Below are 288,358 nucleotides of genomic sequence, written 5' to 3'. Positions count from 1 at the left end.
TTCAATTGATTTTTTGTAGCCTATTAATCTTCAACTCTCTTGAGGAGTGCACCATCTACTCTTTAATTGTTATGTTTGCAAAGCATACTGTTAATGATTGTTGTGTAATGCATATATCCTCAATAAAATATGTTGACCCAAAAACGGAATCTTTATATGTGGTTTATTGACATTAACACTGTGGGCCTCATTCCGAGTACGGCGCTAACCAATGGCGCTATTAACGCCTTGGTTGACGCCGTACCCGGACCGGCAGCGCCTTGGTGGATGGCGGAATCACCGCCCCATTCCAAGGTTGGCGGGGCGGTAATTCCCCATTCACCAAGGCTCTTCCCCATTCCCAAATGAGCCCCCATAGGGCTCAATGGGAATGGGGAAGATGCAAATAACGGTGACGGTTCATTACGGTCACCGTTATTGGCTTGGAGGCCCCTTTGCGCCCTCGACTTTAACACCTGCTCAAAGCAGGCGTTAAGGGCGAGGGCGCAGAGAAAACTCGGAGTATGGCGGTAAGGGAATACCGCCACCGGTCTCGTTACCGGTGGCCGCTATCCCTTACCGCCATACTCGGAATGAGGCCCTGTGTTTGATTTAGTTCGAAAGTGAAGTCTATTGTATGACCCCAAAAACTAAATTTCCCAGAAGCACTCCTGTGAGCAATTAAGACCCTATATTCAAGTACTATAGCATTGTTCGTTATGACTTAAGCGGAGCGAAAACTGCAGCTTTCCAATTGAAAAGGAGTTAGAGAGGGGTGTGTTTTAGCTCCTCCTTTATTTCATCTTTTGCTAATAAAATGTCTAGCATACCAGAATATGCACGTGTTTTAAAGAGTTCTGCTATAGGCATTTAACTATTTGCTGATGATACTATTTAATAGTAGTAGAAAAGTTTATTTGGAAAATGTATATACAACTTACAACATAATAAACACTACCATCCAATAAAAGAATAACATTGATGCACACAAGAACCCTGGAGAGCATTGCCTGTAAAACAGATAAACTACATTTAGGAAGCATCAAAGCAAGACATACAAAAAATTGCCAGACATTTAATTTTAGCCAAAGGGCACACATTTAAGGAGGAGCTCATTTTAGCAAGCTATCTCTAATTCTCACTCAGAGAAGATCTCAGAAAACCCCAGCAATAGCCCCATGATACTATATTGATGTCAATGTATGCACCTCTAAACCAAAAGTAATGGTGTGCCCTGGAAGTATAAAGAAAATAAAAGGCTTACAATTAATTGGTGAATATTGAGAAAGTGTCTTTCTAGTATTATTTAGGTATTTAATACAAAATGTTCTTGTGAACATCAAGTTCCCAACCGAAACCTGACTTTAACTAAGAACACCTTATCAGTTCTAAAACGTGCACGAGAACAGGGCGAGAGGGAAGTGAAACCGACATTGTAAAGTAGATGATGCTAAAGTGAGACAGGCATGCAATTATGCTTCACAAGTATGGGGCTATAGTAAATGTAACTCATTATCCCACATCAAAAACACATTTTTGAAACTAGCTATTGGGACTTCCAAAAATGACTTCAAACTTGGCTGTTCATCTTATGTTGAGCTGGTCACCTATTACATCTTTAGTACATCTGAAGCCTGCTTTGTATTGTATAAAGTTACATGGATCTATGGGAGAGCTGTGATCAATAAACTTAACCAAAACTGATCGAATGGTTGACACACCTGAGGTATACCCCCTAATTTAAGTCTGGAAAAAACCCAAATAATATGGTACCAAGCTTCAATTATTAAAGTGAAAGACTTAACATTGTGTGGGGGTGCAGATCCACAACCTTTGACTCCCCCGATGTTTTAGACTGCAAATCCCATCTGCCTTATTCAGTATAGTCAATGGCAAGGGATCAGTGGAATTGTTGTCAAAAACACATGGCTCACCAGAGCTTGCAGACCCCTTCTATAGGGAAACTGTTCTTCATCATTGTTCGTACACTGACTTGTTTTATCATGATTTGTCTATCAAAAATTATGCTGCATTCGGGACTTATCTGAATTTGGTGCCAACCTGTTACAGTTTGATTTCTTTTCCTGAAACTTTGTTTAAGCATTTTACCCGTTGGCAGTCTTGTTAAGAAGAGGACGCCCATTTACTCTGATTTATGTCCAACTTGTCAGTCGGCCATTGAAAGTGCCCAACATTTTCTGTTGTTGTGCGCAGCATTTATTGGCATACAGAAAAGATACTTTTTTTTTGTTTTTGTATTTTTTGGTTTTATTGTTGATTTAATTAAGAAGCCTCTTGATTTTACAACAAAAAAATACATTTAAAATAAAACTTGACATTTTCTTATTCTGCTAAAATCATCAATATACATACACATTCATATAAAATTTCACTGATACAATTGAAAGGTACCAAAAATATAAAAAATTAGGTACATTCAACAGTAAGATACACATGAATATTAGCCTAAATTAGACCAAACATCATTTGTATTTAAGCTGAGCAACACTATGACAGATCATATATGCGCTGATGAGACTAACATCTGAATTTGCCTTTAAGCCCAGTCGAGAATCCTAAACCATGAAGAAAATTATGGATTGCATATCTGACCTCAATCCTTACTGCATAAAATAATAACTCCCATGCTCTCTGCCGGGGTAAATCATAATAACCCTCGAAGAGGGGTTTAAGATGAATAGATTGTTGAGAGCACAACATGGGACATTCAGTGCACAGATGTTGAAGAGTCTCCATCACCAGGTTAAAAAACCGACATTGCGCATACATTTTTGGAAGGAGTTTACGTATATAAGACAATTCATGTGTAGACCATAAATTAAAACGAAAACGCAGGTACTCATTCATCTGATGTAAACTAGGAAATTTAACAAGATAGCTTTCTGCATAACCATAGCGTTTCAAAGCAAATGGATTATTTTTAAACTTCTGATACATGGAGCATGCTGTCCGTGTCTTGATCCAATCAAGTTCCCACAATCGAGTCTTCGCTTTGTCGTTTTTTCACAAAATAACTTTAGAGAGAATCCTGTGTCCTCAACTATCTTTTGTACCTGGGAATGCGATTTGATGGGAAAAGCATCTGAAGAATTTAGTAAATATTCAGTGAGTATCCCTAAAAGTCCTGAGGTAGATATGGCCATAGTGCATTTGTGATAAAGGCTACACATCTTCCATTTGTATAGAATATACAAGGATAGCAAGATTAATTCATGCCTTATTAGGTAAATGGATTCAGAGGAAGGTAAATTAAGAGCTGCCTTCCAATATCTGCTTTCTAATTTTGTGCAAAATTTGTAAGACTTTTCTATAAGGGCTTCAGAGCCAAAAAGGACTACGGGGACCCATTTTTGAATATAATAGTTAAGTAAAAGCACAACTGAATATTTACAATATCTAGATTTTATAATACGGGCTTGTGAGAGAGCTGTGTCTAATTTGCCTTTGATGTGGATTTCATATTTAGTGGAACCTGTTTGATTTGTTATAAGTGTGCCCAAATAAATGCACGTGGAGACAGAGGTCAAGGACACATTTTGCAAGGGCCAATGGAGCTTAACTGCACATTGTCTTGAATTGCCACATTGAATGATTTTGCTCTTCATTACATTTATTGTGATACAATTTTCTATGGTATATGCATTTAGAGTACTCAAGAGTTCTCGAAGGCCTTTAGGGATCTTTGAAAATAAGACCATATCATCTGCGTAAAGGAGAAATTTTACTTGAATGCTGTTAATTATTGGAGGATCAGCTTTGATTTTCAAAAAATGTTTGCCAACGTCGGAAATGAAGAAATTAAACATGGCTGAGGCTAGCAAGCAGCCCTATTTCAGGCCACAAGCAGTTTGTATCAGATTTGATAACAAACCCTCATTTGATAGCTTGAATTGGATTGAGGTGGCAGAGTGAATGTCAATTATCCACTTTAAGATGTTCCACGAGCAGCCTTTGTCCATTAACTTCTTGAACAGTAATTCTCGGGGCACCGCATCAAACGCCATATGTAAGTCTATGAACGCAAGATAGAGCGGTTGATTGCGTTGTATGGCTTGAGATTGAATACTGCTCACAGTTATAATATTTATGGCCGTGCTAATGCCCGGCAAAAAACCTGTTTGAAAGGGATCACGCAAATCACTTATGTAAAGCCATCGATTGAATTCCTTCAAAATCAGACGTGCAAAAAAAATTCCGGGGCAGTCTAAAAGGGCAATAGGACAGTATGATTTAGGTTTGCTTCTATCACCCTTTTTAAAAATTGGTAGAATGATCGACTTCTTCCATGACTGAGGGATTCATCCCACCATAAAGATATGCTTAAAAATCAAGTGGAGGATTTTGGCCCATTCAAGCGGATTATCCTTTAATGTGCCATTATGCAGACCTTCAGGGCCAATTGCTCTTGATCTGCTTAAAATGGCAATACAGCAAAGAATGTCATCAACCTCTATTGGAAAGGTATACATTGACTCTTGATCAATAACAGTCCATTCTTATTCGAAAGAAAATGAGGAACTATAAAGTTTACCAAAATAACATTGCCACACCTCCTTGGAGATCGCATTGATTTGCATGGCTCCCTGGTAGTTAGAAGTGGCCTTGTTCAGGGAGGCCCAAGTACCACTTGTAGATTTTGATAGAATCTGTTGGATCATGTGCTCATTGTCATGGCGGTACTGAATCACTCGCCGATCTTTTAGCCAGAGTTTATAGGTCAATTTCAACTGTTTGGTCATTGAGATCGTTTCAGCTTCAACACAGTACTTTAAATTACGAAGCATCTGTCTCAATCTGGTTTTATACTGTTGTACTTCCAGGTCAAAAGCATGGCAGTGTTTACTTATAAAGCTTGCATCAGGGAGTTTATATTCCCTGAAAAGCTGCATGAGATGAACATAACAATCAGACCCATCTTCACAGGGAGACACGCAAGTCTGCTCAATGCGATCTCTTAATAGAGACAATTTCCAAGGATTCCACCGTAGGCAAGTGCCTCTATTATTAACAATTAAGTTAGAGAGATGAATATTCTTTTGGGCCTTGTTCGGAGACAATGGAAGTCTATAGCAAACCTGCAACATATTATGGTCACTGAGATCTGTGTCGATCACCCTTAAAGAGACTATCTGGTGCAGAGATTTCACGTTCAAGTAAGATGTAATCAAGGATTGATTGTTGCAAGCCTCTGCCCCATGTAGAACATGGAGGAACATCACCCACTATAGCGCCATTAAGCATTGCAAAACCTCTTTCTTTCATCATGAGGCACCATGTTACTTCAGCATCATCAAATTCTACAGCGTTTAACGCGAGCAAATGTAAATTCAAATCGCCCATAATAAAGGTGTAGGACAATGCTGAATCCAGGAGTAATGTGTTAAGAATGGCAGATAGATGGTCAAAAAACTGTTCCACTATCAGAGAATGCATACTCCAGTATATATTTAGAATGGCAAAAGTCGTTATACCTCTAGAAACTTTCACTACTTGAAAATAAGGGGGAGGGGTGGGACATGATACGCAGACAAGGCCAGACATTTTTTTGATGCCCACGAGCAACCCTCCCATTGGACGACCCAACAGGCGTTTGGTGGCAGGAGTGAAGTAGATAACATGAGTGTCCCACACCGGAGCAGAGTTTAACCAGGTTTCTTGAAATACCAGGATATGCTGCTCCCCCAAGGTATTTTGTAAAGAGTTAATGAAATGAGAGTGACCTCTCATGTTCCACAAGGTCATATGGATAAGATCATCTTGACTCGGTTTATAGTGACTGTTTCGAGAGTCAAAGCTTCGACTGGGGAAAGTTCCAACACAAAAGTGTCGAAAAAAAGTTTTGAATTTTTTTTTATTTAATTTTTTTATGGGGGTCCCCCCAAACCCCTGTTTTTTTTAAACACCTATTTAACTATACCAAATTATAATAAACCCTTTACTATTAACAAAAAAAATGGAAACTTTTGTTTTCGGCACTTTGACCGGACACCTCTTGACTCACCAGCTGTTACGAGTTCTGATCATATGTTTGCATTGATTGGGGGTAGTTTGAAAGTGTTTGGGCATTTGCAAAGACAACATTCGGGTTAAGATTGTAAATGTTAATTGAGGTTTTTATGGTTTGGAGGGCCCCTGATCAGTGGCTTGAGACAAAACAAAACCTACATCAAACATAGCCATTCTGGCTTGCCACAAAATGTTGGCTACAAGGCCAGACTGCACATGTATTCTAGCTTCTGATAAGCTAAGACGACTATTGAATTCCAGTAAATCGATATCTGACGTAGTCAAACTCCGTAATATGGGGATTTGTGCACATATGTTCAGAATACTTGCACAATTAAGAACATATTGGGCCTCATTACAAATCACCCGATATGGAAACAACGGTGGCGGTAAACCTGCCGCCACCGTTGTTTCGATGCCGGGCGATCATAACTCCTGCAGGCGGGAGGTGATGTTCCCGGCAGGTCTGACCTGGCGTGTTTAACACCGCCCGCCTGCAGGCGAACGAGGAAACACCGGCAGCATTACGAGATGCTGCCGGTGTTTCCATGATCCCCATTCCCATTGAGTCCCATAGGATGGGGATTAACACCATTCCGCCTCCGTGATTCCCGGGAAACTGGGGTTGTAATGCCCCGGTAATTCCGGGAATCCCGGAATGGTAATACGAGTCCGGCGGTAACCAGGTGGTTTTACCGTCTCGGTTACCGCCGGACCCGTAATGAGGCCCATTGATTGGCAGGAAGCTCTCGACATTTTATTGTTGAGCAATGAGGCTTTATTTGATTATTTGCATCACCTGATGTTTTTGTAATTTTAGCTTGACTACATTGAGCTGTTGAACTGGATGCGAGTCCCAGGGTATAGGGGTGTGATTGAGCCTTTTGCAGCAACTGATCAGATCTCCTCGCTGCTGTGTGGCCGTGGAGTAGCTTCTCTACATCAGGAAAGGTTATGGGCTGATTCTTGATCACGCTATGCATTCTGTTTTGAGCTTCAGTAAAATAGGCATCCATGGATGATTTTATGATCTCCCTCAAGGCTTGGGAAGTAGGGTGGTCCTCTTCGTCAAGGACTGAAGAAGCCTTAAGGATGCCCATAGCATTTTTATTCGTCATTGTAGATGGATTAGATACTGTGCGATTATACTTTTGCAAAATATTTATTTGTGAGCTTGGATGATAAAATGGTAAAGTCTTGGCCCCTTGTTCTTTTTTGAGTACATTTGATTGTGTATTATGTGATAAATTGTGCTGTATTGGAGGAGGAATTGAGGCAGCCATCAAGTCTCTAGGGGGGAGAGGGAGCGGCCTCTAAAATTCTACTTCAAGAGATTTTTGAGTCACATATGAGTCCATTGAGGCTCGAATGTCATCTCTGAGTAAGTCAATCGTTGGAAGAGCTTGATGGACTGAAGCTTGTTGGAATGATGTTAAGGGAATCGCAGTGAACTGCGAGAAACTTGAAGAGAAACCGGCTATGTTCAATAACCTTGGTTTGGAAACTTTGATAGAGGGTGCACAGCTGTTCACATCTTGCCTCATCTTACCAGAAAGGGCTACTAAATCATCAAGAGGCTGATAACTTGGGGGATTGCAGGGGGGGGGACGCAGCGATCCCAAGGGCAGGGGCCGAAGAGGATACTTCCTCCTGCCTCTCTAGACGACTTATAACCTTCACGATGCGCCGAGTTCGCCCCAAAGTGGGGCTTGTCGGATTTTCTTTGCTGCGCCGAGTTCGCCCCAAAGTGGGGCTTGTCGGATTTTCTTTGCTGGTTTGCGGCAGATTTTTTGCATTATTAACTCGCTTTGTTAAAGAGTCACTTTGACCAGTATTATTACTAGAATTGCTAGATCACTTAAAGGATGGTTTACTGGGGCATCCTCACCTATAAACATAGGGTCTAAAATAGAATGACTAGCTTTGTTAGGGTCCTCACCAGGCCCTAGAGATGGCGGACAAATTGCTATTGCACCTAAGGGCGAGGTTGTATTGAGCTGAGCAGAGACTGATTCACTCAGCGCTGCAAGTGCTGAGGGATAAACAAGGATCTACAGGACACAACGGCCTTGGGCTCAGCTGGGGTAAATAATTAGCATTTATGAGTTTCTCCAAATTGCTGACATTAATAATCAGTTGCTAAATTAAAGGGGTTTGGTGACTCACTTTGCCCTCCATCACTTCATACAATTTAGCTACTGCGAGCATTGTCTTCATTGAATTTAGAGCGTCTTGGAGTCAGAGCAATAAAAGACGGTGATTCATCAACAAAATGTATATGTGTTTTGAAAAGATACTTTGTTCCATGGTTGAGTAAGTTAAGTGGCGTTATGTGGCTCTGCAGTCGACAGGGAGCTGTGTTGCGTGGAATACTGGCGAACAGTGGTAATGAATTGGAGGAAAGCAGAAGCTCTGCCTGTTTTTTTTACCAATCATATCAAAAATGCCTTTGACCACGAATCGGAGCAAAGTGACGATAAGTGGCTCTGCAGTAGGCAGTCAGCAGTTGGGTGGCCGCAGTGGCAACAATTTACAGCTGAAAGCGCAATAGTATACTGAGTTTGTTTGTTAAGAAGCATGAAGAACTCATCACGCGTCCTCAAGCTGCATGTTGCTTCTAATCAAGTATAAACAGTCTCGGCACGCAGATTAAACGGTTCACAGTGCCATACATAGACCTCTTCCTGCATAAGGGCCAAACGTGATTGACAGTTAGAGCCAGACTTTAGAGTGTCAGATTTCAATTCTGGGCGTTTTTGATAGCATGGCAGTGACTGTTGATACATTTGAGCTGCCACGTGCATTGTTTGAACAACAAATAACTATTTAGACGGTTGGTGAACATCAATTTAGGGGTATTGTTGCTTTGGAAGGCAACCCATCTTTGAGCATGCAACTATACGGCGTGGTGGTGACTGTTCGGTTCTTCCCTTGGAACCACCATGCATCGCCCTGTGAACAAGGAAACCATTCCTTAGTATACGTGGAAAAACAAAGACATACCATCTCAGAAGCATGGAACCAACTCCACTAGATAAGGAAGTTGCAACCAACTTAAAACTGACAACATGTTGAGCAAGAAAAAAATTACCAAATGTTTCCAGCAAACCAATACCGAAACTTACAGTTAAGCAGTACAGACTATGCCAGAAGCTGGACCAGGCCCAGTTAACAAAGAAAATCCTGGTGTGACAGTCAATGGCAGATGCAGTGATTTTGGAAGAAATTAGTTGTTCACATGAAGACATTGATGTCTCTGGCCCAGTGCTCTGTGAGGTTGAACGACAAGTGAATAAATCCCTGATGGATGCTTGCCTCAGCCTTGAAGATGAACACACGTTTAAGTATTTCACCATAGCTGTTCGAGTCCCCAGAGCATGCAGAGGAGAAAGCAAGAGAGGTGTGCAATGACACATTCTGTGCCCACACCACAGTAGGAGATCGCCCCTTCTTGATGTTTTCTCCGGAGGACACATTCCATCAAGAGCATTCCCAATTAGGAGGGGGCTCATTGGCTTCATTAAACCTGGTCCTCCAGTCCTTTATCAGACTGTATGACACATTAATCCTGAAGGTGATGTCAAATACCTCAATACTAACTGAAATGAGAGAGCTGATGATCCTGTGCGATGATGGCCATACAAATATGAATTATAACGTTGCCCATGAGGTTATAAACAACATGGCAGATGGTAAGACGGTTGAGGTCTCCGAGTCAAACTCTGATCCACTGAAAGGTCAAAACAGCATCATACGCTCTGATCAGTCTATATCTCATTGTGACATACCTAGTTCAAGGAGTACAAAGTTCACAAAGTCAAAGAATATAAAGGGACGAACCAGCAAATGAAGAGCGACAACCTATGACCACTAACATTAGATGTGTGAATAAAAGAAGGAAAAAGAAGAAGAGAGTAGGGACCCACACACAAGATATGAAAAGCTTGTTTTGCCGAGTGAACGTTAACTGTGACACAGAGGAGGATGGGGAGAGTGCATGCCTGAGAATTGAAAGGACGTATAAAGTTGAGATACAAGGGAGATGTGAGGCTGGCATGATTAATACAAAGGCGATAAATGAGCATTTCAAGGTAATAAGGGTTGGAACAAAACTGTATAGAATTGACAAACTTGACCTAGATTGAAAACAAATAGAATTATCTATAAGTGAGGAGGTTCAAGGGCAGGACATACAGAGAAATCAGGTTCCTGATGTTGACTCATGTGTATTGTCGTTTGAGTCTATGTTTGAGTAACAGTGTGAGGTTCCTCTTAATCGTCCTAGGATTTTGAAGCTGCTATCCCTTGTACCAAAACTATGTGCCATTTCAAGTTCAGACTTAAATTGTGTGTATTTGTTTGACAAGTTATGACTGGGGAAATATGTTGTTCATTTTCATTCTCATCTTATCAAGTGTTTAGTGTTGTCTAGCCAGGAGGACATTTTGATGAGAGGTTTTGAAATGTATGTTCCAAGACCATTCTTGTCTGGCAATAATGATCATCAAGACGCATACAGCTATGCATCTAAAAAGAAAGATAATATAAAATGCACGATTGAAAATGACCTGGCTGGCCTCGCAACTCACAACATCAGTTGGGAACAGGTTGGTATTTGGAAATAGAGGAAAGTAGTGTGTTAAGTTGAATTCACTGGGGCACAACAGCTTCTTGAAAAGTGAGGTTAGAATTGAGTTGATCTGCCATGACATGGTGCTGATTCAGGAAACCTGGTTAGAGGTGGTGCCAGCACTGGATGGATTCACACTGCAGGTAAAAATTACAAAAAGAGGTCATAAGAGAAGGCCCTTTGGTGGCCTTTTAACAGCAGTAAAGAACTGTCAAGACAGATCTTCCCTGACAACCAAAACTGTCTCTGAGGCGTTGCTTGTAACTGGTATTTTTGATCATTGTGGTAATGCAGTATTCAAAACATTAGGGATAGATATATATTGTAATCCTGTTAGAGAGCAGATCGATGATGTGATCAATGAGTTGGAGTCCATATAGATTAAATGGTCTAAGCAAGGCTCTACTGCGATAATAAGAGTAGGAGATTTTAATTGCACATGTCCAAGCATAAAACTATCATTTGAGGAGCTAGATGATGTGAGGAATGGAGTGTGTGAATGAATAAATAAGAATGTGGGAAACATAATGAAAGTCAAATGGATTTGGGCAAGGAATTTGGCTTCATGACAGTTTACGTAGCTTAACACACACTTCAATACTCATTCACGCTCTCAACCAATGTGGTTTTGTATGTCTGCCTCTTCCACAATTTATTAAATTTTCTTAGCCAATGTGGACAAAATCGACATGTGTAAATCTCTAGATTACACACACTAAACCTAGGGATCATGCAATGTTAGCAACTAACACTCTCGATTCTGTACAAAACCTTTCATTGTAAAATATGCATTTACTAATCTCATCATTAACGGTGCCTATAACTGGTTAGTTCAGTTTAGTAAAAACTGGGGCAAAGTGAACAGTGAACTGGTTAAGTGGTGGCAGAACTTAAAACAAAGGAAAGAAACTTTCACTGTTGACCTATGGCGTTTTCTAAAACTCTTAATTTGTTTAGAAAAAGAGTAAAAACAGTACCGAAAGAGAATCAACAAACGTTTGCATAGAACAAAAGGAAACTTTCAATAAAATAGTGAATATAAGGAAACAAGTAATGTGAAGGGACGTTAGGAAGGTTAAAAAGATATCACTATTGAGCTTGAAGTAAATAAGTGAATAATACACTCCTTGAGGCATAATCATAAATGCTGTTTAAAAGAACTACAGAGTTCAGGCATGCATGAAAGGGAACCAGGAAATTCTGGTGGATATAATAAATAAAGATTCTAGAAGCATCTTGTGGAAATTAAACAGAGAGGACCAGATGCAATGTACATCACAGTCTTTCTGTGTCTCAGAAAGAGATTGGTTGGAACATCTCTCAAGGGGTTTCGATACTAGTGCAGTCAACCCTCAAACTGATAAACTACTGCAGTGGTTTACAGAACGTTGGAACTTTAGGTTCGAAAAGGAGGATATCAAGATGATTATTGATAAATCTAAAAGGTCTCTCTCATGTGGCCCTGACGGTATTTCTATCTGTCTGCTTAAAAATAATATAGTTATATGGACGGTGTGAAGAATCCTATGGATTTCTCACTGAAACCCTGCCTATAGTCTCCTCCCAAGTTTCCAGGGAAAGGCAGATGCTTCCTGATCCTGACTTTGGGGGTGGTAAACTGTGATAGGATCACCTGGGAGGAGACAGGACCCAGGGTGATGAGGAGAACCTGTGGGATGAGACACTGTATTTGTCCTCTGAAAGAAAGTGCATTGCTGGATTTACAAAACAGGTAATGACATATTCCCATTATAATGTCCCTGAACCACATATAAGATCTGTAACCCAGGGTACACGTCATGTTAAAACTGAGCACGCCCTATTAACAGAGAAATATTCCAAAGTATCTCAAGACAAACACCCTCCTTACTCCCAAAGGTATGAAGGAAAAAGATATAGAAAAAATGCCTTAAAACGAATGTCTTCTTCTATAACAACTAAGTCTAAAAGTCCATCCTTTAAAAGATTTTAAGGGAAGTAAATCTACACATAAAATCAACTCAGAATTTAACAGAAAAAACTTTACTAATGGGGACTACAAGTCCCATAATCCTATGAGTACTGAGATAAGGAAAAGGGCTGAAGAGGCATGCTATCGCAGTAGTCAGGCAATTAAGGAGAATTGTGAAGCTGTTAAGTTATTTATACTGGAGTTAAGTAAAACAATCTTGGTGAACAACTAAGTCACAATTTTATCTACAAGCCTCAGGAACTTCAATGGGGTCATCAGTAACCCCACCCTATGCCAACTTATTTATGTTTCACCTAGAGAGTACATCAATATTGTCCAACCTAAGATCGCACAATAACATCATTACTTGGAAGAGATACATAGACAACGTTTTTGTTGTTTGGAGGGGCAGTAGAAGAGATCTGAACATCATTTTTGATTTATATTAACTCAGTTCATGAGAGAATTACATTTACAATGGAGGTGGGTATCCCCAAATTACACTTTCTAGACATAGAGCTAGAAATTAAAGGCACTGGAATAACAACAAACATTTATCACAAAAAGACGGATTTGAATAATTCATTGCACTATCCAGAGCCACCACCCACAGCATTTAAAGAACAATTTACCGCATAGCCAATTTCTTCGCTTGAGAAGAGTTATATCATCAGAGGACACACTTAAGGAGGAAAATGAAAAATTGGATATGAAATACACAGAAAGGGGTTACCCGTAGGAAATAATTGAGAACGTCAGAGCCAAGACTCTACATTAAGCAAAAACAGATCTCTTACTAACCAAAACAAAATCGAACGCGATTCCATTTTTATATGCTTTGAGATATTCTGGACAAAGTCATCAGGTGACTAGGCTTATTAAGAAAAACTGTCGCCTTATACAATTAGATCCACAAATTAAGGCAATTATTTCAAAAACCCCCGATCATTGCTTACAAGAGGGGATGGAATTTGAAAGATCAACTAATTAAAGCAGAAAGACCACCAAAGGAAGAACAACTGACCTTGAGTAAGAAAAAAACAGGGACTTATCCCCGTTTAAACTGTTGCAATTGCAATAATGTCATGACGGGAGGATATATCAGACATCCAAAGAAAGGGAACAAAATCAAATTAAAAGATTTTGCAACTTGCAACACTAAATCTGTCATTTATGGACTCAGCTTGCTTTGTAGAACTTTTTATGTGGGCCAAACCATAAGAAAAGCTAAAGAAAGGTGGAACAAACATAAAAGCAGTATAAGGACTAACAATATAAGATCACCAGTCGCCAGGCATCTCAATGGAAGATGACACACTATTGCGCAATTGAAAGTGGTCATTCTAGAGATCGTTAAGAAAGCATATTGAGGAGGTGACCATGCAAGACGCATGGACCAAAGAGAACTGTACTGGATAGAAACATTAAACAGCCTGTCCCTGGATGGTATGAATGAAGAGTTCAATTTGGGTTCCTTCCTGTAAATCTATAGAAAGTTATGAAAGTCTAGATTTACTACCTGTTTGTGAGCAATGAGAATTATATTTGACTTGTATGCATTGATCGATATGAACAGTAACAGGATGGAAGGAACAGCTTATACTGATCAGGGTTATTTAGACAGAATATTATGCAGAAGCAGACATCATGGAGTGTGACTCTTGGTCTGAACGCTGTGATGGATATGAAGATAATTAGGAAGGAGATATAATAGCTGAACAGAAACTGCCTATTAGAAATTGGTTAAAAATCTTCAATTGATAAAAGACACAAGCATATAAGTACAGAGTTATCATGATTATTCGTCACGATTCATGCCCCTGACCCCCTCAAGCATAAGAGCCCCCTGGCAACAGTGGGACTACAGCCCTTAAAAGTGGCCCAAAGGGCCTTTAGACACCGTAATAAGAACACTTGGAGTCAGTCCAAGCCTGGCGCCAGGCTCATTATCAGGAATAGGTCAAGTATTCAGTCATGGGTCTAAACCCAACATGGATGCCTGTAACACAGCTCATTTCCTAGAACTGAACTATGCAGACCAGTGTTTTGGGTGTGGTCGGGCTCTCTGGTGAGGCTGGCTATATAAGCCACGGCCAAGCTGGAACACACACTTTGCGTTATTCTGCACTCCTGCAGCGTAACTCTCACCGTGTCCAGCTCTTGCTTACATACTTATCTCCGGCCCAATCGTGAAGCCATCGACCTGGATGCCATCACCAACCTGGAAGAACAAGAAAAGCATTATTAACAACATTAACAACACTTACCTGGGTAAGCAGCAGATCCAAAACCCATTCCGTGCTTCACTCGCCTGCTACTCCGGATCCTCACCTCAAACTGCAAAGGTGGAAGAAACAAGGACATCATTATTAAACAAGAAACTAGGTCCAGCGGAATGCCCGCACTCACAACGTGCCCCTGCACAGAGAAGCAGGACGGAGAGCTCTACGCATAAAAACCGAAGGTGAGAAATAACCCCAGGGGAAGGGGATTCGGGATGAAAGAGGATTCAATTCAACACTACAGCTAACCCAGCCTAGTCTGGGATACTGAATGGAAACCCTTATTGATATATCTTTATGTCCAGTTCATGAGTTCTGGATGACTACCCCTATATAACACCCCTCTCTTGGAATCCCCCTGACCCCACTGAGCCAAGAAGTAGTTCTGTTTTGCAAGTTTAAAAGGTTTATTTGAGAATTTAAACAATATATATATATATCACACTTTATAATAAATTAATAATTGAATCTCACACTTAATCTGAGCAGTAATCAATAATGGATAGTCTGGCACTAGCACACTTCTTTATAATCAATGATGAGTGGTTATAGGATGGATAAGATAGCAACAATACTTTTATGGTTTCAAATGGATGCAAGGTGGAATGAAAATGCAGTACAGAAAAAAACTTGATAGGATTTCAGCAAAAGACAATGTAATCACTTTCTTGGACAATTTGACCCCCCTCCCCCCTCAATGCAATGTAAGGAGATGAATAGAATGGGACTCAGTTCTTAGGAATGCAATCAAATAGAATTCAGTTCAATTCCCCCCAGCAGCTTATACAACAGATAGGAGTTTTGAAACACAGACCCAAGTGCTTTGAATATGGTGACAATGCAGTGAGAAATATGCTGAAAATGCTTTTAATTCCCTTCAGGAGGTTCAGGGTGAGTGGTATCTAGTTAATATTAGTCCAGACTCACTCTAGCAATGATTCAGGGATGGTTCTTAAGAGGCAAACGAAATTTAGTCAGGAAAGAGATGACTGCTGATGGTTACACGTGGCTGGATTTTTAACCAAATCGCAAATCGCGGTAAAATTCGCGAGTGCGAGAATCGTGATTACGGAGAAGGTATAAGGAGTAGGATGTCGGTTCCAGGTTTGTTGAAAAGCTGAGATTCTAAGCTTTCGTAGGAAAGCTAAACCAAGTTCCTAGCCCAAAGGGTTCCAGAGATACGGACGATTAAATAAAGGTAGTTTTTCGGATTTGAAATTTTAAAAGTTCAAAGCGACAGGTTACAGCTTGCAGATAGAAAATGACAGGTGACAGCTTTGCAAATGACAGGTGACAGTTAGGAGGCAGTTCTGGTTAGATTAAAATAGATTGAATTATATTATTTTAACTAAGAGATTGGTTCTGCACAGTTCTGCTAGGTACTCACAATATATTTAGAAATAGGCCTCGCCACGGATCTGGTCAGGTTTTGGACTGGACTCTGGTCTGGTCTCGGCACTTCACAGTGATCTGGGTCAGCTCTCTGGTTCTGCTAACAGCGGTCCGGGACAGCTCTGCTCTGCTGGTCTAGCCTCTCTGGATTCTGGATACTGCTCTGCTTTCTAGGTACTGCTACAGGTTCTGGAGATTGATGGATTTGAAGTCTGGATCTCTGGATGTGAAGTGTTCGATCAGCATGCTCCGCAGCAAATGGAATTGAATGTCCTCTCTAGCTTCTAGTGGCTCTTTTTATGTCTTTTGAAAGTGGGTGTGTGTGCAGCATCACTAGCCAGCCCCTCTCTCAACTGCCCATTGGTCAAGCTTTCCTTTCTCTCTTGATTGGGGAAAAGAAGTGGAGTGTCAGAGCGATGTCATTATATGGCCTGTAGAAAGGACACTCCCCTGTCAAATTGCACACAAATCTATATTTGATCAAAAAGACATATTTCATAGATACACAGTGGTTTGAAATTACCTGCACCCATCACATATCACATGAGGTATACCCTGTTCAAACTCTGCTCTTCCTGGGGGCTTGCATTCAGAAATGGCAACCTTGTTGCTTTTTAGTGGGTTTTGCAACATCAGATTTTTCTCCAGATTTATACACATGTACACGGCCTGTCCATACATACTCCAGTAAATTACCATGTCTCTAGCTTAAACACAGAGTCTGTAGTATACATAAAGAGCAGGGTTTTGCCCCAGAACATCACACAAATTGGAGTTTGGGCTTGAATCGAAGGTACATTTTTTAAATGAAGGCTCTCAAAGTTATACATTCCTGTCATTTGATTACAAAGAGTTATCAGTGTTTCTGTAAAATATATATTTTGCTTTCAATTCAGTTCTCAGAGTGTTGGAGTCCGCCTCCAAGACTTGGGTGGGTCAGTGATCACATGTGTCTTCTGGCAGGCAGGCCTTTGTTGACAGGAAACAGTCAAAATCAACATATTCTATTCAAGTGCAATAGCCTATTGTGTGGTCTCCAGGAGGTTGAGGTCAGCAGACCAGGGGGTCATTTTGCATTTGGTTATTATGACCATGTGATATCCTGGGCTGTGGTGTGAATCTCTTGAGGTGAGAGGGTTTCCCAGGCTTCTGGCCTCTGGGAACAGCAGGTGGCTAATTTTTAATTTTAATTAAAATGCAGCCTTTGAAGTCAGCTGAGTCAAATCCCTTTGTCAGCAACTGCACTTAGTTCTCCTGTCAGAGTTTAGACCGCTAGGGCCGCCTTGAGGAGATTTTGTTGGTACTGCATCCATTTTTGGGATCTTTCTTGGATTAATGCATTCCAAACAGGAATGGTTCTTACATGGTAGTAAATAATCCTTGCTTAACATTGTTTTGATGGGGCTCCTTACAGTAAAATGGTTATGTGGAACCCCACAAAAGGGTTGAATCTTTAAAGTGGTCCGGTGAGCCACGATTTCAGCAACTTTTTGACATCAGTAACAGTGGATTTTGTTAACAAAGATCTTTCTTTACACTGGTGGGTGGCAAGTGAGGTAACCATTTTGGTGTGCGCACAAACTGCGTGGTTCTCCTGGATTCTGGCGCACTTGTGGGCTTTTTGGCCATCTTGGATTTTCTAAGCCCACAGCACCAAATGTTGCAGCATGATAGCTCAAACGTGGGTCAGGACACCCAACAAATCCCCCCACGTGACTGCCCTTTGAATTTGAGTCGATGGGGAGTCGGATGCACAAGGGTTTTGACCCACGCACTGGTCTGTCCACATAATCTTCTTCTAATTCCGCAAATGGCACAGTTCAGCATCTTTTCCTCCATCCGGTACTGATCGATCGGTTCTCCTCGCCGGTCCTGATGGGAATATTGGGCGGTACCCTGGGCCCCTCGCGTCTCTGCTCCCGGTCTCCGGATTGTCCGCACTGGCCAGTCTCAAGGTTTTCTTTCTCCTAGGACGACAAAGGAAGAGCGGCAATACCTATTCATAGACATTTTTCCACCACCATTGATATAGTGGAGTGGCATATAAATTTATAGTCAAACATATGAACATGCACATTTCTTTTTGCATTCAAAAACGAAAACACCCACATTGAGAAACTCAGAATTTGATAGGCGATATGTAGGATATTTTAAGTTAGAACTGAATTAATCTGAGACAGTACCCTCTAGGATTCCAGAGGATTCCTCCAGTTGTTGCAGAGTGTGCCTGGGATGGCAACACTTTAGCTGATTTATATGTACCCACTTGTCTTCCCCCTCCGCCAAACCGCCTTTGGGGATGCGGATCTTGTAGGCCACAGGGGAGATCTTGTCTATAATCTCAAAGGGTCCCTTTCATGTAGGCAAACATTTTCGCTGTTTGGCCTGGTTCCTTTGGAAATTGTATAGATAGACCCGGTCCCCCACCTGATATTCCTTCCTGGAAGTTTTCAGGTCATAGGGGTCTTCATACTCTCAGCTGATCTTTCTAGATTCCGCTGAGCATAGGCAAAAGCATGTTGAAGGTGTTTCCTTAAATTCTCCACATACTCATGAGTTGTGGAGGCATTTATTAGTGTCTGCTCTTGGGTCCTGTAGAGCAAATGCTGCGGAAGCACCATCTTGCGTCCAGTCATCAACTCAAATGGTGACATTTTGGTTGCAGATGAAGGGGTAGATCTGATGGTCATTAGGACCAGAGGTAATCGGATATCCCAACTTGGCCCAGAATCTGCCACAAACTTTTTTAAGATGCTCACAACTGTCCGGTTGTAGCGTTCTACTGCTCCAGAAGAAGCTGGCCTGTAAGCAATGTGTAGCTTTCTCTTGACCCCCAGTATCTCCCACATCTTTGTCATCACTTCACTGGTGAAGTGACTACCCCTGTCTGACTCAATCCTTTGAGGTAGACCAAAACGGGAAAAGATGTGGTTAATCATCAGGGCAGCTGCTGTGTCTGCCTTGCAGTTTGGGGCTGGGAGACATTCCACCCACTTGGTAAACAAGCATGTAACGGTCAACATGTACTTGTTTCCTCTAGACGAGCGAATCACAGGGCCTACAAAGTCGATTTGCAAATCTGACCATGGCAGTGTCATCCCCCTCTTTTGGAGGGGTGCATGGTGTGTGAGGGATGATGGCTGAAATTGTGCACACACAAGACACCCCTTCAAGTATTGGTCGAGGTCCTGCCCCATGTGTGGCCAGTATGCAACCTCTCTTAAGATTTCCAGTGTTGTGTGAAACCCCCTATGACCGGCGGTGGCCGCATCATGGGCGTGACTTAACATCAGGCTTCGGAATGAGGTAGGAACCACCCACTGATCATGGCCAGCTTTGGATTTCCTTACCAGCAAACCGTCTTGGATTCGGAACATTTTTGGACATTTCATCAACACTCTTAGGTCCTCTTTCCCAATGTAATCGGTATCCGTCAGGGGAAAGTTCTCAGGGTCCTCAATGTGTTGGTAAAACTTACCAATAATTGGATCCCCCTTCTGAGCTGTAATCAAATCAGCATCAGGGGTCTCCTTGCTCCATTGGGCAGTTGAAAGATCATTGTGAGCATTTGTATGGGACCTAGTGATAGCAGTGACCTGGATTTCCCCCAACAGGGACTCAATCTCAATTAGATCCCCTTGGATGGCCCCGGTTTTGGCCAGCTGATCAGCTAAGTCATTTCCAGTTTTGTCTGGTCCCTCTATTTTGGAATGACCCTTGATCTTCTTCCAATAGATGGTCATCCCCTTCGAGGTGACCAGATCATCAATGTTTTGGATCAACTTCCCATGTTTCAAGGGTTTGTTGTTAGCACATAACATGCCTCTGGTTTTCCAATTAACCAGGTGCTCCACGAACCCGTTCCGTACATAATCCGAATCTGTGATTATGACCAGTTCGTGGAGTTGATGCTGGACAGCAGTGAGGATGGCCTGATGCACAGCCATCAATTCTGCCACCTGACTACTTCGGGGACCAATTTTGTATCCAGCGGAGGGTTCTGGGGACTCATTCACCCATGCATTCCCTACGCCGGCCACCAGTTCTTTCTCCCCGTTGTTGTCAACATGGTAAGAGCATCCATCCACATAGACAGTGGGTATTCCCTCACACTTGTCCTCTTCAAAGACTTTGTGTGGGGAATTAAGGTATGCCTCTGTGTTGTCCTTGATTTTTAGACTTTCGTCCTCGAGACAGTTTTCTCTGGCACAGTCATGCAAGTCAGCCAGACCTTGCGCGAGGGGACTCTTCTTGTTTTGGCCATATCTGACCTCCACAGGAAAGCCTTGCATTGACAGAATCCAGGAAGTAATTCGGGCATTACTCACATTTCCGGCCCAGATTCTGTCACTTTGGAGATATTGCAGAGGCTGGTGTGGGGTCTCCACTATGATGTGTTCCCCCTGGATAAACGGGCGGTAATTCTTCAATGCCCACACCGTTGCCAGGAGTGCCTTCTCACAATCGTTGAATTTTTCCTCCACAGAGGATAAAGTTTTGCTCGCATAGGAGATTACTTTATTGACCTTGTCATGCTTTTGGTATAATACTGCCGTCAAGCACCTATTAGAGAACCCTGTCTCCAGGAAGAACTCCTTGTTTCTGGCAGGGTAAGCTAGGCAAGGCGCTTGTGAGAGGCTTCTTTTGAGTTGTCTTACTGCCTCGGATTGTTCTGGACCCCATTCCCACTTGACCCGATCCTTCAGGAGATGAATCAGGGGTCTGGTGATCTCTGCGTAGCCCTCAATGAACTTTCTGCTGTAATTAGTCAGTCCAAGGAGGCTCCTTAGTTCCCGCAGAGTTGTGGGGTCTTTCAGTTTCTGAAGTGCTTCCACTTTCTTTTCCTGGGGACAGAGACCCTGAGGAGTAATCTCATGCCCCAAGAAATTAACACAGGTTCTACACCACTGTGCTTTCTGAAAGGAAAGTTTTGCTCCGGCGGCCCTCAACTGGGTCAGAACATAACGGATCTCCGCTATGTGTTCCTCCACAGATGAACTTTTGATGAGGACATCATCTACATAAGCCAGGTTACCCCTTGCACCATGGTCGGGCATGGCCTTGTGTAGGATAATGTTGAATTAATTGCCGGAGTTCAGGTATCCGAAGGGAGTCCGGGTCCATGTGTACTGCTGGCCCCCAAAGGTAAAAGCCAGCTTGTATTGGTCCTCCCTACAGACAGGCACAGTCCAGTATCCATTGGTCAGGTCTATTGCAGTGAATACCTGTGACCCCTGGATCTGGGCCCAGCCCTTGGTCAATGTAGGGCAGAGGCCATCGGGAAGTATGGACCCGTTTGTTGAGCTCCCTAAGGTCAGCACAGAGTCTCCACTGGACTTTTGGCTTCAATATTCCCAGCACCGGATTATTGAAGGTGCTGTGGACTGGACGGATTATTCCCCGGGACTCAAGGTTCTTAATTATTTCAGTAAGGGACTCCATTGATGCGAGAGGCAAGCAATATTGCTTCACAATCAAAGGAGTCATGCCAGGGTCCGTGGGGATTGTTGTTGTGTGGATGTCAGTGTGACCACAGTCATATGAGTCTACCGCAAAGAGATCTTGGAAATCCAAGAAAACTTGTTTCAACTTTTGCTTTTGTTGCTTTTGTTCCAGAGTCACACAGGCATCAGCTAGGTTGACTCTCTCTTCCACCATCTGCCTGAAGCCTGGAAAGACTTCTGGTTTGGCTATCTCAGCGGCCTCCTCCAGCTGGGTGGAGAAGTCCCTGGTCAGAGTGCTGATTTGGACTGGAGGCCCCAGGTGGGAAAGGCAACCCTCATGGACCTGGAAAATCACCTCATCCCTCCTGAAGTCACAAGTCACATCTTCCTTACCATAAGGGCAGGAAGTGTACAACAGGAAGTTCCCCCCATGCCGGGTAAACATCCTGTCTGGTGTTGTATTGTCATCACTGTCACTGTCAAAACAGTCCTTGGGGATTGGTCCTAACAGTTCATTTCCTAAATCGATGGAAAAATGTCGGTCATCAACCGCCATTCCAATAATGGTGCCTGCGGCTAGAGTAATACTCTTTAAGTCGCTGTTATCCACCTCTATTAGAATGGTGTCATGTTCTATGTTAACTAATGGTGTTGGGTTTACCCCCAACCCTTGCTGTTGGAGAGAAGCGTTTAGATGTATATAAGCATCAGGGTTTTGCAAATATTGTCCTCTTTTAACTTCCACTTCCAGGGAGAAATGTCGGGTCCTTTCTGGGATGGTGACTTCCTCTTTGATCTGAATTTCAACTGCATAAGGTAGCAATTGAGCTGACCTAAATGCTTTTTCTGGATCATCAAAGCCCATGGGATTATCCGCTAATCGGGACCAAGCTTTGAAGTTTATTAGGTCCAAACTAATGGCAAAGCGATTGAGAATGTCACTGCCTAAGTAAAAGGCGGCAGTGACGTCTCGCACGACCCAACAATTATGGACTATGCTCTTGTTGCCAATGGAGATTTTGAGCATACACCTGCTTGGCAGGAGCTGTTTGGAATTAGGTGCTTCCAGGTCCATTTCCCATTTGTCTATCAGTTTGAATGTGGGAATGGCTGGATCTTTTGGGAGTTGGCGGAACATGGCTTCGCTGATGAAGCTCTTACCGTTGTTCACACACACTCGAGCGAGAACAGAGTCCTTCCCATCATTTAACTGAACAGGGATGAACAACTGCTCTCCAATTTGCTGAATATCAGCCAGGCTCTGAGCTGATTTTACCTCTTTCTGGACTATAGGAGTGACAGTTTCTGATTGTGGATTAGTAAAGAATTTCAGGGTGTTTCCTTCCAGTGTGGAATACCACCTTAAACTGGAAGGAAGATTGATTTTCAGAAATAGAGAGGACCCCCCCATCACCAGACTGTTGTCCTACTGCTATTACTGTCACATCTGGAATCTGGTTGTTCTGGAAGTGAAATTCTACTTGGTCAGATTTTTGTTCAACCATGTGGCAGGTGCTGTTTAAACTAACATGGTTGACACTTTGTTTTAATTTTATTGGTCGGCTAGTCTCGGTCCAGAGGACCTTGTTTACACAATCTATTAGGGGTGACAACCTTCTCAGGAGGTCATTCCCTAGTAAACAAGGGGTGCCCTCTGGAGTCACTACTATGACCGGGTGTCTCACCTTGTGTCGCCCAATTTTAATGTCCAAGTCTGCAGTCCCCTCAACGGGAATTTCCTTCCCGTCAAAGTTCTGCAGTTGTCCAGGAAGAGAGGTGAGAGGAATTTGGTAATTCCCTCGCCTTCCTGCATTCAGTTCATCAAAGGCCCTTCTAGACAGAAGGGTAGCTTGAGATCCCGTGTCCACCAGCGCTGAAATTGTACCCTGCTCCTGTACTTGTACCAGGGCATAGTATCTTCCCTCCTTCTCCTCAAGGGGGCACAGATAATGCACATTTTTGGACAACTGGTGGGATAACTTTCTGGTTTTGGACATTGCTAGCGAAGAGATTTGGGCAGAATTCTGTGGGGAACCTTGGGAATCTGAAAGAAAAAGTTGGCAACTGGAAATCAGAGCCATTGTGGGTTCCCCTGGTTCTGGTTCTGGGCCGCCCCACCCTTTTTGGAGGCAGTTATCAGGATGGGTTTGAACCAGGGGATTTTGTATTGTGGGTTCTGGGATGAGATGATGGGCAGCGGTAGCTCAGTCTCCATATCTCCCCAGTCTGAATTGACATCCCTTGGGACCCATTTTTCCTTGGGAGGAGTTCCCCCATCTCTGAAGGAAAAGATCCTTTTCCCAGGATCTTCTGAGGATCCCTCTCCCTCAAATTGGAAGACCTGTACCTCCTCCACAAAGTGGGTCTGTTTGGGTCCTTTATTTCTCCTACCCCCCCTCTGCTCCTTGGGAGGCAGGCTTTCAGGGGCAGGAGATTTTGTTTCCGGTTCCTGGTTTTCCAGGGGCTGTTTACAAGTTGGGAAGGAAGCTTCCTCCAAGGCTTTACACCCCCCTTCCCCTTGTGCCTCCTCCCTGGGAGCAGGTGTGTTATCGGGGTGCTGCCCCCGTCATTGTTCTGGAGTACCAGGTCCAGAGTTTGGGGCATTCTGCGGTGGCACGCTCATCTGAGGGTTCTGTTGAGCCCTCAGTATGTGACCCAGATCCCGTGCCATATTTTGGTCCTGGCGCTCTAACTGGGAAACCCGCTCAGGCTGATACGGGGCTCTATTTTCTCCCCTGGGCTGATCCCGGGAAGGGTAGCTATCCCTTCTCTGGTAGTACCCCTGGTTGAGAAGATTTTGGTACCCCTCCACCCTTGGCCTCCCCTCTCCCGGATTAGGTTGTCTGAGCTCAGGGAATTGGGGAAAGAAGGATGGATGATTTTGGGGCTGGAAATTGGGTGGATACCTGGGGAAAAAGTTCTGCCCAGGATTTGGAGAATTTCTGCCCTCCTGGGGGAAGTTAGGAGGGAAGTTCCCCGGTTCAGGTGCTTGGCTGGATCCCCCCCCTTGGGCTGGAGGAGTCCACACATAACCCAGGATTGGTCGGTTTCCCTTATAGCAGGCACTTACATAGTCAGGGGAGCGGGGGACCCCATTTGTGGGACTACCTCCTCGACTCCCTGTCTGTGACTGGCCCGAGGGATTTCTGGGCTGTGAATTATTAGGTGCAGGTAGGTTTTTAGGCCCCCCCATCTCCAAATCCAAAACGGGGATGACCTTTACCTCTGCCACCTTGGCAGCAGCGGGGGTGCTGTTGGTTTTGGGATTTTTCTGGGTATTGCTTTTATTTTCAATGGGCTTCTGCACCTCATAGATCCGGGTAGCCTGTTCAATGACCCAGTCTAAAGATCTTTTCTCATGAAAATCTCTCACGAGCTGGGTCATTATATATTTGGGCAAGGCATGGAAAAATGTATTGACAAATTCTCTGCTGTCTGTGCGCACCCTTTTGGTGGTCTGCGCAAAGGCACGTTTCAGTTCTTGCAGGAATTCTTGTGGGGCCTGATCCTCCCCACATTGCAAATTGTAGGCTGCCTTGCGAGCCTCTTGAGGATTTCTGTGAACAGAAAAATGTTTCAAGATGGCCGCCTTATAGGTGGACCATCTTAAATAATTTTGGTCCTCCAGCCCCGCAAAGAAACTGGAGTATTCTGGGGAGAATGTCCATTTGACGTACTGGATGCAGCTACGGCTGTCCTTCAAATGGAAAGTCTCCATCATTTACTTGGCGTTCTTATGATAAGGCGGGATAACACTCCTTATTGCCTTTATTTGCTTCAATGGGTCCTTAAGCAAGGCCCTTTTTGCCTTATTGGCCTTTTTGGTTCGGGTAACCCTGGTCCATTCATCCTCTGACTCAGAGGCACTGCTCCCAGAGGTTCCTGTCTGATCTTCCAGGTTTTCCCGGATTCTGCGAGCCTGGGAATGGCTGGCAGAATGTGGGGACCTGGTCTCCTGTGTCCTGCGCCGTTCAGAGGAGTCTTCAGATTCCTCCTTGCTGCCAGGATTTGATGGGTACCCCCCCACTGACCTAACTGGGCAGAGGTTTTCAGGATGCCCTTAATGGGCCTACTCTCCTGGGGTTCCCCACTAAATTGCACTGTGCTTGGGTGCCCATACCCGGATGCCCGCCCATCCATTCCTGGGAGGTACTGGCCTATGAGCCCCATGCTTCTGGCTGGATAGTAATCTGCCATCCCTGTGGCCCGGTGCTCATGTGCGCCAGGGGACAGGGGGGTGGCAGAATCCAGGGACTGAGAGAGATAAAGGCCTCTGGTACTAGGGCTCCTGAGGTTATGCTCTGGAGTTTCCCTTTCCCACCGCACCTGGTCTCTATCCGCCCCTGCTACCTGTTGCAATGCAAGAGCCTGCGCCTTCAGTTCCTCAGTTAAGGCCTTACTAGACTCTATCAGTCTCTCCTGCATCGCTTCCTGTTGTTGGAGCATATCGTTGTGCTGGCAGAGAGCCTCATTCTCTCTATGCGTTTCCTGATTGGTCCTGGAGCACTGGACCAGTCTTTGCTGCAGGAGGGTTACCTCCTGAGCAGTGTCCCTATTGGCCTGCTCCTGTCTTGCCAGAGCCTCCTCCACCCTCCTGGTGTGCTCTAGCAAGTCCTGGTGTTCTTTTTGGAGGTCACCCAGTCCCTGGTGGGCCAGGTGATTTTCTTCCATTTTTCTTCTTAAGTGGCAGACTTCCTGGCCTAAGGTGTCCCTTTCCTGACCAAGAGCTTGAATTTGTGACGCCAGGTCGTCCCTTTGCCTTTGGAAGGCACCAGCTTTCTGGCGCTCCTGATCAAACTCTGCCTGGGTATCCAGGTCTTTCAGGATCAGTTTATTGCTCTCCTCTTTCTCTCAGTCTAGTTGGATTTGCAGGGTGGCTACCTGCTCTGTGCATGCCCTGTTGAAATTGATCTGTTGCTCCAGCTTTTTCTGGCTCTGCAGTAGGGAGTCCAAACTGTCTTGGCGTTCCTTCTGCAAAGCCAGAATTCTGGTATCCTGGTCTGTCTTTTCCTGTTGCAGTATATCCATGTCCTCTTTTATTTTAATGATATACTGTCTACTATCATTTTCTGACTCCTGGCTCCCCTGCAGCCTCTGCTCAGAAGAGACCAGGTCAGATTGGACCTTCTCTAACGCCATCTGTCGCTTATTCGCCAGATCTTGGCTTTCAGTACATTTATCCTGCATGTCTCCCATATATAGGTACAGGTATGCCGTTATCCTAACCATCTTGTCTTGTTCATCCTTAGCTTTAGGAGCCATGTATAGTTCACTCAGGGCCACATGTAAGGGACCCTGACCTCTCCATGTATCTGACCCTGTTTCAGTGACCTGTTGCGTGATGGCCTGCAACCAGACCATGCGGTCCTGGTGAGTCCACTCACCTCTCACAAATAACTTATGTAAGAAGTGCTCTCTGGCTATTTTCATGTCTACTAAGGTCGTCATTCTAGAGATTGGTCTCTGTCCTGACTTACAGAAGTTTGTATTTTATTTTTGCAAAACAGACCTTTTCCTTAGAGCGTTCCTTTGAGGAGTGCTTTACAGCGTAACACAGCGTGGTGATCCGACCGGATATGTGTATCTGATCAGCTGGCATGCTGTATTAATCTGCACAAGTGATAGATCTAACCCAAACGACGGGCTCGAGCCCCCAATTTGTAAGAGGATTCAATTCAACACTACAGCTAAGTCAATGCCTAGTCTGGGATACTGAATGGAAACCCTTATTGATATATCTTTATGTCCAGTTCATGAGTTCTGGTCACTACCCCTATATAACACCCCTCTCTTGGAATCCCCCTGACCCCACTGAGCCAAGAAGCAGTTCTGTTTTAATAATGGATAGTCTGGCACTAGCACACTTCTTTATAATCAATGATGAGTGGTTATAGGATGGATAAGATAGCAACAATACCTTTATGGTTTCAAATGGATGAAAGGTGGAATGAAAATGCAGTACAGAAAAAAAACTTGATAGGATTTCAGCAAAAGACAATGTAATCACTTTCTTGGACAAATCACCCCCCCCTTAATGCAATGTAAGGAGATGAATAGAATGGGACTCAGTTCTTAGGAATGCAATCAAATAGAATTCAGTTCAATTCCCCCACAGCAGCTTATACAACAGATAGGAGTTTTGAAACACAGACCCAAGTGCTTTGAATATGGTGACAATGCAGTGAGAAATATGCTGAAAATGCTTTTAATTCCCTTCAGGAGGTTCAGGGTGAGTGGTATCTAGTTAATATTAGTCCAGACTCACTCTAGCAATGATTCAGGGATGGTTCTTAAGAGGCAAACGAAATTTAGTCAGGAAAGAGATGACTGCTGATGGTTACACGTGGCTGGATTTTTAACCAAATCGCAAATCGCAGTAAAATTCGTGAGTGCGAGAATCGTGATTACGGAGAAAGTATAGGAAGTCGGTTCTAGGCTTGTTGCAAAGCTGAGATTCTAAGCTTTCAGAGGAAAGTTAAACCAAGTTCCTAGCCCAAACGGTTCCATAGATACGGACAATTAAATAAATGTAGTTTTTCAAACTTTAAATTTTGAAAGTTCAAAGAGACAGGTTACAGCTTGCAGATAGAAAATGACAGGTGACAGCTTTGCAAATGTCAGGTGACAGTTAGGAGGCAGTTCTGGTTAGATTAAAATAGATTGAATTATATTATTTTAACTAAGAGATTGGTTCTGCACAGTTCTGCTAGGTACTCACAATATATTTAGAAATAGGCCTCGCCACGGATCTGGTCAGGTTTTGGACTGGACTCCGGTCTGGTCTCGGCACTTCACAGTGATCTGGGTCAGCTCTCTGGTTCTGCTAACAGCGGTCTGGGTCAGCTCTGCTCTGCTGGTCTAGCCTCTCTGGATTCTGGATACTGCTCTGCTTTCTAGGTACTGCTACAGGTTCTGGAGATTGATGGATTTGAAGTCTGGATCTCTGGATGTGAAGTCGGCGATCAGCATGCTCCACAGCAAATGGAATTGAATGTCCTCTCTAGCTTCTAGTGGCTCTTTTTATGTCTTTTGAAAGTGGGTGTGTGTGCAGCATCACTAGCCAGCCCCTCTCTCAACTGCCCATTGGTCAAGCTTTCCTTTCTCTCTTGATTGGGGAAAAGAAGTGGAGTGTCAGAGCGATGTCATTATATGGCCTGTAGAACGGACACTCCCCTGTCAAATTGCACACAAATCTATATTTGATCAAAAAGACATATTTCATAGATACACAGTGGTTTGAAATTACATGCACCCATCACATATCACATGAGGTATACCCTGTTCAAACTCTGCTCTTCCTGGGGGCTTGCATTCAGAAATGGCAACCTTTGGTGCTTTTTAGTGGGTTTTGCAACATCGGATTTTTCTCCAGATTTATACACATGTACACGGCCTGACCATACATACTCCAGTAAATTACCATGTCTCTAGCTTAAACACAGAATCTGTAGTATACATAAATAGCAGGGTTTTGCCCCAGAACATCACACAAATTGGAGTTTGGGCTTGAATCGAAGATACATATTTTAAATGAAGGCTCTCAAAGTTATACATTCCTGTCATTTGATTACAAAGAGTTATCAGTGTTTCTGTAAAATATATATTTTGCTTTCAATTCAGTTCTCAGAGTGTTGGAGTCCGCCTCCAAGACTTGGGTGGGTCAGTGATCACATGTGTCTTCTGGCAGGCAGGCCTTTGTTGACAGGAAACAGTCAAAATCAACATATTCTATTCAAGTGCAATAGCCTATTGTGTGGTCTCCAGGAGGTTGAGGTCAGCAGACCAGGTGGTCACTTTGCATTTGGTTATTATGACCATGTGATATCCTGGGCTGTGGTGTGAATCTCTTGAGGTGAGAGGGAACAGCAGGTGGCTAATTTTTAATTAAAATGCAGCCTTTGAAGTCAGCTGAGTCAAATCCCTTTGTCAGCAACTGCACTTAGTTCTCCTGTCAGAGTTTAGACCGCTGGCGCCGCCTTGAGGATTTTGTTGGTACTGCATCCATTTTTGGGATCTTTCTTGAATTAATGCATTCCAAACAGGAATGGTTCTTACATGGTAGTAAATAATCCTTGCTTAACATTGTTTTGATGGGGTTCCTTACAGTAAAATGGTTATGTGGAACCCCACAAAAGGGTTGAATCTTTAAAGTGGTCCGGTGAGCCACGATTTCAGCAACTTTTTGACATCAGTAACAGTGGATTTTGTTAACAAAGATCTTTCTTTACATTGGTGGGTGGCAAGTGAGGTAACCATTTTGGTGTGCGCACAAACTGCGTGGTTCTCCTGGATTCTGGCGCACTTGTGGGCTTTTTGGCCATCTTGGATTTTCTAAGCCCACAGCACCAAATGTTGCAGCATGATAGCTCAAACGTGGGTCAGGACACCCAACAGGGATCAGAGGGGGGTGGGAGTCTCACCCACCACAGACCCAAACCTAATTACTACATTCTCCTGTCATAGGCGCTACCCCCGCCAGGCACATAACGAGGCAGAGGAAGCCCAAGATAGCGGACAGCCGCCAATCCAGCATCGTGTCTGTGGCGCCCCTGTTGATACCAGGTGAGCGTAACAGTATTTTACAATGTACTATATGAACGAAAAGCTAGAATCCACTATTGGAATGCGGGCACTTAGAATGTGAGCATGTTGGATATAATAAACACATGGATGATGGATCATCTTAACTGATAGCCACAAGTAGTAGAATACATTGACATTGTAGTATAAACCGTAACAGGTTTGTAAAAAATATATGAGGAATGAACATATTACCCCATGCCACACGCAGTTAAGATCTTTAAAGCACACATACGATTTGGACGAACACCTAGGATTGAACTTCAGTGGAGGAATTGAAGTACACTGGTTAACATCTAGATGGTGGACCAAATGAATTCATAATTATTTTAATCAAATGTAGTTATATTGATATAGTGAATTAAAATGTCATGGATTGTGTAAAGAAACAATGGCAACCATCAATAGATTCTGAATCCATAGAATAAACCGAAATACTTGTGTTGAAAACGATGTTGGAGGGAACATATTACTGTATTCCATGATAGGTAAGATGACGCAGTCTCATGAAAAGGTGAGATGATTTTAAATCTGGGGTTTCTGTTGTGCCGGGTATACACCAACCATGACAACATGCATAAAATTACAATATTCTGCAATGGATGAGAACGTTTAAGGAAGAACCGTGGGGTACTCACTAACATAACACTGACAGACAGTCTTTTTATTACACTCAGAGGCTGATTTTGATCTAAGGTATTATGGTTATGAACGGTAAATATGAATAGGAACGATGGGCTGAAGCCGCTAGAGAGCAAGAGAATAGAAAGTAAATAAACATACAACGTAATCACGCTGGTACGTGATTTAGTGGATAAATAAAAAGCAGCCATTTTGGAAATATTTTTGTTGCTGCTGATGCTAACGAAGAACGTGTGTCAGTGTTTTGCCAGATGCGCCTATTATAAGCGACCTTGGGCTTGTTTTTGTCCAAAGTCGCTTATAATATTTGAAGGTCGCTTGTCGCGGGTTTTGTCCGCTTGTTTGAGCAAATGTACGCGTGTAATTGGACTTGTTTGCATGGCAGCCAAACCCATTACATGTCGCAGCTCCACATGGTGTCCTGCACTGGGCTGCTGGGCCAGCAAGCTATTCTGTGTTGCAAAGGGGTCGGCTTGCTTACAGTCACTTGCAACAAACGCCTGTTTCCAGGCACAAAGATTCAAGGAGAGAAAAACACACTGGGCCTCATTACGACTCAGGCGGTAAGGGGTTTACGGCGGCGTAAACAGCGCCGACCCTTACCGCCTGATTCCGAGGTCCCTTAGCGCCATGGAGGTTTTAACACCTGCTTTTAGCAGGTGTTAAAATCCATGGCGCTAAGGGACCTTGATGTTAATTACGCCACCGTAATTTACGGTGGCGTAATTAACGCCTTCCCCACTCCCATTATGCCCTATGGGGCAAAAATGGGAATGGGGAAGGGTAAATGGGGATTGGGGACTTACCGCCCCGCCAACCTCGGAATGGGGCGGTAAGTCCGCCAACCACCATGGCGTAAACGTAGTTTACGCCATGGTGGTAAAGGTACGACCCAGGCGGTAACTTACCGCCTGGGTCGTAATGAGGCCCACTGTGTGCTGGAGAACGCTCCTGCTCTGACCCCTGGGTCATTTTTAGAGTGAGAGAGGAAAGGGTGGGTGAAAATAAACGTTTACAGTATTCTTTCTAAAATCAAGAGCACTAGGAAAGCCACATGTCATCGCTACCTTGCCATGTGGTGAAGCAACATGTTGACAACAAGCTTAAAGGCAAGACAACAAGGTGTTTTATGTAGGTACACAAACAGACAAAGCCCCGAATAGAGTCGAATGTGAAACGGGTTCAGTAATAACCCCCCTGGAACAGCGTATTGTCCTTTATGGCCTGCAATTACACCTTTTTCTTCCTCGAAGGCTGCTCTCTCCTTTAACACATGCTTAGGCATTTGGCACTGATGGGGCATTCACATCTGAAAGGCCTCAGTGCCCCATCAATGCCAAATGCCTGAAAATATGCAGAACAGAAAGCCTCTTATGAAAGGAAGCCATGAAAAAGGATTGTTCTGCATTTTTCACAATAGCAAGCAAGAGGTTTGTGACAACCATTTCTACAGAGTAGTGGAAAAAGAAAATTTCGTTCTGACATGCATTACTCATAGTTCCAGTTTTCCATTAATTCAGCAAAAAATAAAGCTGAACCAAAAATCTTTTGATTGAGCATTTATTTTCTCGGAATTGATATATTACAAGGTTGCTTTAAGCTTTGGTAGATTGCAAATACAATTATCAAAGCGCTCTCTTACCAGCCCATGCGTGAGAGAGCCATCCAGTTCAAGATTCTGCTATTTGACGTTTTTCCCCAACTTGTAATTTAGCAAAACATATTCCCATATAAGTCCCAGAATTCCAATCACAAACAGGACGTGATGGCTTTTTCGCAAATGGTAATGGAAAACTTTAGGGCTCTACTCTGTATGGCAATACTAATTTGGGCCTTGAAATACAAAATTTCATTATTTTTTTTACAAAGTGCAGCATGGCATGTATGTGTTCTAATGTACAGCGGGTTAACATTCCAGCTTCACTGTTTAAACTGTGTGATCCTGGGCAAATAAACCCTTCTAGTAAACAGCACTGGCCTGAGCAGAGGCAACATTAATTTCCTCCCCTTTTTCTGCCAGTCACCAATGAGTTTTGCAGAGTACTGCCGCAGCAGGGAATGGGTCAATCTCTTTGCTATGCCATGTTATGCTATGTCTTCTAGCGCATACAGTCTACCACTGTCACTGTTTCTTGGAATGTCAGGATCTGCAGGAGGCGTGGTATGGTGCTAATTTAGGAGCAGGCAAGATTGCTTTGTAGCACTGTTTTATGACTGCAGATATGAGAAGATGGGGCTCTCTGTGGTGTGTAAATTGTATTCATTTAGTGAGTTGTCTGGAGCAGTAGACAATTTGCGCTCAAGGATGGAGCCATACACACTGCATTAGCGAGGTAAGCCTTGAACTGGAAAGTTTTTTTTTGCAATCATTTTAGGACTCTAGAGGAAATAATCAATCCAATGAACAAACCCTAATGGGGGATTTCGATCATTCCCACCGACCAACATAGCTCCTGAAGACAGTGGACCATATATCATGCGCAAATGACAGGTAACTTTTTTCCATATGAACAGACTTTAAAAGAAAAGGGGAGATACAATGGGTAAGAGCATACCATGGCATTTACTTCAAAATATAGAAGAAATGGTATTTTGGTAGTATAGCTAGTAGATATTTTTCTTCATCCGATCTAACAGAAGAGATCTATAATATATCCAAGAAAGGTGCTCACTGAAGGATTTTAATCCACACATTTCCTTGGTCTATCAAAAAATGGTGCATTCCATGCAATCGTGTACCGGTACACTTAACTCTCACTATGCTGATTACTAATTATAATCAAATGCATTTAGATGCCCCGATTAGCTTGATTTTAAAGGTTTTTTATGATTAGATATAACCTCCTACATTTTTACGTTTTTAGCCAATGGACCTCCCCTAATTAAGGAGATTGTGGATGGTATACAAGATAGCAAAGGAAACTAGGAAAACTACAATATCCAGCTTGAAATTAATCATGAATCAAGAACATCATCCAGGTGGTGCTAACATAAAACCAACAGACAGTTGGTGCACTCATGCATAGCCCTGTTAAAGTTGCGAGAATCATCAACATGTGCATACTACGTAACATTCCACTGCATCCAGATAAGGACTATTTGCCCGTTGTTCTGATGAGGAAAACATTGCAGTTGCCATCTGGCCAACTCAGGGCATATGTTGGGAGGGGAGAGAAGGGCCATAGTCCACCAGGACCTAATGCTCAACTATTTTTGATTCAACACATATGCACCTCTCACAGTACTGTGACCATTCACTGAATGCAAATACATCATTTCAATTAGATCAACACTAGATACATGACTGGACTGAACAGTGATGTATTCCATATGTACACACCCTCATGCCCAACACCATCTCGCTCCCCACACCATCATCCTCAGCACATTCCCCTTCCCCACAGCCTCATCCCGAAACACCATCCCCCTCCCACACCGTCATCCCCAACACCATGCTCCTCCCCACACCATCATCCCCAAAACCATCCCGCTCCCCACACCCGTGGTCTCCCGTCTGTTCTATGAAGGTGTCCACTACCTCCTCCTCTTGACCCCTTTTCTTGTGGGTGCAAGACGTATGCGGTACTGGGAGCACCTTGGTGGCATGCTTACCACTGATCCCTCACTACGGGTGGCCAAAACAGAACTAGCAGGCTCACTACCAGTGTGGTGCTGCATTGTCATGTTGATGGCCTTGGCCTTTGTCTCATGTCAGGCCGAGATTTACTCAGCCAGCTCCCTCACCCTCTGGCTCTTTAGGGTGTTACTGGCACTGGATTCTTTAGCATGCCAGGAGGGACATTCCAGGAAAGTGGCCATCCAGCTAGAGGCACCCAGCCCCACATCACACATCATCTGGGAGTGTCCCAGTTACTCCCCAGCTATCTGATGCATTGCTTCCTGCCGCTGCTCGATCCGGATGCCTGGCCTGCTTGCTCCCCATCATGGGAATCTGTGTCCTCAGGACGGTCATAAGAGAGGGTGTGGCGAGATGACAAAGGGCATAGGGAGAAATGCATGGGTGATATGCTGGGCAGGAAGGAGGAATCAAGGGGCATATGCCCATGGGTGGATTGGTCCTCTGACTCCCCAGCAGTGGCGGGAGGTGGCTCAGTGGTGGGAGGCCCAGCAGCCTCTATCATGGCTGGAGTTGGTGGCACAATTATGGCCATTGTGCCGGCTCCCCCAGAAGTGGCAGAAGCAGTGCCCTTAGATAGGGTTGTTTTGGGTGTCCTGTGGGCACTCACATTTGTGGGTACAGCATGTCCTCTGGCTGTGTTCCCAATTGCTGGGGCAGATATGCTGAGGTACTGGCACCTTCCATGGGGTACTGGGTGTCTTGTGCAAGTTAGGAGACATGAAAGCATGTGTCTATACCTTGATGGGCTTTAGTAACGTGTCCTGTCATATAGTGTTCTCTGTACTATAGTGTCACATGGTGCTAGGGCCCCGTGGGTGCATACTTCATGTGGCAGACAGTATGGAGGTTTACTGCCTTGATGGCTGTGTGTGCAAATGTACAGTCTGGAAGGTAAACTTGGCTTAGACTGTGGTGTCTTGTGCTACACTGTCATACAGGATCACGTATGCCCATTTAGGGCAGGCCCAATGTTGCTTGCAAATCCTGTTGTACTGTCAGCTGTGAGGTGCCCTGAAAGCTATGATGGTGTGAATGTGACATTGAGTGGGACACAATCTTCAAGCAGGCCTTGCACCTAATGGTCTGTGGCACTAGTTGTTAGTTTGAGACACACATCTAGTGGGTTTCATTGATTGACATATGTTGCGTGTATTGCAGGAATCTGGCTGATGTGCCTGCACATGGGTGCTAGGAATGCTGGCAAGGGGTAGTGGTGATGTGACATGCAAATGGATGACTGTCTTTGATACTTGCTGTCCCATGATAATTGTATGTGTTCTACATCCTGGCCTCGTCATCCAACTTGGTGAGTTTTTCAGTGTGTTCACTATTTCCATGCCTCATAATGTACTGACCTGCAATGTCACATTGATGACTTGTGCATTGTCTGGGTTACTCACAGCTGGATCCATGGAAGTGTGTGTATGTCAACATGCTATTGGGGTTGTTGTGCAATGGGCTTATCATTCACTCCTGCACTCACTGGGGTCTACCTGGCTGCTGGTTCTGACCACTGCTGGTTCTGACTCACACTTCTCATTGTTTGTTCCCAGCAGTTTCTTATAGGAGACGGAGTTTACTGTGTGCCTTCCCTCTGTGTGGATTCTCTTAACCTGGTGTTTGCTCCTGGATACCCTGCAGCAACGAGATACACGAACAGTTATCTCTCCATCTTCCTATCTTGAATTACTTATGACTCCCACTGGTAAGTAGAGAGGGTTCAAAACCGAACTTGGAACGAGTTACTTTGTGAATCACATGCCGTGCTATGGGGTTATTTCACTCTTAAGTTCATGCGAGGGGTAAAGAAAGTTACTTCACTATGCGGTCCTGTAAGCAGGCTCGGACTGGCCTATAGGGCAATAGGGTGATTCCCGAATCAAAAACACAAAATGCATGTGTGGGACTGTTTTTTGGGTCAAAGTGGGCCACTTTTTTTGATAAGTCACCATGTGGTGAGTAGTTTTGACCAGTGTTACTGAATATATATTCTTGAAAATGCACAATCTGCATCACATTGTATCAACAACCTCCCCCTTAGGTCCTACTCAGTCTGTCACAAAAGAAATGAATTGGCCACTTTTTCATTGGTGCCTGAGACAATTTTATGCCCCATTTTATACCCTGTGTAGAAGGCTCACACTGGGAAACAGTTAACCTGTATTATTAGCTTGCTTTTAGAATACAGTTTCTAACACTAAATGAGATGTGGTAGTTTATGTAAATTGCACTTCCTAGTCTTGAAAACAGAAGTTTGCATCCGAGGCAAGCTGCTCCTTCTCCTGGTTTTTCTATTCCTTTTCAGATTCGGAGAGTCAGTGCTGAGGATCGCAGCAAGTTGAAGACCGGGAAGCATGCAAAAGACTACCATGAGCAGAAGAAGGCCTGGGGTCTCTTCGATTTGCGTGAACGCCAAGCATGGGTCTCTGAGGATCATATGTCTGGCTTCCAAAATGGCTGCCGAGATTAAGGTGTTCTCGCATGATTTCCAAATCTCATGCAACATCCATTAGAATTAGAATATGGCCAAGGATCACCTGAGAGTTGTCGATTCTTCTTCTATAGCGCACTGCCTTGGTCCAGGAGTATATTTATTTATTTATTTTATATGAATTTTTCTTCATGGCTAGCCCTACCTAGAGTGTCTTGACACATCTTCCAAGGACCAAAAGTTCAAAAGGTGGGTGGTGAAACAGGAGTTACAAAATTCTGTAATGACAGGAAAGGAAGATTAGGTTAGACACGTGAAGGCACGTTTTGAGGCTTTTTCAGAAAGTATTTATGGAGGGTGAACTGCGGATATGAAGCGGGAGGGCATTCCACTCTCTGGGTCCCTGATAGGTAAATTCTTGTTTATTGTGCATGTACGTTTGCAGAGTGGAATGTGTAGAAGGTACTCGCTAGCTTATCTGGTGTTTGAATGGGTGTTCAGTTTGTTTTGAATGTAAAATGGGGTTTAGAGGCGATGGCTTTATGTTCAATGCATAGACTTTGAAGGTGATTCTCTAGGATCTCGGGTGCCAGTAGAGCTGGGCTGATGTGTGAATGTGTGGGTATGTGGAAGGTGAGACTAGCTGCTGCTTTCTGTATGGATTGCATGGTGGCAAGGGTGCTGTTGAGGAATCCAGTAAGTTGTTATTGGGAAGGATGCATTTTATCTTGCAGAGGAGAGGTAGTTGTACGGATTGGTGACAGCAACTATGTGTTGTATGAAGGAAAGGTTGGGTCAATGGTGAGCCTAGGGATTTGACAGGTATGGCGAGGGATATGTGTTTGATATCTGTGGTGAGTTCTTTGATCCAAGGGGAAAGGTTGAGTCTGTGCATGGGTGGTAGATAAGGAGATGTTTGGGGAAGTGGGTGGCAATAAAGAAGGTGATGGTTGAGAGACAGCTTTTGAGGATGTGGAGATGTGAGGGGGATGAGATTTGGAAGCATATTTGTGTTTCATCAGTGTATTGGTCAAAATGGGCATTGTGGTTGCAAAGCATCTGGTCCGCGGGATTCCACAGATAGGTTGGAGAAAGTGGAGGGGGGCATCCTTGCGGGACCTGGTATTTGACTGGGGTGGAGTCAGATCGATAAGGGGCTCAGAAATAAAGTGTATCGTGCCATTGAGCAGAGAGGTGAAACTGTTAAGAAGAGTGCCTAAGAGTTTTATCCTGTGGGATATAATGTTGAGGAGAATGGTGTTGTCTATTGTGTTGTAGACAGCATAGCGGTCGAGAAGTACATGTAAGGCTCTGTGTCCTTTACCAGTAATGTTGTTGAGGTTATCGGGGATGTCAAGTGTTGTGGTACCAGTGCTGTGGCCAGGTCGAAAGCCAGATTGGAATGGATTGAGGAGGTAATTTGTGGTTATTTGTTGAATTTGAGTTGTGACAAAGCGTTCCATGATTCTGCTGAGGTATGGCAGGGCTCTAGTGACGGGGCTGTAGATTTCAGGGAGCGTGGGGTCAAGAGATGCTTTTTTAAGATGGGGATAGTTTTTGTGTTTTGAATGTGGAGGGGAATGTCCCATGTGTGAGACAGGTGTTGGAGATGTTGATCCAGTTTTGAGCCAAGGTGGTGATGCAATTGGATGCAGATTGAGGTTTGAATATATCACCCCTGAAGTGTTCAGGTTTTGTTTTGTTTCTGAGGGTGATGAGGGTGTCTCTGTCCAAGAGATGGAAAGTGTCCTGTGTGTTGGAGGGTTTGGGGGTGGTTTGAGGTAGTAGGAGAGCAAAGGGGAGAAATTGTCTGATATTGTTGATGTTACTGTTGAAGTAGACCATGAGTGCATTGCATATAGAGGTGGAAGGGGACGTGGAAGTTGTGGATGGTGGTTTGGAGAGTGACTTGATGTGTAAATGTTTCTGTTGGTATCTTTGGCGTTGCGTATGGCTGTCTTGTATTTGTGGCAGCAGTATTTGTGGGGTGTCTTGGTGGTGGCTAGGCTCTTTCTAGGTACCTAACTTCCTGTATGATTTAGAGGAAGGAACCGTTGAATCATGTTTGATGGTGGTGGTTGTGTGTTATCTGTGTTTTGTGGGCAGCTGTTCTGTCGAGTGCCTGGGTGATGATGCTGTTTTAATTGTAGAGGAGTGTGGAGGGATGTTTGTGCGGGGATGAATGGGTGGTATGAGTGCTACTACGGCTGTTTTTTTATTGTGTTTAATTTGTCTGGTTGTGGGGCAAATGGGATGTGCAGTGGGAGGAAGGATGTTGTATGGCAGAGTGAGAGTGAATGGGATCACAAAGTGGCCAGACCACGATACTCAGATTCGATTTTCCAGAAAGATGTGTTCTTTGCTAGAAATCCGAAAGTTCATGGTGATGCCAGTTATGTTTGTGGTGTAGGTCATGTGTTGTGCAAAGTCATAGGGGCTGACTGGGATGAGAATTGGTTTTGCTATGGGGTTGTTTTTCTTGGTGGCAACTGCCAGGGTTAACATCTCCATGGTAAATGTCAGTGCAGGGGGAATTGTAGTTGTTAGTTGTGAAGTTAATCTAATAAATGTGGAGTTTGGAGTTGTTTGTTGAGGCTGTAAATGAAGTGGATAAATGGAGGGGTGTGGGTGTTATGGAGAGCATGAGAGAAAAGGGGCTTAACATGAACTGTATGGGGGATGAATGACGTAGCCTATTATGAACATGTCTTTTTAAATGATGGCAATGTCACCACCTGTTTTGTGTGGGCGGTTTCTGTGGTGGATATGATAGGTGGGAGGAGCATGTCAGTAATGATGGTTGCATGCTGTGATGTCATCCATGTTTCTGTGAGAAAGAGCACATCAGGGATGTGTGTGTTAATGAGCTCATTGATTTCGTGTGTGTATGCAGGTGTAGAGTGGCAGTTGAGGAGAATGCATGTCTATGCGAATAGTTGATTCAGCAAAGTGCTGTATTTGAAGTTCATGTGTATGTTTTTGTGTGCTGTGCAAGAAGAAGTTTTGTGGCACCCAGTGGCAGATAGAGGCTAATAGGGGGAAAGGAATGAAAATAGAGAAGTTATTTGTAGAAACCCTCAGCTATATCTGCCCTTTGTACTGGACTCCTGGGCGAATGGACGCCCACTGGAAAGTGCAAACATTCCCAAACTAACCTGGAAGTAGTTCAGCAGGAAACAGATATAAATAGGAAACATGAAGTCAGTCCTCTTTGGATCCTGACAGAAGCAGCAGCAGGATAACAGGATGCATGCAAGGAGCTGGAGGGAGTGTTACAAAGGGAGCTTCAAGCTGCAAGATGGTGACTTCTAAGGAGGTGGAGTTGCATTCTACACCTACCCGTGGAAGAGAGCAGGAAAGAATAAAGTCAAATATATACTACAGGCGTGTGTTTTAAATGGGGTGCTGGTGCATGTACCTTGGGGGGCTTCAAGTTTCAAAATGTTGTCTTCTAAGGAGGGGTGGTTATAATCTACCCATGGCTGTGGAAGAGAAAGAATGAAAATCAGAATGAACGGAACGAAGAGCTTATCCTCCAGGCTGAACATTGATTTTAATTCCTCTGAATGAGTGAGGGTGGTGTTGTGTGGGATGAGTATGTAATTTGCCTCATCCAATCCCAGACCACATATCCCTGGAATGTTGCTCGGAAAGCCTTCCTAATCTAACAATAAGCCCCCTCTCAAAAGAAGCCCCCTTTCCTCGAGGTATGTGAGGGCATTGCTGATGGAATTGTCCTATTAATTTAGGGGCATGGACATTTCTGGCAGGTTGCCATGACCGTTCCCTTTCCAGTCTATCAAATAATACAACTCTCTGATGCTTCTCCTTGAGTCCAGGATTTAACAGACCTCATACTCTACATCTCCCCACTCCTCCTCTGTTGGTGGTGGTGGGGATGCTGCTGGGCATGCTGTACAGGTTTAGAGAGAGGCCTGTGAAAAACTGGATGTATTTTGGAGGTTACTTGGTAAAGATTGCAGAATGCTTCTGATCCAACCTTGGCAAGGATGGCATATGTACCAATATACTTAGGTAGAAACTTGCATTGTCCTTTCAGTTGTAAAGTCTTTGTGACTAACCAAATCTTGTCGCCCAGTTGATAATCGAGGGCACTACAGCAATGTTTGTCGGCATACCAGTTGTACATTTCCTTGGCCTGAGCCAGGACAGCCTTAGCTGCAAGTAATATTTTTTGATTGCGGGTGTGATGATTTTGAGCTGAAGCCATGGTGTCCTAACCTGGACACTTAAAAGCAGAGCAAGATGGGTTGATACCGTATAGCCAGTAGAATCTGATTGAAGAATGCATCACTTTGTTGTATTACAGGGCCTGCGGTAGCGGCACTGTAGTTATGGTTAAGTTGCCGAACTCATAAAAAGCCCATTTTGGGTGGCTTATAACTTTGCCCCCCGCAGCCGAATCCTTACAAAACTTTGCAGAAAAAGTATATGCTCCCCTTGAAATGATTCTACAAAGTTTGGTGCAGTTTTGTCAATAGGAGCCAAAGTTATAGGGGGGTCCCTTGGATCTTAGTACCAAGATTTGGTAGGAGGGAAGGGTAAGTCATTCACTGTGGGGGGTCTCTGGCACACACTGGTGGGGCTGACATCCACGACACTGATAGGGGGACTCTCTCTGTGCATCCACCTTCTTAAGTTATACCCCGTCTAGATACTCTTAGATTTATACTGGTCCTACTCCTTCTCTAATGTGATCCTTGAGTGTGGCATATCACATACTTTCCTTGTTCTTGTGCCGCTCTTCTAATCTAGGAGGGCGACGGGCAGAGGAGAAAATACAGCAGAACCAAACGCTGCAGCACTATTAGATTCGAAGAGTGGCTCAAGAACACGGAAAGTAAGTGAATGAGGAGGAGCCGCAGATGAATATGCTTATGAATATTCTCCCGTGTATTACGTACAAGCAATCACCTTCGGCCATGGTCTCCATTCGCAGTATGCACCACGCTGCTGCTCCTTGCATGCTTGAGGTTTTTACTTCAATTTATACTGGCCCCACGTGTGCCAGATCCAGACGTTGATGGAGCCATTTCTAAATGAGACTTCCAGCCAGTAGGTTTCTTCTGCCTGCATTGCCCTGTTCCATATGATTGGCCCCTTTTTCATTCATTTTTTAGTTTACTTTTTTCAGACTTTTCCATTGATAAACCGCGCTTCGGGGTGCTTCATTCAGGCATTACAAAGAAACGTCCTCTGTTTCCCGCAGAGTCCCCATTGCTATAGTTATTTTCCAGCCCACGTTCATTCCAATGCATGCGCAGCCCTGCGTTGCCATCGCCTCTTGCGTCGCGCAGGCAATATTGCATATCATGGAGCCCAGTTTCCATGATGACGCAGATTCACAATCCACTCGAGGTGGACAGTGTTGTCGCTGTATGCTGTATACGAACAGCTCCCCTCTGAAGGTGAGATATCCTGCCTGTTACAGGAGAAAGCCATGGCAGATGCACAGATATTTATATGCGCACAGCCCCTACTGGTCAGTATTCGGACTATTGTTTTCGACGGCGGTTAGATACGGGATACATCATTTGAGCAATCTCCCAATCTGTCTCCCTGGCTTGCCCTTTCAGCAACTAAAGATATGCCAGATGCAGATGGCCATCCTGGCACACAGCAACCGACCTACTGCTGTTCCCATCTGACTTCCAGTAATTCTCCTATTTTTAATTATGCCGTTTTGTTCTTAGTACGGCAAATAACACGCATGTGATCCTAACACTCAGCCCTTTGTCCTTACTTCCCTACACTTACTTTTAACATGCTGTACATTGAAGCTATTTCTAACCCATATGGAACGTTTTTCTCCCCACTGATGAGACCATCCTCACTTGGGGGTCATTCACACACAGGGGACCTTCTCTCAGGTCAGTGGTGCGAATACAGGCATTGCCTCTTTCTGATCATGCCTTCTCAGCACATGTTTGTCGTTCAAATGAACCGTCTCTTCTGTATAGCCCTCACAAGTCTAGGCGGAGAGCACAGGGCAGATGCTATCTCTCACTGCATGCAAGTATATTAAGGGAGATTCCGGAGACAATGCAAGCATATAACAGATTAAAGGTACATTCAAAGCTGTTAGTTGAAGCTGTAAACAAAGAGACAGGTACCAGCAGATTACTCTTAACAACAGTCATACAGCAACGTCATGATGTAGGCGTGCCGAGAAACTGTTGTACTTAGTGCAAGGGTAAAACTGAAAGACCATATACTGAGGCAGGTATGACTTCAACGGACTAGGTGAAGGCAACAGAGTCTTCCCTTATCTGATCTGATCGGAGACCAACCCAGGGTCACACGGTAAAACGGATTCAAGTGGAGACACCACAGTGGACCAAGATGTATACAAGTAGAAAGCAGCATTGAAAGAAATAACCAGGAACAGGACAGGATAGGATATCAGAAGCTAGAACAGGCAGGTTGCAAGGCAAGGAGCCCAGAGGAACAGGGCAGAAGGCAGAGGAGTGTGGCAAGGTTGCCAGGCAGGGAAGCCCAGAGAAGGGCAGAAGGCAGCGGAGTGCGGCAAAGCTGTCAGACGGGAGCCCAGAGGAGCAGGGCGGAAGGCAGCGGAGTGTAGCAGAGCTGTCAGGCCGGAGCCCAGAGGAGCAGGGCGGAAGGCAGCGGAGTGTAGCAGAGCCGTCAGGTGGGAGCCCGGAGGAGCCGGGCAGAAGGTATAGGTGGGAGCCCAGAGGAGCAGGGAGGAAGGCAGCAGAGTGTGGCAGAGCCACCAGGTGGGAGCCCAGAGGAGCAGGGCGGAAAGCAGCAGAGTGCGGCAGAGCCACCAGGTGGGAGCCCAGAGGAGCAGGGCGGAAGGCAGCGGAGTGTGGCAGAGCCACCAGGTGGGAGCCCAGAGCACCAGGGCGGAAGGCAGCAGAATGTGGCAGAGCCACCAGGTGGGAGACCAGAGGAGCAGGGCGGAAGGCAGCGGAGTACGGCAGAGCCGGCAGGTGGGAGCCCAGAGGAGCAGGGCGTAAGGCAGCGGAGTGTGGCAGAGCTGCCAGGTGGGTGCCCAGAGGAGCAGGGCAGAAGGCAGCAGAGTGTGGCAGAGCTGCCAGGTATGAGCCCAGGGAAGCAGGGCAGAAGGCTGCAGCAGACTGGAGAGGGAGCTGCAAGAATCAACAGCAACAGGAATTAAAGGCCAAAAGAGGATTTCCAGGAAAGGTCAAAAACTGGTAACAGGAGCACCAGCACGAACTCCCAGTGGAAGAAGTTGACTGACAACTGCTTCTGTTCAAAATGAGCTTATAAAGGCCCTCCCAGCCAGCAGGCCAGCAGGGTGGAGCTGATTACAGACTCTGGCAGCTGTGTTCAATTAAGCCCAGCCCTGGCTTCAGTAGCCAGTAGCAGCAGTGGTTTCTGATCAAGATCTCTCCAGCTCTCTGCAGCCTAGCCTGCAGTAGCTTGGAACAGGTGAATGCAATCAGGCCCTCTGCAGCTCTTAGTAGCTTGCTGCAAACAATGTATTTAGTATGTCTCCTCCAGCCCTCTGCCTTTTGGACAGCATACATGTCCCAAAATGCATCTGCTGGTTTAACCCAAACGCCGGAATGGAGCATGCAATTAGATTAGTCGGGGTCACTGGCCACACACACTATAGTAATTATAGGTACTGTAGGGGGAGTATACAGTATTTGTGATATGGTGGAATGTTATAATTGAAGTGTATATGGTGTTTATGATTGTAGTTCAATTGAGTATAGTGTTTATGGAAAATCTATTTGTTTCTTTGTGAAGATAACAAATCGGATAATACTTTGTATGGTTACTTAGATGCATACAGTAAACAAAGCTGGAATCTCTGGTTAATTTGTTGTGAAAAAAAACTGTATAATTTTTTAAGCAAGATAGTTTAAAACCTTTAATTGCGTACCATTTTACATATACATTTACTTTTTTGACCCACATAAATAGTACATTATATGTACTATGTTTGGTGCAACATTAGTGTGTGCTACACTGTTGTTGTATTGACATGAAATAACAATTGAGTCATTGGGAAAAAATCCATAGTGCATTAAAAAAAACCTACTATACATTTGTGAGTGTAAGTGTGATAGTATGTTTGCTTGAAGTGTGTTGTAATTAAGGGAATGTTTAAAGTACTTAGACATTAGAAGACGTTTCGTAGTAAGAATAACTGAGATGGCACATTTGAAGTGTATTACAATAAAGGGTGCTATTAATGTAGTTAGATGCCTGTTTGCATATTGTAACTGTCTTTGATTTTAAAAGAGCTATTATAGTATGTAAGATGTAATTAGATACCAGTTGGCGTACCCTAACTGTTTATTGTACTATACTTTAGTGAGTAAATTTGAGGTGGAGTATTAAATAGGTATTTTTTACATTTGGTGGTAGTGTTGATATACTGTAATTAAATTGGATTTTACAAGAAGTATTGCAATAACAAGAACTGTGATGTCATATTTGAAGTGCATTGCAATGAAGTGTATTTTTGAAGTAGTTAGATACCTATTGGCGTATTCTAACTGTCTTGGGTTTTAAAAGTACTATTGTAGTATTATGGATGTAGTTAGATACCTGTTGGCATATTCTAACTGTTTGTTGTGCTATACTTTAGTGACTAAATTTGGGTACAAGGAATATTAAATAGACATTTGTTAGATTTGCTGGTAACATATGTTTTGGAGTAACCGAAATTGCTGTTACTTTCAAACCAACCACTTCTTTTTTGACATATGCAATATGGTGGTCTGAAGTGGTTGTTGCACCAGTGTGGCAGGTTATGCCTACTGTTGTGAAGGTTTTCTTGCCAAGATATACTTGGTCATGTGTGAAGCTAGTAAGCTTACAATTGTTTTTGGTACCATCTGCATTGTACCTTAGAAGCATTAATATCACACATTGGCCTCGTGAGTTTATTTGTAAGCTGGAACGATTGTCTAAATTACAAAAAGGGCATAGTATGCTGTGATTTACATTCTGCCAGTGCTGGTGAAATGGAATGGATTCAGAATTTGGTATGGATACATACACAAATCATTCATTAGGGATGTGTTCTTGAGAAACATGGTTGCAAAGAGTGCATGTATGTTTCCAAATGTATGAAATCTGGAAGATTTAATTTATAGGGATGTATTTGGTTTGGATCTTCGTGTGTGTTTATGGTGAATTTTACCATTCCTGTACAGTCGTCCAATTCTTGCCTTATACCTGTGACACTATAAGTGCTGTCATGGCATATTTGTGGGATTTCCATGAAGGACAAGCATTTGCAAACACAACTGGTCTGAGCTGTTTTTAGTAAATTCTGTGTACAATAGGAGGCAATTGGAAGAAAAGATTGATTGCTACATTTGCATAGCAATTTACTCCAGTTGTGTTGCTAAGTTTAAATGGACCAGAGAGTTGTGTAGTTGTATCCTTTGATGGGCCTGCAGTTGTTTTTTGAGAAGATACATTTGTTTCCTTGTCTTTTGATGGACGTGCAGTTATTTTTGGTACAGGATACATTTCTAAATGGGGGTGTACAGTGTGTATAGCTTGTTGTATTCTAGGATGCAAGGAATGTCAGCGTTGACTTTGTTTGCATCAACGCTAACTAGGAATAGACCATTGAGTGTACGCAGACGCGAAAGTGCTATGTAACTCGTACCGTCTTTAAAGACTGTGCTGCCAATGTCAATCAATGTATGATCTAGGGTTAGACCATGCGATTTTTGAATAATGACAGCATATGCAAGAGATATAGAGAATTGTTCTCTGTGTACATACATGTCTTTAAAAAGAAGGAAACATGCTATTGTGTGGCTTATTTCTTTAACTTCTTAAAGTTTGTCAAAGTGGATGTTGACAAATCAAATGTTGTTGTCATGTAGATATGTTTGGAAGCCAACAACTCTACCAATTGCATTGACTAAACCTTGTTCTACGTCAAGGTTTCGTTTTAGAATTATCCTTCAGTTTAAACACAGAGCTAATAATTTTTCTAATCCAGCTGTGTTGGAGATACATTTTTCTAAGGTATTTAGTCGTGCTGTTGCTTGTTGACACATAGGGAGTGTCATGCAGTGCACTTCTAGTTTGTCTGTGCAGCTGATATGCAGTATCAGTTGCATTTTATTTTTCAACTTTGTATCGTTGAATTGACTTCAGCATTAAGGGTTGGCATTAAGGACATGCATTTCATATTTTGTTGAGTTAGTTGTACCATCACATCAGGAGCAGATGTGTTTTGCCCATATACTTCATGGATTAGTCTAGTATTTAAGATGGATTTTGTATCTTTAGTAAGCAGACAAGTTCTTATGCTTTTTACAATGTTAGCATAGGTGATATCTGTAGACATAAGCATGTTTTGGGTTAGTTCTCTGTAGTGAAAATGTCGACAGAGATTTACATTTCCAGTGCTGCTGAGTGCGTTACGGCATTGTTTGTGTCCTAATGCTTTGAAAATAGGTTGACCTTTTACCTCGCATGTACATGTAGAGCTCCTTGCTGCCTGGTTGTTTAGAGCTATGTGTCCTGACACACGTATATTCCGTTTATATTGTATCAGTAGTTTTGACATTTATGTTGCTGTGCACATGAAATTAAAAAATGGATCAACTAAAACACAAACAACACTAAATGTAACGCATATCTCATTCCCATTAGTTACACTAGATTCATGCTAAATGAACACATTATGTCAACATTGCTGTCACCCCAGACACCAATATGGTGTTCACAATTCAAACTACTCTTTACCCGTGGGACCCTTATCAACTACCCCAACTCCATGCATCATGTAGTTATCTGAACAGAAAAAATAATCAGTACATACTGATGCCACAGCGATAGGTTTAGTTTTGTAAAATTATGAACTTCAATCATACGGAGGAAGTAAATACATTCAATTATTCTATATGCTGCATCAGTTATTTTTTCCATTCAGATAACTACATGATGCAAGGCCTCTTGAACTATGACTCACGTGTTTAGAATGATTGATGGGGTTGAAGGGTTTTTGCCATCTCTTTATTGAAAACATCCTGAAAATCCTGATACACTTGTGGCAGCACCGCCACCTCCCATAATTTCAGCATGTAAATCAGGGCAGTGGATACTCAGGGCAGTCTGTGATAGAAAGGTTAGTGTTAGTTTGACCGAGCCAAACAATGGGTTGTGTTTAAGCAAGCAGGGAATCCCCAAAATGACCCTAAACTGTGGTGCATCAATAAGGTCATATATGATTTCCACTGTATGCCAACCAGGTCCTTTCAAGGTGAGGGGACTGGTTTGTAGCATAACGGGTGCTGAGGTTAATTCAGATCTGTCCACAGCTCTCACAAATTCAACATGACTCCTTTCTACGTTGGAATATGTCTATCTAATTTCCAGTGGCCCCACAGTTGATGATTGCCTGTGTGGCTATTGACGAGACCCCCTGGGATTGTAAACTGACATCAAATTTGAGGTGAGAGTAAATTCTCCCTGTTTTCTTGGGTGAAGCATATATAGGCAGACGCTCAACAATCCAGCCTCTGGTTCTGTAAAGCATACTAGATTCTGTCTGCGCAGATTCTTCACTAGGGAGAGTTCCTACAACAAATAGGGTCTTTTTGGGTGTCTTAGATCGGGAAGAACATTCACGTGAAAAAAATCCCTGATGTTTCAAAATATAAATATAGCTGATTCAGGCAATGTTATTCTCAGTATGTCTTGCTAATGGCTCCCTATATACACCCACTCTTCATTGGCTATCAGCTTTCCTGTGCTTTCACTGGTGTTTCTTTCTTAGGGCTTATTACTAGGGCTAGTCAGCATCTTTAGGTTTATCTCCTTTTCCCTCCATTAACCTGTAGTCTAATTGTACCACTAACTCAATTAACTAGGCACACGAGACAGGAGGGTTAACCACTTGGGCCATAAAATCCTTCAGTTCTCGCTGGAGATTCAGATAAAACCAAAATGCCCTTTCCTCTTCCGGCCAATTAGTTTCAACCACAAGCTGGTTAAAGGTGGTGATGCATGTAATTAGCTCCTGACTGACATGTCTGAGCATAAGAAGCTTGTTATACAGGGTAGGAGCATGGACCTTTATAGCAAACAACTTTCCTAATTCTACTGTAAATCATTGATTGCCTTGTAATATGGGGTTATTTCTTTCAATCAGGGGAATGGACCAGTTAGCGCAATTCCGCCCAAGATAGGACATTAAAAACACTACTTGAGCACTGTCGTTAAGGAAGGTCTGAGGTCGGGACAAAATTTAAGCTTGCATTGGTTGATAAAAACAGTGTACTTTGTGAGATCACAAAGAATCACTCTAGGGGGTGCCAATAGGACGGACATTTAATGGAGTGACAACCTAGATGGTGTCAGCTAATTAGTTTTTGATACCCCTGCACCTTTTCTCGAAGGGCTGGTAGGACTGGTTATAGGAACTTTGGCCTGAAGCACATTTGCCCTAACAATTATAGCATTACTGGCTTCCTGGGTGGTAGTCAAAGTCTGCTGTAAAGCCTTAGAATGTACTCTGTTTTCCCGAAGTTCCTCTGTTAATTCCCTCAAAACACTGCCTAGGTCCTCCATGTTTCATGAGGTCTGGTGGGCAAATATGCCATGGGCTTGGCGTTATGTGATGCCTTACCTTGTCAGAATCTTGCCTGTGTCTTGGCACGTTCCAGTTGGCGCAGCTGTTTGGTAGAGCACTAGTGATGCCACCCATGGCCCACTTAGTGAAACTGCTGTGACTCACTTCTCACTATGTTTTCTCAGCAGTTCCCCAAAGGAGTGGGGGCCATGTGTATGCCATCCAACTGTGCTGATTCTGTAAGTTGCTCTTCTTAAACTTGTCTGCTTCCCTGGATACCCTGCAACAACAAGATGCATAAAAAGTTAGTGCCCGCTGCTGTTCTGACTCTCGCTTAGTGACTCTGTCTATCCCTTCGGTGATTTGATATTTTTTTAGATGCCCCAAAGGAACAGTAAGTTTAGTGAGGTGCAGGTGGGTTGTCTCTCTCAGAGTGTAAACCCAAGTAAAGATTAACTCCAGGGGAAGGCAGTCATTCCCCCTGGTGGAGTGTGTGTGGAGGAAAACACTAGGAGTAATTTTGTGGCTGTTGAGCCTACAGTATACCCAGAGAAGGGAGAAACTCTCCAGAAAACACCATAGTGAAGCTACAACTATGGGCAATAAGGAATATTGATGTGAACACTGGAACTTTACCCTTTGAGCTGAAATGAGAACTTGAACGTTGTTGACATTGCAACCTGGAACTTTGTTTTGTACCTTAGAAAAGAATTGAGACCTGGGGAAGGGAGTCATTCCCTCAGGTAAATATCCCACCTAACAAACAGAACTGTGATCCGCTGTCCAGAAGAAGGAAGTCATTCTTCTGGACTAAGGTCATCCATTATCTCTTTAGTTTATTAACAAGTGTAATGGACAGAAAGAGGCTTTTTTGACACAGGGTGGTGGACTATTGATTTACACTGACATTCTGACTGAACCCGTAATAGTTTAGTTGAGGTAGGAAACCCCTTCTCAGAGCAATGAAAGTTAGGTTTTTCCTTTTCATTCCATTGATAGTAAAGGTTTATGCCAAACATGCCACCTGTCTCTTCCTTCTGAACACTTACAAATGGTGTCAAGGGTTGGGATCTGACCTAGTTGACGCCAACTCAGGACCCTAAAGTTCATAGGCTAAGTGATTGAGCCCCTATTCCATCTATTGCCTCAAAAAGGTTTGACCTTCCCAATAGCCAGAATATTGCCATCAAGACAGGATTCCACCTAGTTCATAGAACCCTGAGCCCTAGAATGGGAATAATATTCCAGCCATTATCCTCCCAGGCCATTCTTCTGGTGAGAGAAACTGTGGAGGAGAATAGTTATCAACTTTTCTTTCCCCGATAATATATGGTTCCAGGCTGGGACAAGATCATAGTCTCCTTGGGTCTCCATCTAAATCTCTTTATTGATTCTACTATCTATGAGACACCTCCTGGGAAGCCATTCTATAAAAGGAATGTGAAGATACTACCTCTTCTAAGTGCTGGGCAGGAGCTCACATTCATCATCTTGAATTTTTCTACTAGTCCTGTTCAGATTAAAAGGGTCAAGTTGGTTGGGTACCTGATGTATGAAACCCTGTGAGATGCCTCTGCCAGCAAGATCTATAGAAAGACAAGTGAAGATAACCCCAGGAAACAACTTAATGGGAGAAAAACCCCAGAACATCTTTCCAATTACCCTACCTGGGACAGTGAGTCAAACTCTAACTCTGGTCATGATAAAACAGAGTCTAACCTCTGATTGGAGCATATAGGTTTTCCCATTTCTCTAATGCGCAGGGAAGTCACCACTACCATGAAAGCAGAGAACATTAAAACACATGAAATACTTGCTCCGCAAGATAGTAAAACAGGTGGTACGATTCCCATCCAGGAAATTGAGGATGATTGCGAATGTGCGTCCTCCTTGTTGACATTTATTGATTGACCCTTAGATTATGCCAAGAAGAAATGAGAGAAGCCTAATGAGAACTGTTCCTTAGCCCTGACTTTTCCTCCCATTCCTCCGCCAGCCAAAACGTCCATAAGGTACAACAAAATCCAGAGAAAATGGCCCAGCCATCATTGATTCCCACCATAGAGAACAAACCTAGTGGGAGAATGGAGCAAGAAAATTTCATTTGCCCGAAGTGGGAAAAGACGTTAACCAAGAAATCCAATTAAGACTCTCATTAGAAAACAATGAAAGCCCAGTCTCAATATCATTTCCCCAAGACGACAGCCTTTTAGACCTCTGGGAAGCAGAAAAGACCAATGCCTACATTACGGTGTCTGAATCACCCGACCCACTGAAAGAACAGTCCTCACAAAGTCCCCAAAGTAGTGACTCCATTAGTATGGCCCCTCCAGGAGAAAGCGAGGGCGATGACGTCCCTTCGTCTCCATCTGTATCCTTTATGGAGGAACCCAAAAAGTGTATAGGTAACAACTATCCCTTAGAGGTAACTAACCCGCGAATCTCCCATTCTGATCACACCATCAACAAAATACTAAGAGACACTGAGGCGCCTCTCCAACTACCTGACACCAACATCACATTTGAACAAACACCACCTCCAAACTGGCAGGGGAATCCGAGTTATGTGTGTGGTGAATGTGATCACCCAACCAGAAATTGTGCCCTTAATGAGACCTTTTTCTAGTTTACCAGTTAAGCCAAGCCCAAAGGAAGTAGGGAAATTCCCAAACAAAATGTCCTATGCCAATATCTGCTGTACCCAGACTAGTAAAATAATCAGAAAACCTGGGAAGAATATCACTAAGAGAAAGCAAAAGAAAAAGAAAAATACCAGTTCTTTTCTATATGCAGGGAATAATACTACATATCAAATCCTTGTCACCCTTCAAGGAAAGATATGTCCCAAATTAGATAGTGGAAGCAAGCATTCTGTGATAAAACTGGAGATACTTCCATGGGGGTAGAAGAAAGAGTCATCTGTGCCCATGGCCATGTGGAAAGAAACCCACAGACACAAATCCCTGTTACCATCCTGGGAAAACATCTCTGGCTTACAATAACTGTAATTCCCAATTAAACAACTCAATTGGTCATAAGCAGCCCAGTACCACACTTTAATCATTGTGTGTCCCAAATTGCAAAGATAGGGATAAGGACAGAGAGACAGGAGGAGAGTGTTATAACCCTGATCAAACCAGCCTCCATAAAAACACAAGAGACCCTGCCACTCGCTTTAGAAGGCGAAGCTAACATCATACGGGGAAGGTTATATGACGAATCCTGTGATGTAGTCCCTTCTTTCCTAGGAGGAGCCTCTTCTCATAAGCCCATGGAGGTGAGGCCACTACTCGATAGTCCTCCTGGAGGCCTGGGGGGTATTCAGTGGGTAGATCTCATGGGGAGGGTTTCCCCCTGTGGGACTAGGGACGACAATCTGGGGTAACATACCCAGTTCGCCTCAACTAATCCTTCTTTACCCTGTCATCCAATGTACATGTGTCATGTGCATAGTATCAACAGTACTGGGAAGATGAAGAACATAGACAACCATCCAAGGGAGATGGGGTATTCCCACCTCTTTTACACCTTCTTCCTTACCTTGAACTACCTTGTTACCCTCTCCCAGCTATGCTTTTTGCGCTAGTATTAGACCCATTACTATGATGAGGAAGGAAAGGGATGACTTCATGGAATTCCCAGTGAAATATACTGAGGCGAGGAGAAGGCACGAAGCCATGAGGAATCCTTCTCAGAACCTGGAGGAGTGTGCAATATATCACGGCACATGTTGTTTAAAAAGCAAAGAAGGACTGATGAGAAAGACAGACCCTCCCTGAAGGCACTGTGCACAAGGATGACATCCTGATGGTGAAGGGAGCAGATCTGCTGACAGGGACGCAAGTGGAGGAGCTCAGGCATACCTCTCTAGTCTGCCTTGCATATGCTGACCGGAAACTGCGTCAGGAATAGGTCTAGACAAGAGACACCATCGGACCACATAGTCCTTGAGAGACACGCAGCCAGGCCCTGGCGAAATGCTGTGGAGCCACCGTGGACATCGCAAACATGAAAGAAGCAGGGATAAACACCAGCACCGTGAATAGGAGGAGGTCCTCAATTTGCATCATCTTTGTGGCAGTACCTGGTGGGCTGTTGAACCAGTTCTGCCTACACAAACCAAAGAAGAAACCTGGGTCCAGGATCCACAACAAGCAAAGTGTATGAGAAAGGCCAAGAAAAGGGAGGCATTTCGCCGGCTGTCGTGAATTGGAACAAGAAGCCTGAGAAAGGCCAGGGGAAGGAGGACATTCCCCCAACTGTTTTGAACTGCAATACGAAGACTGAGAAAGTGCAGGGGAAGGGAGACATTCCCCCAACTGGCGTGAACTACAGTAAGAAGCCTGAGAGAGGCCATTGGCAGGGAGACATTTCTTCAACTGTTGTGAACTGTAGTAAGAAGCCTGAGGAAGGTCAGGGAAAGGTATACATTCCCCCAACTGGTGTGAACCAGAGACATCTTTATGGGAGGGCAAAAGGGGCACTTGCCCCGGGCCCCCATCTTGGGGGGGGCCCAAGAAGGAGCCTTATTTTTTTTTAAAAAGTCAGTTTCCCCAAGTCAACAAAATTAAGTATCACACATCAGTATTTTCTATGGTGTGCTTCTAAGTCTAAACCTATTTTCTGTCTGTTGTTGACAAGTACATTTTGTTCTGATCTTTTCACCCTGTAATGCTATGTTCACTCTGCTGTATACATAGTTTGCATGGCACAACATCTGTCGCATTTTAACCTTTCTGTGGAGATCATATTGATCAAGTGCAATAGCCAATGTTGAAATACATATTCATACATTCGAGTGTCCCGATGGTTCAGAGGATAGCTCAGTGTGTTAAGCACTCATTGCAGAGATATGCGTTCACATGCAAGATTACAATACCAAATTCCAGCAAGGCCGACTCAGCGTTTCCAATGTATGAAGTTGTTAAGCCTGCATGTATATGTACTTTGTTCTATAGCACTACAGGTGTCATCATCACCAATGTACCTGCAATAGATAGCGGTTGCTATAGAAACTAACATAGCGTCAGTATGGTGATGGTCTAGAAATTGGTTTGTTTAAATGGGGAGTTGTAAAACCTAGACAGGCACCTCCAATGATGACAAAGTGTTAGAGCTGTTTATTTATCCAAATTCAAGACTGTGGAACCAAAGCGTTCATGCTTGGATCCTGGCTTTGCCAGCAGACGATACAGTAATCATGGACAAATCTTATATCACTGAAATCATATTTCTTGACAGTAATGCACTGCCTTCTATGAAAAGGTTTTCTTCTCACATACTGGTGGCATTGTTTGGCCAATTACCTGATCTTTCCTATCATGTAGTCCATTTGAGTGTAAGGAGTTCTAGACAGAAGAGAGCAGACCATATATTGCAGGCTTCTTACCAGCATATTTTAACGTCTGCTTATGTGACAACAAAACGGTTTGCTTTTTTGTACAATTCAAAGATTTTTCTGCAAGTTTTTAAATACCATTGCACAAGCCTGTGTTTGGGGTGTATTTAAAGATTTACAATACAAAAAGGGAAACCTATCTGAAATCTTTTGAGATCACATCCATTAGTATGGTGGTATTTATATACTTTCCGTTATGATGGAGACAATGGGCCTCATTATGACTCCGGCGGGGGATGTGCCTGTATTACTTTTTTTTCCTGGCACCCGCATATGGGCAATTACCAGGTCATTACGGCCCTGCTGGACCCAGTAATTGCCCATTTATGGGCGCCGGGAAAATGATGCTCCCGATTCTCATTCGACCCCATGGGGCTGAATGGGAATGGAGAGGTCGGATGCACCGGCACCGTTTATAATGGTGCCGGTGCATCTGACATGGTGTGCTCCCTGGCGTCTTTCTGCCCGCCTAGGTCTCACCTAGTGCACAGGCGTAACAGGGGCCCCAGCAGACCCCGCCATCACATGTCCTGTGAGGGGGCCCCACTAGAGAAAAAAAAAGAAAAATATTTTTTTTCAAAAAAAACATTTTTTTTTTCATTTGAGTTTACTCTGCATTCATAAAGAAATAATTTCTGTAACAGAAATCATTTCTTTATGAAGGCACAGAAACTGCAAAAAGAAACGTTCTTCTTGAAGTGCGAGGGCTCTGCCCTCCCCATGGCATGGAAGACCCTAGGCTGGAGGCCTCCATGTTACAGGATGAAGGGAGCCCTGTGACTTCAAAAAGAAATAGTTTATTTTTGAAGACCTCTGCCTTCACAAAGAAATTATTTCCGTTATGGTTCGGTCCTTAACAGAAGTAATTTCTTTATGAAGTCAGAGTGACTTAAAAAAGAAACAATGGGCCTCATTACGGGTTTGGCGGTAACCATGCCGGTGCTAACGGCAGGTTGCCGCTGGACCCGTAATGATTTACCGGTGCCCGACTTCCCGGTAACACCTGGGGATTACAACCCTGGCAGTCCGGGAAGTCAGGCGCCAGCAAATGGTAAATCCCTATTTCCCTCGGACTCTATGGGGTCTGGGCGGGACGGGAACCACCCCCAGACCTGTAATATGCCAGTCTGGAAACAACAGTGCCGGTAAGCTTACCGGCACCGTTGTTTCCAGACCGGCATAGTTTTAATTTATTTTTGTAGTATTAGGGCTCCCCTAACCCCATGACATGTGAGTGTATGGTGAAAGGGTGCACACTTAAATGTATAGGTGGCTGCCTGTGTGAGTGTATGGTGAAAGGGTGCTCACTTTAATGTACGGATGGCTGCCTGGGTGTGCCTGAATGATGAAAGGGTGCACACTTAAATGTATGGGTGGCTGCCTGGGTCTGCCTGTATGGTGAAAGAATGCAAACTTAAATGTATGGATGGCGGGCTGTGCGTGTGTGTATATGGTGAATGGTGTGTGTGCTTGCATTCAGGGACGCAACAAAACCTACATTTCGGGAGGCTAACCCTGCAAATGTTGGGAGAGACGCTAACTTTATGGGCGGTGGGGAGGGTCAAACTTTTTTGTTTTCGGGGCATCTAATTTCTTTACGCATTTTAATGAGGCTATGCTGGTGCAGCTTCAATGTTACAAGCAGTTAATTCTTTCCTTTAAGGTTGAAAGCACCCACTTATGGACTTCTGTGAGAATGAGTGGTTTCCTGTTCCCTCTCTACCCTTCCAATCAATCCCCTGGCATGCAAGTATTAAACCCACATCACGATTTCAAATGCCTAAAAAATGTGGCATTTGAATGCAGGTACTAACAGTGAAATGCTTTATGTTAGTAATTGCTGGGGTCTTGTTAACAGCGAAACCCTGGTGCCATTTAACATCTGTGGCCTGTTCTGTCTGGCAACTGCTCTGAAGGTCAGTCAGGTCGAGTCAACATAGCCCAAAATGTCTGAGGGGAGGCGGGGGTGCTGAATCCCAGTCAACTTAATGGTGTAGCACCAATACTTGTGTTTAATGCCTTGATTACTCATTACTCCTAGCCCTATTCTTTCTCGTCCCATTGTGTATGAGACAGTACTTGTGTATAAGGCACTCTGCCTTCTACACAAGTACTGTGATGAGGTAGAGGTACATGGAGGTACTGCCCGACTTAGCTACCTGTAATCTTCATTACTCCTAGTCCCACTATCTATGAGGCAAAGAGCCTCATATGTAAGCTCTGGAACAAGGAAGAGGCACGTGGAGGTAATTCTGGGCCCAGGACCTGATCTTGGAGGTTGGGTTAGGGTTGGGAGGGAGAGGGGATGTGTGGGGGAACGTGGGGGGCAGTATTGTGCAACAAATCATAATGGCTGTCCATGTCCAGGCTAAGCAGGTATGATATGTGGTATTAGAATGGTTAGAGAGGCATTTTGGTGCAGCCAGTCTAGTCATTCCTCAGTTTGATATTACTTTTTTGAACTGAACTGGGCATTTCTGATAAAGCAGTCCTGCTAAGTGAATTACCTGGCTAGATTGCCATTTGGGTGCTGCCAGTCTAGCCATTTATTACTGTGACTTTGTATATTTGTCTGGGCATCTGTGATCAAATTATATGGTATAGGTCATTTATAGCGCGCCTGTACACAAGTATTTCTAGGCGCGACAAGACAAGGGAGGGAAGATAGAGAGAGGACAAGACAAACGATCTTACTAGGCCTTGTGTCATTCAGATTGTGCAAGTGCGAGAAGGAGAAGTGCAAGGGGAAAGGGAGGGGGGAAGTGCAAGGGAGAGGGGAGGGAAAAACAGGGCATCAATGCTCTGAGTATGTGCAGCCAGGGCAGCGTGGCTCTGGGTAGTGCATGGAGAATAAGGGACTGTAGGGTTACAGTTACAGCCCTAAGTGCGTGGTAGGCGAGAAGCAGTGCAAGGGTGACTGATCAAGTCAGGACTCGGGGAGACTTTGAGGGTAGCCAAGCAACCAGTCGGTACAGCAGAGAGGTAGGTCAGGTAGGCCAGCAGGGGTGGGAGAGAGAGAAAGCAGAGGAGAAGAGGAAAGTTTTGAGCTGCTTCCGGAACTTCCGGTGTTCCGGATCAAGTTTGAGAGGGAGAGCGCCTGCAGCGGAGAGAGCAGAGAGATCTCTGCCCGGAGAAGCGTCTAACCCTTAGAGAGTTGTAGGTAGCTGAGTGAAGGGCTCGAGAAGGAAGATATTTTGGAAGAGAGCGTTGGATGTAGTGCGGGCCCCAGGCCCAGAAAGCCTTGTGGACAATGCTAAGGGTCTTGAACTTGGAGAGATTTCAGGGCTGGAGAGGAGATACGATTCCTGGGCTTGAGGCCAAGGATATGTCTCGCAGTCCTGTTCTGGATTAGTTGCAGAGGGTGGAGAGTAGAGGAAGGCAGATTGAGAAAGAGGCTATTGCAGTAGTCCATCTTAGAGAGAATGAGGGCTGTGGAGACAGTGAGCTTCTGGGGGAAAGTGAGAAAGGGACCAGTCCCTTTGAGGAGGAGCAGCTGGTAATGGGACTTCTTGGGAACGTCCGAGATGTGAGGAGAGAAAGAGACAGTGGAGTCAAAGATGACACCAAGGTTGTTTGCCTCACAGGAAGGTGAAGGAAGAGGGCCCAAGGCGGGCGGCCAGAGTGAGAGGGGGAAAGCAGGGGCAGGAGTCCAAATGAGAAAGATCTCCAACTTACTGTCATTAAGGCAGCGATCGTTGGAGGCACACCAATCTTGAATCGCGGCTAGACAGTCAGGAATGAGTGAGATAGGAGAGGAGTTTGAGGAGAGCCTGAAGGAAAGCGGAGTGTCATACGCATAACACTGAAAGTTAGAGAAGAAGGTAGAGATCAGGTGGGCCAAAGGGGCCAGGTAGAGGTTCAAAAACCAGGTTGAGCGGATGGAGCGGAGAGAAAAGGACCAAGTTGGACCTGGGAGGGGCTGTCCAAGAGGACGGAAGTCAGCCACTCAAGGGCCTGATCCGCGATGCCCAGGTTCTCATGGAGTCGATTGATTAGGATTAATCAGGATGGCGTAGTTGACCGTGTCAACAGCAGAGGAATGATCAAGGAGGATTCTGGACAGAAGGAATACTGGAATCAAGGTTAGAGAGCAGATCTTCACAGGTGTTCAGGAGAGCAGTTTCCTTGACTCTGGCAGCTCTGAAGCCAGTCTGAAGGTCATGGAGACAACATTCATACAAAGGAAATAAGGTAGGGAGAGTCCCTTCAAGCAATAAGTGGATTGGGACATTCAGGCAAATATATATATATATATACCAACAGTGTCTGCTATGCTGGAGCAAAATGTATAATGAGTTTAATTAATTTTAACTTGTGTGTATCCAAAAGCAGATATCACAATTATTTAGAGCCTCTGTAGATACTGAAAACAGTCCTTGTTGTTAAAACAAATGTAATAAAACATTTATCATTACAAAACAAATATTTTAATATATTGAGTTGGAAAGGACATTACTAACAGGAAAGGACATTACTAATTGGAGAAAAAAACAAGAAGCAAAAAGGGATGACAAGCAAATGTTGAGTCAAATTACAACAATGAACCAAAAAAACCTGGTTACACTAGTGCAATGTTCTAATCTTGAAATAAACACAAAGGATCAAACAACATTAAGAGATAAGACAAATGGTAAGCAATGAATGCATCTGACTTTGGTCATAATTAATAAAACCAAAAAGAAAAAGAAGGAAAGAAAAAGAAAAAGCTGCAGCCTTTATTAGTATTCCAAGTTCCGCAGTCCCATGAATGCAGGTCTGCCGACATGCTTGTGCTATAAGGAGATCCAAAATCATAAATGAACTCAAACAGGACTCAGTTCAATTAGGACCTTCCTATCCGATGTGGAATTTAAATTACAAGGGGTCCAAATGAACTTGGAAAAGTTTTGGTTTTAGTTGAAATAACATCCATGTCACGTTTCGGCGAGAGTGCCCCCTGCTGGGCAAAATATTTTAATCGAAGCCTTCGTCAGGGCGAAAACAAGGAAAGAGAGAACTTTACCCCTGGTCATTGGCATGGTGGTTATTAACGGTACCGGTGCAACCACCTTACCCATTCCTATTTAGCCCTATGGGGCAGAATGGGGATGGGGAGTCCCTTATTGCCAGCACCCGCGAATGGGCAATTACTGGGTCCGCCGACCTCGGCATGACCCGGTAATTGCCCATTTACGGGTGCCTGTAAAATCACGGGTCCGGCGGCAGCCGTGCCTTTGTTACAGGCACGGCTACTGCCAGACCTGTAATGAGGCCCTATATCCCTATATAGGTGTCCGTGCCCCCGGCCCCCAAAGTGCTTAAGATGGCCCTGATGTGAACTGCAGTAAGAATCCTGAGAAAGGCCTGGGGAAGGGAGACATTTCTCCAACTGTTGTGAATTGTAGTAAGAAGCCTGTACTAAACTGTGGCAGTAACCTAAACACCCCTTAGTCAGGGATCACTGCAGTATGCGAATCATTTAGCCTATCACACGCGCATTGCTTTTGAAAGAGCACTGCCTTATTGTAGTGAATGATGCTGCCTCGTACCAATCCGTGAGCAGCAGTGCCTCGGGGCCAGCCAGGTCCTTTTGCCCAATCAGACGCGTGCCTGTTAGACACACCACTTGCAGGAGCGTTAGCCCTTCTGCAAACCATGACTCAGCGTTTGGAGTGATGGTCTGCTCCGCATCGCCCCTTGGATCACACGTGCAGCGGGGACGCAGCGCACAAGATTTGCAGACTACAATTCTGACACGAGCTACAATGTCAGGTATATGCTCTTTTGCCCATTCCATGGCGTACAACCAGCATAGAAAGAACATTTGCACTAGACTGTTGTGTGCAACACCACTGGTAATTTTCCGAACTCACAGTGAGTTCCCTCTCTTACATTAGGAAACATGGAAGCAGACACGAGTTCTGTTTTTTTAGGAAATTGCGAGGTGGGTCCTCAACACTAGAATGCCCAGCTGCTACAAACTGCACATCTCGCCTTACATATCCACGAGGATTTCAAAAATCAAGGTACCACAGCACTTCAGCGTTTTTTTCACAAAGGTACCCTGAAACATTGTTGGAGTTTCTTTCACAAGAATCTTTTCATAAGGGTTTCTAGAAATAATGTTGGTTAACGTAACAACCGGCCTAATAGTTTTAAAATTGGAACTTTTTCATTGTTTTTTTTTGACACGCCTAATTAGACCAACCTTTGGTTTTGATTAATTAATTTTTTTAGAACCATCACGCATGTTGTGGGATTTGAACCTGTCTACTTTCAAGCCTGTGGTGCACTCCTTGAATCAGTGAGTGACCCCAGCTCTTGCCGAGTGAGCACTTATTCAGCCCTTGCCAACGACCAGGGTAAGGACCTTGTTCTCAATTGCTTTTCTACAATTGCAATCCTAACATTAGATTCATCCTAGCCCATTAGTTTCTGAAAACATTCCTAAAAATCATTTTTTATGTGCCTGCCTCCACACAGGGTAAAGTTGTTCTCCTTTTTTCGCCCTGATGAAGGCTTTGATCAAAATGTCTTGCCCAGCAGGGGGCATTCTCACCGAAACATGACAGGGATGTTATTTCAACAAAAACATTTCACAGTTCCTTTGGACTTTTTGTTGTTTACATTTTACATCGGATAGGGATGTCCTATCCGAACTAAGTCCTTTTGGAGTCCATTTCTGCTCCTGGATTCTTTCATGACACTAGCACACCCATAAATATTTGAGTTTGTTAACACAAACAACAATTTGGCACTGCGGAACTTTGAATATTAATAGAGGCTGCAGCGTTTCCATTCGTTCCCTTTGGTTTTCTAATCTATAATCCAACTCTGATACATTCTGTATCAATTGTTGCTTTGTCATTTGTCATATCTCTTAATGTTGTCTGATTCCTTATTCAGTTCAAGATTTGAACACTGTACTAGTATAACCAAGTTTCTCTCTATTTTGAAATTTGATTCAATACATGCATGTCCATTTTTTTGATCTTGGTTTCCTTTTTAACTAACAATGTTTTTTTCAACTAAAAATGTTAAAAAAATTGTTTTTCAACTAAAAAATGTTCTATTAAATTTGTTCAACAATCAGGACTGTTTTCAACATCTATAGAGGCTTAAAGTATCTGTGATATCTGTTTTTGGATATACTTCAGCTGGAATTGTTTACATTTATTATAAATGTGTTCTAGCATAGTGGATATCATTGGTTACACTTCCTTTCCTGAATGTCCCAATCCACTTTTTGCTTTAGGGACTCTCCCTAATTTACTTTTGGTATGAAGAAGTGTAAGAGGATTCAATTCAACACTACAGCTAAGTCAATGCCTAGTCTGGGATACTGAATGGAAACCCTTATTGATATATCTTTATGTCCAGTTCATGAGTTCTGGATGACTACCCCTATATAACACCCCTCTCTTGGAATCCCCCTGACCCTACTGAGCCAAGAAGTACTTCTGTTTTGCAAGTTTAAAAGGTTTATTTGAAAAATAATTTAACCAGTATATATATATATATCACACTTTTATAATGAATTAATAATTGAATATCACACTTAATCTGAGCAGTAATCAATAATGGATAGTCTGGCACTAGCACACTTCTTTATAATCAATGATGAGTGGGTATAGGATGGATAAGATAGCAACAATACTTTTATGGTTTCAAATAGATGCAATGTGGAATGAAAATGCAGTACAGAAAATAACTTGATAGGATTTCAGCAAAAGACAATGTAATCACTTACTTGGACAATTCACCCCCCCCCTTTATGCAATGTAAGGAGATGAAGATGAGAGCACATAGTTCTTAGGAATGCAATCAAATAGAATTCAGTTCAATTCCCCCCCAGCAGCTTATACAACAGGTAGGAGTTTTGAAACACAGGCAAAATGCTTTGAATATGGTGACAATGCAGTGAGAAATATGCTGAAAATGCTTTTAATTCCCTTTAGGAGGTTCAGGGTGAGTGAGAGATACCAGGGATGAGTGCAGGCTCACTTTAGCAATGATTCAGAGATGGTGATTAAGAGGCAAACGAATTTTAGCAGTTCAGGCAAAAGCAGCTATCTTTTTACAAGTAAAGAAATCGGGCCAAATCGCAAATCGCGGCAAAATTCGTGAATGCGTGAATCGTGATTGCGTAGAAAGTATAAGGAGTGGGAAGTCGGTTCTAGGCTTGTTGCAAAGGTAAGATGCTCGGCTTTCAGAGGAAAGTTAAACCAAGTTCCTAGCCCAAACGGTTACAGAGTTATGAACAATTTTGTGAAGGTTGTTTTTCGGATTTGAAATTTTAAAAGTTCAAAGCGACAGGTTACAGCTTGCAGCTAGAAAATGACAGGTGACAATGGTGCAGCTTTACAAAATAACAAGTGACAACTTCTAGGAGGCAGTTCTGGTTAGATTAAAATAGTTTGGATTAGATTATTTTAACTAAGAGATTGGTTCTGCACAGTTCTGCTAGGTACTCACAATACATTTTTGAAATAGGCCTCGCCACGGATCTGGTCAGGTTTTGGACTGGACTCCGGTTCTGGTCTCGGCACTTCACAGTGATCTGGGTCAGCTCTGCTCTGCTGGTCTAGCCTCTCTGGATTCTGGATGTAACACTGCTTTCTGGGTACTGCTACAGGTTCTGGAGATTGATGGATTTGAAGTCTGGATCTGTGGATGTGAAGTCGTCGGTCAGCATGCTCCGCAGCAAATGGAATTGAATGTCTCTACCTGTCCCAGCAGTCTCTTTTTATGTGTTTTGAAAGTGGGTGTGTGCCTAGGCCTAGCTAAGCCTGCCCCTTTCTACTTGTCATTGGCCCAATTCTCCCCTCTCCCATGATTGGGGGAAGGAAATGTGAGTCAGAGTGATGCTGTAGGTTTTATGGGCCAGAGGATCCTCCCCTGGTCAGTTTGCCCACAAATCTATATTTGATTCAAATACATATTGCACAGATACACAGTTGTTTAAAATTACATGCACCCATCACATATCACATGAGGTATACTCTGTTCAAACTCTGCTCTTCCTGAGGGCTTGCATTCAAAAATGGCAACATATTTTCGATTTTAGTGGGTTATGCAACCTTGGTTCTTCATTAAAAGTTATACACATATACACAGGCTGTCCATACCTACTCCAGTAAATTCCCATATCTCTAACTTAAACACAGAGTATGTGGTGTCAATAAATAGCGGGGTTTTGCCCCAGAACATCACACAAATTGGAGTTTGGGCTTGAATCGAAGGTACATTTTTTAAATTAAGGCTCTCAAAGTTATACATTCCTGTCATTTGATTACAAAGAGTTATCAGTATTTTTATAAACTATATATTTTGCTTTCAATTCATTTCTCAGAGTGTTGGAGTCCGCCTCCACGTCTTGGGTGGGTCAGTGATCACATGTGTCTTCTGCTGGGAGCTCTTTGTGTACAGTCAACAGTCAACATCAGCATATTCTATTCAAGTGCAAGAGCCTATTGTGTGGTCTCCAGGAGGCTGAGGTCAGCAGACCAGGGGGTCACTTTGCATTTAGTTATTATGACCATGTGATATCCTGGGCTGTGGTGTGAATCTCTTGAGGTGAGAGGGTTTCCCAGGCTTCTGGCCTCTGGGAACATCAGGTGGCTAATTTTTGATTAAAATGCAGCCTTTGAAGTCAGCTGAGTCAAATTCCTTTGTCAGCAACTGCACTCAGTTCTCCTGTCAGAGTTTAGACCGCTAGCGCCGCCTTGATGATTTTGTTGGTACTGCATCCATTTTTGGGATCTTTCTTGGATTAATGCATTCCAAACAGGAATGGTTCTTACATGGTAGTAAATAATCCTTGCTTAACATTGTTTTGATGGGGCTCCTTACAGTAAAATTGTTATTTGGAACCGCACAAAAGGGTTGAATCTTTAAAGTGGTCCGATGAGCCACGATTTCAGCAACTTTTTGACATCAGTAACAGTGGATTTTTTTAACAAAGATCTTTCTTTACACTGGTGGGTGGCAAGTTAGGTAACCATTTTGGTGTGCGCACAAACTGTGTGGTTCTCCTGGATTCTGGCGCACATGTGGGCTTTTTGGCCATCTTGGATTTTCTAAGCCCACAGCACCAAATGTTGCAGCATGATAGCTCAAACGTGGGTCAGGACACCCAACAAGGCCCCCCCACCCGACTGCACTTTAAATCTGAGTCGATGGGGAGTCGGGTGCAAAGAGTGTTTTGACCCACGTACTGGTATGTCTGCATAATCTTCTTCCGATCCTGCAAATGGCACAGTTCAACATCTTTTCCTCCATCCGGTACTGATCGATCGGTTCTCCTCGCCGGTCCTCATGGGACTATTGGGCGGTACCCCGGGCCCCTCGGGTCTCTGCTCCCAGTCTCCAGATCGTCCTCCTTGGCCAGTCTCCAGGTTTTCTTTCCCCTAGGACGACAAAGGAAGAGCGGCAATACCTATTCATGGACATTTCTCCCCCACCATTGATATAGTGGGGTGGCATATATATTTTAGAACTCAACAGATATGAACATGCACATGTTTTTAAATTAAGAGACAGGAACACATAAACTTGAGAAACACAGAATTTGATCGGCTATATGTAGGATATTTTTAGGGTTGGAATTGAATTATTCTGGAGCGGTACCCTCTGGGATTACAGAGGACTCCTCCAGTTGCTGCAAAGTGTGCCTGGGATGGCAACACTTCAACTGGTTTATGTGGACCCACTTGTCTTCCCCCTCTGCCAAACTGCCTTTGGGGATGCGGATCTTGTAGGCCACAGGGGAGATCTTGCCTATAATCTCAAAGGGTCCCTTCCATGTAGGCAAGAATTTTCGCTGTTTGGCCTGGTTTCTTTGGAAGTTGTATAAATAGACCCGATCCCCCACCTGATATTCCTTCCTGGAAGTTTTCAGGTCATAGTGGGTCTTCATACTCTCGGCTGATCTTTCTAGATTCCGCTGAGCATAGGCAAACGCATGTTGAAGGTGTTTCCTTAAATTCTCCACATACTCATGAGTTGTGGAGGCATTTATCAACGTTTGCTCTTGGGTTTTGTAGAGCAAATGCTGGGGAAGCACCATCTTGCGCCCAGTCATCAACTCGAATGGTGACATTTTGGTTGCAGATGAAGGGGTAGATCTGATGGCCATTAGGACCAGAGGTAATCGGATATCCCAACTTGGCCCAGAATCTGCCACAAACTTTTTTAAGATGCTCACAATTGTCCGGTTGTAGCGTTCCACTGCCCCAGAAGAAGCTGGCCTGTAAGCAATGTGTAGCTTTCTCTTGACCCCCAGTATCTCCCACATCTTTGTCATTACTTCACTGGTGAAGTGGCTACCCCTGTCTGACTCAATCCTTTGAGGTAGACCAAAACGGGAAAAGATGTGGTTAATCATCAGAGCAGCTGCTGTTTCTGCCTTGCAATTTGGAGCTGGGAGACATTCCACCCACTTGGTAAACAAGCATGTCACAGTCAACATGTACTTATTCCCCCTAGTGAAGCGAATCACGGGGCCTACAAAGTCGATTTGTAAATCTGACCATGGGAGTGTCATTCCCCTCTTTTGGAGGGGGGCACGGTGTGTGAGGGATGATGGCTGAAATCGTGCACACACAAGACACCCCTTCAAGTATTGGTCGGGTCCTGCCCCATGTGTGGCCAGTATGCAACCTCTCTTAAGATTTCTAGTGTTGTGTGAAACCCCTTATGACCGGCGGTGGCCGCATCATGGGCGTGGCTTAACATCAGGCTTCGGAATGAGGTAGGAACCACCCACTGATCGTGGCCAGCTTTGGATTTCCTTACCAGCAAACCGTCTTGGATTCGGAACATTTTTGGACATTTCATCAACACTCTTAGGTCCTCTTTCCCAATGTAATCGGTATCCGTCAGGGGAAAGTTCTCAGGGTCCTCAAGGTGTTGGTAAAACTTACCAATAATTGGATCCCCCTTCTGAGCTGTAATTAAATCAGCATCAGGGGTCTCCTTACTCCATTGTGCAGTTGAAAGATCATTGTGAGCATTTGTCTGGGACCTAGTGATAGCAGTGACCTGGATTTCCCCCAACAGGGACTCTATTTCTATTAGATCCCCTTGGATGGCCCAGGTTTTGGCCAGCTGATCAGCTAAGTCATTTCCAGTTTTGTCTAGTCCCTCTACTTTGGAATGACCCTTGATCTTTTTCCAGTAGATGGTCATCCCATTCGATGTGACCAGATCATCAATGTTTTGGATCAACTTCCCATGTTTCAGGGGTTTGTTATTAGCGCATAACATGCCTCTGGTTTTCCAATTAACCAGGTGCTCCACGAACCCGTTCCGTACATAATCCGAATCTGTGATTATGACCAGTTCGTGGAGTTGATGCTGGACAGCAGTGAGGATGGCCTGATGCACAGCCATCAATTCTGCCACCTGACTACTTCGGGGACCAATTTTGTATCCAGCAGACGGTTCTGGGAACTCCTTCACCCATGCATTCTCTACGCCAGCCACCAGTTCTTTCTCCCCGTCGTTGTCAATATGGTAAGAGCATCCATCCACATAGACAGTGGGCATTCCCTCACACTTGTCTTCTTCAAAGACTTTGTGTGGGGAATTAAGGTATGCCTCCATGTTGTCCTTGATTTTTAGACTTTCGTCCTCGAGACAGTTTTCTCTGGCACAGTCATGCAAGTCAGCCAGACCTTGCGCGAGGGGACTCTTCTTGTTCTGGCCATATCTGACCTCCACAGGAAAAGCCTTGCATTGACAGAATCCAGGAAGTAATTCGGGAATTACTCCCATTTCCGGCCCGGATTGTGTCACTTTGGAGATATTGCAGAGGCTGGTGTGGAGTCTCCACTATGATGTGTTCCCCATGGATAAACGGGCGGTAATTCTTCAATGCCCACACCGTTGCCAGGAGTGCCTTCTCACAATCGTTGAATTTTTCCTCCACAGAGGATAAAGTTTTGCTCGCATAGGAGATTACTTTATTGACCTTGTCATGCTTTTGGTATAATACTGCCGTCAAGCACGTATTAGAGAACCCCCGTCTCCAGGAAGAACTCCTTGTTTCTGACAGGGTAAGCTAGGCAAGGCGCTTGTGAGAGGCTTCTTTTGAGTTGTCTTACCTCCTCGGCTTGTTCTGGACCCCATTCCCACTTGACCCTCCCCTTCAAGAGATGAATCAGGGGTCTAGTGATCTCTGCGTAGCCTTCAATGAACTTTCTGCTGTAATTAGTCAGTCCAAGGAAGCTCCTTAGTTCCCGCAGAGTGGTGCGGTCTTTTAGTTTCTGGAGTGCTTCCACTTTCTTTTCTTTTGACAGAGACCCTGAGGAGTAATCTCATGCCCCAAGAAATTAACACGGGTTCTACACCACTGTGCTTTCTGAAAGGAAAGTTTTGCTCCGGCGGCCCTCAACTGGGTGAGAACATAACGGATCTCTGCTATGTGTTCCTCCACAGATGAACTTTTGATGATGACATCATCTACATAAGCCAGGTTATCCCTTGCACCCAGGTCGGGCATGGCCTTGTGTAGGAAAATGTTGAATTCATTGCCAGAGTTGAGGTATCCGAAGGGAGTCCGGGTCCATGTGTACTGCTGGCCCCCAAAGGTAAAAGCCAGCTTGTATTGGTCCTCCCTACTGACAGACACAGTCCAGTATCCATTGGTCAGGTCTATTGCAGTGAATACCTGTGACCCCTGGATCTGGGCCAGCCCTTGGTCAATGTAGGGCAGAGGCCATCAGGAAGTATGGACCCTTTTGTTGAGCTCCCTGAGGTCGGCGCAGAGTCTCCACTGGCCGTTTGGCTTCAATATTCCCAGCACCGGGTTATTGAAGGTGCTGTGAACTGGACGGATTATTCCCCGGGACTCCAGGTTCTTAATTATTTCAGTAAGGGACTCCATTGATGCGAGAGGTAAGCGATATTGCTTCACAAACACTGGAGTCATTCCAGGGTCCGTGGGGATTGTTGTGTGGATGTCGGTGCGGCCACAGTCATATGAGTCTACCGCAAAGAGATCTTGGAATTCCAAGAAAACTTGTTTCAACTTTTGCTTCTGTTCCAGAGTCACACAGGCATCAGCTAGGTTGACTCTCTCTTCCACCATCTGCCTGAAGCCTGGAAAGACTTCTGGTTTGGCTATCCCAGCGTCCTCCTCCAGCTGGGTGGAGAAGTCCCTGGTCAGAGTGCTGATTTGGACTGGAGGCCTCAGGTGGGAAAGGCAACCCTCATGGACCTGGAAAATAACCTCATCCCTCCTGAAGTCACAAGTCACATCTTCCTTACCATAGGGGCAGGAAGTGTACACCAGGAAGTTCCCCCCATGCCGGGTAAAAATCCTGTCTGGTGTTGTATTGTCATCACTGTCACTGTCAAAACAGTCCTTGGGGATTGGTCCTAACAGTTCATTTCCTAAATCGATGGAAAAATGTCGGTCATCAACCGCCATTCCAATAATGGTGCCTGCGGCTAGAGTAATACTCTTTAAGTCGCTGTTATCCACCTCTATTAGAATGGTGTCATGTTCTATGTTGACTAATGGAGTTGGGTTTACCCCCAACCCTTGCTGTTGGAGAGAAGCGTTTAGATGTATGTAAGCATCAGGGTTTTTCAAATGTTGTCCTCTTTTAACTTTCACTTCCAGGGAGAATTGTCGGGTCCTTTCTGGGATGGTGACTTCCTCTTTGATCTGAATTTCAACTGCATAAGATAGCAATTGAGCTGATCTAAATGCTTTTTCTGGATCATCAAAGCTCATGGGATTATCCGCTAATCGGGACCAAGCTTTGAAGTTTATTAGGTCCAAACTAATGACAAAGCGATTGAGAATGTCACTGCCTAAGTAAAAGGCGGCAGTGACGTCTCGCACAACCCAACAATTATGGACTATGCTCTTGTTGCCAATGGAGATTTTGAGCATACACTTGCTTGGCAGGAGATGTTTAGAATTAGGTGCTTCCAGGTCCATTTCCCATTTGTCTATCAGTTTGAATGTGGGAATGGCTGGATCTTTTGGGAGTTGGCGGAACATGGCTTCGCTGATGAAGCTCTTACCGTTGTTCACACACACTCGAGCGAGAACAGAGTCCTTCCCATCATTTAACTGAACAGGGATGAACAACTGCTCTCCAATTTGCTGAATATCAGCCAGGCTCTGAGCTTATTTCACATCTTTCTGTACTATAAGAGTGGGAGTTTCTGATTGTGGATTAGTGAAGAATTTCAGAGTGTTTCCTTCCAGTGTGGAATACCACCTTAAACTGGAAGGAAGGTTGATTTTCAGAAATAGAGAGGACCCCCCATCACCAGTCTGTTGTCCTACTGCTATTACTGTCACGTCTGGAGTTTGGTTGTTCTGGAAGTGAAATTCTACTTGGTCAGATTTTTGTTCAACCATGTGGCAGGTGCCGTTTAAACTAACATGGTTGACACTCTGTTTTAATTTTATTGGTCGGCTAGTCTGGGTCCAGAGGACCTTGTTTACACAATCTATTAGGGGTGACAACCTTCTCAGGAGGTCATTCCCTAGTAAACAAGGGGTGCCCTCTGGAGTCACTACTATGACCGGGTGTTTCACCTTGTGTCACCCAATTTTAATGTCCAAGTCTGCAGTCCCCTCAACGGGAATTTCCTTCCCGTCAAAGTTCTGCAGTTGTCCAGGAAGAGAGGTGAGAGGAATTTGGTAATTCTCCCCCCTTCCTGCATTTAGTTCCTCAAAGGCCCTTTTGGACAGAAGGGTAGCTTGGGATCCAGTGTCCACCAGTGCCAAAATTGTACCCTGCCCCTGTACTTGTACCGGGGCATAGTATCTTCCCTCCTTCTCCTCAAGGGGGCACAGATAATGCACATTTTTGGACAACTGGTGGGCTAACTTTCTGGTTTTGGACATTGCTAGAGAAGAGATTTGGGCAGAATTCAGTGGAGAGTCTTGGGAATCTGAAAGAAAAAGTTGGCAACTGGAAATCAGATCCATTGTGGGATCCCCTGGTTCCAGTTCTGGGCCACCCCCCCTTTTTGGAGGCAGTCACCAGGATGGGTATGAACCAGGGGATTTTCTTGCTGTTGATTCTGGGATGAGATGTGGGCGGCGGTAGCTCAGTCTCCACATCTCCCCAGTCTGGATTGGCACCCCTAGGGACACAGTTTTCTTTGGGAGGAGTTCCCCCATCTCTGAAGGAGAAGATCCTTTTCCCAGGATCCTCTGAGGATCCCTCTCCCTCAAATTGGAAGATCTGTACCTCCTCCTCAAAGTGGGTCTGTTTGGGTCTTTTGTTTCTCCTACCTCCTCTCTGCTCCTTAGGAGGCAGACCTTCAGGGGCAGGAGATTTTATTTCCGGTTCCTGGTTTTCCATGGGCTGTTTACAAGTTGGGAAGGAAGCTTCCTCCAAGACTTTACACCCCCCTTCCCCTTGTGCCTCCTCCCTGGGAACCGGTGGGTTATCGGGGTGCTGCCCCCGTCATTGTTCTGGAGCACCAGGTCCAGAGTTTGGGGAATTCTGCGGTGGCATGCTCATCTGAGGGTTCTGTTGAGCCCTCACTATGTGACCCAGATCCCCTGCCATATTTTGGACCTGGTGCTCTAACTGGGAAACCCGCTCAGGCTGATACAGGGCTCTATTTTCTCCCCTGGGCTGATCCCGGGAAGGGTAGCTATCCCTTCTCTGGTAGTACCCCTGGTTGGGAAGATTTTGGAACCCCTCCACCCGTGGCCTCCCCTCTCCCAGATTAGGTTGTCTGGGCTCAGGGAATTGGGGAAAGAAGGATGGATGATTTTGGGGCTGGAAATTGGGTGGATACCTGGGGAAAAAGTTCTGCCCAGGGTTTGGAGAATTTCTGCCCCCCTGTGGGAAGTTAGCAGCAAAGTTCCCCGGGTTGGGTGCCTGGTTGGATCCCCCCCTTGGGCTGGAGGAGTCCACACATAACCCAGGATTGGGCTGTTTCCCTTGTAGCGAGGACTTACATAGTCAGGAGAGCGAGGGACCCCATTTGTGGGACTACCTCCTGGACTCCCTGTCTGTGACTGGCCTGAGGGATTTCTGGATTTAGGATTATTAGGTGCAGGTAGGTTTTTAGGCCCCCCCAACTCCAAGTCTAAAACGGGGGCAACCTTTACCTCTGCCATCTTGGCAGCAGCAGGGGTGCTGTTGGTTTTGGGGTTTTTGGGCGCATTATTTTTATTTTCTATGGGCTTCTGCACCTCATAGATCCGAGTAGCCTGTTCAATGACCCAGTCTAAAGATCTTTTCTCGTGAAAATCTCTCACGAGCTGGGTCATGATGTATTTGGGCAAGGCATGGAAAAAAGTATTGATAAATTCTCTGCTGTCTGTGCGCACCCTTCTGGTGGTCTGCGCAAAAGCACGCTTTAATTCTTGCACAAACTCTTGTGGGGCCTGATCCTCCCCACACTGCAAATTGTAGGCTGCCTTGCGAGCCTCTTGGGGATTTCTGTGAATAGAAAAATGTTTTAATATGGCCGCCCTATAGGTGGACCACCTTGAATGATTTTGGTCCTCCAGCCCCGCAAAGAAACTGAGTAATCTGGGGGGAATGTCCACTTTACATATTGGATACAGCTTTGGCTGTCCTTCAAATGAAAAGTCTCCATCATTTGCTCATAGAGCTCCAAGTGTTCCCAAACAGAGTACTTGGCGATCTTATGATAAGGCGTGATGACACTCCTGATTTCCTTAATCTGTTTCAATGGGTCCTTAAGCAAGGCCCTTTTTGCCTTATTGGCCTTTTTGGTTCGGGTAACCCTGGTCCATTCATCCTCTGACTCAGAGGCACTGCTCCCAGAGGTTCCTGTCTTATCTTCCAGGTTTTACCGGATTCTGCGAGCCTGGGAATGGCTGGCAGAATGTGGGGACCTGGTCTCCTGTGTCCTGCGCCGTTCAGAGGAGTCTTCAGATTCCTCCTTGCTGCCAGGATTTGATGGGTACCCCCCCCCCACTGACCTAACTGGGCAGAAGTTTTCAGGATGCCCTTAATGGGCCTATTCTCCTGGGGTTCCCCACTAAATTGCACTGTGCTTGGGTGCCCATATCCGGATGCCCGCCCATCCATTCCTGGGAGGTACTGGCCTATGAGCCCCATGCTTCTGGCTGGATAGTAATCTGCCATCCCTGTGGCCCGGTGCTCATGTGCGCCAGGGGACATGGGGGTGGCAGAGTCCAGGGACTGAGAGAGATAAAGGCCTCTGGTACTAGGGCTCCTGAGGTTATGCTCAGGAGTTTCCCTTTCCCAGCGAACCTGGTCTCTATCCGCCCCTGCTCCCTGTTGCAATGCAAGAGCCTGCGCCTTCAGTTCCTCAGTTAAGGCCTTTCTAGACTCTATCAGTCTCTCCTGCATCGCTACCTTTTGTTGGAGCCTATCGTTGTGCTGGCAGAGAGCCTCATTCTCTCTCTGCGTTTCCTGATTGGTCCTGGAGCACTGGGCCAGTCTTTGCTGCAGGAGGGTTACCTCCTGAGCTGTGTCCCTATTGGCCTTCTCCTGTCTTGCCAGAGCCTCCTCCACCCTCCTGGTGTGCTCTAGCAAGTCCTGGTGTTCTTTTTGGAGGTCACCCAGTCCCTGGTGGGCCAGGTGATTTTCTTCCATTTTTCTTCTTAAGTGGCAGACTTCCTGGCCTAAGGTGTCCCTTTCCTGACCAAGAGCTTGAATTTGTGACGCCAGGTCGTCTCTTCGCCTTTGGAAGGCGCCAGCTTTCTGGCGCTCCTGATCAAACTCTGCCTGGGTATCCAGGTCTTTCAGGATCAGTTTATTGCTCTCCTCTTTCTCTCTGTCTAGTTGGATTTGCAGGGTGGCTACCTGCTCTGTGCATGCCATGTTGAAATTGATCTGTTGCTCCAGCTTTTTCTGGCTCTGCAGTAGGGAGTCCAAACTGTCTTGGGGTTCCTTCTGCAAAGCCAGAATTCTGGTATCCTGGTCTGTCTTTTCCTGTTGCAGTATATCCATGTCCTCTTTTATTTTAATGATATACTGCCTACTATCATTTTCTGACTCCTGGCTCCTCTGCAGCCTCTGCTCAGAAGAGACCAGGTCAGATTGGACCTTCTCTAACGCCATCTGTCGCCTATTTGCCAGATCTTGGCTTTCAGTACATTTATCCTGCATGTCTCCCATATATAGGTACAGGTATGCCGCTATCCTGGCAATCTTACTGTGTCCATCTTTGGCTTTAGGAGCCATATATAGTTCACTCAGGGCCACATGCAATGGACCCTGATCTCTCCATGTATCTGACCCTGTTTCAGTGACCTGTTGCGCGATGGCCTGCAGCCAGACCGTTTGGTCCTGGTGAGTCCACTCACCTCTCACAAATAGCTTATGGAAGAGGTGCTCCCTCACTATTTTTATGTCTGCTAAGGTCGTCATTCTAGAGATTGATCTCTGTCCTGACTTACAGAATTTAGTATTTTATTTTTTTTGCAAAACAGACCTTTTCCTTAGAGTGTCCCTTTTGAGGAGTGCTTTACAGCGTAACACAGCGTGGTGATCCGACCGGATGTATGTATCCCGTCAGTTAGCACACTGTATTAAGCTGCACAAGTGATAGATCTAACCCAGATATCCCGGACGAGACCCCAATTTGTAAGAAGATTCAATTCAACACTACAGCTAAGTCAATGCCTAGTCTGGGATACTGAATGGAAACCCTTATTGATATATCTTTATGTCCAGTTCATGAGTTCTGGATGACTACCCCTATATAACAACCCTCTCTTGGAATCCCCCTGACCCCACTGAGCCAAGAAGTAGTTCTGTTTTGCAAGTTTAAAAGGTTTATTTGAAAAAATGTTTAACCAGTATATATATATATCACACTTTTATAATGAATTAATACTTGAATATCACACTTAATCTGAGCAATAATCAATAATGGATAGTCTGGCACTAGCACACTTCTTTATAATCAATGATGAGTGGGTATAGGATGTATAAGATAGCAACAATACCTTTATGGTTTCAAATAGATGCAATGTGGAATGAAAATGCAGTACAGAAAATAACTTGATAGGATTTCAGCAAAAGACAATGTAATCACTTTCTTGGACAATTCACCCCCCCCCTTTTATGCAATGTAAGGAGATGAAGATGAGAGCACACAGTTCTTAGGAATGCAATCAAATAGAATTCAGTTCACTTCCCCCCCAGCAGCTTATACAACAGATAGGAGTTTTGAAACACAGGCAAAATGCTTTGAATATGGTGACAATGCAGTGAGAAATTTGCTGAAAATGCTTTTAATTCCCTTTAGGAGGTTCAGGGTGAGTGAGAGATACTAGGGATGAGTGCAGGCTCACTTTAGCAATGATTCAGAGATGGTGATTAAGAGGCAAACAAAGTTTAGCAGTTCAGGCAAAAGCAGCTATCTTTTTACAAGTAAAGAAATCGGGCCAAATCGCAAATCGCGGCAAAATTCGCGAATGTGTGAATCGTGATTGCGGAGACAGTATAAGGAGTGGGAAGGCTTGTTGGAAAGGTAAGATTCTAAGCTTTCAGAGGAAAGTTAAACCAAGTTCGTAGCCCAAACGGTTACAGAGTTATGAACGATTTTGTGAAGGTTGTTTTTCGGATTTGAAATTTTAAAAGTTCAAAGCGACAGGTTACAGCTTGCAGCTAGAAAATGACAGTTGACAGTGGTGCAGCTTTACAAAATAACAAGTGACAACTTCTAGGAGGCAGTTCTGGTTAGATTAAAATAGTTTGGATTAGATTATTTTAACTAAGAGATTGGTTCTGCACAGTTCTGCTAGGTACTCACAATATATTTTTGAAATAGGCCTCGCCACGGATCTGGTCAGGTTTTGGACTGGACTCCGGTTCTGGTCTCGGCACTTCACAGTGATCTGGGTCAGCTCTGCTCTGCTGGTCTAGCCTCTCTGGATTCTGGATGTAACACTGCTTTCTGGGTACTGCTACAGGTTCTGGAGATTGATGGATTTGAAGTCTGGATCTCTGGATGTGAAGTCGTCGGTCAGCATGCTCAGCATGCTCCGCAGCAAAAGGAATTGAATGTCTCTACCTGTCCCAGCAGTCTCTTTTTATGTGTTTTGAAAGTGGGTGTGTGCCTGGGCCTAGCTAAGCCTGCCCCTTTCTACTTGCCATTGGCCCAATTCTCCCCTCTCCCATGATTGGGGGAAGGAAATGTGAGTCAGAGTGATGCTGTAGGTTTTATGGGTCAGAGGATCCTCCACTGGTCAGTTTGCCCACAAATCTATATTTGATTCAAATACATATTGCACAGATACACAGTTGTTTAAAATTACATGCACCCATCACATATCACATGAGGTATACTCTGTTCAAACTCTGCTCTTCCTGAGGGCTTGCATTCAAAAATGGCAACTTATTTTCGATTTTAGTGGGTTATGCAACCTTGGTCCTTCATTAAAAGTTATACACATATACACAGACTGTCCATACCTACTCCAGTAAATTCCCATATCTCTAACTTAAACACAGAGTATGTGGTGTCAATAAATAGCGGGGTTTTGCCCCAGAACATCACGCAAATTGGAGTTTGGGCTTGACTCAAAGGTACATTTTTTAAATTAAGGCTCTCAAAGTTATACATTCCTGTGATTTGATTACAAAGAGTTATCAGTATTTTTATAAACTATATATTTTGCTTTCAATTCAGTTCTCAGAGTGTTGGAGTCCGCCTCCAAGACTTGGGTGGGTCAGTGATCACATGTGTCTTCTGCTGGGAGCTCTTTGTGTACAGTCAACAGTCAACATCAGCATATTCTATTCAAGTGCAAGAGCCTATTGTGTGGTCTCCAGGAGGCTGAGTTCAGCAGACCAGGGGGTCACTTTGCATTTGGTTATTATGACTATGTGATATCCTGGGCTGTGGTGTGAATCTCTTGAGGTGAGAGGGTTTCCCAGGCTTCTGGCCTCTGGGAACAGCAGGTGGCTAATTTTTGATTAAAATGCAGCCTTTGAAGTCAGCTGAGTCAAATTCCTTTGTCAGCAACTGCACTCAGTTCTCCTGTCAGAGTGTAGACCGCTAGCGCCGCTTTAAGGATTTTGTTGGTACTGCATCCATTTTTGGGATCTTTCTTGGATTAATGCATTCCAAACAGGAATGGTTCTTACATGGTAGTAAATAATCCTTGCTTAACATTGTTTTGATGGGGCTCCTTACAGTAAAATGGTTATGTGGAACCCCACAAAAGGGTTGAATCTTTAAAGTGGTCCGATGAGCCACGATTTCAGCAACTTTTTGACATCAGTAACAGTGGATTTTTTTTAACAAAGATCTTTCTTTACACTGGTGGGTGGCAAGTTAGGTAACCATTTTGGTGTGCGCACAAACTGCGTGGTTCGCCTGGATTCTGGCACACATGTGGGCTTTTTGGCCATCTTGGATTTTCTAAGCCCACAGCACCAAATGTTGCAGCATGATAGCTCAATTGTGGGTCAGGACACCCAACAGAAGCCTGAGGAAGGTCAGGGGAAGGGAGTCATTCCCCCTGACACTGGGAGAGTATGAAATGAAGTGACGAGAAAGTCCATGGGAAGGGTGTAATTCTCCCTGGAGGTTGTGTGTGTGCAGGAAAACACTAAGAATAGTTTTCTGGTAGTTTAACCTACAGGATACCTCGAGAAGGGAGAAACTCTCCAGAAAACCCCAGCGTGAAGAAACAACGTTGGGTAATAAGGAATATTGATGGGGTTTTTTTAATCTTGGTTTTATTGGCATTTGTAAAGAGAACAAGACATTTTCAATATAACAAACAATGTAAGCGTGACCCGCTTTAGCAATGGCAGTCTAAATCACCCGATCCCCAAGCCTTAGCCCCTCCCCACCCCCTCCGCTACCGCACACCCCAATCCCACCATCCACAACCCCTCGTCTAAATCGACCCTTGTTCAATGGTGAAATTTTCTTCTATCAATGCCTCAGAGGTGAAGGTTTTCATAGTGTCTGAGTAGAGCATTGTCGGCTCCCTTCCGGGTCTTTCCCCCTCATTTCCCCATCCCATTCCATACACCGACTGTGTTAGTCCACCTCCATTCCCCATTTGAGCAGCAAGGCACACCATTCAGCTTGAAATTCTTCCATCCTATCATTCACTACAGCAGTAAGCTTCTACATTATCATCATGTTTTGCACTTTTCCTTCCCATACCACTTTCGTGGGGAGCGTTTCTTTTTTCCAACATTGGGCTATGGCCAATCTCCCCACTCTTAACATAGCTTCCCACACCTATGGAAGCCAATGTTCTTCCCTAGCTTTTTGTGGAAGCCCTAGTAAATACTGTAGTGGGTCTAGGCCCAACCCTATCCCTGTGATCTCTACTATCCAGTTTAACACCTCTTTCCAAAACACTTGTACCTTGGGGCATTGCCACTACATGTGGGCCAGGGTCCCCCAGTGCCCACAACTTTGAGGGCACATAGGAGATGCTCCCGCAAACATTTTGGATGATTTCACGGGGTCTCTGTGCCATCCCATTAGCATTTTAAAATTGTATTCTATCGTGGAAGTATACAATTCTCCCTGGAAGACCACTCTGTAAATTCGTGCCCACTCCTCCTCGGGGATCTCTTCACCCGTCAATTCTACCCAATATCTTTGGAAGGTTTGTCTCCCCTGTAGACAAGTCTGGTTCATAGCTTTGTATGGCTTGGACAGTATGCACTTCCTTGTTACGGATTGGTCCAGGACTTTTTCCACAGCTGTTACTTCTCTAGCTGCACCCTCACCCTACTTTGGGTCTGTTAGGATACATTTAATGCAGAGATATTCGAATATTGAAATTGTGTCCTCTCCCAGTACATCCCGTACCTTCACTCATTCCTGGAAGCCTCCACCCTCAAACAGTTGTCCCACCCTCTCGTGCCTTGCATCGGACCGCCTCTGTGAGCGGGGAAATTCCTGGTTTTCCAACTCAAACAGCGGCCCCCATATTGATGACATAGGGGAGGGCCACGATGTATAACCCTGTGTGTCTCTGGATTCCCGCCAGACTGACCAAAAAACTCCCAGTGTAGGGTGGGTCTGGAGACGTTCCGGTATTGATCTGAGCAGGGACCAAAAATAATCCCTGACCTTCAGAGGATGTGCGACAAGATCTTCCAGGTAGGTCCAATAGGTCCTCAGATTTTCCCTCATATGTTCCAGCATCCCCCTGATTTGTGCCGCCTTAAAGCATACCCGTTCATCCGGGAATCCAAATCCTCCTTTGTCGCTTGGAAGGGTAAGGGTAGCCATTTTCACCCTTCGGGTCTTGTTTCCCCATATAAATCTACAGAGCTCTCCTGTGATTTTAGAGAAAACCTTTCACAGGAGATGTCTCGGTATGGCTGCAAATAGGTATAACAGTCTAGCGAGCACATTCATTTTTATGGAGGTCATCCTGCCATACCATGTCAATATCAATGGGTGTCACCTCTTTAAGTCAGCTGTCAGCTGAGCACGGAAGGGATTATATTTAGTTGCCACCCTCTCATTGAGATTCCTTGTTACCCAAATGCCCATTTATTGAATGGTCCTTTGGTTAACTGTCATGCCTAGATAGCTCTCTTTCGTGCTTAGGAGGGGACTCTGCTCCAGTAACTGCAGGATAGCAGATTTTCCTACATTCATTTTGAGACCCGAGAGGTGCCCATATTCCACAATCTGGGTCATTAGAGCCAGGAGGGAGACCTGAACATCCGAAAGGTAGGCCAGTATATCATCAGCAAACAATGACATTTTGCATTCATTTTCACCCCGCGCTATACCCTTGATTCGGTCCTTCATTCAAATTGCAATTGCCAGTGGGCAATTGCAAACTAGGGTGTACAACATGGGGTGAGGGGGCCTCCGTGCCTATTACCTCTCATGAGTTCAAAGGTCTCCCCCATTTATGCAAACCTTTGCCCTGGGCCTATTATATAGCTCTGCCACCAATTTCAGGAAGTTGGTTCCCAGTCCCATCCTTCCCAGGACCTTCGTCATGAAGGGCCACTTGACGCTATCAAAGGCTTTCTCTGAGTCTGCCACTAGCCATGCATCTAGGCCTTCCATCTGTGCCCCATAAATCATGTTGATAGTCTTCCTGATGTTATATGAACCTTGTCTTCCTTTAATGAATTCCACTTGGTCTCCATGCACTAGAAGTGGCATCCCTCTCTCCAATCTCATTCCCGGGACTTTTGCCAGTATCTTTACAACTCCATTGAGGAGGGAAATGGGCCTGTAAGAGGAGCACCTAGTGGGGTCCTTCCCCTCCTTTGGGATCGCAACAATGATTGCCGCCATCCTTTTGGGGGTGGAGGGGTTCGCCTCCCAGACATGCGCTAAATACCTTTACTAGAAATGGGGCTAACAGGGATTTAAACAGTTTGTAAAATGTTATTATGAAACCGTCTTCCTCCGGGGCAGTCCCTGATTTCTTCCCGGTGATGGCCCGCAGGACTTCCTCCATGGTTATCGGGTTCTCAAGGTTTTCTGCCATCTCTTTGGGAAGATTGTGAGCACAGAGCATAGGCCCCTTCCAGTCGCTCCCCCTCTATGGACCCTCTCAAGTTTGGGTTCATCCATGTTCTCATCGTCGCACAACGTGTTCACCACCTCATGGATGGTTCTCCGTAGGTCCCTTTCCATTTCGCCTTCCTTCTCTGGGATCCCAAAAAATCTCTGATTATTTCTTCTCTCCCCGTTTTCGAAGTCATCCATCTTTAGGGCTACCTCACCCACCCTTCTCTACAGCTCTGCCAACCTCATGTCCATTTGAGTTTACAATGTTTCGAGGGAGGTCTGGTTGTTTTCCACTGTCTCTCATCCATGCTGTCAATTCTGACATTTATTCTGTCTACCTTCCTGCCGATGTCTACCCTCATTCCTCTGATCTCTTCCAGAAGGGGTGCAATATCTCTCTTGGTGGACAAGGCATTGCTCCCTGCCTCCGACATGATGGGGTGGGATGTTTCGCTCCCCAATTCTGCTTTCTGGTATTCAAATAGTCCCAGTTTTGCCCTCCAGTTCAAGTGCAGGCTGGAGCACTGTTTTATTTGGTTGGTTTGTGCCTCGTTCCCAGTTCCCTTGTTGTTGGTCCCGCCTTTTAGTGGGGCCCACTGCACTCACCTCTGGGAGCCCACACTCTGTTGCCGACCCTCACTGCTATTCTTCGCCCTTCAGTTCGGGTCCCTTAGGTGGTTGTGGGGCATGGGGGATCGTAGGATGAGACCATAACCTTCCTTCCCCTGTTTTAGGCGGGCGGCCTACTGCCTGCTCCAGTGCTCCCTGTCTGGGTGCATGGCACCATGTGACGTGGATCTTCCTTAAGGCCACCACATGCCCCAGGTGTGAGTCATGGGATCCCTCACCTCAACGTGATTCACTTGGCCTTACTGGAGCCCCAAGGGGTGGTTGGGGGGGGCAGATTCTGATCTGAATCTCCCCCTCTTGGTGTCTTCTCTTTCTCTCGCTGTCCTGCTAGTGCCCTCAGTTGGAGGGGCCCGTGGGGGAGTCCTCCACATAGCGGGCACACGCCCCAGGTATTGACCTGGGGGCTCACACGTTTGTTGGATCTCCCCAAGTTGAGCTGTTGAGCTGGTCTCTCAGGTCTCCTCCACTTCTTGTCTGGGAACAACTTGGGCCTATCTCCTCTCTGCATACTCCCCTTCCAGGCCTCTCTCCTCTCCCCATGGCCTTCTTCTGCTTCTCCCGATGCAGGGGTATTGGGTACCCCCCCCCGCTCCCACCCCGGGCCTTGACAGGATGATTATTGTGGGTGACTAGCCTGAGTCTAGATAATGGCGAAGGGCGGGACAGCGATGGGCTAGTCTGTACTTGCTCCATGGGCCTGGTCAGGAGCACATGGGGTTCACAGGTTGCTGGGAAGCCGCTATATTTGCTGTCGCCAGCTCTACGCACACCACTTTCTCTGCTATAGAGCCAGAGGACTCCCGTACCCACCCCACCGCGGAGCCAGGCCCTCTCTGTGGGCTCGGGGCCAGATGCTCTACCTTAACTGGCCAGCTCTATCCAGCTGGATCTTCCGGAGGGTGGGGGGTCCCTCCTGTCTGCCACCCGAAGATGGACTTCAACTCCTCAATTTATTAGTGTCCCAGTGGGTTCTGCAGCGTTCTGATCAGGCTTCAAGCTCTGGAGCGTACATATTTAGGGGGGAGGGGCCCCCTGGTAAGAGGCTACGTTCCGAGGGACAGGTCGTCCTCTGTCCCCTCGATGAACTCCAACTCCCTTTAGTGGTCATGTAGGGCATGGGGCTGGCAGAGCAATGTTTGATTTATTCCTCACGGGGAGGGTGCACTGTGCAGGAACAGAGTGGGAGAGAGTGCAGGGCCCGCCTCTCAACTCTGTTACACTATTGCATGGCGGAGGCTGGTCCGTGCCCCCCAGGTACTCCGGTCACTGAGCCGCCCCTCAGACCTCACTCTCCGGAGTAGGGGAAGGCTGTCAGCTCTGCTTGGTCACCGGATGTGTGGCCCAGAGTCCTGGGGGCAAGCTAGTTTCTCCTTGGATGAAGAGTGGCTCGGACGTCAGCTGGCACCTCATGTTCAACAGAAGGCCGTTTCTCCATCGTTTCGGAGGCTCTAGCTCCCATTCTTTGCTTCCTGGGGTGCGTCTGATGGAAGCTCAGCAGGGGAGTCAATGCAGCTCTCTGGGGGCCACTTTGGGGGGCTCAATTCCCTTTTCGGCCTCGGTGGAGAGGAGCAGATGCAGAGGAGCTACCACATCCCTTTGCCACCTGGTGGGCAATCATGAATATTTATGTTTACACTAGAACTTTACCCGTTGAGTTAACTGAGAACCTTAACGTTGTTGACATTGCAACCTGGAACTTTGTTTTCGACCTTAGAAAGGAGTTGAGACCTGGGCAAGGTAGTCATTCCTTCAGGTAAAGATCCCAGCTAACAAGCGGAACTGTGATCTACTGTCCAGAAGAAAGGAGTCATTCTTCTGGACCAATGTCATCTGTTACCTCTTTAGTTTAGTTGCAAGTGTAAGAGACAGAAGTAGGCTTTCTTGACACAGCACAGTGGTTGATTGATTTATATGTGAATTCTGACCAAAACCATAGTATTGTAATTGAGATAGGAAGCCCCTCTTAGAGTTAGGGAAAGTTAGGTTTTTCCTTTCAATTTCATTGATAATAAAGGTTTATGCCAACAAGCATGCCACCTGTGTGTCAGTCTCCTCCTTCCACACCCTTACAGCAGGCTCAGTAAGCCCTGAAACCCTCCCCTCAAAGGATGTCTGAACTAACAACAGTCAACAGCAGTAATAAGAAAGTTTTGATTTTCCTCATCTAAAAAGACAAAGTGAACTGGGAAATCTGTTTTAACTTTGGAAAACGTGTTGGTTCTTTTAACTGTCATCCTTAACTTTAAAAAACGTAAATAATTTTATTTAACTTAAACTCGTAACTTGTAACTCATCTAATTGGTTTAACTGGAACTGGTTTAACTGATTCTACATACTTTAACTTAATTATTACTATTTTGACTGTTTATAATTTTGCTTTTACGTACTTAAATATTTCATTGCTGGGGCATGGTTCATGACATAACACATAATGGGTTACAGAAGTTTGCGTTAGAGAGAGAGGAGTAGGAGGCATACTTACTTGCATAACGAGTGTGAGCCTTATGAGACACAACTGGTTGTGGTGTCAAAGAGATGTCACATCAGGTGAGTTCGAATAAGACATTTTATGCAGCTCCTTTGTGTAACCTACAAGTATGGCTAGCGAATATATATATATATTATATAGCCTACTGATATACTATCTCAAACTGTACTATGCTATATTACCCTAAATTAATGTTAATAACAGTCGATAAGAAAGCTCAGCAGGTTATGTGCACTCTACTGAAATTTGTGTGTAACTGAAGGTTGCAGGTTTGAATCCCAGCAAGGCCAACTCAGGCTTTCATCCTTCTGAGATGACAAATAAGTACCAGCTTTAGTTTGGTGATATTGTATGTAAATATGTTCTCTGTAAAGCGCTTTATGGCACGCTCTATATAAATAACACATCATTATCATTATGCACTAGAGTATTCTATTGTTTCTTTTCCTAATGGAACACAGCAGTACACACGCACACACAATGTTAAGGTGGTGCAGAGAAGGTTAGCCCATTTGCAGGATTCATACCTTAACAGACAGAATTAGGCAGTGCCCCAAGAACAAGAAAGGGTGGAAGAGAACTTATACCTGCCACCCCGTCAGACCTACTGACACCAATGCCACCACCCCTCAAAAGACTACAGTGGTTTTTGGTCATTCATGTGTAAACACATGCAAAAAATCAATGAAAAGTTGTAGGCAATGCAGCTTCAACTGGACCAAGGCCAAGCCATGATCAAGCGGTGTGAGGAGAGAGTGGGCATGGACATCAACAGGGTTGGATTTTTAGATTGCTCTTGCTCCAGTTTTTCGTTTTTAAATGTTACATTTTTTAAGATTATATATTTTTGACTGTTGTGTCATTGGGATTTATACTGCACACTTTTTCATGGTATTATAGTGCTCATGTGGTGTTGAAAGGGAACCCAAACGGGAGGATAGTTAGTGGAGGAAAGGAAAAAGACAAGGCCTCATTCCGAGTTAGGTGGATTGGTAAAAAAGTCATGTTAATATCATTATTCTTCTTTTTATATTATTGCGTTAACAGAGACAAAAGTCAACAGTAACAAAAGCATAAACATAAAACGTGAATCATACACTCCTCCACCCCCGTGGCACAGCAGCCGTGGGCCCCCTTCCGCGCCCGCCCCCCATCCGTGTTCTTAACCATAGATATCCAGTAGTTTCAGTCTTTGTGGGCACCATTGTTCTCTGAAGTCTCCTTTTAAATATTCCAAGGTCTCCCCCCAGTCTGCATAGAATGACTCCAACTTGTTATCCGCGGCATAAGTGGCCCACTCCAGCGAGACAATGTCCCACATTTTCCTTTGCCAATCCTGCTGCGTAGGGATCGAGGGCCCCTTCCACCTTTGCGCAATGAGGGACATAGCCGCCAACGTGAATATCACGGACGCCTTAGTGCGTCCTCACCCTACTCCTTCCTCCCCCAACCCACTCCTCCCCAGCAAGATTTCCCGAGGGTCCGAGGGGCGACCCCCCAGAGCCTGAGCTGTAGCCCGCTTGAGCCCGTCCCAGAAGGGTTGAATGATGGGACAATCCCACCAGATATGTGAGGCCGTGCCCCACTCCCCGCATCCCCTCCAACACTCCCCCGAGGTGGTTGGGTTTATTGCATGAAGGCGGGCGGGAGTATAATGCCACACCACCATGCACTTGTACCAAACCTCCCGAACCTGGATCGCCTTCGTGATTCTGGGGATCTGTGCCCACAATCTCTCCCAGTCTGTCTGCTCCATTCGGACCCCGGAGTGCCGCTCCCAGTCAGCCATGTAAGCCCAACCAATACACAGGCTACATCTCTCTAACTGCTTGTATAAATCCGAGATAAGCCCCCTAGACCCCTCATGGGTTGTTAAAAACCTTTCAAAGTGGGTCAGATTCCTAGTCGCCGCCTGCCTTATGACCGGAGACATCACCCAGTGCCTGATTTTGAAATACTGATGCCTCTCCCTTTCCCCCAAACCAAACTCCTTCTTGCATTCCTCAAATGTTTTCACTCTATCTCCAATAAACATGTCCCTCAGGGTCCTACATCCCCCCTCCTCCCAATCAGAAACGCACCCCTCTCCATTCCCGGAGTGAAGTCCCCATTCTTGAAAATAGGGGTAAACAGCGATGGAAAGGTCGTGGTCCCCCACCTCCCTAGCGCCCTATCCCAGCTGTCAGCTACAATTTTCGTAATATCGCTCAAATAGAGATGTGAAGGTCGCAGCCGTCGTGGAAGCCAAAGAACCTCCCCCAGATGATGCCGAGCCACCGCTCCATCCATCTTCACCCAATGCTTCAGGTAATCTTTCGAAAACCATTCTCTGATTATCCTGAGCTGTGCCGCGTCATGGTAGCGATGAAAGTCGGGGAAAGCCAGACCCCATCTCTCCCTAGAAGCCATTAGTAGCTGCCTAGATAATCGCGATCTCCTCCCCCCCCAGACAAAGCCCTTGGTCAACCTGTCCAGCCTCTTAAAGAAGCTCTCCGGGACCCTCAACGGAATGGCCTGAAAGAGGTAGAGCACCCGGGGGAGTATCACCAACCTGAGGACAGCCCCCTTACCCAGCCATGCGATAGGTAGGGCACGCCACCTCCGTAGATCTTTTTTAATGGCTAAGAGAATCGGTTCGTCATTTGCTCCATACCAGCCGGCTAGCGAGGGGTAATCCTTACTCCCAAGTACCGCAACCCAGAGGGGTTCCACTTGAATGGGGACATCTCCCTTACCTCCCTCGCCTCCCCCTCCCCTAAAGAGAGATTCATCAGCTCTGACTTCTGGAAGTTAATCCGCAGACCCGCTACTTCACCAAAGGTGGTCAATAATGCTGTGCATGCTGGGAGGGACTCCCTCGGGTTGGAAAGTGTAAGCAGCATATCATCGGCGAAAGCCGCCAATTTATGTTCCCCCCTCCGAATGGGATTCCACTGATTTCCACCATCTGGCATATCGCCAACAGGAGAGGTTCTATGTAGATGGCATAGAGTAAAGGGGAGAGGGGGCATCCCTGTTTTGTGCCCCTATGAAGCCTAAAAGGCCGGGACATCTCCCCATTAATCAGGATGCGTGACGTGGGATTTTTATAGTTGGCGGCGACCAGGTTAATGAAACCCTCCCCGAGCCCCATTTTCTCCATCACCAGGAATAAGAATGACCACTCCACCCGGTCGAATGCCTTCTCGGCGTCAAGCGCCAAGAGGATCGCCGGAGTGGCCGTCTTATGGGACTTCTCCACTAGGTGAGCCACCCTCCTAATGTTGTCAGCGGTTTGCCGTCCCACTACAAAACCCGACTGATCTTGGTGGATTAGAGAGGGAAGATGCTTTTCCAGCCGCCTTGCCAAGATCTTTGTGAAGATTTTTGCCTCCGTATTGATAAGGGCGATAGGACGATAAGAGGTACAGTCCTCCGGATCTTTCCCAGCCTTATGAATGAGGGTGATCTTAGCCTCCTCCATCGTCTGGGTAATTCTGCCTTCGGCGCAAAACGAGTTAAATAGCTGTGTCAGATGCGGGACCAGGAGATGGGAAAATGCTTTGTAAAAGGAGGCGGGGTAGCCATCAGGGCCAGGAGCCTTATTCCGGGGAGAGCAACAATAATTGCTCTCACCTCATCCTCCGTAATAGGATGGCCCAGCTCCTCAGCCACTTCCCTGGATACCTGCGGAAGGGGTAAGTTCCTCAAAAACTCCCTCTGCGAGAGAGGGGCCGGTCCCTGAGAGGAGTAAAGGGCCTCATAGAACTCCACTTATCTCTCCTTTATCTCTTCAACTCGGGTTAGTCGTCTACCCCCTTGGTATTTAAGGGCCGTAATTATCCTCTGTTCCCTTTGCCCCCTTAAAAGGCAGGCTAGGAGAGAGCCTGCCTTATTGGCCTTGGCGTAAAAGGTTTGCCTCACCCTAAGCATGGCTTCTTCCGCCTTCTTATTTCTCAAAATCCCCAGTTGGCCCTCAGCCAGCCTATATGCCCTAAAGACCTTCCTCGTGGCGGTTTCCAGCAATTGAGCTCTAGCTGCCTCTACCTCCCGCTCAAGCTGGGTCTCCAAACCCCTCAACCTTGTATTCCTCTCCACCTTCAGGGCGATGAGGTCCCCTCTCAGAGTAGCCTTGAAAGCGTCCCACATAGTACTCAAACTCGTGTCCGTGGCCGGGTGTCATGATCACTGCTTCCAAGGAGCCAGGACCAGCCCAACGTCCTTGGAAGCAGGCCCCTAACCCTAATCCTAAGCACCAGCCGGTCCCCACTGGGACCTTTTGGACCTTGTCCTGGCGCCGGTGGCACCAGGCTCATCAAAACCATTGGTCCCGGCACTGGAAGCGCTGGGCTCCTAATAGGTGTGAAGATGCTTGGGTGGACTTACCTGCAGCAGACCATGCTGCTTACTTACCAGCCACTTAGAAGCCATCTGAGAACAGGAACTATTTTCTTACCTGGGTGGGGCAGCTCCACTCCCTGGATACAGCACTGGAACTCTTCTGGAAACTGGAACTCTTTTCTTACCTAGGCGGGGCTGTGGAAGAAGATGCCTCATCACTCCAAGGCTATTTAAACCACACCCGATAGATGAAGCGTGCTTCGCGTTATTCTGCATCTGCAGCAGAACGCTCACCGAGTCTGCTCCGGCCCTTCTTCTTCCGACCCTGGACCTGCAAGAATCCTACTTACCATTTCGGTATCCAGACATCATCAGCACCTGCAAAGAACAGAAACAACAGGTTAGCAAGGCGAACTTTACACGCAGTGCTTACTTACCTGATCCATCGGCTGCGGCCGTTTCTTCACGCCGCATCTCCACCTGCAAGAACAAAAGCATTGCCATACTTACCGGCACGCTGTGAATTCCGGATTTCTTCGTTCAGCGTCGCCGCCTGTGAAGGCAAAGTATCGTTAACAACTTACTGGCATTCCGCGGACTCCGGCCCTGCAACCCAACATCTGAAAGGCAAAAGAAAAGACATTAAGCAGGTATTTACTTACGTCCATCACTCTCGTCGCAATAAAATGCCTGCAAATACTCCGGCGTCTCTTTAACACGAACTAAGCTGCAAGAAAAGAGACAGTTAGAGCGCTTGCCATACTTACGAACTTCCAGGCGCTTCAATTCATCTTTCATCTCAAGAGCCCTGCAATACATAAGGGAAAGGCATTATACAGAGTCTGCATATAAACGTGCCACGCATGTAAAGACTATAAAGTCAAAAGGTGTCCAGAAACTCACCGCTCGTGCAGATAACGACGGTAACCATCCTCTGAATTCAAGAGGCCTGTGTTTCACCAGTGAAGGAACTGGCAACGGCACCCTGCACCAGACACAGATGGAGAGCCCAGCATTCACCTATATAAGGTGAGCACGTTCACCTGGGGGCTCTACGAAAAAGCTGGGAAGAGAGAGAGAGAGAGAGGGACATTCAACAACCCAGACCATTAACCCCCATATTCTTTCACCTGCAGAAACCTCACTCTTCGAGTCCGACACACAGTGCGAAGAGGTTCGACCCCAGAAGCCAATCGAGTCCTGCACATCACTTTTCGAGTCACAGACAGCTTCTTGCCAAGACCCGCGCCTCCTTGGGAATCAGGTGAGCGTTACACCGGGTTCCTCTCAAAAAAGCCCTGAATCTTTTCGTCTAGCTCCCTACATATCGCGGGGTCCCTCAGAAGCTCCCCCGGGAATTTCCAACCCCACACCCCTGGCTTACGCCTCCCCAGCCTCAGGTCCATTTGTACTACCCTGTGATCGGCAATTCCTAGAGGGCCCACCTCCACTGCCTCTACCTCTCCCATTAGACTGGCGGATATCCAGATATAATCAAATTCGAGATTGAGTCCTATGAACATCGGAAAGGAATGTGAAGCCCTCCTCATTCCCCGCAATGATCGCCACACATCTCGGAGGCCAGCCCCTGCCCATCTCTCCCTCAACTGGGGGGAGGCCACGACGCCCCCCACCCCTCCTCACGTCTTGAGCGGTCTCTGATCCTATCCCAGGCCAGGTTAAAGTCCCCCATCAGAATCACCTGGCCCCTGGCGAAATTCTCGATGGTGCTCAGGGTATCCCGTAGAAACTGGTCTTGGCCCACATTCGGTGCGTATATAGACGCAACAGTATAGCAGGAACCCATTATAGTCCCCCTTACCACGACATACCTCCCATTGTTATCCCTAAGAACCTCCTGAAGCTTAAAGTCAATACACCTTCCAAAAGCGAGGGCCACGCCCCCCCTCTTCGCGGGGCCAGACGCAAACCATATCAGGGGATAGCCCTTCAAACGCAGCCGAGCCTGGTCCTGCCTCCTCAGATGGGTCTCCTGCAGCGCCAGCACGTCTGGCATGTGGGACCTAACAAATTGCTCGAGTTTCGTACGCTTGAGGGGGGAGTTGAGCCCCCTCACATTATGTGTTTGCCACTTAAAGGTATCAAGTGGGCATATTGCGCCAATACTGTCCTACCTTCTGGAAAATCAATAAGGCACCCGGTCAGTATCCCCCCTTTCTGTCTAATACGGGGCCCAAGTGCCTCCCCCACTCCTCCACACTTGCCAGCCCCCCGTTTACCGGCCCCTCAGGGCAACGCTTCCCCATTGTGTGCTGTGACCACCCCCCAAATCTTTCACCCCCTCGCCACCCCCCTCCCCTTTCCCCCACTGATCAACCCCCCCTGCCCATCCCTCCGCCCTCCCAACCCCAACTTGGAGGGCGGACCGAGATCCCCCCCGCTTCACCCCGGACTCCCTTGTCCTTGCATGATCCAAGAAGTGCACCTCCACTCCCTCCCCATTTCCACTAATAGCTGATGCCCCACCACCCCCTTTTAATGCTCCATCCTAATTCGTATCTCCAGGATCATCCCAGGCCAGGCACTCTTCCCTCCTCCCCACCTCGAGCAATCGCCCCTCTCCCCTCCTGGAGGCGCTTCCGGGCCGTTTTCTTCCTTGCTTTGTCCCCTACAGTCGACCATGCCCATGGTTTGACCCTGTCTCCTTGAATCGACTGGGCTCCCCCAGTGTCCCCCCCACACTCGAGGTCTAGGTGGATGATATTGGCCGCCTCCTGCAGAGTGGGGGCCTTCCTTTGAGCACCCTCCCACTCGAACACCAGCCCAAATGGGAAAGTCCACCTATACCTAACATTTTTCCTGCTCTCCTTTTCACTAGAGTACTGTTTGTCAAGTCTTGAAACAGAGTGATCTCCTGACCCTTGTATTGCACCGGTTCATGAAGCCTTGCAGCCCGCAACACTGCCTCCTTCTGGGCGTACCGTGCAAACGCAGCCAGCACATCCCGAGGTCTAGCGTCAGGGCCGAGGGTGAGCCGGCCCACTCTGTGCACCCTGTCCAGCTCAATTGCCTCGGGGGCCTCTACACCCAGCAAGTCCATGAAAATTCTCTGAACTTCTCCCTTCAAGTCCCTGTCTGCTACCGACTCTGGAAGGAGTTTCACTCTAACATTGACCCGTCTCGACCTATTTTCAAGGTCCTCCAGCTGGGTTTCCAGATTACGAATCGCTAGGTCCAGGCGATCAATAGCTTCCCCATTGGCCGTACCGTCCTTTTCCACTTCCTGCAGGCCCCTTTCCAGTATGTCTCTTCGTTCGCCTAACTGGGCCACTTCCTGTTTCAGCTCCCCAGGGCCGTATTTAAATCAGATCGCAGTAATTGGAACTGGTCCTGGAAGGTTTTAGCCAAGGTCTCTCCTAGGGTGTGCATCTCGCCCTTAAGGCCCCCCCTCGTCAGATGCTCCCGGTTCTCGGCTTCACCGTGGGCCGTATGCATGTTGTGGTGCCGTTGTCAACTCCATCAATTTCCCTGTCATCCATTGCTGACCACATGGAGGGGAGGGTGCCTAAGGGGTCCCCCACTCGCTGGCCGGAGCACGGCACCCTGCTCCTGGGTCTGGAGGGCATTAGATCCCTGGCGCTCCTGGGAGGCCAGTGGTTCGGGACAAGGGGGGGTCCACCTGCTCCCAAGTGACTCTCAGAGTGCCCCCAAGTCCTCCACGGCACGCTGTCAGGGACCCCCCTCCCCTGCAGACTCCTTAATCGAGGCAGCGAACACCGCAACCAACGTCGAGGGGGCCCCTCCCCTCTTGCAGCAGCCGCAGCCAGTGGATCCCTGCCCTGGCGCACTCCAGCAAAATCCGCCGTCCCCCTCGGGGGCTCCACAAAGGTCAAGATGGGGAAGGGGCCCGGTAAACAGCTCCCCCGGGGCCTCCCCCCCTCAGTTCCTGCTTCGGGTCAGGGCCTCCGCAACTCGGCTCTCCCTCCTCCTCCAGTTTCCAGAGGGCAGCCATCTGGAGTAGGCTGGGGGGGCACCTCCGATCCTCACCCCCCGCAGGGGCTTGCCCGTTCCTCACCTGCTCAGGGACTCGTCGCCACCTCACAGGCCCGGCAGCTCCTTCCAGTGCCTCGCCTCGCCGCCTCGGAGCCGAATCGCCTGCTAGTCCAGCAGCACCTCCTTTGGTGGGGTGGCCTAGGACCGGGCAGCCTGCCTCCCCCAACGAGGGTTCCCACTTCGCGGTGGCCGCCAGCCGCGGGAGAGCGCTGTGCCTTCCCGCTCGCCAGGAGACGCCTTCCGCCTGCTGTTACCGCTCTCTGCAGCGGACAGCACCTACGGCAACAGACGCCAGCGGGCGGCCCCGCCACTCCGCTCGCGCCACGAGTCCTCTCGCCCGCCAAGGGCTAGCCCGGCTAGCCTCCGGCACTCACTGCTACGGACGGTCACACTCGCCCGCGGCTGCCAAGACACGCCGCCGCTGCTGTATAGAATCAGGGTCCGCGGCACCCGATGCCCCACACTGCGTGGCCTCCCCAACGCAGCACCCCTCCTCCGCCGCTGCCAAGTGCCTCTGGGGGTGGTGGGTCCCAAGCAAAAGGCCTCAAGGTGCGGGAGCCGCCGTCGGCATGTCTAATCGCTTCCGGCGGCCATCTTGAATCCTCATGGCCACTTTTTTTTACGGTAATGGAATTAGTGATGTTTTTACTGCTCCGACAAATCTCAAGTTTGGCGTTTAAGTTGAGGATGCTGGAGGTAAATCCTCCACTTTAACTATATAAAACGGCAGAATTACTGTGGCAGAATTACCTATGGACTCCGAAAATAGGCACATGCACTGTCTTACAACCACTTGTAATCCCGCTGTAAATCCGCAGGATCTGGTGGTGGTAACAGTACCCGATTTTGGTTGTATTTTGGCAGAATTACCGTCGAAATATCTCCACACTCGTAATGAGGCCCAAGTTGTTGTGTTTAAATGTTGGTGCATATTGAAGGAGGAGCAACTGAAGTCTGTGTGTATGAGCTTTTTTTTACATGTAAAATGATTTGTACATTGGACACATTTTCTTTCAAGATTACAGACCTCAATGTCTGACTTGTCAGGATGCTTTGGCCGGTGGGTGAGGTTTGCAAGTTGATTCGGGAGATGTAGACTTGTGAATAGGTTGGAGTTGTTGGTGAGCAAGTGATCGGTGAGGGTGGTTCAACAAGAGGTTGTTAGTGGGTTGTGCTCTGTCTGGAAGCTTAACCAGTGTAACTGAACGTTTTTTTATTGAATTTCAAAGAATCTAATAATCAAAGTTTAACTTTTTTTGTATTTCAATGAACTCTTTATCCTTTTTAAATCATATACTTTGGCAATAGGTTTTAATGCTGAGCGACCAATGTACCAGGATATGGCCTTCAGCCCTGCCTCACGCACATTGACCCTACTTACCAGGTCCACTAGGCAGTCCTCATGCCCAGTGAACAGTGGCCACTGGCATGTCCTCAAGACATGCCAGTGGCCACTGTGCCCGAAAAATGCCCTTTGAAATTCAGCTAGGGCAGGGTGCATGCCCCTTGGCCATAACACGGACATATTGAGCCTACCAGCAGTATGCTGGGCATATCCTTCAGCCATGCCCAGTTGTCCCTATGCCCAGGTTATACCCCAAACACAGTGAACCTGCCTAGAGTACCTGCTGGGCGTGGCTGGAGATTTCACTGTGCCTGGGTGTCTGTGGGGAGCCTCTCTCAGCCATATCTACAAAGTTGCTATGGATGACTAATTTGCATATGCATTTACATACCGTTAATTCACGGAAATTTGTAAATGGAATCAGTAAAAACATTTTATAATGTAATCTCTGTGCCACACATAGCATGTCACAGATGCGCTTTAAGCAGTTGCTGTACTGAGGAGACAGGACTGATCCCCAGCACTAACAGAAAAGAGCCTGTGCCAGTTAAGTTGCTGGGTAATCTGCGCTGGCTTCCACACTCCCTTTTTAATGGAGATGTGCGTGTGTTTTCACCCTTTGGAACCCAGTCCCCTTTGTTCAACAAATTGCCTCAATTGTGCCTCTTTGCAGCTCCCTAATGGGTTCAGCTGACAACAATTAGCATCCCAATAGGCCTTTGGCCCCCTGACCATAGCTTTGTATGACAGGCACATAGCAATACGAAACAGTGGGGGAATGCCAAGGAAAGGCAGCAGCCCACATAAATCTGACTGCCACAGGCCCGGCCTTGAATGGAAGCCTGCAAGATTCATGCCTTCTGCCTGTCTGCAGTGTTTAAAAAACGCCCATTGGCCAGACAAATGGCGACACTGGGATGAGGAGGACCCGTAGTGAAGGAGGTCGCTTACACATGCAGCACACAATATTTTGTACAGGACTTTCACGTTAAAATAAATAAATAAATAAGTAAAGTCGCACCATCGAAAATGCAGTCAATGATATTTTTCAGTCTGCAAGTATAAAAACATATTATTTTCATGATCGAAATCGATTAAATGTATAACTAATAGTTCTTAAGATATACATGAAAGTCTGCAGTGTTACAAACTTCCCAATTCTCCCAATGTTTTAATTGCATTCTTGGATGGAAAAAACGGGATGGCCAATACACCAATAGCTTGTTGTGCCCAGGAAAAAGGCAGCAAATCTGATTTTTTTACATTGTGCCGTTCGTGAACTGGAAAACGGGGTACATATAAGAATTGCTACACTTAGTAAAATACGAAATGCAAAATGTTGGAAATCTCTGGATTTGAGAAAAAAAAGTCCAAATAAAGTTATTGAGAACAAAAGTGCACAACCTCATCTTTGAAGCCTGTTCTGCACCTAGCGTTTTGTGTTATTGGCAATGTCTGAAATATTACAGACTTCTTTGTGCTTGGATGCGGTTTACTATTCCATGGCATGATCCAGGTTTATAAATCATGTATTATTTTGTAGTAGCTGGGACAAGTCACTGTGAGGCATCTTTTATTATAAAAACGTAATACAAATGTAAAGGCAAAAGGGTCGTACAAGTGTGTATGCCACATTTTGTCCGCCACATTTGCACTCCTCAGTGCAAAGTGAGTAAACATTGCCTGGTATGCTGGCAGCATTGACTTCTGTTTGTGAGCGCCGCTTGCCATGCTTGCATGGGAAGAGGCGCTCACAAATTAAATGAAACCTTCTCTGATATGCTGCATGACAGGAAGGGTTTCATTTGAACTTGGGAGCACTGCTTACTATGCGCGCTGGTAAGCAGCGTTTCCAATTGAAATGAAACCCTTCCCGAAACGGGAGTAGGTCAGGGAGGGTTGCATTGTAATAGTAGAAGCTCCCTGCCATGCTGGTGCATGAAACAGGCAGACTTCATAGTGATCTCCAGCCTTTGCACAGGCATACCAGCGCAGATGCTGTTTGGCGGAGAGTAGGGAAGCGGAGGAAACGCGAGCCCCCTATTGCATACAAATGATTGAAAATGGGGGGTAACGTTAATGGAAGGAGTAAGTGCCATGTGCGTTTACGCTTTCCATGAACGTTACACCCCCATGGAACATGAGCCCCTGTGGAGTTCATTTTCAATAAGTGAGTAATTTGATGGTGGAGAGCCGTCATATTTGCACAGAGATGTAAATGGCTCCCTGCTGCCAGATGTTCGTCATTTGCACTGCGGGTTGCAAATGTAAAGGGCAAAAGGCGGCGCAAAAGCGCATACGCCAACCTTTGCCCTTCACATTTGCACTCCTCCGGCCAAAGTAAACAGTGTAATTTTCATATCACAGAATAATGTTAACTATTTCTTTGAAACATGTAATCAGATTATAGTATTTTTAATATTTAGTTGTATAATTGATTTGCTTAATGAAAGTATATATATATATATATATATCTGTGATAAGAAGAAAAAAGAGGAAAACCGCCAGAAAACTGGACAGGCAAACCTGCACTCCAAGTCAAGGGCATGAACAGCAAGGTCCAAAACTTACTGGAAAAAGATGAGCCAGAAACTTGAAGTGATTAGCTCAGAAGTTTATTTAAAGATACACGAAGTGCATCATGTTTGAAAAAAACACCAAAAACCCCACAACAAGGCAGGACACCAAGAGAGCAGTCCTGTATGGACGCGGTTCGCTATATACACAGCGCTTGTTCACCATATATATATGTATAGAGAACCTAGTTTGGTAGATTGGACATTCTTTTATTTTGGAACTGTTGTACCACTTCTGTTTGGGTTGCCACTGTCTAACATTCACACCCCTTCTGAGTGCATAGTCTTCCCTTGGCCCAAGATACCAGGAAAGGTGAAGAGGGTATAACTCTTGCCTGTGCTTGTTTTACCTTTATGATTGGATTCCCTGTTGGTTTGTAGAGGTGTGGGGGCTGAGTAAGCAGTTTAGCCACTGCTCATTCTTCTACTCCTACAGAGAAAAAAACATATTGTCACAGCTAATCAAATGTCACCAACAAGAACGTGGGTCACATTTCTTTTGGTGCCGGTTCTGTTTATTGCTTCAGTCCAATGCTGACTGAGGCCTTTGCAAGACATGTTCTGTGTGATCACAGATGCCACTGCCCATCATAAAGGCGTCAAGTACATGTGGCCAAATGGGGCATTAACCACTCAGTTCTTTAGAAAATGCGTAAGGAACTACACAAGGCGCCATGTTTCGTACTTCATATATGAAATTAAACTCAACAGTGTCGGTGTTGCTGGCCATTCATTCACTTTGAATGCATTTACAGGAACTGCATTGTCCTGGGGAAGAAGATGGAAAGGAAGCTCAGAATGCCGACTGCATTTGCTTAGAACCCATTTGCTTAGGACTACCCATACATTTTTTTTTGCAAACAATGTTTGATGAAAAATATTCTGTGAAATGTACTGATTAGCGATTATCAATGAAACTCATTTTGGGGGTGGGAGTCATTATATCCCTCAATTCAGTCGGCCAGTCCCTCATTTTCTTGTGGGGCGGAAAAGCAATGTCTGCCTCTTTCATGGAGATCAAGGTTTAGTACCAATGCTGAGAGCCAAGCTAGACATGTTCTATGTTAAAGCCACCTGCTCTGCAAGAGGAGCTTGCATGTGACGGCCCATGTTGTACCTATTGCAGGCGAAGGAAGCTTTCCATGCTACGGCCGCCAGTCGCCTGATCTATGTGATGGAAGCTTAAGTGGGAGTGAGGGCGTTCATGTGGCACATGAGTTCCAGGGAATGGCATGGTCTATATTGAGTAATATATTGGCACTAGTGTCACCTTTTGGCTACGAAGCCATAAACCCTTGCACCAGTCCTGTGCCCACCCCTTCTATTGTAAGGTGAAGACCATGCATAAATATCCAAGACAGACCATGTATCATCCAGGCAGTGATATTTACCACCACAAACAAACTACACACAGCCTCGCCCAAACAGCACATGGCGGCTACCAAACCCGAAAAACACTCTTATGCTCAGCGAACAGTGTGAATCGAACTGAAGCTGCCAAGAGCACATCACAGGTCTCTTGCTCTTTTCTCCTGCTCGGTCCTACTAACTTATCCCACCCCCTCTCCCATAGCTTGGCAGATCTGCCAGAGTGCCAAGAAACCACGCAGGGGGCAAGAGTGCGCACTACAAGAACCTTTAACATATCATAACCCACAGACTCATTTCAAGAAACCAGACTGCTCAGGCGGAGGAGTTGACACAGGCATAGCACCGAAGTAATGGAACGAAGTGGGTGGATCTGAGAGCACATAATGTCTGCTTGTACCTACATTAAGGAAATCGCCTTGCCCGGCTACCCTGAAAAGCCTTGAAGAAGAACTAGTCCATGCTCACTGGCATCTCTTTCACTTTTACTCCAAAAGTAGCTTTCAAAAACACTTTTCAGAATGTTCTCTTAGCGTGTATGTCTAACAAATGTGTGTGAGGTTACCTTTGGTTTGGGTTTGTGATGTTGCAATCAAAAATGCATTCCTTGCTTTTGCTTTAAGAGGTGACTGGATATTTCTTTTACATTTCTACTGACTTATAGTGTCAAGATACATCAAACCTTTACTTCTCTTTTGAATTGGAACTTTTAAACCTTGGTTATTATTCCTTAAACCATTTGAACAAAGTGTTACCTGTGGTTTCTCGGCACGTGGAGGTTGGGGGGCACGGGACTTAATGGCCCTTACCACCCTCCACAGAAAATTAGGACATATACAGAGCTTATAGCAAAATGAACCCACTTTTCAAGGACGTACATGGTAGTCCTAATGGTACTCAAAGTGTCTTTTGTATTCTGAATTTCTCTCTTTGCACAGGGCTGTTTAAACCAGGACCAGATTTAGCAGGATATCCTATCTGGCCTTATAATTTATCTCAGGTCAATTCTTCTGCTCACGGAAGGCTGACTTTAAGCCTCGCCACGACCTTGCCTAAAACCTAGTTTTATCGGTTGCCTTTGGAAAGTGGGGCAGTATTAATATTCTTATTCTTCAAGTAGTGAAAGTAGTTTAAAACTACATGCTCAGCATTTGCTGTGATTGGGCATTGCCCATCGTTTATTATCTAGAATATGACAAGCACATTAATAGACATTGGGCATTACTAAATATCATTCCTTTGCAGCATCCTGGGCATGGCACTCGCTGAATGTGCTGGCCACACAGTGCTACTCTGTCATCGTTAATCCACACCATAGCTAAGCTATTGCCATTGCTCCAGATAGCCCCTGCAAGGAAGGTGCAGTCCTTGGATGCACACCTCTAGGCAAATCTTTGCTACCTGTTGATGCATATCTCATGCTAAATGTGTCTGAATCACTATTCAGTTCTATAAGTGCCTAACAAATGCTCAATAAAATAAAAGAAATAAAATAAAAATGTGTCCATATTGCGGGCCCTGTCATTATGGGATACAGCCTCTAGCAGAGAGAAGGGATCCATTTGAAGTATCTGACAGCAAATGAAGCAGAGGCGAAATACCCTTTCCTAGGTAGGTTCTCAGTAGGCATCTTCACATTGCGGTGAAAAGAACAACATGACCTGAGGAGCCAACAAACAACTCAGGATATTTGGCAGATCAGCTTTAGAGCTTGGAAGGAAGAAGGACAAGTTCAAAAAGACGATGGCAACCTTCGGGGGTAACAAAGGATATGGAAGAAGGAGATGATTGATCTAGGTTAACCCCATCTCTCACCTACTACACATCCTGTTGCCAGGGTATCAGGGCAAAGTACTCAACAGACAATTAGGTCCATAGAACATGTGGTAGAGGCAGCTGAATTAAGAAAAGCAGAGTTTGGCTATATAGGTCATAAAGCAAGCTGATTAATTAGCAAATGTTTTAAAAATATTAAACAATGAATACAAGATGGCCAAAGTAATTGGCACCTCGGAAAGACTGTAAAGGGAAATGATGTCTGTGGAAAATTGGAAGATGAATCATTAGAAGGAATTCAAGCAGCTGGGGATATAGTCCAGTGAATTCAACAGCATCTCCTCAAAGATGCAGTGCCACTGACACAGTGAGTGACATGCCAGATTAATTCATGATGAACCATGCATGCAAAAGGAAGTGATAGAGAGCTTTCAGGTTAGATGGGACATAATTGACCTGTTGCCTGAGTCGTACAAGAAGGTTTTTGGACTACAAGTATAAGCCAGGAGGTTGGGTTTCTGGGGCCAGATTGCAGAAAGTTTGCACCGGTGCAAGTGCAAGTCGCATCATATTAGCACTAGGACCAGGTTTCCCATATTTCTAAGAGCACTGGGACATATTAGAAAACTATTCCACCTTGAAAAGTGCAGTTTGGAATGTTACAAGCACTAGAGCAAAAATTGCCGTAGTGCAAAAAATATACATGTTTTATGCATTTGTGCACCAGGTCAAAGGATACCCTAGTGCTAATAGCATTTTGTATTAGTGAAAGGACAAACTTTGCTCTGGTGTAAAAATGCAGTGAAAACATATATTTTTTGCACTAGGGCAATTTTTGCCCTGGTGTTTATAACATGCCAAACTGCACTTGTCATGGTGCAATGGATATCTAATATGTCCCAGTGTATTTAGAAATAGGGCAAACTGTGCCCTAGTGCTAACTCACACCATGCAACTTTGCATTTGCACCGTTGCAAAGTTTCTGTAATCCGGCATGGCCAATTACGCAGTAGGAGCGTATAAGAGTAGGAGTGTGGTAGTTGGGAATGCCCCTTGGTTTTCATGAGGTTTCTAGAATCTAACCATGAAGCTGTGGTGGTTGCTCACTATTCTGGTGGATTGATGAACACTTTATTAGTGAAGCAGTGAGTAGACAAATAACCAACGGCAACAAGAGACTTTGGCAAAAGTGAACGCCCCGCCCTTCTGGGTCCAGGTATCTTATGCCCACATGAATACATGAGTTTCAATCGAAGGGGGGTAGTCTCTGCTTGGCAAGGTCACACCTTACAACTTTATTGCTGACAAACCCTCATTATACATTTCTTCGATGCCAGCTGCACTCAGCAGTGCTTGTTAGTGTTATCAGTAAAAGCAGCATAGTGTAATACAGTTCTTCAAGGTGAAAATACTCCCTAAAGTTTCCTTCCCGCTTCGAGGCAGGCAAGAGTCAGTGTCATATGATGATAATCACGAGCTAAAGTCGCTTTTCAGTAGGGAAGTGGGAACAGAGGAGAGGACACGCCTAGCTATGCCACATAGGATATACGTCAGAAGCATGAACAGTGAATGGCGAGCATTCTTTAGTGGTGGACAAAGCACTTTTCTAGAAGTGACATGCGCAGTGCAGTGTACCATCTTGCTGCATGCAGGCTCGAGACAGTGGTTTAAACATGGCAAGCAGCAAACAGAATTTAATGGTGCACGGTGTTCTTATAACAGGGGGGCACATAAATGTGTATACCTTATTGCTTATTTTTTTCCTCCACAAATCCTTATGGTAGATCTCAACTAATACCCAGATAGACCAGCAGGAAGGTTCTGTAGAGTGGTATTGAATTAGCTGCACTCAGAGACGGCGGGGATTGCCGAACAATGATAGTGGTACATTTAGTTAGCCCACAAAAGATATCAGCTTCAGAAGAATTTAGTTAAGATTAGGCACCAAAGAACTAAGTAGATATGTCACCTAGCCGAATTTCCATTCGAAAATAAAGGGTATTAGACCGGGGTACTAATGGTGTTCTTTTATCGGTAGCAAGACGAGTCGCATTTCACAGCTGAAAAAAAATAATAACAATGGCTTCAGCATACTGGGAAATGAAGTCTGTTATCCCTTTGGTGGTGATCATAGTAAACAAAAAAATGGCCGCCATGGAACGGGAGAAGGGTCTACACATAGTCCCTTGTCCCGTTCCAAGGCGGCCATTAAAAGCCAGGTAGAAAAAAGTAAACAAAAAAATGTCCGTCATGGAAGGGGTGAAGGGTCTACGTGTAGTCCCTTCTCCCTTTCCATGGTGACCACTTGTAAAATGGACGGGGGTGGCATGCGATGTACGCATGAACGTCTGTGGGCTTACCATAGGGTAAGGCTTGGAAGCACACCAATTATTGGTGCACAGCTTCCTAGATTCTAGCGGCGCGCTGGGTACAAATGCTAAGTAGAAGTTAACCGAGCTGCCTTAGTTTAGCTGGGGATCTTGGCCATAAACTTGTTTGAATTTGAGATGGTAGTAGTAATCATGAAGTTCCACACAGCTGCACAACAAAGTGCCACATTTTGGATCCCAGTACTTGAACCTTGCAGCACAAAAGAAGGGATAGAAAGCAGGGGAAGTACACACAGATGAGACCATATCCAATATATTCATAATTGCATTCTAAAAGGGGGGCAGAACCTGACCTCAATTCTTGGCTCCCATTTCAGAGCTGAGTTTGCCAGAGCTAGCTCAGTTACAACCTGAGTAGTCAGAGAAAATGCTGAAAACTATGGTTACTCAAGATTTCTCTCAAGAATAAGGGCCTACATTCAAACCAAAACTACTTGAGCCTGGGGCAACTAGCAGATTTGTATTGCCTCTGTGCCACAAGAGATTTCTGTTGGAGAAGGTCCATGGGGATTCCATTGACTGATCACCATCGGTAAACAAGACAACAATCAAGTTGCACGCAATGCATCATTTGTTGGGGTGCCAGGTGGGCAAAAATATGTAATAATTTTCTGAATCCCTTTCATATGCCAGACTAGTAGAACACCATGTGGAGTAACCAAGTCTTCCAGGAAAACGTTGGCAGGTGTGGTGATATGTTTTGCATGGTTGGAGATGGACATTGTCAGTGCCCCTGAAATTAAGATCATTTTAGGGAACCAGTTAATTTTGGTGGTTGTTGATTGTGCCACTAGGCAACCCAAGGCTGTGCTACTCAGTGGTATTTTGTCGCAGTGTAATCATTGACTCTGATTAGGCATTGTATGCATGAGGGTATTCTGTCAAAGTCATAAATACCTTGTCAACATTCATGGAGGCCATGCGGGCCTAGTGCTGGGTTACAAACTAATTCTGCCCTTCTGCCTACTCTGCAAGCCAAATGGTTATGTTACAATGCCTGTTGTTTGATATAGAAAGAGTTTGGTTGCCATTTAGGTTCTATGTCAGAATACCCATTTGGTCTTTCTTACCTAAATGAGCAAAACTCACCTTTTCATGATTTTTTTTTAAGACAGATCTCCTACAATTTTCTTTTTGCTAATTGGGGGTTCTACCGGTAAACTCTCACCTTTTCCATCACTACCTTCTAACTATAACCTGTTTTACTTTTAACCTCTCTTTTTCCGTCTTTCTTTGCCCCTGATTGTTTCCTCTTTTCCACTGACCTTTCCCTTGCCATTTCTATTGTACGCATCTGAACAGGTCATCAGAAAACCATTAATCAAACATTCGTTGTAATGTGCTCTTCAAAGTGACTTAAAATGGATTAGATGCATTACATACTAGTATTTAATTTGTTCATTAAAGATAACAAAAGGTTTTGGGCACCATACAAGTATATACGAAAGAGGATCATGTAAAAAACTGGACCATGAGAAATCCAAATCAAATTAAAAATGTCTTCCCATTTTTTTTTACTTTTATTTTTTAACTTCTTTTTATTGGCATTTAAGCAACTACAGTGTGTTTATTACAATCATCAGTATCACAGTGTAATATTCCAACTCACTCTACTGTACTTCCATACCCTTTCCGCAAATCCTGTGTGTAAAATCAGCCAACAGGTCAAAGAACCCAAAACCAAGGAACAAAAAACAATGAATTAAACATCCGTCACACAGTGAATTAAAAGTCACTCTAATTTCACCCTTATGTAGAGATGGTTCAGGTGCAGCACTCGAAACCAGTTCACTTCACAGCCGTGGCAGTTACGTTGGCTGAGCTAGGTGGGCAGCTGTAGGTTGTTGCCCACCTGGTTACATAGTTTTCTCGAAACATGACATCAGTGGTACAATGTACAGCTACTTAATTCTCATGGTGGTTTGTCACGTTGACGTCTCCGTGACGTTGTGGGCGGGCGGAGGGAAGAGAAGGGAAGTGACGCATGGGGGGGCGGGATCCGGAAGTTCGGGGAAGAAAGGAAATAAAGAAGACGTTCGTTGCAGAGCTCTGTGTCTGCCTTTTCATTCCTGCGACACCGCAGGCCTGCTGCGCGCCAGGGGTCAATACACTGGCGACAAAGGTGGGATCGGTGGCACGGCAGCACCCAACGAAGCTGCTGTAGCCCGCCCATGGACCCCACAAGCGAGAGCGCGCGCAGCACGAAAAGGCCCAAAGAACGCTGGACCACTACGCGGCTCGGGCCGCGGCGGTGAAAACACGTGGGGAGCGAGAAGACCTCGCAGAACAACCAACGGGTGAGCCCACAGAACACGTGCTTTCCCGGCTGCAGCTACAGGTGCCAGCAGCACGAGCGCACGTGCGCTGAGCACGCAGCTGTGGCATACATCGCCTGCGTGCCTCAGAAGCCCTCATATTCCACTGCAAAGGAACACGGCGAGGGAGGCACTCATTGCACGTGCCCTGCAGGGCCAGGGAACATCACAGTCCAGCAGCCCAGACCAACGGGCCCACCAAGACCCTAACAGCAGGGGGCGTTAGAACCCGGGGAGGGGCAAGACCAACGGATTGTGCTCGTGCCAAATTGGCGGCCATCCCTCACGGACCAGTGAAGAGATTAACCAGAGGAGGAGGCGGGTAACCGCCACCAGAGACCCGCAAGGAAACATTATCAGCACGCAACACCCTCAGCGCCATGTCAGGCCAAGATGGTGGGCAAGGAGGACAGCCGCAGGCAAATGCACAGCCGGTTCCAGGCGTGCCAGCGACGGACCACATACCCTACCAGCTGCCGGACACGCTGGCCGCCCAGATGCCGGGGGCTTTTGACATAACGGACACCAGCAACATGGGTCCGAGATGGACCAAATGGATCAGAGACATTGACCTATACATGGGAGCCACAGGACCTATTGCCGATGCAAGACAGGTATGCCTACTCAAACTAGCTGTAGGATCTGCCACCCGAGACATAATTGATGAAATGCCCCAAGACTCGATCGACTCAATTCAAGACCTTAAAGAGGCGCTTGCTGTGTACTTCGCACCACATACCAATGTGGATTACGAAAGACATCTATTCCATAGCACCAAGCAGGCCAAAGGGGAAACCATGGACGCATATGTGATGCGTCTGCGCACCAAATTGAAACATTGTGATTTTGCGAACTATTCGAATACGGAGGCCTTAAGATCACAAATTATCTCCGGATGTGAATCCAAGGCCTTCCGACGGAAGCTGTTGCAAAAATCGCGCACGCTGGAGGAAATCCTAGCACTGGCCAGAGACGACAGAGCCATAGACTCCCAGGTAGAGAGTTTTGGAAGCACAAATGCCGGGGAAAGTGTAAACAAACTACAACTAGAGAAAAGATCAGAGGAACTCTTCTGCTATAAATGTGGATTTGAATACCCACATGAAGGAACCTGCCCTGCGATAGGACAACGATGCACATCCTGTGGTGAAGAGGGACACTTCAAAGCCGTATGCAGGCTATTCCGTGACCGGGGCAGAGACCGACCCAGGGACAGCACGGCTCGCCCAAAAAGCCGATACGGGGGAACATCCAGCAACAACCCAACCCCCAACACATCAATCACCTCGAACCAGCCCACAGGTGATCAGCGAGAGCGCGACTCGGGAGAAGATCGGCAGAGGAGGAAGGACAGAAGGAGGTTTGTAATGCGTGCAAAACCAGAGCGCAGGTCCCGACGCCATGTACGATACCTGGTGGAGCAATCCCCCACAGACTCTGACCCCAGCTCATCTGGAAGCGACCAAAAAAAGAAGGCCTACGTGTATGCTCTGGGCAACCCCACTGCGACAGCACACAGCCCTACGTTAATAATCAAGCTACAAGAAAGGCCGACGGAATTTCTCATTGACACAGGAGCCATGGTCAACGTGGTGAGCGAAAAAGTCTACACTGACCTAATACAAAAACCGAAGCTGATCCGGGCGACGGTGGACATATATGCATATGGAGCCAAAACACCGCTCAAGTGTCTGGGACAATTCAGTGGCTTGTGCCGCTACAAAGGGCATGAAATGAGGATACCCATTCATGTTCTGGCCACGGAAACGGACAGTGGGTGTGTCCTCAGCTTCAAAGCGGCTGCTGACATGGGACTGATACACATCTTATACAACATCATGGTCCACAAATACATAGATCCAGTGGACATGATAAACAATATGTACCCCAAAATCTTCAGAGGCATCGGAAAACTTCGGAACAGACAAATAAAACTCCACGTGGACAATTCAATCCGGCCAGTAGCCCAGCCATACCGCAGGATCCCGGTAAACATCCAAAAGAAGGTTGAAGATGAGCTTCAAAAATTATTAGAACAAAACATCATCGAGAAGGCCACCGGCCCCACCACGTGGGTGTCCCCGATTGTTCCAGTCCCCAAAAAGGGCTCTGAGGCAATCAGGCTTTGTATTGACATGCGACGCCCGAATCAGGCCATCAGAAGAGAGAGGCACCCTGCACCACGCATAGCCGACATGATACACCTACTAAACGGAGCCAAAGTTTTCTCGAAGCTTGACTTGCAAAAAGGATACCACCAGCTTCATCCTGAAAGCAGAAACATTACGACCTTCGTTACACACGTTGGTCTTTTTCGGTACAAAAGGTTAAGCTTTGGGGTATCCTCGGCAGCGGAGACATTCCAGGCTGAAGTGCATAACATCATAAAGCACATTCCAAACTGCCTCAACTACTCGGACGACATACTGGTGTTCGGGACCGATGTCAACAAGCATGATGAAACCCTGATGAGAGTATGTAAGGCCCTTCATGATGCCAACCTCACCCTGAACAGAGACAAGTGCGATTTTCGAAAATCCACACTGAAATTCTTCGGCCATGTCTTCTCTGAATCTGGCATGACACCGGACCCGGACAAAGTGGCTGCGCTGAATGACACTGCTGCCCCATCCAATGTGTCGGAACTTCGGTCTTTTCTAGGCCTGGCCAGTTACTGTAACCGATACATACGGGACTTTGCGTCAGTCACTGAACCCTTAAGGCGATTGACCCATCAAGATGCAAAATTCGAATGGACTAGTGATTGCCAGAGATCATTTGAAGTGATCAGAGAGCGAGTTGCGAAAGCAGAGAAAGCAGAGAACATGTCATATTAGGACCCCAACAGAAAGACTAAGCTTACTGTGGACGCCAGTCCAGTTGGCCTTGGGGCTATCCTGGCACAACTGGATCCGAAAGATCCATCACAGAAACACATCGTAGCGTACGCCAGTCGCAGTCTATCCACCACGGAACAAGCATACTCGCAGGCAGAAAAGGAAGGGCTTGCGGTCGTATGGGCGTGCGAGCACTTCCACCTATTTCTGTACGGCAAACCATTCCAGGTCGTTACGGACCATCAGGCCCTCTTATTTCTGTACGGCAACGCTCAGGCCAAAATCCCCCCGCGCATTGCAAGATGGGGTCTGAGATTGCAAGATTATGCGCTTCAGATCGCTCACAGGCCAGGAAAGGGTGAAAACCCGGCTGATTTCCTGTCCAGGAGGCCTCGAGAGCAGAGCGTCCTGGAACCGACAGATACTTAAGGTACTTAATCCATCAGTCTGCGCCAGAAGGAATAAACATGGAGGCGCTCGCCACAGAAACAGAGAAAGATGCAGCATGCAGCATCATTCGTGAGGGCCTGGAGTCAGGGCTGTGGCGAAGGGCAAAGGAAAGGGGGAGGGCTGCAGGGGGCACGGTGCGAGAGGACGTGGAAAGACTACTGCAGGTAAAGGAGGAACTCGCAATATCGGATGATCACCTGCTCGTCAAGGACTGCAAGCTCGTCATTCCCCAATCCATGAGAACCAAAGTCATCGAACTAGCACACGAGACGCACCGAGGGATGGTATCAACGAAACGCATGCTGCGCCAAAAGGTGTGGTTCCCTCACATGGACAACATGGTTGAAGCCGCACTGAAGGCGTGCCCCACGTGCTGTGTGATCACACCAAACCGCCATCCCGAGCCACTACTCATGTCGGAACTCCCACAGAGGATATGGGAAGCAGTGGCGGCCGATTTCTTTGGGCCCATCGAAGGGGGGAAATATGTCCTGGCCGTCATGGATGAATACTCATGATACCCCGATATGAGACTAGTATCGTCAACGGCTGCTCACCATGTCATCCCCGCATTAGATCAGATATTCTCAGCTTATGGAGTGCCGAAGGTGTTGAAGACAGATAATGGAGCTCCGTTCTGCGGACATCAATTCGCACAATTTGCTGACTATCTGGGGTTTCATCACAGGAAGGTCACCCCTTTGTGGCCTCAGGCAAATGGAATGATGGAACGATTTATGGCCAACCTAAAGCGAGCCCTACAGATAGCGAGGCTTACCGGCCAGCCTTATGAACAAGTCCTGAACCAACTGATGAGAGATTATAGAGGGACTCCCCATAGCACCACTGGGATGACCCCAGCAGAACTGATTTTCGGTCGAAATACACAAACACGCATCCCCCAGACCAATCTCTCCGCCACCGATGCTGGATCAAGCGGTACGAGAACAAGATGGAGCTGCAAAAGCTCGCATGACGGAATATGCCGACACCCGTCGGCAGGCGCAGCCCTCACGCCTCGAGGTAGGCGACGTCGTGGCAGTACGCCAACCTTCAACACACAAGCACACCTCGGCATTTCGCAATGAACCATTACTAGTCACTCAGAAGTAGGGCTCTATGGTGACGGCTCAAGGGGTCGAGGGATCAATCACAAGAAACTCATCCCATTTCAAAGAGCTTCCACCGACTGGAGCTTGGCGCTTAAGTGGCCGAGTTCAAGCCCCCCTCACATATGAATCGGATGATCCGTATCAGGCTGACCAGTGGGACTCGACTGAGTCGGAACATGAAGGAGGGGATGCAGTGGAAGAGAGTGGGCCATCGCCAGGGCGAAAGCAAGCACGGCCCCAAAGGGCTCAGAACAGACCTAGGAGATGGATAGAGGAAATGGACTAGAAGCCCACCAGGCTGTCGCCTGTTGCGAAGAACCTGGTAACTGTTTAAAAAGGGGGGAGATGTCACGTTGACGTCTCCGTGACGTTGGGGGCGGGCGGAGGGAAGAGAAGGGAAGTGACGCATGGGGGGGGCGGGATCGGGAAGTTCGGGGAAGAAAGGAAATAAAGAAGACGTTCGTTGCAGAGCTCTGTGTCTGCCTTTTCATTCCTGCGACACTGCAGGCCTGCTGCACGCCAGGGGTCACTACATGGTTTATCATCAGAGGGGTGAAACATATCCCAGATCAGTGCCGTCCAGGACCCACACGCTGCGCTGGCCAGCACCCCATTCCCCTTAACTTCTCTACTCCACATTTGATTTCGATCTCCGACCAAAACTCAAATTCCTTAAGCCACCTTTGATATTATGGGTCCCCAGCCGATTTCCATGCTATTGCGATGCATCTTTTGGCCAAGATGCAGGCCATATCCATACATTTTGCAATATGTTTAACCTTACTGTTCCTTGGATATGCGCACAGCAGACATTCTTTCGCAGTTCAGTCATATCTAACAATTCCAGCATTTCTACAGGCCTGTTCTATTCTAGCCCAAAAGCTACGCACCCTTTCACACCTCCAAAACATGTGCATTAAGTTTGCCCCATCAGTACCACACCAAGGGCATAGAGGCTGCAACTTTCTGTTGAACCTGGCAACCCTGCTTGGAGTCATATATGTGCGATAAAGCACAGTCAGCTGTATCAACCTAAAGAGGGGATTCCTGGAGACCTCCCTGGGATAGCCCAGTATGCCCTCCCACACTTTCTCTCCAAGGTCCTCTCCAAGATCTCGCTCCCACCTAGTCCTTAAATCCATGCTCTTAGGGTTGGGCCTTTCTATCAGAGTGTTGTATAGTCTGGACACCGGCTTCCAACCGTCCTCCAGAGCGTGCATAAGGGCCCAGAACGATGTAGCCTTTGGCTCCTCAGGCTACTGCGTCCACTTCGGTTTGGCCACTGCCCATACCCTTGAGTACCATAAGAACTGACCCTTGTGTAATCCCACCTGTACTGTCAGGGACTCCATATCTCTCAAAATGTTATCCTTATACATATCCGCCCTTGTTGAGAGCCCCCACCCCTCCCATAGCCTGGCCACTGCTAGTTCATTTAATTCTTACATACATCAATTGCTATTGGTCCTTCAGGTGAGTATGGGTTATCCATTTTGAGCAGCTTCTGAGTTCTACGCCACACCTGACGTCCCAGGTTAATCAGCGCTGGCACACTACCCAAGCATTCCAGCGGTAACAACAGTATCTCCTTCAAATGAGCAGGTGCCACCAGCCACTTTAGCAGCAGTGTTTTCAATGTGGGGTTGTCCGAGAGCCATTTATCAACGTACCTAAGCTGTGCAGCTAGAAAATCTCTCACCAGGTCTGCCAGCTGCACTCCTCCCACCTTACAGGGCAGGCACAGTGTCGCCAGGGAAAATTTATGTCTTAGCTTTCCCCAAAGGAATTCCCTGAGCATCGATTCCAGCAGGCGGAAAAAAGGGGAAGTTATGTAGTGGTGAACATTTTGGAAAAAGTATAAGAACCTTGGCAGGATAATCATCTTTGCAATGGCAACCCTGCCCATCAGCGACAGCGGTAGTTTTGACCAAAACACTATGGATCTTCTCAGCCCCAGTATCACTGCCTTGGTGTTGTGAATATGCATGCCCTCAGCAGAATGAAATATGTGTACCCCCAAATACCGAAATGATTCCAGGCGCCAGGGGAGCTCTACTACCGGAAGTTGCTCCCTCCCCAAACCCCTCAGGCCCGCTAGTAGGAAAACACAAGATTTCTCCCGACTAAAGCATATTCCTGAGACCCTAGCAAAATTATCTAGCACCTCCATTACCAGCTGCAGGCTGTGTTGTGGATTTTTGAGATAAAGCAGCACATCATCCGCATATTAAGTGACCAACCCCTACAACCCATATGCCTGCCTCCAAAAACCCCCTACAAAAGTAAACAGCCAGCGGTTCAAGCGCAAGCACATACAGCGTGGGTGACAGCGGACACCCCTGTCTAGTGCCCCTTTGCATGTCCCAGGCCTCAGACACCTGCCTGCCTGATTTCAAGGGGGCAACTGGGGACGTGTACAGTATTTTCACCCATCCTATAAATTGTTCACCAAATCCAAAAGCCCTCAATACTCCAAACAACCATTCCCAATACAACGAAACAAAAGCTTTGATTGCGTCAAGCGACACCACCGCACAGGGTTAGTGAGAGCTAGCAGTCTGTGCCACGATGTGTTGTGATCGTCTCAGATTTTGGGCAGTGCTACAGCCCAGGATAAAACCATTTTGATCTTCATGCACTATACCCCAAATAACCTTGAGCAGCCGCCCCGCTAGTATCGTAGTCAGGATTTTCATATCATAATTAAGCATGGCTAGCGGCCTATAGGAATCACAGCTATCGGTGGGCTTCATGGGCTTGGGTATCAGGACCACCAGCGTCTCCCTCATGCTTCCGGGAAGCTCACCTTTTTCGTACGCTTCCATAAATACATTGTGCAACACGGGGGCCAACACTTCTGTGTACATTTTATAGAATTCAGGGGGAAGACCATCAATATCCGGGGTTTTGTTAGCGGCCAGCAAGCTAATAGCCTCATTTACTTCATCCACAGTAATTTCTGTACCTAGTGCCGCCCTCCGTGTCGCACCCAGCCTAGGGAGCCCTATCTCTTCCAGGGTGTCCATTATCTCCTCCTCAGGAACCGGGCTCCCATGTTTGTACAATTCTGAATAGAAGTCGGACAACGCTCTATTGATATCTAACTGCGTTCTGCAAATATTACCATCCCCTCCCCACAGTTTGGTATTTAGATGTGTGGGAGGTTCCCTCTTGCACAGCCATGAGAGGAGTCTCCTGGGCCTATCACCCTCAGCATGCACCATGGTGCTCTTGACTGTATGGTCGAATTTCGCTAGTCTGTACCATGCTTGCTAACAGCGTCCCCTGGTGTCTGCCAGTGTTTCCTCTTCAACTTGCTGCCCAGGACCCCTCACCTCTAGTCACCGGATTTCCTCCTCCAACCTCTCCAGGTCCCCCCTGAGGGTTTTACAGATGCCTCCTTCAAGCTCGACTCGCAGCTCCAACAACCCTTTTTGCACCACGGCTCACTGCTTTCATACTTTGTTTCCACACTTAAGGCACTCCGATTTTCGCCGGGGTTGCGTTCAAGACCAGCAGGACCCGTTCCACACCTGGAGATGTGCTCACTTCATCGATTTTCCAATTTAACAGCTGCGTAGCAGGATCTAATGCAGGATCATGACAGGAGCTCCGGTGAAAGGCTGCCTCACTCCATGGGCACAAGCCATGTCCCCCTATCTCCACTTATAGTACCAGTGTGGAACTGTACGTTCCACACGTTTTCTATTAAGGTAAGAAGAGTGTTTATTTCTCACAGTGTTTCAAAACAAAATGTACCTACTAAACAACGAGGTTTGCTTTTCAGAAAACCTCTGACGCACGTTGCGCACTGCTGCTTTGTCAGGACATTCATATTCATATTCATTCATATGGTTTGCAACTTAGGTGTTTTATTGCCAATTGTATATACCATCCAAGCTTTCTCACCTACTTAGGCTTTGATGACATACATTCCTTGCGTAGCACCCCAATGCTGACTATATATCTTACTAGAACCAGGGCCATCTTAAGCACTTTTGGGGCCCTGGGCATGGACTTTTTGGGGCCCCCCTCCACCAAACCAGAGGAATTAAGTGATCAAGAATATCTGACCCTCCCCTGCCGCAATCACAACCCATAGGTTGATATGCTGCCTCAAAGCATTAAAACGAAGGATGTTTACTCCCTTGAAGTCTATAATCAGACTGATAATGTTGGCCTTCAAATGCTACTTGTTTATCAGTCTACGAAGAGGTTACTTCTGTTCTAGCATAGATACAGGAGACTTTATATTAATAGAATCCAGGAAGGTATGCAGCCTGTAGTATTAATGCAGGACTGTATGTAAAAGGTACATGTAATCTAGAATAGACAGAGATCTCAAATTTGCTGCCTCACAGAATACATACCTGCTCAATCATGGATAGAGCAGACCAATTGGTAGGAAGGAGAAAGCTACACGTACCACACCATGGATAGTGGAAGCAGATTAGATGCTACCAGGAAGGTGTCTGTATCCAGACAGACTGAGATTATAAATGGGATATAGTTTTCAAATACTGTTGCCATTAGAGATCAAAATAATAAAGTGCCTGCAGTGTGCAATATATCAATGCTCACTGTTATAGTGGAAGCAACACTATAGCCAGTCAAACCATGAGTGAGGCTGTTTTGAAGATCATATCCTGAGAAGGAAATCTCTCTGAAGGTTTAGGGACTGGAAATTTCAAGAGGCTAGGGAATACAAGATTACATTAGATGCCCAGCATTACACAGACTGGTTAAGGGGGGAATCTGTGATTTGTGCCAACTCTGCAATTTCTGCATTTGAACACATTTGTTACCAGTTTTTACCATCAACGAAAATAATCTCATTTTATAAAACTGACTTGGAAAATACACACAGAACATTACCAAACATGGCCCTTTTAAAAACAAAATATTATTGAAGGGTGTAACACAGAATGATTCTAGCTTCATTCTCTCCATCATCAAGAGATGTATATACATCAACATCAAGAGACATTTATAAATACCAGCAAACCAAACAGTGTGATTTAACAGATTTGATCTGGGTTGGTATTTTGTATTTTAAAGCTTTACATACTTCCAAAACACTGGCTTGTGAAATTGTCATTCATAAACGTGCAGAAAAACCTTTGGCTTTTACAACAATGCAAAGCGTTTTTGTGTCAAACGAGCAGACTTTAAAATATGCTTGCCCAAGCCCTTCACCATCTGGTCTGCTCCGTTCTGTCTACCACCCCTTCCACTCAAATGGCCTACATAAGAAGAAAGATCAAGTAATGGGCTTAACGATGCCAACAGCATGAGAGGAGGCAAACTTCACAGAAGACAATACAGTAATGTACCAGATATTAGATGATTGACCAGGATCACTGTATTGTCTGCTGGCAAAGCCAGGATACAAGCATGGATGCTTTGGTTCCAAATTCCAATACTTATTAATGTCTTGGACTAACAGTTTATGCTCATCGTTGGAGGCAATTGCCTAGGTGTTACAACACCCCATCTGAGCAATCCATTTTCTAGACCTTCACCATAAGGATGACATGTCTGTTTTTACAGCAACCCATATCTGGTGCAGGTATATTGCTGATAATAGCGCCTGTTGTGCTTCAAGACCAAGTACATATGCAGGCAGGTTTATAAACGTCAGACATACGAAAGGCTCAGCAAGCCTTACAGGAATGTGCTATTCTAATTTTGCATAGAAACAAATACCACTGCAATGAGTGCTTAACACACTGAGCTAACTTCTGAACCATTGTGGCACTCAATTTACCAGTATGCATTTCAAATGTGGCTATTGCACATGAACATAATTCCCACAGGAAGGAAAAATGCTCCAGGAGTTGTGCCGCAAGGAACACACAAACTATATATACCACAGTGAACACAGAAAGCATTACATGATGAATTGATTGAGGTAAAATGTACTTTCCAAAACAGACAGGCAATAGGTTTAGAGCTTCAGTACCATGCAATACAATATTCTGGTGTGTGCTATTTCAGACTGGTGAACAAAGGAATCTTACTTCTTTAGATCAGGCAGCCTTGTGGGGCCCCCTCCAAAGCGGGGGACCTGGGAAAGTGCCCCTTTTGCCCTCCCATAGAAACGTCCCTGACTAGAACCACCAAGCCTACAATTGGTGTGAATGAAAAACGTATTCACATGTGTAAAGAATTCTGCTCTTTGTATGATGAAACGCATGAAAAGAAACACATGTCAGCAGGCAAACTAAACATTGTATGATGCGTATGTACTACATTGGTGTTGTTTGCCTGAAGTGAGATACCATATATAGAGATACCGAATATAGCAGAGCATAGCCATTTTGAACGTTTGTTCAGGGACTCTGCGAGATTTCTCTCCCCTCCCCCTTCCCGATTCTTATGTATCTACTTTTCTATCTAATAGAAATACTCGTTGCTACTGCTTCAGAGAACCTTTGTCGTGTGCGGTTCTAGTGGAAGTAGAACAGGTTAAGACAGATCCTAGTGGAATGATATTTTTTCATTCTACTACAACGAATAATTGTCATTCCTACTGAGAAACTGGGGAGTGTTAAGTTAGGGACCCCTTAGAAGAGGCCCGGATGAAGACAGATAGATATGGCTTTGGCCATTCTCACCTGTAGCAAGCTTGTACATAGAAGGGGTTGCCAATTGCTAGTTGTCAAACGTGGGGTTAGGGAAACCTAGGTTAGGGAGGTCGGAGCCTGTGGGAAGTCGAGGTAGAGAAGGTCTTAAAACCATTTTCATTATTTTTGAAATAAAATCCCTTGAACGTTCTTTTGGAGCCTGGCAGTTAGTGCAGACATCTGTGACAATGGTTGAAGCACAATTTTCTGTAAACTCACTGTTCATTTCCGGACACCAACCCCCACTCATTCATACCAGACTGTCATCAAGGGAACATTGCACTGCAATGCCTTTTGTGCAGAGTGAAAATCAATGCCCTCATGTGGCCCCCTCCTCTAACATGGTGGCTTCTCAAACAGAGAAATTAGGGATTTGCACCAAGGAAGTTCTGCTGACATGATAGTGACCCTTGTGACCCAAACGGGAGGTACAGATTCCAAGTGCTATCATGACAGTGGGTTGAAGTTTGAACAGACCTAACGTGTTATCAGCACCAATCTCTGAATGGAGCCCAAACATCTCAAGAGGGAGAATGTCCCCCTGATGCCAATTTCAAGAGGATAATCAAAGTCCTCTTCATCACCAAGGGAAAATTAATATCCTGTATGGTTATTTTATGTTAAAGGTTCTTATACCATGAACTGTTGCTACCTGTGTGCTCTCTTTGCGCTCTGGTGGATCTGTAAAGCAAGGAGGGAGGCAGGTAAGTTAGTAGGACTGAGCGGGAAGAAAGAACAAGAGAGCTGTGATGTGGTGTTGGCAGCTTCAGTTCGCGGACACCGTTCACTGAGCGCATGTATGTTTTTCCTTTGGTAGCTGCCATGCGTTGTTTGGCGAGGCTATGTGTGGTTTATTTTGTTTTTGCGGTGTGAATCGTTCCTGTCTCTTTCCCTATTCCAATATAAAGCACTATATTTCCATCCCTTTTCCTGATTATGGGCCTTTGAAGAGTTTTATAAGGGGTTAGAGAACAGTGTGTCGTGTTCTTGTGTTATTCCCATCATTTGCAAAGCCCATTACATTAACATGTATGTTTCCTTTCTATAGCACCTCACTGCAATACTTTTCAGAGCAAAGGATCTCGGCATCTGTATGATGTTCCATGTACTGTGCAGCCGAGGTAGCATTGTCACCCTCTAAGAAACAATGTGCAACTTCTAAGAGAGTCTCTCCTATTTATTTACTGTATAAGGACATTTTTGTTTAGCCAGTATATGCAAATAAAACAGAAACGTTGTGTATGTGCGTTATTTCTCAGTTTTGGCTAGGAGTCAAACACGTTGGAAAACAAAAATGTGCAAAGGCACATTTCAATTCTTGTGCAAACTGCATAGACGCCTGATCTGCCGACATTGTAAGTTATAGGCAACTTTGTGTGCCTCTTCGGGGTTTCAGTGGGCCAACATTATTTTCAAAATGACTGCCTTATAGGTGGACCATTTATAATGCTCTTGGTCTTCCAGTCCTGCAAAAGACTAGAATACTCTAGAGAAAACGTCCATTTTACAAATTCCATACAATTGATATGGTTTTTTATTTCAAATGACGACATCATTTGAACAATATTTCCAAATGTTCCCACACCGAATACTTAGCATGCTTGTGTTATAGGGTGGTCATAAAGCGTTTTATGGCTTTTCTTAGCCTGATGGAGACCTTAACACAACCCGTTTTCCTCTTTGTATTTCATCTGCGCCTCTGAACATGAGTCCATTCTCCTTCAGACCCAGTGCTGCTGTTAGAACTCCAGTCCCTGACTTCTAAGCGCTCAAAATCTCTGTGATGTTGGAAATGCATTCCAAAAGCATGGGATCTGGGCTCCTCCTTTTGCCCGTGTCGCTGTGAACTCTCAGGGTCACTTGCCCGGTAGTCACTTTTTTGGTGCAGAATGATACTCAAAAATGACACAGACAAACACAAGTCTAAGTGTTAGATAGTACAGGGAATAGTTTTTCCATTGCACTATTAGACAACACAGACAGCAGGTGTCTTGCATATTACAAGATGCTGTACCCAAAGTTAGCACAAGTGGGTTGTTGTGATTATTTTCTTTTTAAATTTTTAAGTCACATTGATTGCACAATCGTGTGCCAAGGCCTTGATGTAATTTGTTTGTTTTGGTACCTATGTTTTATTGTGAATACTATTTCATTGTCACAGTGTTTTTTCAATTAAAAATAAAACGAAATAATAGTGAAACAACACTTACACTACCTATTGTCATTTACCTACCAATTGTCATAGGGTATATTTATTTTCCCAAGACAATCTATAACATCACTTTTTAGGTGCTCAGTGTGAGAAACCTGAAGGTGTCTCACTGGCTAGTCCCCAGGGATCTGTTATCCATGTGACCAGGACACGGCCATAGCTATTGGAACCAGTTCCTGGGGGTGGACCGGTGCAGGAGGATCAGCTGGATGAGGGGTCTTCAGCGATCGGAAGTGGGACACCCAAAGGCGAGACGTGGTATCTCCTTCACCGTAACGCCCCTTTCCCCAACCTACCAGGTACGATACCTAGAAACTCAACCCTCCATTTTGCAACACAAACACTTTCTCACGCGAATTGCAGCTGACGAACGGTGTAGTCTGTGTCAAAGGTACATGGGACCCTCCCGCACTGATAGCCATGACGGGGAGAATTGCCACTGCAGTACCATTCTTGACTTTAACAGCAAAGCAAAAGCAACACCAATAAGTTTAGCACAGCCGGTAAGTTGGAGAAACTGATAGTAGACCGGACTGTGTTGTGCTCAAGGTTGCAAGGGGCAACATTGTATGAAGAAAGGGAACTTGCATACAATTGACTTTTGTATAACTGAAATAGTTACCAGATACAGAGTGGTCCGGCGCCACGTGGGTGTTCACCGGAAGGTCTCTGTTTGGTGCCCCCCCTGGAACAGGGAGGAATTTGTGAACTGTGAAATCAAAGTGGTCCTGCAGCGGGTTGTGTTTAATCCCATGCACATTCAAAAGTCTTCAATTATCTGTAAACCACAATTGGTCTGAGTCCAGCTGAGGCTCATTGTGGAAAATGGGTCTAAGACTGGAAGAGGGGGATCCAGGGTTAACAACACCTGAGAAGATTGTTGTGGCAAATGAGAACCCGACTGATGGATGCCTGCGAACTAGGGTGAACAGTAACACACCCGAGAAGATTGTGGTGGCAAATGCGGACCTGACTGAGGGATGCTTACAAATTGAATTTGGTCTTAACCCGACTACGGAGGTTAATGGTGAAAGGAGGATCGGAGCCCGGCTGACAGGGATCCAGGGTGAAGAGTAAATCGCCCAACATGAATATTGAGAAAGGAACTTTTCTTTATTGTTTATGAGACATCAGGTCCTCTGTGGCAAGAAACTTTGCAAAATGGAGACTTGGGCACAGAAGGCCCTGATATTGGTGAAAGGATGTGCCCTCATGCAGGAGAAGCCCAGGAGTGTGCTGTGATCAAGTGACCCACCTTGTCCCATGCTAAAAACATGGGGAAGGGGGGACCCAGCCTAAACATCCTGATTTATCATTTTGTGAACACTTCTTTCTTTTTTGTGAACATTATCCCACACTATTTTGTAGCATTGCAGTAAGGATTGGCAATATTTCTTTTTAGTATAGGCCTTTTTTTTATTTCACTAGACTCCATTAGGACTGTATAATTATTATTTGATGGTCGTAGCTTGCTCGCATCGTAGATTTACGGTGAAATAGGCATTTTTCACAGCCCTGATAAAAGTTCAATAAACACCTTTGAATTGTGATCACTTGTGTCTGTCTCACTTTGATACCATGCCTCCCTTACATAAGCCATAGACACAAGGATCTGATATTGGTGTCGTTGCAGAATAATACCCAGTCTCATTGTCAGACCGTTGAACATATTTACTATCCACCCCTCCAGGTGACCAGGGTGAATCCACCATTCCCTTGAATGTGTGTAGGTTTTTTAAATGCCCTTCCTAGGCTCAAGCTTTTGCTTTTCCCTTTCAGCTAGGCGGGCTAGACAATTTCTTTGCAAGACCATTTTCTGTAAATCTAATTCTCTGATCTTCTCATCATATGTATTTTCAGGTTCAGAAGTACTCATAGGACTATTTTTGGCCTCCCGTGACACATTGGTCTGGCCACCTTCCCTTCTGTTTGGTAGAGGTGAATATCCATCAATATACAGTAAGGACCGGCCTTCCTGGTCAGACTTGCTAGGGATAGGCAAATCCACCTGCCTCATGTCCCCCCAGTATCTATACATGGCATCTATGAGGTCAGTCTCTGTCGGTACTTGGGGTGTTGTGGGTGACTGATATGAGGTCCTTGATGGGAGGGGCTGCTCTCTTCCATCATAGGACCCTATCCAATACTTGGTCAGGCGGTCTCAGTGCCAGTTTGTATTCTTTCATTTAATTATCTAATTTCACACACTTGTTCCTCTCTGCCATGAATTCCTGCTCACCTTCAGAGAGTTGCATTTTTAAATCTGACACTGAGCTTGGCTGGCTTCAAGCCACCCATCAGTCCCTTACTTTAAGTACCTCTTCTTGGAGGACTTTGTATTCCCTCAGAGACACTTGAATTATGCTTGCACTTCTACTGCATTTTTCATTTAAAATGACAAGTCGTGTCTCCTGAGCATCTCCACTATGCGCTGCTTCCAGCTGGTCAACCTCTGCTGTTCTCAAATACTCCATAAGATTCATATTTTCCTCCCTGATTCTGGTCAGTTACTGAGAAACTGGCTGACCCCGATCTACATCCATTTTCAACTGTAAAACATAATTTTCTTTGATCAGCTGCAATTCCTGTTGCCTCAGAATATCTAAATCCTGATGTATTTGATCAAAGTCTTTCTGTGAGTCAATCTCTTTTATGGTCAACTGACTGTTTGCTCGTTTTAGCTCATTAATGGACCTTTATCCTTTCATCCACCAACACACTATTGTGAATAGTTTGGTCATTCAACTAATGTTGAATTTGGCTCAAGGTTTCTAGACTCTCTTTATGTGACTCTTGCAGCTCAGAGAACCTAATTTCTCACTCTGCAATGGCCTGTTGTTGGGTGTTTGCCTCATTGTTTAGTTGCTTAATGAGGATTTCATGTTCGATTCAGTCATTTGGCTTTGCTGTAGCCTGTTCTCTAACTGCCTGAGTGATTGCTGGTCTCGTTCAGCCAACTGATGTGCCTGTTTTATGTCCTCAGTCTGCTTCATCATACTGGCCCCTTTATTTTGCAATGCCTCTTTATTACTTGCAAATGGAAATATAACTGAGTGGTGAAATGGGCCCTTTTAATGTGTTCATCACAGACATTTTTTGTCATATAAAATTACTCTAGGGCTTTATTTATGTATATCTTTATGTTTTTTTTTGGTTACAAAAGAATAAAACCTTAAGCACTCTGAGAAGCCTGAAGGTATTTCCCTAACTAGTCCCCGGGGATCTGTCAACCAGGTGGCCAGGACACGGCCATCGATATTGGATCAAGTTCCTGTGGGTGGACCAGTGAGGGAGGATCACTTGGATGGGGGGTCCTCGGGAGTGGAAGTGGGAAACCAATGGGTGAGATGTGGCAGACCCCTTCTTTGAACACCTTTTCCCCACCCGGCCATGTAGGATATTCCAAAATACTGCCCCCACCCCATTTTCCGACACAAACAATTTTGCACACTACGAAATATAGCGGAATAACACCAGAGCCATTTACCTGACATGTCCCAATACAAAGGTCAGGCAAAGTCAGGCAATTGACCAGAATCACACATACCTGTGGTCCCTTTCCCTTCCCCACAGGGATAAAAGGTGGAGCACAAGAGTTTAGTACGAGCAAGGCAGACCGCACAACAAGAAAGCTATCCAAGCACAGCAGTTCAAGAGGAGGATAAAGGCAGTGAGAACCGAAAGGGTGACAAGGAGAGAAGCGACCTTGCCCTTTCCAACCCAAGCTTGCATAGCCTCTGTGGAAGGAACCGTAAGACTGTGAGCAATAGCCAGCGTGTGTTGTATCAGATTTCAATGGTACACGGTCCCTCCTCTAATGATAACCAAGCCAGGGAGAGACGCTTGCCACCGTGTTACCGGCCTTGACTCCTGAGACAAGAAAAGCCAAGCGGTTCATCACAGCCGGTGAGTCGAAGGGAAAGCCGATAAGAAACCGAACTGTGTTGAACAAAAGTAATTGAAGAAAAGTACAAAGAACTGTTAATACACAAGGGGAAAACCAGCAACAGAGGAGTCCGGCACAACGTGGGTGATCACCCAAGAAACACTGGGCGATTATCCTGTTGCTCAAACTAACGTTACCAGAAGGCCTTGGGAACAGGGCAAAAAAGGAGTCAAAGTGGTGATACAGTGGTCGTGCAAAATCCTCTGTCCAGTCGAAAGTCTTGGATCGGCAGAAGTTGTAAAACTAAGGGAAGTGAATCCCGACTCGTAAGAAAGTAGAACAATTTTTGTAATTGCCGAAAGTGAACCTGATGGAGGGATTCTGATGGAAAGGGGGCAAAGCCTAAAGTCCTGATGAACAGTGTGTTGACAAAAATGAACCTAACAGAGGTATGTACACAGTGAACTGTTTAAAAAGACATTAAGACATGTGAACACAAGAAAAGTCACAGTGAACCTTACGGAGGGAGGCTGAAATTCGAGAAGGGTCTACACCCAGAAGAGGGCTCCATGGGGGTGAAGAACCCTCACCCTAAGTGCCATAAGGAAAGGAACTTTTTGTTTGTTTATTTGTTTACATTAGGTCCTCGAAGGCAAGAGACTTTTAGGAGAAAAGAGACTTGACCATTGACGGTCCTAATAAGCTGAGAACGGAGCTGTTGTCTCGTGCTAGGATAGTTTGAGGGTGTGCTGTGCTCAGGAATCACACCTTGTCCCATGCTTAAAACATGGGGAAGGGAGACCCCGGCTACTATATCCTGACTTATCATTTGTGAACACTTCTTTCTTTCTTGTGAACCCTACCCCACACTCTTTTGTATTTAGTTGTAAGGACTGGCAAAAGGTTTTTTTAGAATAGGCCCTTTTAATTGACAAGATGCCACTAGGACTACTTTATTTTTCATTTGATGGTCGTAGCTTGCTCTCATCTTCGATTTCTTTAGATTTAGATTAGGTGTTTTCCCAACCTGCATATCCAGTTTAATGAACATCCTTGAACTGTGATCACTTGTGTCTGTCTTTACTGTTGCCACCATGAGTTTCTTACAGCACGCATATTAAATAAACCAGATACTTCACATTCATTATCAACAGTAAATAGCTCACAACATATCAATAAAACTACCCAATATATTCAGATTTCATTCACAATTCATCATAGCTATAGAATATTTCAATTAATATCCCAAACAAAACCTGTCCACCCCAATTAATCAATCCACAGACCACAACCATGTAATCCTTTCATGCTGTCCTAGTTTTAAAGAAATCAAAAGGTGTTTTAGAGCTTCTTTGCATGTATAGACACCTGCACCTGTTACAGCCAATGATGTTGCGCCATATAAAGTGCTCCAAAACTGGTTTCATTCAATATTACCAATCTCGGTAACAAAAGAGGCATATGCCCTTTCATATTGAGTTTCCAACCATGGGCATTGTGTCAGTATGAGCCTATTAGTTTCAACAGAGTTTTGACACAATCTAAGGCTTCGATCTTCGTACACCTATCCAGCTACCCGTGTATTCATATGTGGAAGAATGTTTAAGCAAAGAAAAATAATGAATTCTCTCATTCTCCCATGGCATGGTTTTACAAATAAGAACAGGGGCCCTCAACAGTGCACCCCTGCTGGGTATATTCCTGGTATTGTCTTTATTTGCTTAGTTTTTGCATCCACTCACCTCTATCCCATACCCAAGTCTTCTGCTTGAGCTGCTTCTCATAGTCAGGGATTTTCGAGATCTTCTCTAGCAGAAAATGTATATCATCACAGTGTTTGCAAGCCTCCCTTTGTAAGTGCTCCAGAAAGGAATTCAAGGGATCCATTTGCAGTGTGGTTGCCACCAGACACATGAGTGTGTTTTCCTCTGCTAAGTCATAGGGAACAGTAGAGCTTACAGCGCTTTAATAACCAATGTGACGAAGAAACCACAGGCCCAATTTGCAGCCTACAGCTTCTACAGGGATCCCTTTAGGAACAGTTAGCATTGACCTAAGGATTTGTCCATCCAACTTGTCCAAGAATTTCACATTTCCGTCCGAAAGTAATTCTATTCTGTGTAATAAAGCAGGTGTAATGGTGCTTTTATATATTTTTTTGGCACCTTCTATGTTGTTACCACCTGCACTGACAATATAGTGTTTTAGTAAATACCATTTCTTTAAGATACGCGGGATAGTATAGTCACTATAGTATGAATTAGTTGGTGCCACACTAATTGGAAGCCCTAAGTATATATATTGATCATTTAGTTCGAGTTTGGTACCATTCAGTTTCCATATAAAGGATCCTGACCTTTTAGCTCTATTGCCAAACACCATCATTTTAGTTTTTCGAAGAATTAATAGACAAGTTATTCCCACTAGCATATCTGGCTAGTGCATAACTACTACCCTGTAGTCCTGGGGGCGTATGATCCATAAGTAGCGTGTCGTCTGCGTACATTAACCAGGGAATTATATCTTTACCAATCCGAGGAGGTAAATTCTTCATATTGACCAGGCACAGATCAAAGTCCGAGGTATACATATTATAAACACATCCCTGCTTTAATCCAACATTGGTCCGAACTTTGGACGTTCATTTCCCCTCTTGCGACATCAGTACGTATACCACTGTGCCGCAATATAAGGGCTTGATGAAGTGCTGTTGCACGGGGTCCAGACCCCACTTCATAAGCTTACTCCAATGTTTATGGCGGGAGCATATCAAATGCTTTCAAAAAGTCCACGTAGCACATTTAAACATTTCTTTTGCAATATTTAGTGTCTGCAATTAGATATTGCAGCGCACAATTATTATGTGTTGTGCTATGCGACTTACCAAAGCCAGTTTGTCACTTTTGCAGATGTCCTGTGTCTTCCACCCATTTGGTACATTTTCTCATTAATAGTGTGGCAAAAATCTCAGCACGTGTGTCCAGCATCGCAGGGAGTCTATAGTTATTAGGCTCAGCTTCTCCCCCTTTTTCGTATACAGGGACTAGAATAGCCTCCCTCCAACTATCTGGGATCTGGCCCTGTGCCAAGATCTTACCAAACCATTGGACCAAAATTGCCGCCCAGCAAGGTGGATTAGATTTGTATACTATATTGGGCAGAGCATCCAGACCAGGTGTCCCAGATGCTTTTAGCCTTTCTTTTGATTACCATTACTATGTCCTTAGCTTCAAAACCTTTTAATATTTCGCATTTCATGGGACTGAACACGGGTGGTATGCACTTCACCAAGGGGTCGTAATATAGAACTCCCAAACATGATTTCTATACTGTCTCTGCTATGGGATTAAACTTCTGTGCTGAATTACCTGCCAGGAAAGACCTAAAGAAAGACCAACACATGTTGGTATCGTTGGTATGCAGAAGACTGAACATAATTTTCCAATTTGCACTGAAAGGGGCACTCCAATGTTGCTTGACAGAATTTATATATCTAGTGATAAATATTTTTGATAGGCTGTGTGCATTTACTTTGTGAGATCGGCTCGCTTCTTAAGCCTTGCTCGATTTTTTCGCAGTTCACTCTTTTTTTGGAATATTTGCATATCAAAGGGGATATGCACTATCCTATTTGCCCCCAGACTCACACCATACAGCTTTAAAGTATCAAAAGACGTGAAAGTGCATTGTTCACATCCCAATCACATTCATTCAAGCTACTCATAAACAAAGTAAAATCTTTTTAAAAATAGGAATTAAGGAATTAGGTTTCTCTATATTGATATCCGTCCAGCAAATACAGTTCCCTGGTTATTGACAACAGCTCCCACACAGTGCTTTCTAGGTACTATCTTTCCCTTCCTCTCTATAGTATAATCCCATGTCAGTGCCAAATGGCTGCTAAGATTAGTCTGTGAGAGAACTATAGGACTACAATGGGACCAGCTCTCCTGGCTAACAAAAACATAGTCAATGCAAGTAGCAGACTTCCCGTTAGTCCATGTATTTCCAATGGTCCATTTAGTTTTCTCTTTTAGATTAAGGCATACCAGGTTATGCATTTCCAGACATCTACCCCACTCCTTGTTTTCCCATTACCTCTCAGCCAGTCTCCCAGATGAAATATACTGATTGATGCCATCTACATGGGGTGGACACCATCCTTTCTAAAGATGTGTTTGTTAAGGTCCCCCACTAGAATCACTCTACCCCGAGAGTAGCGTACATACCAGTGGTCTAACATATCAAGCACCTTGTTATATATTGGTCTATTATGAATTACACCAGGAGGTTTGTATATATTTATAAGTAGGGGAGGTGTCTGCAAATGCATTTTATCATCTAAAACTGCAGGCAATCCATGCAATGAGACCTTGTCAATTTTAAAAATTTCGAAACGTGGTGAAACTTTTGCCACTATGGCTAAGCCCCTCATGGGGCGTCCACGCATATGGCTGTACAGCAAACTTATTAAAACCATCAATAACAAATTAATTAGTTTGCCAAGTCTCTTGTAATAACAACACATCACATGAGGTTAAGACTTGTTGTCCAATTGGGTTTGTCAGAAAAGAATTATAGCCTGTGAATTCCAGGAAACCCCCTTAATTTGGGCTAAGTATTTCATGCTTGGCTACTACCAACATGTTTCGACAGATGCAGTGGCCAGAGTTCATTGTTTCTCTTCACATCAGTAAACCTCAATTTAGATTTGGCAACGGGTAAATTCCAGTCAGGGCAATTCCAATTACTGGCATCAAAAGGGCGTTGTCTAGATGTAATACGTTTTCCTGCACCCGGGTTCTGGTCCATCTCCTGTGGGTTACCACTCTGCTTCCAGCAAACTGAGAGCTGATACCCCATCTTCACTATGTTGTTCTGATGTAGTCTTAGCAAGGTTGCTATGGCAGGTGTAGTAAATTCCACTATTACCCAATTCATGGGACTATATATGTCGGGAAGGGTAAGTCGTAGAATGTCCTTTCTATCTATATTTTTGAGTGCTGGTATACAGTGAAATAAATTCACTATGGAGCTCCTATTCAAAAATGGGTTAGCAGATAAAGGACGGATCTCTTCTAATGTATTCCCCTCCCCAACCTTAGGAACCCATTATCTTGCTGGGCAGCCCTATACTCTACACATTGGTCATCATATTCCCTTTGCATAAACATATTGGAGTACTCAGTAGCACTTTGATCATTTTCGTCCACCATATGGGTGCTTTCCATTTGCTAATTTATCTCGCCACAGTTGACTAGGTTCTCCTTCGAAACAAACATTCCCCATATGTGGCAAGCTTGTTGCAGTAATTTCCAATGAATTATTGGGTTGCCTTGGCTGCAGCCATCTTTGCAGGCGGCCGCCCAGTACTACTTGTCGCTAAGTACCATCCGCCAGTGTGTTGGAAATAACAGTAGGCTCTGTGCCCCTAGATCCTTGCAATGCTACCAAAGAGGCTGTTACCAATTTTTCGCTACTCCCCCCATTCCGTGGTTTAAGTGAGTTGAAATTATCCTTTCTTCCCACTTGCTATTTTTTCTGCATAGTTTTCTAGTTTTCCTTGCCACGTGTAATGGGGGTCAATATTCTTCTTTCTATTTTTCCCCCTTTCTTGGGCTTTGCCTTATGTTGTAAGTTATTTAATGGAGCCTGCGACCTCTTGAATTAAAAATGCCAGGTTCTGCGATTTAACACACATTTGTTCAGGCCCTGACAATGGGCCTCATTACACGGTAGGCGGTGGACCAAGGTGCTATTAGCACCTTGGTCCATGCCGGTAAAATACCGGCACTGCCTTGGAGGAAAAGGGAATTACCGCCCTATTCCAAGGTTGGCAGGACGATAATTCCCCCTTCGCCCATTGCCCTTCCCCATTCCCATTTTTGCCCCATAGGGCATAATGGGAATGGGGAAGGTGCTAATTACGGTACCGCAAATTGCGGTACCGTAATTAGCACCCTGGTCCCTTTGTGGGTTGGTTTTTAACGCCTGCTAAAAAGAAGGCGTTAAAGTACCAACCCGCAAAGGGACCTCGTAGTAAGACGGTAAGGGTTAACGGTCACCGGTACCATTACCGGTGACCGTTAACCCTTACCGCCTTCCGTGTAATGAGGCCCAATGACTTAATTTGATCAGCATAGTCAATGGGGGTACAGCATCTACTTTCATCCACACTTTCATAATCCCCTGGCCAACTCACTGAATTACTGTCAGTTATATTTACCGGCAACGCTGTGTTCCACAATAAAGTCAGCGAATCGGGATGTTGAGGCTGTTCATTGGCAAGTAAAATGATATCCACAACTTTAGCCAGGATTTCCTTTTATTCACGCTGTTCTGCAGCCAGGGTGGTGCAAAGTATAAATAATGAATCTATCGAGGATGCGATCACATTCAGAGTCCGCTGCACCCGACACCCCAGTTTGCGTCGGGAATTATTCAATGACAGAATTCCCACTGCTTTTGTTTCTCCTGGTTCTATATCAGGCTCACTTAAAGACTCACTATCACTTTCATATCTACTGGTAGAGCTTGAGGTTGATGCTAGTCTTTGTAAGTCTAGGGAAATAGACAGGTGCATACTGTTCACATTACCAAAGGTAGATGATGTGTTTAACGCTGCATTCCTTTCCACTAAGCCTAGTGAATTTCTACTCAATCTATTAAAAAGTTTCAACAATTAGTTGTTATTGTCAAAGGAAGTAGATAACAGAGGGGACAACGTTGAAGGTTAAATGGTGTCCAGTGTGCTCCACTGCAGTGAATTTTGTTTGTACAAATTTCTGGGTAGGTCCGACGAGGCTGGCATCCCCGGGCTCAGTGGGGTGTCTGCACTGTCTTCCTCAGGCCTCACTTGCAGTAATGGCTGTTCAGACAATTTTTTAGATTGCTCCAGTAGGGCTAACAAACCCAGGCTCTTTACTGTATCTGCACCAGATGTCTCTAGCCTCACCAATGAATCCTTTGAAGAGACCATCAATTGGGGTTCCTCCGCCACGTTAACGTTAGTTCCATCCCCCTTCTCTGTTGATTGTATAATACCAAAGTAGCCCCTAATTGTTTTGGGCTGTGTTGTCTTGTTTATAAGGTTATCATTCAATTGGTCTGGCGTGCTGTCTGCTTACGGGGCGCCCTCATTGGGTGATGAGTCTGGGACTTTTTTCCATACTGCTGCACTGCGGAGTACTTTCTTACGTTCCCTTCCAGTATTCTTCATATCGGGAGTCAGATATGAGTTCTGGTAATCTACTTTACAGTTTGTCTCACACTCGGTACCAGAGCAGTTGGTGCAAGCAATGTAATAGTGTTTCCAGTAGTAAGCTAAGGTCATCTCAAAGGCAATAAAGCCCGCAGTCACTGACCCAAACTTTTACCGGCCATTGCCCACTAACTTCTAAAGTCTCCCTCTGGTGGCCACGTGTGTAAGATCTACCACATAAATGAAGTCAAGGTTGCAACCACTTTCCCCCTTTTCATCTGGCAAGATTTTGGGCCTCATCACAAGTTGGGCGGTAACGCCGGTGCTATTAGCGCCGGCACTAATAGCCCTACCGCCAAACACCCCTGGCGCTATTAGCACCGGATCACGTATTTGGCGGAACGGTTATTGCACATTCCCCATTGCGCCCATTCGGGAATTCCTCATTCCCCATTTGGCCCAATGGGGAAAATTTGCGCTATTACCGCCGGTGGATTTCCCGCCGGCGGTAAACGCGCTGAAAATTGGCAAATTTGCCACAGATAATCGCGGGGTTATGATCTGGTGGACCCTTAAATGCGGCGGTAATAGCGCTACCGCCACATTTAAGGGTTACCGTCAAACGCGTGATAAGGCCCTTAGTATGCTTATTATACAATTCCTGTTGGACGGCAATAGTGAGCCCGACACCGCCACTTCGACACATGGACAGCTCGGACTGCTGTGACTGCTACTCATGCTACTCTGCCTACCTCTAGGGCTTTATATAAATGTTCACCCTCATGTCAAATATCAGTGCCTACTAATGTAACGTTCTGTACCATTTCGGCTTGCCAAGACTTAGCCTCGTGCTCAGACCAGTCTCCCTGAATGAAGAGCTTGGCTAGGAGATATTTCCTGGCATCTTCTAACTCTATGTAACTCATTTTGAAAATGGCTTTCACACACCTCTCTAGAAATTGTCACCTTACAGGAATAAAACCTTGCACTTTATTCCTGCTATGTTTCTCAATAATCAATAGTGACTCTTATTACCTTTGCTTTAACACAATCGTATTCTTCTGAACTCCTCCCTGGTATCTCAGGGGTCAAGAAAAACAGTGGTGCTTTAACAATTACATCAAAAACTTGCCTTGCACCATTCTGGCATCGCACTAAAATGACTAGCCTGTTAACAATGCAATTGTCATAAATCAAATCAGAAAACTCGATCCCGGCACAAGCCCCCATTTCTGTAGGATATATTTATGGGCCCACATTTAATTCGGGGAGTTCACCCCCCCACCAATCAAGAGCGCCACACCAATTAATCAATAACTGGGATTCTTGACTAACTCTGCTTTTGACTCATATAACACCACTAAAACTCCTCACCCCTTTTGCAGTAGGCACGCCAAGAATCAGGCCGGTGTACAGAAAGAATATAGTTTTATTTTTCTTCAATAAAAGACAATATCCAAATATGTATACAATAATTATCACAAAACACTCCACTCTGTGCACAAAACCTTTTCTTTATGACACTATTCCTTATTGGAAACAATGAAAACGACAAATACATTATTGAAGCCACAGAACATATAAGACCCCACCACATATCTAGTTTTCCGTTCAGATGTCTCTTGCCCCCTGGTCACAAATAATAAGAAAACATAGTTCTAAATAATACTTCAGAGGCTTAAGTCACTCATAAGAATACCCCCAATGTAAGGCTAATTAATGCAGTACCCTAGAATCTGACAGTACAATTGTACTTTGCAATATAGTTTGTATGGGGTCTTATTTAAATACAATGAAGCACATTTCTATTGGGCAAAAGAACAGACATGCACAGTGCCTTTCTATGACATCCCTATGAACTTTCCATTTCTAGCAATGTTTTGGTACAACCATCATCCAACGAAATACTTTTCTCACCATACAATGAACCCTTTTCCTTTACCACGATGCAGTGAAATTCTCCCTTCAATTTGGAGTTCCTTTCTCACTCTTTGTTGAAACTGGGCTCTTAAATAAGTAATTTTCACTTTTCCCAACTCTGAAGCTGGGATTGACAAAAGGGCAATAGGTGATCCACAATTTATTTGAATTTTCCCCAAATCACTCCAGTATCTGTTGACTATGGGGGAATCAATTAAATTATTAAATAATCAGAAAATGCTAGGGATCTACTTATGAGTGCCCACCCCAAGAATGTCTATATAGAGGAAGACCTTCATTAAAACAGAACCCCACCAAGTGTTTGTTCTGTTGGAATCATGGGTTTACTTGAGAGTCTCTATGGGTCCTGCATAGGTGCTTTAGGCCTCCTGGTTCATCTAATGGGAAGTATAGGTACCTAGCTAGACTGCCTCTCTAGATTCAGTTATGGATGGCCTCCAGCATTATTCCTGCTGCCTCTGGTTATGGATGGCCACCAGCCCCAGCCTCAGTCTTTGTCCTGGTTCCCTCCAGATTTTAGTTCCACCTTTCTCCTTGTCTCATCCTTGTCTGGTTGTCTTATTGTCTGTCCATTTTATCTGCTCTCAAAATCTTATACAAGTCTCTACTTATCTTTGGTCAAGATCGCCAGTGTTTAATCCTTTTTGATCCTCCCCTTTCCACTGTGCGTCTGCTTTTTACCCTACTAACACCACACCTTAAAAGATGTTTATTAGGATGGGCAGGCTTGTTGGCTAATGATCATAATTGGATGTTGTGTGCTCTTCCCGACACAGCCTAGCCCCTTCCCTCTAATTGTCCTTAGGTCTCTAAGCCCAATTTCTGGGGCTTCTTGCTCCACCCATCTGAAATTGCATTTCTGAACAACTCAGAATTTAAAAATCTCCAACATCACACATTTTGTTAATTTACAGATAAGGGTCACCACCCATATATTTCTTAGCTAGTCTGGTCATGCCAGTCACAACGAACCGTGTATGGTGTTGGGATGAAAATGCATGTGCCAATGACAGATTTTAGCCATTTCCCCAAAAAGGACTTCAGTGAAAATCTTGATCTGTTACAAATCTGAATCAATAAGCTACCAAATTCCTGACTCTCTGACCTATACCTTTTTCTGTAAAGCTGCTGTCACATTTTAGATTAGAACTCTGGTTCCCAAGGTTGAATTCTGAGGGGATATGGCTCTTTGTGTGCTTTCCGAAGACATCCGAGCCATCTCTGTGTCTGTTACAGTTTTCCCAGTTTATGAGCAAAATATGATTTCCCATATGTTCTATCAGACCCTTTAATTAAATGAATATTATTAATTCAATAAAAGAGCACATTTCTGTTCCCAGCCCTGTAGGTGGCTTAGTTCTCTGGCATTTTTTCCTTAGTCTGCAATAAAATCACTCAACTTCAACTTTCTTTCAAGGCTAAGACCTGAGCACATGTTTTCTTATCTCCTTGAGCAGAGGGGTGTAACTCCTATCACTGACTCATGCTGTCAGTCAGCCCAGAACACCACCACAAGCTGAATTTAATTTTGAGTATTATAAAGAGTTCAGAATCCATGGGCTGTATCTTTATGTACTCAGTGGTCATCCTTCTACCCCATAAACCTCTGCCACAGGCACAAGCCCTATCCCTTCCTGGCTCTATTGGGCTTCAAAGAGTTGACCAAATTGAGATGTGATGGAGTGTTTGACCTTTGTGGTCTGATGGTGCATGGTTTCTTAAGGTATTCCTGTCCAGGCTGAAGTTGGTTCCTATGAAAAGAAACTAGTACTTTTATATTCTGCATTTTTCTTTTTTTACATGAGACCTTCTTTAATATTTTACATCACATCATATGCTTTTTCCTCATGTACAATGCCATCAATGTTCAACCTTACATTTTGATATATATTTAAATTGGTCTGGCAATGGAGTGTCTTGTTTAACGTGTTTATAGTTCCATTCAAGCTGCAATATGCACAGACTTTGCCATGGGCAGCTCTCTGTTTTAGCAAATCTGCACTTTAGTGCATCTGTCACCTATAATAGAAAGTAGGCCTAATTTCTTTTGGCCTGGTCAGTCAAACGCAGGACACAATTTGTTTTTATTTTCCTTTTTCTGAAATCACTATTTAGATGTTTGGTAGGTTAGAGTTACATGCTAGCCTTTTGGTCGGATATCCAATAGTTTGTTTTTCATATTCCTGCACTTCTGGGTCTAACATAGCCAGATGCAGTCCACTTATATCCTGGTGCTGAAAAATAACCCCCAGGAGCAATCTGCCTGTCTGCCACAGTGACAGGTGTATGATGTGTGGCGAATGACCCAAAAAAGAGAGCATTAGTATTGAAGATTTCTAAATGGAAATAGGTAAGGGTGCAGCAGTGGAAGGGGTCAAGCAGTGTTGCTTGACAGTTTCAATGGGGGGATACGGTGCTGGATATGAGGAGTTTGTAGATGGTATGCATGGAAATTATACTGGGAATGTTGTTAATTGGAAGCAAACAGGGTTGCGATGGGATGCACTGGGGATAGTCATTAATTAGGGTATTGTACGAAATTACTAAATATAAAAGCCTGTCCCCACCAAAAGACTTAAAACACACACCACAAAAAGGTCTAACTACAAAAAGTGCGAACCGTTTGTGGTATGTGTTTAGGTGTTTTGGTGGGGTCGAACTTGGGGATGGGGGGTGTCCCCCGCAACACCCTCACTCACCATGCTATACAGTATAGTGAGCGTGGGTGCGGGGGACACCCCCCAGAGCCCATGCCAAATAAAAATAAAAAATAAAAAAGCTGGGGGCTGCGGGGGTGTCCCCCGCAATACCCCGCTCACCATGCAATACAATAGCACACTATACGCAGCACATCTGAGAAAACAAATTTAAAAACAGGGGCTGCCGGGGTGTCCCCCGCAACACCCCGCTCACTATACTTTAATACTTTAAAGTATAGTGAGCGGGGGTTGCAGGGGAAACCCCTGCAGCTGCCCAAAAAAAAAAAAGTACCCTGCAGCACCGTTTCCCAATCAACGGAAGTGAAAGGGAACTGGTGCCGCAGGGACACAGCGCATCTTCAAAGGTAAGTAGGGTGGGGGTATGTTGGGGGTATGGGTGGGGATGTGTTGTGGGTGTGTTGTGGGTGTGGGTTTGTAGGGGTTTTTAATGTATGTTCGCATGGGAAATGTACAAACCTTTTGTGGTTCGTACATTTCTCATGCAAACTTTTCCGTCACTGACTTTTCTGCGACGGAAAAATCACGCAGATCCTTTAAATTAGCAGCAAGTAGGGGAGAAAGCAGGCATCAGAGGTCTTGTACAGCTTCAGTGTGGATGGGGGAAAGCCAGAAATGTGTGTAGAGGTAGGGCACTCGAGACTGACTACCAGTAGTGAAGGAAGCTTTGCACTTTCCATTAGAGGCAGTTCCACAGCTAGTGTGCCATGGAGGACAGCAGTATGAATGCTCAGAATAGGCTTATCTGCAACGGCGTGAAAGGAGGCCAGTCGCAGAATGAATGGAGGAATTAACTGAGCAGGCTGAGCTGCAACACTGGCATGGAAATAGAGGGCAGAATCTGACCCAAAAAAGGAAAAACAGAAAAAAAGGAAGAAGGAGCTATGGTTTCATCGCTCTACAACATTGCATAGTGATAATGAACCAGGGATGGTTCAATTTCAACAACATAGGGCCAGCTGCACATGTGCCCCTGACACAGGGCTCCTCACTGGCACGCGGGCAAGGGTGGATGTGAGGACTATCGCAAAGAGACTGGGATCCCTGGCTCAGGCGTCAGTCAAGTGAGTAAGGGTGCAGGAACCCGTCCTGTGCCCGAGATCTCCCCCAGAGGACAAGGGTAGACTTCAGTAGAGGCGCACCATCCTGCCACAGGAGGGGGACTTGGGCTGCCTTGCCCTGCACTTCACCTGGCGGTGGCTACCAATCCAACACAGTGACCCGGTCCTTGGGCGCACATCTTGTCAGCTCGCATCAAGAGCAGCAACCCAGAGCAGCAGCGAATGTACAGGGAGACCTGTGTGGCGGGGGAGGCCACAGACAGGAGTGCCGCAGACCCAGGCAGAGTGAACAAAGGAATATTGAGCACTCCTGGATCCGTGTGTCTTGGTAGGCTGTTGGCGGAGGGCCTCCCGGGGGCTCAGTAAGAACTCTCTGGTACTCGCAGAAGCTTTGGAGGAGAAGGATGAGATCCTAATAGGAGGCACGGGGCACACTTGTCCCAGAAGGTCAAGCTAAGCCTCACCTACAAGATCACAGGCCGAAGACCAGTGCACCACTAGCAGACGGAGCAGCTGGGCGAACCTAGCAGGACCACTCACTGCACCCCCGGAAAGAGCAACACAGCTAACAACTCTCCAGAAGGCTCATGCCGGCTGCCTTCAGGCGCGGGGGTTCCTAAGGGAGTGGCAATGTGGCAGACCCTCAGGGGAGGCCCCCAGCAGCGACCAGCAGGCCTGAAACCCAGCGGGAGCCAAGACCACGGGGGCAGCAAGGCACTTTGGCACGGACGTCAACGAACGTGCCTCATTCTCCAAGTAAACAAACTCCCAAAGGTACACACCTGCACCCATTGGTCAACCCATTGCTTATGTGCGAGGTGCCATCGGGCCGCCCTCCACGGGAACTCAGCAGCTGAACACAACAGCACGGTGCCGGCGTGACCTCACTTGGCAACGACTCGCCTCTGGGGCAGAGGGCCGAACCACACCAATGCTCCCATAAAATAGCCCTACTATTCCTTGACTCCAGCGAGTTATTGGCAGCAAGAAAGCCCCTCGACCTGGTGAACCAGAGAAATCAAGGAGAGCCCACATCCCCCTCAGAGGCATAGCGTTCTGAAGACAGACCCTCATCCACGACATCCCGATCCGGACAACAAGCCTCCAACCTTAGCCTCTTACTCGAGCTATGTCACAGAATAAGCCCAAGGAGAACAGGGAGGGGGCCCGAGGGTCCAAACTGGTGAAAAAAAAAGAAGGACCCCTCCACAAGCTCTGGAGGAAAGAAGGAGAGAACACCCAGGAAGAAGAATGGAAGGAGATGGACCACCCAGGGGCAGAGGAGGCCCCAGAGCAAACGCAAGGCCAGGTGGTTACGAGCGATGTCCTGCAACAATGCTTCAAGGCATTTTGGATCAGATGACAGACACTTTGCAAACTCAACTCAGCCTAACACGAAAGGACCTCGCACAATCACTGCAGGAAATCAAAAGTGAAATTGCAGAACTCGGGGATCGTGTTGATACTACCGAAAATGCCATCCAGGAACTCACAAGGACACGTGTAAGATAGATGCCCTGGCAGACCAACTAACGGTTGCAACACACAATCTCGAGCTCGAAGCAAAGGACTTGGAGAACCACTTGAGGAGGGCAAATATTAGGGTCAAAAGGTCTCTCTGAAAAAGTTAAGAACCGCGCCCTCCGGGAAACAATACAGAAAGTATTCAAATACCTCCTGGACATAGAGGCTGGGGAGAGATCCCCATTGACAGAATCCAGTGCGTTGGCCCAGTAAGATCCAAGCCAGGGACGAGGCCGAGGGAGGTGCTAATGGCACTGCAAAAGATACAACCAAAAGGAAGCGATCCTGCAAGCAGCAAGGAAAGAGACCCCCATTAAGGTCAATGGGACGGAGATCCAGCTCTTCCAATACCTGGCCAAAACTACGCTGACCAAAAGAAGGCAAATGGGGCCAGTGACAAAGGCTCTATCCCAAGCCCAGATCCATTACATATGGACCTTTCCATTCGGGATGGTATTCACGTGGGAGGGCCACCAGCATTGCATCACTATGCTGGAGGAGGGGCTCAAGATCCTAAACATTGAGGGAGATGGGGGAGAGTCCCGTGGAAGGTGACCCACGAGATCAATTCATGAAAAACTCCAAGACAAGTCCTGGGAGTGGAGGAAAGTACAGGAGACCAGATCCAAATGAAAACCCCATCAGGGCCCAGAGGGACTTCAGCCAAGGTCTACTATATGAAAGTGCCTGAGGGTAGCACTAGGCCCAAGACCATATTAGGTATGAGGCGACCCAGCAAAGGGATATTCACTTAGCCAGAGGTGACTAATAGACAAACGGGGAGCGGGGAGGGGTACAGATACGGTACTTGGATCCATGGGAGGGCAGGGGACACTTCCGACCCGCACTGTAGTGCTCCAGGTATTGAATGAGACTCAGCACCCATGGATGAGACCTGGGGGGTCCCGAGATCAGCATGGGAGAAGGGGGAAGAGGGGAGGGAGGGAGGGAGGATTGAGGGGGGATCACTGCAAGATAGGAGTTCACAGGGCAACCAAGGGGATGGCCACTAAGAGGGGGACGCACCTCCTCTCACTGAATGTTAAGGGGCTTAACACTCCAACCAAAAGACTGAAACTAAAGAACCTCCTGCACGAAGCGAAACTCGAAATAGTAACCCTCCAAGAGATCCACATCAGAGTGAAAGATAGGGAAAAACTGACAATAAAAGGCTATCCCCATGTGATACAGGCGAACAACAAGGGCAAAGCATGAGGAGTCCTTATAGCGTTCAGAGACCTTGCCGACCTGAGAATGGAAGGGACAAAGGCTGACAAGGAGGGCAGATATCTCTTTGTCTGAAAAAGATGGGGGGGCAGGTTTGTTACAATTGCAACTAATTTGGGCCAGGATGGTTTCCTATGGGGGCTAGCGGCAAAACTTGACAACTACTTGGTAGGGCAAAATTCCAATAATTGTGGGATCGCTATTTGGCTGTGTGCGCTATTTACTACTATTAAAACCTTAAAGATAGGTCGGCAACAAGTGATATCCTTCCCTCAAACTTCCCACAAAATTTGTAATAGGTAAACAGAGAAAATCCTGGTTCGGGAGCATATCTCGCGCTCACATCATACACTTGATCTGAGTTTCAAATTATTACAAGTCCAACATCAATATTCTTCTAAATAAATCAAAGTCAATCCAAAAAATCCATTCGCATAATGCTTCTCAAATTGGAATGTTTTTAATTCGTCAAGAAAAACAGCCGACACGTGTTTCGACCAACGGTCATTCTCAAGGCCCATATACAAATCCCTGTGATTCTCAAATTTGAAGTCTGAAAGTCAGTTGATCACACTTGATCTTACTTTGAAAATTCGGATTTCCAAATCCACTTGTACGGATGAGTCTGTTGAAACAAGTATGGAATGGATGCTCTAGCATCCATAATCCCGGTGATTCTCAAATTTGAAGTCTGAAAGTCAGTTGATCACACTTGATCTTACTTTGAAAATTCGGATTTCCAAATCCACTTGTACGGATGCTACAGCATCCTTTCCATACTTGTTTCAACAGACTCATCCGTACAAGTGGATTTGGAAATCCGAATTTTCAAAGTAAGATCAAGTGTGATCAACTGACTTTCAGACTTCAAATTTGAGAATCACAGGGATTTGTATATGGGCCTTGAGAATGATCGTTGGTCGAAACACATGTCGGCTGTTTTTCTTGACGAATTAAAAACATTCCAATTTGAGAAGCATTAGGCGAATGGATTTTTTGGATTGACTTTGATTTATTTAGAAGAATATTGATGTTGGACTTGTAATAATTTGAAACTCAGATCAAGTGTATGGTGTGAGCGCGAGATATCCTCCTGAATCAGGATTTTCTCTGTTTACTTGGTAGGGCAGTTCATCTTAACGGGGGATTTCCACTTGGATTAGTGCACAGGGGAGGACCGCGGTGGGCAGGGGACCCTCCCTGAACCTGCGGGCCAGAATGGACCAGCTAACCCTGGTTGATGCCTGATGGGAGTCACAGAGGGACGCAAGGGATACACTTTCTATTCCCATGTTCATTGGACATTCTCGAGAATTGACTATGTCTGGGTATCTGTCACACTCCTGGGCCAGATTCTATACATGAAGCTGGGGCTCATCACCTTGTCAGAGCACGCCCCCCTGCTCATGGAACTCAGCTGGGAAGTGGGGGATCAGAACTTTGATGTTGGCTGTTCCCCCACCGCCTGCTGCGGGACACAGTCATATGCAGCGAGATACAGGATTTAATTCACAAATTCTTCGAGAACAATAGGACCCCGGCGCAGAAGGAGCAGGTGGTATGGGACGCCTTTAAGGCAACCTTACGTGGGCAACTAATTGCTAAACAAGCGCTGAGGTCTAAACAGGAGAGAGCCCTACAAGAAAATCTATAACAAAGTATCAAAGGTATAATGGCCAGAATTGAAACCGATAAGGGGGTTGCCATTAGAAAGGAGTATAGACACCTCAAGGGTCAAATTAGCATACTCCAGACTAAACAGGCAGAGAAGTCCTTATTATTTACGAGACAGAGATACTATATACAGGCCAATAAGGCTGACCAACTTCTGGCTAAACAGGTAACAAAAAGGGAGGTGACTAAGATGATACTCCGTATCCAGACCTCAAAGGGCTCTGCGGTGTCAACCTCGGAGGAGATCCTTCAGGCATTAATGGAATACTATCCAAACCTCTACTCCTCGGTGTCCCTGGACAGGGAGCTCCAGGAGGCCTTGCTGTGGTCATGCGAGCTGCAAAAGCTTGACCGAAGCCAAAGAGGAGCTTTGGAGTGTAGAATCTCTGAGGTTGAAGTCAGGGCGGCAATTCAATCTTTACCTCCGAACAAAGCCCCCGGCCCTGAAGGCTTCCCTGTACTGTTCTACAAGACCTTCCAAAATGTATTAGTCCCGGCTATGACTGCCCTCTTTCACTCCTTCTGCACCACAGGGCACATCTCCCGATCCATGGAGGAGTCGAAGATGATTCTTTTCCCCAAGCCCAATAAGGACAAAACCCAGTACAGTTCATACCGCCCGATAGCCCTGATAAACTTGAATGCTAAGATTTTCACCAAAATGTTGACCACTAGGCTTGACAAGATAGCTCCGGGCCTTATCCATCCCGACCAAGCAGGCTTCATCAGGGGAAGGCAAACATTCGTAAACACAAGGTGGGTGTGTCACTTGATAGAAAAAATTAACAAGGTCGACCTCTCGGCGGGGATATTGGCCCTAGATGCCGAGAAGTCTTTCGACCGGGTAGAGTGGTCATTCCTCTTCCTCACTATGGAAGCCATGGGGTTCGGTCTGGGGTTCCTTCGCCTAGTCAAAGCCAACTTCAACTCTCCCCTCATAAGGCTAGCAATCAATGGGCATATCTCCAAGCTGATCCAAATATCGAGGGGCACCAAACAGGGCTGCCCCATGTCCCTGACACTATATGCAATATACTTAGAACCTTTCTTAGCAAGGATAAGACAAGAGTAGTGGATGAAGGGGGTCTCCTTTGCGGGAGAAGACCACAAAGTTATGGCCTTTGCAGTGACCTTTTAGTGACAATTTTAGAGTTGAACTCCTCAATCTCAGGGCTTGCATTCCTCCTGGAGGCGTTTTGGAAAGGTAGCGGGTCTCAAAATCAACAAGCAGAAGTCTGAACTGATGGTCCTACTAGGAGATAGGCCTGCACCTTCCAACTACCCTGTTGCAGGTCACTTTGGGCGAGCTAAGAGCCCTGTACGATACCCAGGGGTGGCGTTGATATACTCCCTAGACGTAATGAATCATGCAAATTTCCCCCCACCTGTTACAATCAATAAGGATATGGCTCGGGGAGTCTGGCCCCATCAGTGTGTCCTGGATGGCTCGGATCAATATTTTTAATAATGATTATATGCCTAGAGTTCTGTATTACTTTCAAGCCCTCCCCCTGGCAATATCACAAACCTTTTTTAAATCTCTGAACAAAATGGTAGGAAACTTTATTTGGCAGGGGAAAAGGCCCTGGGTTGCGTGGAGGGTCATGACAGCTTCTGTGGGAGCAGGCAGAATGGGGGTCCCCAACTTCCAAACGTACTACCGTTCAGCCCAGCTATGAGTAATCTGAGAGTGATTCGGAGGGGATCAGGACAAGATCTGGTAGAAGATGGACAGGATGGTGGTGGGTAGGCCCTTAGATGAAGTCCTGTGGTACCCTAGAGAGGATAGACCCTCCCCAACATGTACAGAAGCCGGATAACTGCCCTAGTGGGAAATACGTGGGACACAGTGGTAAAGAGAGCGGGCATTACATCCTACCCGTCCCAGTTGACACCCTCGTTTCATAATCCACAATTCACTGCGGGGGTGGAGAAAGGGACAGTCACCAGGAGACCAGGAGGGAAGATGCCAGCTGCATGCAAGCAGGGGATATGATGGATGGGCAGGAGGTCAAGTCCTTCCAACAGGGCAAGCAAACCATGGGCCTGCGGGAGGAGGACAGGCTTAGATATGCACAACTGAGACACTAGTTGCTGGCCCCAGGCATGAAAGCTGCATTAACTAGGGAACTTACCCCACTGGAAAAATACCTGTTGACAAAATCTGTAGACTGCCAAATGATAAGCCAATTATATAAACTGCTCTCCACATCAGCTGCCCAGCCTCAGTGGCCCTACATGAAGCAATGGGCAGACATACTAGCCCTATCTATCTCTCAGGAACAATGGTGGGAAGTATGGCAGAGGATTCCCAAACTAATGAGGGGAATGCAAATCTGGAAAATGTGGACTAGGATACAAGTGCAGTGGCATTTAACCCCAGAGAAACTGAACAGATTTTACCGCTCTGCCTTATGGTCATGTTGGAGGGGTTGCTCAGAGGTTGGGACATGCGCTCATATCTGGTGGACCTGCCCAAAACTAAGACCTTTCTGGGAGGCAGTTAATGAAGGCTATCTTTAGCTCCAGGGTCTGAAGGGAATGTAGGGAGGCCCTACTGGGGTTGGGCGATGTCATGGACAAACTCTCGACCAAACCCCAGAAGAAGGCCTATGTGGTTCTGAGCGTGGCAGCCACATTTCTCATTGCGCAAAACTGGAAACAGGCAGCGATGATTACCACAGAGCAAGATTGGTTAGCAAAAGTCTGGCACTATACACCGCTAGAATGGCCCACCTATACCATCCAAGGCGACTACGCCAAATTCAAGGGGGACTGGGAAGTGGTTCTAGACTTCCGGCACTAAGAATTCGTGAACAATGGTGCCCCCAAGGAATTCGAATTCTGGATGTACTATGGATTCTGGCCCTGCCTGTTGACTCTCAAACAATCACAATCTCCTGGCTATGCAGCAATCTTTGGGAGGGGTGGAGGTGGAGTGGGGAAGGGTGTTTTTATTGGGGTTTGTTAATGTTCCAGTTTATAAAATGTCAATACATTTTTTTAAATTAAGCATAGGAGATTGCCTGGATTACCTGTGGATGTTTTCCAGTTAGGCTTGGAAGTTAGATGTTGGGGGATTCCCTAGAATTGTTTCAGGGTATTAAGTAGTCAGAAATACATGTCTTGGCCACCTGAAGTTCCACAAGCAGCTCAAGATCTTCCTTTTCTCCTCTGCTTTCTCTCCCTGCTGACTTACCTGTCTGCTGCACTGTCTGGTTGCTTGGTTAACCTCAAAGTCTTACTGGGTACTAAGCTCCTCCATGATCAGTCTCCCCTGCTCTGCCTACGGGCCTTCTGTGCACTTGGGGGCTGTTTCTGTACCCCACAGTCCCCTGCCTCCTCGAACTTACCCAGAGCTGTGCTGTCCTGGCTGCACTTACTCAGAACATTGCTGCCCTGATTGCAATTCCCCCATTCCTACTCCCTGGCACTTCCCCCTCCTCCCTTCCCCTTGCACTCTACGTCTTCTCACTTGCATGATCTGTATGACGCAATGTCTAGTATGATCGTTTGTCTTGTTCTCCCTCTGTCTTCCCTCCCTTGTCTTGTTGCGCCCAGCATCACTTGTGTACAGGCGCGTTATCAATGACTAATCATATCATATCTTACCATTGGCAAATTCCTGGGGGAACCTTGGCGAGTGGCAGTAATCATGGGTTCTGGGATACCTTAAAAGGGCCAGTGCCGGTAAGGGCGCAGGGTTTTAAAGGTGTGAGTGGCTTTAAGGCAGTGAGCTGCTAAGAAGGAAAGGCAGGGTAAAGTTGTGCCCGGATTTCTGTGTCGCATATAGCAAGAAAACAAGAATACATCAGAGAAGAGAACAGAAAAAGACTAACATCTGGTAACAAAAACTCACAGGTTTGCAGGTTAAATTAAGGTATACAGCATTAGGTTTGAGTGATGAGCTCATGATAGATTTGGTTTATTCGCGGTGGCGAGGGACACAAGGAGAATGTTTTTCCCTAAATCCAGGTTGAGAAGAGAGGTGATATAAATGTAACTGCCGGGAAACAATGATTACAAAGGGTTGCGAGAGAGGGAATGGAGGTTAGGGGTCTGCTGAAGAATAGGCAGTTTAATGGGTAGTAGACACAATAAAAACATGCTTATGAGGAAAACAGGAGGGAGACGAAAGTTGGGGAGAGGACGTCATAGTTTCCATAAAAGAAGCGTTTGGCATTAAGCTGCCTTGACCTTTCTTTGAACATGGGACTTTATGGAACAGTTAGAGTCAAGTAAGAATCCTACAAATTGGGCAGAGGCAGCAAACAAGAAAAAGAAGAGTAAAGCCTTTAAGAGTTAGGTCCAGAAGTCAGGTCTAAGCATGTTGCATGGATTTTTTTCACCTAACAAGATGAGCAGTCTTGGATGAGTTGAATTTCAGACTACTCTTGGCAAACGAAGACTCTAGGCTTATAGGCAACTCCACAGGCTAAAAACACCTATGACACAGCAAGATACGTATTCATACTTAGGCATGCTAATTTTGGAGTCAGTATTTAGATCTCGCAGTAGCTCCTATAGAGATATTGAACAGCAACTGTGAGAGAATGGACCACTGAGACACGTCACATTCTACTGATTCAAGGGACCTGGATGAGCAGGCCTGGGTAGACTGACTTCTGCCAGATAGGAAGTCTAAAAACTGATCCAGGATCCTTCCTCCTAAACCAATGCATGTGGAAAGAATGACTCTCTGGTCTGGGATGTCAAGGACACTGAGAGGTGCAAACCCACCAACAATTAGACTCCGACAACACCATCTCTGATCCGTAGGACATTATTAACAATCTGCATGGTAGCTATCTTGGTACTATGCCTTGATTGATATGATCTTAGTAAGTGTGAAAACATGACTACTGTTCTGCAGGAGTGCAGGGATGAATATTTAAGCCATATGCCCCGAGTCAGGTAATGCCCCGGGGCCCATAGTTACCTTTAAAAACCTTTAAAAAACGACGTTCGGAGCCTCTGCGCCAAAGGCTTCACAGGACAAGACTGCAGTGTTTTGCGACACAGGTGCCCAGGAGACGCTGCTTTTCAACACGCAATACTTTGTGCCTATGTCCATGCATCGAAACCTTTAAAAAACGAGGATCGGACCCTCGGGAGCATAGCCCTCACAGGACATGGGCGTGGTGTTGTGCGATGCAGGTGTGCAGGAGATGCTGCCTGTTGACACATAATACATTGCACCTACGTCCACGCATCGAAACCTTTAAAAAACGAGGATCAGACCCTCTGCGGCAAAGCCCTCGCATGACAAAGCTGCAGTGTTGTGCAATGCAGGTGCTCAGGAGATGCTGACCATCGACATGCAATTCGTTGCAACTATGTCCACACATCGAAACCTTTAAAAACTGAGGATTGGACCCTCTGCAGCAAAGCACTCACAGGACAAGGGTGCAGTGTTGTGTGATGCAGGTGTTTGGCAGTGAAGGGATAGCAGCGCAAAGTGTGTCGCGTGACGAAATCGCCATCCTTCTGCGTTTGAAAGGTAAGAAGGTGCGGGGAGGGAGAGTAGCCATTACTGCGCTCCACTAAACTTCCTGGCCCTGCGCGTTTTTCCCCTTACCGCCCGACTCTATGTGTTCTGCTCTCTTCCTAACTCTTAGGCTCCTCTGCTTCCCGGCTTTCTGCATCCTTCCCCTTACCACCCGATTCTATGTGCACTGCTCCCTTCGCAATTCTTAGGCTCCTCTACTTCCCAACCTTGTGCATCTTCCCACCGCCCGACTCTATGTGCGCTGTACCCTTCACGTTGCTAGGATCTCCCCTTCCAGCGGGTAGCTTTACTGTGTTCATTTCTCTTCTTTCACCTCCAGGTCCCCCCTAGTGGTTACTGTAGTATTGTATACTACAGTATTGCATTGTGTCCATTTCTCTTCTTACTTCTCCTGTTCCCCCCAAGTGGTTACTTGTCCCGCCTAACTGTATTTCTGCTTCTACTGTATTCTGTGTTGAGTGTGCCTGTTGTTCCCCTTGCTCCCCACTTTGTGTGTCCCTAGTGTGTGACCCCCCACCCCTCCACCCTCTTGATTGGGCTGCCTCTACTTCCTGCTTCGTCCTCATACCCCTCTATGTTGTTTTCAGTCCCCCCTATCTTCTCTATCTGCAACTCTATCTCCTATCCTATCCCTCTCACTAAGTCTTTTAAGAAGACGTTCACGAGGGATGTCCTGGTGTCCAACCCAGGCGTCCCTATCGTTGATACCTACACCAGTGCTTCCTCCAGACAGAACCTTACTGACATCATCTTTGTCATTCCCTCTCTAGGCCTCCCCTCATATGGTTTCTGTTCTCTCCCCTTTTTCTTCCTTTCCCATTAATGGTAGAACTTGGTCGGAGGTCCTCTTGGCCCCCTTCCACTCCTCCAAGACCATCATTAATGTCTATCTGAATGGCACTGTCTTGGTCCAGAGTCCTCAGCCCAATCTCCTCCTTTTCGATAGGCGTTTCTTACCGACTTCCTTCCTTCTCCTGCTACTCCTACCTACACCTCTCTGGCTCCTCCAACACCTCCCTCTTCCACCACCTCTCTGGCAGCCTCCTCATCTTCTCTGGGTACTCTGCCACCTCCTTCTTCCGCCACCTCTCTGACACCCTCCTCATCCTCTCTGACTAGTCTGCCATCTCCTTCTTCCTCCTCTGCCCACTCTCGGGACCCTCTACCACCTCCGCAGGGCATACCTCAAGTCTGTACCTCTCTACGGAAGTCTTCAAATGTGGCAATCTGGTCTAGGTCACTACTCTCAACTCTCACCCTGCTGTCAAACACTCTTCCGACATCTGCTGACTCCTTGAAGAACTTGATCTGGATGCCATCTGTCTCACCGAGGCATGGTTCACAGGCAAGTCTGTTACAAGTGTATACACTCTTCTCCCTGATGGCTACAAGATCCTCTGCGAACCTAGAATCAACTGTCCAGGAGGTGAAATAGCTCCGATCTTTCCAGAGCATATCCCTGCTTCTGTCATTCCTATGTAGGCCCTCTCCACCTTTGAATGCCTCATCTGCAAGCTCTCTATCTCTCCTGGCCACTCTCTTACTGTGACCACCATTTACAAGCCACCTGGTCAGGTCGCCCTCTTCTCTCCTTTCCTCTACCTTTCAAATTCTCCTCCTTGGCGATCTAAACATCCATCTGGATTCCTCTAACCCCTCCTCAGGGCTCTTTCGCAATCTCTGTGACTCTCTCTTTCTATGCTACCCTCTGGCCTGACACACTCTTCTGGGCACACCCTGGTTGTTCTTTTCTCTTCGGACATCCCCCTTGCTAACCCTCTCACCACTCCTCTCTCTTGGACTTACCACTTTGTGCTCTCCTCCCATCTGATGCTCTCTGTCCCCCATGTGAAGCCGACCCCAGCACTACCACTCACTGTCTCGGTGTCATGATGCCTACCCCCGGGCATCCGGATCAAGCCCATCAGCCCCGGGAGCAGGCATCCAGACATTTACAAAAACCCCAGCAGCCCCAGCTAGGGGCTGTCTGGGTTCAGTCCTGGCGCCGTAGGCACCAGGCTCATAATAAAAATCAGTCCTGGCGCCATAGGCGCCAGGCTCATAGACATTACTTACCTCATGCAGACCATGCTGCAAATAAATCCAAGCCAACGTGAGGCCTGGATGGGACTATTTTACTACAGGGACTATTTTTTTCCTGGGACTACTTTGGAGACTATTTAAACCACGCCCGAACAGCAGCACATGCTTTGTGTTATTCTGCATCCAGCAGTGTGACTCTCACCGTGCCTGCAGCCAGCATCCAGTCTTCTGCCATGCCCGCGTGCCTGCAGCCAGCATCCAGTCTTCTGCCACGCCCGCCGCGAATCCGGAGCTCCTAGAATAAAGAGGAAGAAAAGGACAAGGTTAGAAAACGAACTTATTTCAAATTCCTCACCTGATTCCGGATCCATTTCATCTCCCGACCTGGAAAGTACATCAGTCCTGCACGCGTCGCTTCACCAGCTCCAGCACGGCGCCATACTCACCAGTTCTCACAGCATCTTTCGATCCGGCACTGTCTCCATCATTTCTTCGCCGTACTCCAGCACCTAGGGGCACAAGAATAACAAGGTGAGCCAAGGGAATCAACAAATACCTCTTACCACCATAGACTTACCTGATTTACCACCAGCGGTATTTTTCTCCATATCTTCATATGCCGCATCTGTAAAGAGGGAGAAAAACAACACGTTAACGCATGCAATAGTTACCGGACAGCGTTGGGTAACACAGACTCTTACCTGAACGCCAGCAGCAGCTACAAGACCTTCTTCTCACAAACTCGGTTGCAACTTAAGGAAGGAAGGGGAGAAGAGTGAACATCGGGCACATTGAACTCTTTGAACTTGATACTTACCAATCCCACCTGGGACTTCAGAGTCAATGCTTACCGGAACTCTCCCAACGCCTTCAAACCAGTGAAGTAACTGGTATCTACACGCCCCTGCAAGACATGCAGGATGGGGAGCTCATCTTTTACAAACATAAGGTGAGGTTACTAAGGGGATATCGGAGGTGATTAGTGGGGGAGAGTGAGAACAGTTGGGAGGCCATCACTAAAACCCACAGGTGGCTAATCCCTGTCTCCACTTGCAGGAAAATACTTCTTTGGGTCCAGCAGACAAGACTAGACGGGCCAGTCCAGACAGTCATCTCTGCACTACGCATCACGTTGACGGAGACCGCAGCTGTCTGGGTCCAATCGACACTCCTGTGGGGTCCAGGTGAGCGTAACACTCGGTCATCTGGCCCATGAAGCGTGTGGAGGCATTTGCTGCTACTTTCTCTCCTCCTGCAGCTGACTCACATTCTGATACAGCCCTCTCTAACCTGCATGTCTCTTTCTCTAACACTCTTGATGTCCTTAGCCCTGTCATGAGGATCCGTTTGAGGCAAACCTCCAAGTGCAACTCTTGGTATGACTCTGACCTCACCACCCTAAAACGCAAGTGCAGGGTGGCTGCGAGAAAGTGGAGGGCGTCAGGCACATCTTCTGACAAACTGGCCTGCCGCCTGCTCCACCGGCAATACAGACTCTCGGTCTTGTCCAAGAAGAGAGCTTACATCCAAGTCCACATCTCTGTGGCTCTAACAACACGGCCGGACACTTCAAAATCTGCAAGAAACTGGCCAATCCAGCTGTAGTATCTACTTCTGTTCCCTTCCACACCCTCTGCACAGCACTGGCTTCTCACTTCACCACTAAAACTCAGGACATCCTGTCCTCTCTGTCCTCCTCCTCTCCCTCTACCTCTCTCAGCCACTTCTGCCTCTCCTCCCCTTTTCTCCGCTTTCCCTGTGTTCACTCCTGATGATGTTTCTAGACAAGTCTGATCTATGAAAGTGTCATCCAAGCAGGTGCTCCCCTGCTCCTACAGCACCATCAAGGACCACATCGACACCCTCGCTACAGCCTTGTCCCATTTCTGCAATCACTCTTTTGCCATTGGAACTTTTCCCTCTATGCACTCCCCTAAAGAACTCCCTTGTGCGCCACCTCTTTAAGAACCCTTCTGTCGATCCTTCCTCTCCGGCAAACTACCACCGATCTCTATCACTCCTTTCCTGGGCAAACTCCTGGAAAAGCTGGCCACCTCCCAGCTTATTTTTCATACTGAATCTGTTGGTTATCTCCATGACCATTAGTCTGGCTTTAGAGCAGCCAGAAGCACTGAAACTGCTCTGCTGAACACCCTTGAAGACCTGCTCTCTAATCTCGACTCTAGCCTTCCTCCTTGATCTTTCCTATGATTTTGACATAGTCAACCCCACCATCCTGATCAATCGTCTCCGTGACAACCTGGGCATCATGTATCAGGCTCTAGCCTAGTTGATCTCCTTCCCCCTGGATCGACCCTCCCAGGTCCACCTTGGGTCCTTTCTCTCCACCACCTCTCTCTCCCCATGTGGTGTTCCCCCCTAGCTTTTCAACATTTCCTTGGCACCTTTGGGCCACCTCATCACTACCTTCTCTTCTAACTTTCAGTGTTATGCGGATGACATTCAGCTCTCCCTCAGGCTCCCCCTTAGCCTCCTCTCCTCTGTCACTCATTTCTGATGCCTATCCGCGATACAGGAATGATGCACCTCCAACCATCTCTGCCTTAATGCCAGTAAGACTGAGATCCTTCTCATTGGGACCCCTTCTCCCGCTTTTCCACTTTTACCCTGGCCGCCCTCCGTGGGCCCTCTCCCGGGGCCTTCCTGTGAGGCAAAAATAGTTGGTGTCATCTTCGACTCCACTCTCTCCTTCTCTCTTTTCATCACGGACCTCTCTAAGAAGTCCCACTAACTGCTGCACTCCTCAGGGGTATTCTTTCTTTTCTCACTTTCCCCCAGAAGCTCACTGTCTCCAGAACCCTGGTTCTCACTAGGCTGGACTACTGCAACAGCCACCTTTCTAAATCTACATGCTCCTACTCTTCGCCGTCTGCAACTAATCCAGTACAGGACTGCGAGACTTGTTCTTGGCCTCAAGCCCAGGGATCGTATCTCTACAGCCCTGAAATATCTCCACTGGCTCCCAGTGGCTGCAAGGATCAAGTTCAAGACCCTCTGCATTATCCAAAAGGCTCTCTGGGGCCGGGGTCACACTACATCCAACTCTCTCTTCCTAAGCACTTCCCCCTCGAGCCCTTCACTCATCCACCTCCAACTCTCTGAGGGTCAGATACTTCTCCAGGGAGAGTTGGGGGTAGATCTTTCTCCTCGGCTGGTGCCTTCTTCTGGAACAGTCTCCCTGCCTCTCTGAATCTTGAGCAGGACCACCTAAGGTTCCGGAAGCAACTCAAGACCTTCCTTCTGCTTTCACTCTCTCTCTCGCCTGCTGATGTACTTGTCTGCAACACTAACTGGTTACCTGGCCTCCCTCTGAACCTTAGTTGGCACCAGGCACCTACATGACCAGTAAGCCCCATGCACTGCCTCTGGGCTTACTGCGCACTTGGGGACTGTATCTGCAACCCTACAGTCCCCTTCCTCCTTCCACTTACTCAGAGCTGGCCACCCCGGTGGCGCTTCTTGAGCTTTGCCCTATTGCACTTCCCACCTCCTTTCCCCTGGAACTTCTCATTTTCCTTTGCCCTTGCACTAGCACGATCTGAATGACACAAGCCCTAGTAAGATTGTCTGTTTTGTCCTCTGTTTGTCTCCCCTTCCTTGTCTTGTCGCGCCTAGAAACACTTGTGTACAGGCCCATTATACATGACTTATCAAATCATAAAGTAAACTGGCGAGGCCAACTCTGCATTAATAGACAATAGGCCTTCTCATTATACCAGATGCTGCGGCGCACACAGGTTACCTCCCCAACATTGTACTTAATGTATTGCCAACACCTCTGCTCCTTCTATCCCAATTCATGGAATGTTCCAGACATGGCTCCCCCTTATCGCCTTAGAACCCAAGGTGCCCAGTAATGACATGACTGGGTCACCATTTTTTGTCTGAATTCTAGGGATGTATTTTCTTTGGTTGTGTGTTTACTTGTAGTTCATATGGGATGACCGCTTATTGGGGAGGGCAGTAGTGCTTTAAATCTGTGCCTTGCCCATTGGCATTACAAATCCTTATGCCTTTCTCTCATGAATTTGTCTTCGAAGGGCGCATCCCTAGCAGCACTCCCCTCAGTTCACATTCGATTCCCACCCCATCGAGGCTCTGCAGCTGGATACAATTAGCGTTTATCTGTGGACTGCGGGTTCCTCTGACCTTGGCTTCTTTACTGGGGAACGGAGGAGGGGATTTACTTTTTGGAGATAAGCTAAAAAGAGCCACAGCTCCGCATCAGGGCCTGCATTGTATTCTATTTATAGGGTACCAGGCCTTAACTTCCAATATGGTGCTACCTCTGCCATGTTAACATGCTGACCTCACTTCTACCACAGGACTATAATTTTGAATACACCAACTAAACACAGGGCCTACACTATTGCCCTATTTATAACCTCTGCAGTCCTAACAGTAATACATGTGTTGCTCTTTCTGTGTTGCTATATGTGAGCACCTAATATGTGTCAATCCTAACTAAAAACAATGCACGCACCTTCTGCTATGCTAACCTCGGTCTAGACCCACAATATTTTGTGCTAATGCGTTTTTCTCAACCTGAACCTTTTTGCCTGTCTGGGACGCTGTACATGCATGTTTTTTTTAATTTTATTGTGCATTTGTAAAGCACTTATACATCAGGTAAATTGTGTTTCAAAATGCCCACAGGGCAACAGAGAGGAAACTTGGGAGTGAAGACAAATAAAACCATGAAAGATAAATGCAGACCTACTAGGCATTGTGAGCATTCAGAATGCGCAAGTGCAGGGAGAGAGAGGAAAGGGGGAGTGCTAGTTGTATCAAGAGGGATGTGCTGGCAAGAGAAAGCTTTAAGTACATAGGTGGAGTGGTCAGACAACAATATGTAAGTGTAGACCTGTGGTGACATAGGCCAGTGGGTGCCAAGGCAAAGTGCTGGGAGGTGTGGAGGCTGTAGGCGATTGGGTGTGAGGAGGCCAGGGCCCGGGAGGACAATTAAGGGTCTAGGTCACCAGCAACTGAGGTGATTTAGCAGAGGAAGGAGGAGGTGAAAAGGAAAGTTTTGAGGAGCTGCCCGGAATTTAAGAAGATCCGGCTTAAGATGAAGAAGAAGAGGGAGGCTGTTCCATCGGAGGGAGCCTGCTGAGGAAAGAGATCGGCCACCAGCTCGCTGTTTAGTGAAGCACTTAACACACAGAGAGTTGGTGCCGGAGGAACGTAAAGATCTGAAGGGAGAATATTTAGTGAAATCAAGTTGTAGATAGCGAGGTCCCCGGCCCCAGACAGCCTTGTGGATGATGCGGGTGATTTGAATTTGATCCTTGTAGCAACTGGGAGCCAGTGGAGAGTTTTTAGTGCTCGAGAGATGCATCCGTGGGCTTCAGGCCAAGGATAAGTCTTGCAGCCCTATTTTGGATTAGCTGGAGGGGTCATAGGGAAGAAAAGGGTAGATTAAGGTTTAGGCTATTGTAGTAGTCTAGCCTGGAGAAAACCAGAGCTCTAAAGACATTGAGCTTCTGGGGGAAAGTGAGGAATGGAATAATTATTTTGAGGAGGTGGAGTTGAAAGTGGGACTTGACAAGGCCCTGGATGTGATGGAAGAAGAAAAGAGAGGAGTCGAAGATGACTCCAGTGTTTCTGGCCTCAGATGAAGGGGGAGAGGGAGAGCCCATAAAAGATGGTCAGAGTGACGGACAGAAAGAGGGAGCAGGGGTCCCAATAGGAATGATCTCAGTCTTGCTGGCATTGATGCAGAGATCATTGGAAGTACACCAGGACTCGATGGCAGATAGGCATTCAGGAATGAAGGAGGAAGTAAGAAGAGGATTAGAAGGATGTTTGGAGAAGAGTTGTGTATCATCTGCATAACACTGGAAGTTTGGGGAGAAGGTGGAAATGAGGTGCGCAAGCGGAGCAAGGTAGTTGTTAAAGAGCCAGGGAGAAAGGGTGGAGCTCTGGGAGATGCTGCAGGTGGAGATAGAGGTGCGGGAGGAGAAAGAGCCTAGAATAACCTAGGACAGACAGTGCCTGAGGAAGTAGGTCAGCCAGTCCATTGCCCACTCTGAGATATCTAGGGTATCATGGAGCCATTTTATGAGTATGGAGTGGTTGATCGTATCAAATGCAGAGGAGAGATCAAGTAGAATGAGAACAGATGGAGAGTTGGAGTCAAGAGATGCGAGCAGTTCCTCATGGGTGTTCAGAAAAGCAGTTTCCATGCCTCAGGATGCTCAGAAACCAGATTGATGGTAATGGAGGCAGCCAACAAGTTCAGTGTGCTGGGTCAGTTGTGGGAAGACCAGCTTCTCCAAAAGTATCCCAAGGAAGGGGTGATAGATATGGGGCGGTAGTTGGACAGGACGGGTCAGCCAAAGGTTTTTTCAGGAGGGGGGTCACAAGGGAGTGCTTGAGGGGGGAGGGGAAAGATCCAGTGGCAAAAGAGTGATTACAGAAATCCATGAGTGCTGGGGCAAGGGAGCCAATGTTGTCTTTAATGGTTCCGGAGGAGCAGGGGAAACCTGTTTGGAGGAGACCTTCATAGAGCGGACAACTCTGGTGACCTCATCAGGTGTGATAGGAGAGAAGGAGGAGAGAGAGGCAGAGGGAGGATGGGAGGCCATAGGAGACAATGGGGTAGGGCAAGGGGAGGGGGAGAGAGACCAATGGTACTCAGGATGTCCTGTGTTTATTCAGTGAACTGTGTGACCAGTGCATTGCAGAGGGCCTTGGAGGGAAGATCTGAGGAAGGGACGGCAGAAGGGTTGGCTAGTTCCTTGCAGATTTTAAAGAGTTCATCCATGGTGTTTGAGGCACCAGCGATGCAAGCCTGGATGTGTTCCCTTTTCTTGGTGCAGATGGAGAGTCTGTATTGCCTTTGGAGCAGGGAACAGGCCAGTTTGTCAGAGGGTGAGCCTGAAGTCTGCCACTTCCGTTCTGCAGCTCTGCCCTTGCATTTCATGTCTGTAAGTTCGGAGCCATACCAGGTGTTGCGCTTAGAGGCATGTTGCAGTCGGTTCCTCATGACTGGGGCACAAATGTCAAGGGTATTAGTAAAGGCAAATTAGCGGTTGTTGAGAGCAGCATCAGAGGTAGAGGCTGGAGTGGGGAGAGAGAGGGGATGAAGGTAGATGCAAAGCAAATGACACTTGTTTTATCGGACGGATGTCCATGAGTGAGGTTGGCAGGGCTGGTAGGGGTGCAGTCAGAGGGCCTGGAGGACCCAGGTGAGAGGAAAGGAGAGAGTGGTCAGACCAGGGGAGTGGGGTAAGCATTGGAGAGGAGAGTGAGAGATCTGTGTGGATAAAGGCATCAAGAGTGTGTCCAACCGAGTGGGTAGGGCCAGAAGGAAGAATGGAGATGGAGAGTGAGTGCAGAGGTCACAGAAGAGAGTGGATTGTGTGATTGAAGAGTCAAGGTGGATGTTAAAATCACCCATATATATTCTTTATATTCACCTGCATACCAACAGATGTGCTGTGGCGCTAGGGGAATAGGGAACCACTCCTCCTAACATGCTTTGTGGCACTGCAAAGCACATCATGTCAGTCAGATGATGTGGGAAGAAGTCTCACCCACAAAAGGTGCAGAGTATAAACCACAGCCAAACAATGGGATCTTTGCTCTGCAATGAAAATAAGTGAGCCCATATTTGCTGGCTTTCTAGTACCCGAATTCCATGTTCCTCTGTGTCTTTTCCCCTTTTTTATTGGATTGTGTTTGTTGTTTTCCTTATCTCCCCCATTTCAGTCTGCTACCTTCTTCTCTGCCTCCCCTTACCTTGAGACTGTTGTTACCAGACTCTTGCTTCTCTTCCTGGATTGTGATGGATTACTGAATGGGTACCTCACCTTGGATTTCCCTGTTCCTTGTTTTTTGTGTGTCCACATTTGTTTTCTTTTGGTTCTGTGCTTCCTGTACTCTACTGAGTCGTCTCCTGTACGTCCTTTGGATTTACTGGACTTCCTTTTCCTCATCTCTTGTCCATTACGGTGTTCATGTTTCATTGGGGCAGGTTCCTCGATTCTGCATTTTTGTTTATTTTTCTGCACCTCAATTTTTGTGCGGTTCTCTGGTCTATGTAATCAGTGTTCGGGGGGCATACTGTCATCAAACAGGTGTATTGCTACAACTTGCAAAACCCTAGGTAAGTTTACTTCTTCCGTTTCTGATTGTAGTATAACATGTCCTCATTTCCCTGTCCTAATATGTTTGTTTTGTCTCCCTCTACAGCAATGGGGTTCCCTTGCCTTGATGATCAGTTTCCTCCGGCCTTTTTTATTTCTCTTTGGGGCGCTCTGTTCCGTTAGAGAGCTCTTGGATGTAGTATGTAGGTGGATAGGGCAATCCCCATGGATGTCCAGAGTATGTGACAAGTCTGCCAACCTGACATTCTTAAAGCAGGCTACACTCTTCAAGAGGGGTGCAAGATAGCACATAATTATCCAAACAACAATAGTCCTGTGATACCAAAATAAAAGCAATGTCCAATCAAAGTGCTATAACAAACACAGGAGACTTTAATTAAACTAAAAATATAAACTACTAAAAAACAGTAATAACCCACCCATGTAAAGGAAGACACAGATTATGCAGACTTTTAAATAAAAAGGGCACTCATGCTGAAGGCAGGAGGAGGAAGGCAATAGTCTCTGCAGCAATGTCCATGTCTTTTATAAAGGTAAATAATGTAGTCTTAAAACCAGACCAGGGGAACCGGTCCATCACAGACATCTTTTGGTCTTTTTCTTTGGACTCATCAGCTTTGATCAGGGAGTCTTGGAGATTTCTGATAGAGTGATTCAATGTGGGATTGTGAGCAGGTTGACCGGGCCCAACACATGGCAATGGCACCTGGCATGAAGAAACTTGGGACAGGCTGTGGATGTTTGGGTTGGTGTAACTCACAAAGAGTTTGAGGCAAGAACCAAATCACAGAGATGTTTCTTGATTCTTGGGTTGCTGAGGAACTCTGTTGAGAGTCTCCAAGGATAAGGTGAGTCCTTCTTCTGCCCTTCCTTACCACGTAGGTTGCCAGAAAGCACTTGCGGGCTGCCTCCACCAGTGAGCAGGATCCTGGTAGCAGAGCTCAGGCAGCAGTTCACCCGAATTGGTACTCTGAGATGGGTGAGGGACTTGCTTCCTCCTTTAAGTCTTTATATTTGCTTGTATGGGAGGGGGCTTTGAGCAGACTGAGATCCAATAAAATTCCAGGTGAAACCTTCTTCGGATGTCCAGAAATGTCCAAAAATGATTAAACAAATGTGGATTGGTCCATTTCAAGTCTTCTGTGAGGATCCTTGCTGCTGTGAGAAAGTATTTTTCTGGTGATCTTAGTCCCTGAGTGCTTGGTCTGAGGAAGTGGAGAGGGGGCGCTGGAAGTGTGAGTGGCCGAAAAAATCACAACATGGTGGAACTGCTCACTTCTCTGCAACGCCTATCCTGTGAACCCTAACCCCAAATCCCACCACTCCACCCCGCATCTGCCTTGCATCTAGGAGACTCCAGTAATTACCATGCAGGTGTGATCTCTCCATTATCCTCTCAGGGCCTCCATTTGAAGCACTGGTTCCCAGCTAACCCACTAGATGTATATTTTGATGGGATGACAAACCTTTGGATGATTGTGGGCGCTGGATGGATTCAATAGTCCAAGAAGTAGCAGTTTTGCCTTTGGTTTTAAGTCATGGTCACGTCAAAAGAGTTGTTGGTGCATGTGTTTTTTTTTTATTTTTGTCGGTTTACCAGAACAACAAATCATCAGAGTGGCAAATATTGCCAGTTGGTCAACCTTAGCGAGTGCAAACAGCCGACGAGTGTTTCGACCTAAGTCTTTTTCAAGGCCAAGTGAGTATGGTAGTTGGCTGTAGATAGAGCTGGTATCTGGACCTCCCATGTCCGGGTGCCAGTGGGGCTGGGTAGCCTGGTCTATTGCCGGAATCGGTGGAGAATGCAGTTGTTCTGGTGTCAGGAAGTGAGCGGACATGGGAGGACCAGATACCGACAAAAATAAAAAACCACATGCACCAGCAACTCTTTTGACGTGACCATGACTTAAAACCAAAGGCAAAACTGCTACTTCTTGGACTACTGAATCCATCCAGCGCCCACAATCATCCAAAGGTTTGTCATCCCATCAAAACATTCAACCAATTGGGAACCCTGGAGTTGGTCCCCAGACAAACCATGATCTAGGCTGCAGGCTGAACTTGAAATCACCAATAGGAGGTGCGCGGTGGATAGGGAGTCCCGACCCAGACAACTCCAACCAATTAAAACCCCACTAGATGTATACCCTGTCCTCCCGGAAAGGTGACAAGCATTCCCAGAAAGTAAAAATTGGCTTTTTAGGGCTGGACCTACATATTTCTGGGATGAAAGTTTGCGCTTGACACAAGGTACACAAACAGTTGAATGAGTCATTAGAAAACATGTTGACAATAAAATAAAATCAAAAGGGTTTGCAGGCATGATATATGAAATGATATTTTATTTGTAGCGTGCCCATACACAAGTGTTTCAAGGTGCAACGAGGGAATGGAGGGGTACATGGCAGGACAAAACAGCGATTTTACTAGGCCCAGTGACATTGAGAACGCGCAAGTGCAGGGGAGAGGGAAGTGGAGAAGTGCAAGGGGCAGGGGAGGAGTGGAAACTGCTGAACCAGTGAACAAAGCAACAACAGGTAGTGGGGCCAGCAGGTGGCAAGTGCAAGAATTAGGCGCAGACAATGGGTGTCTAATAAGTACAGGTAAGGGGACTGTAGGGTTGCAGATACAGACCCAAGTGCAAGGGTTGCCAGGAGGCAGTGCGGGTATGCAGCTGGGTGGAAACGGATCTGGACCTGAATTCAGAGGATAGCCAGGTGCCCACTGCAGAAGCAGACAGAGATCAGCATGGGAGATGAAGAGAGAAGGCAGAAGCAAAAAAGAAGGTCTTGAGGTGCTTCTGGAATGGAAGATGATTCTCCTCAAGTTCCAGAGGGTGGCTCCCACCGAAGAAAGAGATCTACCACCAACTTTTTGCTTGGAGAAGTGACCGACCCTGAGGGAGTTGGAGGTGGAGGAATGAAGAGCTAGAGTAGGAAGGTATTTCCGAATGGAGTGTTGAAGGTATTGCGGCCCCAGGCCCAAGAAGGCCTTGTGGACAATGCAGAGGGTCTAGAATATAATCCTTGCAGCCACTGGGGGCCAGTGAAGAGATTTCAGGGCTGGAGAGATACGATCATCCCTAGGCTTGAGGCCAAGGACAGGTCTCGCTGTCCTGTTCTGGATGAGTTGCAGAGGGCAGGGAGTAGTAGCAGGAAGATTTAGAAAGAGGCTGTTGCAGTAGTCCAGCTTAGAGAGAACCAGATCTGTAGAGACAGTGAGCGGCTGGTGGATGGAGAGGAAAGGAAGAAAACCTCTGAGGAGGTGCAGTTTGTAGTTTGACTTCTTAGAGACGGTAGAGATGTGTGGAGCAAAGAAAAGCATTGAGTCGAAGATGATCCTGAGGTTCTTAGCCTCACGTGTGGGAGAAGGAAGAGGGCCAAGGGAGGCCAGCCAGAGAGTGACAGGAAAGGAAGGTGCAGGAGGGAATATATAATTGTATATTCCCATAGACCACCATATCAAACCAGATATGGTTTACATGCATTTATTTATCTACCACCAGGCTTCAAATTTACACAATTATCTATAAAAATTGGATCAGGGTTGCCCCTCGCAGTTGGAACTTTGGGTTACAGCAGGCTGTTGCAGGAATGGATATGTCGCTCTGTAACTGCCATGTTGCCAGGATACGGCACAACTGCTGGGGAGGATGGCAGTAGACATGTCCAGCAGAGTTATAGGTTTGCACTATACTTTTCAGCATGAAACAAATATGAAGTATTCACTGCTAAGAAAATCTCACTTTCTGAATTATGAGCAACATTTTGTACAAAAAATCAAAAAGGTTTATGCTAGTAAACCCTCAGAGATGATAGGCGGCCGTTTGAGCCTGTAAATGAATGGCTACACATTTTTCAATCAGATTTCCAAGGACAGGGAGACTACTTAGCAGCATGAAATTACTGAAAAAGATGTCATCAAGACCATATTTTTAATTAGGGATGATAAGGTCATATTTTCAAGAGCGAGAAAAAATAATTCAGAAAATGAAGCTTTTAAAATTACCTGCAGTTGTTCAATGAACATTCAGAGAAACTGCTTGACAAACTTTGTTGGGATATTGTTTGTACAAGACATAGGTTTTAAGGTGCTAGGTAGGTTTTGGAAGGAAGATACTTCTAAACTCTGAAAGGACTTTCCAGGTAAGGATGGTCAGAGGGAGAGGATTGTTGGCCTTCAATTCTGCTTCAATCAAATTTTATCCCAAAAAAATGTATTTGGACATTTTTTCAGCTAAAACATAACTAAATGTATTTAACAACAACTAAAGATATTTTCAGTTAATTTCAAGGGTTCTTTTGTTTTATATTCTCTTCGGGACCCCTAACCATGGCTTTTGGCCGTGGCCACTGCCCATGTTGCTTCAATGGGCCTCATTACAACCCAGGCGGTAAGGGGTTAACGGCGCCGTAAAAGGTGTCGGCGCCATTAAACCCTTAACACCTGATTACGAGGTCCCTTTGAGGGTTGCACTTTAACGCCTGCTTTTAGCAGGTGTTAAAAAACCAACCCGCAAAGGGACCTAGGAGCTAATTACGGCACCATAATTTACGGTGCCGTAATTAGCGCCTTCCCCATTCCCATTGAGCCCTATGGGGCAAAAATGGGAATGGGGAAGGGCCATGGCGGCATGGGGAATTACCGCCCCACCAACCTTGGAATGGGGTGGTAAAAACCCATTCCGCCATGGCGGACTCCGGCATGGACCATGGTGCTAATAGCACCATGGTTTAGCGCCGGAGTCCTAATGAGGCCCAATGACTTTAAAAAAATGAAGGACACTGGCAAGCCAGTTGAGGCCCATACCCTCTCGCCTAGCACTTAGCCAGATCCCACCAACCTTGCCCTGCGTCAATGGCTAACCACCTCATGGACCACTATCCTTCGGTCACTGCCAGTGTCATTGATCACACCTCTCTAGGGGCCCGATTCATGGAATAATCTGTGCGGGAAAAACTACATTTGCGCGCAAAGCGTGTGAAAGTCCCCGTTCGTCGATTCATGGAACACAATGCGCAGGGGTTACCTGGAACTTGTGAGGAATCCGCGCCTGTCCACAACGTCACTGCGACATGATGAACGCCTTGCGCAAGACTCCAAGAGAAGGGCAGGCCAGGCCTGCGCAGCCACCTAAAAGGGGGAGGAAGACGTGGAATAAGGAAGAACAAGTGAAAATATGGGCGTTACGAAGGACGTTCCACTGACAAACAATCGCACCGCCCATACGAGCGCTAAACACATGTATTTATGGAATTGAACAGGGAACGCTGGCAAATGAAAAAGCACACGCAAAACTAGAGACACCCAGGCCACGCGATAGCAGGCATAAACGTCAATGCACACACTAATAAATGCATAAAAAGCATGCACGATCAACAAACGCACAAATACAGCCATGATGTTGCAGCAATCATCTATATACACCACAACAGGAGGAGGAGGGCCAGGGCCTGGATCTTTCATCCAAGGAACAGCCTTTTTGGTATGCCTGCTGACAAGGCCTATGGCAGGTATAGGTTCCCCCCATATCATCCTTGACCTGTTCATGGAGTGGGAAGATGACCCCACATCGCCCACCATGTGCTCCCAAGCACTAAGCCCCTTGCAAAAGGTGCTCATTGGTCTGAATTCTTTGGCCACTGGCTCATTCCAGCAGGCCACCGCCATAGTAGGTGACACATCCCAGGCCCCGCAGTCAAGCTGCTTACACCAGGTGTTGGCAATCATAACTGCATGTCCTTCTATCCGCCGGCATATCTATATGCCCAGAACACAGGCAGAAAGGCAAGCAGTGGTCCAGGATTTGTATGGGGTGGCGCACTTCCCAAAAGTGCTAGGTGCCATTGATTGCACCTATGTTGCTCTGCATCCACCTCGAGCAACAGAGCACATCTACTGCAACTGGAAACATTGGCACTCCATCAATGTTCAGGTTGTGTGTGATGCCAAGGGGCATCATTGCTGAAGTATATGCCAACTATCCTGGCAGCACACATGATTGTTATATCTTCAGGATGTCCCTGCTACTCCGGGCCCTGGAAGCTGGAAAGCATGGCAACACATGGATCATTGGTGAGTATAAATGTCCATGCACATGCATGCATGTTGCACACAGACTGATAGACATTGTCAACAAATGACAATGACAACCATTCTCACCTCTACAGGGGACAGTGCCTACCCTCTGAGCACATACATGATGACGCCCACACGCAACCCCAACACACCTGCCGAGGTAAGGTACAACACTGCCCATATTGCAACTCAGGGCATAGTGGAACGCACATTTGGTGTGCTCAAGTCACATTTCTGCTACTTTGACCACTCTCATGGTGTGTTGCTATATGCATTACCAGTAGTCTGCAGGATCATTGTGGCAGCATGTGTCCTGCACAATGTTGCAACACAGCCTGGCATCCTGGTGGACAGAGTGGTGGCACCCCATCTACACCAACAGGCACACCGCTTGCATATGGCTGGGCAAAGGACATGTGCAGAGGCTGCACGTACCCAGCTTGTGCAATCTAATTTCACCTACAATCCTTCCCCTGTGGCGTGCACACAATCCCGCAAAATCCCAGGTGCCATTCAATGATGACAATGGGCCATTCCACTGTGCCCACTAAACCACCCTGAGAAAGTGCCGTCGGAAGTGCAAATGTGTGTTCATCCCTTAGAACTAATAAGACATTTCTTTTTGTGATTCCAAAAAAAAACACATTGAAGAAGGAGGTCACCACTACCACCATGCCAACCATCACCCTTTTGGCTCCAAGAACATCCCATATCACTAACTAAGACACTTGTCAAATGTGTAAGCAGTGATACATCCAAAAACATCATGTCTGAGCTGCAAGCCATACATGGCCCATAAATGTACATGGACACAACATACAAGCACATTGACATACAGCTGCACACATGTCCTAGAATGTGCATGATGCACACAAAGATGTCCGATTGTGGGGTGTAGAAAAGCAGTGCACTATGGATCCACAGGCTAGTCAATTAGGCAACATGACCACAATAAACCCCATCCTCAAAAAAATGTTTTACTTGAGGTAATTTACAATGTGACAAAGAGGGTGACACACTAGAATTGTCACATCTAGACATACAGCAACTAAAGTAGCCCTTCCATAACAATCAAGATAAATGCACATCTTACCTGTCCTCTTGGCATGAGGTGACAATCTAATTACATCCCATGAAATAGCCATCATTCCCTGATGGAAGGATCTGCAGACAGAGTGCAGCTAACACATCCATGCATGACCAACGGGCCCCCCTCAGTGACATACAACACATGCAACCCACAAGGCAACCATCAACCTGTATCCCACCACACATGCAGCAACACCTGCACAGTACATGCAAATCAAACACACAAAACACACACACACACTGACAACCAACAACATCCCCCACACTGCCTGTCCCCCTCAATGACATGCAGCAAATGTACATGTCAAATATCAAATATCCCCATTCACTAGATGATGGAACATACACAACACACGCATCAGTCAACATGCTGCATGAAAATGAGAAGAATCACATATGCAGATAATTCAGCCCACAAAAAAGCAAGGACACCCCTGGAAGACTACCAATGACATGGCGATGCTTACCATCACCTGCATAGTATTGGGACAGTGCACTGAACACAGCACATTTATTTATTTATTTATTTATTTATTTATTTGTTTATTTATTTATTGGGCACTTATACAATTAGCTAAACTGTTTCAAAGCGCCCACAGGGCAACAGGGTGGGGTCTGGTAAGGTAGACAATGAATTACAACAGAGATACAATATTGAATTCAAAGTACAAACAAATAATGAGAATAACAGGGAGGGGAGACTAGCCTACTATGCCTTGTGAGTGTTCAGAATGTGTAAGTGCAGAGGGGTGGGGGGTTAGGGGAAAGGTGCTGAGGTGCTCATGGAGAAGTGCTTGGGATGAAGTGCTAAGAAAATAAAACAAAAACATAAGTGCAACCTCCCGTGCGGAGGCTGAGCCTGGGCAAGTGCAATATATAGACACTGGCTTGGCTGAGAGATGTGGGGGGTCAGGGCCCTGATGATAAGTAAGGGTCCTGCACATCAGTCACGCAACTGTATGATTAGCAAGGAAGAGAGCAGGAGAAAGGCTTTTTGGAATTTAAGGAAGTCTTGCTGAAGACGCAGAGGGAGAGGGATGCTATTACACAGAAGGGGGCCCGCAAAGGAAACTGATCGACCACCAACTCTCTGTTTAGCAAACCGCTTCACATGCAGGGAGTTGGTGCCAGAGGAACGTGGGAGTCAGAAGGGGAGTATTTGGTCAGGAGGCGTTGAAGATAGAGTGGTCGCCGGCCCCAGATAGCCTTGTGGATGATACAGAGGGATTTTAATTGAATCTGTGCTGAGACTGTGAGCCAGTGAAGGCTTTGTAGGGCAGGAGAGGTGCGGTCCCTGGGCTTGAGTCCAAAGATAAGTCTTGCTGCCCTATTCTGGGTAAGCTGGAGGGGTCACAGGGTGGATGAAGGAAGACTAAGGAGGAGGCTGTTGCAGAATTCTAGCCTAAAGAGAATCAGAGCATGGGTAACATTGAGTCTTTCGGGGAAGGTGAGGAAGGGTACAGTTCCTTTGAGAAGGAAGAGGTGAAAGTGGGACTTCTTGACCATGTCCTGAATATGAGGGATGAAGGAAAGGGAGGCGGTTGCAGAAGTCTAGCCTGAAGAGAACCAGAGCAAGGGTAACATTGAGTCTCTCGGGGAAGGTGAGGAAGGGTACAGTTCCTTTGAGAAGGAAGAGGTGAAAGTGGGACTTCTTGACCATGTACTGAATATGAGGGATGAAGGAAAGGGAGGAGTCGAAGATGACTCCAAGATTCCTGGCTTCAGAGGAGAGGGCAGGGCGGGAGCCCATGGAGGAAGGCCAGAGTGAAGGGAAGAAGTAGGGTGCAGGGGATCCAATGGGGAGCATCTCTGTTTTACTGGCATTGAGGTGGAGGTTATCAGCAGTGCACCAGGCCTGGATGGTGGCGAGGCAATCAGGGATGAAGGATGGTGCAAGGGCATCAGTAGGAAGTTGGAAGAAGAGTTGTGTGTTGTCATCGTAGCACTGGAAGTTGGGGGAGAAGGAGGCAATGAGGTGTGCAAGTAGGGAAAGGTATATGTTAAAGAGGCAGGGCGAAAGAAGGGAGCCCTGTGAGAAGCCACAGGTGGAGGAGGAAGTAGGGGAGGAGAAAGGGCCCAGAATGGTTTTGGAGGAACGGTCGGTTAGGAACAAGCTAAGCCAGTCCAGTGCCCGCTCCAAGATACCAAGGGTGTCATGGAGCCTTTTTATGAGGATGGAATGGTTCACTGTGTCAAATACAGAAGAGAGATCAAGGAGGATATGAGGACAGCAGGGGATTTTGAATCGAGGGACGCAAGCAGTTCTTCACGGGTGTTCAAGAGAGCAGTGTCCGTGGCTATGGAAGCTTGGAATCCAGACTGGTGACCATGTAGACCTCCAACAAGTTCGGTATGGGCGTTGAGTTGGGGAGGGCCAACTTCTCGGGCAGTTTTCGCAGGAAGGAGGTGATGGAAATGGGGCGGTAGTTGGCTGGGCAGGAAGAGTCTGCAGGTGGCAAAGGAGTGGTTGCAGAGATCAGTAAGAGCAGGGGGGAAAGATGAGTTGTTGTCCTTGATGGTTCTGTAGGAGCATGGGGCAACCTGTTTGGAAGAGACCTTCATGGAGTTGACAACTCTGGTGACTTCTTTAGGGGAGACCAGAGCGAAGGAAGAGAAGGAGGAAGGAGGAGGGTAAGTGGTAGGGAGGCAGAAGGGGGAGGGTTGTGTTGGAAGAGTGTGTGACAAGGATGTTCAGTATGTCCAATGTTTTGGAAAAGAGGTAAGAGGCGAGTGCATTATAAAGGGCCCGGGAAGGAGTGGGGGCAGAAGATACTGCGGACGGGTTGGCAAGTTCCCTGCAGATTTTGTAGAGTTCAGCCGTGATACAAAGTACAAGAATGCAAGTACACAAATACTCACTTCTTGCACTCCAGGCAGGATCATGCTTGACACATCAATTCAAAGTGGCCGATGTTAGACTGGACGGCTGGTCACTGAGGCAACTGCCATGGAAGACATAAGCAGACAGCACAAAGCAATGTGATACTGCAAGGATAAATGCATGCTAAACGTATGATGCACACAAAAAGTGCATGGTCAATGCAGGCTTCATTGTGACAGCATACACTTGGTCCAGTTTTGCATTCAATTGAATGCAGCAGTACCATGCACCCAGCTGCGGTCAAGTTGAAGCTGCAAACTCCATGGTATAGCATGCATGGGACATGCATGTGAAAACACCAACACTGCCAAAAGTAAGGTGCTGGAACACAACATAGCATCCCAAAAAGTGCAGCCATCCCAAAAATGTGCATCAATGTTCCCATGGATGTGGCTTGTAACTGGTGTTGCACACCATAATTGGGGAACCCTAAGCAAGAGAAGCCAAATGTGCCGTCGAACCATTACCCCACAAACATTGCAAGAGATGTGAAGTGCCACTCAGAACACATGGTCAAATTGCAATGAGACACACACCTGCACAACCATCAACACCTGTCACAGGCCACAAACAGCCGGCCCTGCCACCCACTCCCGAACACCCAAGAAAGGCCCACACAGTTGGAACTCGCACAATTTGAATATGAAACCAGTGGCCCCACAAATCCATTGAAACAACACCATGCCCAGACCTTTCACCATAACAGCACCCTGTGAAACATTCACCCATGAAGAGTACTGGTGCCACACAAGATAAGTCAATCCTAAGTGATCACACACAGTGCACAACTCCCAGCCAAACACCACACAAGCATCTGCAAATGCCCTTCACTTACCTGCACTGGGTACCCACCTGCCTTGCATACGAAGCAACCCATCGGGAGACGCATCCCCTAAATGCAATGAAATGCATAATAACAACAGAAAAAACATGCACACCTATGACAACACATGAATTGATCCAGAAAATATGCCGAGAGCACCCACTGCAGAACCACCACCACATGCAAGGAGATGAAAAGACATAGATTGTGATCTGCCCATGAGTGCAGCATACCACAACAGAGATAGGGACAGAGACTGACAGTGAGAAGGAAGGCCAAGTTAAACACACATCAAGGAGTACACTGCCTGGATTTGAGATGGCCATTGGCATGCACTACACCACAGTAAGTGCAGCCATAGGTTAATTTACTGATGGAGGCGACACAGTGACATGAGTACTACTTAAACAACCATCCCGGCATGGTAGCATGCAAAGCACATATAAGTTAAGTTACACATGCAGCAGACATGTTGACAAATGGTGCATGCTCGACATGCAGGTCAGTGCTCATGCTTACCCGCTGACTGCGCCGGCATGGTGTGAATCCCACAACACCTTCACCAGGAACTGTGTCTCCATATTATGGACAGGAGGGACAGTGCCTGGTGGAGGGCATAGGGAGCATGGACATCAAAGGGTGCAGGGTGTCTCCCCCGGGACAGCAGTCACCGCCAGATCATGGATTACTGAAACAACGTGGGAGAAGGTATTACAACAGGCATAGTGAAGTACCATTCACATAGCACACATGTGAGAGGAAACACTGAACCCATAGGTACCTGCTCATGCCATCCTGTGCACCACCATGCAAACATGCTCATTGACCTCACTATGCATTGCTGCATGTCCACCACTGCAAACGTCATGGCCTTGAGGCCTTGAGAGGTTAACTGCACAACTCAAGGAAAGAAAAAATGAATCATGGAAAGGGTTACTCAAGTATCAAAAAACATTTTTAAGAAATCAAAAATGTCCATCATGGGTTCAACCAGGAGGGGGGAGGGGCAGGGTGCATGTCAACATGCACATGGGTGGACGTCTAAAATTTTTTAAAAAAAGAATCCCCTCCAAGGACTCACAGACTGCATGGCTAATGTGGACGAGGGGCATGTGTCTGCTGGCACCACCATCCTGCGTTGAATCAGAAGGTGGAAGTGGTGCTGGAGGCTCGCCATGCAGTGCCCTGGCCTGGTCCTCAGTGGCATTCGCCATGCATGACACTGATGAATACACCAGCAGACTGAGGACTTGGAGGTCACTATGCACAACTTCACGGGTTGCACGAAGTTCCTCCGTGATTGTCTGCCTCAATGATAACATCTCCGGGCAGAACAATCTTCTGCTGGCTGCCTCTTCCTCATGGATAGCAGCTTGGCCGACCCTCTGCAAGCAGGGATGCCTGCAAACACTGCAGATCTGTCCGTCGGCCCCTGATGTTCCCTTCCATGCACAGCCAGTGGGAGGGGCATGTGGACTGCATCACCTGCAGCTGTTGCTCCACCTGTGATACTGGGCAGATCATGGAACTGACCACCCTATCCATGCCCTCCGTCAAATTCTCATAAGCAGCACCCTGTCGGTGTGCAGAACACAACATCTGCTCCTCCCACACTGTCTGCCCAGTCCGCACATGTCCTCCATGTGTGCGGGGTCACGTCTGCCTGATCCAAGGGAGCATGACCCTTGCTGTGATGCCCCTGTCTCTGGCTGCAGGACTGCAACCCTCCCGTGGACATCTGCATCAGGATCAGATACCAATAAATGGGAGTGAGGCCTTGCAGCCGTAACCACCACAAATGGGCATGACACCACTGACTGGCCTTGTGAAGGCACCTGACCCCTGCCAGACTCACAGGTCCCAACTGCTCCACCCATTGGTGCACTCACCTCTGCCAGCACTGAGGACTGCACTTCCGGTTCAGCATCAGAGCTACTTGAGTCCAAAGAGTCAGAATTGTCTGTAGCATGGCTCAGGATGGTCTGTAGCACTTGTGGATTCCCACGACCTGCCACGCCAGGTCCTCTACTGGTGGTCTGAAGCACCACAAACTCTTCTTCCTCCTCTTCCTCCTCCTCTGCATCTGTTGTCTCCTCACCTGCACATGGACATAACAAGAAACCTGGAGTCATGTACAATGTGTCTACAGTAAACATGTGTATCATACTGCTGTCATGCAATAAAATGCAAAAATGCAGGGTATGTCACCATATGAAATACAGCATCCACACACTATGGACAACAAGCTATCTGAGCAGGGCATTTGAAGACTTGCAACAATATTTCCTGCACAGGGCCATGCTGCCAGTGGACACATTGCCAACAAACAGGGCCGTTAAGAAGCACATTATGGCCCTTGGCACAGCTAACTGTTGGCTAATACCAGTGAAATGGGCATGGCCATGTGGCTCTGTGACGTGCAATTACATCACATGGAAACAGACAGACACACATATCCACATCCAAGTCTGCATCCATCAAATGCCACGTCAGTTTTGACCAGGTACAGGGACTGCACATAATGGGAAAATGCCGTAAGTGTGTGAAAAAGGAAACATTCCCAGTTGATGTATGGCTGTGTGAATCTGGAAATGCATTGGAGGGACAGGGCCTCCATGTCCTTGTCCTGTACTCCTTTTATCATGTGTGTTCTGTGTTATTTTCTGCAGCGGAGTCCATGTGGATGACTGTCCACATAGGAGGGGGAATGATTTGCCTCTGACTGGTGACCCTTTGATGTTTCTGATCGGGTCAGCAGCATTGCTACTTTTCAACACTGTGTTGCTTGGTGGGTGTGTGGCGTAATGGTTCACAGTAGATTTGTAAAGCATTGTGCAATGCCTGAGTACCAGCTGCCAAAGGATTTCTTTTTGGCAACTTTCCCTCCATAGTTTCTATGGATTCCCAATCTTTTTGCTTTGTTTTTAAACCTGTTATGACATTTTGAGGGGAAGTAAATCCTTCAGCTTCACTTACCCTGCCTTTTGCTCATTTGTTATGGTGAAACTGATTAGTCCTTCAGACTATCCATACTGGGAAACTGTTAACTTTTTATCTTTTACATTTTTGTATTTTAACATTGCACACATACACAAGTATCTGTATTGCCCTGCGTAGCCTTTTACACTTTGAATTTTTGGTTACTTTTTTATGTGCCTAAAAACAAGCTGGTGGCAGCAGATAAAGTTTTACTTTTTATGTTATTTCTAGTGTGCACATACATGTTTACGGCAAATGGCTACTAAACGTGGCTAGTGCCCTAAAAAGGCCACGCCACAAGATTTTTACATGTTTTTACCCATATCGTTTGGCCTTCTTCCTGCCTTGCCAGGTCAGGAAATCCCATATAAGGTGATAGACTTGCTTGGGAAAACTGCATATTTTGCACCCTACTGATGCCTTTTGTGTGTGGTACAGAAAGTGGGTGGGGTTGTCTGCTCCCACTCAATATCTGTGGTGCAAGTGTCTGGGTGTGAGGTATGAGTGAAACCAATAGTTGTCCCTGGCTGGTAAACTATTGGCTGTTTGAATGGTGTAGGTTTTTACCACTGGTGGGCTTCGACTTGCTTCCAGGCTGTCCTGGACTGGTTGGAACAACCGTTGTAGACTGTCCAGCTCTCCAGTGGGCTACTTCCCTAGAACCTTCTCCATTCCATGTTTGCACGGAGAGCTTTGGTGGTTGCCAGTGGATTCGGCCGAAATGACCAAATCCAATTTACCTACCCCACCAAAAGACCTAAAATACATACCACCAAATGTTCGAACTACAAAAAGTTTGAACCTTTTGTGGTATGTATGTTTTGGTGGGGTAGGTAAAAAATAAAGAAAAACAAAGGCTGCGGGTTCTGCGGGGGTGTCCCCCTCAACACCCAGCGCACTATACTATACAGTATAGTGAGCGGAGGTTGCGGGGGACACCCCCACAGCTGACCCAAAAATAAAAGAAAAAGAAAAAAGGCTGCGGGGGTCACCCCCGCAGCTGCCTGATAAAAAAAACAGAAAAAAGAAAAGGACCCTGCAGCGCTGGTTCCCGATCACAGAGGTGAAAGGGAACCAGCGTCGCAGGGACACTACACTTCGAGGTGAACGGTAAGTAAGGAGGTAGGCAGTGCTTAATTTGTGGGGGTGGTTGCCAGTGCTCAACACCGGCACTCTTTTTTGGGCACCGGAACTCATGCGGGGCCAGCGCACGTGCAATTGCTTTGTTTGTTTTTCCACTTCGCTTTGCTTCGATTATAAATCATTGGGATTTGTCATTCTGATCTCGATCCCTCTCTTGCTTGCAGGTTGCAGGCCATGGCTGGCTGGGCCTGGGAGGGGCCAGCAATAGCAATGAACAACAAACTTTTACAAACAGCCAATGAAAACTACCATTCTGTTGTTGCTATGCAGTATTTGATACTTTCTGTATAGTAACACAGAATGTGCAGTTGTCATTGGCTGTTCTTCTGAGCCAGTGAAGAAATTACATGGTGACGTGTTGTTGTTGCCACAGGAGGCGTCGTGACTTGTGAGAGAGAGACCCTGCCCTGCTGCACTGCATGGTGCAGCCTAGTTGATTCCTGGGGCTCCCTCTGCCTGCTTTTACATTTGTGCGGGTGCCAATGTGTGCACCCGCCCTCCCCCCTACTCTGAGGCCCCGACAGGAGACCAAGTCCCAGTCGGCAAAGCAGGTAAGTCACTTGTTGCTGCGTGCGGTGCAGCCTGAGCTTGTCACAGTCAAGTGATCAGGCAAGCAAGGCCCAGGTCGGGGCCCGGGCGGCGGCGTGGTCCCCTGAGGTGTCCTGACTGCCCAGGAGTCAGGACCCCATTAGGGGCCCGTCCGCGCCCAGGCTTCTGTCTGTGTGACCTGTGTGCAGTGTGCTGCTGACTGCAGTCAGTGCCAGGCCCAGGCAAATTTCTGTGACCAGGGGATGCCGGCTGCTGCAGACTGAGTTGATGACTCTGCCGCAGGCGACCGGGCCCATGGATTGTGCCCAAAAGTATGTTTTTTACTTTTTTCTTTGAAAACCTGACCTTCCGTGGGACCGGTGGCCGGAGCCCCGCCCCACGGAAGGTAGGTTTTAAAAGAAATAACTTATTTTGAATGGCGGCTGTGACCCATCACTTCGAAAGTGATGGGCCTCAGCCACCCAAATATGTTTTTTTCTTTTAAAATCTTACCTTCCGTGGGGCCGCTGCGCTGCACACCTATTTTTGTCATCATCAGGCTCAGCATGGCCTTGGTGGTGGTGGCCCCATGGAAGGTAGCCTAAGTGAGTGAGGCAAGGCAGGGCAAAGACCAGGAGCAAGGGCAGCAGCGTGGTCCCACAAGTGTCTGTCACAAAAGGAATGAATTGTCGTTTGGAACTTTGGCCACTTTTTCATTGGTGCCGAGCCCAACTCGAGACAATTGTATGTCCCAGTCCAACTCTGGATAGCATTCATCTAAGTGAAACATGAACTGTGGATTTTTGCCTGGGTGTTTCCGTTCTCCCTTTTAATGTTATCGGCCTCATTAGTTCACAAACAAGCTTCAGCGAGGGGACCCGGAACGCTGCACATATTGAGCCGAAACCGAACCGGCTGCACTTCGCGAGAAAAGCCCATGCAAAGACGAACTTCCGGAATGCCATTTCAGGCTTAAAGATACACACATTGAAACTAGACGGGGATAAACATGGTGCACTTGCCCACTAATCTGTCGTCATAAATAAAAGCACTAGTTGAGTATTCATGTATAATTCTCAACCGTCTTTTGCTGTCATTTTTTTACATAATTCCAGCACATGTTTTCTATCCTGATGTGTGGTTTATACACCAGATGTGGCCCCTTAATCTAGGTACAATACACTCCGAGCATGTGCTCCTAATGAGAGCACATGCAATCATCAGATAGGTATCCTCAGATAGGGAGGTGGGTGTCTGTTACTCCCCGCAGTTTAGTGAAGTATGTCAAGAACATGTCAGTGGGAAGGAGATATCCGAATATGCACTCTCCTCTGGCTCCTGAATTTGGGTGACAAATCATATTTAGTTTTTTAATATGTGTTAAGGTGGAAAGAGGCCCTAAAGCAGAAGTAGCACAGGCCGGTGATTTCACAACAATGTCTTGCAGAAATGACTTTTTCCAAGTAATACAACACCATACTCATGCTTGAAGGAAGGGTGAAGGGGGATGCATTTATGAGATGTGATGACTGATAAGGGCTTGAGAGTAAATTGATTACACAAAACACCTGGATGAGGTGACTGAAGAACGGGCTGAGGGGAGGGTGCTCTTCCTGGAGGTAACCGATTAACAATACTTGGTGTATTTAACTGACTGCCAGATGGGGCAGAAGGGGTAGAGACAAATACAGTGCAACAGTGACTGAAACAGAAAGCTTTTTTATTTATTTGCATTTTTAAAGCGCTCACACAGCCCGGGGGCATCGAGGCGCAGTTACAGGAGGAGCATGCCTTAGTTGCGTATTTACTACTAGCTTGTGCCAGCAGTTGCTGCAGCACCAAACATGTGACATGGAGCAGCAGCAGTGTAATGGGCTGGTGGTGGGGCGATCTAGGTAGGTCTAGCACTGAACTGGCACGGCAGGTGCGCCCGCGCTGAGGGCAGCGCCGCGCCAACGCTGAGGGCGGCACCGCACCCACACTGGGTGCCGCGCCCGGCTTTATTGGGCCACTATTTTTTGGGCACTGGCACTTATATTTATACAAATTAAGCACTGGAGGTAGGGGTGTGTTGGCGGTGTTTTGAGGGTGTGGGCGGTGGTGGGGGAAGTGATTAGGTTTTGAGATTGTTTTACAAAGAATGCCCGCATGAGAAATGTACAAACATTTATGTATATCACACATTTCTCATGCAGTCATTTCCGTCGCAGAACTTTCTGCAGCGGTAAAACAACCCCAATTAGTTGCCAGTTTATGGTATAAGTTGCCTTCCTGCTGAATATCAGCCTCAAGGACCCCGTCCTTGAAGGGCTTATACAACCATGACTGCAAGGAGATCTGCCATCGTCTGTGTGCAGTGGCCCTCGTTGCAACTCTCCTTCCCCTATCCTGTGAAGTGTCCTGAAGAGGGCTGCTTCAGTGAATATTCCTTGTCTCCATCACCAACGGTTCCACTCTGCTCCTGGACCCAACAGGAAGAATCCTTGCACCTGCAGCTCCGGGGCCCCTCTCACCAGAACCAACAGCGGTTTGAGGACTGTGGTACATCACATTTAAACCTGGCAGGTTTTGAGAATAGGGTCGAGTCTTTGTTGGTGTACAGTCTTGTGTGTTTCTGGGACCTTCATTTTCTTGAGAGAAGTGTACATTCACCTAACCCATGGGATATGCTTTCACTGTCTACCATGCCAATTACCTACGTTTCTGTTCAAGGACCGCTGCTGGAACACTCTGCATGTGCTATGTTTGTATTTGTGGGAAGCTGACCCTTGCATGTGCTTTTCTTGTTCTGTGCAAATAACTGTCATTTATTTTAATGTTCCGCAAATGTTACTTGGATCCATATGAGTAGCTTTCCTTTAAATATGATCAAAGTTGACTCTCAAAGTAAAGTGCTGTGAGGCGTCCTTAATATGGCAATACAAGCAACAAGGTTGTCACATCTTCCTGTAGAGCAACACTGAGCTGTGCAGTGATTGTACACAGATAATGTATTATCAGAATAATACACACTTCCCTTCTGCAACCGTCCTGAATATGTGACCAAGAAAATAGGACATTCTGAGGGATGCTTAACCCCGATATGTTGCCACCCTATATGCACACCTCATTGACCGTGAACATTGTCCACACTGGGCTCTGTTATTCCAGACAGTTGGCTGCACAATCCTGGGTTTCTTTCTCAGTTCTGTACCGTTACAGTAATAACTAATGGGACAGTAAAGCTGACCCACTAAAAGGGTATATTGCATCACATCACAAGCCTGTTATATAACCACGTATTACTTTTAGTACTCTGTAAGTACTAGAAACCGCCCAAAAGGGGGTGCAATTTTTTGCAGGTGCATTAAGCATATGCCTTTTTCTGATCAGCATTATTCCTTTGTTGTTCTACACAAACGTATATGTATACAAAGCAAATTGCATCCCTGTCCCTCATTCCCTTTCTTTCCTGCACAAATCATTCATGTGCGTTTTAACCTTTCTTCCCCTTTAATTCTCCCCTATTGCCCTTTTCTAGTCTCTTGCCAACCAAGGACTAGCTATTCCTGTCGAGCAGACAATAGGCCACTCTCCGGACACATCAGAGTGCTGTTAGACCACTACTACCATACACCTCTCTTTGGTATTCTTCAACTTAATACATTGATCTCATGGACACCAACCACCAGATCCATGCAATTTGATAGTGTGTCAAGGCTGTCACAGCTTCCTGTGTGTTGGGCCACCTTTTACACGCATTCTACCAGCCTTCTACCATGCCCTACATCCGTTTATCCTCATTCCAAACAATCCATCCTGAACTGGGCCTAGTGGATTGACAGTCCTAGTATTACTATGTTGAGGCGTGTTATTCAGTACTTCCTAAGATACCACAAGCCTACATGTTTGAAGTGGCAGTTAGAGCACATCTCAAATACACACAGCCATAAGCATGAATACGATATATATGATATACTTATTCTATCTTGTATTAAATTGCCCTCCAGTAAACTAAAGAGTATCTATAGGGCGCCTGGTGGAGTCCTGATATTTCCAGGAGGGTACCTGTACGTAAAATGCTAGAAATCAGGGTGAGAGATCCGAAGACAGCTGTCAAGTTTTGAAGCTATTTTATTTTGCCTCCAAAACAATTTTGCACAGATGAGTACATTTAAACATTTACAAGACTTTTGATAAGTACGAAAGGTTGGTGGACAGACATTTCTTTTTTATGGGAAATACAGGTGAGTATCGTCCTATTTTATTGCCGAGGAACAGTTTCCACAGTGATGCACAGGTATACGGTACAGGTAAGTGATAACATAGGATTTTAACAGGGTGCGATCCAGGACTGTGGTAGGTCCGGGGGTACTAAACAACAATAGTGTACACAACACTATCTATAAACACATATACACAGGGGTTGTGCCACAAAACATCGAGACAGGGGTGTTTCGGCCAAGCTGGGCTGGGTGTGAGCCCGGGATAGTGGTGGCCTTTCAGGATGATAGAGGTTCTGTCAGTAAAGGTAATCTGTAGGGGAAGGGATAGCTGTCAGGATCTCAGGTAATTAAGGATTCATTTAGGTATTAATAAATAATGGCTGATTAGTGCCTAAAAATACACTAGAGGTGTACTACAATGGAACAGCTTACCGTCTGCTGTGGTGCAGTCGGGACGCTGTGCTTAGGGTCCTGTTATGGTTGCCGGACTCTTAGGAGCATGTCTGTAAGTGACATGGGAGGACTCGTGTAAATCGGGTCACTCAGGCTACTTAATACAGCCTACGGTCTCTGGGAGCTGTGGAAACAAAGGTAAGTGTACCGTTATCTCCACATGTGGGGGAGACCGTATCTTCAAGGAAAAAACATGGGCCAAAGTACATCCAGCATGGGATGTGTTAGTGTGGTGCGTGTTGGACCTGTTACTAGGGACACCGGTGGTGTGGGTGTCTTAAGAGAGTGGTGTCGTCAGCATAGCCTAAAGGTGAGAGGGCTATCGTTTCATTAACCTGTCGGTTGCAGGAATCAAGTGTGCATGCCATAGTGAACTATAGACTGCAAGAAGCCGTTTACTGTGTGCTTCAAAACTTGACAGCTGTCTTCGGATCTCTCATCCTGATTTCTAGCATTTTACGTACAGGTACCCTCCAGTAAACTATACTTTATCCACAGACGCCTTGGCGTGAACATCTAATTTTCGGACCTGGGTTGTTAGTTCGTGCTTGTTTTTGTTTGCGGGTGAACTGCCTGTAGAGTTATTGCTCTACCCCGATTTGACCTTTAGTTTATTTTTTTTGTGTCCCCCGCCACCAACGGTAAGGAAGCGGGGGACAATCCTGCACCCCTGAAACCCCCAAATACCGAACATGGGTAGCGGGTGGCCCGCTCGCGCCTCATGTTCGGTAATTTTGGCTTCAAACAAAAAGGTAACACCCAATTTGATCAAAACGTAAATACGGGCAGTTTTTTTGTCCATCAAATTGTGTGTTATCTAATTTTCTACCCTATTCGTCGCACTGCTTGTTCATTTTCAATGCCTATTGGAGTGTTGCATATCCAAACTTCCACAAACAGTACCCCTTTTTATCTTTTCCAAATTAGTCTCTCCCCCGTTGGTAGTTTTTATTCAGTACTTTGCTCTGTCCCTCTATGCCTCCCCCTTTTTGCAGATGACAAGGGAGCAGTATGTCTCTTTGGACAAGCCTAGACACTAAAACTATGGTGTTGAGTTGGCACAGTATGGAAAATGTATAACATAATTTGTGGGGCTTTTGAATCTTATACAACTCCTATGCATGTACCTCCATCTAGTGCTTGGTCTCTAGTTTCCTTCCAAAGGGAAGGGTAGGTGTTCATTTTGCCCCTTTGTATGGAAAAACAAAAAGGGGGAAACCAAACCTTAAAGCTTAATTTTTAAAGTAAGAAAGGTTACGGATGCTCTTCTCTCTTTGTAAATGACCACTGTAAGGATGTCATTTGCACTGTATCAGACTTGTTTTGGGAAACATAGGGCCTCGTTACGACCATGGAGATAGCCATGCCGCTATTTGCAGCATGGCTACCCCGATACCGGGTACCAGGTCCAGGTTCCCTGAAGGGGGAAATACCGGGCCATTCCGACCTTGGAGGGCCTGGTATTTCCCTATTCAGGGAACCCAGATCCGGTACATCCCCATTCCCATTTAAGCCCCCATAGGGCACATTGGGAATGGGGAGGATGCTAACAACGGGCCCGTTAATGACGAGCCTGTTGTTTGCATCCTGGTCTGCTTGCGCGACCCGTTAAGGACGCCTGCTTTTACCAGGCATCCTTAGTGGGTCCCGCGAGGAGACCTCGTAATGAGGCGGTAGGGGGTTAATGGGGCCGGCAGCTCTACCGGCCCCGTTAACCCCCTACAGCTAGGGTCGTAATGACCCCCATAGTCTTCTAGAGAGAAAAATGTTAAAACTGCAAAATTAATGTGTATTACGAGTAATTCATTTTGACAATCTTTTAATAGACCTACTTTGCCATTTATTAATTTTAACCGCCTTGTTTTTTGGGATCTGGTATATTTAAAATCTGAGTTTGTTTTAACTATCTACTGTGACTAAATAAATGCTGTATTCTACCTCTGCTTGTATGTTGATGTTGTTGACATGTTGAAATGTTTATTTTAAGTAGTCAAATCCAAAATAAGGCTATGAAAGTGTGCACTGAGGGGCATCATGGGTATCTGCACACATAGTTTATGGGCAGTATTACCGGAATCACTGTCTCAACACTGTTTAGATGAATTTCTAAACTCTGGCCTGGTGGACATAGTTTAGGAGGCCACCCTTGTTATAGTTGTTGGGGTTGATCTTCCTTCTTCAGTGAAATTCTCTCCACCCGTGAGCCACAAGGCACTTTTGATGGACTCTTGGATGTTTATCTGATTTTCTTGAGTGAGTTGGGCCCTTTTTCTACCCTCAATCATTCTTTTACTCTAATGTTGGGAATCCTTTTTTACCTTTTTGGTAAATTGTTTTGGAGTCATGCTTTCCTCCATCTTTTCTGGCATCTACATTTTACTGAAGTAGCACACAGCACTTTCTGTGCAGTGTTACTGGAAGCTCCAAGAGCTTCAACTGTAATATTTCTTCGGGGTTCGAAATTAAGATTAGATGAGCAGGAACTAAAACTATCTCCTAGCTGAGCAGGCAGTAGCCACTGCTAGGGAACCAGGGGCCAATACCCAGTGCACTATATATCTGACTCCCACATTAGATTCACACTTCTTTTTTAAAATTTCTATTAGTTTCCAAACCAATAACACATTAATTGTTTAAAACAGAAAGAAACAGCATTCAGATTGCAATTTCCCCTCCCTCCACTACATAACTCAGTTTATTACCCTGCATTTTACTAGTCCCTCCCAACCAATACCCATATTTAATTTCGCCAATAGGTACGAAGCCAAAGTTCTCTCCGCCACCTCCTGCCCCCCAGGTCCCCTACCAGTGATACGAACTGTGGACTGAATTCCCCTGACTTCCTTTCAAGGTGGGCGCAGGTCCAGAGAAGACATTATCTCAATCATCATCTGTCCCCAATCTAGTCTCTCATCACCCTCTTCCTCCTGGTCACCCTTTCCTCTCAACACCTCCACCTCTGCTATCCCCCAGAGATTTTCTTCCTTTGCTCAAAGTTGTATCAATTATATGATATGATATGGCATTTATAACAGGCCTATACACAAGTGTTTCAAGGCAAGGGAGGGGAAACAGATGGAAGACAGAGACAGCAATCCTACTAGGCCAGGTGACAGTCAGATCGCGCAAGTGCAGGGGAGGGGGGGAAGGGGAAATGTGCAGGGGGAAGGGGAGGGGGCAATGCCCTTGGAGCATTTCCACGATATATCTGTCGTTTGGCTAAAATTAGCTGGAACCGTGCATTGTCTTCCGTTTCTTCCACCTGCCCCCAGGTATCTGCCCCATATACATATTTCCAGAGTGCAACTATATGTAGTGTGTATCAAGCTATTAGATTTCCCCATAACCCCTTGCCAGAAAATTATAATCACTGGGCAATCCCAGATCATGTACAAAAATCCAGCTGCTGCTCCTCTGCGCCTTCGGTAACAATGTGAAACGTGTGGGTCGATGGTGTGAAGATTGGATGCGGTCATATACACCCTGTGCAGAAAATTGAGCTGAATTTATCTAAACCTTGGCATTCCTGGACGTCTGTTTGACCTGTTCCCATATATAGGTTAATTTCTCTTCCGGTATTACTTCACCCACATCTTTTTCCCATGAACCTTTAATACAAAGGTCTGGTCTTTGTCTCTGTTCCCCTAGTACCTTGTACAAACCAGATATTGCTCCCCTACACCCCTCTAACTCTAATACCTGCTCCACTAAGGGGCTAGTTTCAGGTTCTGTTGGGGTCTCTGTCCACAGCTCTGCCAATCTCTTCACCAATCTCGCAAATACCAAAAAGGTGCCCTTCGACATACTCTTGTCTCCACTGCTCAAATGGCATGAGGCTCCTGTCCCGGTTCAAGTACCGCGCTTTGGTGCGGCCCTTGCTGTTCAGTTCACTGACCTCCAAACCCCTCACTATCTCATGTATCACTGGATCAAACCCCAAGGGCCGCGTTGGGCTGTACCTTGTAGGATCCAATAAACAATGCTTCCATGGCTATCAAGTTATACAAAACAATGCAGTAAGGATCATTAAACAGAAAACCCGAAATAGCATATCAGTGAAGCAAGACAAGAACTGCATTGGCTAAAAATTGAAGAAAGGGACCAATTTAAGTCTCTCACACTGGTACACAGATGTATCTTTGGAAAAGCCCCAGCCTATCCTAAATCTAAACTTACTATATATGTGCCCAACAGAAAGCTAAGATCAGCGGATCAAGGCATGATTGCTGTGGCCTCCCACAGACGCGAAAATGGTGCAGGGAAGTCCTTCCCTCTCTCAGTGGCTGACTTATGAAACAATCTTCGTGTTCATCTAAGACTGGAAACAAACTATCTGCGTTTTCGTAAACTACTGAAAACACACATCTTTAAGTAAAAGCAAGAATTTGAATCCCGCCCTGCTCTTTTTTTCATTTTTCTAATGTCCTGTGCTTTGTGTTCTGCATCTGTTCTTCTGTGTTCATGTATCTGCACCCCGAAGCTTGCGAGCTACCGATGCAAAATAAATAAATAAATAAATAAATAAATAGTAGAACCAAGGAGTCTCCCCTGAAGAGTCATCCAGATCTCTCCCTCGGGACTGTATATATGTGGTCCACACCCACCGTCCCCTCTGGACCCCACAGTAACTCAACACCCTCTCCAAATGCTGGAGATCCCTGTGAAAATCTCACCAGGTCCCCTTCTGGAGATCTGTTCCAGTGAGTCACTGTTTGAAGCTTATTATATGGCTGCACAGCTACAATGCCTGGAAGTGTGAGCCCCTTGTCTAAATGTAGGTACTGTAAGGTGTCCAAGGACATGCACCTGCAGCCCGATCCCCAGAATAATTCCCCTATCTTTGAATCTAACATCTTGAAGTAGACTTTCTTGATCTTGTGCAGTATATTCATAAAGTAATACAGTAGTCTTGGTAGCACTACCATCTTACGTAATGCTATTCTAACCATAATGGACAGTGCTAGTATCTTCCAGAATTCTATCAAATCTCTAAATCTAGTCAATGCACGGCCCAAATTATGAGCAAATGTTTCCTCCATTTCGTGGGACACCATGATCCCTAGATAGCAAAAGGACTCTAGGTCCCATATCTCCTCCCCATGAGGTAGTGTCTCCCTCGGTCGTCCCTGTAAAGCCGCCAATGGAAATAGTAAAGATTTCTCTTTATTCACCAAAAAGCCTGAAATCAGTCTTACATTGTATAATACTTCCAGGACTATCGGGATGTTGTCCTCTTGGTCATTGATATATACCAAAGCATCGTCTGCATATAGCGATAAGTTATGAGTTATGTCCCGGACCCTAATTCCAGTGTCTCCTATATAATGGTCTGAAATACCCCGCCAATGGCTTCAAAGCCATGACGAACAACAATGTGGACACTGGGCACCCCTGTCTGGTTCCCCTCTGTAACATCCATTGTGTCGGTATCCAATCCATGTTTTCACCCATGCCATGGGGTTACTATATATTAAAGGAATCCACCTTTGAATATTCGGTCCAAACCTAAATGCCTGCAATACTCTAAACAGCCCGATCCATTCCACAGAGTCAAAGGCCTTGGTGGCGTCCACGGCCATTATTGCCAATTCGTCCTGTGAGTGCCTGACCTGCTGCATTATAAAGTGTATCCTCCTGATGTTCATGGAGGTATTTCCCCCCCCTACAAAACCACATTGGTACGGATGTATAAGGTTTGGAACCACCATAGACAGTCTCCCAGCCAATACTTTCCCCAGTATTTTAGCATCCCCATTAATGAGGGAAATTGGCCTATAGTAGCCGCAGTGATTTAGATCCTTTCGGGGTTTCAGCAGCACCGTGATCAGAGCCTCCTGCATGGTATTGGGTAGGAGCCCCTTCCCATAAGTCTCCTTGTACACCCATCTCAACAGCGGAATAAGCAAGTCTGCATAGGTTAGGTAGAACTCCACTGGTAACCAGTCTGTACTCAGGGACTTGCCTCTCTGCATTGATATGCTAGAATCATACCAAAGAAGGATCACCAAGAGATCGGGATGGAAGGGTAAGGATGATATGTCAATAATACCTTGGCCTACAAGGTAAACACAGGCAGCAATGGATCACCGACAGGAAATAGATAGGAAGGGAGCGGGTGATTCGAAAAATGCAGCACCAATACCAGAGTGGGGGACAATACACGCCTCAACCTGGTACACAAAGGTCGAAAATAACACCACTGGGAACTTTCCACAACATCACTCCTGACAATTAGATGGACAGGAATGAAAAAGAGAAAGAATATGCCTAATCCACAGGACAACCAGATACATAGAATAAGAATTAGAATGACTAAGAGACACATAACCCACTAATCCAAATGCTCACATTTCTTCATGCTTAACTCACACAAAAATCTACACAACCACTTTTTTCCACAGCAAACCGCATGCACTTCACCACACTGCAAAAACAAACAACACATAAGTTTCACCAACAGCCCACGAAGACTCACATTGATCCAATATTCTCACCCAAGCTCAGCGCACAGTGAAAACTGAACTGAAGCTGCCAACAGGACATCACCTTTCTCACTTTCCTACTCCCTCTTCAACCTACTAACCCCACCCCGCCTGCTTATTTGCAGATCCGCTTGAGCGCCTGGGGACCAATTCTGTTGGTGCCAGTGTGCGGTACAAATACCTTTAACATTAGCATAGGAACAAAGTGCAGTGACACACAAGAGGGAGAGGGTAATGGACCCATGGAGTGTGGGCTGAGTGTGGGAGGGTAAAGGGATCAGGGCTCACAACAATTAACCTCAGGAGTCATTGCCATTGTGGCAGCGTGGATGTGCACAGTGTAGACATATGCACACTCACTCAGGGCACGCCGTAAGGCATGTTGGTTGTCATCTTGTATGTTCTATGTAGCATGGAAGCACCTACATATATGTGTGAAAAGAGATTCTATACCCTGCAGGGCATGAAGTGTAACTCGTATTTCGGACACAAGCACATGAACAGCAGAGCAGAGTCACTGACATCAAGATTGCAGCTAACAAGTGTGCACGTTGTGGTATCATGTTGCAGGTGTTGTGAGGTCATGCCAGTGGGGGACGAGTACTGTGACACAGCCATGATCAACTGATGTACAACACATGGTTTGTATCCACTCTTGTGTTCACTGGACAGGAGTCAGTACAACACGACATGGTTCACCGGGGCAGTCATTCAAATGCAGCCAGATGTGTACCACAATTATACATCTTGGTGAATGCTTCACTTCACATACTCAGGATGCACAATCTTGGTCACTCACCGGATGTGTCCTCGTAATTTTCCAGGCCTCCCATGTCTTGTACCTGCTTCAGTAAAATTAATTGGCTCATATCCTCTTCAAGCTCGGTCAGCTCCTCCTCCTCTGGTGACCCCCCTCCAGTTACCAGAGCAGAGGCAAGGTTGGCACCCAGCTTGGACTTGCTGCAGCGGGTGAGGTCATTCCATGAGCAGGTGTATGTGTGCTCCCCGGTTGGTGGCACATGTCACGGTGGTGAATGGCAACGTAGTCCGTGAGGATCTTGAGTTCTTCATCATGGAAGTTCTTCTTTCTCAACGTGCCAGATCCTGTGCGTGTCATTGGGTTAAGCCTGTTCCTGCTGTGCAGGCTTTGCCTTGTTGCCACCCCTGTGTGGCTGGGACCACTCTTGGGTTCGGCTTCTGGACCACACAGGGCCTGGAGTATGGTATTATCCCCTGGGCCTGGTGCAGCTGCTTCTGCAGCATGTCCCTTACCCTTTTGGGCTGGGGCAGCTGCTTCCACAGCACGTCCCTGAACCCTTGGGGCTTGGGAAGCTGCTTTCGGAGCACATCCCTGAACCCTTGGGGCTAGGGCAGCTGCTTCGCTAGCACGTCCCTGACCCCGGCCACGTCTGCCACCTTTCCCTCTTGGGGCCTTTCTACTCATGTTGCAGGTGAAAGGGAAAAATGGAAGGCACACCAAGGTATTGTCCTTGGCAATTTGAGTGAGGGGGTAGTCTAAGTGATGGAAGACGTAGTTATGTGGTCCAGAAAGGCTCAAATGTTTCCCAGGTGTCAAAAATATGTTTTGCGTAATGCACAGGCACCCTTAAAAAAATAGTTGCGTACGCGATACCAGGAAAGCTTCCAAAAAAAGAAAAAAGTGGCATCCAGCAACACTGAAAATGCATATGCGTACCCCGGAAAGCTACCAGAAGGGTAAGAATAGTGGTACGCAATACACAGGGGCACCCACAGTTCAAAAACATCTGTACGCCACTCACCGTTAGCCTCGCAAAAATCCAAAGTAGTAGCCTGTATGCGCAGAGGCAAATCCCCCACCAAAATAAGACATTCGTACAGTCCCTAAAGTGAACGGATTGTGTGGCACCCAAAAAATAGAGTACTCCACGCGTCCATCTCCTCTCCTTCGCACACACTTCTGAAGTTGCTTCTACATGTACTAATGTATTCCCGAATATGGCGTGTGTAAGTTAAGCGCTGAGGGCCTTTCCTCAGATTTCACGTGTCAATGGTAAATTTTTATGCGTAAACTCTGTTCACTCTGTTTCTGGCTGCCTACATTGCGAGACACGAAAAACCAACGCTTCTGCCTCTGTCCCATTTTACCTGCCTCCTACTGCCCTGTGCTGCCTCCGACTTAACCATCTGCTGCTGCCTGTCGAGTGTGTGTGCCTGCTGCCCACCTGCACTGTGTTTGAAGTGCCTGCTGTCCAGCCATTGCCTATGTTCCTGTCTTCTGTCCTGTGACCAACTCAGCTGCTTCATCAGACTCCCACCGTGCCATTCTACCACCATCACTCTGCAGCCCAGATCCAGGACCACCTTGCCCACCCACACCTGCCTCAGGGGTTGCCATGTCTGCACCATCATCATCAGACCAGAGCGGCAACCCCACGGCAGTGAGGCAGAGGGCTGTCAACTTCACCACCAAGGAAGTTGACATCCTGGTGGAGAAGGTCCTGGAGCATTATGATGACATCAGCAGATCTGGGACAGGATAATGGATGCCATCAACATGGAGGGGGTGGCACCCGCACCTTCAAGACCATGCACTAGCGCTGGGAGGACCTGAAATCCAGGATCCATGGCAAGGCCCTGCACTACATTCAGGCCGGTGCCACCACAGGGGCGCACCGTGTGTGCAGGTGCCGGATGTCAGATAACAACATATGGGTCATGGAGAAGTTCTAACCGGCGTTGCACACCCAGGTCTGTGAGTTACGAGATCGTCTGGAGTCGGTGTTGCCATCCGGAATCATGTGCTACCCCTGCTGGCCAGGTTGACGAGGCGGACAGCTGTCATTTGTGATGATGTGCAGGCTACTTGTAGTCTGTTCGCACATCATCACAGTGAGCTACACCGCCACATCGGCTGGCTTTCAACATGCCTATTCCGTGATGTCCTTCATGGGATGTTCACTGCTGCGACCACCTCCTCGTCCTCCTCTGTGCATCAGTCGTCCTCTCGGGTGCCTTCCAGCCCAGATACCACCAGGGCCTCCTGTGCACCAGTCCCACCCACATTACCCAGTCTAGTGGAGACCGCATCATTGCCCGAGTTGGGAGTCCAAGGCATATCAGCTGAGGTGGTCACTGTGCCTACCCAGGCACTGACAGGGGCTCCGGCAATGAAGAAACAGCAGGCACCCATGAGCGGTGCAGGTACCGTACACCCCTGGGTATTGTCATCAGCTCCGAGTGAGTACCCACATAGCAGGCACCGGACACTGAGGCAGCCGGTGGCAACCAGTAGGAGGCTATTTATTTCAGGGCAGACCATCAAAAGGAGGCAGGTGCAAAGTGTGAGGCAGGAAGCACACGTGGACCTGAGGGACACCATGTCTTCTGTGTTCCGTGGCTTTGAAGAGCAGATCGGGGCAGAGAGGCAGCGGGCTCTAGAAGCAACAGTTGTGATGGGCAGGGCTGAGATTGTGCTGCATCGGGCAAGGAGGCGGACTGCATTCTGGAGGCCACTTCCAGGGACGACCCGAGTGATAGAGATGAAAATGCTGGAGAAGCTGCAAGCCCTTCAGGCAACAACGGAGGCCCGCCTGAGGGGTGAGAACGTGGCCCTGGTCTCAGCACTGGTGGAAAGGCTCAGTGAGATTGAAGAGGAGGAGGACTAGCCCTCTTTTTTAATTTATTGTTTTCCCCAGACATTGAACACTTCCCTTTTGAGTTTTTATTGTATACAGTTATTTAGTCTTAGGATATTTCTTTTCTTTCATATTTCCCCTGGATTACTTTCAGCTTAATTCCCTGTTTATTTTGTTTACATATTTGTGTCCAATGCATAGTTCTGTTTGTTACATTCTACACTTCATGCAGTTCATTTGTGTTTCAGCCTCATTGATAGTTCTATTTTCAGCCGATGCATCTCTCCATTGCAAGTCATGTGTCTTGAAGCGTGCATGCTTGTGTGTTGTTGTTGCTGGGATGGTTTTGGATGGTAGGATGCACATGTGCCTGACATGTGGAGGTGGGTCCATCAGACGACTGGGTCTGCACTGTATGTTTTCATTTACATTTACCTGTGCAGCATCACTGTGCGTTTGGCATCAGTGTGGTTGGGGTGGAGGATAGTGGGCTCACTGTGGAGGATTTCCTTGGTCACGTTAATAGCACGTTTGTCATTGCTATGTAAAACACATGTCGTGCAGATACGCCCAGCAGCATGTGTAGTCACACACTGCCTTCTCTCATGTATTGCTCAACCTCTACCACTGGAATGCAGTAGTGGGCCATGTTTGCTCTTCCGGAGTGGCTGCACAATTCTCCAGTCTCAGTGACTCATGCTCTCTCTGACTGCCCTACCATCTCATGCTCTCTCTGACTGGCCCTGTCATGTGATAGTTTCATGATAGGTAGTTTGCCACCCATTCCACCCAGGTCACTGATGCTCAAGCTGTGACATGCCTGGTCATTGTTTGTGTATCTTGCAACATCTTTTGGTAGGTTTGCTTCTGTCGTGAACACACATTTAGTTTCTATGCTTTGATGCCTTGGTAATGTGCCATGGACAACATGCACATGGATTTGCATTCCCTTGTCACTTGTGTATGGGGGTGGCTGATTCAGGCCTGGAAGGGTGTGTGAGCAGATGCTACACTCATGGATGGACGCCTGGTGCTTCCAGTTGGTCGTATTTGCAAAGTACATGTTGGTGTTGCACTTCATGGTGCAGTCAGTCCACGGAAGATCAGGTGCGCTGCAGACATGCATTGCACTGGTATTGTGGGAGACTGTCAGGGGGCTGCCTGTGGGGGGTGACACAGGTGAGGGGGGCTGGTGGGGTGGTGTCCAGTCTAGAAAGGGCTGCATAGGGGGGTGTCCAGTCTGGAGTGTCTGCCTTGGGAAGGGGTGTCCAGCCTGGAGTGGCTGCCTGTGGGGGGTGTCCCGTCTGGAGTGGGCTGCCTGGGGGGGTGTCACAGGTGAGGAGGTTTGGGGGGGTTGAGTCTGGTGTGGGCTGCCTGTGGGAAGTGTGCAGTCTGGCGTGGTCTGCCTGGGGGTGGGTGGGGGACACCGGTCAGGGGGGGTGGCAGTGGTATCCAGTCTGGAGTGGGCTGCCTTTGGGGGTTGTCCAGCCTGGACTGCACTGCCTGTGGGGGTTGTCCAGTCTGGAGTGGGCTGCCTGGGGGGCTGCCAAGCCTGGAGTGGGCTGCCTGGGGGGGTGTCACAGGTGGAGGGGCTAGGGGTGGTGTTCGGTCTGGAGTGGGCTGCCTGGGGGGGGGTGTCCAGTCTGGAGTAGGCTGCTTTGGGGAGGGATGTCCAGTCTGGAGTGGGCTGCCTGGGGGGGTGTCAGAGGTGTGGGGGCTGGGGTGGGGTCTAGTCTGGAGTGGGCTGCCTGTGGGGGTTGTCCAGTCTGAACTGGGCTGCCTTTGGGGGTGTCCAGTCTGGAGTGGGCTGCCTGTGGGGGTGTCCAGTCTGGAGTGGGCAGCCTGGGGGGGGGTGTCCAGTCTGGAGTCGGCTGCCTGTGGGGGTGTCCAGTCTGGAGTCGATTGTCTGGGGGGGTGTCACAGGTGAGGGGGCTGTGAGTGGTTTCCGGTCTGGAGTGGGCTGCCTGGAGGGTCTCCAATCTGGAGTGGGCTACCTGTGGGGGTTGTCCAGTCTGGAGTGACGGCCTAAGGAGGTGTCACATTGAGGAGGGCCGGGGGTGGTATCCAATCTGGAGTGGGCTGTCTTGGGAGTCTGGAGCGGGCTGCCTGGGGGCGTCACAGGTGAGGGGGCCTAGGGGGAGGTGTCCAGTCTGGAGTGGGCTGCCTGGGGGGTTTCCAGCCAGAGTGGGCTGCCTGGGGGGTTGTTCAGTCTGGCGTGGGTTACCTGTGGGGAGTGTCCAGTCTAGAGTGGGCTGCGTGGGGGTGTCACAGGTGAGGGGGGCTAGGGGTGGTGTCCAGTCTGGAGAGGGCTGCATGTGGGGGGTGTCCAGTCTCAAGTGGACAGCCTGTGCGGGATGTACAGTTTGGAGTGGGCTGCCTGTGGGGGTTGTCCGGTCTGGACTGCGCTGCCTTTGGGGGGTGTCCAGTCTGGAGTGTGCTGCCTGGGAGGTGTCACAGGTGAGGGGGCTGAGGGTGGTGTCAGGTCTGGAGTAGGCTGCCTGGGGGGGGGTCCAATCTGGAGTGGGCTGCCTGGATGCCTGGGGAGGGGGTCAGTCTGGAGTGGGCGGCTTTGGGGAGGGGTGTCCAGTCTGGAGTGGGCTGCCTGCGGGGGTCACAGGTGAGGGTGGGGTGTGGTACCCAGTCTGGAGTGGGCTGCCTGAGGGAGTGTCACAGGTGAGGGGGGCTGGGGGTGGTGTCCAGTCTGGAGTGGGCTGCCTGTGGGGGTTGTCCAGTCTGAACTGGGCTGCCTGTGGGGGTGTGTAGTCTGGAGTGGGCTGCCTGTGGGGGTTGTCCAGTCTGGACTGGGCTGCCTGTGGGGGTGACCAGTCTGGAGTGGGCTGCCTGGGGGGGGTCCAGTCTGGAGTCAGCTGCCTGTGGGGGGTGTCCAGTCTGGAGTCGGCTGCCTGGGGGGGTGTCACAGGTGAGGGGGCTGTGGGTGGTTTCCGGTCTGGAGTGGGCTGCCTGTGGGGGGTGTCCAGTCTGGATTGACGGCCTAAGGGGGTGTCAGAGGTGAGGGGGCTGGGGGTGGTGTCCAGTCTGGAGTGGGCTGTCTGGGGAGTCTCCAGTCTGGAGTGGGCTGCCTGGGGAGTGTCACAGGTGAGGAGGCCTGGGGGAGGTGTCCAGTCTGGAGTCGGCTGCCTGGGGGGTTTCCAGCATGGAGTGGGCTGCCTGGGGGGGGGGGGGTGTTCAGTCTGGAGTGGGTTACCTGTGGGGGGTGTCCAGTCTGGAGTGGGCTGCCTGGGGGTGTCACAGGTGAGAGGGGATGGGGGGAGGTGTCCAGTCTGGAGAGAGCTGCCTGTGGGGGGTGTTAGGGAGGATTCTCAAAATTTGCTAATTTCCCTTACCTTTTGAGACCCCCAGCAACTTTGCTGGATTTCTAGGATTTGATTTTTCTTTTTTACCTGAAAAGAGTGTGAGCCTTTTTTTCCCAGTCTTTCATGTCTTTTGATGTGTGCTTTACTTTTGTGTTCTTTAGTGATGGAGTTTTAAGCCCACTCCGTAGCATCATTTTTTTCTGTGTGTCACACAGCACCTTCAATGCAGTGGCACAGGGATGTCTTTCAGACTTCCCAAGGTTTAAATACCTTCTCTGGGACTGACTACCGTCTCCCAGAGCATGTAAAGTTAAATTGACTTTAATAGTCTCTTTAAATTTACTGACCCGACACACCCTATCTTCCTACAGAGTGCTTGAGTGGATGCTTAGCTTCCCCTGAGTCAAAACACTCATGTAACAGTAAAATGTTACCCTTTCCTACTTGTAATGGCTGGTGGCAGCGGTTTAGATCAAACTACCATGATTTTTCCTGACCGCTAGCAATGGTAGCTATAAATCAGTTCTGCCATGTTTTTCAATATGGCGCCCAGGACTTATCTGTAAAAACAGACTCCGGTCATCTTTTTTCGCCATTTTTTTTAGGAAAGGTCCTTCTTGTGTTTGTCTCTGTGCGCCAAACCATGTTTGGTCCCTTTGTTCGTTGGCATTTGGCGGGGCTTTAGTGCTGAAGCCCTCCTCTGGCGCCTGGGTGTCTGGGGTGGACAGGATGTGAGGGTGGTGCCCGAAACTCCCTGTGCTTAGTCTCCTAGGAGACCTCAATGCACTCTGGCGTGATTGGCTGGCTCACTGTCCGGCAAGAACAGCCACCCTGATGTGTGAGTAACAGCCAGGCTGGAATGAATGGGGGAAAACTGTATAAAAACAGGTCTCTGTGACTTGGAAAACAGAGTCGACCACTGGAACGAAAGAACCGAAGACGAGCGGAAGGAAGAGGACTGCTGCAATTCCTGGATGACCAGGGATGCCCTGCTGCAGGTCCGAATTGCCTGAAACTCCATCGACAGAGAAGCCCTTCAAGGTTGACTTCTTCCTTTGAGTTTGGTGGGAACAACCAACTCGGAAGCCACCTGGACGCTGTCCCCATCTGGTCGAATTTTCATCAGAGTGCTGTTGAAAACCGGATAGCCAGAGGGAAGGTAACCAGCTTGTGGACTTTAAGGCACTCACATCTTAAACCAACGTCATGCTAAAGCTTTTGGCCTCATCCATGGGCAGCGCAGGAACCACCCGACGTCCTCCTTCTTGTCCCCACGACTGAAGCTCAGGAACAGCGAGATCTGCTCGAACTGCCAGGAACAACTGCCTCAGCTACAGCTTTCTTCATTGACAAGGTACTGTGCAAACGCGGTCTGGAAATCTTTTCGGCCATCGAGAAAGTATGTGAAACTTTCCTCAACTACGGAGGCTTGTCCTTCCCTTAACATTCGTCAAACTTTTCGCCTAGCCAAATTCTTCTAATCTCCGTGCCAAAGACTTAACCGTTTACTACCAGAACTGTGCTATCCTATACAAAAGACTCTGAACCATTGACTTTGGCCCAGGCCTGTTGAGAAGAATTGCTGGTTGTATTTAACTGAAACCCTTTGCCCTGTCTATGAATGTATTTGGGCTGTCTATTCTTATAACCTTGTCTTTTTACCTCTTTAATAAGTATCTGAAGTGCCATTTTGCTCTCCCTTCATTGGAGTTAAACTTGTTCATTTACTTACCGGTTGTATTTTTGTGGTTTATTAGTGTGTGATATTGAGCTGCTTATGCTAGTGTAATGTTTTCTAACTGACCGAGTAAATAAATGTATATTCTTTTACCAAGAAACCTTGAGTAAGTGTATATTTGAATCACTGTATTTGTTGGCCCTTTGCGTAACTTGCTCGACTGCTCACTTAAACTCTTGAGATAAGTCTGGCTGCTCAGCCATTGCTACCACTTTACTGTGTAGTACAGGCTTGTACCAAAGGTGAAATTGTGCTTACACGTATGGTCCTAATTGCCTATAGTGTTCCCAAAGGAGGTACAGTTTGTAGTGGGCTGCCTGGGGGGAGGTTTGGAGGGGGGACCAGTCTGGAGTGGCCTTCCTGTGAGGGGTGTCCAGTCTGGAGTGGGCTGCCTGGGGGTTGGGGGGTCACAAGTGAGGGGGGATGAGGGGTGGTGTCCAGTCTGGAGTTGGCTGCCTGGGAGGGTGTCACAGGTCGGACTTTGTAAAGGGGTTGTTTTGCAAGAGATTAGGACTTCAGGGGAAGTTGCTGGGCATGGAGACATTTAGATTAGGAGATCCATAAGGGAAGTCCGTACGTCTATAAGGTTGTCATGCAGACTGGTGGTGTGTGTGAGCTTAGCCATAGCAGATGAAAGCAAGCTTTTCCACAGCATGTGGGCCAGAATACAAAGGATTCAAGCTGAAACCCCAGCTCTGGTTCAACACCTCCTTTCTCGCACTTCATGTTTGAGATCTTCATTATCGTAAACAAACGTCGTAGGTAGAACGGCAGGTCCAAAGAACCGCACCAGCAGAAGCTGCGTGTCCTGCCCCATTCCCACAAAGGCACAGCCTGAAGGGTGAATTTAGATATTGCCTTTGTTAAGACAACAGCTCTGGAACCCCGGAGGGACTTGAGAAGATCCTGCTGCGTTCTAAGTGACTCGCCTGACTTATGAGTCACTCCTTCAAATTGACACTCCATTGCCATTATCCATCCATCCAAACATCCATCCACCTATCCATCTACCAGCCATCCACCCAACCATCCATCAATCTTTCTGTTTGGGTCTCTTTATTGTCTTTGGGTGTATGTATTGCTCCATGTATGCATTTCTTCCCGTTTTCATGTGCTCCTGCTCCCTCTCTCGTCTGCCCCCTGCTGCTCTATTCCACTTTCATTTTGTGTGTGTCATCCTCTTTTCTGCCATTTACTTTCTTTGTCGCTCCAACTTTCTAGTTCTTTCTTCCTCTCTCAACTCTTTTCTCTGTCACCCCCATTTTCGCTCGCACGCTCATGTTTTCTTTTCTGTCTTACCCTTTGTCATCCGGTTTCATCTAACAGTCACTTCTCCTTTATATCCTTGTTCTCCATCGTTTTTTCTAGTACGTCCCTCTCTTATGCTCTAAGAATTTATCTTCCTCTCTAATGCTAACATGTTTTTTGACTCTTTCTTTCTCTCTTTGGTGTCCCCCACCGCTTTTCTCTCAGTGTGTATTACATTGTGTTCTTCCGCCTTCTTCTCCCCGTTTCTCTCTTTGGTGTCCCCTCCGCTTTTCTCTCAGTGTGTATTACATTGGGTTCTTCCGCCTTCTTCTCCCCGTTTCTCTCTTTGGTGTCCCCTCCGCTTTTCTCTCAGTATGTATTACATTGGGTTCTTCCGCCTTCTTCTCCCCGTTTCTCTTTTCCTCGCCGTCTTTCTGCGTTACTCCCCGCAGTGTGGGTGTGCGGCTATGCTGTGTCTCTTGCCTCCCTTGCTCTCTGGTCGCCCTCTATCCCTCAAACACGTGTCGTAGCTCACCTTCTCTCTCGCACTTTCTCTCGCTCCCCCTTTCACTGCCTTGTTCTTCTGTTACTTTATTTCACTCTCGGTCCACCTAGTCGGCTGCCATCGTCCTCCTCTGTTGATTCTCTCTCCCCGTTCTTTTTGTTCATTCTTTTCCCTCCCCTTTCCCTCTATCATTCCTCACTTCATCTGTTTCGCTTTCTCGTTTTTCTCTTCCATTGCCTACTTGAATTCTGCCGCCCTTTCTCTAGTCCTTTCTCTCCCACGTATTTCCCCTCCTTTCCCTCTCTCTCTGCCCCTCCACACACTCCCTCCCATGACTGTGTCCCTCGCCCATTTTCCTTGCCTACATCTCTCACTGCAGCCAGGTGTGTACCTTGCTGTTTTCTTCTCACACCTGAGCTCTGCAGGACTCTACCAAGAACTCATTAATCACCCCAGAAGATTAAATCTGCAGGAATTCAACAACGCACTCGTTTGTTTTCTGTCTCTCCCGTCCAACATTTAGCTGCCACGATTTATCTGTTTTTGATACAGTTGTAAATCTTCGTATGTGACACTTTAGTGCAGGTGAGAGGACAGCAAATATTAACGAAAACATGTAACTTGGGAGAGTACACTATTTGGACAACCTATATTACTTTTGATGAGTCAGAGCGCTGCTATTTAGAGACACTGAAGGGTATCTCGGTTTTCTGGATAGCTGTAGTTGTTTTGCATCGCGTGCCCAACTTGCATCTTCAGAATGATTATGTTGGTAAGGACCATAGCTCGGTGGGTTAATGCGCCTGTTACAGAAATAAGTCCTGCAAGGTTCAGGCCACAGACTCAAATCCTCCCACTCGAGCTTCCGAGTAAGGTGTGTAGAAATGGCATAGCTCACACCGCCACGATGCTCGAGACGGTGTCAGGAAAGCGCTATATAGAAAAGCATGATGCAATTATGCAGTCGCACCTAAAAATGCAAGAAACGGTTGCGTTTTATTAAGAAAACACCAATTTATTTCCCAACCTTCATCCACACAGATTGTTTTGGCATCTCTAGTGCCATTTCAATACACTCGGTAGACATGGTGCAAAAATAGCAAATATTTCCGAGTACAAAATATATTTATTTATAAATTTAGTACGGCGCAATAATAAATATAGAAAAAAATCAATTTCATATAATTTACAATTTTTCGATACAAAAAAATCATCCAAGTAAATCGATTAGGAAAGTTGCACAACTGCCTTCAGAAAAGAGTGAAGGCATAATGTCATATGCGGGGAGGTGGGGGGAGGGAGGGAGGGGCAGAGAGGAGCGTTCACAAAGGTACCCAAGTCAGTAAATCTCAGAGACAGCGCCATTATTTTCCCATTCAACGACGTAAGAGCGTATTGTTTTTGTTGTGCCAAGTGGCAAAGAAAGTGCAAAGAGGAGACTAGCGGCCACACAATAAGACGTAAGGGTCAGAGTTGGAAAATAAGGGACAGGGGCCTTATAGCTACACACTGTACATTAAGACATCCAGTTCCCTGATTTCTGCTGGTCGCTGACCTGTCGGCTCTGTGTCCCTGAATGCTGTCTGTGGCCACACAAATCGCAATCGGCAGAGAAGTGAACAGTGGCATGAAGTGGTTGGCCATTGGGTCACAGCATGTGGGTCAACCAAATTGTTATTGCTGTTATTTTAACCCAGGGTCTTCTGGTCCACAATTAGGCCACATGTCCTCCTGGCGGCTGTGAGTGGGGAGAAAGCCGGCTCCTTGGTAGAGGTCAGACACGCTGGGAAAAGGCTGAGGTCTGCCTCATGCAGGCCGGGGGGCTAAAATTGCTGCTTGTCTGGGACACTGGAGAGTAGAAGGAGTCCCAGTCGCTGGTCGGGGAAACGTCCGGGCTGGCCATGTCTACGAGCAGGCAGGGTCCTCTGGCCTCCCCCAGAAGGCTGGTGTCGGCCATTTGCAGGGTCTCGGTCAACGCCCAGATGTAGTTGTGGGCGAGACGCAGAGTCTCAATCTTTGTGAGCTTGGCGTCGTCGGGTAGAGCTGGCAGCACCCCGCGGAGGGCGTCCAGAGCAGAGTTCAGGTTGTGCATGCGGTTGCGCTCTCGGTCGTTGGCTTTGACCCGTCGGTGCTTCTTCTGCCTGCCGCCGGGACCCACGCCCTGGTGGTCGCGTCGCACCCTTGGCTTCTTCAAGGGAGGCTGGAAAAGGCATCCGTCCCCGGGGGGGCTGCACGAAAGACTTGGGGACGAGGGCATGGAAGAGGAGGAAGAAGAGCCGGACAAGCCTTCCTCATCTTCAGAGAGCTCATAGAACTGCCCCGGCTGGAGAGGTGAGCAGACACTCTTGGGGGACATCCTGTGAGGAAAGAAACAGAGCATCCTGTCAGCATCATTTAACCAAACGCAGAACACCACAGAAGCACCACCTGCCTCAGACAATGCTCGCATACTTGCACTACATCCTAAATACGACCTTCACCAGACTGGCTGTATCATAATCCAGAATTCTCAATCTTTAAATGAGAGTGAACAGGGGCTGGGGAGAGAGGGGCTCCTCCCGGAGCTAAAACGCAACTTCCAAACTCAACGACAAGCGCGCTTAGCTCTGCGTAATTTACAGGGTCAAAGCTGTCAATAGGAAGTTCCCAACACTCTCACGTCTGGAGCACAACTTGCAATCCCGAGAACCAGAACAGACATCCTAACAAAGAAGAACGTCTAAATAAAGGGGTTCACCGTGCGCGGAATGAGCTACGCACTTGCCGTTCCGTTTCGTTTTATAACTCAAATGTAAAACTAGAAAGCGGTATGGTATACATAAAGAATGGCGGGGAAGGGGGGGGGGGGGTCAAGCACAACCCGAAAATGGACCCGTCCAGTTCGAAGCATGTTTTTAATATTTGGGCGAGCAGTGCTTTTTAAGATAATCACATCCCACAGACGCACGCACACACTTTTCTACATAGGCTCTTTTTGTGTGGCAAGGTACCCTGAAACTGACATCCGTTCAAATATGTAACAGTAAAGCGGTTTACTCAAAATATAAAGCGGGACTTAAACAAATCGAAGCTAAATCTTCAACTCGAAAATAAATTGTCTACATTAAACTACAAGCCGAACGTTGAAAAGAGGCGCTCACCTGTTGCTTGTGAAGATGCCGTTGTCCGTGTCCAGTGCCCTCCTGGGGATACTCGACGACGCTGGAAGCTTTTGGGGTCTGGAAGCAGAAGTGCTCGGGGGGTGGTAGTTTAGGACCGCTCCCGGCGAGCGTGCGCCTCCTGGGAGCTGCGAAGTAGCCACGGATGGTCCCTCGGGGGTTGTGCAGGCTCCTGCCTTCTCTCTTCCTGGCTTCCTCCCCTGTGGGTGGCTGTGGGGAGAGGTGCACAGAAAGCTACTGTTCCTTGGGTACACGCCAGACTCGGTGGCAGACTCGTGAAGGACTGTGTGTCAGGCACACGACTGCCCTCAGCCCTATATATACTTGTAGGTTTAGGGTCTCGGGACAATTGGGGTTTACGGATCAACAGAAAGCGTGCCCGCTCCCTAGCCCCCACCCTTTTTTGGCACGCTTTATCTTATCAGCCCTGCCTGGAGTGTGCCCAGCTCCATAGTCTCTCCAAGGGGACCAATCAGAAAGGAGTCTAGGAGTTCATGCACACGATCCCTCATCCCCACCACCCAGCCCTCCGCACACCAGCTTGTGGAACTTCACCACACAGCTGGAATCCTTGCAAAGTGAGGGTGAGAAGGTCGCGGGAGCCAGAGCTTAATAATGTGTTTTTGTTGTGTATGTTTTTTTGTAAAACTGTAAACGCAACAATAAAAAATACAAAAAAAATAAAAAAATGCGTTTTGCTATCTTGTGTCTTAGAACAGCTGTGCTTCATTTTTGTCACCTAGCAGCCACTCGCCGAACATTGCAGTCCCCAAAAGCGGCGTAAGTGATGTTCGTGTTATGCAGGCGAAACTGGCATCCTCTCTCCATCACTGTGACACCCACACTTGCAGGGATGCCTCATTCGGTAAACCTCCTTATTCTTACGAATGAACACTAAAGTTGCACTACATTTCAGGTAAACAAAACACCAGTTGCTACACGAACCCGGTATGAAAAGGTTTAACAGCAGGCAATTCTTGCAAGAATCCACTTACTTTTGAAACGTGAGTGAGGACCGAGACAGTATATTAGGTTGGAATGGAGCTCACAACACGATGATCAAGGATGAAAAGAAGCATTAACTCTGTTGTTGTCCTGGTCCAAGCTGTACCCCCTCGCCCCCCTCTACCTAAGCAAACACTTTCTTAGAATGACCCTCGGCCAACAATTCAGCTTGCTGAATACATGTCACTGTGACCCTGGAAAGCGCAAAGCCGCTCGCTGTGAAGAAAATGTGCTGGGCCCCGGAATTGTCGCAGGCCAGGAAAGTGTTATCAGGGCCATTGGGCCTGATACTGCGGTAGCCCTGGATCCCCACAGACGACGCAGGGACACTTGGGGCTGGTGTGCATGTGTGCACGTGCTGCTGTGCCGACGCAGTGACGTCCCATTTATTGACAAAACAGAGTTACGTCTCTCCTTCGTGTCCCTCTTAAAGCAGCCACACCACACTCCTCCTTTTTCATAACAACAACAAAGAGTAATGCGGATTAGATCAGTTATTTCTTTCTCTCCCCTCCATTTAAAACAACTTAAGCACCCATGACATAACTGGTGAACAGCTCAACAAACCACCTGCTTTTTGCATTCAGCACATAGTCCTTCAGACAGGCTGGTCTGCTACGTATAGTTCATTGGGGATATCTTCACCCCCCCCCCACTTTCATGTTCCATCATCTGTGGGCCCTGGGTCATCGGGCTCAAGAGGGATCTTTTCATCTGTGACTTCCTCAGCTTCTCTTTCATTCCAATCCCAGGAGTGGGTCCCTCTTGACCACTCTCGCCAACCTTTTTAAAGAAACTTGAGTTCCTCATTACTGTAGCGTTCCCATCTGACGCGTAACCATGGACCCTTTCAATTCCACCACGTCCATGGGCAGAGGTTCATAGGTCAACAAGAGATTTCCTTCCAGGAGTCTGTTCCTCGCCAGCTCATCTCCAGGTGCCAGACTATGTGGCTGTAAACCTTTATGAAGGCTCTCACTTTCATTCCTGGCCCTCCTCTCTTCGGACACTCTCACATCATCAATTTCAGTGGGCGCTGTCCTTTCCAGGTTCAGCAATAGCCCTCGAGAACATCTCTGAAACAGCACCTCTGCAGGGGCCACTCCAGTTGTGCAGTGGGGAGTCGCTCTGTATTCCCTCAAGAATTGGTACATGGCCCTTCTCAGGCGGTGACCCTGGGCGATGCAAAAAACCTTGTTTAGAGTTCACATTAAGCGTTCCGCCTCCCCAATCGCCCTTGTCCACACCAGCAACATCTTCCTCTAGTTTATTCCACGCTCCAAAATGAACTGTGCAAGACTCTCCCCTTCTAATGGCAGTCCATTGTCTGAGCAAATCTCCTTCAGGAAACCATGTGAATGAAATAATTTTTCTAGGACTGGCACAATGTGGTCAAATACTGTGGACTTCACAAATTCGACCTCCGGATATCTTGTCCATTGATCAGTGAACACCTTGAAGTGAGTGTCCCGTCCAGTAGACCCCAAAATCATCATGTACTATTTCCCATGGGCGGCAGCTTCTTGGCATGGACTCGATCCACGGTTCTCGTTGTGGTGGGGCAGCTCCCTGGCACCATACACAGCCTGCTACAAATTCGTCAACACATTTTTCCAAGTTCGGGAACCACTCATCAGGCATGCTTTTGTTTTGGCTGCATCCTGGTGGCCATGATGTGCTAGTGGGATAATTTGCAGAATCTTACTTGAAGGAATCACCATGTTAGGCCCCCTCAATAGTAAACCTGAATCTTAGAAGACTAGTTCATCCCTGACTTTCCACAGTTTCTCGAGCATTACACAGGCCTCCCGAGTCTGCTTGTTCAGACCCATAGGGATCCCCTTCCATTTCCCTTTGTTTAGTGCTTCATGGATGAGGCGGAACCAATCCTCCTCCTCTGATGCAGTGGTCAGTTCCTGTATTGACATAGAATTTGGAGTAGCTGACTCAATTATCACCTGGACAAATTCTTCCGCCTCTGCCTCCCCATTCTTGGTGTTGCTGTGTTGATTGACCCAGCGGATGCCTCGAGAGATAGTCTGCAGCATTATTTGCCCCAGGATGATATACCAAACACACTCCATATTCTAGTAGGACAAGCATCCACAGTTCAATACGGACAGGGAGTTTAAATGATGAACCGCCCATAGTCGGTATAAAGGGTTTGTCATAGGTGACTACAGTTACCGGTCGCCCTAGAATGTCCCAACAGAAATGCCTGCATCCCCAGAAGACTGCTAGGGCTTCTCGCTCAAATTGCAAGTACTGTTGTCCCATCTCCGATAGGACTCTGCTTGCAAATGCCACCGGTTTCATGTTTCCACTCGAATCCTGATGAATCAGTACAGCTTCTAATCCAAACGTGCTCGCATCAATCACAATCTCTGATGCCAAAGTTGGGTCAATTAACGCCATGGTGTCATTCACCTTGAGGGCCTCCTTGATATTGTCAAATGTTGACTGTTCCAGTGGGTTCCACTGCCACACTGTGTCCTTCTTGGTCAGATTCTGTAATGGCTCTGCAAGACCTCCTGGGACAATGTCAGAAGTCCGTCGCTTCCGACATTGTGCAAGGAGGTCTTGCATCCTTAATGTTTTTTAGCTTCACCGGGTCCGACGACAAGCCCCTTCCTGGAACACCAACCCAAAAAGTCAATACTAGTTTTGAAAAACTCACACTTGTCTTTGTGTAGCGTGAGCCCAAGTGACTTTATTCTCTCCAGGGCCCTGTCCAATCTCTCCATGTGCTCCACTTCTGATCTCGCAAAAACTAGGATGTCAGTACTAAAGGTCAATACTCCATCCAGGTCTGCCAGCACCCCTCTTACGATGTTCTGAAATACCTCAGCTGCCGGCAGACCCCAAAACTGAGCTGCTTGTAGCAGTAGAAACCCCTTGTGTGGTGAACATAGTAATGTACCTCAACTCAGGGCGGAGGACCACTTGATGATAACCTGCCCTCAAGTCGAGCTTAGAGAAACATTTTACCCCATGAAGATCTGCTACAATATCATCGATGGTAGGTGTTAGGTGTCGTTCCTTTTTAATGGATTCATTTTGTAAACGCATGTCCACACAAATACAAACGGATTCCGGCTGCTTGCGTTTCCATGCCACCACAATGGGAGACTACCACAGGGTTGGTCCTTCCACTTTCACAATGATATGTAGTTGAACCAGTTGATCCAACTCTTTGTCAACCTGCTCCCTCAGATGAAACAGGATTCTCCTATGTATTGCGGCATCTGGGAAGATGGAGTTGTCTTTGTGAAGTTTCACAGGTTCACCCATCAGCTTTCCAATTCCAATGAACACATCTGCAAACTTCTCTATGATGGCCTGAATGTCCTCAACATAAACATCATTGGCAAAACTCACAATCTTCAACGCCTCCACTGTGAAACAGCTCAGCAACGCATTTTCACTGACGTGAAATCTTGCCTTAATGGTGTTTACTCCATTGCCAACTTTTGAGATGAATGCCCCCATGAGCGGAATGGGTGTCTGTCCCCCCCAAATGTGAACACACGAGCCTTCGGCGGGCTCAGCTCTGGGGGACTAGGCAATGTTTCATAGTGTCTCAGTGCCATTACATTAACAGGGGTGCCAGTGTCAACTAGCACAGGCTCCTCAGACGCATCAACACTGACCATGCACTTCGACTGTTTTTTCTTCTTCGTCTTTAATTCACACACACTGGAAATTAAGAAAACATCCTCCTCTTTCTCATCGTCCTCAAACCCTTGACCACTCTGATCATCCTCCTGCTCCATCTGGGCCACATTTTGGGGATGCTTCTGGACAAATGGATCCATTTTGACGGGGCTCCCAGGCATTAACAATGGGACTTTTGCTCGGCACATTGGTGCAAAGTGGTTGCGGTTTCCGCACCTTCCGCATGTTTTGCCTTTTGCTGGACATTCAGTCACATGTGGAAGATCGTACCCACACTGTAGGCATGGCACAGACGATTCTGGCTCTTTTTCCTTGCTAGGACCCACACTCTTCCGTGCCAACCTAGCCCCTTGTTGATGCCCTATTGCACAAACATCGTCACTCTTCAGAGTCTGTATAGCAGCATCCATCTTAGACGCTCTCATGTCTGCTAGCTCATGTGAGCGCCCATTTCTAGAATGTATGCCAAGGTCAGACCTGGTTCTCTTAACACTTGTCGTCGCATTATGATTGACAGACATCCTTAAATCAGCTGCTGGCGCACCATGCTATCTTCATCGTTCCACACACACGTGGACGCCAGCTTCCTCAGTCTTACATGGAAGGTATCAGGTGCCTAATTGTCTTTTTGTTTAGTTGTGCAAAAAAGTCTCATAGTCCAAATTGACCAACGGCATGAAGTATTCTCTCACAACACTGGGCCTGCTGCATAGATGAGTGTCGACATCTTCGCTTAGTCAATAACTTCCCCGTTGGCTCTGAAGTACATCTCCAGGCATTCTATCCACAGGTTCCATCTCAGGCCTAGGCTTGATGGTGCACCCGATACATCAAACTCCGGCATTGGCGCCAGAGATCCATGCTGTCAGGGCACCTGCACACCAGCAGGGGCTGCCACAGCTGCCGCGGGTACATTCACTTGACCTCCATCCATGATGCTGCCTTAGTCAGCTGTCCAGCTTTCCGTGAGCACACAAGCAGCCGCAAACAGAGGGCCTCAACTCAGCAACACGTGACTCTGTCGCACAGGCACAGATTGGCAGGCCCACCGCCACACACTGAGCCACCTCATCACAGGCAGACTCCAATGCGGTCAGAAAATAAAAATACAATCACGCCTGCGGGTATGGATGATCGACAATGAAAATGACCAGAAGTTGCTAAAAAAACGTCTTCTACCTTGACAGATGCACACTAGAGGGGGAATTTAATTAAAAAAAAAAAACAAATTCCGAACATTTCACACCATATCGGTTCTCCAAAAATTATTTCTAGAGGCGCACATGCACTCCCCAGGGGAGCCACAACCTCTCTGTGTCAGGCAGTCCAGGGTATGCCTCACCTTCATGCGTGCAGTGGCCCTGCGGCCCTTAAGTGTCTCGAGATGCTGCTATGTCCTTCAGTTGGCATCAGAATTCATTTGCGCAAGGCCTGAGCATGTGGGTCCTTTACAACAACCTCCTCATTGCCACTGTTATCAGGGCCGTCGGGCCTGATACTGTGCTAGCCCTGGATCCCCACAGAATACGCAGAGACATTTGTGGCTGGTCCGGGCCTTGCATGTGCCCTGCTGTGTGGACACAGTGATGCTCCATTTATTGACGCAGCAGAGTTACATCACTCCGTCATGTCCCTCTTAAAGTGGGATCACCACAGAAGGTAGAGGGCCCAGGCATTAAGCGCAGTTAGATGACAGGGTGCTTCTCCTCATTTGCAGGACAGCAATGCCCAGCAAGGGCGTTTCACTATAGCACAGGTGGGGTTGAGTTGTCATGGCGCTGGGGCAGGGCAGTGACGTCAGAAGGCTGGATACATTGGACATCAAACGGAAAAATGGCCTAGTTGAATGGGGACCGCGGGCACCTCAATTCGCATCTGAAAGCTACTGCCTGGGGCATAGTTCGCCCAAGAAACGCGGGTAAAACTAAGGCGAAATCAGGGAGTTCGAATGCAACCTCGCTCTGCGCGGTGCTTGTTGCTGAATGAAGCAGCAGGGAATTATTCAGTGTTTGCTCCGAGCAATGGGTCTGTGGGTCGAGAATCAATGGGCGAAGCAGACGCCTCATTTTCGCCGTGAGGAGCTGTCCGTAGGTGGGCAGAGCAGTCACTACGTGTGCCCCAGGCCCCGGGCCGCATGAATTGCGGGCCGATGGAGGGCCTGGGAGTTTAGGCGCTGGGTGGGGGGAAACGGCGCTAAAGCAGTAGGGAGGGGCGTCCGAACGGCGCCACAAGAAACAAAAGCCCGGGAAAGGGCAGGAAACAGCACCTGGGGAAGCTGCGAAATATAACAGCAAGGGGCCGGGGGAAACCCGGCCCCCAAGAAGGAACAAAAGGCCTGGGGTGTATAAGTAAGCCAGGAAAAGGAGAGGCGGCACAAACCAGGTAAAGAGCTCACCTCTCTCGGGTAGGCTCTTAGTACCTGGATAAGGGGAAAGAAAAACGTTTGCCACCCAACCCACCCTACAAGAATAACGGAAGAAGAAGGGAGCAGGCAGGAGCCGGAACGCCGAGTACTCTTTCGGTACACGGTCCAAAAAGAAGGAGCAGGCAGAAGTGGGAACGCCGAGTACTCTTTCGGTACACGGTCCAAAGCATGTCGTAGGCGGCATGTGCCCAGGAACGAAGGCCCAGGGATAACAAGGACTCAGGAGGAGCCTTGGGCAACTTCGAGACTGGACACAAGGTGCCCAAAAGCATATGGCAGTGTATTGATTTTTGTTGTTTTGTATTTTCTTTAAGAAAATAAAATGCCTACGGCCTACAACTTTTCCATAAACATAATTGCTGTGTGATTTATTATTTAGGTAGGGATCTGGTAAGAAGAGCAAAGCGAGCCCACACTACTCAGCCTATGTTGGCTCAAGAGAACAGGAGCCTGCTGCGAGGTAATCGGTCATGTGGTGACTGGCTTGCAAGAGCCACCTTTGGTTGCTGGAAGTGCAGCAGTGGTGAGTGAGCGGATAAGATCCTGCACGCTAGAAAGAGATGCGCACCTAGATTAAGGCAGCCGAACAAGAGCTCTGGAAAAAGTGGGTCCAGAAGAGGCTGCAGCGGGGACGTTTCCATGAAAGAAGCCAGTCTCCAGATTTATTCGTGGAAGATGAGGAAGGTGGCTCTGACGCATCCAACGCAGCATCGAACCGAATAGGCCAGGAGAGGCAGCGCAGAGTGGAAGACAGCCTGGGGTTGAAGAAGGCAGCAGAAACGAGCACAGTAAAGAGCAGCAGAAAAGAAAAAAACACAGGTACGGAGCAGGGTGATATGGAAAAGTCAATTTTAAAGCTGTTACACTCTTGCAGAGCCGGGAAGGGAAAAACGCCCTGAGGAAAATGCGAGAGCATCAGAAAGAAGAAAAGTGCTGACAATGATTCCTCTGACATTGGGGAGAGCGAGAATGTGTGCCCAGACACAAGTGAGGATGAAGAGCGAAGCCACTTGAAGGCATGGGATTAGAACAAAAACAGCATAATGGGTAGTAATAATAAGAATAGAAATAAGAATAGAAAGAGTAACAGGAAGGCAAAAGAGATGAAAGGCAAGGGTGTCTTCAGGACAAAATATGGCAGAGACACGGTGGGCAAAGATGTTCAGAGAAAAATTAATACAACCCTAATGTGGCATATTGAAAGAAAGGTAAAGACAAACATTTGGCACGAGGAAGTCATTGACATTTTCTCACTCCTTCAATTCCAGAAGAGGTGTCTTGATATCAACAAAGAGGACAAAAAGGCAGATGAAAAAAGAACAATTAAGAAAACACCAGTGAGGCAGAGCTTTCAGAACTGGGTATTTGCTTTTCAAATACTTGCAACAATAATATTGGAGAAATTCCCAGAGGAAGGTACATCATTAATATGCTACGAGCATAGGGTTATAGAGTTGCACAGGACTTTTGGTGGGGACGCATGGCTCAAATACGATAAGGAATTTTGCACGCTCATGGACAGCTATCCTGATCTGGGGTGGGAAAAAGAGGCAAATCTGTACATGTTCAATGTGTTAAAGGCAAACGCTGCACAGCTGCCCTGCCACGCAATGAGCTGTCAGGCAGGATAATACCCGGGGTGTAATAATTATAAGGCTATTGACAACAATTTTCAGCAATTTTGGATGCAGTCCTTTTGGTAAAGGCACCGCGGGGGTCAGCAGAACGTCCAACGCAACACCACCTACCCATCGCACACAACACAAGGTGGGCAGGGGGGGGCCGTTTCGTGGGAGTTCCATAATTTGCTGGAATATTTGAACAAGGTGCCTGCAATTGGGGAAAAGAGTGCGGACACAATAACCAATGTAGCCGGTGTGGCTCTGAGCATAGCCGTAGCAAATGCACCAAAACTGGGCCAGCCACTAACTCCAGGCAATTTGAGGCCAAGATCCCTTGAGGAAGCTTTCGCACTGGGAAAGTCACCGGTAAGGGTGGAAACAATAAGGAAATGGGCACAGATTTTCCCAAAGAGATAGGCGGGTTCATTATAGAAATCTTCGCACAGGGTTTCTGCATCCTGTTTCAATGCTCCAGTTCCCAACCTCAGATCAGTCAGGGCCAGGCCAGATTTGGTGAGGAAGAAAATGTTTTTAAAAATGGACCTGGGTAGGATAGGGTACCCGTTTGATGAAATACCGTTTTAGGAGTATATCTGCTCTCCATTAGGTATAGTGGCCAAGAAAGAAGAAGCAGAGTTTAGGCTAATCGACCACCTGTCCTACCCCCAGGGCAGGTTAGTCAATGATGGCATTTCAAGTATAGAAGCTCCAGTGGCATACACAGATTTGCAGGAGGCAGTGAATGCAGTGAAAAAAGCAGGCAGAGGGGCTTGGATGGCAAACACAGACATTCAGTCAGCGTTTATGTTACTACCAGTGCACAAATCCTTGCCCCCCTGGCTGTTTTTCCACTTTGAGGGCACGTTTTACTTTGACAAATGCGTAACAATGGGTTGTGCGATTTCATGTGCTTTTTTGAGACAATAAGATACCTTCCTTCTTACATTGGGCAGCAGAAAGAATAATGCCCAACACAGTAATGGTACACTTTTCATATGTGTAGGTCCCAAGGAATCCACCATCTGTGGGCAAGCACTGATGGAATTCCCAAAACGGAGTGAGGAATGGGGAATCCCCTTGGCCCAGGGCAAGCTGGTGGGTCCTACAGGCATAATCCAGTTCCTGGGGATAGAAGTTTACTCAATGAAAGGGGAGTGCTGCATCCCCAGGGAGAAAGTCAAAGACCTGCTGAAGAACACAGGGGAACTGAAACAAAGGGGAAAAGCAACAGTAAAGGAGTTTGCAGGGAAAGATAATGGAAAAATAATGCACTTTGGTGGGGGCAGCACACTGAATGCGTTAATACGTGACATTGCTTTCAATGGAGGCAGTGAAATGAATGCAAAGACAGCAAATTGAAATGCACTGAGCACGTGTAAAATGTTCCATGTTATAGCGACTGGGTCATCTGTACAGTTTGCACTGAATAAGCTAACCCAGAGTAATCAACTAACAATTTTCCATTAAATAACATTTCCCCAGTAATTAATGAATGTACCCTTTAACAGAGCAGTGCAAATGATTCAGACGACAGATTCTGTTTTGTTCAGTGGAAGTAAACGTGCATACAAAATGCATTGGCTGTCTTTTTCATTCAGAAGGCGGTATTGGGTGCTTTTCAGGAAGCAAGTTGATACAAATATGCTCAGGAGCTGGGTGTTCGGAGAGAGAAGTGCCATGACTGTAGAAGGATAAGCTGGGGTGACAGGAGACGTCAGGAGAGAAGGGGCATGGTCAGTAAGATTGACAGGCCTATGGTATAAATCTAGCTAAAAGGGGGTGGAGAGTCAGACATCATTTTGTGGAGAGAGGAGATCAGAAGTGCAGCCGTCAGCTGAGCAGAGAGAGCAGTGCCATACAGTCCAGGCCCTTAGATGAAGCTGGGACTGTGAGCTGACCTCCACGGGGAGAAAACTGCAGAATTTCCAACACTCCATTTTCTAATAATCCACTTCACAGAGGGGGCTTTCCTGATAATAACGCAGAGTCTTCACAATTGAATGTGAGTATATTTGTGAATTGAGGAGCACGTGTGCAAATAGGTTCTGAGATATATAGAGAAAGTTATTTTTATGTAAAAGAATTCAGTATCTTTTAAATGCCACTTGGGGAAATTGTATTTCATACTAAATGTAGCTGTTGCCAAATGTACATGAACCACGGTTGAATCAGGTGAAGCTTACACTGTATTCTCATGTTCGATTTTCTCTCTTACTGTTTTATTCTGGCTGAGTTGTATTCCCATGAATATTTTGTGTTGATGTTCAATGTTGCTGTTTTTTTCCAATCGGTAAATGCAATGATAAATGCACATTTTAAAAGTTACTACGCGTCTTGATACATTATTCCCGGGATCTGGGTTGTGTCATTTATTTACTGTGACTTCATAGATAGACAGATTGTATGTTTGCGATGTCTGAGCTGTGCATGGTGACAGCTGAGCAGATCCGTCAAAGACAGTAGTCCTGTTTCGTAAATAAGTGACAGGAAAAACAGCTAGTGCTGTTTTGTCCCTGCAAGTGCAAAGCCCAATAGTCTGCACTTACAGTCAGCCCTAAACAGAATACAAATATTAGGAAGGGGGAGTCTTGTCCCATCATATAGGGCCTTAATATAAATACGCTGTTCTACCACTATTTTACCACAATACTAAAATACTACACAAGCTATGTAATAGCCCTCGGACAAAAACCTCTAACAAGCTGCAATCATTAACAGGCAAGCTTCATTTTGCAGGTAGGATAATATCACAAGGGCGTGTATTTCAGAGAAGCATAGAGCTAAAAATAAAGGGATCCGCAAAGATACACCACAACGTACGGCTGGGCAGGAATGTCAAAAAAGACCTGCTAATTGTACAATTTCAACAGAACGTCCCTCTTAAAACGGCCTCACCACAGAAGGTGCAGGGCCCAGGAAGTAAGCGCAGTGAGATGGCAGGATGTGCCAGGAGGGCACCAGAAAGGCACCCTCCTTCTCCCCTTTACTCGTTTGCAGGACAACAATGCCCAGCAAGGGTGTTTCGCTGTAACACAGGTGGGGCTGAGTTGTTAATGTTGCAGGGGCAGGGCAATGACTCAAGAAGGATAGACACATTGGGCATCAAAGGGAAAAGCTGACCATTTGAATGGGAACCACGGGCACAACAATTAGTTTGGTGCCCTGAAGGCTACCTCTTGGGGCATAGTTGATCCAATAAAATCAGGCAAAAACAAGGCCAAATCAGGGAGATCGTACGCAACCTCACTCTGCATGGAGCTTGGTTGGTGAACGAAGCAACAGTGAATTGTTGCGCTTACCATCGCACCCACCATACATTTGGGAAGAGAAGTGAAACAAAAGTGGAAAAGCCTGCCTTCAGACAAGCATCAGCTTGCATTCAGACACGCCATGCTTGAATTGGAGCAACATGAGATTGGGGAATAGCTGCTCCGTCGATGGCTACTGAGCAATAAAATACATATAAGTGGATAAGAAGTGGTTGCTGTGGTGTCACTATACAAGCTGTAGAGTATTTTTCTATTGCCCTACATCGAGGAAGAGCCTTGAGGCAAAATCATCAGGTTTGCCTATTTAACTTGCAGTCGAGCGCAGAGCGTGGTGCGGATGATTAGTGGATAAGAAGTGGTTGCTGTGGTGACACTATACAAGCTGTGGAGTATTTTTTCTATTGCCCTATATCGAGGAGGAGCCTTGAGGCAAAATCACCAGGTTTGCCTATTTTACTTCCAGTCCGGCATGGAGCTCGGCACAGATGATAAGTGGATAAGAAGTGGTTGCTGTGGTCACTGGGGATGCTGAGAAGCTGACTTTTTATCCAGACTGCTCGGCGTATTGGGCAGTATACCACAGGTCAGACTATTATCCCCTAGCAACTTTGCATGTATGCCTCTCTACCTCTAACCCGCACCTAGAACACAGCAGTACCTATTTTATGCAAGGGGCGACTGCGGGTTGTTTACCTTTGTGCCCGTTGCCACTGGGTATGTGCATTTGGAAGCTGGTAGTGGCAGGCACCTTATTTATGTGTTATATAACAAACAATAGGGGTGCCCCTGTGTGCAAGCGTGAGTGGGGGCAAGAAATACTTCTTAAACAGAACCGACAAAATGGGTACTCACACTGTAGACAGTCCTAAATTCTGTCAAACAATTTTTGAATTAAATCTCCATATCAATTTGAGGCTAGTGCTTGCAAAGGCTAGTCACTGAGGATAAACCAAAGAAGAAGTCTAGAGTATGCTGACAATACATTTATTGTTGAAAGCACAGTTCTTAATGAATCAGAATTTGTATACTTTTGACAAAAATGAATAAAAGCAATTGGAAGAAATTGAAGTAAAACATAAGACATAACATTCATCATGAATACATAAAGTACAAAAGAACAACATATTCATCAAATCGCAAACGTGGATTGTTCAAGATCATTTAATGAGAAGAATAAAACAATCCTTGCAGGATACCAATTGTTCCTACAGCACAGGGCCTACCAGGGTGTATGGACAATTACCCTGGTGGGTGTAGAGAAAAAAATCAATTAGCTAAATTTGCATGTTTATCTTATTTCTGTGTGGCACCATGCTAAATACTCCCTTTTTCTAGTAACAACATAGACAACGTGACTTTTGAATTTCCTGCAGCAGCATTAGACACTAGCAGGGGGCGACTGTGGGCTGCTAACATTTGAGCCTCCTGCTTTTTGGTGAGTGAATTTGGAAATTTGATAACGGCTTAGTACCTTCTGCGCCACGCAGTGACATGCACTCTCTCCTAACTCAGAACAATAAAGGTAATGCTATCTTTGAGCTCTGTCTTCCCAACGTGTAACCTATTGTGAGAAGAAAAATCTTTCAGCCCTAGCTTTTAAAGGGCTGTCTTAGGAGATCACCTCCTCACTATTTAAATATATTTTTTCATGCAGACTATGCCAGCTAAAGAATGCCTGATCTTGTCGGAAATACCCATTGCGCTCCTCACACCTTGGAACACAGCGTGAGCGTGGCCCGCACTTTAAAAAAAAAAGAAAAAAAAATAAGGAACTCTACGTCGACTTTAACGGCTGGTATTTTAACTGCTTTAAATGAGCTGCTTGTCACTGGTGATAACCTCAGATGGAAAATAACTCCCCTTTTTTAAAAAAAAGACCATGCTACTCAACAACACAGAATCATCATCACAAGATAACGCAGAAATGAGTTGTAAAGCTCATTTACCACCCAACCAATCTTTAAAATCACCAAGTGAGCAAGACCTTTTGGAAGCCAGACTTGCACTGCAGGCGGAATCTAATCAGCTAAATCTGGGACTTTCTGCACTAAAAGTCGATACAAAAAAACGTACGGTGGGAGAGGTTAGGCCATCAGATCTATCCAACTCCCCCGATCTAACCGCCAATGCATTGGATGCTTTTGCATCATAAGGACAAAAAGAAGATGATGAGTCGTCCTCTCACCCATGCTGCTCTGAGACTGAGGACACTGAATCTGAAATGCTAAACACCTTAAATGCTCTCATTATGCTCTATAAATCCAGGTATAGGGTGCAATTATTTTTAAAAACTGAATTATCAAAAGCGATGACCATGTTCACTAATGCCCAGATTCTTAATCTAAAAAAGGCTGACCTGCATGATGTGTGTAAATGTAATCAACAATCACCTGTTATAAAGAATCCTAATGGGAAACAAAAACAGAAAGGAAAAACTATTTATCTATCCTCCCGACTAGTGATAAACAAAGCCCCAAGCTAAGTCAGGGCATAGAGGAAAATCCACCTCAAGATAGTTTGACAAATGCAGACCCGAAATGTAGTATGAAGGTGAAAAAATAACAGGGATATATCACTGGCTTGAAGCTAACTTCCTCTAAATCCATCTCTATCGGCAGACCTCAAACTCTAGAAACAGTTAAAGGCAACTTTTTTACCTCTCTCAAAAACACACCAGAAGACACCACTGCAGCAGGTGGATCTGGAATAGGGGAGGACTGTAGTGGATATAAACTGAAGGGCCCTATAACAGGTAAGTCTCAGCAGCATCCTGAAGAGGAACTTAATTCCTCTATTCTTTTAATGGAGGAAGATACTGCTTACAATACTAAAATAGATTTACTTTCTATCCTTGGAGGCACCTCCTCAAATCAGATAAAGATTACTGACTTGTATGCCCCTTTCTAAACAGGTCCAATGTGCTTGAACTAATTCACGGACTTCCTACCCTGTGTAAAATTACTACTGCAGAGATAAAACAAGTTGAAATTCCATGTTCCACATGGGAACCGAATTGGGCAACTCTACATTTTGTCTCACCTATTATAACAGAATTGGTGATGACCCAGGCCCTCAGATTCCTTGCTATGATTATGATTTCACGAACATTGTCAAATCCTCACCCATAGGAAAAACAAATGAAAATGGGATCAAATTTGATGATAAACCCCCTTCAGATGATTATATAAGTAACGTATTAACTTGAGTGATGTCAGTCTTGCAAACCAGAGAAATTACCAGAGATAGACAAGCAAGAGAATCTTGTGAGAATATTAGTGACTCAGAATGACCTTCTGAGCCGCCAATTACTACATTAGTGATAAGATCTTGGAACAGTAGGGGTTTCCACTCTTTTATGACTAAACTTTTAGGAACCCAAATTCTGTTGGTGGCTGATGTCATACTACTACAGGAGACCTGGATCGGAGAATTTTTACAAATTGATGGCTACACTTCTTTTCAGAAGCTTGCCAGGAAAAACAAGTACGGTACACAATTTTGGGGTTTGATTATTGCTGTAAAATCCCATTTGAAATACAAATAATTTTTCTTAGAACAAAATTCAGATTCAGCGCTAGCTGTGGAGCTTAAGGTCAATGGAGGTAAGACCATGAGAAAGATCTTATTGATCAATGTATCTAGCCCGCAAGGATGTGACACTATCGAGAGTATTGCCAATCATATTGACATGGTAATAGATATTTGGAAAGCTATTCATTCCACTGGAGCCTATTTTGTCATGGGGGACTTCAATTTTAGGAGCCCTTACTTCCCTTACAAAAAGGTCACTTTTTTGCAAGAATACACTTATGTTAAACACCATCTTGATATATGGGCAATTGAACCCGGGGAAGAGGAATTATCCCTTAACTCAAATCCCTAGTTAGGCTTTATAAAGACTCACCAGTTGTTACAAGTGATCCACACTAGGGCCAAAGACATTTTTTACACCTGGACTAACTGTCGATCCTATTCTTGGATAGACCTAACTCTGGTTGATGCCAGATGATTTGAAATGATAAATGGCTTAGTTAATTCCTAACACCCTGAGTGACAATGTGGCAATAGAATTTTCTATTGAGGTAACAGTTAAAGCCCAAGGTAACATAACGATCAGCAACTATAAGGTAAATGCACAAGGAAATCGTATTAGTTGGTCTGAATCTAATAGACAGAAAATTAACCAACTGCTACTAAATTCTCTATGTATAGATTTTATTCCCTTCATTGTAGATCTGAAAACCTATTACCATGCCATTCAATGCTCTATTATGGAATTTCTGAGTTGTCAGAAAATAATCACTTTCAATCATTTTGCCCATAAAAATACATATGATAAATTGGTTGCCGAAAAGAAAAAGGATTTGAGATGAAACACACGATGGGTCAAGAAGTACATTAAAGACCCTTGTGAATAAAGGAGCTAAAGAAATTGAAAACCCATTACAAGAATTGGAATAGAATGCATAGGGGCACAGTTATGTCAGCATTAATTGAAGATTATGTATACCATCTTGCTAACTGCTCCTGCTTACCTAAAGGATGTCATTGGTATCTGCCAGCCTAAAAGGAATCTTAGGTCGGCTGAAGGCTATTTTTTGGTATAGCACCGGGTGAAACACTCCTGAGGTTCTGGAAGGGCTTTCCACACTCAGGGAGCTAAGGCATGGAATGCACTGCCTGCATCCCTGCGTAAGACAGAAGATCTTCTTGCCTTCCGAAAACAATTAAAAACGTACCTTTTCAATTAGTGTTAGTGCAAACCTCTGCGGTAATCTTTTGCTCACTATATTCTGTTCTCTCGGCGCCTGGATGCCTACGGGCTTTGGTGCGGTATAAGCACAATAACAATAACCAAGGATATGCAAACGGTTTGGCACTATTTCAAAATATTTGCCTCAGGTTACCGTAATGTCAGAGAAATGAATCCTATATCTAATATGGTATGGAAGCATTATGTCCTGTCATTATATTAAAGGAGGTTACTAGAAATGATGTGACAAAAACTATTTCTCTTTCACAGAATTTGATATTCAGAAAATCATTATTAACTTAAAAACATCAAAAGCTCCTGGACCAGATGGATTGCCAAATATCTTGCATAAAAAGGACCCCAAAACTTGGGCAGAAATATTATATGCCATCTTTTGTGAAATGATAAATACAGGTTTTATCCCTAGGTCCTGGCAAAATTTGCTTTTAATTCCGATTTATAAAAAAAGGTGCCAGGAATTCTCTGGCAAATTATAGAATTCTGGCAATGACAGATACTAGTGCCAAGATTTTCTGCAATCTACTGCTTAGCTATATCATTTCTTGGACCACTCAGCAAAACATGTTTAGCAATCAGATTGTGGGTTTTCGTAAAGGTTTTAGTACTTTATCAAATATTTGGATTTTAATGTATTTTATACATAGTACTCTTTTATCAAAGAATAATCTTTTATATATTTGTTTTATTGACTTTACCAAGGCATTTGATATGGTTGACAGACATATTCTTTGGGACAAAATGGAGAAAGATAATATGTACCCCCAGATCCTTCACTTTGCAAAAGCTTTGTATTGTAATAATACCATACAATTTCGAACAAATCAAGAGGGCACTCCCAGTGAAAAGGTAGCAGTAAATTTTGGCTTGAAAACAAGGTTGCACTCGGTCATCTACATATTTTAACATATACATTGCCAGGCTGGAAAGGGCTTTTAGGGATTGCAGCACTCATCCTCTGCGTGTAAAAACCCATCGTATTACCTGGTTATCATACGCAGATGATATTATCCTTCTTGATCAAGCTGCTATAGGGATACAACACAGCCTCACTGCCTTGGAGAGCTACTCTATAAAGTATAATCTGCAATTAAACCTTAATAAAACCAAAATTATGAGAGTTAAGGCCAATTAAAAGAATGTAAAAATATATAAATTGTCTATCGAAAATGAACCTCTAGAAGAAGTAGCAAACTATCTATATTTGGGAATATTAATAACTCATAAGTTGGACAAAAAGTGCTTTTTTTCAAAATTCGTTATGGCAAAGGCAACAGCCAAATTTAAGGCTATAAGAACCTTTATCTCAAGTCCGGGGTCTTACTCAATGGAAGGACTGGTTAAGCTATATAATGCATGCATTGTCCCCAGTATACTGTATGGTCTGGAGGTCTTCACTGTTAGGGAGAATGCATGGCTTGACATTCTTGAAGGTGGTTATGGAAGAATGTTTTAGGTTTAGCCCATTCGGTAACGATGGAAGCATTATGTTTTGAACTGGGGCTTACTTCTCTGCCAACCAAGAGAATGGTTGCAGCATGTAACTTTTATGTTAAACTAAAGATGAGCAGGGGTCATCAGGAATCACCCTATGCAATATTTTTGGATGGAGATGACAACTTCGTTTCCTCTCCTGCTTTAAGCCAATGGCACAATGAGATCATAAAGTTCATGGAAGAGATTGGCTGCACATGTCAACCAGAGGAGAATTTGGCTACTAAGTTCCCTGAAATAAAATAAAAAGTCTGGAATCTCAATAAGCTTTTGACACACTTGGTATGGAAATCTAATTACAAAATGTTCTCACGGCAAGCCTTCCAGATTAATTCCATATGTACCTATATGAAAAATCTACAGAACTGTAAAGTAAGAAGATTTATCCTCTGCCTAAGACTTCATTAGCTTCCTACTTTGGCGAATAGAGGAGCGTGGCTAAAGATCCCTTTCAAAGATCGCTTACGCAGACTATGGGCCTTGGAACCTGAGACTGCCAGGTTCTTACTAACTGACTGTTGCAAATTAAGCCTGGTTTATGAATGTTTTTTTGGACAGGTGCAGGACATGCATTCTATTAGTCATGATCAATGTTGGTATGTGGTGTTTGCAGGCAACAACTTGGTCGTGAATTTCACTTTGTTTTACATGTGGCAGGAAATCCTGAAGGTTTTAAAGAAATTCCAATTTTCTATCAATATATAATGAGATTTTTAAGATGTGTACTATATTTTTAATGGAATCATATTGTTTCTTTTACTGTTAAGTGGAAACTTAATGTATGATGATGTTTATATGTGAAAATGTGTTAAAGGCTATTTTTCACTAAACAAACACAATGAAAAAATAAAATAAAAAAATAAAAAGTGGAAAAGGGGAGCGAGGTAAATTAATAAAGAAAATGTAAGGGTACAAGGGAGGAATTTATACACCCCAATCGTAAGAACAGGCAGCAGCTCGGCACCTTGACAGTCGTAGGTAAACAGTGGCACGGGTCAAGATGGGGGATGCCCCACTGGAGAAATATGATATGATATGATATGATATGATATGATATGGCATTTGTAACGCGCCTATACACAAGTGTTTCAAGGCGTGACGAGGCAGGGAGGAGGGACAAGGGGAGAACAGACAACGATCCTACTAGGCCAGGTGTCATTCAGATCACGCAAGTGCAAGGGTAGGGGGACTGGGAAAAGTGCAAGGGGAAGGGGAGAGGGGAAGTGCAGTACATGGTTAGTAGAATACAAGATAAGTAATAGGGCCAGCTGGTGGCAAGTGCAAGGAGAGTGCAGTAAGTGGTTAGTAGAAAACAAGATAAATAATAGGGCCAGCTGGTGGCAAGTGCAAGGTAAGTGCCGGGAGAAGGGGCTGTAGGATACAGAGACAGTCCCATAGTGCAGGTAGTCAGTGCAGGGAAGAGTGGCTGGGCCAAGGACCGAGGTCGGTGAGTGGCCAGTTGCAGATTCAGTGCAGGTTCAGTGATTTTAGCAGGGGATAGAGGGAGAGAAGGCGGAGGCAAAGAGGAAGGTTTTGACGTGATTCCGGAACCGGAGATGATTCTCCTCAAGTTTCAGGGAGGCAGGAAGGCTGTTCCAGAGGGAGGCCCGTGCTGCAGAGAGAGATCTACCCCCAGCTCGTTGCTTGGAGAAGCAGCTGACCCTGAGGTAGTTGGAGGTGGAAGAGCGAAGAGCTCGAGAAGGAAGATATTTAGGAAGAGAGAGTTGAAGGCATTTTGGCCCAAGGCCCCAGAAGGCCTTGTGGACAATGCAGAGGGTTTTGAACTTAATCCTCGCAGCCACTGGGAGCCAGTGTAGCAATTTCAGTCCTGGAGAGATACGGTCCCTGGGCTTGAGGCCAAGGACAAGTCTCGCAGTCCTGTTCTGGATGAGTTGCAAAGGCCGGGGAGTAGAGGCAGGAAGATTTAGATAGAGGCTGTTACAGTAGTCCAGCTTCGAGAGAACCAGGGCTCTGGAGACAGTGAGCTTCTGGGGGAAGTAGAGGAAAGGAAGGACACCTCTGAGGAGGTGTAGCTGGTAGTGTAACTTCTTACAGACGTCAGATATGTGAGGAGAGAAGGATAGTGTGGAGTCGAAGATGACCCCGAGGTTTTTTGCCTTGCATGTAGGAGCAGGAAGAGGGCCAAGGGAGGCCAGCCAGAGAGCTGCAGGGAAGGAGGGAGTGGGTGTGCCGATAAGTAGAATCTCAGTCTTACTGGCATTAAGGCAGAGGTTGTTGGCGGCGCACCATTCCTGGATAGCAGAAAGACAGTCAGAGATGAGGGAAGGGGAGGAGGGTAGCCTGAAAATGAGCTGGGTATCATCCGCATAGCACTGAAAGTTGGGACAGAGAGCGGCGATGCAGTGAGCAAGAAGTGCCAGGTACTTGTTGAACAGCCAGGGGGAGAGGTTAGATCCCTGGGGGACACCACAGGTAGAGAAAAAGATGTCAGAGAGGAAGGAACCGAGTTGGACCTGGGAGGGTCGAATGGAGAGGAAGGAGGTCAGCCACGCCAGAGCCTGACCAGTGATACCCAGGTTATCATGGAGACGGTTGAGCAGGATGGTGTGGTTGACAGTGTCAAAGGCAGAAGAGAGGTCGAGCAAAATGTGAACACAAGGGGTGTTAGAGTCAAGGTTTGAGAGCAGGTCCTCACAGATGTTCAGGAGAGCAGTTTCTGTGCTTCTGGCAGCTAAGAAGCCAGACTGATGGTCATAAAGACTACCAACAGATTCAGCATGGAGATTAAGCTGGGAGATGGCCAGTTTCTCCAAGAGCTTGCCCAGGAAGGGAGTGATAGAGATTGGGCGATAGTTAGCTGGGCAGGAGGGGTCGGAAGAGGGTTTCTTAAGAAGGGGGTGCACAAGGGAGTGCTTGAGGGGGGATGGGAAGACTGCAGAGGCGAAGGAGTGATTGCAGATGTCAGCCAGGGCAGGCGCCAGGGTGGGCGCCAGGGTGGCGCCAGGGTGGCCAGGATGGCGCACCAGCCAGAACAAATGTGAATGTCCCGCTTGCAAACGCAAAAGTGGACTTGGCAGCAGAGCTCAGGGCCATTGGGGAGAACACTGGCGAGCCTGACGAGGAGCTCTGGGCAAAAGGAAAGAGGCTGAAAAAAAACAAGGCGCATCATCTCCCTGGATGCCCAAAAGAAACGCAGCTGGAGTTTTTGATGGGTTTTTCATTTTTATGCTTTGTAAATAATAAAGCCTACAGACGATTTTTGTTCCCCTAAAACATGGGGACGTGGTTATTATTGTCAGCTTGTGTTGCTGTCATAATTATAATTCGCAACCACAGTACAGCTCTACCCAGTTTAAAAGTATTGGTGGGCCCCTACCAAACTCTGAAAATGATTTTATGTTCCATTAAAAGGGGGCACTCACACTACTCCTTTTTTCAAAAAGGCCAACTGCCATGGATACGCCCATGTTGGAACCGGCGTGCGCACAGGCGCTTCTAGAGCTTTCCACAGCAGCCCCCTTCAACACTTCTGGAACAGTCACCCCTGGGAGAGATCTGCACACTTGTTTAGTTGTTTGGCTTGCAGGGGTGGGCTGTGATACAATTGTTGGGGAATTAATATTGCAAGCAAGAAACCCTTTCTCTCCAGTCCTTTGCAGTTAATTGTGTACTTCGTATTACTGCTGCGAGGATAAATTGAGAAAAACAATACACGGCACGCAAATTGTACACGGTGGGCTAGTGAATGGTCTATACTAGCATAACCGGAGAAGGAAGGGTTAAAGAGTGTTGTGACTTAAAATATCAATGCAGAAAAATCCATGTAGGAATGTTAGAGTAGGCCACCAACGTGGAAAAAAGCGTGTGTGTGTGTGCGTCTGCGCGCGCATGGTGTGTGTTGTGGAGATGGGGGAGTTGGAAAGTGAGGGTGGTTTAGAAATTGTAGTACCTCATTTGCAAGTAGTTCGTTAAAGTGAGGGTGGTTTAGAAATTGTAGTACCTCATTTGCAAGTAGTTCGTTACTGTGTTTTTTTATTTTTTATTTTATTTTTTTTTAACTGAGGATGATTACGTACATCCATATTTTGGGTGTAACAGCACGTCAAACCTTCTTCCTTCATGGCCCCAGTGCCCGAGCCACCACTTCCTGCACTTGAAGGGTTGTGCTGAAAGCGTGGCAAGGTGTCAAAGGGCAACGCCAGTGTCAGCAACACATTTACCTTGCACAGAGAAAGTCGGGGGACACGGATGGTCATGTCACCGCCTGGTCCCATGCGGGCCTTTGTTTGCCCCCCCCCACCCCCCCCCCCCCACACACACTCACACATCGTAATGGAGCTGCGGACATGCACGTCCGAACACGTTGACAGTCCCCCCCCCCCCACACAGGGGTGTGTGCGCGCGCACGTGTGTGTGTGTGTGTGTGTGTGTAATGGGTGCGCAATATGTGGGGTATAGGCACAATGGGATGACGGTTTTACTTCAGTTACTTGCACTATGACAATAGCCCAGTGAAGGCGGCCAGGTTGGGAATGGGCAGACAGCCCAGGAGAGAAGCGTGTCTTTTCATTGGTGTTGTTATGCTTGTCACTCCCGTTACTGCGCACACAAGACCCCTCAGGAACTTTAAGTAACCCAGAAACCGAGGAGGCGCAGCACATTTCGGAATTCATATAGATACCTGTGAATTTTGGGGGGGGGGAATGTGACCACATATAAATGATTCATTTAAAATATGTGTGCACTGTGGGAGAGGGCTCCAGCCCAAATGAGCCACTGGGTCTATAAACAGAATGCATGGATCGTGTTAGCCCCTGAATGGGACGGCCAGACAGCCCCACAATGGCCCGGCTCGGCTCGCTGGCAGAAGATGGGAAAGGCAAATAGATGCGGCTGGCCATAAATTAGCGCCCCCTGGCCACGCTACTGTTCGGAGCTGGGACGTGTCAGGGCGGATGGCCTGTGGGTCACCCAAGCCGACGAGCCCGCGCCTCACCACCCATATTGAACTTGAAACGACCTGTCCGGGCCGCTGGCATATTGATCCCTGCGAAAGGAGGAGCACAGCAGGTGTCCTCTTTGGATGGGTAAACCGTCGAAGTGGGGGCTACGACCGACCTACTCGGTCCATTGGCTTTAACATCGGGTTCGTTTTCCCGTCGGCACGCACTACAAGAGATCCAGGGAAGCGTAAAACGTTAAGATGTAAAGGAAATGCCAGCAGCACACCGGTCCCCGGCGACTCCGTCAATGCGCAAAACGTGCCACCGGGGAATTGCGTAAAATCCTATTTGATCTCTCACTCCCCGCTTTTCTCTTTTGTAATATGAGCTCTGTGTCAGTATTCCAAGAAATCTCACTTCATAAAGTTCCAATGTTACCCCCAAAAGTCGAGCAGACAGAGAGGGTTGCGTTGTGGGTCCTGAAACACTTGCCAAACTGCAGGGTGCCTCGTTTGGCTCATCCATAATCCATTTTGGAGGTCGCTTTCCATTGCTGGCGATTACAGAAGGCACCTGTAACTGATATCTATGTGCAACGTGGTGCTGCTGAAACAGCTACATTTCCCGAAAGGAAAACCCGGCCCCAGGTCCTTTATCTACCAGCCAGCCTTTTGCAGGTAGGCTGTGCCCCCCTTGGCACGGGTGCCCAAATGCGCAAAGTAGTCCCGCAGGCGGCGTCTGCCCGCTGTCTGCCCGGGCGCAGCGGCATCTGCCGGGAGCCTGCAGGTTGCGGCAGCAGAGAAAAGGCAGAAGGGTTTGAAAGCCCTTGGGTGAACTTTCCTCCCGCTCTCCCCTTCTCTTGCCTGTGTGTGTATCCCTTTAGATTCACAACGAGTGAAGCACAAAAAGCGAATAGCAGTTTTTTCCTCCTCGCACAAATGGATGACAGAAATCTGGCGAGCGAGTTCCCCAAGCCGAGACGACCCACTTCAAACGCCCTTCAGACAAAGGCAGTAGGCGAAGAGAAAGCCCCACCTGGCACCACTGTTTGCTAAAATAATAATAAATAGATTTCGTTTAATAAATAATTACAAGAGATTGCAAAGTGGAGTGCTTTGGGAAGCATTAATCACCGGAGCAGAGGGCAGGTATCACCTGCGCTGAAACAAGTCCTGTATATTGTTAAATCACCTTCCGAATGCCACTTTCTGATAACTCTCTCCTATTCCCAGAAAGACTTGGGCTCCCATGTTTACTCACAGTTAGCATAACAAGCACAACATTACCACAACCCCGATAAAAAAAAGAATCCAGCGGGGGGACATGTGTCAGGTTCATTCTCACACCTGTCTGGACAGCATACACACTTAGCTGCCAGCAGAGCCCCCACCCCCGGAGGAGGGGGGCAGACACCGTTTACATTGGAATACGGTGTGGAGCTTTATAACAGGCTAACTGCAAAGCCTATCTCTCTGGCCTATTTGTCTTATTTTATTGAAAACATATGGTAGACCAGCAGGGCTGAAGCCCATAGTTCGTCTGCTACCACCAGGGAGCGTCTGCAATCAGGACCCGGCTTGCAGGCTGCTGGGGCCACATGGCACTGTTTAGTTTGGGGGGAGGAGGGGAGTATTTCAGATAACACTGGCTTGCTTCTGTCGCACACAGTTCTGACTGTAAAATAATAATAAAGTCAAGAAAAAAACAGGCCCGCCGTGCCTGGGAGAGGCAGCAGCCCTCGTGCGCCCTGGGCGCCTTTTTGTTTTGGATAGGTGAGAGGGCACCAGATGCTCCCCGGGGAGGTGGCCATGGCGCACACTGGGTGGGAGGCAGAGGGGGGCGATCTCTGCTGGGGACAGGGTCTTTCACGCGCGCCTTCCTAATTCGAGCCCCATGGGGAGGCGGAACAAAAGGCACCCCTTGTGGAGGGAGACCAAGGGGGTGGCCAGGGACTGGCGAGCAAGGTGCGTTGCGCATCTCATTCAACACCTGTCCTGGTGCCTGCCTGCACTCAGAGCGTTCCCAAGGCGGGGACCAGGCCGGGCCACTGTTGAAAGGGCACTGTGATTTGTGCAGACATATGCTGTGCATGCCCTTCAGACGGCAGCTGCTCCTGCTCGCTCTACCTACACATAGCATAATACCTGGCGCGCGGCATCCCCTGCGCCCTCGCCTTTCAGGTGCCAGAGCCACCAATCTTGATGGATTTATTGTCAAGTTCAAACAGATGCACGCTTGTTCCGAAGGCACACCGTCCCTGCCCCCGCCCCCACCTAGGCATGCAGTTGGGATACAAGGGGCCCCATATGCCAGACGGAAGGTGCACATATGGCCCCCCTTTGTACGGGCCAGCCAATTCAAACAATATTTTGTTCTCCCAGCAGGAGCAGACAGCGCCAAGCGTAGCCCAGGACGTCCGTCTCCTTCCCTATATATCTTTCACCCTTTGTGAGCCCACGGGGAGTCTTGCGCCCCCACCCCCAGCTCCCATGAAGTGCTCACCCACCGCAGGGACGGGGGGAGACGCTTTTCAGTATGGAAAAAAAGGAGCCCGTGGCAGCGAGTTAATCACAGGCAGATGCCAGATTTTTCTAGTGCCCTCGCAGCCCCCCTGGAGACCTGGCCTGGGCGAGACACAAGCCCACAGGCCTCTGGTCCTCGTCTTGCCAAGCAGTAGCCGGTTGCCATTTTCCACCCCCTGCCTTCACTATTTCACAAAGCCCCCTGGATTGTACTCTGCCATCCACTGGTTTCACATGGACATGAATGTTTAGTTCGCTGCGTTTTGGAAGTCTTGCTGTAAGCGCGCCGGCGCTCGAGGAATGGATGTGTTCGGTGTATCTAAGGTGACGCATTCGTTTTTGACAAACGTGTTGAATATATTGTCCCTTAAAACGCACACATTTCTAACAGTAACTGAAGGTTGGCGCTGACGGAAACCGGGAACGTGTTCTGAGAAGTGTCTGACTGTTCTCTTTGAGACTGAGCTGCAGACATAATACAGTTAGCTTGCTGTCATCAGTTGAGGCCAGCTATGCTCAATCCAAATTGGTGTCCATTGAAGAGAGGGACTCATGCATAACCCTATTGGCTACTGTGGCTGCTAACGCAGCTCTGTGTTTTGGGTGCAGGTTTGAACAGGTAGTGCAAAGGCCAGTGGGTGACAGAATCGGCTACAAGTAGAGTTTGAACATTATGGGGGAAAACGGGGGCCCCATTGGATCCTACTACCAAAAACCTGGGACGTGGCTTGTGTGGTTCCAATTTTGAGTTCTTCCCCCCAGGAAGGTCTGGGGCAATTGTTGAGCTCGAGGCTTGCTCAGATAGTTTCATCGGCAAAGTGGATGACTGCGGGGTTACTTGTGGAGGGCATGGAACTCCCAACTCCCTCAATGGCCACTGTGCCAAGAGCGGCCTTTCTCCCATTGCATTATTATTAGAGTAGGTTGGCATGGAGGCAGGGGGAAGCGAGGTAGTCTTGAAATTGTTGCATGAAATTCGTCAGGGACAATTTGATGAAAAGTTGAAGTCTACTTATGATTCTGTAGTTGGCCTTGTTGCATGGATTGAGTGACGCATTTATTTAAATAGCCAGCAAAGTCTAGCCTTTTAGAGTCTTGGGCCTGTAGCCTTCTTAAAGAGAAATAATAATTAGCCTGGTGACGTGACTGCCTACAGCCATTCAGGTGGACAGGCTAGGCCTCTTGGGCTGTGGAATGGCATTAAGGGTCTTTGCTTTGTTTGTTTATTTATTTATTTATTTATGTGGGTCTCGTATGTTGCCAGTTGAGAATGCAGTCGATATGAACCACCCAAAGAGAAAGATGGGAAAGGGAGGAGAAAGGGGGAAGAGGAATAAAGGGTAGGAGAGCTGTGGTTTCCTAAATTTGTAGACAAACATGAGTACTATTCAGCACTCAAAAATTCCAAACCACAATACAACATTAAAAATATGTTCAAGGGGGCCACTGTTAAATGTTACCAGGAATTCACAAAAGGTAGTGAAACGATCAACCATATCACAGTGCACACCTAAAAAGAGGACTGAGAAGCCCCAGGGCCTGATTTATAAAAACACGCTTGAATGGAAACCCCCCATTGAAAAAAGCCTTTGCAAATCAGGCCCTAAATGTACATCGCCTTTTAGAATTGTCATCAAAAGCAATTCACATAGCAGTTAAAACCCCTTTGACTGAAGAAAGAAATCTGTTGTGTTTATTCATCATCCAATATTTCAAAGAATTCAAAGAAGAAATACACATACATCTGTTATAGTAATTCACAGTTCGTCACATCCAACCCATATACAGAACTAGTCAAAAGAATTTGTATTGGAACCCTTAGCAGTCCAATTCTACGCAATTCCAAAATACAAGTGATCACGAAAAAAACAACTCAATGCATTTCAGCAATATGTCCTCATCAGGAGCGTACATCTGTAAATAAAAGATAATAATAACCACAGGGCAGGTAAGAAATGCGCAGGAAAATGAATGCCTTGGCACAAGATGACTTACGGAAACCAACCCGAGCCGACTCTAGCTCCTTTACCAAATAAACGTCCTCTCTCCCTCCAAAACAGATTGGAACTTTACCATGTTTCTGCTGCCAAATTGACATACCATTATTAAGAGCCCAGTTGTTTGTCAACTACTGCTTGGTAGGGAGATGCTTTAAAATGACATGCTCTATGCAAGAGTATTAGCATTGTCTGTGCCATAAAATGGCCTGGCTTTTGCATTACTTAGGACAGCCTTCTATTCATGCAAGAATTGGTTGGAATGAGCTTCGTCACACCCTACCTAATAAGGAGACGTTTCTCCAGAAAGGATACGCTGCTGCATCATTTCCTGTTCAGATTCTTGAAACAGTCCGATCGTCTCTCGAGGAGGACTGTCATCAGGTTGGCCACTGGTCTTAATGATGAACCGAATTTCATACATTGTGTTCAGTTGCTCTAGACTATCACTGCAACAGAATCCTGTGAGGAGGCCTGTGATGCAGACACATATCAAGGCAAGATTTTTCGTTTGATTCTCACATCACCGCACAGCAGGTAGGGATGTTTTTCTGTGTGGGCAGTGAGAAAGAAAGACAGAGTGCCAGTAGGGATATTCTACTGTCGGCAGACCACAATCACCCACTCCACAACTCCACGCATTCACAGCACCACTTACACCACAACTCTACATCACCATTCCACACCACAACACGACAACTCTGAACCACCAGCCATACCACTCCACTTCGCACCTCTACACTTCCACACCACTCCACACCACAGCCACCACACCATCATCACACACGTACACCACCTCACCTCTACACACCCAAGCTCTTACAGCTCCACAACCCAAACCACTACACCACTCAACACCACTGCACACATTACACCTTTTCACACAATCATACCACTCAACATAACCACCACAGCACCAACACTACACACCACCAATCTACACCTCCACACTCAGACCACAAACTCTACCACCACTTCCCACCAGCTCTCCACACCACCAGCATACACCAGCATTCAATACACCACCACTCTATACCATCACTCTTCATAACTCTGCTGCATCACCACTCTACACTACCACACCACCAGCCCACACAACCACTGCACCACTCCATGCCACCACAGCACTCCACACCCTCACCACACCACTCCACAACTACACACGACCCCATAAACCCATACCACTCCATACTTCCACATAAGTCCACAATTACACACCACTACACCACACCACATACTCCACACCACCATTACTAAACCCATGCACCTTTATATCCCCATACTCCCACTCCAGACACACACCATCATACCATGGTACCACTTCACATGATCACTACACACCACTACTCTCCACTACCACTCCACACTACCACTCCACACCACAATGTCACCTCACTCCACCACTCCTCACCACACCACTCCATGCTGCCAGGCCTCCATCACATCCAAACACCCAAGCACCTCCACACTGCTTTGCCTTCACAACCCTATAACCTCACACCATCAAATACCACACTACAACCTCCACACACCCACTCCACAACAAAACACCACACTGTCCAAACCACCATTCTCCATCACCACTGCACACCAATACCCCAGTACACCACCATATCACTCACATCCACAGACCACTCCACAGCTCTAGAGCACCTCACACCTCCACACGCTACAACACTACACACCACCACTCTACTACTACACACCACCACTACGTCCACAGTTATTATGTCTTTACTTTGCCTGCATTCACTTTGGCACTTGTACTCCTCCATACTTTTCCTTCTCCTGTCTTTCACTTCTCCTTACATTCACTTCGTCATTATAGGGGAAGGCCCCGTATAACCTTTTTTTTTTTACCCCATATCCTCCCCCCAGCTCTTTACCCCAACGCTAACCTTAAACTAAACATAACCACATCCATTGGTTCACAATATGAAAATGTAAATTAAGTAAATGCATGACAAAGTAAATGTATGACAAAGTCAATGTCTGTCAAAGTGACTATAGTTTAAGTACAGATAGAGTTTTCGGGGGAAAGTAAAGGAGGGATACCCACCCGCACATCTCTACACCCATACATCTCAACACCCACACTCCACACCATCACACTACCACTCCATACCACCACTCTCCACTACCACTCTCCACTACCACTTCTCACTACCACGATATACCACAACTCCACCTAACCACACTATGCAACTACACACCATCATACCACATTCAAACCCAAGCACCTCCTCCTCTCACCTCAACAGCCCCACGCCCCTACAACTCCACATCCTTATGCCCCAACACAACCTACCACCACACCCCCACTCTACATCTTAAATCCACACCATACCACCACATCTCTCCAAACCAACCACCACACCACCACTCCAACCCATCAATCTAAATCAACACCCTACACCAACAGTCTAAACCACCAACACTCTACCACTACTCCCCAAACTGGACACAACTGCTCCACACTACTACTCCACACCACGACACTCCCACTTCACTCCATCACTCCCCACCATACCACCATTTTATGCCACCACCACACCTCTACACCCCAAATCCCACTCCACACTTCTACCCCACACCCTCACATCACACCACCACTCCCCACCATCACTCCAAACTACCAGTCCACACTACCACTCTGAATCAACACCCTTCCACATCAGCAGACCACTGCACAACTCCATGCATCACTCCACCCCATGCCACCTCACTACCACTCCAAGCAACCACAACACCATTGTTCACCACCTTCATTCACCTAAACCTTCACAGACCCAACGCCAGACTTCCACTCCACTCCACCACTCACACCAAACCACAAAATGCAATAAACAACTGTAAATGCCAACACCTTTGGCGTTACCAATAATTTGTAATGTATATTTTAAGCAGCAACTAGGGAGTTCTTTTGAATGGTTCCTTGTATTTAAGTGTGAGCTCCTCTTCTTGTCGGTTTGCTCTGTGTACATTCTGAGACATTTGGATTCCACTTGGCTGGCTCCTTTAAAAGTTTTTTGATGATTTATTTTAGTTATTTCTTCTTCTTTCACACTCATCTGACCAATTGACTGAGTGTGAATGTTTCCTAATTGGCACACTTTTCTTTGATTTCTTATTTATTTCTTCATTCCTTTTGGTCATCCAACTTGTGCTGATTTAACTTGTTGTTCCTGATTAGTTTAGATTTCTTTGCTATTTCATGATTAGTTTAGTTTTATTTAGTTGATTTCCATTCGTTTTTTGAGTGTTAGGTAATTCTTTGTACAAACAGGGTTACATCGTTTTGGAGTATTTTGAAAGTGCTTTGAATCCTTCAATTTCTTTACATTTTATTTTTACTTGTTTTATTTTTATAGGTTGATCCTTTTTGATAGACAACTATCAAAAGGTGGTAATTTTGTATCAGGTACTCAATTGTCTTTTTTGAATCTATGATCAATTTTTCCTGTTTTTACTTTGTGTTCTGTTTTATTTTGGTAATGAATGTGAGACTCAGCCTGCAGTTTGTAGTTAGCTATGAAATCATTATTTTTGGTAAATGTTTGTGGTACTTGTGCCATAAAATTGCCGAAACCATTGTTACAGAAGAGAGAAAGAGAGAGAGGGAGAGAGAGAGAGAGAGGGGATGGAGGTTCTGAACTTAGAATATCTGGTTGGCATATCAACGGTCTATGCCACTGCATGAAACTGACAATAAACCAGTCCCAAAGCAAATGTGTTTTATTTGCCACATCTAGGCCTATTCATAGAGCTTGGCTGCTAAGAACAAGAATGCTGAAAAAGCATAAAGATTAATATAGATGAGCAAATGGCTAGGTTGGTAGCTTTATTTATTAAGACTGTGGGTAGATTCCTCTGGGTTGGTTGGTTTTTAAATGTTTTATCCGCCAAGGTTGCGAGCAGACCTCTCCTTGTAGCTGATTGTTGCACATGAAATATGAACTGTACTATTGGAATGAATTGGTTTTATTGAGAGTTACTAACTCAAATGTCTTATCAATGTTTTATATATTTTTGTACTTCTAAGACGTATACTGGTTAATATTTTCATGTATTGTATTTTGTTGTATTTATCGTTTTATTACCGAAATAAAGCATTGACTGACTGACAAAATTACTAAAATCTTTTTCCAAACTCCTCTGCCATAGTACCCATCAGAAGTTCCTTAACAATATTTGCTCAAATTAACAGCTTTGTAAGAAGCAAGTCAGCAACAGCTTTCCATTTCTCAGCTGCGCAGTAATTTCATATTGGGCTACTTTCGGCTATTTTTCGCAGACAATCGGGCAACTTTTGACAGCGGATCTGTCCTGAGGCTGCCTTTCTACATCCACCCACACACCTAACGTCCACTCTCTGTACCACCCACCCCTACTCTCTCTACATTCACCCACACCACTCCCCCCTCTCTCTCTACCCCTACTGACCCACCACACTCCCATTATGTGCCCTGACTGGGCTATTTTGGGCTCCTTTTGACATGTCCTCCCGAAGCTGCTTTGCCAAGTTTTTGCCCACTATCATACACCCACCCCACCCACACTCTCTCTAACCCCACTCACTCACCCGCCCCTACCCACCCTACCACCACCCTCTCACCCTACCCCTCCCTCTCTACCCCCACCTACCCAAACCCCACCCTCTCTACTCTCATCCACACAATCACCAATTACTCTACCTCCAACCACCCAGCCTAACCCCATCCTGTCTACATAGCCCACCCAACCCACAATCTCTCTACCCCCACCAATCCTACCCCCACTCTCTCTACCCTCAGCCACCCACCCTACGCCCACTCTCTCTACCCCACCCACCCTACCCCTGCTCTATATACCCCACACACCTACACTACCCTAGCTCTCTCTACCCAAACCCACCAACCCTACCGCCCCTCTATCTACCCCCCATCCTTTCCACACTCTCTCTACCCCACCCACACCCACCCCCACTCTCTCTACCACCACCCACCTAATCCGCACCCTCTACCCTCACCCACCCAATCCCCTTTCTCTCTACCCCCACACATCCTACCCCCACCCTATCTACCACCACACACCCATCATACCCCACAGTCTACCCCCAGACACCCACCCTACCCTCACTCTCACTCCCACCAGCCACCCACCCTAATCCTGCTCTCTCTACCCCCACCCACCCAAACCTCACTCTTTCTACTGTCACCCACCCACCCAATTCCCACACTCTCTACTCCCAGCCCCCATCCCTACACACAATTTCTCAAACCACACCCACCCGAACCTCCCTCTCTCTATCCCCGCTCTACACACACTCTCTCTGCCTACCCACCCTATCTCCACTCTCTGTACCCCCAGCCAGCCACCCCACACCTACTCTCTCTACCCCAAACTACCCAACACTCTTTACCCCCACCCACCCTACCCCCGCTCTTTCTACCCCCCCACCCAACTCTCTCTACCCCCATCCACCCAACTCCCTCTACAACACACCCAACCACCCCACTCCCACTCTCTAACCCCTCTTATCCTTCCTCTCACTCTATCAGTGTATTTTTTACTCCCTCACTCTCAACCTTTCTCGCTCACATTTCCTCTTGCTCATCGTCGATGGCACCCTCTCTACATTGTTTCCTGCCTTGATCTATTCTCCTTTATTCTTATTCTCTTTCACACCTGCACCCTCTATCGCATCCTCCTTTGAAATTTTGCTCTCTCCTCCTTGCACCCTGGTGCCCATTATCAAGCACTTCAGAGCGCTGTCGTTTTAGTACCTGATATCCGGTCCAGATGGGATGAATGCTGTGCAAGGATGCTGCGTGGACAAAGGACAGAAGATCATGAAGCTCAGGGAAAACAGCTCAAACCTCCCCACAATGAAGAGATACCTGGAAGGATTTCTGTGAAAGCCTCTCTGACCTGCACAGAAGATGCCCCAGAAGGAAGATGTGTAAGGACAATGCAAAGCACTGAACCCGGGGCACCTGATGATAACGCAGTTGAAAAGGTGTTTAAATAGCCAAAGTAGCAGAGCCCAAAGTAGAACAGCAAAGGGAAGGTTGACAAAAGAAAACAAAGAGCGAAGTGACACAGAAGCAGGGAGAAGGCAGGAACCAAGCAGTACAACAGAGAAGTTGAGACGCATAGAGCACGGTCTCAACTGAGCTAAATAGCCCCTTCTGCCTGTTGCCAGGCAACACCATGATGCTTCTCAGTGCGTCGGTGTGAAGCTGAAGACACCACAAGATCACCCATGTACTGTGGACCCAAGATGGTGACACCCAGCCGCAAAGGTCGTGGATGTCACAGGGAGAAGACCGGCCTTGAACTTTTGGTTTTGCTTTTGTCACCCCGAGAGGGATGGGTATGCCCAGACGTGGGTCTCGAGCCTGCTCGTCATAGAGACCAAGCAACTCCTTATTGATGATGCACAACAAGGCTGAAACATGCTTTTGGGATCGTGCAGAAGGAATGTGACCTAGCAGTTCGGGCTGGAATGACCCTTTTGGGGTGGTACCAAGCGTGATTTGCATATGGCCTTTGCCCTTCTGGAATGGCTTGGCAGGCTGAAAGAGAATGGTCTGGAGGGTTGCCCAGAGCTGTGTCCATGGTTATGATTTGTTCAAAACCTTCCAGCCATCAACATTTAATTTTGTTGCAGGGAGAATGCAGGAGCATGCTGGTGGCCGGCACCACCGTATGATATGATATGATATGTCATTTATAACACGCCTATACACAAGTGTTTCAAAGTGCGAACTGTACCGTCTTGGCGACACCACCGAGAGCAAGCCCCTCTCGCCGACCAGGTGGAGCACTGGGTACCACAGGTAAGCGGGGGCAAACACCGGCGCATAACACTCGGCCCCCTCCAGAAAAGGATGGTGTTTCGGGCTTCCAGGGAGGTTGCTCGTAGGCTCGTAGAACTACCAAAGCAGGCGAGAAGCATGCACATGTGAAGCCGGTTCAAGGTATGATCACAAGAATGGATGAGATTTGAGATATTGCAAGCAGCCCTGAAGATATCGAGTACGGATATGGCTTCCACTTCACACTCAGGTACACCGTCGATAATCAGAGGAGAAGGTTGCAGATCGGAGAGACAGGAGTCCCCAGTGGCACAATGCTTCAGGAGAGAACCATGAAACACAGGATGGACATGCCGTGTAGAAGGAAGTTGCAGTCGATAAGCCAAGGGCGAAATCTTTTTGGCGATGCAAAACAGACCCACAAAGCATGGATGAAACGTCCAAAGACAGTTACATAGCGGAAGGTTCTGCGTGCTGAACCACGCCTTGCTTCTAACAGTCAAAACTGGAGCCGGAGATCTCTGCCAATTCACAAATTCATCTTGAGTCTTTTTTTAGGTTGTGTAAGAATAGCAGATGTGGTCACATGAATCTTATTCAGGTTTTTCACTAGGTCATCAGCAGTGTGCACTGAGGTAAGAATTGGAATAGGCATTGGGAGGAGCTTGAGTGGTAGCCTTAAGTAAAAAGAAAAGGGCTTCCATGAATGGCAGAATGCTTGGAGTTGTTATGTGCTGCTTTTGGATGAGGATTCTGCGCTATTTTAGAGGCTAGCATTTTCAAGGCTAGCACCACCTGGTTATTTCCATTCTGCCAGGCAATGTTGTTTTCCGCCAGTTCTGTGTGTGATTGTGCACTTTCTCTTCACGTGGTCCAGGCAGGCTGCATTGATTGCACTCCTTTATGTGCTTTTCAGCATGGCCGCCTTCTGCACACACCTCGGACTGCCTGCCCTTCCCCTTACAGCCTCAGTACCCATTGGCTAGTTTCCTCCTCTTTGTGCCAATCACGGGAGTCGGCAGGCGCATGGAACTGGCCCCCTGCAAAGGCCCACACCAAACTCCCTGTCTGGCCTTGTCCGGCTCAAGTAGGCACCCCCATGCTGCCGTCTCAATCTGCAACCCCTTCTGAATTTCCCGCCTGCACGCAGGAGCTGGATCAACACATTACGAACCTGCCCCGATAACCACTTCGGTTCACCAGTCATGGGCTTTGACTCTCCTCCTATCTGCTGTGTGACTTTTCTCCTGCTTTGAATTGCTGCCTGGAAGGCACTTTGACTGTTTTACAAGGTCTTTTCACCCAGGCGTGCCTTACCATCTTTGCATTGTTCCAACTGTACTGATTTTTAGTGCTTCTGGCAAATTCAAATCTAGGTGTGCTTTATCCATCTTTGCACTGTTCCAATTGTACTGATTTTTAGTGCCTCTGACTTGAGTGTGTCATACTGCATTGCCACCTACCGCACTGCATGTTCTGCTAAAACCTGAACTGTTCATTGTTCGTTATCCTTGAACCTTCGTGCCTTCTCTGCATTTTCCTCCTTTCGTGATCGTCATCTTGTCTGTCCCTTCCCTCTCTTCCCTCCTCCACTCTCTCCTCTTTTTTGTCATAGATCATGCACTCTCTAGAACGCTGTCAGACCTAGGACGATTGTTATCACTTGTTTTTTGTTGTCTTTCTCTTCCCCACTCCTCCCCCAGCCCTCTTTCCTCTTATTATGTCATAGCTCTTGCACTCGTTGAAATGCAGTCAGGCCTAGTGCTATAGTTATTACTTGTTTTACGTTGTCTGTCCCTTCCCCACTCCTCCCCCCATAATCCTCTCTCCTCTTTTTATGTCATAGCTCTTGCACTCTCTGAAATGCCGCCAGGCCTAGTACGACAGTTCTGTTCTATGTTCCTGTGTCCACCCGCTTAATGTCCACTAATAGTGTTTTTATGTTTATACCTTAATGCTTATAGCACTTTCCCATTCTAAACGACTCAAGGCCCAGTATGAATGTTTCTTTTTTGCATTTCCCTTGTTCCCTCTCCTGCCTTGAAGCGCTTTTAAATACTGTTTATCTGTTGTATAGGCGCTTTACAAATGACCAATAAATAAAATTAATAAATTCCTCAGTGTCCAGATAATCAGCACAATCGATCTACACAGCATTAGGGTAGCACCACAAATAGGCCTCCACTCTCTGATTAGTCTTCTCTGTCTACCCATTGGTCTGAGGGTGCTACTCTGAACGGAGTGCTCTCTGTATCTTGAGGTTGCGGCATAAGGCTGTCCAAAAATGGGAAACAATCTGTTGCCCTTATCAGAAATTATTTTCTCTGAGAGTCCATGGAGGCAATATATTTCATGCAGGAACGCATGTGCAGTCTGTGAAGCACTTGGTACAGACACAAAGGGAACAAAATTAGCCATTTTGCGTAAACAATCTATGACAACGTGTATGCAACTCTTACCCTATGAAGGGGAAGGTCCACAATGTAATCCATTGCTATAGTGTGCCATGGATACAGAGGGATCTCCAATGGTTGTAAAAGACCTACAGGTTTGGCACATAGTACTTTCATCATAGCACTAATGGGACAGGTCAACACATATTTCTTAACGTGGTCTTGTAGCTGAGGACACCAAAACCATTCAGCAAACAGATCATATGTAGCCTTCTGGCCACGATTATCTGTGAAAGGAGAGTCATGCAATCCTTGGAGTATGTCAGTCTGCAGTTTTGAGGTGGGTACTTAGAGTCTATCCCGATAAAACACCAGTCCATCCTTGAGTTGGAAATCAGGCAGTTATAACCCCCTGGAGACAGCAGGTGCAGCACTTAGTTCTTGGTGTACAAGGTCCAAAAAGGAGATCACAGCAAAAGGAAATGTTTCTCAGGCAAGATTTGTGTGCCATCGATGGATAACAGACTCTCTGTGGTCCGAGAGAGGGCATCAGCCTCCAGATTTTGTGAGCCAGGTATATAAGTAATTGTAAAGTCGAATTCTGCAAAGAAGTGCACCCAGCGCTGCTGACGACTGTTAGTAAAAGTCAGGGTATGGAAATGTTGAAGGTTTCTGTGATCTGTTCGGACCGTTACTGGATGGTGTCCTCCCAAGAGATGATCTCTCCATTTCACAAAACTGTCATTGATGGCCAACATTTCTTTCTCTACTATTGCATAATTCACTTTGCTGACTGTCAAATGTCAAGACAAATAGACCACAGGGTGTTCCATACCCACTGCTACATTCCATTGTAACAGAACAGAACCAATGGCAGAAACAGAGGCATCAGTATCAACAAGGAATGGCAACCTGTCATCTGGATGATGAAGGATAGGTGATTTGGTGAATTCATCCTTGAATTCTTGTATTTGAATGTGTTTTATTTATAGAGCGCACCAGGCCCGAGAGCATCCGGGCGCATCACTTAGTTACAACATGGTAAAGCAAACAAAACATTACATTTACAATTTAATTTACAGTTATATACATAAGGTAGTTGCAGAATAAGCAGTAACAGCTGATGGCTGTTGCATGGAAGGAAGTTGGCGAGTGGAGAAGGAGGGGTCTTGGGCAGACAGCCAAGCTTTGGCCATGTTTTTGAATCTATGGAAGGAGGGTTCCGCTCTTAGCAAGTTGGGGAACGAATTCCAAAGTTTAGCCGCCATTACTGGGAAACTAGTTCCACCTGATCTTTGAAGGTTGAAACGTGGTATGGAGAGGCCGTTGGTCTGAGCAGTTCTGCGGGGTCTGTTAGAGTTGTGGAGGGCAAATCCATTGGCTAGGTAGCAAGGTGCTTGGTTTGAGAGGTATTTGTGAGTGCGAGCAAGTGTTTTCAGTGAAATTCGTTGTGGGACTGAGACACAGCGTATATTATGTCTGGTGTCTCAGATGTGTTGGTTCCTGGGGATGTTCAGTGCTGCTCTGATGGCATTGTTTTGGATAATTTGTAACTTGTTTAGGTTACAACGGTTAGTGCCCAAGTAGAGGGCGTTACAATAATCAATTTTAGATAGCACAAGAGTCCTGGCAAGTGTGACGCAGTTAGCTGGTGATAGGAAAGGGCGAATAGCTGTGATAAGCTTACAAGTGTATGCCGCTGCGGAGGCGACTGCATTGGTTTGTCTAACCAAGGATAGTGTGGAGTCGATGTATATCCCTAATGTTTTTGCGTCCTTGGAGGTATTAATGGTATTACCATCAAAGGTGAAGGATTTAAATGCGGGGTCAAGTTTGGTTAGTTAATGGGGAGAGCCGAGAATAAGGAGCTCTGTCTTTTCGTCATTCAGACAAAGTCCATGCTGCGCCATCAAGGCTTGGATGACTTGGTAGATGGCATTCACAGAGAAAGAGTTGGATGGTGTTGGAAGGTGTTCTTGGCTCTGGCATCCCAAAAGAAAATGCTGTTCTTTTTGAGAAGACGCCTGATATTGGTCTTCCGTTGACCGTATCCTGGGATGAAATGGCAATATAAATACACAAATCCTAGAAATTGCTCATAAGCTTTCACATCATGAGGACTAGGCCATTCTGTTATAGCTTTAATTGTCATGGGATCCATGTGAATGCCCTCCTTGCTGAATATATATATATATATATATATATATATATATATATATATATATATATATATATATATATATATATATATATATATATATATATATCTCCCAGGAATTCAATGCTGGACTGAAGGAGCTCACATTTCTCTTTTTAGGCATAGAGATAGTGTTCAAGGCATCACTGAAGTACTTCTGATACATGAGAACAATGCAGTTACGAGGAAAAATCAAGATGTCATTCAAGTATACCTAGGTAGTGATGGCCAATAAATCAGAAAAAATAGCGTCCATAAAACGTTGGAAAACTGTTGGGGCATTGCATAGCCCGAAGGCTGTCACACGATATTCAAAGCGCCCTAAGGATGTTTTAAAAGCGGGTTTTCACTCATCCCTTTGTTTGATACAGACCAGATGGTAGGCACCCCGCAAATCAATCTTGGTATATATGGTGGATTGACAAAGATATTCCAAGATATCCTTTATCCAGGGTAGAGGGTACCAATCCTTGATTGTTATATTGTTTAGTAGATAGTCCACACAGGGCCTAAGGGTCCCTTCTTTCTTTGGGACATAAAAAAAAAAAAGCACTCAAGCCGGTGAACGAGAGGGCGTAATATACCCCTTGTCCAAAGACTCATGCAGGTACATGCAGAGTTCTTTCCTTTCTTAAGTAGTAAGCGAGTATATCCGACCATGGGGAATCATTTTTTCGGGCTGAAGTCGTATTTCACAGTTGAATTGATGGTGAGGTGGCAAGGGTATATCTTCAGGGCTGGAAAACACCTTCTCAAAGGCAGAGTATTCCTCAGGAATACCTCAACAGCAATTTGGATGTGCATAGTCAATCTTCGGATCCCCAATTAAATGAATAGATAAAGCTGCACCTGAAGAAGAAAGTGCTCAACTGGTGCATTAAGGTGTACCATTATTCCGTCCTAAGGACATAGGAACTGGTTTAGGTAGCCCTGGTGGCTAGAGACTCCTACAGTGCTCTAGGGATGAGGGGAGCAGTACGACTGTGGCAGCCTGTTGAGCTATCGGCTTGCCTCCCCCAAGCCTAGAGCTTAGACGTGGCAGTTGGTTTGCACCTTGCTCCAGTTGCCTATTTTAAGGGATATTTGGACACAGTGGTTTTGGTTATTGCATTTGCACTTTGAATAGTGGTCCTAGGGACCAATAGGTGGACTGGTTTTTATTCATGTTTCAAAGTAATAACACTTTTTAGGCTCTGCATGTTTTACTTCTTATTGTTAAACAGATCATTATTATTATTGTATAAGACTCATTTTATTAACTTTTAACTATTACTAATGGACACACTTCCACTGTTGAATCCTTGAGGCATATTTTATGGTATATTTTACATTTCTCGTTGCTAGGAAATATATCTGTCTTTTAGTACTGACAGGTGCTTAGTATTGCAATTACATGGTTTCAGGGTACGTGCCTGCGCATTAGTGCCCCAGCACTGCACTGGTGTGTATCAGTGGTAAGACAGTTTACAAAGAATGTGATTAGCAGACAATCTAAACAGCTATGTCTAAAAGAAAGGCTGCAGGCCCTCCTTCTAATATTACTGCTGGGAAATGCACTTCCAAGTTGTTGATCGAATAGAGGAGGCCAATGCAATGATAGACAAAATTGCAGGGCTCCTGTACGACATGGATCCTAAAGAAGGGAATCCATCTATTAAGAGGCCCGGCCATGCAAGGATGACAGGCGATGGAGGGAGGGGCAAGAAAGTAGCTTCTAATTGTAGTGTGAAAAGTAGTGAGGAGGTTATGGGTTTGGTGAGCAATGAAGTAGAACCATGTGCTCGGAGGCAGACATACCTTCCCCAGCGCAAGACCAGTGTTGAGGAGATGTGTAAGCTCACTGTGATGCTGGAAATGCATTGAAGGGACAGGGCCTCCATGTCCCTGTCCTGTACTCTTTTATCATGTGTTTCCTGTATTGTGGTCTGCACAGGAGTTCATGTGGGACTTCTGGCAGTGCAGCTATTCCTCTTTTTGGTTGTGGTGGACAGACCCTTGGGATACCCTCATGGCACCCATGGGTGGGGGTACAAACCTATACCCCTAGTGTATGTTTTTGGGCACCTTTGTGTGGCCCACAGAGCAGGGTATGGGCTGGTGGCAGTTCCATGCTGAATTTGACAGGTTCTCTGAGTATCCTCCATTTTGGCATATCCAGGCCCTGCCATTGGAATCAGTTGATTCCTGATAGGAGACAATATGCCCCGGTGGCCTCTTGGATTCTATTACCTGTCACCCTCTTTTCCCAAAGTCCTGGGAAACTCTGACTCTGTCCCTTCCCCTGACTGACTGTTGGGTAGAAGTTCCATATATTTTATTGTGGGGAAGTCCAGGCCAGACTGGCTGGAGCCTTCCCAATGATGTTCTGATACGCCCTTGTTGTGGGACCTGGGTGAATGGAGTGTGTGACGAATATACATTTCATGTTATAGGTGTCTGGCCTAGTACTTGGACAAAGTCTTACAACCTCTGATCCAAAATGGAGCAACATATGTTAACGACATCATGCACTTTTTATCACAACTGGAAGATGTCCACTTTGTCAAAGGCTGTGACATATTATTCACTATGGACGTGACCTCTTTATAGACTAACTTTGTGCATGAGGCTGGCCTAGAAGCTGTGGAGTGGTTGTTGCACAAGTCAGACTCTTGTTTAGGAGATAGAGTCTTTGTGCTTACTTTATTGAAACTGGCCCTCATGAATAATTTCTTTAAATTTGGTGAAAGAGTTTTCTTACAGCTCTCCAGCACCAGCATGGGGGCAGCTTTGGCACCTAGTTACGCCAATGCCTTCATGAAGTACTTGTAGAATGAACACATTCTGAACTCTCCATGGTGCTTACAAAATCTCTCAATGTTCGTCTGATACATCGACAATGTATTCGGTATCTGGACAGGTCCGGCAGAGGAGCTAGAAATGTTCTTCTTGATGATGAATAACATGAATGAACGTATTAAGTTCACTGCACAAATCAGTGACACCGTCATCAATTCCTTAGATGTGGAAATTTACTCTCTGAATGACTGGTTGAACACAAGAATCTTCACTAAGCCAACGGACCAGAACAGTCTTCTCCTTGCGACAAGTTTCGATTCACGACGCACTATTGACAGTGTACCACTAAGTCAATTCTTAAGGTACAGGAGAAACATCTTGTACACTGAGGAATATAGACAACAGGCTAATACCTTGGAAGATACATTTCTGGAGAGGGGATATCAACCTTCCTCCCTCACAGCCATAGCAAGACTGGTGGAGAACATAGACTGCAACACGTTATTGGAGCCAAAACCTGCAAAAACCGAAGGACAACTGGTATACATAACAACTCACTCCACACAGAGCAACAGAATTAAGGGAATTATAAAGAGGGACTGGCGAATGTTGCAATTGGACCCACAACTTCAGAGTTTATTTCCTGAGGTCCCAATATTTGCCTACAGGAACAACAAGTCACTGCGAAACAGTCTAATTAAGGCAGAAGTCCCTATAACACAAGCACAGAGGACAAACTATAAAGGCACACAACCATGCCATAATTGCCAACATTGTGGCAATATCATAACAGGCACCAAAATCACTCATCCTCATACAGGCAAGAACATTGAGCTTAGACACTCATGCACCTGCGATGCTGCAATCGTGGTGTATGCATTGAAATGCCCTTGTTGACTATACTACATGGGCATCGTGACACGTAAAGTGAAGGTCAGATAGACTGAGCACAAGTCCAGTATTCAAACAAAGAATACTAAGTCTCCTGTAGCGGTACACTTTGCAGGAGCAAGCCACTCAATAGCACAATTAAGGTGCGTCATCCTAGAACAGGTGAAATTAGGTAATCGGGGGGAGGTGATCTACAAGAAAGACTACTGCAAAGAGAAATCATGTGTATTGATTTATTAGATTCACTAAACCCAAGGGGCATGAATACTGAATTTGACTTGATGTGTCTTGTTTGATGCACAGGGAAGATGGCATGAGAATGTTCAATTTTACATTGAGAATGTGAAGGGGCTCTTCACAGAGGGCAGCAATGAGTAGGTGCCGGTATAGTCCTTCTGAACTGAACCGAACAGTGTGTTAATGAATGCTCATGGCTGCCAAACAAGGCATGTGGGAATAGTACAACATTTGTGAATCACCCTGCTTTAGATCAGGAAAGTTCATCCAGTTTACATGAGACGTAATGCTCTTAACAAAGTGCAGAACTTATCCCACCATGAAATTTGTCTTGTTCATACATTTAAATGTGTCCACCTGTAATAGTCCACCTGTCAGTACAGCCTTGTGATTTACCTTGTTCTAGACTGTAAGTGGGTTCACCTTTGAGCCTGCAAGCTAAGATGAGGCCCATACTGTGTATATTGGCATGTTAGAGATGTATTTAGGAATGCTAAGTAATGATATGTATATACATTGATTTGTTATATATCTGTAGATTTAGAGGTTTAATCTCTGGATTGCATTCATTTGTATATACATTGATGTAGACTTAAAGGTTAAACTCTCTTGGTTGCACTCACTTGGTCAACTGAGTTAGCACCATTACATAAATGATCACACGTCCTGGGGAGCGGAGGAGAGACAACACGACCGATCGGTTGGCTGTCTCCCTGTTCCGCTTCCCCAGCCGTGCCTATAATTTCATGGCCCTGGGTTGTGCGCGACGTGACTCTCACGGGTTGCGGCACAAGATTGGATAAGAAAGACACAAATATGCGAATAACTATGATGCTCCATAGAACATATGAGTGACATGTTGAATTCAATCTAGGATGTACCTGCGTTCACACAGATATTTGTTAAATCTGATAGAGTTACAAACGGCAAGAAACTCACAACAAGCATGGATGGCTACATAGGCAACCCACCTTGCATGCAAAGAGCGTAGCCCACACCAAGAAGGCGATGTAGAGATTGACGAATAGACATGCGCGGGGTCGCCAATGCAACCGACATATGGACTTCCCAAGAGCCACGCCGCATTCGTCAGTAGGACTCACAGGAAGCGCTGATATCCTGACATGATACGCTGTAATAATCACAGGTAAGAAGCATCTCCGATGGTCTCAATAGTTAAGACTAGTAGTGGGACATCTATAAAAATATATGTAAGTGAACACTCTCTCACGATGTAATCAGCTTGAGAGCACAAGTTATACATCCCACTCAGCCGGCAGAAACGATCACCTGGGATGTGAGACAATGCTTAGTCACCCTAGATTGGGCTTTGTAGTTAATTGATATGGGGAAATGGGGAAGATAGGCCCCAATACGGATCATGGGAACTCTCCAGCTATTTAAGCACACATTGTTATTAGTTACTGATAACACTGCACTTAATTCATCATTAATATAGCATCTAGTAGAGGTTACCATATGACGTATTTTTACAATCATCATTCATTTCAGTGTTTCTTTAACTTTTGGAAATCACCCTTTGAGCTACACTCCCCGCCTAGCCAGGGCGACTCACAAGGAGGGTGAGTACATTCTGTCTTATGTTTTATGTTTTTTGCTATGAACACCTTGATTTTAGACACTGACACTAATTTTGTCTGTTTTTAGAATATAATTTGCATATCAATAATGGGAGCTCACACCCTTTTTTAGGGTCTGAAAAGATAGGAAGGTACACAGCAATTAAGACACACGGGTTAGTAGTAGGACATTCTACTTACACTGTTTGATAACTTTAAAGGTACTTTGGCGATACTGAATATGTTATTACGTATTGGTGCCTGCAATATTTTCAGGTATAGACTGACTAGAACACACAGCGAACTCTTAGCTTCAAATGCCCTGAAGAAGGAAAATGATTCCGAAATGTGCTGGCTAAAGTTGTTGACCAGAGAACATCGTTTTGGAGCTTATTCAGATGTGTTTTACACAGTAGAGACTATGAGAAACGAATATAGGGCCACTTTAGACTGACCCTGGAAGTGTTCAAGAAGGTTCTTTACATAATCAGAACATGTTGTGTTGGGTTTCTCGGAATGTAAAGCACTTCCTCATTGTTTGATTTCGTTTGAAATTTGAAATTTGTGTTTAGACTGAATAACGCATTGTGGAATTATAATTGGGGATTTCTCTTTTCTTTCCAAATGGTTTGATTGTAAATATGTATATAACTTGTTGAAACTGATTTCTTTGAGAAGGTTGGGGTGTATCCATAACACCTATATCATTTGAATCATTAAAGCCACCTTTGTTTTGAACTTATGATTTGAACATTGAATATTTGTTTTTTCTGACATTTGAAAGAATATTAAATGTGTATATATTGTATACAGAGCTTTTGCTGAATAGGAGTGCAAGAAGGAGCTCCTGTTGGCAACAACAGGCTTTGAGGGTTATATGTCTGGTTTCTGGCATGTGACGCAATGATTGAGACATCCCTGCCCGAAACTGGCATGAATGCAGTGTGGAGTGCTGAATGGCTGGGTACTTGTACCAATCAACATTCCTTGTGAGTGTCTGAATGGAAAAGAATGGCCTGAATGCACGGTGAGCCTTATTGGCTGCCTGCCTGCTGAATGCCCTTCTGAATGATTGGCTGCCTGAGCCTGGCTCAGCAGTGTGGATGAGAGATAGAAAAGTATATCTGAGGTCCTCTCACTTACTGGAATTGTACAGAAGTAGAAGAGGAAACTTGATGCTTAACCTTGAGGCCCAGATGGAAGACGAAGGCTTTGCTGCTGCTTTCCTTGGATGCAATCCGAAAGCTGTTGTGTCTCCAAGCACTGATCCAAGAGAGGACCTGGCTAGGAGATCTCTTCCCGAGCTATGAGGGAACATCGTGCACCAACTAACCTTCACCAAGGCTCCCTGGAAGTCAGTCCTTGAAAGGCTGACGACAAGAGACGGGGACCCCCGAGAAATCTGAAGTAAAGCACCAGGACGTTGGGGCCGTCAATGACCCTCACCCTTGACCGAGGTTCGGAGGACCACTTTAACCTCGTTGACCGGAGCCGCAATGCTCCATTGCCTAAGACACTTTGAAATCAAGGACTCCCTTGCTCATCACCATCGACCACTTTGTCCCTCTGGAGAAAGACGAGGTCACTGACGAACCAAGGATTATCCACCGGTGGGTTTCCTGCCACCGAACTCGCAGATGAAGATCCGAAAGCCAGCTGTGGTCGAGTCCCTGTCGTCGACGCAAACGCTGACAACCTGATGCCTTGCTTGGCCTACGTTCTTCAGTGACTCTTTGCTGCAACAAACTCTTATCATCGAGATGCACTGCATGCCTCATCTTCACAGGACGTCCATGACGGATCGTCGACGAGCACCGCGAATGTGAAAGCTGCTCTCTCCATGACATTATTCACCTTTTCTTCGAGGAATCTCAATGACCCGTGGCTCCTGCCTTAAAGGGAGTTCACTCAAGAGGGATTCGTCGACCACCCGTCAAATAACTCTGATAAACAAGGTACATTGGGGTAGTAGAACATTTTTAGAAGGAATCAAGACTATCTTAAACAATATATGAACTGAGCTTGTTGATACCATTTATTTACAGGTTGCCTATGTGGGGGGATCCTCACACAGAACTGTGTCTAGTGGTAGGGACCCCGTATTCTGCCATTTCTTTTAACCCAACTTGTGTTCCTTCCCATGTCTATTGTTGATTCGCTTTACTATTTGATTTGTATGCCATTTAGACTGAAAGCAGTTGGTGTATTTTAAGGGCATCAAGAGTTAACAATGATACCACATAGACATTGATCATATTTACCATATTAGTATTGCCAAAGCACAAAGTGTGTTATTGAATGTGTATATATTTTGAACTGTATTTATTTAAAGAACTGTTTTATCACATAACATAGTGTATGGACATTCCTTTGCGGGATGCTTGGGGACTACACTGTACTTAAGAACCAGCACACATCACCTTCTGAGAGCTTAAGCCTTGATTGCTCAACCTTTGTTACCATATAAAGAATCTTGGCCAGGGTGCGCTGTGCTTCTACTCTGCCATATAGAGGGCAGGAGTGCAGAAACCCCCCTCCACTCTTTACACTGGTGGAAGTGGTGGGATGCTAATGGTTTTAAGAATTAATGTGTAACCTTGCCACTTACAAAATATCCACACTTTGTGAATTTGAGGCTTAGTTGTGTACTAAGATAACTACATTACACGCAATGGGATCTATTGCAAATGTACAATGACCAGGATGATCTTAGAGGCTCTCCAGAGTGCTTGTGAAGCCAGGGCGTTAGACGTTGAGGATAAGTCTAGGGATGAACTGATAGCTGCCCTGGTGGACTACCATACTGATTGTGATGCTCTTGATGAAGGGTGGGATGCAACAATCGAGGACGCTACCCCTGGGGTTGTTATTGAATCTGTTTCTGGGAATGCCACAACTCCCGCTGCCTCTATTCCGAAACCCAGCATTGTTTCTTCAGGGAATTCCTTGGAACTTGAATTATTGAGAATGAAATTGGCCTTTGAAAATAAAAAGTTGGAAACTGAAGCTGAACTTAAGAAGGAGGAGTTGGCACAGCAAGTGATACTCAAAAATAGGGATCTTGAACTCAAAGACAGAGATCTTGAACTTAAAAACAAGGACACTGAATGTCATACAATCCAGTTAGAGAAAGCTAGAGTAGAGACTTCAGCCAAACCAGTAGAGATTGTCAGCCCCCTGCCACCAAGCTTATGAAATATTTGGTTGGTGAGTATGTGGAGGGTTCTGATATCCTCCAATGGATTGAAGCATTTGAAATGGCTTGTGGAATCCATGATGTTGATAAAAGATATTGGGCTAAGTGTTTGTTAAGTAGAGTGACTCAGAATGGTTATGACTGTATTCCGAAACTGAGTGTGGAAAAAAGAGGTCAGTATGAGGACATGAAATCTGCTTTGATTGCAGAGTTTGGCAAGACACCTACCCAATACCTTACAAGGTTCATGGAATACAAGAAAATAGAGAATGGGCCTCATTATAAGTTTGCAGGTCCAGTAACACTGGTACCACGGTACCGGTAAGCTTGCCGGTACCATTGTTATCGGACCGGCAAACTCCAAGGTTTTACCAGCACGGCTACTGCCAGAGTTGTAATGAAGCCCAATGTGTCTTGGATTGACTGGGTGGGTGCTGTGCATATGAACATGATGGGGTTGATTGATGGATACAAGGTGAAAACGTTTGTTAAATTGTCCCATTGAGCATTTTTCTGAAGCCTGTTCACCAGAGCAGCGTTAGTATGTTGCTGACCAGAACATTTTGGATCCCTTTAAGCTGGACAAGCTGTCTGACAAGTGGGTCTCCCACCGGGTCTGCCCTAAGGAACTCAGTGGGAAGGACAAAGAAAATGAGGAGTAGTAAAAGCAGTCACAGTCGGGTAAATCTAAACTCTCCTCTCTGAATGACCCAAAAATCAAGTGGGGATAAATCTTATGTGGGTGAAAGTAAGAGTAGTGGTCCTCCTGCTGCAAAACATGCTCCCAGTCTCTCCAGTACCCTACCTTGCATTCCTGGCACTTGTTGGGACTGTGGGGCTCTGGACCACAAGAAGGGGGACTCCAAGTGTGAAGGTAAGGAACTTGGAGCCCAGGCTGTCAGCCTGACCTACCCTTACTTCACGCCTGAGGTGGTGGTCACTGTCCTCCCCTCCTCTGCAGGGATCACATTTGGTGCTCCTGCAGAAATGTCCCTAGTGTCCCATGGGGCCTGGGGCCAGTATGCAGAAGTACTGGCTACATTCCCATAGAACACCCGTAGATTTTTGAGAAGTGTCCTCCTGACTGGCCAGCCTTCTACTGGTTTGAGAGACACTGGGGCAAGAATGACAGTGGTGGACACGTCCCTGCTCATGCCAGAGGACTATGTAGGTGCTCCTCTGAGAACTACCAGGTTAGCTGGTGGGCCTCCCAAATTATCTCCTGTTGCCCTAGTCATCATCACGATTGCGGACAAGACAGCAAAGCGTCCCGTCCTGGTTCAGGGCAACGTACCTGCTAACATTTTGTTGGGGAATGATCTAGTGGAGTTAGGGTTGATCTCTGACGGTCTACTGCTGACTGCTGCTGCAGTCACTTGGTCACAGGTCACACCGGATCTGACTGCGAGTAAGGTACCCAAAGGGAGACCCAAGGCAGGAAGGAAGAGCAAGAAGGTCACCTCTGCGTGGAGGGCTCCTACTGTTCCTGCTGCTTCAGCAGCACCCACTGGGATTCAGGCTCTGGAAGGGCTGGGTCCAGTGGTAACCTGAGACTCAATTCCTGAGACAGAAGAGACAGAAGACCCTCCTGCGGAAGAGTTGCTCAACCCAGAGGATCACCCCAACCTTCAGTGCCTGCTGGCTGAAGGAGACCCTCTAGGGTCAACTTCTGTAAAGGTCAGAGAGAGTGCCACTCTCTCTCTCTTTCTCTCTCTCTCTCGCTGGTCTGAGGAAACAGGCCCTGGCCCAGGTACATGGTGAAGTTCCCATGTCATTCAAGATTTATTGGGAGGGTGAGCTCCTTTGTAGAGAGCCAACTAAGCCTGAACGTGGCGCCCTGAAGAGGTTGGTGGCACCCCAGGTTTACAGGCCCTTCCTACAGAATTTGGCGCATGAGGTGCCCTTAGCTGGTCATCTTGGGACGAAGAAGACTAAACGAAGGCTCTCTGCACATTTCTACTGGTCACGGATGGGGTCCCACTTGTCAGTTGTCTGGCAATACCGGAAGCAGTGTCATTACCCCACTGCAGCCTTTGCCAGTGCTTGGCACACCATTTGAGAGGGTGGGCATCATCATTGGCTGTCCCCTTGACCCTCCCACTTCAGGTGGATATCGGTTCATCCTGGTCTTGGTTGATCATGCCACCAGGTACCCTGAGGCTATACCCCTTTGGTCCAATAGAGCCAAGGTGGTTGCTAGGGTTCTCCTGGGCATTTTCACCAGAGTTGATTCCCTATATAGGTAGTCTCTGACAGAGGATCCAACTTCATGTTGAGTTATATGCAAGCGATGCGTAAAGAGTGCAGAGTAACCTACAAGTTTGCCTCCTACCATCGCTAGACCAATGGTCTGGTTGAGAGATTTAATAAAACTTTCAAGGGCATGCTGGTTGCTTTGGAAGAGCCCCTATGGAGGAAATGGGATCTCCTCCTGCCATGCCTGCTGTTCGCTTACAGAGATGTACCTCAAGAGGGTGTTGGTTTCAACCCCTTTGAGTTACTATTTGGACATCTCGTGAGGGGGCCCCTTGCCTTGATCAGAGAAGGTTTGTAAGCCACCCTCCAGGTCCTGCCAAGCAAGTGGGGGACTATGTGTTAGGCCTCAGACGGCGGATTGCCACAGATGATGGCAGGGGATAGCGAATCTTAAGGCCAGCCACGAATTGAACAAATACTGGAATTACCTTAAAGCATCTGAAGAGGGAAAATGGGAATTTCCCTTACCCCTATTCTCATCCAGACCATGGCCTAGAACGTCACGACCCAAGCACCCACTACGAGAGGAATTCGACCCACTCACAGATGCCCCAGACGTCCACATATACTGTGGCCACGCCCAACCGGCCAGGGGAACTGCCCGTCAATCAAACCACAACCACGTGTCGGAACCTCGGGTGACGCCGACATCGATCATATGGATCAGATCGATTAAACAGCAACAATGAAAACCACCATCGTTAGAGATGCCATGACGACATAGCCAATGGACAGTAACACATGTGCCACCATGCACACTGGTCATACCCACACCAATCCACACGAAGAACATACTCAGCACCATGACGTAGGGGACCGCTAAATTCATTCATGCATCATTGTTATTTTTCACATAGGCTAAGCTACATCACTGCAGAAACGCAAGACACAAGAAGAGCTTTTGTACATGCTTGGAAATGCTTGCGCGATCCCCGTGTCATGAGCCATATGCCTTCATCCATAGACAAGGCCACAGTAGGCCTCAGCACCAGAGTAGGCCGCAAAACCAGAGCCACAGGCCCAGAGCAGGTCAGACGGAGCTGCAAAACGCTGATTGTGCAGAACGAACCCCGACGAAGGCCTCGCAGCCAAGGCCATGAAGTTGCAATTTACACACCACGCGCCCTGAGTCAAGGTTACACCTGCCACAGCTAACCGCCCCTCATAGCCGAAATACAAATCAAATGCTCATAATTCTGCTCCAGCCACGGTCTCACAACACGTGACTATGCAAGGACCTGGGAAACTCTCGAGTCTCACGTTTGGGACACAGACTGCAACAATGAGGTGACAAATTGGACACTGACGGCAGTGAGAAAGAAGCGCTCCTGCAGCAAATGGCAGACCTGTCCATTGTCCACCACTGACACATTGTTTCTAACACCAGGTACACTGTGAGCTGGGAACAATGATGGTTCCAGGCTTGGGGGCTCATGGATAAACCAATCAGGGCATGGGGGGCTAACCACTGACGGCATCACAACCTAGCCAATCACTAACCTTCCCTATGTAACCATTCTGTTGTAACAAATTCTAGAGACGACCCGAGCCTACCACCTAACCTCTTCTCTACCAATTACTAACTTTTCGATATGTGTCTACACTAACCCTATCACTCGGGGATCCAACCCGATGTGGCGTTAGGATTTGGGGTACGTTTTCCCATGTAACGCACGGTGTGGTGTCATGCAAACAGAAAAAGGGCCTGCAAGCCCACTCTTGGGAGAAGGGTTCCCGGATGACCTGTGATCCCAGAACCTATCCTTGCCATTTCATCTAATAAACAGCAGTAACGCCTTGCTCTTGCGTGTATCTCATACTCATTGGGGACTGCGGGAGGAGTTGGGGCCTCCCTAACCCCGGAGGTCCACGGACGGCCCTGCCGACCCCCGGGAAATCACCCCGACAAGTTGGAGGCACTGCTGAGATCTGTTGAGATCTGCCATTTGGGGAGAGGTGAAAAGGAGGCGCAGCCTGCGCCAAGGTGGCCCGGCAACATGGCCCCCTCCGCCGATGCCCCCTTTGGAGGACTACAGGACCATTGCAGAACTGCGAGACAACCAGACTGCGCAATCCAGAGAGTGGCCGTCGGGAGCCGACTTCAGAAGTATCCCGCCCGCGGTTGGCTAGTGTCCAGACGTGGTCCAGACGAGGGGAGGTGGCGAGCAGATTGGGAGGGGTACCCACAGCCAAGCGGCACCGGCATGCGAAAGCCGATGTGAGCATGCCACACACAACCAGCAATGTAAAGTTGTGTGCGTGCTGGGAGAAACTGTAACGAGGGTGGTGGGTGGCTTTACAGTGTGTCCAAAGATTTTGGCAATTGAGCGGCGGTTGATGTGTGAAGTATTGCGGGGTCAGGCATGAGGGCCGCCCCGTATAGTATTGCAGAGTGAGTAGGGTGGGACTTGAGGCACCCACATGCGACCGCTGAACCACGCTGATTGGTTTTGATCATGGGAACCTGTGTAAAAAGGGGGAGTGGCATTCCTACGAGTTGGTGTTTTTGATCAATGAGTAGATGAGGATTCCTATTGGTTGAGTGTTATAGCTCGGTGAATAGATGACGTATCCCTGGCTGAGGTAACGTGATTGTTTCTCAGTGCAGAAGATAGTGGGCTGGTTAAGTTCCCCTGGTGAGGGAGCATATCACATGCGAGGCGACGCAGCATGTGCAGTCTACTATAATAACAAAGTGATTAATGAATACTCCACTCCAGGCGTGGTGGGAAGACAGCTGTGCGGATTGTGGGGAATAACATTGTAAAGTAGCGCGCACTTCATTTTCTTGTCATGCTTGTATGTAACCTGTATCCAACTGTCTTAGAACGGGTGACGTCACACATATAGTTGCATAGAACTACGCAGTGTTTTCTGAATTGCGATCGGAGCGGGGGCACGCAGTGAAGGGAGGAGTGAAGGGGAGAGGAGGCTGCGCACAGAGAACGCCTGCCTGCCTCAATAAAGGGATAGCTCCGGGTTGTGGTGGAAAACAATGGGAGAGAGGAAGGGGAAACAGGGATGTTGTTGGCGGTGGAACGAGAGGGGAAAGGGGGAGGAGCTGAAATTACAATTGGAGGCGTGCCGAGTAGCGGCGGCGCAGGAAAGGTGGGGCGGCTCAAAAGCACGCTGTGCAGGACGCAAAGACGTAGTGGGCTTCGCACACCACGGGCCGAAGGGGGCCCTAGCATTGGAAAGAGAAGCATAAGGAAGGTGACACTATAGTAAAGGAAAGGAGGGCGGTGGCAGCCAGCACAACAGTATTGTAATACAATTGTTTTCTTTGCAGCGGAAAGTCGAGAGACCCCAGTTTACGGGGCCAGGTAACGGTGATGAGGAGGTAAAGTTTTAATAATGTCTGTGTATTATGGAATAGGGGCAGGGTATAGGGCCAGCACACTAATTACACCACTTCAGCATATATGCGCTAAACTAACACCGCATAGAGACAAAATAGTAAAATACAGTATTGAATGGACACAAGGGACAGACAATAAGATAATAATGCCCAATGGCAATTTTGATATGTGCACACAACACTCACTGCTAGCATATTTCCACAACACATATAAAGGAAAGAAGCTAACGAACCACCTAGAAGTTTTCGATCTCTGGAAATTGTTCCAGGGATGCGTGCCTGGGGTAACGGGGATGTTAACAATGCAGGGGCTGAAGGAGGAGAAGGTGAAAGAAGAGGGTAGGTGTAGCACGCCTCCAGCACCTCCCAGAGCGGAGGAGAGCGAGGAAGAATCGAGGGAGCATACCCAGTAGCAGAGGTAAAACAGGAAAGCGAAGGTGAGACACCCATAAATAAGGAGATAAAGAAGGAAACCGAAGGGCAGTACCCAATGAGAGAATTAAGAGAAGCGGTGTGATCACAGTTGACAGCTGCAGAAGGCTATTCAAACCCCACGTTCAGCCCGCCGCCGTATGCACCAGCAGATAGTTACCAAAAGGGGCGGATTGTGGGGAGCGCCACAGACGTACAACAGGCACATGTGAACACGGGGAGTGCACAAAAGACACACGTGGACTTCGCAAGTAGAGGACCAGATGAATGGATAGCTGCATAAGTGTTAATGAAACTATGGAGGAAACTAACAGAAGAAGAGGAAGAAGCGGTTAGCAAGGTAGGAAAGGAGGATGACAAGGGCAGAGGAGGCGGCGTTAGAGGAAAAGCTGGCAGAAATGAAGGAGGCACGGAGTGTGCTGATTAGGCAACTGGAGTAGGAGGAACGCGAGAGGCAGGGGAAGAGGACGGGAGGTAAGAGCGATAGAGCGGGGGTAAACAAACAAGAAATAGAGAAGAAGAAGAAGGAGGAAGACGCCTAAGGGGGATTGCGGAAAGGGTAGCACACATGGAGCAGCGGGAATTTAGGAGGAAAGAAGAAGAGCGAGAAGAAAACGACAGAGAGATGATTCTATGGAAAAGGAAGATTATAGCAGAGAGTGCACGTAAGTATGAGGAAGGGAGAATACTAGAGAGCTTACTAGAAAAGGAGGGCGGGCCAAGGTATGAAAAGGATAGAGATGTCAGGGCACTTAAGCAGGTAAGTGACGCAATAATGAACGAACTTTGCAGGGCAAGAACAGAAGTAAAAGATGAAGGGAATACACAAAGAAATACGGGATCAAGAGGATCGAGTAAGACACATGAGGTTAAGACACCTGCGAGTAACACAGAGGAAGCGACGATGGCACAAGCGAAAGGGACAGGTGAGCAGATTTGGAAACAGTAACTTTAGGAGGGAAAAATATAACTACGAGGTTGGCATTCTCGGACAGGTTTTGCAGTGAGGAAGAAGAAGGATCATGTGAAGGACAAAGCGACGGAAGCGGGGAAGGATTAGGTAAACTACATAACATGCACAGACTGCAGATCATCATGGGAGTGCAGGGCACAAGAAGAGGGAGAGGTAGGAACGGCGAATGAGAGACAGCAAAAAGAAAGGGCTCAAAGACAACCAACACCACCAGCACAACACACGCCATATGCTAACAGACGTAGGGACCTCCAGGACGTAGAATGGAGGAGTTGGCAACACCACATAACAAGAAACAGGTAGAGAAACGGAGGGGACATGTGGCCGGGGGAGAAAATAGACTTACACAACACCTTACTGACTTAATTGAGGAACCTTCTGACATGGAGGAGGAGGATAGCAAATACACACCTATAACACCACACAAACGCACACCAGGGGAGGTGAGGAAAAACACACAAATGCCATTACTAGAAAGAGGGGGAGCAAGGCCACACTATGTTCCTTGGAAGCATGCAGATAAGGAGAACATTAAATATGGACTGCCATCATGGAAATACGAAATGGAAAAACAAACTGCTGGACTAAAGCTAGCAGTGGGCGATGTGAAGGGGTTGTTAATTTCCAAATTGGGTCTCACAGCAGATGACATTTGGAAGAGGGCGGGATTCCCAGGGGTGACCATTAACGATACATCACATGATGGAGCACCATTTGCGAATTGCAGACACAGATTATGGCAGGCACTAAGAATACAATACCCAGCCACGTCAGACATAGGAGCAATAACATCTCACAAGATGCATGAGAATGAAGACCCTGTTAATTACATCCAGGAAATCCAAGAGAAGTGGTGCTTGGAAACGTGAGAACCGCTGGACAAGACGCTAGCAATTTTTTACCACATACTGGTACAGGGCCTCCCAGAGCCGGTACAAAGGCAGCTAAAGAAACTAGTAGGAATGGAAGCAAAGGCGTGGCCAGAAATACAGCTAACAATAGTTCACCATTGCAGACTGTGGCAGGAAAAGATGAAGCAGAAAGAGGAGGATCGGAAGGCAGAGGAGGCAAAATTGGTACAAAAGAAACTGTCCAAATATGCAATGGAAGGTACGCTAATAACAGGCCCCGCACAAGTAACACGAGCATCAGACACGACACAACACCACCCAGTAGCGCAAATTCATCCAGCACAGATAACAACACAACAAATGCCACCGCCACCACCATACACAGCACAACACTCCTATGCTCCTCAGGTGGGGGGTGGATACACACAAATGGGAAATGGACAAGCGAGAAACTATAGAGGAAGGGTGGGGTAGCAAGAGGGAGGGGATTTGGACCAGATGCACCACAGCAAGAGGGAGTGTTCCGAGGATACAACACATATGGACATCAGGGGTACTTAGACAACACTGGGGGGTACCCATGGCAAGCATGAGAACCGCCAACATGTTGGACGTGTGGAGTGGTAGGGCACGTGTCACGCACATGCAGGGCAAGACCGGCATAAGCAGGATGGGGAGAGCAGGGGCAACAAGGCTACAATGGGGGACAGCAGTATTACCAACAGCCACCGCAACAACAGGTGACACAGACACAAATACAACAACAACCAATGCCACCAAAGCTTGAATACACAAAGTCCCCCACACAACTGGTGCAACATCAACCAGCACAGCAGCAAGCACAACAACAAATGACAACGGCACAACAACAACACGTCCAGACAGTACAACAACTAACATAGATACAGGACAGTAAACAATCACCCGCAGAGGAACCAATGCAACAAACACATTTGGGGAGGGTGACAATATTGGGTCACAACCCATACACAGGGAATGGACAATCACTATACCCCCAATAGGACAGCCCACAGACGTCCTTGCTGTGTCCCATCCTGTCGGCAACACCTAACCCTGCAGAGGAACCACGCATAAAGGTGGCGATAGGTGACAAAACATTTTCCTTTTTAGTAGACAAAGGTGAAACTAGGTCTTGCATCAGGGAAGGGAAGTTTAAATTGTCAGGCGATGCCATGCACACCCAAGGATTCTCTGGGGAGAAAGGGCTGGTTCTTTTTACTGATAACATCTCCTTATCTGTTGGGGACTTATCTCTACCCTTGTTATACTCAAAGCAATCACCAGAAAATATCCTTGGAAGAGACATCATGAGCAGAATGAACATGACTATCTCTTTCACTGACAAGGGAATAGTGTGCTCCACACCAGGCATAAACATGCTTACAGCCCGACACACTACAGGCTTACTGTGGCAAGAAAGTGATAAGGGCAGAGTCAGTGGACGGGGACCTTTTCCAATACGGGACAGACATGACAATAGTGTGGCTACCAGGAATAGAGGGCAAGGTGTGGAGGAGACCATCAGCATATCTTTTCTGGCCAGAGACCCCCACTGATGAAGAGGAAGGGGCAATAATAACAGTGGACGTGGAGAGTATTGTTGCAAAAGCAGACTACATTGAAGTACAAGCACAGGATTGGTAAGGGAAGGCATGAAGAGCAGTGATAGCATTGGCAGAAGGATGCAGGCTTACACAGGTATCAGATGAGGAACTGTTTTCTGATGAGAAAGGAGATGGGAAAATGGCGTTTGACATGAGCGTTTACATTTGGCTGAAGGTAACAATCAAAGACGTAGCTCAAAAGATGGCAATGGCGCTGGAAGCACCTTGCCCTACCAAAGTACCATTCTATGAGGAAGACGTAGCTGCTGTACCTGCCTCCTTATGGGCTACTAGTCCCTATGACGTGGGTTGCATCAAAAGCATTAGAGGAGTGAAAATTAAGCTAAAAAAAGTTGCAATGCTGCCCAGGGTGAAGCAGTACCCACTATCAAAGGAAGCTGATGAGGGGATATACGAGACAATATCTGCTCTAGTGGATACGGGAATACTAGTACCTTCAGAATCACCATGCAACATGGCAGTGTATCCCGTGCACAAGGCAAAGGGAGGGTGATGGCATTTCATCCAGGATTTAAGGCCTCTCAACCACATTGTGGAAGCAGGGTACCCTATTGCAGCTAATCCAGCAACAATATTATGCAGGATTTCAGTGGAGGCATCACGGTTCACCGTGATCGACCTCAAAAATGCTTTTTTCTCCATTCCACTGCACCCCGATTCACAAGATCTAACCAGTTTCACATAACGCAACACGAAATGGAAACACACTAGGCTGCCCCAAGGGTACTGTGAGTCACCGTCCATCTTTAACAGAGTAATACAAATGGATTTAGGCAACATAGAGATGGAAAGCACGGTGCTGCAGTATGTAGATTATATAATAATATGCAGCACCACTGAGGAAAAGTGCAAGAGGGACTCAGTGAAAATGCTCACAATGCTAGCTGAGAAAGGATACAAGGTTGACAAAGAGAAACTGCAATATTGCCAGAGCAAGTACTTTACATTGGACAGATAATCTCACAGAAAGGGAGGAACATTGCACCACAAAGGGCACTAGCAATACGGAACAGCCCCACAGCTGCAGACTGAGAGAACTGCAGCAGTTTCTTGGGCTGTGCAATTACTGCAGAGCATGGGTTGTTGACTACAGTTCATACACAGCACCACTACTCGAGGCACTCAGGGAGGCACAGAGGGGGCAGGGGAAGTTGGAATGGACACGGTAAATGACAGATGCCTTTGATGAATTAAAAAATGCTATTTCAATTGCACCAGAACTAGCCACTCCCAATTATGAAAAGGAATTCTAGATTTTCTCACATTGTGACACTGCAGTAATAAAAGCAGTACTGACCCAAAAGAAATGCATGGGGCACAAACCAGTGGCATTTTACAGTGGCCATTTAGACGCAGTAATGATTGGACATTTCCTGTGTGAACAAAGCCTAGCACCTGCAGCATTTGCAGTGGAAAAATCGTCATCCATCACAATGGGATGCCAAACAACATTGTATGTGGAGCATGCCTTCTTTGCAATATTGACAAAACCTAAGTCCACACTGACAACTCAAAGAGCAACAGGGTATGAGATAATATTGTCCAGGCCAGAATTGACAGTAGTGAGATGCAGTAATATAAATCCAGCACGATTTATAGCAGAGGAAGAATATGGAGAATACTCACATGACTGCCTAAAAGCTATTGAAAATTACTCAGGAGCAAGGAAGTGGAGGAAAATGTCTTAGAGGGGGGTGAGGTTATGTACATAGATGGGTCATCAACTATTGACCAAAGTGATGGAATAAGAAGGACGGCAGCAGTTGTAGTGCGGCTAAGAGAAGACTCGACTTTCGTTCCTGTGAAATGTGCAAAATTACCCCAGCACTATTCAGCCCAAGCTGCAGAGCTAGTAGCACTTATCTTGGCCCTAGAAGAAGGAAACGACAAAAGAGTAACAATATACTCAGATAGTGCATATGTCACATCACCAGTACACTCAGGATTAATAAAATGGGAAAGGAGAGGATTTAGAAGAGCTGATAGTACTCCGGTACAGCACGCTCCCCTACTGGCCAAACTAATTGAAGTAATTAATTACCCGATAGAGGTAGCACTTGTGAAGTGTCAGGCATACTCCAATGGTGATGACCCAATATCAAGAGGTAACGAAACAGCTGATGCTCATGACAAATATGCGGCATACTTTGGCGAAATATGGACCCTTCCAGAAAAACAAAAAGAAAAGGGGGGTAAGGCAACTGTTAATGAAGGATGGTTATACACGTATTCCAGAGACACAAATAATGGAATTGCAGGCAGCAGCACCAATGGCAGAAAAGGAACTGTGGGCAAAAAGAGGGTGTACCATGTCCCGCTCAGATGCATTATGGTGGCAGAACAATACAGGGAAAGTGGTGATGCCCCTAGCACTATTGAAAATAGCCCTGACCCAATTACACCATCCCACGCATACAGGGAAAGAGGTAATTGCAGCACGAATAAAAGAAAACTGGTTTTGTCCTGAGCTAAACTCACATGTTGCTAATTTCATCAGTAGCTGCTTTACATGCCAGCAATTTACGGCCGGTCACACACTGCAAGTGATCAAAGGTACCATACCCAGGCCTGAAGGACCCTTTCTACACCTCCACATTGACTACGTTGACATGATCAATGTATGTCAAAGCTACAGATACATGATTGTAGTGGTGTGCCCATTCTCACGCTGGATCGAGGCTGGTCCATGCTCCCATGCTGATGCATTCAGAGCAGCAAAGTTCTTGGTGAGGGAGGTCTTCCCGAGGTGGGGGGTATGCAAGGTATTGCGGTCAGACAATGGCCCCCACTTCGCTAACGAACTGTTCCAACACGCAACTACCCTCTTAGGGATCAAGCATAAGTTTGCATGTGTGTACCACCCTCAAGCAAATGGCGTCTGCGAACGCCTCAACGGCCTCCTAAAAGAAGAAATAGCAAAAATCAAGCAAACAACAAGGAAGAGTTGGCTGTACTGCCTTCCTTTGGCCTTGTTTGAATTAAGGAATAGCCCAGGGTCAGATCACCACCTCACACCCCACAAGGTGGTGACTGGTCGCCAAATGCACCTCCCACTCACACCACCATCAAGGGCCACAACTGACTGCCAAGCAACCAGTACTGTTTTTGGTGATGAAATTCATGAATATGTCTCTTCCTTGGTTACTAGTGCCGCTTTTATCTCTCAATAGATCAAACGGGCACAGGGCGGGTCAAAGAATGATCAGCAAGGAGAAGCCACCAACGAGGAACAAGAGCAGACTACACAGTGGATAGTGAAAGAGGGAGACGAGGTACTCCTGAGGAACTTCAGGCAGACTTGGAGTAGTCTGCGATTCACAGGTCCTTATCTGGTAGAGAAGGTAGCCCCCAGGACGGTGAAGCTCAGGGCCAAGGAAGTGTGGACGCATATCCACGACATCAAGCATTGCAAAGCACAGACCCACCCTCTCCTCAGCGAAGGGCCAACGCTTCAGTAACAACACCGGAAATCGACACAGCGCAAGATCGGAATGCCCCAAAAGACACAAACAATCAACAACCCATAGGCCACCCCATGATTACAAGGTCCCAGCAAAGCAAACAGACTTAGCATAATTTAACACTCAGCAGCCACTAGCTAATAAAGGATGTTGACAAAATTATCTGCAAATATACACCACACTGTGTAAACACGTACGCGCTCTCTTCTTTTTTGTCTCGCACATGCAGGTACTGCATACTGTTATCATATTTGCAATAAAAGACAAAAGTAAATACAGAATTATAACAAACGTCACTGCCCAGAGGTAAAAGCTGCCCGCAGATGATAGTATTCCAGAGGCACTGTCACACCAATTTGTATATGTTATAAAAAAGGCCAAAACATTGAAAATGAAGAAGAGTACCTGTATATTATAACACGTTTCTTATGATAATTAATCAATCATTTCCACACCTCCACTAAGCACTACCAGACCTATGAGATTGGATGGTAAGGAAATCGTGGGAAGAGCTTTTTGCCTGGGCATTGAACAATTACCTAATACGCAGGGCTTGAATAAAAACACTAACAGTAATAACGCATAATTTTAGAGATTTTCAGGCGGGCAACTATATCATCTAAAGTAAAGTAGCTGCAGGACCGCAGCAAAGGTAAGAGTGAGAATGCCAGTGGTATTAGCAACTGTAATTAAGATGGTAGGAATATTTTTTACCACTGGTCTGACTACTGCTGCTGTCTGGCAGGCATACTATGCTTTCTATGTGGCTGCAATTCCCACTACTAATATATCCCACGCAATGCCTGCAAGGAGCACTGTGCCAGGTGGTACAACTAGTACGGGGCAAAACATTAAGAGGAACAAACGTAGCGTATCAAGTGATGTAAATGGGGTGGACATATATCTCACAGAATCTGCACACGTCTCTAACAACATGTGGTATAAACACATGTCGAAAATTGGTAAGGATACGACAAAGGACAACTGCTATGTGCGTTCATTGATCCCATACGCCATGAGCGCCTCAAGAACATTTGTTGCAACCAAAGTGCCTGCAACAACTACTGAATGCTTGCTATATCTAGCATTGTTCCAACCGAGAGGAAGATTCCAGGGGAAAAAGGCGACACTCCGGTGAAAATCAAGATCGACGTACCCATATGAAAATAACTTCATCAAAATACTTCCCATATATGAAGACTCAAGGCAGCAGACGAAAGGACTCAAGTATATAGCAGAAGGACCAGAAAAAGGAGAAACACAAGAGGTCACACTGCATTACCTACCATGGAAATGGTACACAAAAGAATTTGCAGGTGAACCAGGATGCTGGGAAAGACCACTGATACTGATATACAGAAAAATATACACGAAGGATGGATGGGTGGACGGAGTTGGAGGGAGCAAAATGCTGACATTGGCAAAGTCATCAGTGAAAGTACAAGAAGAAAACGACAAGTGCTATAAAGAATGGGCGAAGAGTGCAGCACTGGTGAAATGGTTCGATAAAGAAGAGGAACCCATCACAATAATCCCACTGACAGCACCAACACTGTGTTACCAACATGATGGAGAAATAGACTTTGGAACAAATGAAGGATGCCAGAGAACAATAAAGCTTCCTAGGGGGGTGCAGGAACAGTTGTACTCATGGACCACTACTGGGCCTGTGGAGCAAGGGCATACAACAGTTTTCCGCCAATGTGAGATGGAGTATGTACCATGGTACACATCAACGTACCATCACTAGTGGTACCACAGCAGCATGTTAACTTGGAAAATGTCCCTAAGATGGACGAAGGGAACAAGAGGAGGAAAAGATCACTGAAGATGGTAGAAAGAAAACACTGGAACGACACCACTCACTTGTCAAGAGTAAAGAGACAAGGAGAACCACTGATAGGGAACTACCTGTGGGGAAAATCAGAGACAGCCCCGAGTGACATCCCACCAGCACATAGGCTATTCAGCAGAGCAGCAATGTTCTTCTCCTCCATAATACATCCAGGAGTGCAAGCCTACGCCAATGCCAAATTGTTTCAGATCACCAGGTGGGAGCTCATGCTGACCATTAACTCCACGGTGAATGGATTCAACGCAATAAAAGAAGAATTAAGAACAATAAGGATGGTAGCCCTACAAAATAGATATGTACTGGACTTTTTGACAGCAATGGAAGGAGGTGTTTGCGCGAAAATTGGAAGCTTGTGTGCACATTTAACCCTGCCAACGATGAAGAGAACGGTATATTATCGGATGCAGTATCGCTGCTCGCTCAGATGCATGCCAAGATGGAAGACAAATCAAAAGGAGTGAAGAAGGACGGCAGCTGGTTTTCCTACATATGGTCCTGGATGCTATCTTGGCTTTCAGACGGCCTTAAAGTAGTAGCCGGGTGTGTGATATTAGGAATGGCTGCTATAATGGGGATGAAGGTATGGAAGACAAGATCTAAGCGCACTGCTGATGAAATGATAGGCATGCATGTCTTAATGCCAGCTGAAGACGATAAGAATGCAGACATTATCATTAAGGAACGTGAACGGCTGTGCCAACAAATAGTAGAAGCAGACTTGTACCCCCTATCAATCAAAGTTAAAAATCCCAGGAACCCAAAAAGCTACGTTGGGAAATGGGTTTATTGCAAACCCCGCATGCGGATGTGTTTATATGTATTGGTCTTTCGAAGATTATGTGGACCGATATGGACACTTGGCAGGGATAACGAAGGTATGGCGAGTGCGAGGAAACAAGAGAGTGGAACATTTTGTGGTCGACAAGTCGACCAGATCGGTGTCTGAAGAGGGAAAATGGGATGTTCCCTTCCCCCTATTCTCATCCAGACCATGGCATAGAACATCACAGCCCAAGCACCCACCACGAGAGGAATTCTACCCACTCACAGATGCCCCAGACGTCAATATCCACTGTGGCCATGCCCTACACGGCCAGGGGAACCTCCTGTCAATCAAACCACGTGTCGGAACCTTAGGTGACACCAACATCGATCATATGGATCAGATCGATTAAACAGCAACAATGAAAACCACCATCGTTATAGATGCCACAACAACATAGCCAACGGACGGTAACACATATGGCACCATGCACTGGTCTTACCCACACCAATCCACACGAAGAACATACTCAGCACCATGACGTAGGAGACTGCTACATTCATTCATGCGTTGTTGATATTTTTCACATAGGCTAAGCTACAGCACTGCAGAAACGGAAGACGCAAGAAGAGCTTGTGTACATGCTTGCAAACGCTTCCTTGCTACTAAAACCATGGTGACGTAAGACACCTATATATAATGACCCATGTCGCCCTGCGCGACCCCCGTGTCGTGAGCCTTATGCCTCCATCCATAGACGAGGCCAGAGTAGGCCTCAGCACCAGAGTAGGCCGCAAAACCAGAGCCACAGGCCCAGAGCAACTCAGACAGAGCTGCAAAACGCTGATTGTGCAGAACGAACCCTGACAAGGGCCTCGCAGCCAAGGCCACGAAGTTGCAACATACACGCCGCACGCCCTGAGCCAAGGTTACACCTGCCACAGCTAACCTCCCCTCATAGCCGAAATACAAATCAAATGCTCATAATTCTGCTCCAGCCACGGTCTCACAACATGTGACTAGGCCGACCTGATGCGATGCCAAGTCCCAAGGACCAGGGAAACTCTGGGGTCTCACGTTTGGGACACAGACTGCAACAATGCGGTGACAAATTGGACACTGACGGCAGTGAGAAAGGAGCGCTCCTGTAGCAAATGGCAGACGTGTCTATTGTCCAGCACTGACACATAGTCATACATTCTTTCTACCACCAGGCACACCGTGAGCTGGCAACAATGATGATCTCAGGCTTGGGGGCTCATGAATGAACCAATCAGGGCACGGGGGGCTAACCACTGAGGGCATCACAACCTAACCAATCACTAACCTTCCCTATGTAACCATTCTGTTCTAACAATTTCTAGGGACGGCCCAAGCGTACCACCTGACATCTTCTCTACCAATTAATAACTTTTCTATATGTGTCCATACTAACCCTATCACTGGGGGAGCCAACCCGAGGTGGCGTTAGGTTTTGGGGGAAGTTTTCCCATGTCACGCAAGCAGAAAAAGGGCATGCAAGCCCACTCTTGGGAGAAGGGTTCCTGGATGACCTGTGATCCCAGAACCTATCCCTGCCGTTTCATCTAATAAACAGCAGTAACGCCTTGCTCTTGCGTTTGTCTCATACTCATTGGGGACTGTGGGAGGAGCTGGGGCCTCCCTGACCCCGGAGGTCCGCAGACAGCCCTGCCGACCCTCAGGAAATCACCCCGACACATAACAAGTGGATTGGACTCCAGGACAGGAGATCCTTGTGATGGCGCCTACCAAGCCTCGAGCTTTGGCAAATAAGTATACTGGACCCTTCAGGATAATCTCCAAGATGGGCAAAGTCAATTATCTGGTTGACATGGGAGTCCCTGAGGTAGCCCCTCAGGTATTCAATGTCAACAGGCTCACGCCTTTCCACAGGTGTTAGGAAAGATTGCCATTCATGTGTAATTTTCCCTCCAGTTGGGAACCCCCCAACTTTTTGCTGATGTTTAACAGCATAGTCTGACTTTACCAGAGGAGCCCAGCCTCGTGCTGCACTCCTCTGGGCTTTTTCGCTCACTTCTCATGGGGACACTGACATGCCCTTAAGACTGTCAGTACTGGGAGACATTGTTTCCCTTAGTCCATTCCAATGTTGCAACTTTTCTGCAACATGTAACAAGTGCACAATGTACCTTCCAGTACAGTACACTTGGGTCTATTAGTCATTTCCAAAGGCCCTAGATACTCTCGAAGGATTTTTTTAGGAGAAGTGCAGATGTGCCTTGGACAGGGCTGGTGGCAGCTTATTATTTCAAATATTGTTAACCCTTTCCTGCCAGGTAAACAATGATTACCCCGTTTGGCACAAATAGGTGGCCTGGCTCCCAGATGGCCATGCCACAAGGTTCTTTGTCCTGTCCTTTGGCCATCTTGCCCCTTACCCTTCCCCAGGTCGAGCCGACCTGGGCCAGTCCTTATTTGTGCATGCATTCTACTGCGAAATGCTAAGCTTTTGCAGGCTTCTGCATGCCTTGTGTGTGTGCCTCCAGGATGTGGGCTGGAACGTCTGGTTCCAATACACATCCTGGGTGCCACAGAGTCTGGAGTGCCATGAAAGCCTGGGACCACTGTGGTCCGTGATTGGTCCACGTATGGTATGCTTGTATGTGAGCAGATCTCCCATTGGGTCCTCTTCGTTTTGACACAAAGGAGATTCTGGATAAGAGAAGGCCCCAAACACCCATACCATGTTGATCTCTGGAGTTCTCACTGAACGAAGGATAGATACCAAGTATCCTGAAACTAAGAAGCTGAGTCGAGGAACCTCTGGTGACCTGCTGTAAGGTTTGGCACCCTGAGCCCGCTGTCGTCCCATGGGACCCCTCTGCATCTGGTCCTCCCAGAAGGTCTGCGAAGATGCTTCGACCCATTGGAATAGTGGGACCAACTACTCTCAGCACCTTCAACAAACCCTGCAAGTAAGCCTTCTTGGAAGTGTCCCTGGGCCAACCAGTGGACTGACCAGTTTACGCCATCCCTTTGTACTGATACTGCCACTGTTTTGAGGAGGCTCTTGAAGCTTGGTATATCACTAGCTCTGTGTTCACGGCACTCTCACACCCAATTTTGTACACTTGGCCTTCCCTGGTCTGAAGTGAGAGTGGTGTGCTTGAACCGGAGTATTCGCGGTTACCGTGTCGCCCTGCCGTGGTGACAACCTTTGCATGTGCACTGCATTTGTGCCCCTCTCGCCCCTGAAGCCTGCTGCAGTGAAACTGGCCTGATCCATCCACTAGGAGCGGAGATATCACCACTGTCCCATTAGGGAATCATCTGAATCTTTGTCGCTGAAAGCCACAGAGATGCCAAATTGCCGCACTTGAACCTGCAACCGAAGTGGACTCGACTGCCGACATTTGGTCCGGAGTGCGCCAGGGGTTGGTAAGTAATCACAACCCTAACCAGTGGCCCCTAGCGCCTCCATCTGTTTTTATGCATGAGTGGCCCCTGGGGGCCCCCGTCCTTTCCACTGCTAGTGCGAACTAGCAAACTATTACCAACTCTTGGTATCGACTCTGCCATCAAGTGGAGACCCTCCTTGAATATTAGGAACCTATTCTTCATCACCTCACCCACCTTCCTGAGTTTCTACAGACCCTTGAAGAGACCCTGTTTGCCCATTTGAACTGCCGTGTGCGCTGGCATTGCATGTACATTTGAGCATTAGGCTCCACTCTTCTTAGGGATTGGACTGCTTCTTAATTAGGAGTGTGTTGGATGAAGAAGCGGCTAAAAACTACGTGCACTGCCTGTTTCCTTCCCCTTTTAGGCTGTGGACCCATTTTGTGCATTAAACCTTTAGACCCCAATGGTCTAGTATATATGTATTTAGATAGGATTGTGTTGGCTTAATAGTATTACTGTGATTTGATTTGTGTTTTGAAACTCAAAGGCCTTGAAATAAATGTATATGTATTTTTAATATATCTACACCTGACTGGAAGTGATTTGTAAGTGCCCTTTACTCTGTGTGCTCATTGAGGTCTTTCAGTCACCCACACCCCTCCTGAGACCCAGTCTTGACCACCGCCAAGCTACCTTGATTGGTCTGGCTGTCCAGAAGGTTACCCTGTTCCAAGAACCTAGGCTGGACTCCTGAACCTCTGCCCACCAGAGTTCAGAAATCGCTCTTAACAAATGGGTGTACAGCGACAGGATAGGACTGGAGGTATCCAGTGTTGCACACTAGTGAAGGCATTTCAAGTTATTCCTATCCAGGATACATATCGACTTTGTAGTGATAGCTGTAAAGGCCATAGACCTATCTAATATAATGAAAACAAGTACCTTTATAACCTTAAATGCTTGTAGATCAGAAACATTGAGAAAGATGTGTACTGAGGGGGGTTTACCTGCTCAAGGTACAAAATTGGAAATTATCCAGAGAATCATGGAATGGCAAGAGTTGCAACTCAGTGCCATTGCCTCTGATGAGAGTGCAGAAGGAGGTGGAGCAGCTTCCACTGGAGGAACTGACAGTTCTGTCGCTGGCCTCATCAGTGGTGCCCATGATGACAGGGAAGATGCTATTTCTAGTGTTTCCTCTGCAAGCTCTGATGCTGAGACCATGGTGGAATTCAAGAAGCAAGAGCTGCTGTTTAAGCAGAAGGAGCTTGACTTTCACTCACATGGCTAAACTGAAGATAGAGTAGGCAGAACAACAGAAGGACATGTATCACCAGTTGGAAATGGTCAAGCTTCAAGTTTCACAAGGATCCAGGGGATCTGGACATGGGTCTGGGTCCTCCTCTCATCCAAGATTTCCTAAAGATCTGCTCAGTGTGTATGATGAGAAGAATGACATTGTGGACTGGTTGAATGCATTTGAGTATGCATGTGAATTTGAAGAGGATGTAAATGCTGATAAGATTGCATGGTTGCTCAGCAGACTACCCCATTCTGGCTGCAGTGCTATTATGGAAAGATCAAAAGTTGAAAGTGTAGATTTTGCAATGTTGAAGCAAACTCTCATTTTAAAGTTTGGGAAGACTCCTGCCCAATACTTGAAAAGGTTTAGAGAGTACAGAAAGAAAGAAGAAAGTACTCGGGTGTCATAGGTGATGATTCTTGAAAAAACTTGACTGGCTGGGTTGAAGGCTATAAGATCTCCACCTTTGAGGGTATGATATGTCTTGTCATGCTTGAACATATCTTTCCATTTGGTCCCCTGAGCTTAAGCAGCATTTGGCAGATTCAAAGGAGTTAGATCCTAAGAAGCTGGACATTGCAGCAGATTTGTGAGTGTCACATAGAGTGTCCCATAAGGACAAGACTCATCCTGGTAAGCAGAGGAGGGGAAAAAGCCCAAATATAGAAGGGTGGGGGATCTGATAAAACGTCCTTCCAGAAGGGCCACAAAAAGAAAAATAAGGGTAAGTCACAAGAGAACACACAGGGTAGTGGAGGTTATCCTCCACAACAGAACTCTGGTTACAGTAAACCTCCCTATGTCCACAGACCCAGTGGATCTTGTGTGGCTTGTGGAGCAAGTTACCATATGAAGGAGGACCCCAGATGTAAGGTCAAAACCTTGGGGGTCCACTATACTAATCTGGCCTTCTCCTCCTACGAGGAAGAAGACATTACAGGGGCATCCTTCTCCCCAGATTCCTTCCACAGTGGGATAGATTCTGAGGTGGTTTTAATTTCCCTTGGTTCCTGGGAGCCTAAAGTCTCAGAGGCTTATGCCACGATTCCTGATAATACCAAGCACTACTTTAAGGACAGTGTGTTGATTAATAGAGTAGATACTCCTGCTCTTAGGGATAGTGGGTGCAGTCAAACTGTAGTGGATTCTACCTTGGTAGACCCAGAGGAAGTTGCCAGAGCTCCTCTGATGCCCACTAAGTTGGCTTATGGCCCACCACTCCAGTTCCCAGTTATACCTGTAAATCTTACGTTAAATGGTATAATAGTCAGGATTCCAGTGAGCATTCAGAGAGATGTCCCAGAAAAGGTCTGAGAGCCTTAGGGCTTGTGGGAGACATAGCAGAAAGACCCTGCACAAGGTCTCAAACAAGGGCAGCCCTGGCCAAGACCACTGCCATGCCGAAGCCAAAGGGGAAACCCAATGCTAATGGATTCAAAAAAGACAAAAGAGGGAGAGAAAACATTCCCCCTAACTCACCTACCACTGAGGTGGAGGTAGTTGGTCAAACACCAGGACCTGACGAGGTAGAGGTGTTACCTGAAGTTTTGAGCCAAATGACCATCCTGAACTAAAAGATTTGTTAGTAGAAGGTGATCCTTACAGGGATGAATTCAGTAAGGGCCAACGTGAGTACCCATCTCTGGAATGCCTAAGGAGATAGGCCTGCTCTCAGCTTGAGGGTGCACCTCCTGGGAAGCATAGGATTCATTGGGAAGGTGGGCTCCTCTAAAGTGAGCCTACAGTGTCTACAGAAGGGGACCATAGGAGGTTGGTGGTTCCCCTTGCTGTAAGACTCTTCCTGCTGCAGCTGGCGCATGAAGTGCCCCTTGCTGGTCATCTTGCAAAGGTTATCCATGCATTTCTACTGGCCCAAGTTGGGGGTGCAAGTAGAAAGTCAGTGCAGAAGTTGTGCCACCTGCCAATTATCTGGTATGAGTGGCTTAACAATCCAAGCTCCACTGGTACCACTCCCAGTGGTGGGGGTACCATTTGAGAGGGTAGGGATCAAAATTGTCAGTCCACTTTACCCACAAACATCCTCAGGCATTAGGTTTATCCTGGTACTGGTCGACCATGCTACCAGAGATCCTGAGGCCATCCCATTAAACACTGTGACTTCCAAGTCAGTTGCAAAAGCTTTACTTGTCATATTTACTAGGGTTGGCTTCCCTAAAGAAGTTGTGTCTGATAGGGGCAGCAACTTTATGTCAAAGTATATGCAGGCCATGTGGAAGGAATATGGTGTCACCAATAAGTTTTCATCTGCATATCACCTCCAAACCAATGGTCTAGTTGAAAGGTTTAACAAAACCTTAAAAAGCATAAGTGGGGCTCTGGAAGAAACCCAAAGAAGAAAATAGGACATTCTGTTGCCATGCTTACTGTTTGCCTAGAGAGAGGTACCACAGGAGGGTGTTGGCTTCAGCCCCTTAGAGCTTCTGTTTGGTCACCCTGTGAGGGGACCCTTGGCCATAGTGAAGGAGGGATGGGAGATGCTCACTCCCCCCATTACTACCTACCAATGTCGTAGACTATGTGCTAGGGCTCAGAAAAAGGATGGTACTCCTGATGGGTCTTGCTACTGAGAAACTGAAGGCAGGGCAAGCACTGGTGAAACATTGGTATCACCAGAAGATTTCCCTCATCAATTTCACACCTGGTCAGCAAGTCCTGATCATGAATCCTATAAGGCCTAGAGCATTACAGGACAAATGGTCAGGCCCTTACACAGTAGAGGAGTTACTGGGTGAGGTCAACTATTTAGTGGACCTTGGAAGGGCTGGACAGGCTCCAAAAGTGTTCCATGTAAAGAGGCTGAAGGCTTTCATCCCAATAGTTGAAATCGCTGCACCGCTGTTGGCTTCAGATGTTGAGGAAGAGGAGTCAGAACCTCTCCCTGACCTGTTCCAGGACAGTCCTTCAGACAACTCCATTGGGGGTGTGCAAGTGGCCCCTCACCTGACTGCTGATCAATAAGCAGAGGTGAAAAGTTTGTTGAGGCAATTTTCCGCCTTGTTCTCACAGTCTCCTGGTTTGACACCTTGGTGCAAACATGACATTAACACAGGAGACACTGTACCTACCAAAAGTAGGGGATACAGGATGTCAGACAAAGTAAGGTCTTACATTAAGACAGAGGTCAACAAAATGTTGGATCTTGTGGTGATTGAAACCTCTAGTAGTCCTTGGTCCAGCCCTGTGGTTTTGGATCCAAAGGCAGGTACCTCTGAGTTGAGGTTCTGTGTGGATTACAGGGCTCTGATTGCTGTCACCAAGACAAATGCACACCCCTTGTCTTAAACAGATGAGCTGGTGGATACGTTGGGTGCCTCGAAATACCTCAGCACATTTGACCTCATTGCAGGCTATTGGCAAATAGCTCTTGCAGACCATGCCAAGGAGAAGACAGCTTTCTCAACACCATACGGTCTTTACCAATTCCGGGTAATTCCTTTTGTGTTGAAGAATGCCCCAGCCACTTTCCAGAGGCTTGTAAATCATATGCTGAATGTGTTGGATGAATTCTGTCTTGCATATCTGGATGATATAGCAGTTTCCAGTGCCACCTGGAAAGACCATGTGAAACACCTCAGGATTGTGCTGCGGGCTCTTCAGAAGGCCCACTTGACCATAAAGGCCAGTAAGTGCCAGATTGGACATGAATCAGTGGTCTACCTTGGACATGTAAGTGATTTCAATCCAGCACTTCTCCTAAATCAATGTCTAGTGTGGAATGCACAACTGAAACCCTTATTTATTTATTGTGTCTAAAAGTTCTTTTATTCTGAACGATGTACCACTTATATCACGCCCCTCTCTTTAACCCCCCCCCCCGGTCACACTGAACCAGGAAGCAGGCTGGTTTTCAAAGTTAAAATATTTATTTATGTATTTCACAATATATATCACACTATTTTTAATGGTTATACAATGATCACCAAAGGGGTGATGTCACACTAAACAATATCTTTAATCATAAGGAGTAATAATGAGCAGAAACAATGCAGCATAGCAATAATACTTTTGGGTATGTTCAGTCAAATGGCCATGTGGTTACTCTTTCCCCCTGGCACACCCCTCAATCCCCCCCAATATGCAATATAGAGAGATAGGAGGAGAGAGAGAACAGGTTTCAGGAATGCAGAATTCAAGGAAATGTACCAATCCCAATTTCCCCCTAGCAAACACAAGAGAGAAACAGAACTAATTGGCAAACTGTCAAAATGGTTTCAAAGTTGGCTTTGAATGGAAGTGGTAAAATACTAAATATGGGCTAAATCACTGAAATTGTTGAAATTCTACTGGGAGCCGCTTTGTATGGTTGTAGACAAACACTAGCAATGATTTAAGAGTAACAAGCAATGGGAAAACTTAATTTTGAGGTTGGGGGGTGCAATGAAAAGCTATTTTATACGTTATAGATTTTGCCAAAACGAAAAATTTGCGGCAATCTTTTCTGCGCGCGGTAATCACAATCGCGGGAAAACTATAAGGATTTGAGATGCAGTTTTGGGGTAGCTAGAAAGCTTAGGATGTGAGCCACCAGCAGACATTTAAATTTCCAATTTATAGCATGAAAATTGAAGAAGTTATGGCCGTCTCTGGATGGTTTTTGCCTGCCAAGACGCTCGCCTTCTTCAGAAAAATATATATCAGCGCAAAGATAGGTTTAACACTACTAGTACAGAAGATAATAGGGATGAGATAGAGAGTTCAGGCAGTTCAAAAATATTCTCACAATGCAGTTCTGGATATAAAAGATGATGGGTTTGGATAGGGATGACTATGGACAGTACATATGCTAGTGACAGTCCTATACTAAGGATACTCACTACATAGGTTTGAACAGAACCGTCAGGGATTCAGGTCAGTCAAGATTTCTGGACAGGAATTCTGCTGGGCACACCGGACTGGACAGCAAGGCGCTCTGGTCTGCAATCAGCAAGGCACTCTGGTCACCGCACGGTGAGACTGGACTGGACTGGATCTGTAATGGCTCTGGTTCACAGCTATCTGGTCACAGCACGGCTCTACTGGATTGGGTCTTTGGATTCTGGCAATAATTCCTAGCAGGAAAGCAGTTACAACACAGCCAGGCTGTTCTTTGGTTCCCCTTAGATGTCTGGGGTAAATTCTGGTTTCTGGAATTTTAAAGGCCAAGCTGAGAATGGTTCATCTCTGGAATGGGCCTTTCTGTTTGCCAAGTTTCTGGAGTCTGGAGCAAGGGAGATGTCAGGTCCTCTGGCAGAGTGCTCTGCCAGCAATCGGTTGGTGGGTGAATCTCTGTGTCCCCTCTAAGCCCTCAGCTGTCTCTATTTATGCATTTAATAAAGGGGTGGGTATGCTGAATTATCCTAAGCACACCCCCTAGGTAGGCTATTGGTTGGAATCCGCTGTCTCCCTTGATTGGAGGAGAAAACAATGTGTCACCATGATGATGTGGTTTTATGAGACAAAACATCCTCCCCTTTGCCTTTTGAACATGAAATCTACTGTTGGTATAATACCTATTTACATGTGTGCAATCTTTATACCAATAACATACATAGATCACCTATTTTGTGGAGCAAACCCTCTTCCAAGCCCCGTTGCTGTGGGATCTTGGATCTGGATTTGACAGATTTTTGCACTTTTTGTCCAGGGCACAATATCTAATTTGTCCAAAAATTGGTACATATGTGTGCATTGTCTATAGGCATAAGTGTGTGAAGTCTCATGCGTCTGACATAAATACATTTGCTGCAAAACCATAATTTTCACTGTGCCTTCCCAGAACATCGCACAGAGTTCTGGCATCTTTTAAAATGTGCACCCAATAATCACATTGACAATGCTATTAATTCTATAATTTTTACAAATTTGCACAGTCATTTATCAGTCTTTTTCAAAAATATGCTTTCTGTGCTTTGTGAATCCGCAAGTGACTGTCTGTCCCTGCTTTCTTTCGTCCTGGCAGGTCTGAAGCAATCCGCCCCCTTCCTTCTTGGAGAGGCCACTCTTAACACTTCACAATCTGCATATCCTTTCAGCCAAGGAAGGTCCATTGTCTCTTTCTGGTGCAGCCCAAGATCTTCTCCTGTGATTTAATTCTCACAAAGGTATGACTTCCTGGCTTTGGTGGGAAGCAGGAGAGAGATGCCTTGTGTTGGGGGGAGGCTGTGGAACTTGTTGGGTGGCTTTGAGTCAGCTTAAATTCAATGTAATTTTCTTACATTTTCTTGGTTTAAAACAAAATATGCATTTTTCACACAAGCAGCTAGAACTCTTATTCCAGCTTCTAAGCCATGGAAATTAAATAGTTGCAACCTAGGTTCCTCTTAATAACAGGTCACTTAATTTCCAGACATTTGATTTCAATTGCACAAGTTTAAACTTCTGATGCAAACTAATGACAGCTGTCATACAGGCGGCCGCTGGTACCGTGCGCATTTTTTGACAGATTTTCACAGGCAGGCACACTTTTTATTGTGGATATTTTGATGACAGATTCCGCTTTCCATGACATTTTAGGTTCATAATGATTTCTTAAAGGAGGTGACGGGTAACACCCAGCAAGGATATTGGATGTTTTGTGGTGTTTTGGACCGGTATTTTGTATTTTCATCAACCAAGAAAAAGGGATTTAAGAACAATTTCTGGGTTTTCTTCAGTAAAGCACTGCCTTTCATGCAGTTTCCATTCTTACTTGGTGGGCAGCCCAGTGGTATGTTTCAGCAGTGAGGTCTCCGTTCCACCACAGGCAAGGTAGATTTGGCAGCCATCTTTTTGTGCTTGGTAGAGCGCAATTTCCTTAGGTTTTGGCGAGCATGGGGTTTTTGCGGCCATTTTGCTGATTCTGGTACCAACAGCACACAGTGATGCCGCAGGGCAGAGCAGAGTGGGTTAAAACATCCCACAGACATGAAGTAGGTGGAGGGAGGATACAGCCTCTACCCAATAAAGTACAAGCAGTACAAGACTGGCCTACCTCCACTACTCAGCCCCAAGTGATATCCTTTTTAGGACTCACTGGATACTACAGGAATTCATGGCAGACTATTGCTCAATAGCTGCCCCTCTGACTGCTCTTGCCACTCCTAGGAAACCCAAGAAGGTAACTTGGTTTGAAGAGTGTGGGAAGGCCTTTCTGGATAAGAGAAGGCCCCAAACACCCATACCATGTCCATCTGTGGAGTTCTCACTGACCGAAGGATAGGATCCAAGTATCCTGAAACTAAGAAGCTGAGTCGAGGAACCGCTGGTGACCCGATGGAAGGTTTGGCTCTCTGAGCCTGCTGTCATCCCATTGGATCCCTCTGGATCTGGTCGTCCTAGAAGGTCTGTGAAGACGCTTCGACCCATTGGAATAGTGGGACCAACTACGCCCGGCACCTTCAACAAACCCTGCAAGTAAGCCTTCTCAGACGTGTCCCTGGGTCAACCAGTGGGCTGACCAGCTTACGCAGACTCTTTTCCCTGATACTGCTGACGTTTTGAGGAGGCCCTCAAAACTTGGTATATCTCTAGCTCCGTGTTTGCAGCACCCTCACACCGAATTTCGTAAACTTGGCATTGCCAGGTCTGAAGTGAGACGAGTGCGCCCGAACTGGAGTATATGCGGTTACCGTGTTGCCCAGCCATGGTGACGACCTTTTCAGGTGCACTGCATTTGTGCCCCTCTCGACTCTGAAGCCTGCAGCTGTGAAACTGGCCTGATCCATCCACCAGGAGCAGAGAAATCATCACTATTCTGTTTGGGAATCATCGCTATATTTTCGTCGCTGAATGCCGCAGAGCCGCCAAATTCCGCACTTGAACCTGCAACCGAAGTGGACTCGACTGACGAAAGTTTGGTCTGGAGTGCGCTGGGGGTCGTTGAGTAATCGCAACCCTAACCGGTGGCCCCTAGTGCCTCCATCCATTTTTACACATGAGTGGCCCCCGGGGTCCCTCTCCTTTCCACTACTAGTGCGAACTTGAGAACTATTCCCAACTCTTGAAATTGACTCTGCCCTCAAGTGGAGACCCTCCTCGAATAATGGGAACCTATTCTTCATCGCCTCACCCACCTTCCTGAGTTGCTACAGACCCTTGAAGAGACTTAGTTTTGCCCATTTGAACTACCCCGTGCGCTGACATTGCATGTACATTTGAGCATTAGGCTCCACTCTTCTTAGTGATTGGACTGCTTCTTAGTTAGGAGTATGTTGGATGAAGAAGGGACTAAAGACTATGTGCACTACCTGTTTCCTTCTCCTTTTAGGTTGTGGACCCATTTCGTGCATTAACCCTTTATACCCCAATGGTCTTGTATATATGTATTTAGATAGGATTGTGTTGGCTTAATAGTATTACTGTGTTTTGATTTGTGTGTTGAAACTCAAAGGCCTTGAAATAAATGCATATGTATTTTTAATATAGCTACACCGGACTGGGAGTGATTTGTAAGTGTCCTTTTCTCTGTGTGCTCATTGAGGTCTTAGTCACCCTCACCCCTCCTGAAACCTGGTCTTGACCACCATCAAGCTACCTTGATTGGTCTGGCTTGTCCAGACGGTTACCCTGTTCCAAGAAACAAGGCTGGCCTCCTGAACCTCTGCCCACCAGGTCAGAGTTCAGAAATCCATCTTCACAACAGGCGAGAAGAAGTCTTATGTCTTCTGTTATCTTCTGAGCAAGAGGAGGATGAGAGTGAGCCCCTTCCTGATTTGCTGCATAGCAACCCTTAGGATGGCTCAGTGAAGGGAGTGAATCTCTCTCCATATCTGACATCAGAGCAGCAGAGGGCCTGCAGGGCTTTGCTCCGGCAGTATGCCCCTCTGTTCTCACTGACACCAGGCCTCACCCCGTGGTGCAGGCATGAAATTGACACTGGTGACAGTGTACCTGTCAAAAGCAAGTGCTATCGAATGTCAGATACTGTGAAGAACCACATCTGGGCTGAGGTCGCCAAGATGTTGGATCTGGGTGTTATTAAACCCCCAACCAGTTCCTGTTCCAGTCCAGTGGTCCTTGTCCCCAAGGCAAGTTCCAGGCAGGTACCAAGGATTGCCGGTTCTGTGTGGGCTAGAGAGGGGTCAATGCCATAACCAGAAATGACACACACCCATTGCCCAGGGCTGATGAGCTCGTGGACACCATAGGTGCTGCCAAATTTGTGAACACCTTTGACCTTACCTCAGGCTATTGGCAAATAGCTCTGACGGACCATGCCAAGGAAAATACTGTGTTCTGAACACCCGAGGAGCTCTACCAGTTTAGAGTCATGCCTTTTGGATTGAAGAATGCACCTGCCGCCTTCCAAAGATTATTCAACCATACACTCAGTGGGCTGGAAGCCTTTTGTGTGGCCTGCCTAGACGACATTGCTGTCTACAGTTCCACCTGGGAAGAGCATTTGACTCACTTGGATATTGATTGATTGATATTTTATTTCTATCGCGCTCGTACACAAGTGTTTCAGAGCACGACAAGGCAAGGGAGGGGAACAGGGGAGAACAAAACAGCGATCTTACTAGGCCCCGTGACATTGAGAACGCGCAAGTGCATGGGAGAGGGGGGAGGGGAAAAGTACATGGAAGGGGGGAGAGTTGGAAAGTACGAAGCAGAGGAGAAACAGATAAATAACAATAAATAAATAATAATGGCAACAAACAGTGGTAATGCAGCCAGCAATTTGCAAGTGCTAGGTTTAAGGCAGCAGACAGGGTAGGTCCGATAAGTGCAGGAAGAAAAGGGGGGGGGCTGTATGGGTACAGATACAGACCCCAGTGCAAGGGGTGGCCCAGAGGCAGTGTGGGAGGGTGACAGGATGAGCAGGTACCTGGGCCCAAAAGACAGAGGGTGGCCAGGTGCACGGTGCCAAGAGAGAACAGATCAGCAGGGGAGAGGGGGAGCGAAGGCAGAAGAAAAGAGGAAGGTCTTGAAGTGCTTCCCGACCCGGAGATGGTTCTCCTCAAGTTTTAGAGTGGCAGGGAGGCTGTTCCAGAGGGAGGCCCCAGCCGAAGACAGAGATCTACCCCCAGCTCGTTTCTTAGAAAAACGACTGACCCTGAGTGAGTTGGAGGTAGAGGAGCGAAGAGCTCGAGAGGGGAGGTATTTGCGGAGGGATAGCTGAAGGTATTTTGGACCCAAGCCCCAGAAAGCCTTGTGGACAATGCAGAGGGTTTTGAATTTAATCCTTGCATCCACTGGGAGCCAGTGAAGAGATTTCAGAGCAGGAGAGATACGATCCCAGGGCTTGAGGCCAAGGACAAGTCTTGCAGTCCTGTTCTGGATTAGTTGCAGAGGGCGGAGAGTAGAGGCAGGTAGATTTAGAAAGAGGCTGTTACAATAGTCCAAGCTAGAGAGAACCAGAGCTTGAGATACCATGAGCTTCTGGGGGAAGGAGAGGGAAGGCAGAGTACCTCTGAGGAGGTGCAGTCGGAAATTTGACTTTTTAGAGACCTCAGAGATGTGGGCGGAGAAGGAAAGGGTGGAGTCAAAGATGAGCCCGAGGTTCTTAGCCTCGCAGGTAGGGGTAGGAGGAGGGCCAAAGCAGGCTGGCCAGAGAGTGAGGGGAAAGGATGGTGAAGGTGTGCCGATGATGAGGATCTCCGTCTTGCTTGCATTCAGACAAAGATCATTGGCGGCACACCAATCTTGAATGGCAGTTAGGCAATCGGAGATGAGAGATTGAGAGGAGGTGGCAGAGGGCAGCCTGAAAATGAGTTGAGTGTCATCAGCGTAGCACTGGAAATTTGAGCAGAAAATGGCAATGCAGTTGGCGAGAGTTGCCAGGTATTGGTTGAAAAGCCAGGGCAAGAGGTTAGACCCCTGGGGAACACCACAGGTAGAGAGGAAGATAGATGAAAGGAAGGACCCAAGTTGGACCTGGGAGGGTCGATCTGAGAGGAAAGAGGTCAGCCAGGACAGAGCTTGATCAGTGATACCCAGGTTTTCACGGAGACGGTTGAGCAGGATGGTATGGTTGACCGTGTCGAAGGCAGAAGAGAGATCGAGGAGGAGGACAGAGGGAATGTTAGAGTCAAGGTTGGTGAGCAGCATAGGGTGTTGCAGGACTTGAAAAGGGCTAACCTCACTATCAAGGCCACCAAGTGCCAGATAGCTCAGGGGAATGTCACTTACCTTGGTCATAAGATAGGAGCGGGTCGAATCCAACCTCTCCCCAGTAAAGTACAGGATCTACAGGACTGGGAGATTCGCACTACTCAGAACAAGATGAGAGCATTTTTGGCCTCACTGGGTATTACCGTAACTTCATGGTGGACTATGGAACCATAGCTGCCCTTCAGACAGCTCTGATTTCACCCAAACAGTTGAGGAAGGTTAACTGTACAGAAGACAGTCAGAGGGCCTTTATTAGCTTGAAAGAAAGTCTGTGTAGGGCACCGGTGTTGTGTGCGCCTGCCTACAGCAAACCCTTTATTGTTCAAACTGATGCCTGCGACACCGGAATTGGAGTTGTCTTGTCCCAGTTAGATGACAAATGGAGGGAACATCCTATCATAGTCATCAGTAGGCAACTCAAGGGTAGAGAATTTAGGCGGCTACCATTGAAAATGAATGTTTTAACATAGTTTGGAGACTTAGGCATTTTAGGCCCTACCCAAAACTGCTCAGATGGTCCATTAGTCTGCAAGGTCTAGACTTCACTATTGAGCATAGACCAGGGAAGAGTCATGATAGCACAGATGGCCTTTCCAGAAGGTTTGTTGACCGTCTGGATGAGGGTGTCAATCTTGTGGGAGATTAAACCACCCTAACAGGTGTCTGTGGGGGGCGGTGACTGTGATGCTCGAAATGCATTGGAGGGACAGGGCCTCCATGTCCTTGTCCTGTACTCTTTTATCATGTGTGTTCTGTGTTGTTTTCTGCACAGGAGTTCATGTGGAAGCTGCTCTCTCAACGACATTGTTCACCTTTTCTTCAAATCTTGACGACCCGTGGCCCCTGCCTTAAAGAGAGTTGACTGAAAAGGGATCCATCGACGACTAGTCGAAGAACTCTGCTAAACCAGGTACATTGGGGTAGTAGAACTTTTTTAGTTTTTAGAAGGAACCAAGACTATCTTAAACAATGGGCCTCATTCCGAGTATGGCGGTAAGGGATAGCGGCCACCGGTAACGAGACCGGTGGCGGTAATCCCTTACCGCCATACTCCGAGTTCCCTTTGCGCCCTCGCCCTTAACGCCTGCTTTGAGCAGGTGTTAAAGTCGAGGGCGCAAAGGGGCCTCCAAGCCAATAACGGTGACCGTAATGAACGGTCACCGTTATTTGCATCTTCCCCATTCCCATTGAGCCCTATGGGGGCTCATTTGGGAATGGGGAAGAGCCTTGGTGAATGGGGAATTACCGCCCCGCCAACCTTGGAATGGGGCGGTAATTCCGCCATCCACCAAGGCGCTGCCGGTCCGGGTACGGCGTCAACCAAGGCGTTAATAGCGCCATTGGTTAGCGCCGTACTCGGAATGAGGCCCAATATATGTACTGGGCTTGTTGATACTCTTTAATTACAGGTTGCCCAGGTTGGGGGATCCTCACACAGAACTGTGTCTAGTGGTAGGGACCCAGTATTCTGCCATTTGTTTAACCCAACTTGTCTTCCTTCCCATGTATATTGTTGATTTACTTTACTATTTGATTTATATGCCATTGAGACTGACAGCAGTTGGTGCATTTTAAAGGAGTCAAGAGTTAACTGTGGTACCACATAGACATTGCATATATTTACCATATTAGTATTGCCAACGCACAAAGTGTGTTATTGATTGCGTATATATATTGAACCTTATTTATATAAAGAACTGTGTTATCACATAACATAGTTTGTGGACATTCCTTTGTGGGGGCTTGGGGACTACACTGTAATGAGTCTGCAGCACCTCCTGAGAGCTTAAGTCTTGATTGCTCGACCTTTGTTAAAATATAGAGAATCTTGGCTGGGGTGGTGTGTGCTTCTACACTGCCATATAGAGGGCAGGAGTACATAAACCCCCCTCCAGTCTTTACACTCATCAAAGGGAACATTGGTGTCCATAAACCAAGTTTAATTGCCCTAGCGGAAGTTGGAAAAATACTGCCTGGGAACGAAGTACCAAACTACCCTGATCAACAAGAAGTAAACTCCTTCTGTATACCAATAGAGGTCAATCAGCATGCTAGGGGGCCATGCATTGAGGGAATGGGGGAGGGGAGGTGGACAATGTAAGCTGCACACACTGAGCTGAATTAGACAGATTGGCATGCAACACATATCCATCTGAAGTTACTACCACCAATAGGTATGAGATCCTGAGTAACCATAACATACATCCCAATCGAATCCCTGAGCCCATGACCCCTGGCATTATTCCACATGGGGTAGAGGCAGTGGCCCATCCATTGGTAGATAAGGGGTTACTGTTGAGAAGACGCTGGAGGCTGCAGGTAAGTCTTCAAGATATACATTCATTGAGTTAAATAGTGAAGAGATCCCCAGCAAAGGCAGGGGCCCCCTTGCTCATCAAGAAATAACTTCAACTGACAAAACCTAGAACACTTAAGACAAAACAAGCAAACACATATTCTATGACCTCACTAGAACTTGAGGTAGTAAGAATTCCATACACTAATGAAAATCTCCATGTAAACAACATCATAATACATCTTCCTCTTTTTCACAAAACTCCTTCATGGTAGGCCCTGCTCTTTACACGTGACATCTTTTCACTGTAGCAATTCTATCTTTATTCCAAACCTGACCACCAGCCACACGCACTGCACCCTTCAACACAGCAACCATCCTGACCGGGTCTGAATATAGTAAATCACCCTTCCTTTTTACCACACCTTTCTTAATCCTTACCCAACCTCCACACTCCACATGCAACTCCTTCTTGCCTCTTCTTTTATTTTCACGCATGACCCATTCACTCTTCTTCTTTTTCAGAGCCTTTCTCACCTCGTCAATAACAACATCCGACTCCCTGCTCCTCCCTAACCATGGAGGGCACGCCATGGAGAAAGGTTTCTGATACCTCATGAGTTCAAACAGACACAAACCAGTGGTCGCATGGGGCGTCATGCGCAACGCCCACATCCTATTCTGGATGGTGACTATTTTATCGAAACCACACTCTTCTCCCATGTGGATGCTCTCTGTCACACATCTGTTCAATCTTTCGACTACTCCATTAGTTTCCAGATAATAAAGAGATGATCTTTTATATCTTACTCCACACTTTTTCAAATATGTAGGAAAACATCCACCCGTGAACTGAGTACCACTGTCGGTGAGAACACTTTCTGGAAGTCCCTCACTCACAAAGATCTCTTGCAACACTTTTACCATACTTTCTCCTGAGATCTCTCTCACAATTTTGAAATCCACCCATCTGGAAAATAGATTGCCCACCAAAACCACGAACCTTCCCCGACCATACCCTAGATCCACAGGTCCCAAAATGTCCATGGCTATATCACTCCAAATCTTAGAAGGAATGCCAACATCAATTAAAGGCTGCTTCCTAGCCTCAATCCCCTTTTCACTTCTGATACACAAATGGCATTCACTCAAATGATTCTCAACCTCCTTATGGAAACCCGGCCACCAATAGTCTAACCTTAGCACCCCTTTGGTTTTGGTAATGCCAATGTGGCCACTATGTGCAAGGTCGATAATTCTGTTGCGAATACCCACAGGAGCTATTGCTCTCTCCCACCTGAGCAATATGTCATCCATCACTGATAATTAATCTTTCACCTCCCAATAGGGTCTTTCCCCCTCTGCCAACTCTGATTTATTTGGCCAAACCGTGGTTATTACATACAAAATCACTTTGTTAATTCTCTCATCCTTTCTCATCTCATCTAACCACTCTTGCTTAGACACGATTCGCTCACAAACACCATTTCCATCTCCTCAACCTCTAAGTCTTCTTGAGATGCAACTCTTACCCTTGATAAATTGTCAGCAAGTGTGTTCTCTTTCCCAGGTATTACCTCCATAGTAAATTTATGGGCTTGCATCCTAGTGACCCACCCAGCTACTCTGCGTGAGATCTTGTCTAGGCCTTTTGTCTCAAAGATAACCTTCAAGGGTTTGTGATCCGTCCGGAGCACAAACTCCACACCCCACACAAAATTTCTGAATCGCTCAACTGCCCAATAGTTTGCCAGAGCCTCTTTGTTCTCTGCACCTTTTAAAACACGTGACGTGTGTGCTATCACCATTTCCGTACCATCTTCTTGTTTCTGTGAAAGAACGGCTCCCAGACCACCCTCACTAGCATCCACAGTAATGATAGATAATTTTCTTGTGTTAAAACATCCCAACGGTCTAGCCATATCTATTTCTTCCTTGATTCTTCTGAACCAATGGAGGTTCTTCCTGGCACCCGAGACATGATCCTTTTTTGGAATATCGCTAAACAATACAGACTGCTTCATTCTGAAGAACTTGGAGTCTGTTTACGCAGTTCTTACTGGCTATAATCAGAAGCATGTTGCAGTAGTCCAAGCAGGGCATGATAATGGCTCTAACTAGGGTCTTGCAGTTTCTTGATGATAGAAAGGAAGATAGTATTGAGAGTTTCGCACAATTCCATCCACGTTTGCTTCTGCACCAAGTGATGCTTCCAAGCGGACTCCTAGAGTTTTACGTTGTGTACAACTTTTGTGCAGTTCCCTTCAATCATCATGCTGGCATATTCAGGAGTGAGTTTGACTCTAACCTGCGAAGAGCCGAATATAATCAGCTCTGTTTTTTTACTGTTCAGGCACATCCAATGATTTGACAACCATGCTTTTACTAGCCCGTAAGTATGCTCCAGCCTAATGGAGTCTTTGCTGTGATCCCCACTCAGTGTCATCAGCATAGTTTGTGAAATAGGCTCCCATAACAGTCAGCCGATCACAAAGAGGCTTGATGTATAAGTTAAACAATGTAGGAGACAAACATGCTCCTTGAGGGACCCCGCAGTGAATTGGTTCTAATTCTGAGCTAGCTTCTACCCAACATACTTTGGACAGCCTGTTTTTCAAGAAAGAGTGGATCTAGACGGAGGCATCTGCTGAGCAGTTTCCTTTAGTGGCCAGTATTTTCAAAAGGCATTTGTGGTCTAGTAAATCGAATGCGGCCGCCAGATGCAATAAGATCAATAGGTCTGATTTACTTCGCTCCAGCACATCCAGCATGTTAGTCTGGAGATCAAGGAGGCACTTTCCATCCCATGATTTGCTCATAAAACCTGAATGATTTGGATGAATGATATCTGAAGCTTCAAGATGATTTTAAAGTTTGATGTAGCTATTTTATCCACAATTTTCAGTAAAAGGTGGGTGTTAGTAATGGGCGTATATTTCCAGGGTCCATAGGACATGAGCCTGGTTTCATGACCAATAGTGTGACCAATACCTGCTTGATTGCATTAGGTACTGAGTTCCCTTTGAACAATGCATTTACAAAATGCATCAGGAACTTAACAAAGATTTTAAAATTGGCTAGGGCCAGTTTTGAGGGAACAATATCGACCTAGCATGAAGTGAGGTGCATATTATTCAGGAAGGCGTCCATCTCTGTTTCCGTGATTGAATTAAATTTGAAACGAGAACCTTCCCTATGTTCCAATACCAGAGGTTCAGACAGAATCTCAATATTAGTTTAAGTGGTTATTTTGACACGTGCAGCCTCGATCTTATCCTCTTACATACATAGGGTTGCTGTGAGGAATTCGACCATCCGCATGGTCGGCGTGCGCTTGCTTTGGCTTTTTGACATTTTTAATTAAATGGAATGATGGTACACCAAACTCAGGAAAATGTGTGGGGCTAATCCACACATGTTTCTCTATGCTCACACCACGATAAACGCATAGACCTGTGTACTTTGGGTGAACACAGCCTATTGTTGCTGGGTTGCCCTTGGAGCTCCCATTTTAACTTTCACTGGTTAACCTTGTGAGAACTACAATTCCCAAGGGTAGAAAGGATCTTTGGATTCTTTTTACATTTTATTCGGTGAGACCAGCACACCCCACCTTATATGGTGTACTGGGGAGATACAATGTATCCCCTTTCTCATTCTAACTGTAACATTCCTGTTACAGGGACAAACTTACCTTTAATGGCTGGTTGCAGTGAACCTTTTAACTAATTTGGTGCAGTTTTACCACAGGCTGTTTGCGCAGCCCCGGTAAAAGCACACATGGGTGCTCATTTTACCAAAATGGCCCCTGTCTCACTTTTGTCGTTATTTGAGTGTTCATTGTCCTTCTTGTTCCTTTCCCGGACCTCCAGGGTGGGAAATTCCTTTGAGTCAATCTTATCTTTGGCAGGAGACTTTGGTCAAGCAAGGCCCTTCTCCAGAGTGTCTGTGAAGGCAAGAAGCGAGGGAGGAGTCCAAAACTCTGCAGCCCTTTGTCTTCCAGCCTGCCTGCGAGAATCCTGTTTAAACTGGGAGGCTGGCTGTCCTGAAAGGACTGCCAAACCCCCACATTTGAATGTTGCATGGCTGTTTGATTGACTGGGTTCCTGCATAAAAGTCAGATCCTGGAAGCTGAAGAGGTAGTCGACCACTGGAACTGAAACCGAAGAGGAAGATGAATAAACAAAGGCCTTAGTGATTCCCGGCGACTGGAGAGCCTAATGTATAACCTGAGCCTGCTGTAACCCTTCCTTCCAATCGACATGGCGATCCCAAAAAGGAATACCCCAACCCAGAGCCTGGTGAGATCCACTAGACTCAAAAAGACATGCATTTTCAGCCACCGCACATTGTGCCGCAACCTTGTAGGGCTGCAATATCGCAATACCCCGGTACCTCAAGCCATCGTGCAGTGCATGGCCTCCCGAATTCTGAAACTTCATGAAACTTTGTGGGCATCCTGCTGGACCTCCAGTGACCCCTCATCAGAGTGCCTGACCTTGCAAGTGATGAGAATCTGACTGGCAATATTTGGTATTCTGTTGTCTCCTGAAAAGGGCACCAAAGCCACAAAGCCATATCCAGCTACAGGGAAACTCCTGCCATGACCCCTGCTGCAAAAGACCTTCTAAAGTCCTGTCTTCCATCTTCTTGACAAAGTAATCCATCAACTGGCTTTTTGGCTGCAGATCCTGAAGTCTGCTCTGCTGTATCTCTTCTTCCATGCTGAGGTACCGTGTTGGCTGGGGTATTTACTTATCTTAAGCCTCTGTGATTCCTGTCTAACTTTGGGGTGTTTCTAGAGATTGGGAGGCCAATCATCCAGTTCACCCAGGCCCACTGCTGGAATCCTCCTACGGTGAAGTCTCTGAAGTCCCTGGACCCTAACTAACTTTAAAGTGAACTACTTACTTGTTTGAACAGTCTTCCACAGGAACTTTGGCTTTCGTTTGCAACAGAACCCTATCTCGCCTTGCCTACAGCTGGCACCTAGACCACTAGAGTCCCTCTTCTGCCTCTGAGTGAACTTGTGCAATACAATAGGGAAGGACTGGGTAAGTAAAGGATTCTGTCTTGAAAAGTATAACAAGTGTTGAAAGGTACTTACCTGTGAAAGAGTTGATTGGTAACTGTAACTCTGAGAGTGCACAGCTGCAAAAGTTCTTACTTACCTTGAATGTGTGTAGTGCCATCTGAAAAATATATGTAAGGTTAATTTACTCATCTGTGAATTGGTTGTGTCTCTTCCCCAAATGTAATGCTGTTGGATTTACTTTACTATTCGTGTTAGGATATAAATGTGTAAGTGCTCCCAATTGGGTCTTGCTTCCCTTGATTTGCTGTTAGCCTGTCTGGAATAAGTCTGCCTTAGGTTATGCATACGTTTAAGTTGCTGATAGCTCCATTAAAAAAGTATATAGGTTTTACTTACCTCAAGTTAGCTGTGTGCCAGCCTAACATAACATAAGAGTTATTGCTTACCTCAATCTATGTTCCACCGATCTAAAAAGCAACTGTAATAGTATATTACATTAGGTTTTACCTGCCTAGAACAGCTGTGTGCCATTCTTGAAAAGTGTTCTTTGGGTGTAGCTGTCCTTGGTCTGCCTGGTGTAGCCTAAATTAGTATAAACAGTCATTACTTATCTTAGACTGGGTTCCACTGAGCTGAAAAGCAACTGCAATTGTATATTACACTGAAAAGGTCTTACTCACCTAGTATAACTGTTATCCTCAAGTAGTAATATGTATATACTGTTCCTTGAATGAGTGTTCCACTATTCATAAAAGTACCCTGTTAACAGACTTGGTTTACTATGTGATTTCTTTTGTAAGTATCACTGCATAACTGACAGGGTCTACTACCCTTGTTTTACTGTAAAGTAATCTAAAACTAATGAATGGTTTTTACTCCCCAAAACTAGGTGGGACCTATACTGAATGTGCAGGATAAGGTTTGACTTCCCTAGAATTACTGTTATGTATTCTGAAAAAGGTGTTATACTTTGGTCGGTATACCTTCAAGCATAGTGGTGTGTTTTTATAAATGTGTTCATGACTCTATGAGCAGTACGTACCTCAAGACTTAACTTGGCATACTTGTTTTTATAATAAACCTTGTTTTTTAAAAAAATATTTCTAGTTGTCAGTGTTTCCATTGAATCCCTGGTGTACTACAGGTTCAGTGTACTTTCCTACAGCGTTCTCTCCCTCGTAAGATAAGCCTGGCTGCTCTGTCTACACTACCATATACTCAGGTGGTAGAGCCTAATACTAAGAGTGGAGTCTTGCACTGTCTCAATTGAATGGTTTTACTAAGCTCTTGGTTGGACTTCAGAAAAACTGTCCTAACAGCCACCCCGTTAGGGGGTACCCCATTCATAAGGTACGAGCATGTGGTTTTCAGGAGCCTAAGAGTCTGGTCTCGCCGCAGATTCAAGGTAGACCTGCCGCTTTAATCAAGAACCACAGAGATATCCATTAACCAGAGAGACTCTTTGATCAACAAAAGACAGGAAGATGGGTCAGACTTAGTGTCACAAGGGAGTGTGGCCAGAGCTTTTTCTGCTGAAAGAAGAATTCTGCCATTTTAGTTCTGGGACACTCCTTGTTCCTGTTTTTTTCCCTTTACCTTTTCTGTTGCAAAGCACACTTGTCATGACCTCACTCATACAGGAGATTGTTGTTAGGGACCCCGGGATTAGTTCATTGAGGCATGCTTAGCCTAAACCAATCTCTGTGGCCCACTTGGCTTTAAAAGAGGGCTGGAGTCCCTCTTTACGCAGATGACCTGAAGACTTCACAAGAAGTCAGTAGGAAGAGCTCAACCTTGGACCCTGGCTGAAGGTACAGTCTGCCTTACATCTTCTGCCAGTGAAGGAAGGCAAGGATATCCAAAGAGGGAAGCAAGATCCCTCCCCTAAACATCTCTCAGGGAACTGAGGGAGATGCAGAACCCAGAGGACACTCCAGAACCGGTGCCCAGCCACCACACAGCATGCCCTGCTAGGCTCTGCAGCATGTTCTATGGACAGAGCGTGTCAGAAGGTCTCTAAAACTACAACCAAGGACAAGGCAGCTGCCTGCAACACACTCCACAGCTGTGGGTCACCCACCTTAAAGTACGACACAAGCCCATTGAAGAAGCTGGGAGAAGTGCCTCAACAAGCATCTACCAACGTGCATCTTAAAGGAAATTTTTGAGCCAGTCGAGTTCCTTGAGCCTAAACCGATGGCAACCCTGACCGTTGTCAAGCCGCTTTTGCTTGAAGACATCTGAGACATCTCAACCAATGCTTCAGAACTGCCAATCACTACTCAGACAAGGATTCCTGACCCTGAGCCACCATGTACGCCAGCCTGCAGCCGTTCACCAGCTTAGCTCGCCGGACCGCCTTGATGCCTGACACCGGCAGCTGACTCCCATCTCGATCTCTGTCACAGAAGCCTGCAAAGCACCCTCAAACTAACTCAACCCTATGAGGAAATGACGGACTGCCACTGTAGCACATTCAATCTCCCTGGCTCTGCTGGGCACCTCAACCCTTTCATAGATGTGGGCTAGTTCTAGAATTTACTCCAGATTTCTTGAGGAGGTGCTTTCGAAATATCAGTGATGTGCAGCCCTCAATTATTCTCAAGCATATTGCTTCATCGTTGGAGAAGTTGGCAAAATCGTAATGGGCAATTTTCTTTTGTAGCCTGATAACAAAGTTGCCTATCATTTTTTTGTAAGGCAGTTGCTAGTATGGATTGAATTCATACCTTTCAAAGTCCTTGTTCAGTTGTGCAATCAGTCTCTTGTTTAAGGATCCAATGGCCAGATCATATGTCGTTCTCTCTTGCGGCTGAATTTTCTTAAGGATTCCCTTAATCTCTTTCCCAGCCAGGTTGGTTAGGATGTCTAGGAGTGATGTGGATTTTTCGTCCCCTAACGCTTTTATGAAATCTGAGAACTCTTCCAGCCATTCTTCCCAACAAGAGCCTCTGTCCTGTTGTGGCTGTAGTTAGAAGAGTTGTGGTATTCCAAGGAATGCGGCTCTGGACGTAGCAGTTGCTTGGGCCGTTTCTTGGATTTCCTGTTCTTCTTCCATGTTTGTATCTCTAGATCACCCCTTAACCTTCCAGTGCCCTGGGTGTTCTGCCTTGCATGTGCGCCTTGGTTTGGCTTCAGTTGCTCCTTCACTGGTGCATGCCCTCTTTCCTCTTCTCAGAACCGTGCCTATGGATTGTCCTGTGGTGTGTATGGCCTCCTGTTGGCTCTTCACACGCACTGGGTTCTCTGCTCCCCCCCTTTATGCAATGAGCCTTTTCGCCAGGGCCACAAGCCCCTGGCAGGCGAATGTGGATGGAGTCTGAAGGGAGGCCTGAACTTGGGGCGCCACATGTGTAAACCAACCTTCAGTAGGTCCTTTCTCCTGAGCTGCGGGTTACCTTTGATGGATATGGAGGAGGCCTGGATGTTTCCTGGTTGTGCCACTGCCAGGAGCTCCAGCCTCTGGGAAAAATAAGGGTGTGAAACAGAGGTCGTGTCTCTTCATCCTGCACCCAAAGAGCAAGGAGACAGAACTGAAACAGAAGAACATGATATCATATGTTATGGCATTTATAAAGCGCCTGTACACAAGTGTTTCTAGGCACAATAATACAAGGAGGTGGAAACAAAGGGATGACAAAATAATGATCTTACTAGGACTTGTGTCATTCAGATTGTGCAAGTGCGGGGAAGCAGGAAGGGTAGAAGTGCCAGGGGGTAGGGGAAGGGAGAAGTGCAGGTAAATCAATAAGTGCAGCCAACAAATGCCTCGTAAGTGCATAGAGAAGGGACTGCAGGGTTGCAGGAACAGACCCTTAAGTGCTTAAGTGCTGGGGGAGCCAGAGGGCAGTGCAAGAGCAACTGGACATGCAGGAGGCTGGGCCCTAGTTCACAAGGTAACCAGGTGACCAATGGGTGGAGCAGTCAAGAGCATTGGCATGGGAGAGGAAGAGAGAAAGCCGAAGCGAAAAGGAAGGTCTTCAGTTGCTTCCGGAACTGAAGCTGGTTCTGTTCAATGTTGAAAGAGGCAGGGAGTCTGTTTCAGAGGGAGGCCCCAGCCAAGGAGTGCGATCTGCCCCAAACTCTCTGTTTGGAGAAACGTCTGATCCTCAAAGAGTTGGAGGTGGATGAGCGGGGAGTTTGAGAAGGAAGATGTTTTGGGAGAAAGTTGGTGGTACAATGGTCCCAGGCCCAAGAAAGCCTTGTGGACAATGCAGAGGGTCTTGAACTTGATCCCTGCAGCCACAGGGAGCCAGTGAAGAGATTTCAGTGCTGGAGAGATACGATCCCTGGGCTTCAGGCCAAGGGCAGTCCTGTTCTGGATACATTGGATAGGTTGAAAAGTAGAGTCAGGCAGACTTGGAAAGAAGCTGTTGCAGTAGTCCAACCTAGAGAGGAACAGAGCTCTGGAGACAGTGACCTTCTGGGGGAAAGTGAGAAAAGGAAGAATACCTCTTAGGAGGAGCAACTGATAGCTTGACTTCTTAGAGATGTCAGAAATGTGAGGAGAGAAAGAGAGAGTGAAGTCGAAGATGGCACCAAGTTTCTTAGCCTGACAGGAAGGAGCAGGAAGAGGGCCCAGAGTGGGGGGCCAGAGAGACAGAGGAAAGGAGGGAGCAGGTATCCCAAGGAGGAGGATCTCTGTCTTACTGGCATTAAGGCAGAGATAGTTGGAGGCACACCATTCCTGAATTGTGGCCAGACAATCTGGTATGAGAGAAGGAGCAGAGGTGGCTGAGGGGAGCCTGAAAGAGAGATGAGTGTCATTCATATAACACTGAAAATTGGAGCAGAAAGTAGCGATGGGGAGGGAAAGAGGTGCCAGGTATTGGTTGAACAGCCAGGGAGAGAGGTTAGACCCCTGGTGAACACCACATGTAGAGAGAGAGTGATAGAAGAGAGGAAAGACCCCAGTTGATCCTGAGAGGGTCGGTCAGTGTGAAAAGAGTTCAACCAGGCCAGGGCCTGATCAGTGATATCCATTTTGTCACAAAGAAGATTGAGCAGGATGGCATGGTTGATGGTGTCAAAAGCAGAGGATAGATTGAGGAGAATGAGACCATCAGGGAGATTAGAGTCAAGATTGGAAAGCAGGGCTTCACAGGTGTTCAGGAGAGCAGTTTCCATGCTTCTGGCAGCTCTGAAGCCAGACTGGTGGTCGTGGAGGCAACCAACAGATTCAGTATGCGTATTAAGGTGAAAGATGGCCAGATTTCCCAAGAAGAGTTTGCCCAGGAAAGGAGTGATGGAAGTAGGTTAATAGTCAGAGATCAAGGATCAGCTGAGGGGTTCTTTAGAGGGGGGGGTGCACAAGGGAGTGCTTAAGGGTAGAGGAGAACGTTCCAGTGGAGTGATTGCAGAAATCAGCCAAGGCTGGAGCAAGGGTGTTGATGTGGTCCTTGATGGTTCTGGGTGAGCAGCATAGAACCTGCTTTGACACTTTCATAGATCAGACTTATCTAGAAACATCATCAGGGGTGAACAGGGGAAAGGAGGAGAAAGGAGGAGGAGAGATGGCCTCAGACGGGCCAGAAGTGGTAGAGGAGGAGGAAGAAGTGGCAGAGGAAGAGAGGGTGGACAGGATGTCCTGGGATTTAGTGGTGAAATGAGAAGACAAGGCCGTGCAGAGGGCCTGGGAGGGAACATGAGAGGTAGAGACTGCAGCAGGATTGACCAGCTCCTTGCAGATTTTGAAATGTTTGGCAGAACTGTTAGATTGCTGCAGAGATACTGGCTTGGATGTAGGCTCTCTTCTTAGGGAGGACAGAGATTATGTACTGCCTGTGGAGTAGGCGGCAGGCCACTTTGTCAGGGGTTTCACCTGATGCCCTCCACTTCCTCTCCGTCACCCTGCGCTTGCTTCCAAGGGTTGAGAAGTCAGAATCGTACCAAGAGTTGCACCTGGATTTGGACTTCAAGCGGATCCTCATGACAGGGGCAAGGACATCCAAAGTGTTAGAGATGGAGAGATGAAAGCTAGAGAGGGCTGTGTCAGGGTGTGAGTCAGCCAACAGTGCAGGATTTGACCTCGTCGATCTTGTGTTATAGAGAGGTCCGGAGCGCAGCTATCGCCACCAACACCTTATCTTCCTGTTGCTCTGGGTGTACTTCCTTGTCTGTCGTTCCGGTGTCACCCTTCGTTGCAGTTGTCGTCTGTGTCTTCTTGTGTCCTGCAAAGGAATCCATTATGGTGCCTTTCTGTTTATTCTTGGTGGTGGGCATATCGCCGCCTGGAGGAGCTGCCAGAGCTTAACCATAAACGGGGTTGAGGTATCGCCCTAAAACAGATATTCTCCTATTTGTGGAAGTTCCTTCTGATGTGGGACACCGCAATTTCCAGAGTGGGGAGGTATTAACTGTGTGCCACTGCGACTGCAGTGATGCAGCAACTCACCGCACTCCAGGACCTTCACAGTCACCCCAAAATAATGATCATAATCTCTGCGTAAGCAGCCAGAGAACAGCAGGGTATTCGCCTCCTAGTTGATGTCTCCTCAAGTCAAACCAGAATATACCAGTCAGCACTCCAAAACGCAGGCTCAAATCTATGTCAAGTAGCGTGAGATCTGCCGTTCCCAGCACTCAGAGTTTGCAAGGGCCTGTATGCCCAGTCCCCAAAAGGTCTGCTTATGTGCGTGTTCGCTTGATTAGAGGACCTGGATTGATATGATCAATGAGCAGTGTCAATACACTGGTGTATGGTAACAGTTCAGGTTGGGCCCGACCAACGGTATTCTGTGGGGCCTTGTTAACTTCTATTGCCAGGGGGAAGGCAGCACAAGCACTTACCGGGCCCCTCCAGGAACAACAGTGTCTCTGCCCCGTAGGCTTGCAACCACACCACACAAGCATTATAAGCAGCAGCAGCTGCCAATAGGGAGATCCAAACTCTGTGTAATGCCGCGGGTTGGGGTCTGCGACCGCTGTTCCAGTCGGACCTGACTTTTGCCAGCGTTTTAACAGCCCCGCATCGCAATTCAGCCCTGCCAAGGGTGTCTGTGCCTCCAGGCTCGGCTGATGGGAGCGGCAACGTTCTCAGGCTGCCAGTTGGCGCCCACTCACTGCACAGGTCCGGGGAGTACAGCAGAGAGCTTGGGCACCCAGCACGGCTCCAACCAGCTGCTTAGCCCGCCCCGCAGAGCTGGTGTCCACTGCCAACTGCATGTGCAAATGCAGCACTGGGGCTGGGCTATCTGCGGTCATGCACCACACCTCCAACTGACTCGTAGCTTGGTGCAAAGGCTCCCTCACTGCGCCCGCGGCTAAGCTGCAATCAATTGTTCCAGACAAGATGTCTCCTGCCGGGGTGCGCCAGACAGTCTGGCGACACGCGCCCACAACTTCTTAGGCTGATGTTGTTTGCAGTTTTAGTTGAACCTAAGGAGGTTCAGCGGTCTTAGCGACCCCGGTCCGGTCGTGCCTCTCAGGCAGGCTGCAGTCTTTCAAGTCGCGGTCTCTCTTCAATGCAGCCGCATCGCACTGCAGTCACACGGCTAAGCCGCCATTTTGTCCTCACTTGGTTACCAGGGAGCCGCACCAGCCCGTTCAATCATAAAAAGGGTCAAAATTAATTTTGTTGCAATGATCTTTACAGGGTCACACCGGAGCTCAGTCTAAAAACAGCCTCATGTCATGAGCTCCAGGCCACGCCCCCTGTAAACCAGCTACTGGTGTAATAAAAATGTCTTACCAGGTCTGCCTTTAGCCACTCGAATTATAAGCACTCTGTGTGTCCTTCACTGAAGTCCTGTTAAAACAAGCATTGGCAAAGATACCCTTTTGGCTTGTGGATAAGTATTAGGCATTTGCCAGGCACTATTATTGGATGCCCAGGTACTGCACCATTTTGCACCTGCTACCATCAATGGCCAGTTAATACCACTCCAGC

General features: G+C 46.4%; 1 protein-coding gene across 1 annotated transcript; it reads right to left on the bottom strand.

The window, feature by feature from the left end:
• Window positions 1-191,935: 191,935 nt before the first annotated feature.
• NEUROG3 (neurogenin 3) lies at window positions 191,936-194,269 on the bottom strand. The gene is made up of 2 exons (XM_069612183.1): window positions 193,993-194,269; window positions 191,936-193,209 (listed from the first exon to the last, which is right to left on the bottom strand). Exon 2 carries the CDS (start codon window positions 193,206-193,208, stop codon window positions 192,627-192,629), a length of 582 nt encoding a protein of 193 aa, XP_069468284.1. The 5' UTR covers window position 193,209; window positions 193,993-194,269; the 3' UTR covers window positions 191,936-192,626.
• Window positions 194,270-288,358: the final 94,089 nt, after the last annotated feature.

This window comes from Ambystoma mexicanum, chromosome 8, assembly GCF_040938575.1.
Source record: "Ambystoma mexicanum isolate Mex_15411 chromosome 8, UKY_AmexF1_1, whole genome shotgun sequence".
Classification (NCBI taxonomy): Eukaryota; Metazoa; Chordata; class Amphibia; order Caudata; family Ambystomatidae; genus Ambystoma; species Ambystoma mexicanum.
Note: the sequence above shows the minus strand (reverse complement) of the source record. Positions and strands in the feature narration are given on the sequence as shown.

Coding starts and splice junctions, on each gene's coding strand:
- NEUROG3 (XM_069612183.1), bottom strand. CDS start 193,208: ATGTCCCCCAAGAGTGTCTGCTCACCTCTCCAGCCGGGGCAGTTCTAT.